Source organism: Triturus cristatus, chromosome 7 (assembly GCF_964204655.1).
Source record: "Triturus cristatus chromosome 7, aTriCri1.1, whole genome shotgun sequence".
In the NCBI taxonomy this organism is placed as follows: Eukaryota; Metazoa; Chordata; class Amphibia; order Caudata; family Salamandridae; genus Triturus; species Triturus cristatus.
Genome location: NC_140590.1, coordinates 1777531644 through 1777820001, shown reverse-complemented (window position 1 = coordinate 1777820001; position 288358 = coordinate 1777531644). Strand labels below are relative to the sequence as shown.

At 46.5% G+C, this 288358-nt stretch overlaps 2 protein-coding genes and 1 pseudogene across 5 annotated transcripts; all 3 read right to left on the bottom strand.

The window, feature by feature from the left end:
• Window positions 1–27945: 27945 nt before the first annotated feature.
• On the bottom strand, window positions 27946–148690 carry LOC146813086 (uncharacterized). 4 transcript variants are annotated; one of them, XR_014966954.1, is made up of 10 exons: window positions 148421–148690; window positions 145792–145918; window positions 140513–140629; window positions 140226–140342; window positions 138788–138901; window positions 132926–133021; window positions 88325–88435; window positions 78082–78180; window positions 28193–30580; window positions 27946–28147 (listed from the first exon to the last, which is right to left on the bottom strand). XR_014966954.1 is itself a non-coding variant. In XM_085620070.1 (9 exons), the coding sequence occupies exons 1-9, from the start codon at window positions 148460–148462 to the stop codon at window positions 29745–29747; spliced, it is 1659 nt and encodes a 552-aa protein (XP_085476196.1). In that variant the 5' UTR covers window positions 148463–148681; the 3' UTR covers window positions 27946–29744. The 4 variants fall into 4 exon arrangements, 2 of the variants coding, with proteins under 2 accessions (XP_085476196.1, XP_085476197.1); XR_014966955.1 differs by having other exon boundaries at window positions 132926–133018; window positions 148421–148673; XM_085620070.1 differs by having other exon boundaries at window positions 27946–30580; window positions 148421–148681.
• A 13251-nt stretch (window positions 148691–161941) lies between these two features.
• Window positions 161942–284144, bottom strand: LOC146813084 (uncharacterized). The gene is made up of 9 exons (XM_085620069.1): window positions 283959–284144; window positions 278141–278267; window positions 246459–246572; window positions 246252–246353; window positions 231962–232075; window positions 196281–196373; window positions 193540–193599; window positions 182915–182998; window positions 161942–167262 (listed from the first exon to the last, which is right to left on the bottom strand). Exons 1-9 carry the CDS (start codon window positions 283980–283982, stop codon window positions 165803–165805), a joined length of 2178 nt encoding a protein of 725 aa, XP_085476195.1. The 5' UTR covers window positions 283983–284144; the 3' UTR covers window positions 161942–165802.
• Window positions 255294–255412, bottom strand: LOC146813085 (5S ribosomal RNA; annotated as a pseudogene).
• Window positions 284145–288358: the final 4214 nt, after the last annotated feature.

The window sequence follows — 288358 nt, the reverse complement described above, 5'->3', positions numbered from 1 at the left end:
GAGTTTTGTCGCTCCTGTGTTACCTGCCAAGCCAGTGGCAAATCAGGTGGCACAACAAAGGCCCCCCTGATACCACTACCTGTGGTGGGGGTTCCCTTTGAAAGAGTGGGAATAGACATAGTGGGTCCCATGGATCCTCCCACTGCATCTGGGCACAGATTTATACTGGTGGTAGTGGATCATGCCACCAGGTATCCAGAGGCAATTCCCCTTAGGACCACTACAGCACCTGTTGTGGCCAGGGCCCTGCTGGGAGTATTCTCCAGAGTGGGGTTTCCTAAGGAGGTAGTATCTGACAGAGGTACCAACTTTATGTCAGGATACTTGACAGCTATGTGGAAGGAATGTGGTGTCAACTACAAGTTCACCACCCCTTATCACCCACAATGCAATGGGCTTGTTGAGAGATTCAACAAGACCCTAAAGGGTATGATCAAAGGATTACCTGAAAAGCTCAGGCGAAGATGGGATATCCTTCTACCCTGCCTTCTGTTTGCTTACAGAGAGGTCCCACAAAAAGGAGTTGGCTACAGCCCCTTTGAATTGTTGTTTGGGCACCCTGTGAGAGGCCCACTGTGTTTGGTGAAGGAAGGCTGGGAGTTACCTCTCAAAAAGCCTAAGCTAGACATAGTGGACTATGTACTTGGTCTCCGCTCCAGGATGGCTGAGTATATGGAGAAGGCATCTAAAAACCTTGAGGCAAGCCAGGCCTTACAGAAAGCTTGGCATGACCAAAAGGCTGTCTTGGTTGAGTATCAGCCAGGACAGAAGGTATGGGTGTTGGAGCCAGTGGCCCCAGCAGCACTCCAAGACAAATGGTCTGGACCCCATACAATCCTGGAAAAGAAGGGAGAGGTCACCTACTTGGTGGACCTAGGAACTCCCAGGAGTCCCCACAGGGTACTCCATGTTAACAGGCTTAAAGCATATGTTGACAGGGCAGACATGGGCTTGCTCATGGCTACAGATGAGGGACAGGAGGAAGAGAGTGACCCTCTCCCAGACCTGTTGTCTCAGAACCCTGAAGATGGCTCAGTTGAAGGAGTGACCCTTGGAGGCAACCTCACTGCCCATCAGCAGACTGAATGTAGACAGGTTCTACAATCATTTTCACATATGTTTTCCTTGATACCTAGTCAAACTGACTGGTGTACCCATGTTGTGGACACTGGTGACAGTCTGCCTGTAAAGAACAAACTTTACAGACAACCTGACCACGTCAGGGACTGTATAAAGGCTGAGGTACATAAAATGCTGGAATTAGGTGTCATTGAACCCTCAGAGAGCCCCTGGGCTAGCCCAGTGGTTCTGGTCCCCAAACCTCACACCAAAGATGGCAAGAGAGAGATGAGGTTCTGTGTGGACTACAGAGGACTCAATGCTGTCACCAGGACAGATGCACACCCTATTCCAAGGGCAGATGAGCTCATAGACAAACTAGCTTCTGCAAAGTTTTTGAGCACATTTGACTTGACAGCTGGCTATTGGCAAATCAGATTAGCTGAGGAGTCTAAGGCCAAAACAGCATTCTCAACCCCAGGCGGGCATTATCAGTTTGTGGTGATGCCCTTTGGTCTGAAGAATGCACCTGCCACCTTCCAAAGGCTGGTGAACCAAGTCCTTACTGGGTTGGATGACTTTTGCGCAGCATATCTTGATGACATTGCTGTCTTTAGTTCCACCTGGGAGGATCACCTGATCCACCTGAAGAAGGCTCTTGAGGCTCTGCAAAGGGCAGGCCTCACTATCAAGGCTACTAAGTGCCAGATAGGGCAGAGTAAGGTTGTATATTTGGGCCACCTTGTAGGTGGAGGCCAAGTTCAACCACTGGAGAGTAAGATACAATCCATCAAGGACTGGTCCCCTCCAACCACCCAGACTCAAGTTCGAGCTTTCTTGGGCTTGACTGGGTATTACAGGAAGTTTGTTAAGAACTATGGGTCCATTGTGACTCCTCTTAATGATCTGACATCCAAGAAGATGCCCAAAAAGGTTCAGTGGACAGTAAGCTGTCAAAAGGCATTTGATGACCTGAAGGAGGCCATGTGCTCTGCACCTATCCTGAAAAGTCCTGACTACTCCAAAGAGTTTATTGTCCAAACAGATGCTTCTGAGTTGGGTGTGGGAGCTGTGCTGTCACAACTTAATGTAGATGGTCAAGACCAACCCATTGCTTTTATTAGCAGAAGGTTGACCCCCAGAGAGAAGAATTGGTCAGCTATTGAGAGGGAGGCCTTTGCTGTGGTGTGGGCCCTGAAGAAGCTGAGGCCATACTTGTTTGGCACTCACTTCAAGATTCAGACCGACCATAAGCCCCTCTTGTGGCTAAATCAGATGAAGGGTGAAAACCCCAAACTGCTTAGGTGGTCCATTTCCCTACAGGGGATGGACTTTACAGTGGAGCACCGGCCAGGTACTGACCATGGGAATGCAGATGGTCTCTCCAGGTACTTCCACTTAGGACATGAAGACGAGACTGGTCAAGGCTAGTTTAATGTCCCAGCGTTTGGGGGGGGGTTGTGTAGGAGAGTAGGGTCTGCTATCCTATGGTCACCCCAAATTTTTGCTTTTTGCTTCACTGGTTTTTGACATATTGAGGCTGTGGGCCTGCCAATCAGACCCCCAGCCTGCTGTTCTCTCTACTAAACTAAAACTATGCACCCTAGGTGCATAACCAATTGGAAGTGGATCACCCTGTCAGCCCCTGTACCAGTGTACACTAGGTACCCAGGGCATTGGTGTACCCAAGGCCTGCCAAGGGCTGCAGCATGTATTATGCCACCCCAGGCTTGGCCTAACGATTTGACACAACTGGCTGATCACTCAGCTGGGGTAAGTTGGTGTAATCACCTCTTACTTAGGTGTAGTATACCTATACCTAACCTTAAATGGGACACCTGGTAACCTATAAGTCACTCCTATAGCAGGCCTTAACAATCCTGAAGGCAGAGTGCTTGGTTCCATGTGAGATGGTGCTCTGGCATGAGCTGAGCCTGTCTACAGTGGTCGGAACAACTTCCTTCTACTGTTTCCAGATATCGTCATACCATATACTCTTAAGTGCATTATGAACCTCGCGGTTAAATGCTATCTTTGGTTTGGCTTTATCAAAACATGTCGAGTAAGGTGTCATACGAATTGGAATACTAACCCCTCGCCAATTCTGGCGACGGGGTTAGCATTCCACCCTTCTAGAGGGACACGACATGTACAGTACCTGAAACCCGGGTAAAATCAGACATAGCCTCAGCTCCACAAAATGGATGCTGCCACCACAGACACAAGTCTGCCCTCCTGCTGCTGGGAGTCCTTCCAGCTTGGGAGGTGTGGACAAAGGGTTTCCTGCCAGGGGAGGTGCGTGCACCACCCCAGACAGGATTTTGTGTATTGGTCAGGTAGGGCTTGAAAGAAACCAGACATGCCTGTGGCTCACAAGGAGCCTCGGTGCATATGCCAGTTCAAACCGGTCCTGGGGCACACCAGTCCCGGGCCTGGGGCGAGCTGGACAAAGGATTGGGGGTGTAACCACCCCCCTTCCTGGTCCCACCCTTAGGGAGGGACCTAGCAGGTAGTCCGGCCCCTAGAATCCGCTTAAAGGTAGGAGCTGTGTCCTAAGACTTCAGACATCCTGGAATCAACTTGAAACTAAGAAGAAGACGGGAACTTCGACATTCTGCTGCACAGAAGACTGAAGAAAATCTCCCCTGTGGTCAGGGAGTGACCACCTTGCTAACGCAAGCACCATCCAGCGAATCACCGTCTGCTTTGCCGCCGCCTCCCGCCGGAGCCCGAGCCCAGAGACTGACAAGACCTGGACCTCCAGACCTCTCACCGCCCGATCCACAGTCCCTGAAAAGAGGAGACCCGTGGAGGCACCGAGACACGTGGAGCCAGCCATCTTGGAACGACTACGACAAGCTGACCAGTGCAACAACCGAGGCTCCCTCCAAGTTGTGCTTTGGGTCCTGAGAAGCCCAACCCTCGAGCAGCATCTGCACCAAAGGTGAGCCCTCCAGCATCTCCACGATCTGCGTGGGGCCCTTCTGCATTTTGCCACTCGACGCGCCTAACCGGTTGCTGGCCCGCTGGCTAGTGGCCATCTTGGCGACGAAATCTACGACAAACACCGCTGGTCTGGTTGCTCCAGACTGGCCCTTGCTCCCCTCCAAAGGAGCAATCCCTCTGACCTTGCTGGTCAGAACCAACAGCTGATTTCCGAATCCTCCTGCAATTGCTTTTGCCAAGGCTTGTTTGCTTCGATCAAGTCGCCGACACCGCCGACAGCGAGAGCCTGCGTGGGACAGCTCGTGAGCCGACTCCTGGACGTCGTCGACCTTCAGGGACCACGTGGCTGCGGAGACAAGCTACCCCTCATCACCTGTTTGCACCCGACATCGCCTGGTACCCACCTGGTGCCACGCTGGTCACTGGCTAGTGACTGTGAACACTGTCCCCTCTGCTTACAGGTCTTCAACATCTCCGATCCACTCTTGGACCCACTGCATCTCTTCCCGACCGACCGCCTGCAGCATCTTTGTCCCAGGCTCAACGGAACAGATAGAAGAAACCCGACGCACTTTGAGGCCTATGCACCCGCTTCCTGTGGGTGAGGTAAAGCTGGCACTCCGGTGCCCATGTGTAGTAATACATCTCTAGTGCCTGTGTTCCAAATCTTAAGTTCCTAGGTCATCCGGAAGATTCCTTTTGCAGTAACTTTGTACTTTTTACGCACCCATTGAAACCTATGGGAGCCCGCGTGTGACTATTTGCTCTGCACACGCCACCCGTGGACCTCCTGGTCACTAACTGACGTTAGCTCCTTGTAGGCCCAGCGATTCTAGAGGCCCTAGGCCTTTTCCCTTTTCTGTTCGTGGTACTTATACCACTATTTTAGTATATGGTTCGAGTGGCCACCAGGGCCTATCCATATAAAGTGCAACTTCTGTGTATTCTGTGATAATCTTGTTTGACGATTTGTGCTCCTGTGCTCATAAAGAGACTAGGGGTTACTTTGAGAAATAAATACATATATATTTTGAATATATATCTGTGTGGTGTCCTTTCATTGGTATAAAAGGGGGTTACTATTGGTAAAACAGCTGGCTTAACACGCTTCACGAGTTTAGCCTCAAAGACTGCTTAGCCTACGCTACCACTAGGGCAGCTAGTCCGAAAAGGTTGACTTACAACCACACCATAAGGGTTGCTTGGCATGGTACAAGGTGATCACTTTAACTAGTGAGCATCATATACCAGGCCAACTTCTCACAGTCAGGAAAACCACTCTAGTTACATGGTGGTGTAATCTGTTTTATTTTGTGAATTTGGGTGGTTAGTTCCCTGGAGCTTAGAAGTTTGAAGTACAAAGCCGATAATGCCTTCTGTTTAACTCAAGGCGCAGCCTTGCGGTGATGCATCCCAATTGACAACCATCATTCAGGGTTTCCCTGATTGCTCTAATTGTGGGGGGCAGGGGAGGGGGCAGTGAGGTCACAAATTGGTGGTGATGGGGTTCACGACACTGGCAATTTTGCTATTGGCTAGTGAAATTAAAACACAAAAAATGAAGGGTAAGACCCAACATAAAAAGAAAACAAGAAAGAGGAAAAAAATGCACTAACAAGTAGAATATTAGTATATTGTGGGATACACCAAATGCATAATGGTGCAAGGTATACGCCTAGGAGAACAAGCATTGGCATAGCCAATAGGTCTCGCTTTTGGGACCTTATAAGTATTAAGTTATGCAGCACAATATCCTTGGTGCACCAACATTACTGTTGCATGGCTAAACACTTATAAAGTCCCAAAGGCGAGACCCTTGGCTATGCCAAAGCTTGTTTATTACAGTTTACTTACTAGTGTTGGGAGACAGCTTTTTATTATCAGTTTGTGCTGTTTTAGAAATGGGTCATCTCAGAATTATCTACTTCTATTTTCTGAACAATAGGGACGCTGACTTAGCTTCATCTTAGAGTTCTTTACACAAGAACTGTTAAATTCTTTGACAAAGGTTCTTGATTTGTCTTTAAGTTTCTCGCATTTTCTTCTATTGTTTTTCTTTTCTTGTCTTTGAATTACAGAATGACTTTGTAAAGAATTGTCTGTTGCTTCTGTCAACTGACAGTCATAAGACACGCAGTTGTTTAGCTTGTCGTTGGTTCCCTGGCACATTTTCTGTGCTCCCTCAATAATTCTCTATTTGGCTTTGTTTTGTTGTGTGCGTCCCCTAGTCCTTAGCAGATAGATCCTAGAATTATTTGGAAGGAAGGGTTGATATGTCATTTTTATTATTCACTATAGCACAGGACAGATGGTATCGTTGTTAAACATATGAACCAAATTATCTGCTGATTTCTTCTTCAGCCTTATAATAGCACATAACATCCAATCAAATATGTCTGACATTTTTTAGCCTAATACACATCCGAAAAAGTATATCCCTTATCTTTATATTACTAGTCTCGGGACTTTCGTAAGCATCATCCACTATAATTGAGTAAGCTATATCAATTTATATTCCTTCTGGTCCATATTAATAACTGTTTCTGGAAGTATATTAGTGGCTGATTCTACCAAGGTGGAATCTAATAAAAGAAATTACATTATCTTGGGCACAGGGAATCTTTTTTTTTTATATTAAGCTCAAAGGATACATGTGGACTTAGCTCTGTTTTTGCAGTTACTTAATGGCATCCCTCGAGTATGTACGTGGTTTCAGAATACCTTGCACTTTTAGGGAAAAAGGGATTAAAATGGGCATTTAATTACTGCTACATTGGCATTCCGTACCCTTCTTTTAATCGCTTTTGATCCTTGGTTATGAGCCACATTTTTAATACAATTTTTCTTGAATGCAAGTTTTAATGTTAATTTTGTATGATAACCTAGAGCTAAAAAATAATAGGCGCCTCCCACCGGCTCAAGAAAAGGATAGTGAGACAACACCTCTTGTTAGAGCATTGAGTAAACTGAGAACCAGCAGTTTTTACTAAGAGGCATCCCTTGCAAACTGCACAGTAATCAGCAGTTCGTGATCAATCAGCTATAAAGTCTGATAAAAAGAGGTGTGATGCTTCCAGTAGGGCCTCTGTTGGGGCGATAGTGCGTTGATGAAAAAAAGTGGAAAAAATGTATAGGAAGAAAAACGAGGGCGATTAAAAGTACTTTGAGAAGCCTAACCGCCCTCAAATTATTAGCAGTAAAAGATATGGGAAAGTGAATACGTTCATTCTCCAGTAGGTGGAGCACCAGGATCAATAGCACAGTAATGCTGCATCTTCGCATTTAAAACAAGCGGCCGTGCGGCCGCGATCAAACATCAAACCGGCCGTGCGGCCGCGAAAGTGAAAGTAATCGCGGTCAAGCGCGGCGCGTGCGCCCGCGCACATGCACTGTAGCTCTAGGCTGGCCTGGTAGCACTTTTTGGAGCCCTCTCAATAAAGCAGTAAAAAATGTCAAACAATATGAATAATCAATGTTCCTTAAAAATTGTGTTCGTTAACATCTGTGGTCTAAACAACACCTTGAAAAGGCAGAGAGTAGCTCAGGGTCTGCGATTTTTAGGAGCTGAACTTATCACCCTGCAAGAAACACATGTGGAGGGATCCCAGAAGCACCTACTAAACTCATTGGGATATAGGGTCATCGGGGGAACTTCCCAGGGGGCAAAGACGATAGGGGTTGGAGTGTTGGCTCAAAATAGACATCGATTGACCTCCAACAGGGTAAAATCTGATCCTCTGGGTAGGTGGGTTATCGCAGAATGCCATCTCCCCCCTAACTCGGTTTTTACACTATGCTCCATATATGGGAGCAATACTGATGACCCTGGGGTCATTAACTGGATTTCGGGAAAACTCGCCCACTGGCCTCTACCACTGGTAATCTCCGAAGATCTAAACATCAATCTACCCAGTAACTGGAAGGCAACCGATCACTGGCCTTATACAGGCAGGAAGCCTAAAGTCTATCTGGCCCTACTCAAACTAATGCAAACACATGGGCTTAGTGACGTCTGGGCCAATTTAAAGTCCACTCACTGGGGTTACACATACTTCTCAGCTCCACACCTCTCACTTGCTAAACTAGATTATTTTTTTGTGTCTTCATCAATACTCCAAAACTGTTCCATTGAGGTAGCCCCACGATTTATGGCGGATCATAATCCTCTCATTTTAAATATCAGTGGGTTAGGGCTTAGGAGGGAAACTTCGAATTGGAGTTTTGAAAATGCTTATTGTACGATGAGGGCTACCGCTCACATATGCAGGGGTGGATCAAAGAGTTTTTGGAAATCAATATAGGATCAGCAGCTGTGAGAACCGTATGGGACGCAATACAGGCGGGCATTCGAGGTGAGACCTTGCGGTATTCCATAAAAAAGAACAAAAAAGACAAAGTACAGCTAGCAAAGGCACACGACAAGATGAAAAAAGCAGAGGAAAAACTAATTCTAGCAGTCAATTTGGGAGCTGAAATTGAAAACGCTGAGTTAGAAGTGATAGCTAGAAAGGCAGAAATAGGGTCCATATATACTGAAAAACCTGATAAGAAATGGGCTTCCGCTAGGGAAAAAATATATGAATGTGAGGATAACATCGGCCATCAACTTGCTCTTAGAATTATACAACAGGTGTCTGCTTGCGAAATTCAGTCAATTCAGCTTAGCTCTGGTGAGATCACAAAAGATGCAACTAAGATCCATAATGCATTATGTGACTTTTACCAGAATCTCTATTCAGAAGACAACACAGGGTCATTAAAACTGAGAGAGGATGCAAGTCTGGTATATCTAGACCAGATCACCTTGGCGGTACTTAGTCCCGATGACCATGACCAACTTGAGGAATCTCCCGGATGGGAAGAGATTGCCAAAGCCCTAGGAAGTCTTCCGGATGGGAAAGCGACAGGCGCAGACTACATACCGGTGGAGTTATTTACCCCTCAGATAAAAAACATCCTTACTACACTGGTAGATTCTATCTTTAGTGGTGCACCCCCCCAGATTCTTGGTCTAATGCCAAGATAGTAATATTTCCAAAAAAAGACAAATCTCCTCTAGAAATGGGATCGTATCGACCAATAACCCTAATTAACTGTGACTATAAGATATATGCCAAAATATTCGCATCAAGACTATCATTGAGAATAGAGTCTCTGGTTTCGCCGTGGCAACACGGGTTTATCCCTAAGAAAAGTACGACGGAACATATCCGCAGAGCTATCACCCAACTGAACGCAGCTGAAGTAATGGGAGACCCGATCTCATTAATTCTACTTGACGCTGAGAAAGCCTTCGATCGGTTCTCCTGGTCATTTCTTTGGACCGTCATGAGGGAAATGTGTTTTGGACCGAAAGCATTACAAGCCATACAAGCTCTCTATAGTAACCCCACAGCTAACGTATTAGTTAATGGGACCCTGACAGAGCAGATTAAAATCTCTTGGGGGACCCACCAAGGTTGTCCGTGCTCACCTCTGCTCTTCGCTCTCTATATAGACCCCTTTATAAAGGTTATAGAAAACAGTCAATTTATTCGCGGGGTGAGCGGATTTGGGCTAGATACTAAAATCATGGCTTACGCCGACGACCTGGCCGTGGTCAGCCCTGATCCTGTGAGTGCCATTAATGCTCTAGAAATAGAGGCCAAAAAATTTGGGAAACTATCAGGATATGCCCTTAACCAAGGCAAAACCCAGATCATTAATAATAACCAAATTGACTGGACAGATGTACGGGTGGTACAGTCTGCGAAATATCTGGGGGTCACTCTAACTGCTGATATCGACCTAATAGTAGAGAGAAATCTGACCCCACTAGCTTCTAAAACCAAACAGGCACTTAAACGGCTAAACAACTTGCATCTTACCATTGTAGGGAGATGCAATGTCATTAAAATGACTTATTTTCCTAAACTGCTCGATTTCTTCAGAGCCATCCCCTTGGAAATGAGCAAAGCAATGCTACAGAAATTCGATCATATTTTCTCTGTTTATCTGAGCATATTCTCGGCCAAGGCTAGCTTTTAAACTGCTTTCTCTTCCCCGAGAAAGGGGTGGCTGGGCGCTACCTAATCTGAGATTTTATTACTGGGCTGTGGCTATGCAATATAGCGCAGAGCTGCTACAAGAACATATACATGCCCCACATATAGATCAACCATCACCCTATCAATTGTTTCTGGGGGAAGAGACCCGTGGGTGCCTCTGGAAGCAGCTCTCCTTTGGCTACTACAAACGGGTAAGATTGAAGACCTTAATCAATGCCTACAAAATCTTCTCCAATATACGGAAAACATTTGGGTTGGGTAATTTAAATTAATATACCCCTCTTAACAACAACCCCAATTTACCACCGATATTCGGTGCTTCCTATATACCTGAATGGCATCGAGCAGGCATACTGAAAATGGGAGACTTGATAACTACTGATGGTATTAAATCCTTTTGTGCTCTAATAATTAAATTTCATTTGGGGGAACATCAGTCTTTTAAATACATGGCTATAAGAGACTTTCTGTCCAGTAAGACCGGGTGGAAATCTGGCTTTTCTAGAGTAGATCTTATTGATAAATTACAAAACTCCACTCTGCCCAGGATCGGATACATATATACTAAATCAATTAGTTTGATGCCTGACGATATGCTTGTCACAGCCAATAAATGGCAAAGGAAGCTAAATATCTCTTTTAACACATTTAACCAAGCTGTACAATCTGCCAGGAGTGATCTGTTATCAGCTAAACTACAGGCACAATTTTTTAAAACCACCTTTTTCCTATATATCACACCGGGCAGAGTTGCGAAATGGGGAACGGGGGCAGGAACGCTCTGTCCTAGGTGCGCAGAGTTTAGCGCGGACTCGATTCATATGTTCGCTACTTGTCCCCAACTTACTCCTCTATTGGGTCAGATACAAGACTTTTTTTAGCAAAGTCCTATCACAGGAAATCCAACTAACCCCCTCGACTGTTTTATTAGGCACGCAAGACAAGTTCAGCAGAAAGAACGGAGGCGCTATTATTTTTGTAGCTATGACCATTCTACGTCTTTGCATAACTTCATCATGGAAGGACCCCAACCCTCTATTATTTTCCCATTGGCTAGCTCGACTGATCTCTACTTGTAATATGGAAAAGACTATATTCTCCAAAATGGGCAACAGGGGAGCCTTGCTATTTGGCAACCCTTATTTGCTTGGCTTAGATAGATGGACTCAACAGGGGTTTTAGCCATATAAGGGATAGATCTTGCTCTTTTTTTTTTTCTTTTTCATTTAGGGCAAGATATGTCTATCCCTTGAAATTAGAAATACAGGTGATATCCAAATCTAAAAAAGTCTTGGCTGAGGGAAATTTAGGGTACCCACAATAATGTCTGATCTCGTCTGAGTTTAGATGAGACATCTTCGTATTCATACTGCTGACGCCATAAATAAGTTTTAATGTTATAAGCTATATTGCACTGTTATGTCTACCTTTATCCGCCACTCTTCCTTTTCCTTCTTTTTTTCTCTTTTTCTGTCTTTTCCCCTTTATCCACTGTTTTATCGATTCTCAAAACATTAGACATTTAATACCTGTAATAGGTTACTCATCCTCCAAGGCCTTCGTTGATGTTTTAAGTATCGAGGGTTGAGGGAGGGCAGGAGGGAGGTACGTGTTCGAAATGGTTTCTCATCTCTGTATTTGTCTTTTCTACTTTCAAAATAAAAAAAAATAAAAAAAATAAAAAGGAACCCAAACCCGTGGCAGATAAGGTAGACAACCAAGGGAAGGAATGTCCACATTGTAGCTCCATTAGAAGGTTGTGGTCTATATTCTCGTTCTGTTACAAGCTAAAAGTGTATAATGTTGCTCCACTTGCAATGACTTGCAGGAGAACAGCAACAACTTTTGTGAGAATGGTGCATGCTCTTGCGAGAGTTGGCACCTTTCTTGGGTGCGGGTTTTATATAATCCGCGCTCAAGGGCTTAACCTTTGTTCTGTCTCCAGGATCCTTCCAGCGCGAGAGAACAAGAGTGTTCTGAAGAGCATGCTTACCTCCAGGGTATCCAGAAGGACATCCAGCTAGCACCAGTGAGTATCCTCCTAACCCCTTTGGATACAGGCCTGTGCGCTAGTATTAGAAACATTGGAATCTAAAGTCAAGTAAAAGAAAGGAAACATTGGAAATCTACGTGCGTGTTTATTTAAACTAAGTGTCTCAAAGACCCTCTGTGAAGCAAACAAAATGGTGTTAAAGGAGGAAATATTTGTTGCCATTTACTGAGTCCACATGACTGTAACCATCGAACTATAACTGTGCTCCAGCACTGACTACAAGTTTAGAAACAAATTTTAAAAGAATAGTTCTTGAAAATTCAATGTTGAATCTGGAGAGAAGGTAAAGCTGTTTATTGGTGAATGTAGTAGTTGTTTAATGATTAATGCACAGATTCTAACAGAAAACTAGTCATAATTCTTTATTATTGGTGAAAGAGGGCAGAAACGTATATTTGTACTGACACCTGCTTCGGTGGCGTTGAGAAATTTAGCTGATCCTAGAGAAGATGCAGCGTCTTTTTCTATATCTCTCATCCCTATCCCATTCTCCCCTACAATTAGTACACATTGCCTTCTGACTAATCAGCGTTCTATTGATTTTCTATACCCTACTGCAGCTTTAAGAAAGGAGCATACCCATAGAACACAATCGGGGCTCCCTAAATTCTGCAAATACTATACAGCTTCATTTCTACAGTGGATCAGGACTCCAGGGATAGTCTACTAGAATCCAGATTAGTCAACTTTGACCGCACATGACAATTGGCAGTGCACTGGGATGCATTCAAGGCAACCATAAGAGACAGAAAATTGCAATTTCTGTTAGAAATGCAAAAGGCAAGAGATTGGTGGACAGCAAACTGGTAGCAGAGATTAAAGCCCTTTTGACACTGAGAAAGTAAGCTGCTACTCGATCTAGCCGTAGGCAATGGGCAATTTTGAGGTGCGATTATCAATCCTCAGGTTAAAGAAGGCAGAAACTATTCTACTTGGATTAAAGCCGGCTATCTCTGAGAACGGAGAGGAGATAGGCTTTATGTTAGCAAGGCATATCTGTTGACAGAGGGCAATAACACTCATCAAGTGCCTCACGACTCCAAAAATGTGGACCAGGAGTAATAAAAGAAGGAGCTCTTCAGAGACATTTTACAAACACTCTTCATTGACAGCCAGGAATCACAAGGGGCAGTAAATGCATCTGTTCTGTCATGTAGGATTCCTCTCTACCACAGCAATGTGTGAATGCCGTAAAAACGCCAATCACCAGGGCAGAACTGTATCTGGTGCTAAAGGGCATGCGCCTTTAAAATACACAGACCTGGATGGTTTTCTGGTGGGGTTATATAAAATGTTCTTCCAATAAACAAGCACAGAAATGACCAATAATTTTAATACCTTTATGGGGGGGAAAGGGGGGAGCCAGTCAATGCAAGAACTAGACGTAACTCTATAAGGAAGGATCCTGAAGAATGGGCATCAATCAGTACCATTGCTCTCCTGAATACAGATGTAAAGATGTTAATGAAGACTCTGGTCAAATTGTTGAACAACCAGATGCCCTCTTGATAGAATCTGAATAAGTTTGGTTAATCAAACATAGTCAAAAAAAGGATAACATCATAAAAGTAGCCCACTTAGTGGAGAAGACGACGAGCAAGACAATTCCAAATCCACTAGAAGGCCTAGATGCCGAAAAGAAGGTTGGTGCTTTCTAGCTGGTCTCCTCCACAAAATAGATCTGGGTCCAAGATGATGGGCTGGATAACTATAAGGTACCAAGGGTACGGGTCAGAGTTAAGGGGTGTAGGTCAGTATTTACCGCTTAGAGGGATGACACAGGGATGCCCATGATACCCCGTTGTTAGAATTAGCAACAGAACCTTTAGCTAAGGCTATTCAGACATACCCAAACACAATGAGGATCCACTTCAGAAACGAAACGCACAAAGTCTCAGCATCAACGACCCACTATTGCCCGAACAGAATCTGAGTCGTCAATGACTTGTTACATCAATTTAAAAGGATCTTAGGATAGGATTTATAGTAAATAAGTACAAGTCTGAGCTCTTCTATTGATCTGTACCACAAGACAGAGTTCATGATGGAGGGGTGGTATGTAGAAAACAGACCAGCACAGCCCTGTCAAATAATTAAAGACTTGACCATGCAATGTTCCCCTTTCATATCACGGCTGGGTCATATACATGTTCAAATGTGAAATATTCTCCCCAGATTACTGTACTTGTTCCAAACCCTTCCAGTAGCTAAACCAAAAACTGACCTGAAAGCTCTTCTACATAAATTGTTTTTTGTTTTTGTCTGGGAGGTGGTTGCAGCAATAATTAGTAAGACGACTTTACCCGATGACAGAGAGATGGGAGGTCTTGTGTGTCTGAATATCTTGAAGTACTGCCAAGGAGAGCATCTCCAGGTGACAGAAGAGTGGACAGTTAGAGAAACAGAAAAGGGATGGATTCTGATGGATCAGGCAGTGGCAGCAGGACACTCGCCTGGTACAGAGGAGGCTTAGACCACAAAAAGACTACCTAGAGGCACCATTCAAAACAGTTTTGTAGGTTTGGGAAAGCCTAGCCACTACTGGGTTACAGAAATTGTGTGCTTCCCCCAATATGCCAAATCATCCCAATCTGCAATTCTAACCATGAAATTTTGCATTTTCCCCACAGCCTTACTGTGCAGTCAATGAACCATAATAGAGAGGACTTGGAAACTTCTTTACACTCTAGTAGCATGTGAGAAGCTAAAGGTCTTCTACCAGAGGTTATTCCCATGAAATTCTTTCTTCATATCATTGGAAATTATGCAGTTTTAGGTTTACATTTTTGTTTTTAAACATTTTTATTTGATTTTTTTTGTTTACAGCCCTGTCTACAAATAACAACCGGGAATTAAAATGTGCATTGTATTAGAGACTACCGCAAATCAATGTACAGCCATAAATAATAATGAAAAACAAACTGATTCCATTAATATCCAAAAATTCACACTACCTGAACGTCAGTACTACAGATGATTCCTCCTCTATATTTAGCTCACTTTGCACTATCCTTTTCCCCATCCAAAGTTCGTGTCATTTACCTCAGCTGTGAAATATCGGGTTGTGTAATGCAAAGAACTCTGAAGTACTTGGGGTGAGTTAACGCTTGAATGTCAGTCAACAGGTAAGTTAAGAATGGGTGCACAGTCTGTATCAAATTACACCCTTCTTTGCTTCAGTGTTGAGCTTTTCTGTATCCAATAGTTCCCAAAGCCTAAGATGGCAATCTCTTATCTCTGAGGTTTCCTCCAGCTAGCTGTGATCACTTGCCTGGCTACGCAAACTTTTACTTTCCAGGTGTTGACCAGTTCCTTCTTCAACATCGGGGTAAGATATGCATTGCTAAGTGTCGGAGAAAGATGGCAGAGAAGTGTGGGGAAAGCCCAAACCTGAACCTGGGTGTCCAGATGCCCAGCGTGAACCTTGTCACCAGGAAGGAGTGGAGACAACAGCTACAATGTATTTTGTATTATCCATGCTATCTTCCAGATCTGCAAGACAGATATGGTTTGGTCAACCATTGTTTCTCAGTCTCACATTAGCCCTATTCCACCATAAATCGAATCCTGGGCCACCCTTCCTCAGGGGACAGTTTAGCTGTTCTCTGTTTCTTCCCTACCCGTATAAAACTGGTATTAGTCTTCTAAAGGTGCACAAGCACATAAGTTGGAGCCAATAGGCAGAGGGTCTGACACAGCGAAAGAATCTTAAGGAGTCTTGTCATTTTGACAGCTGCAATGCAGCCTAGCCATGAATGCCCACTAACATGCCAGGTTTGCAATTCTTATCAGGTTTTAATCTGCAGCTGGAGGAAGCCACCAATGCCAGGGTTGGTAATGATTAGTATTCCCAGGTAGCTCAAGTGGACCATAGCCCATTGGAATGGAAACTGTGGTTTAAACTGCATGATCTATTCTTTTGGCATCAAGATGCTCATCAAATGGGATTTCTGTAAGTTAACTTTGAACCCTGAGATGCCACCATACTTGGTTAGCTCTTGAATCACACATGGAATCATGGTCAATGGGTCTGAAATAGATTGAATATGCTACTTACCAGTATGCATCTGTTCTTGGCATGTAGGGCTGCTGACATTCATATCTGTGCATAGATCGCCGCCTAGTGTTGGGTCCGGATGTTTGCACGTTGTTGTCCTGGAAGAGTCTTCGAAGTATCCTTGGATAGGTGACTCCTCCCCTGGACTACAGTGCGCATGGGCATCCTCTCCATCCTCAGATTGTTTTTCGCCATTGTGGCAGTGATGGAGTAGATACAGAAAGTGATGACCATGCTTACAGTAATTCTGAGAGCTGCAGCTGCTACAGGCGCCGGGGAGGAGGGAGGGCGATATGAATGTCAGCAGCCCTACATGCCAAGAACAGATGCATACTGGTAAGTAGCATATTCAGTTCGAGGCATGTGGGCTGCTGAATTCATATCTGTGCATAGAATACATAGCAGTGCCCTCTATTAGCGGCGGCTACCAGTGCCAGCTGCAGCGGTCTGAAAAAGTGTTTTGAGAACAGCCTGTCCTATAGCTGCCTGCTGTTTTGACTGCACATCTACACAATAGTGTTTTGTAAATGTGTGTGTAGTGGACCATGTGGCTGCTCTGCATATATCATGCAGGGGAATATTTCCTAGAAAAGCCATGGAAGCCCCTAACTTACGTGTTGAGTGGGCTCGTGGTGGAATAGTTAATGTGCGTTTGCCTTTTGATAACAGATTTAAATACACTTAACTATCCATCTGGCTATCCCTGCTTTGGAGATGGTGTTACCTTTGTGGTGCGGGGCAAAGGCAACGAACAGTTGTTTTGTCTTCCTGAAGGGTTTAGTCCTGTCGATGTAGTACATGAGGGCCCTCCGTACATCCAGTGTATGGAGTGCCCTTTCTGCGACAGTTTGTGGGTTTTGGAAGAAGACGGGCAGTTCAATAGTCTGATTCATGTGGAACTGCGATATTACTTTGGGCATGAATTTGGGGTTGGTACGTAGTACGACCCTGTTGGCGTGAACCTGTATAAATGGCTCTTGAACGGTTAGTGCCTGGAGTTCACTAACTCTTCTTAAGGAAGTGATCGCTACCAGGAAAGCTACTTTCCAGGTGAGGAATTGAATCTCGCATGAGTGTAGAGGTTCAAAGGGTGGACCCATTAGGCGTGTGAGGACCAGGTTGAGGTTCCACATCGGAGCCGATGGGTGACTAGGTGGAATGACTCGTTTGAGTCCTTCCAAGAATGCTTTGATGGCAGGCACTCTGAATAGTGAGAGGTGCTGCCTGGTTTGCAGATAGGCTGATATTGCGGTCAAATGGACACGTATAGAGGTGTACGCCAGATTGCATCGGTATAGGTGTAATAAGTAGCAAATGATGTTTTGGATGGATGCGTCCAGCGGGTTAATGTCATTATTACTGCAATAAATGACGAACCTTTTCCATTTGGCTGCATAGCAAGCTCTTGTAGTGGGTCTCCTGGCCTCCTTGATGATGTCCATACAGTCAGGTGGCAGGTTGAGATAGCCAAACTCTAGGACTTCAGGAGCCAGATTGCCAGGTTCAGCTGTTGAGGATCTGGGTGCTGAATCTCTCCATGGTTCTGCGTCAAATGAGCGGGTTTGATCCGCAGCCTTTGATGCGGCACCACGGAAAGTTCGAGGAAGGTGGTGTACCATGGCTGGCGTGCCCACGTAGGAGCAACTAGGACGAGTGTCAGGGAGTGTTGTCTGAGTTTGCGAGCCACCAGCGGTATCAACGGCGCTGGGGGAAAAGCGTACGCAAATCTGCCGGACCAGTTCATCCATATCGCATTGCCCTGCGACTGCGGATGTGGGAACCTGGCGGCGAAGCTTTGGCATTTTGCGTTTTCGCTTGTGGCGAACAGGTCTATCTCTGGATGACCCCACTGCTGGAAGTACGGCTGGAGTACTGATGGGTGTAACTCCCACTCGTGCATCTGGTGGCTGTGTCTGCTGAGCAGATCCGCCATCTGGTTGTCCTTGCCGGGGAGGTGTTCCGCCATGAGGAACATGTTCCTCTGAATGGCCCACTTCCACATGCTCTGAGCCAGATGAGACAACTGTGGAGAGTGTGTTCCTCCCTGCTTCTGTATGTAGTACATTGCGGTCATGTTGTCCGTCCGGATCAACACGACCTTGTTGCACAGATGTACTTTGAATGCCCTCATGGCCAGGAAGATTGCCATCAGTTCCAGAAGGTTGATGTGCATCTTCTTCTGTTGTGTCGTCCATAGTCCTTGCACTGTGTAGTGGAGTACATGAGCTCCCCATCCCTGGAGAGACGCGTCCGCTGTCAGTACTATTTGTGGAACAGGCTCTTGGAACGGTCGGCCCTTGCAAAGGTTTTGTGGATTCCACCAATGCAGAGAGTTGTATGCCCGACCGCTCACCAACACTAGGTCTTTCAACTGTCCTTGAGCCTGATTCCACTGACGTGCTAGGCACTCCTGAAGCGGGCGCATATGTAATCTCGCGTGTGGGACTATGAAGATGCAGGAGGCCATCATGCCTATCAACTGCATGAACACTCGCGCTGGAAGTGAGTGTTTGGGTTTGAACTTGGAGATCAGCAGTTGCATGCTGTTGATCCTCACTAAATTTGGCTGAGCTGTGGCCGCCAGAGTGTCTATAGTCGCACCTAGGTACTGTTGTACATGTGCGGGCTGGAGATGGGACTTTGGGTAATTTAGTGAGAATCCCAGACTGTGAAGAAGGTGAATGGTGCGGGACATGTGGCTGGCACATTGCTGGGCTGACTTCGCTTGAACGAGCCAGTCGTCCAGGTAGGGGTAGACGTGTATGTGCTGCCTCTGTAGATGTGCTGCCACTGTAGCTAGGCACTTCGTGAAAACCCTGGGCGCTGTTGTCACGCCGAAGGGAAGGACTTTGAATTGGTAGTGCTGCCCCTGAACAGTGAACCTGAGGTATTTTTTGTGTGAGGGGTGAATGGGTATGTGGAAATACGCATCCTTGAGGTCCAGCGTGGCTAGGAAGTCTCCCTGCTTGAGAAGCGGAAGGACTTGCTGGAGAGTGAGCATGTGAAAGTGCTCTGAAAGAATGTACCGGTTCAGGGGTCTCAGGTCTAATATAGGTCTGAGTGACCCGTCCTTTTTTGGTATTAAGAAGTAGAGGGAGTACACCCCCGTACCCTGCTCGTGGACGGGTACGACCTCTATAGCGCCTTTTAGAAGCATACTTTGCACCTCCTGCTGTAAGAGCGTTAAGTGCTCTGAGGACATAGGACGGTTTCTTGGTGGTATTGTGGGTGGAGTGGAGGTTAACTCCAGACAGTAACCGTATTTGACAATATCTTTGACCCACCTGTCCGTGGTGATGGAGTTCCACGTGGACAGGAACCTTTGTAGCCTTCCCCCGACAGGTGTTATGTGGTCGGGAGGAAGGGAGAGGGCGTCACTGCTTGTTCTTGGGGGAGGACCTGGTGTTGCCGTAGCCGCGTCCTCTGCCCTTTGTACTGGAGCCACGATATCCACCTCGGGTGTTTTTATCGTAGGTGGTCTGTGTATTGCCTTTGTTATACGTTTGTTGTGACCCCTGTCCTCTACCTGCTCCCTTGTTTCCGGGGCGACGAAAGGAGCCGCTCCGAAAGGACTGAGTTTGGAGAGCGCCCATGGACTTTGCAGTGTCCGTGTCCTTTTTTATCTTCTCAAGGGTGGTGTCAACCTCTGGCCCGAATAAATAGTCGGGGTTGACAGGCTGGTTGAGTATATTATTTTGTACCTCAGGCTTGAATCCAGAGATTCGTAACCAGGCATGTCGTCGCAGCATGACGCTTGTGTTTATGGCCCTGGCAGCCGTGTCTGCAGCATCTAGTGCACACTTGATGGAAGCATTTGTGAGTAGCTGTCCCTCTCTGATAAGAATTTCTGCACCTTCTTTGTAGGGGTCAGGGAGATGTTGGAGTAGTTGCTCCAATGTGTCATAGTGCGCTCTATCGTAGCGAGCGAGGAGCGCTTGAGTGTTGGCTATGCGCCATATGTTGGCAGCTTGGGCGGCAACTCGCTTGCCAGAGGTCTCTAACACCTTGGACTCTTTGTCCGGGGGAGGAGCGTCACCTGTCGTTTGCGAGTGTGCCCTCTTGCGAGCATTCGCTACGACAATGGAGTCTAGTGGTAATTGTCCTCTGATGTAAGTAGGATCCCCAGGTGCTGATCTGTATTTCTTATCAATCCTGGGGTTTATCACTCGTGCCCTGGTGGGTTCCTTGAAAATGTCCTTGGCTGGTTTGAGGACTCCTTTCAACATGGGCAGAGTCTTTACATGCCTTTCTGAGGATGCAAAAGTGTCCATAAGAAAGTCATCTTCGATGGTGTCAGAGTGAAGCTGCACCCCATGGTTATTCGCAGCACGTTCAATAAGAGCGTTGAACGCTGCAGTATCCTCTGTGGGAGATGTTTTTGCCCCATAGAGTTGTGGGTCCTGTGCATCGAGAGGTGCACCTGGGTCTACAGGGTCGCCCCAAGTGTGATCAGGGTCCTGCTGGTCATCAGGGTCTATGTCTCCATGGTAGGGGACTTGGTCATCCATGTAGTCCTCCAACGCATCCGTGTCGGAGTGTGTGGGAGAGAATAATTGTGGATCCTGGTAGGATGAGTGGAAAGGTTCATAAAGGCCAGGTTCTGATTCTACAGGCAGCTTCCTTTTTAGTGGGATCCTGAAAGGGTCCAACGGTGGTTCCGAAGTTATCCTCCGCTCGTGGAGAATCATCCTGCCAGTGTTGGCGTCGATGACATGTGACGGAGACGTCTCAGCAGGTGTAATCGTAGTCTGGGTGACCCGTGTCCTGAGTTGGAATATTTTCGGGATTGTGGACGGAGGCAAGCCAAAGGTAATGTTGGCTGGCACCGAAGAGGCTGCCGGAGCATCGATCGGTCCGGAACCCGACGGGTCCTGGAGGGCAGTCTTGGTTTTGCTGCTTTGTGCCGCAACGGGTCGCACTTGGAGCGCCTTTGAGGCTTTTGCACCGACCAGGTTCGTAGAGGCGGCCGTGGACTTTTTCGGCGCCGGTGGTTCATCGAGTCGAGGTGCGGAAATGACCGTCGACGTCTTCGATGCGTGAGGCTTTGGTGTTGTCGAGGGAGCGATGCGAGACGCAGCAGGCGGTGCGGCCCTCGGTGTCAGTGGCGTCGGCGCCGGGAGCCGAGCAGGTTTGTTGGTGCCGAAGGCCTTTTTCCGTATGTCGACTCCGACGTCGCCCGCTTCAAGTTCGGCACCGAAGTCTCTCTTGGTGCGGTCGGTGCCGACGCGGTTCGCTGGCGTCGAAGGCGTGGAAGGCCTCGATCCGACCAGCGCCACTTTCGGTTTCGGTTTCGTTTGAACCGGTGCAGCTTTCGGTTTCGGTTTTGTCGAAGGGAAACCAGCCGGTTTAGGCAGTAATGGCTGCCGCTGAATGTCCGAGGCCGGGCCCGAGGGCGGGGCCGAAGAACTGCGGGATGGGTCTCGGGTAAGGCCCGAAGGCGATCCCTCGACCAGAGCCATAGACTGTGGCACTGGGCTTTCTTCGTTCTGAACAGGCAGGCCTTGTTCATCATTGGAGCTACTCTCTTCGGCCCCTAAGGCCTCCTCGTCGTCTCCTACCTCGGTGTCGTCTTCACCTCTGTGGAAGAGTGATTCGTCGACTTCGTCCGATCCGGAGTCGTGTTCGGAAACGGGACTGGAGGGTAGGACTTCCAATTCTTCGACATCTTCGGCCTCGTTGAAGATGTCTGCTGGGGCCGGTGCCGCGTGCTGCGCTTTGAGTCTCGCCGCTCGTCGATTCCGTAGAGTCTTTTTGGAACGGAACCGGGCACAGGCCATGCATGTCGATTCGTCGTGGTCCGGCGAAAGGCATTTGTTGCACACCGGATGGACGTCGATGTGGGGGTACTTCGCATTGCATACCGGACACCTCTTGAATGGCGTCCTCGATTCCATCGTCAAAGTAGTCGATGGACAGGTAAATGCGAAAAAGTCGGTCCTGAAAGTTAGTAAACTAACAAGGTGGTATCGAAAACCGATCGATAAACAGTACCGACGCGAACTAAAGGCCTTTTGGCCTCGACAAAATTTTTTCCTAACTTGAGCTAAGATAGCACATCCGAACCCAATGGCGGAAAAAAACAATCTGAGGATGGAGAGGATGCCCATGCGCACTGTAGTCCAGGGGAGGAGTCACCTATCCAAGGATACTTCGAAGACTCTTCCAGGACAACAACGTGCAAACATCCGGACCCAACACTAGGCGGCGATCTATGCACAGATATGAATTCAGCAGCCCACATGCCTCGAACATTATGACATCATCACTATACCCTGTCATTTTATACTCATCTTCACCAATCTTAATACTCTGAATATTTTGGTTGCTGGGGAAATAATTTGCCAGGGGTTCCACTATCACAATGTAAAGGAGTTGGAAGGAGGACACCCCTGGCCGGTGCCTCATTGTCTCCAGACATTTGGTGAAGAAAGGTCATTGACAATGACAAACTCTGTTTTTGTGGCCTGCTATAATCCACCCCCAAAGTACCGGCCTAAAATCAAACACCTCTATGGTCCGATGGAGGAATCTCCAACTCACTCGGCCAAACAACTTATTGGCATCTAATGCAAGCAGAAAGGAAGTATTTGTTCTGTGTAGGTTGTGAATGATACGCCATACCTTTTTTGGGCTGCCCTGCTATTTCCCTGCTATATAAAGGCACACTCCTCTGTAACAACAGTGTTCTCTAAGTTAGTGTAAGGGACTTTCCACACCAGAGAATTCTTGTAATAACTAGTGCTAGCCCTCTCTTACCTGGCATTCCCTTGGAAAGCTATTGGACTTTATTCTATGTTATCAAAGGTCTCTAGATAACTGGAACCAAATCTACGTCTCTTGACCCTAAATATGGAACCTTTTCTTAGGGTCCTGTGTCAGTCAGTGGTTACCGGGTAGACTTTGCAGAAGGTGCAGCCACGTGCCAATGGTGTCTCAACATAGCATGCACTGCTGCATTTAAATGGGTAACCATGTTACTCCTTTCATACATGTGGACGTGGACTCTGAAGGTAGAACATGAGTGCATTCAAACTTTATAACAGTACATGTTAAAAGGGTATGAAAGTGAATTACACGATGTGAGCTATTATTAAATACATAACCAATGTCCAATCAGAGCTAATTCTTTCAGAAAGAATTGGTCATAAAAAGGTACTACAAAAAGAGAATAGCCTAGCATCTCCTGGTTACCAGTTTCAAACAATTAGGGTCAAGGTGCCAAATACAATTGATAAATTAATAGTTTGTGTAAGATAAGCTACTTTTCACCATAGTTTCTGACTGGCATTGGGTGCAAGGATGGACACCAAGATTCTGAGCCTGAGTAACAAAGAATGCACAAAAAACCTTCCTAAATAGTTACCCAAAATTCCACCAAGTCACTAAAGTCCATGAGGCAATGTTATAAGACCCAATGTAAACAGAAAGGTCTCTGTGTCCTCCTTATGCTAGAAACTAGAAAATACTGTCTCTTGCAAAGTCTTGTATGATGGTGACAGAGGTCAGGTCAATCTTCTTCTAGACAACCCTCCTTGCAGACAAAGTACAAGTTACTGGCTCATGTGGGGAGGGATTTATGCTCCTTCATACAGAGAAGCTACCAATCTGAGTGGAGTGCATCTTTCCAGCTTTCTTCATTCTTCCCCCATAGGGAGAACATACTTGTAGCAAAGGCTAAATTAAAAGTGTATTGGGCAAAACAAGCCACGCATGCCGTTTCCCCACAAGCAGAACAATGCTTGCCTGAACCACACATCTGCCTTAACTCACCACTAATTAGCGTGGTTAAGGCAGATAACAGTCTAGATGTCCGGATGGGTGGGCAGAGGAACAGAAAGCGTCGGGACAGGAAGCTCCGGACACGCACAGGTAAGTGGGTCTGGGGACAGGTTTTGGGGGTCGTTTTTAGCAGTGGGGGTCGGCTTTAGGGCTCAGGTGGGGTCGGGGTAGTTTTAAGGGCTGAGACTGCGTTTTAGGGCTCAGGGTGGGGCAGGTTTCAGGGCAGGGGGCGGGTTTAGGGCACAGGGCAGGGGCTGGGGTCGGGCAGTTTTTGGCAGGGAGCAGGTTTTTAAGCCTCAGGGTAGAGGGGAGGGAAAGGGGCAGATTTAAGGGCAGAGCGGGGGAGGGAAAGGGTCAGTTTTAGAGCTCAGGGCAGGTGCTGTGGTCGGGGTAGTTTTTACAGTGGGCAGGGTTTCAGGCCTTGGAGGGGGGAAGGGGCCCCTTTAAGGGCAGGGCGAAGGTCAGTTTTAGGGCTCAGGGCAGGGGAGGCTGGGGTAAGGGTAGTTTTAGGTAGGGGGTAGGGTTTTATACCCACCAGAGTAAAACGCCAAACATATTGAACACTCTATGACTTTTATATCACTGCAGCTACATTAACTAAATAAATTAAGTAGATGGCCTAACCAAAAGAACTCCTGAACACAATGTCGATTTGTTGACACAAGACATATGTAGGTAACCCACCAGATTTTGCACACATTTTTTAACCCAATTTTACAAAAACTAAATGACATCATAACCACAATATTAGAGCCCTGCATGATCTTATTATGTATTATTGTGGAAAATCTAATCTTTTACTTCTTAGCGACTGCACATTTATGAATAGCTATGAAATGGAAAAGAAAACCATACCTACCTTTTTGACTGGTGGACGGAAGTAAATGAATCATTTGAAATTGAATGACAAACGTTATTTGAAAGGTGGAATAAGCTGATATTTGTCCACTTTACAAAACCATACCTTTCCTTCATGCACTTGGAAACGATGAACATAGTGCTTAGAACTTTTGTCTTCTCCTTGTGTGCTTATGCTACTATGGTTTAGATGTGTTGAAGGACTAGAATATTATCTTTTGCTACCAATATACTCTCCAAATGTTGAAATAAAATAAAAACAGAGTGGGAAAGATGGTATATGGAGAAATGACTGAGTTATGAAAAACAACCATTGTCCGTGTGTTGGAAATTGCACTTCCTCCTCCCCTTTTTGCTGAATTTGTTTTCATTGGCCTTAGGACTCTGCACTTCCCCACTACTAACCAGTGCTAAAGTGCTTGTGCTCTCTCCTTAAAACATGGCGGAATTCGATTATACCCAAATGGCATTTTTAATTTACTTATAATTCCCTAGTAAAGTGCACTACAACTGCCCAGGGCCAGTAACTTAAATGTACCTAGTGGGCCTGCAGCACTTACTGTGCCACCCACTAAAGTAGCTCTTTAAACATGCCTCAGGGCTGCCGTTGCAGAGCCCGCATGTGCAGTTTAAACTGACATGTCAACAAGGCAAAAAAAAACTTTTGCAAGTCTCAAGCTTTCCTTTTTTAACACATACATATGTCACCCCTAGGGTAGACCCTGCACAGCCCCAAGGCCAGGGTGCTGTGTATCTAAAAAATTGGGCATGTACGTTTAAGTTCTACATGTCCCGGTAGTGAAAATCTCTTAAATTTGTTTTTCACTACTGCAAGGCCTATCTCTCCCTTAGGATAACATTGTAGTTGCCTTATTAACCTTTTTTATAAGTGTAATTTCCAAATGGTAAGCAATAACTGATCTATGTTTGGTGTCTCTAGAATCCTAATTTAAAATCCTATCTTATGGTGAAATTCTAAAAATGTCATTTTTAGAAAGTTGGCATTTTCTTGTCTTAGCCATTTGTTGCCTGCAGCCTGTTTTTGATCACATGTGAACAAATAATGGCAGCTAGGGACTCTGTTACAGCACCACCTGTGGTAATCACAAGGTACACAAATCGTATTGGCCACCTTTATAAGCCAGCTACCCAATGACCCAACATTAGAGACATTTACAAGATAGTAGACTTGCTACATTCACCATTTACACATAAAAAACATATATACATGTATGCCACATTGTAAACATTAACAACATTGAGAGAAACCCCATGTGACTACCTACAATAAAAACAAACATTCTATGAGCTGAAAACACAATAGCAGGGTTCACATAGGGTGTCTCTTAATGTTGTTAATGTTTACAACATGGCATACATGCATATATATGTGAATTTTGACTCCCTTAGCCAACACAATCAAAACCTAAGATCCAGTGGCACCTTGTGGATTATGTGTCTTTTTATATGTTTGTGCTTTTATTGTAAATGTATGCACTGTTTTGTTTATGTGTTAATGGTGAATGTAGCAAATCTACTATCTTGTAAAGCTATATCTGGCAGCATGTCATTTATGTCTTATAGCTGTATTCTTTGCATATTGCAGCCCTGAGGAAGCCCTTGACAGGGCAAAACGTGTTGGCTGCGAGTATATGTACACTAAAGTACAAGAATAAAAGGATACAAAAGACAGAGGATTTGCCTGTTTTTCTTTGCTTACTTACCAACCCTCTCTTCGTACAATCATTTTATGTTGCCTCTCTAATATAAATGAATGTCTCTGATCACATGACTGGGTGTAGTTGGCAGTTGGGCTTTGTGTATTCCTCCTAGACAGCCACACACAATGGGGACTTAGGTGCGACTGGTACAGCAATAATTGGCAGGATGGGAGGAAGGAGCTGGCCAAGCCTCACTTAAACTTCAATAGGCTGTGTCCTGTCTTCACACAAAGGCCTTAACAGTCCTGGAGTGTCCCTTCAGCCAGATTGGAGCCAGGGCAGGGGAGATAGTGTATTCCATGCAATTCAAAGACACTGTCTAGAAGCTTCTCCCACCTTACAGAACCAGGGCACCATTGTTTGAAAGAAAGACCTCAGACACCAACTCTTTAGCACACTTCTGGACCTGACAAAACTCTGCTAGGAAGAAGGATTGCTGGGCTGCTGAAAGGACTGTCACTCTGCTGGACTGTCACTCTGAAGGAGCTGCTGCCCTGTTGTGCTGCCTATTGCACTCTTGCCTGGAGAGGAACAACTGGACATGCAACCCATCTTGAAACCAGGACTACAGAGTGCCTCAAAGGGCTGATCTGCTGGCCTCCTGACCTGAGCCCGGGGACATAAAAGGCTTCCCAACAGCTACTGGACCAGTCTTCAACAAATTCCTGACCCCAAATAGTGCCCCTCAGGTCCTGGACCCTTGGTGTGGCTCAGCGGGCTCTTAAATCAAGCTTTTGGGCTCTTCACGACCGTGAATGGGCCTGTTCCCACTAGAACTGCGCCGCTCACACTGGAAATTAGCGCCAGCCACCATTAGCCTGTCTATTCGCACAGCATGCATCAATCGCCGCGAGGCTCTAGCCCACCCATCCGCCACTCTGCTCCTTGCACCACCGCCAGCAATGCTCTCCTTGCTCCCTGTATCCCTCTTCAAAGCGAACTGGACGCTTGGCACAAACCTTGAAAAGGTAAACCTTCAGCAGGGCTACTCTAGGACTGTTTCCAACCCGCACTCCATCATGGTCAGCCTGAACTTTTGACTTTGGCCTGGTCCAGTGCAACCAGATAGATGCGGTTGGCGCTTTATGCTTTTCGGCCCTATATTGCAGGTTATTCTTTAAATATTAATTCCTCTGTTTCTACTGATTGGATTTTTGCCATTTAGGTCGTGGTTTATGTACTAAATTAAGCTCTATTCGGAATTGTTTTGTGTGGTGGTGTCACTGTTTTACTGGTTGAAGTGTTGCATAAATACTTTACATATTACCTCCAAGTTAAGCCTGATTGCCTTTGTGCCAAGCTGCCTAGAGTTAAGCACAGGTTAATATAACAATTTTTTGTGGTTTGATGCTTGGCCAGGGCTCACACCCCAGTCAACCAGCAGCATACTTTTTCACATCATGTCTACAAAATGAGACAGAAACGTACAAAATATTGCATTTATTTTGCCTCATTAACCAATAAGGAAGAATGTTCAGGCAAACTGAAACCTCCACCATAGTCCTTTGCTAACTTAAACTGCAGCATCACTGAGGCACAAAGAAGAAAGAAATACTGAAACCATTCAAGAAACTAATTGAAAACAAATATATGCCAATGGAGAAGACAGAGCTTCACATGAATACCTCTAAGTGACAATATCAGATAACTATTGTCTAGATACTCTGAAAACTGGAAGATACAGACATATGTAGGCAGCTATGACCATAAGGTGATGCATTTTGGTCATTTGGAGTTATGTGTATGAGTGCATCAGAAGCCCGTCACCCAAATCCAGGACTAATGTTAAACAGGTACAGACTCGCTTTTGCTGGCATGACACACCAGGCTCCTATTCAATGTGGTCAAGCACACATTGCTTTCCTCAGGCATAACATGAATGTGCTGGATCAAAGTAACCATGTCCAGATTCCTTTCTGCAGGCATGTTTGTGTAACATTTCAGATTAGCATTCCACTGAGTTCAAATACATTACACTCCATTATATGGTAACTGAATGAAGCATTGCTTCTCAAGACCATACTGTAAAACTATCTACATCGCCAAATATCAGCAAACGTCTCCCCAAACTACTCAACATGTAGAACTGTATAGTAACGGATAACTTGGTGCTAACGATTCTAGCATCAGTGTGTTTTTGTCTTCCTCTGCTATAGAACCTTTATTTTTGATATTTAACAAAAGAGCTTTATTTTAGCTGCTAGTACTAGAACATCCCGGAGATCATATATTTCCAACTTTACCTGTAGTCCACTAAGCCCCTAAACCTTGCTGTCACCATGCTCACGGTTTCAAATCAATCACTCCAGCTTTTAGTTGTGTTCCATTAGTCCACTAAGCCCCTGGACCTGACAGTTACCATTTATACAGTTTCCAGTCTTTTACTCCAGTATTTCAGTGTGCTCTTCTATGCACATTCAAATACCCCACAATCAAAAATTGGAGCACAAATTCATGTTTCAAGTGCTGTGTGGCTGTATGTTCTGGCTTCCTATGTTTTAGATATATATGTACTGACGTGTGTGGTAGGCAGTCTACTCTTTTGGGCTGCTTCACTGGGGTAACTTTTCAAGCACCTCTGTGAAGTCTGCTTGTGTCTCCACTCCAGGTACTATTACAACATTGATTTACCTGAGCTGCTGATGTTTTGCACATTATCTACCTTCTTTTCCTTTTACCCCTGCTGCCTTGGAGCAACTCTTACTCAGAAACATGCCTTCGGTGGCACAGAGCCTCGAATCTTGTTATTAGGTGGACACCTGTTGAAGTAAAATTTAAGCTAGTGTGTATAACGGTCTAGAGGCCAGTTATTGTGTACAAATGACTTCCCTCAAGGTGCACTGCAAACTTGAGAGTTTGTGGATCCACAACTACAGGGCAAATTTGTCTTTTTTGCATTTGATCCCGCACATAACATTTCTAAGCGTGGTTTGTCATACCGTACATGCGCATGTGTCTAGACCGATGCTTTTTTGGCCACAAACTTAACACCACATTATGGATTTTATCCGCTTTCTAGTGCTACAGTGACACTACCGTCAATGTAGAGGATTAAAAAAGTGCTATTTTGACCTAGGCTATCTTCAACTCCTTGTATCGTTTAGGTAGATTTTAGGTTGATAACATTGGTAATAACATTCTGCATGTAGTCCAGCCATGTTAGGTTATTCATCCCAGACATAAGAGCAAAAATATTGGTCTCTATTTCAACCAGCTTTCCGCCTTTACTGGACTAGAGTCATCAGATGTGCTCTTTGGTGTCTAAGAAGGCTTTCCTTCAGACTAAAGTTCTGCTCACACTCTGTGCACTGATATGGTTTCTCTCCAGTGTGCATTCTATCGTGTCGTATTAAACTCCCTTTCTGAGTGAAGCTTTTCCTACACTTGGTACACTGGTAGGGCCGTTCTCCTGTATGTGTTCTCTGGTGCCCGGTGAGATGATGTTTCTGGCTGAAGCTTTTTGTGCACTGCGGACACTGGAATGGTCTCTCTCCTGTGTGCACTCTGCGGTGCCTCATGAGATGATCCTTCATCTTGAAATTTTTCTCACATTCGGAGCACTGATACAGTCTCTTTCCTGCATATGCTCTCTGGTATCTCAAGGTACGTGGCTTCACGATTAAACCTTTCTGAAAGTCATTGGTTAGAGTGGTACATTTACCCATCTGTGACCGGGGCTGTGGAACAAGACCCATTGCCTGCCTGACGTTCACCTCACAGTCAGTAAAAGTGTATGGCCGCCAGTTCTGCCGTTTACGCTGTTGACTTAGCAGCATCTTTGCAATCCTTTGATTGTCATTACCTTCATAATGTTCACTAGAGGCCTCAAACTCATTGAAGTGTTTTGAAAGATCAAGACTGCTGTCACGGAGGCTAGTCCTCCTGCCACCCATTTGTTTTCTTGGCCATGACCATAGTTGGCTGCTAGTGTTCGTTTGATGCTGATAGCTCTGCGGAATCATGTCTTTAACTTTTCTTGATAATGTTTTGCACGCTGTAAGGTTTTCATCAAATGTGGGAGAATCTCCTGCTTTCCTTTCTGTTTTCATGCCCGTATCACCTGTTGGAACAAATGGGAGAGGAGTTGTTACTTTTTTACCAGTACACGTACATGTAAAATGTTTGGTGAGAACTCAATCACCACACTGTACATTATAAAAGATACCATCATATGACAATCTACACAAAACACAGCAGTGTTTACAATGATAGAAGACCGAAAAAGTGAGTATGCAAGTTTTCATTGGAAAACCTCACTGTCATAAATAAAATGGAGCCAGGCAAAATATTTAAACACCAGCATGACCTATAAAGAGAACTGACAACCAGAGATGTTCAGCTTAAAAACAGATATAGCTAAGTCACCCTTGTTTGAAAAGGATACAGGTGCTGAAAACGCTTCAACTCATACTTAAGGTTAGAGGTGGGATGGGAGTGCAAAAAGCACACTAACTTACAAAGTGGGTGGAAGAGTGGTGTGAAGACACCAGTAAATATTTGCATAAGTCACTACATGTGTATTTCTATTTAAAAAAAATAGAATTTTCATGGGTTTTAGTGAAATAAAATTCACAGTATAACATAATACCATTACAACAAAGTGTTGCACACCCCCATTCCACTACATGTGTATATCAGAGTTCAAAAAGAGTTGCAGGTTAAAAGCTTCATAGGTTTGTGGCAACCTATTGCAAAATTGTTGTCGCTGTATGAAGAGGGATCCATCATATAGTGAGGTCACAAAAAATGAGGTGGTGTATTTGCTTTCTTTTGATTGGCCAAACAAGAAAAGCAAAAAGAAACAGACGCTCATGGAATGCCATAGTAAATATAAAGGGTTAAAAAACCAGACCATGTGACACAACTATACCCAGGTGAATAATCAAATAGTGGAATACAAAGGATTGAACTTTTATGTTAAATTGATGCTGGTGATAGGGGGCACTAGAGAGCTGTTGACCAGATGGCCACGGTTTGAAGAAGCTCCTGCGGCAGTCACTAAAGAAATAGCTAAATGCCTGTATAACCGCTGGCATAATATGCCGTAACGGCTCCATGGTGGTGGGAGCACAAGCTGGCAGACCCATACTCAATGCTGCCTGCCGGGGACCACATTGCCGGGGGAGGCCTGCCCAGGTCGCAACCTGGAGGTTTTGGAGCTGCAGCAGAGGGCAGAGCCTCGCTCAGGCGATTGCTCGGAGGAGACGTCACGTTGGGTGTGCCTCAGGCTGCTGGGGCCCAAAGGCCGGTGAAGCTGGCGGTCCTTGAGTGAAAAAGGACTGCAAGGGTGCTAATGAGAGGCCTCTGCTCGCTTTCTAGCTGCTCAAAACTGGATGAGCCTGAGACTTTGAGCCGCTACGCTGAGGAGGAAGCGGCCGAGTGCTGCGTAAGACTGCTTGAAACGACATGGTCGGAGAAGAATATTAAAACCAATGTCTGGTTGGAACAACACCTCCCCGTGGAACGACACCTGGTGGCCCTCCAAACTCAGTACCACTGTCAGGTCTCACCAGGGAGGATCACGCATGTCTACGTGAGCACTGCCGATCGGAAGATCCGGGGCTACGACTCCCATTATTCTGCACAATCAGGAAGTGACGCGCATGCATGACTACATTTTCCCTTCCTGTTTTCCCTGATCCGGGTCATCAGATGAGTTCGATTATCCTTTGGATGCAGGCGGATTTGGTATGAACGAGGACCTGGTCTGGTCAGGGCACACATTGCACCACTCTGTCTTTGCTCAAACCAGTGGTTCGTATTCTGTGGTGTAACCGCACGGTCGCGGTTTGCACTAGAACTGGTCAGACGCCGCTCATTCTCCTCCGTTGGTGAGTTTCTCCCGAAACTCGTGCGGAGGGGAAAGTGAGTGCAGGCAAAGTCCTGTATGAGTGATTTCTCATCTTCCCTGTTGTGGAGCTACCACATTTGGAGATCGCGCAGGGAAGAGGCGGCGAAAGTTGTTGTCTCTCATCTTTAGACATTTGTGAACGCTCCTTGTGTCCTAGAGAAATACGGACCAAGTGCCCAATTCATTAAAGCCAGCTTACGACTGGCTGGGATTAAGGTTTCAGGGAGTTCTGCAATTTCCTCTAAACACTTGTAACTGTTGTAAATTCTACTCTACTACAGTCATTTCACTGCTTTGATCGAACTATGGATTTTGCCCTCATATCCTTTGTCGGATCCACATGTTGAAGAAATGCTCACCATTGTTTGGATGTTTATTGCCTACATAATGGAGATGCTATATGTTTATTTTCGTCTTGTTTATCTGTTTGTGCATATAGCAGGGGAATTGTGTCTGAACCCTGGAAGGACATGTCACACCTCCCCTATGATTCTTGGCAGCCCAGATAACGGGGTATGTAGGAAGTTGGGAACTGAATCTAATATTACCTTTGGGGGTGATAGATCCTGTAAACAATTGGTCTTTCTCCCCGTCTCATAGTTGTGCATACCAACACAACATTTATGGCAAAACCGCAAGACCATCTGGCCTACAGGACTTGCCTTTCTTTTCTTTTACAGGTATTGCAATATTAATACATAGAGTGATTAAGGTATAGAGAGAGAAGGAGAAGAAAGAGTTAGAAATTAATTGTGTTCTTTCTTTTACAGATTTCCCTCCGTGTCGACCCCTACCTTTCCTTCCCCCGCTTAATCACTTCAACATTCTGTGCTGGCATAGCTTTCAGGCTTGAAGCTATTGAGAGGTTGACCCATACTAGCATCACTCCAACCTCGAGGATATGGCGAACAGGACACCCACACCGACAGATCACACCCACAACTTTGGAATCATCCTGGACAGCAAACTTACCATGAAGTGCCACATCAACGCAGTCTCCTCGGCCTGCTTCCGCACCCTCTGCATCTTCCAAAAAATCTTCAGTTGGCTCCCCATGAACAGCAGGAAAACCGTCACTCAAGTCCTATTCACCAGCCAGCTGGACCACGGCAATAAGCTCTACGCAGGAATCACCACCCAACTCCTGAAGAGACTCCAAACGATACAGACTCATCCTCGACCTCTCCAACAGACCCACATCACCCCCCACCTCAGGAACCTCCACTGGCTCCCCAGCCAGAAAATATGTCAATTCAAGATCCTGACACATGCCTACAAGGCCCTCCAAGAACCAGCATACATCAACCACCGCCGGAACCTCCACCAATCCTCCAGACACCTGTCCTCGCACACACTCCCTGCATTCGCCAAAGCCAAAGTGGAGGACGATCCTTCTCTTACTTTTCTGCCAAGTCCTGGAGCGCTCCCCCTTCACCTCCAAACATCTTCCTAACTCCCGGAATTCCGAAAGGGGCTCGAGACCTGGCTTTTCAACTGATCCCAGTGAGAACCCAGCGCCTGATTACCGCGTGGGTAATTAGCCACGCTCTACAACTACGGATTGATTGACTGGTGTAGCAGATTGTATGCCCTGCAATAATACCAATTGACCACCGGACTGCAGAGTGGTTATAAGGGCAAGCGTTGCAACACTACTATGGCTTTGAAGTATATGGACCCTGGTGAACTGTCCCAACAAATCATCGCTGCAGGAACGATGGCAGCACACCGGTAATGAAGTAGTTAAGGGGACTGGTGTGCTGCTGACCCCTGGCACTGGGGAATTCAGACTAAAGGCAGGCCTGACTGCAGTTCAAGGCTAAGAAAGCTGCAAACCCACAGGAAGAAGGGGTGACTTGAGAGGCCCAGCCGTAAGAGATGCTGCTGACGATAAAGCTCAAGACCTGGATATGAGAATGCTAATGCTAGAGATGCCTAATAGCCTGGATACAATGGACAGCAAAATAGACAATCTTACATGCTGCTTGGATTGCCTGAAAGAGCAGTTAGATAAGCACACAACAAGAACAAGCCCAGCGGCTCAGTTTGCATCAGACGTGGAGGACAAGTCTGTGAAAATGGCTAAAGCACAAAATGAAATTGCTAAAGACATCGAGAGACTCAAATTATATAGCAAGGACCTAGATGCACGATCGCGCAGAAATAATGTACGTCTTCTGGGGATACCAGAAACAATGGAAACAGAGAAGGGAGGAAAACAAAGAAGACATGCTGGCCTCACTTTTAGGCGAGTCAATCTGTCGAGCAAGTTCATGATAGAAAGGGTCCAGCGATTGCTAGCACCAAGGTCTCCGTCAGGAGCCCCTCCTCACCGTCATCGCAAAACTGTTGTGCTACTGTGATAGGGACACCATACTCCAGCTGGAGAGAGAAAAAGGGCATTTGATGCACTTTGGATTCAGAGTATCAATACAGGAGGCGAGATGGATGATTCTACCAGTAAATAAAGGACTGCATGAGGTTAAGGTAAAATATTTCATGTTGTACCCTACCCAGCTAAGCTTCAACTAGACCAGGAAAGTCCACATCTTCACAGAACCCTAGGCAGTGACAGAATTCCTAAACAAAACTGTGCCGAAGAAAAATGCCGTTCCTTGGACACACCTGAACCCAGGATGCTTAGCGACACGTAATGAGGAGACGGGACACTGCGCGGCCTGGCTCTGTAGATTGAGAACAGTCGGGATCCTGACCTGATTGTGGCTCCCTCCAGGCCGGGGATGGGGCATTGAGTTATGAATATGTTAGAGGCCGACATGGGTCTGGAAAGGTTGTAAACTCTCTGGAACAGGCTCCTCAGGGCGACTCGATCTCCTGTGGGAACTGAGTGCAAGTCCTTGGGAGTTGCCTGAGAGGCGTGTGCGACCAGGGAGCACCCACCTTGATAAATTGTGCACTGCTTCCAGAGGAGACGTTCCCATACCATATTTACACTTTGGTACCTGGCAACCACTAGACCAGATACCTAATTGGCCGCACCCCACCTGCTGCAGCCTATTATGATGACGAGTTTGTGTTTGATTCGTGAGTTATACATTTTTTCTTCAGGTTTGTTCAATAAAATAAGGGTTTCACTGGAAGGTTGGGGTTCATAGTTGGAAGGGGTGGTGGGGTTGTTGAAGGCTAAAGTAACGTGCGGAGGGTCGAAATTTTGGGGCCTATTGGTAGTGAATTAGCCCTTATTCTCCCAACAGAAAGATCTACAAACCACAGTGGAAATGGACATGGATACTATAAAACTTATGACATGGAAAATCCGGGGGCTGAATAATCCTAAAGAGTCTGGACAAATATTGGCTTATTCCACGAGAAATGCAGTGGACATCCTATGCTTACAGGAAACACACCTTGATCATGAGAAGGACCTACCTACCTGTAGTGCAAAACTGGAGCTCCTATAGGTTCTTTGTCTCGTTTTCGACATACGCTAGAGGGGCTGCAATCACCATTTGTAGGATGCTGGATTACACACATGCACTAGTGATCTCCGATCCAGAAGGTGGCCAAATGATCATACAGGGACGCCTACGAACAACTAACACATTACCAATAAACTCATAAGGTCCAAACACCGATGGACCTGGATTTTTAACATTCATCACGGCTGTGGTGCAGTGGATGGAACCTGCTGCCCTGCTATGGGACAGGGATCATAATGTAACACTGCATCCCACATTGGATAGTACTGAATATAAAGGTAGGGTTAATCCCAGGGTCCGTGCAGCTCTGCATACTATACAGCAGCAAGTATACAAAACAGTGACGGATAGAATGCTTGAATTAATCTCAGCCACTGGTAATCACTCAGGGCCACATCCCAATTCACTGTTATTTTGCACATCATGCTACCTCAGTTTAGACCAAGCTATAAGCAAATCAGTCTTGACCCTGCTCCAAAAGGAACAGTCCAGCCCAAACTGCCAAACCAGGTCTTCCCTGAAAAATATCATAAGCAACCCAGGACCGTATCACACTAGTTATGGGCACATCAGCCGGGTACCGCTTGGTTCAGTGTCGTAGTGTGCACGGGACCCACGTCTGGGCATACCCGTCCCACTTAGGGCAACACAATAAGCAAACAAAACAGCAGATGGTATGCTTGAATTAATCTCAGCCACTGGTAATCATTCTGAGCCACACCAGAATTCATTGTCCTTATGCACACCATACCACCACAGCTTGGACCCAGCGATATGTAAATCAGTCTTGACCCTGCTCCAATAGGAACAGTGCAGCCAAACTGACAAGCCAAGTCCTCCTTGAAATGGAGCACAAGCAACCCAGGACCGGTATCGCCCTAGTTATGGGCTCATCGGCCGGGTACAGCTTGGCTCCAGTGACACAGTGTACACGGGACTCACATCTGGGCATACCCGTCCCACTTAGGGTGCAACAATAAGTATACAAAACAGTGACGGATGGAATGCTCAGTCACTGGTAATTACTCGGGCTGCATCCCAATCCATTTTTATTTTGTACACCATGCCACCTCAGTTAGGACCAATCCATATGCAAATCAGTCTTGACACTGCTCCAAAAGAAACAGTTCAGCCCAAACTGCCAAGCCAGGTCCTCCCTGAAATGGAACACAAGAAACCCAGGACCGGTTTTGGCCTAGTTATGGGCTCATCAGCCTGGTACAGCTTGGTTCTAGTGACACAGTGTGCAACGGACCCACGGCTGGGCATACTCATCCAACTGAGGGGGACACAATAAGTATACAAAACAGTGAAGGATGGAATGCTTGAATTAATCTCAGCCACTGATAATCACTCAGGCCACATCTTAATCCATCATTATTTTGCACACAATGACACCTCAGTTTGGACCCAGGTATATGCAAATCAGTCTTGACCATGCTCCAACAGAAACAGTCCAGCCCGAACTGCCAAGCCAGATCCTTGGAAAAGAACACAAGCAACCCAGAACCGTTTCGCCCTAGTTATGGGCAAATCAGCCGCATACAGCTGGGCTCCAGTGACGTAGTGTGCACAGGACCTCGTCTGAGCATACCCGTCCCACTTAGGGCAACACAATAACTATAAAAAACAGTGATGGATGAAATGCTTGAATTAATCTCAGCTCGGTTAATGTTGCCACGCTCAAAAAATAGAGAGAGGACACTGGATTCTGATTCATACGCATCTTTGCCACCACCTGCTACAGAGGAGGAAATCAGGTCATCGACCAGCTCGAAGGATGCTCTCTGCCCACTGATCTGGAGGCTGGCTGGCTTTAGTATGTTCTTTCTAGACGCCATGGGCCTCTGAACAGATAATCAACAATCAATGTAGCTTCTGAGCTTCCCGGTGTAAAACTAGTACCAGTCAGCAGTTCCTAGTAACTGTTAGCGGTTCCTAGCAATAGTCTGTGGTTCTTAGTAACAATTGTGTTTCTTTGTATCAGTCATTGGCTCCTGGTAATGGTGGTTCTAAGTAACAGTCGGCAGTTCCTAGTAACAGTCTATGGCTCCTAGCAATTGTGGTTCTTAGCATCAGTCTGTGGCTTCTGGTAATGGTGGTTCTTAGTAACTGTCTGCGGTTCCTAGAAATAGTCTGTGGCTCCTAGTAATGGTGGTTCTTAGTAACTGTCTGCGGTTCCTAGAAATAGTCTGTGGCTCCTAGTAATGGTGGTTCTTAGTAACAGTCGGCGCTTCCTAGTAACAGTCTGTGGCTCCTGGTAATGGGGGGTTCCTAGTAACAGTCTGTGGCTCCTAGTAATGGTGGTTCTTAGTAACAATCTGTGGCTCCTAGTAATGGTGGTTCTTAGTAACAGTCTCTGGCTCCTAGTAATGGTGGTTCTTAGTAATAGTCTGTGGCTCTGGTGGTTCTTAGTAACAGTCGGCGGTTCCTAGAAACAGTCTGTGGCTCCTGGTAATGGGCGTTCCTAGTAACAGTCTGTGGCTCCTAGTAATGGTGGTTCTTAGTAACAGTCTGTGGCTCCTAGTAATGGTGGTTCTTAGTAACAGTCGGTGGTTCCTTGTAACAGTCTGTGGCTCCTGGTAATGGGGGTTCCTAGTAACAGTCTATGGCTCCTAGTAATGGTGTTTCTTAGTAACAGTCGGCGGTTCCTAGTAACAGTCTGTGGCTCCTAGTAATGGTGGTTATTAGTAAGTCGGCGGTTCCTAGTAACAGTCTGTGGCTTTTGGTAATGGTGGTTCTTAGTAACAGTCGTCAAATCCTAGTAACAGTCTGGGGCTCCTAGTAATGGGGGTTCCAAGTAACAGTCTGTGGCTCCTAGTAATGGTTCCAAGTAACAGTCTGTGGCTCCTGGTAACGGTAGGTCTTAGTAACAGTGGTCGATTCCTAGTAACAGTCTGTGGCTTCTGGTAATGGTGGGTCTTAGTAACAGTGGTCGATGCCTAGTAACAGTCTGTGGCTTCTGGTAATGGTGGGTCTTAGTAACAGTGGTCGATTCCTAGTAACAGTCTGTGGCTTCTGGTAATGGTGGGTCTTAGTAATAGTCGTCGATTCCTAGTAACAGTCTGTGGCTTCTGGTAACGGTGGTTCTTAGTACCAGTCGGCGATTCCTAGTAACAGTCTGTGGCTTCTGGTAATGGTGGGTCTTAGTAACAGTGGTCGATTCCTAGTAACAGTCTGTGGCTTCTGGTAATGGTGGGTCTTAGTAACAGTGGTCGATTCCTAGTAACAGTCGGTGGCTTCTGGTAATGGTGGATCTTAGTAACAGTGGTCGATTCATAGTAACAGTCTGTGGCTTCTGGTAATGGTGGGTCTTAGTAACAGTCGTCGATTCCTAGTAACAGTCTGTGGCTTCTGGTAACGGTAGGTCTTAGTAACAGTGGTCGATTCCTAGTAACAGTCTGTGGCTCCTGGTAATGGTGGTTCTTAGTAACAGTCTGTGGCTTCTGGTAACGGTAGGTCTTAGTAACAGTGGTCGATTCCTAGTAACAGTCTGTGGCTCCTGGTAACGGTGGTTCTTAGTAACAGTCGGCGGTTCCTAGTAACAGTCGGTGGGTCTTAGTAACAGTGGGTCTTAGTAACAGTGGTCGATTCCTAGTAACAGTCTGTGGCTCCTGGTAATGGTGGTTCTTAGTAACAGTCGGCGGTTCCTAGTAACAGTCGGTGGGTCTTAGTAACGGTGGGTATTAGTAACAGTCGGCGATTCCTAGTAACAGTCTGTGGCTCCTGGTAATGGTGGGTCTTAGTAACAGTGGTCGATTCCTAGTAACAGTCGGTGGGTCTTAGTAACAGTGGTCGATTCCTAGTAACAGTCTGTGGCTCCTGGTAATGGTGGTTCTTAGTAACAGTCGGCGGTTCCTAGTAACAGTCGGTGGGTCTTAGTAACGGTGGGTTTTAGTAACAGTCGGCGATTCCTAGTAACAGTCTGTGGCTTCTGGTAATGATGGGTCTTAGTAACAGTGGTCGATTCCTAGTAACAGTCTGTGGCTTCTGGTAATGGTGGTTCTTAGTAACAGTCGGCGGTTCCTAGTAACAGTCTGTGGCTCCTGGTAATGGTGGTTCTTAGTAACAGTCGGCGGTTCCTAGTAACAGTCAGTGGGTCTTAGTAACGGTGGGTCTTAGTAACAGTCGGCGATTCCTAGTAACAGTCTGTGGCTCCTGGTAATGGTGGTTCTTAGTAACAGTCGGCGGTTCCTAGTAACAGTCGGTGGGTCTTAGTAACGGTGGGTCTTAGTAACAGTGGTCGATTCCTAGTAACAGTCTGTGGCTTCTGGTAATGGTGGGTCTTAGTAACAGTGGTCGATTCCTAGTAACAGTCTGTGGCTTCTGGTAATGGTGGTTCTAGGTAACAGTCGGCGGTTCCTAGTAACAGTCTGTGGCTCCTGGTAATGGTGGTTCTTAGTAACAGTCGGCGGTTCCTAGTAACAGTAGGTGGTTCTTAGTAACGGTGGGTCTTAGTAACAGTGGTCAATTCCTAGTAACAGTCTGTGGCTCCTGGTAATGGTGGTTCTTAGTAACAGTCGGCGGTTCCTAGTAACAGTCGGTGGGTCTTAGTAACGGTGGGTATTAGTAACAGCCGGCGATTCCTAGTAACAGTCGGTGGCTTCTGGTAATGGTGGGTCTTGGTAACAGTGGTCGATTCCTAGTAACCGTCTGTGGCTCCTGGTAATGGTGGTTCTTAGTAACAGTGGTCGATTCCTAGTAACAGTCTGTGGCTCCTGGTAATGGTGGTTCTTAGTAACAGTGGTCGATTCCTAGTAACAGTCTGTGGCTCCTGGTAATGGTGGTTCTTAGTAACAGTCGGCGGTTCCTAGTAACAGTCGGTGGGTCTTAGTAACGGTGGGCATTAGTAACAGCCGGCGATTCCTAGTAACAGTCGGTGGCTTCTGGTAATGGTGGGTCTTAGTAACAGTGTCGATTCCTAGTAACAGTCTGTGGCTCCTGGTAATGGTGGTTCTTAGTAACAGTGGTCGATTCCTAGTAACAGTCTGTGGCTCCTGGTAATGGTGGTTCTTAGTAACAGTCGGCGGTTCCTAGTAACAGTCGGTGGGTCTTAGTAACGGTGGGTATTAGTAACAGTCGGCGATTCCTAGTAACAGTCTGTGGCTCCTGGTAATGGTGGTTCTTAGTAACAGTCGGCGGTTCCTAGTAACAGTCGGTGGGTCTTAGTAACGGTGGGTATTAGTAACAGTCGGCGATTCCTAGTAACAGTCTGTGGCTTCTGGTAATGGTGGGTCTTAGTAACAGTCTGTGGCTCCAGTTGGCGGTTCCTAGTAACTGTCAATGGCTCTCAGTGGAACCAGACGATGAATACCATCCGGTGCCAAGTCAGCTTGATTTGAACAAATAGTTAACTGTTAGGAAATCTGCAGTACTACTGACAAAGTGTATTATTAGCTAGCACTGCTGTAGTGCGCACTAACACACACTTGCTCCGAGTGCCATACTGCACTGTCACAGCACTGAACTTCACGAATATATTATAAGTAACCGTGGGATGTCTTCTGATAAAATTCCAGGATGTACTAAGCGTTTGATTAATTAAGAAAATCTAAACAAAGATAATTTGAAGAACTTTTTTTTTCATTCTAGAGATAGGATATACCAAAGGACCGATCTTTTAAGGAGATACAAAGGGGGCATTTTGGGTGTGCCTCGCCTGGGGCCCCGGAAAGGCTCGAGTCTTAAGATCTGTTTTAGAAGAGGGTTTGGAGAAAGTCACTGATCAGAGCGCAGAGCGTCAGCCCAGTGTTATGATTTGCTCTGACGATGAACTACAACTAACACTTTGTGCCGCCTCTAAAACCATGTAGTTTTAATATCTTTTTAGAACAATGTTGGCTTACTGCCACTGGAGGGCAGCAGAGGCAAGCACTTGAATTCTCGACGATCACGTTATAGGAGAGAGAAATGTATTCGCAATAAAAGATGAAGGCTGAACTCAAGTGGAAATTCACGGTTTTCACAAAACTCTGAACATTTTAGGACCAATGTGAACAAGCACTGGCAAAGCCAATAGGTCTCGCCAATAGGCAAACTTTTACCCTCGTCAGAATGGTGAACGGGCAGGCGATAAATTGGTGGAGAGCAGGACGGTATTTAAAAAAAAATAGAAAAAACAAAGAACTATGAAGCGGCCAGCGCTGGCTGCGTTTTTATTTATTTATTTATTTGTTTATTTATTGCGATGTTATATAGCGCGAATGTTACCTGAAGGTGTCAGAGCGCTTACAAAAGAACCAGTTGCGTTACAGAAGGACTTTGGATTACATGAGTTACATAAGGGATATAAACAGAAAAAAAAATCAAATATACAAGTGGAGTGAAAGGAGGGACAAATTGCAAATGTACAAACTGTAAAGTCACTCAAGGAAGAGATACAAACAGATAAACTCTAAAATCACATAGGAATGTAGTAAGTACAAAGGTCTACTACATATACTAGCGGTTAGAGATATATATATACAAATTGCAAATTCACTCAGGATTACATTTTAACAGCGAATACGCTTGGACAATTATATATTACATATTACAGAGCAGGAAATTCTTGCCATCGTTCTGCCAGGTGTTCAGGTGGTGCACAAGGGTGCGTCATGGCACTTTTTAGGTATCAAAACACACAAGATGATGGACAGAATGTTGCACATTAGCAAAACATTCACCCCCAGTCATAGATCTAAGTTTAATCCATCGTTATTTTTTAGGTATCGCCTGCACATCGCTTGCGCTGTGCTTGAGAAATCTATTGTTTTTAATACAAACTTAAAAGGGACTTACATCACGCCTCCTCTCTTTCCTGGCTTCTCACTGGTTCCTGTGCGAGCTATTTACCTTTCCTCCATTTCTATTGAATTTAGCATATTTTTCTGCATTTACCAATTCTTGTTCCTTGTCTGCTTCTCTTACCAGTTTCCCGCAGCCGAAAAACTGTCAACATCCGCTTTGGTGGAACTATGTTTTCATAAAGTTTTGCCTTTGATCCTTGCATCATATTTATAAAACAATTTATCACCCAGAGAGATTAAGTGATTCGACTAGAATCACAGGATGTTGTGCGGTGCCGCCGAGAATCGAACCGGGATTCCCAGCTCTTGAGTCAGCAACTCTGGCTGTTCCTCCACATACTCTCAGCTTCCATGTTATCTGTCAGGGAGGCCTTTCCTTCTCCCAGACAATGATTGACAAAAACAGCTCTTTATTTATTACAGAGGTGAAACCACTGCATTACCAATGTTTGCTTTCTTTTTATAAAGAGACGGGAGAATAAATAGACAAGGCAGGTATGGAGAGGAGAAGAAACAGTGACGGGAGGCTGGAGGTTCGGTGAGACAGAGATTGGGCGGTGGGGGCTAGAACAAAGAGGTACGGGTAGATGGACTGGAACAGCAGTGGATGGCAAGAGAAAATCAGGGACTTTCTCTGTTATCTGCGCTTCGGGTATTACACAAAACCACTTTGTTGTTAACTGTGAACTAATGAAAGCTGATAAATACATGTAAGAAATGTAAGAAAGTGTGGGGCATAAGTTCTTGGTTATTGGTGCAGGGCACACAGTGCAACTGTTGAACGCCTCCACCACCTGTGCATAGCTGCCAAGATTTCAGACTGCGATATGTGATAATTTTAGTGTAATTATGAGTGACATTTCAACGACTATAAGTGACTCTTTCTCGCAAGCAAAATCAAGCAATGAAGACAAGGGAAACATAAATATCAGAAATTACTCATTTGAGCAACAAGAAACTCTAAGAAGTTAAATGCTGCAAAGCACCAGAAATGCAAGGGCTCCAACCTAGAGCCCCTGTCAAGTCAGAGGCACTGTGAACTGCGGCTACAAGGTGGGGTCGGGGAAAAATAAAGGCAGCCGCCGACGTCGTTGGCGAGAAAGTGACCGTGTGTCACACACTCAGTGGCTCCTCCGGCTGCATGCATTCACTCAGCTGCTGCTGTAGTCTGTCTGTCTCGAATGAGGACGTATGCGGGAACGTGAGAGGAGCTCTCAGGCATGGTGGTTGCCCTGTGTGGCTGTTTGGAGAGAGGCCCTGCCATGTGAAGATAAGCACCACCTGCTCCAAAGCTCTGGCGTGGCGTGGCGACAGCAACACTTACAGGGGGCCCTGGTTGGGGGAACAGGTAGGAATTTGAAGAGGGGACATGTGCTGCCAGAGCCTCGGACACCTGTTGGTGGACGGGCCGGTGTTCTAAGGGCACAAACAGACGGGGCGCTCAAAAGCACATATCAGTGACAGAAAAACAATTAGTCCTGCCAGCTTTCCCCTGCCTTAGTACGCCCACTGGACCCGGGTTAGAAGCATCAGTGGCCAGGCCGCTCTCTCTGTCCCATGTGGGACCGGGGCCCTGTCTGTAGGATGAGAGGCCCCGACACAGACCTCCGCGGCTTCACCCTTCATCATTATATTCAGCTGACTCGAGCACACTCCGTCACACAGTCTAGGTCACAGCGCAGCAGGCTGTAAAACTCAAATACACTCTCACTGACTTAGCTCAGTATCAAAATAAAATGCGGGCAAGAGTTGGTGGGTGAGTTTCAATGTTAGCTTTTTTACTGTAATGATTTTAAATAATCGAACGGTTAACAATAAAATCAAATCAAAAATCAAATCAAAGTCAGCCGTGGCTGGCGCTGGGTCCGTGAGCGATCCTCATCCACGCCGTCCCGGTGCGCGTGGCGAGGAGGGCCAGTGCTGCCGGTCAGCTGCCCATGTCACGTGGTTTTAGGCCACTCCCTATTTACAGTGCTAAGTTAGCTCAATCATGTTAGCTGCTGGAAAACCATCTTGTTGCTTTTGCTGCCTTTGCACCCGACACTGTTGTTACATGTTATTAATTTGAGAAATGCAGTCTCGCTCTTGTCTCAAGTGAATGTTATTTATACATCCTTAACAGTTGCTAGTGACCTTGGTCTGTACATCGAGTAAAGAACTGTTCTAGGACACTAGACGGTGCCGGCTGATTATGTTCAGGGTGATCGTACCACTGTTTAGTCACAACATGCACGCAGCTGCAAATACCAGAAAGTCGTGGGCTTTAATATCACAGCGCAGCATATTGTTAGGGCATTCGATAGAAGAGCTGTTGCAGAGAACACTGAGCTGATCCTGTGATGTGATACACCTGAGCTGATCTATACGGTATGGGGTCCCCTATGCAAGCCTATGAGACCTTCTAATAGTCTAATAATATTTTATTAGTTGCTAGAGAAAGGAGGGTGGTTGTTTTCCACTGTCATTATTAATATGATCGCTCCTTTCATTTTCTATGGTATTGTAACAATGCTAATGGTAATGATCTTAACCATTTGTCTGCTAATGTTAGCCAAAGTACTGTATAACAGGACTCGAGGTTTATAAATAAATTCTTTAAACTTTACTGTGTCTTAGTTATTCTGTTGTGGACTGATATATATATGTGCAAACGGGTATTTCGGGTTCCCACCATTCCTGAGAATAACTAAGTCGCATGTTCTGGGTTGTCTATACATTGGGGCCGCCGAGCTAAATCTCGGATAACGAATGTGACACTAAGCTAGTCGGATAAGGGGTTCTTAGTTCTGAGGGGAGTTTCTGGTACACCACAATTCTCTAAGGTTCTGGTTTCCTGCGCATAGTTCTGTGCATACGCAGAATCCCTACAACATGGCGCACCTAACGTTTGGTCTTGATATCTGAGATGCCTTAGTAGTGCTTTTTATTAGTCCACAACGCCCTCACTCTGGTTTCCGGATAACGGGAGTGACGGTTTAACCTACCTAGGTTTTAGGCTATAGGTTCTTTCAAGCTTGATGATAAAAAAGGTTACACTAATCTAAGCCCAAGTGCTACTAAAGATCTCGTTGCATCTTCTTTTTAGTCCTAATGGCGGTAGAAATTCCCGCTCATAGTAGGCTGTCTCTACGTGCTCATTTGAGGACGTACGGGGTGCCTGATGACGGGATGGCAGTGGTGTTTGTCGTAAGTGCAAGTGCCACTTACCCTTATGAGTTGTTTTACTCTTGGGTTACCTTTGAGGCTGTGGAAGATGTCGATAAAACGTTCCACAAATACACTGCCACGCCGGTGCCTCTACATTATACCCCATATATGGCTTTAGAAATTCCTATTTCAACCTGGCAGCACACTATTTGGTTTAATGGCGCCCTCCCCCACACGGTCACCCCGGCGAGACTGGGTCCTTTGTCTATTGAAGGAGCTACTTGGCCGGTGCTGGCCGGACATACACCTCATCCACGTTACCTGACGGTAGGAGTGGATAGCTTACGTGTACTACACACGACCCTGATTACGGTCCATAGGGCGTTAGTGCAGTATGTGTCGCGCACTGTACAGGTGGGGGCACTTGCAGTTGCGGGACACGGGGCTGATCACCATCATGCGGTTGTGATCAGTCCTGTAATGGTAAACGCGGTTGTTGGCAAGCGCCCCCAGAATAAGGATGAGTATCCTTATTGGCTTGCAGAGAAATTCGATCAACTAGAAGCCGTGTTTCCTAACACTAGTCCTGTGGATAAACACAGGATACTCACTATTACTTTGCCGAAAGAACTGGTCCCAGACATTGTCGATTGTGACAATTGGGGCAAGGTCTTTGCCGCGACCTATTCGAAGTGCTTCGGCACTACGTCTATGTCGGTACTACCTTCCGTTATCAAGAAAGTCCAGGAGGACCATGGGGCGGAAGCAGCTATTGAATTGGGAATGCGGCTTATCGACAGCTTCGATATAGTATGTTCCATGATTATGGGAAATCTCAAAGGAGATGCCATGCAGTTTCAAGTAGGAAACATGATGGCACTTATTGCGGATGACGATAAGCCGAGGGAGTTTGCAAAAGTTATTGCGAAAGCCTATAGGATGGTTGGACGTAGTGCCCTAGGCGTGAAACCAGTCATCAAAATTCCTGATGTAGTACAGCACACTAAAGTGAGTTCGTCTACAAAAGACGATAAACCCAACTTTCCAAAACAAAATTGGAGAGCTAAAAAACAAGATAAACAGCAACAGAAACAGGAGACTCGTCCAGCGTCCCCAGTTCAGGCATATGTTGAACGCACTTATGATTTGCGTGATCGTTCTCGTATTAAGTCACCTGATAGGTTTCAGGTTCCTGATCAGCGCTCTCCTCGTTCTTCACAGGAAACAGCGGCTTCACACTTTGGTGGAGGAGACCGTGGGAGAGGCCGGGGTGCTCAAGGACGAGACCAGCCCCGACAGGCGGACGAAAAAGGCAAGCAGGAGGAATCTGCACGTCCACGTCCTCCGTTTCAGAAAAAGAAAGTTGCTGCTATTTCAGCGAAGTATGCCTCAGATGGTGCGGACACAGCTTCTGAACATGAAATGGGCGCTGACGCTGCTAGACAGCGCGGCGGAAGTTACAGTAGTGCGGGGAGCACTGCGTCCATTTCTGGAGGCGACAGCAACTAAAATCTATGTAACAGTAGAAACTGCTGATACTCGCGTAGCCCCCCCTGAGAGATTATTTGACGTAGTCCTCAATATTGAGGGTGACATACAACGAAAAATTAACGCGGTATTTTGGGATAATCTAACGACCACCTATGATATACTATTGGCGGAGAAAGATTGGCCCCCGGCTTTCGTTCTAAACGCTCCAAGGGGGGAAGAAGTCATTCTTCCTTCTTTTGGACACGTAGTGCCCAAGGAGGAGTCTAAGAAGTTGGCCGAGGAGTGGGCGCGGGTGCTTGCACCTGCGTTGTATCGTAATCAGGTGGGGTGGGATAAAAGTTCTACCCTCCACGAATTTCCATTGCGGTCCGACCCCCAGCCTCAACCCCAATACCCTATGCGTCGTGAGGCTAGGTCTCACGTCGCGGCTATCCTTGAACAATTGGAATATCAGGGAGTAATTGAAACGTGTGTGTCATCCATGAATAATCCTTTATTCACTGTAACGAAGCCTGACGGATCGTACCGCCTAGTTTTGGATTACCGGCACTTAAACTCGCACTGCCGGAATTGTGCGGTGCAAAATACCCATAGTTCAGCTCTCGTCGATAGTCTTGTAAGAAAAAGGTTCAAAACCACACTCGACTTATCCAATGGTTTTTATTGCCATAACATATCCCCTCATAGTTATGAGTGGACCGCTTTTACTTCGGGTGGTAAACAAAAAGTGTTCAAAAGGCTACCAATGGGCTATAAAAATAGTCCTGGGGTATTTGCTGCCCGTGTGGTCTCTCTCTTAGAGATGGTAGACCCGGAGGCGTACTCGTACGTTGATGACATCTACTTAACAGACGACGAGTTGCTTCCACACCTTGCTCGCGTGGACAACATAATGACTATGTTTGCGGACTTTGGTTACAAGTTTAACTTTAAGAAGTCCCACATTGCCGAGTACTCAGTTTTATTCTTGGGGTACGAACTCAACAATGAGGGCCGAGGCTTGGCTCCGCAGTTCCTTGAGAAATGCGCACGCCTTCGTATCCCTACGACACTGAAACCACTACAATCATTGCTGGGCTTTCTGAATTTCGGTCGTACCTACATTCCTGAATATGCCCAGCGTATCAAGACATTATATGCCTTGGTGCAACCTACTTTTACCAAATCTTGCTGGCTGCCAGAACATTCGGCTGCATTACACTCTTTGCAGTCTGACCTTCTTACTGCGAAATATTTACAAACTCGTGATAACCACACAAACCTGGTCATAAGAATTGTGCCGGGTGTGGAGGGGTTCACGTACTTAACATACAATGAAGGCGACACTGTCCCCATTGCTTACAAATCTCACTTATATACTTCGGCTGAAATGCGTTTCTCCACTGTCGAAAAAGTTTTGACGGCAGTTCAGATGGCAATCCTGAAAGAACGAGCGCTATCACAGGGGAAGCGCATTATGGTGGTGACACCATTTCCTGCCCTAGAGGCAGTCACTAAAGCAAGTGTGCCGAATTCTAAAGCTTTGCATCCAAGGTGGATACAATGGGCGACCTCCTTAGCCTCGCCTGATGTCGAATACATTTTTGACGCAGGACTTCAGACTCAGGAGAGTTTGGAGTATGAATTAGTTCATCCGGCTCCACTTACATTGCGCCCGTTGGAGGAGTTCCATTGTGTCATATACACTGATGGGTCTGCGCAGCCCGCAACTGGATCAAGGCACGCTTATTCAGCGGCTTGCGCAATTGTTGTTGGTACTTTCGTGAATGGTGAATTCATACAGGATGCGGTGCATACGCAGACTTTGGGTGATTGTACCGCACAATTGGCGGAGCTTAGAGCTCTGGTGCTTGCACTGGAGATTGCTGATTACAGAGTCACAACTCTTATAGTGAGTGATTCTTACTATTGTGTTCAATCTTACAACGACAATCTGATGTTTTGGATTGCGAATGGATTTCGTGATTCAAAAGGTAGCACCGTGAAGCATAAGACGCTTTGGGCTAGGGTGGCTGAACTAAAATGCAGTCGACCCCTTGTGAATGTTATTCACACTCTTGGTCACCAACGAGTTGGCGTCCATGCTGTCGGTAACAGTTTGGCTGACGAGGCAGCTAAAACAGCAGTGGCAACATACTTAGTAGCAGCAGTTACAAGATCCAAAAGTAAGATCGATGATGACATCTTGGCAGCTATTGCTGCATCAGAGACTGGGACGAACTTCCCTAGGGGTTTCCCTTCTCGATACCATTATCACTTAAGTCCTGATAACGTCCCGTTAGTGAGGATTAATGATGTTGGGGATAGGGTTATTCCCAATTCGGACTGCAGGCCTGCATTGGTACAAGCTGCGCACGAGGGTGTTGCGTCTGCGCACGCCGGAGTGTCCGCAACTGTGTCACTGTTGCAACAGCGTTATTGGTGGTACGGTTTGTACAAACATACACGGACTTATGTCCTCAATTGTGGAATTTGCCAACAAATAAAGCCATCTACGGTGGCGCGTCCACCACAAACACAGCTGCATATATCTAATCAACCACTAGCATGTGTTTATTTAGATCACTGCGGTCCTTTTTCCTCGGACACTGCGTACAAGTATATCTTGGTTGCAGTAGATTCGTGCACACGTTTTCTTTGGGTGTGGCCACACAGGAGTGCTGATGCCAGGACTGTCATCAAAGCATTGCGTGTCTTTATAGGGAGTTTTGCATGTGGCACCTTTCACTCAGATCAGGGCCCTGCGTTCGCCTCTAAGGCTTACAAAGAAGCTATGAGAAGTTTGGGGGTCCAAGTCAAATTTTCGTCTCCATATCGGCCTGAGGGCAATAGTGTTGTGGAACGAATGAACCGTGACCTAAAGCAATCATTGACAGCCAGGGTGTTAGGTACTGGCAAAAACTGGCTAGCCCATTTGTATGACGTCCAACGTGCACTTAATAATCTCCCTAGAAGGTCTCTGGGTGGGAGGACCCCGTACATGATGCTCTTCGGGGTTCGAATGTTTGTCCCTGACCTTGAGGGTCTCGACATGGCGGCGGCAGCCGCGCCTTTTGACTTAGATGACCACTGTACTGTCTTACAGAACCTTCAAGAAGCAAGAGACACTCTAGCAAAAGAGCATATATCCTCTGCGACCGAAGCTGGACTTCAGATTCCGGTAGTCGGCTGGCTACCCAGAGTTGGTGATCTGGTCCGTGAGAAAGTGGAGAAGAAAAAGGAGTTTGGCCCCTCTTATCGTGCACCAGTGCCGGTGCTTGGAGTTGAGGGTACCCGCACAATTGTTTTGCCTCCACTTCCTGGTCACAGAGACAACAGGTACATTTCAGTTGACAATGTCAAGCTACACAGGGTGGCCGATACTCCATAGTCTGACACCTTCAGTTTCTTGCCCTTCGATGATGCGCAGTTCTGTTGTGGTTCCACCATCTGACATCGTGCCTGAGGTTGCCATTGAAATGCAAGTACTTTCTGATTCTGCTGTTTCACCTGCGGATGGTGCTTTGCCTGATGATGCTGAGTATTCTTATCCTGCTGATGTCCCTTTGCCCCTTTTGCATTCAACTGACATTGTCCAGTCTAATTCTTCCTTTGGAACTGAATCATTGACTTCCACTGCCCCTTCCAAATTTTCAAAAAAATTTTCCTGGTTCAAGAGACAATTTTTGGTTCCCCCCTGGATTTACATTTGGCTGGTGCTCATTTGCATTTTTTTGTTCATGTCCATTGGGTTTGTGGTGGTGTTTTTTAGGCTGATAAATGGACACTACCTGAATGAACGTTCTACAATTAGATTAATTAATGGAACTTTGGCCCCACATTCATCGTCGCACATCATGAAGAGGGACCAGACCTTTGTAAATATCACCGCCTGGCCGGTCCGTGATGGAATAGCATGGGATGCAGTTAAATTTCAAATTCATGGGCCCACGGAAGTGATTAATGTGCCATCTGTATATCGTGTTTCTATGGGTGATGTGGTGAAGCAGGACATTCGATCTGATGATTGGGATGTTAAAACTATAGACACACTGTTTTCTGATTTAAAATACTATGCCGCATTTGATGCTGAGGATTTGTATTTGAATAATGAAAACTATGCAGAGCAGTTTTGTTATCAACATTATGGCACACATTTTCTTCATAGGGCGAACACATTTCGTAGTTTAGTCAACTTTACGCAGTGGGAACATTGCCCTGCCCCGAAGATTGGTAGTTCAAAAACATTGGTCGGAAAGTTTTCATATTTTTTGGATTTCAGTGTATCCAATAATGCTTCTTTTTATTTTAAGCTTAGAGACGAACCTGTTTCAAAGGTGCGTTTGACCCACACTAAATTGTTGTTTTCTAAGTCCTTCATGGACGATTAGGCAATTGGAGGGTATGACGTTTGGAAGCATACTATTGATCTCAAATCGGTTTGGGGAACTAAATCTTGGCAAGTACAAGGTACAGAAGCTTTACATCGTGCCTGCCTCATCCCAAACCACATGTTATTTTTAAATTCTACAATTTTTCAGACAACCTGTTTAGGATTGGCTATCTCAAAACAATTAAATTCCCCCTCGATCCCGGATCTGAGAGCTTATCCTGGTTGGGAAAATCACACAGATCTGTCCCTTACTATGTTGCAGTCTTTTATTTCCAATTCCACCTTCAATATTAGTGCATTAGACCCTAAAGGTTGGTTGGTATGGCAGTAAAGTTCGGATGCCTGCCAACGTAGATTTTTGGGGTTAATTCCCGGGTACATACAGGATAGAGTAGACCCACGTTTTCTGTCCTCACACACTGTCACTACCTACTCAGTAGGTAAATTGTGCCAGACATGGTTGCAACATTCCACATTAGATGCTGTTAAAATTCACTTGTCACGTTTGCATGACAAAATTGATTTGAATGATTTTGTTAAAGGTCCCGCATTGGGAAGATCCAAAAGATGGGTGTATGCTGTTTACAACGAGGTATGGAAGTTGTCACAGATTGAGGCTGCTTCCAGACTCCGTGCTATTGACCAAGCCAATATGGAAAAAGTGTTGGCAGTAATAGATAATAGTATTAATACCTTATCTTCGCGAATATATACATTGGATAACATTGTTTCATCTGTTGTAGATATTGTCCAGGACGATGTGTCTGTATTGTATCATGGACAAAATCAATTACGTTCGATTATGCAATTTGCTTGGACTTTGCAGACGTTAAAGGCGGGGAAAGTACCGTGGGATTACATGAATATTTCTTCTTTATTCCGCCCATTTAATCTGACAGCAAAGCAGCAATTCATGTCCATGAAAGATGCTACGTATTCACTACTGCATATAGAAAAGTTAGAACCTTTGCCTTTTTCTGTTGCTGAGTCGGATTATGCAGTGTGGCTCATCCATGGGATGGTCACTATACCGATTTCTATGTATAGGTTTAGTTCGTGCATGAAACATTATGCCTTAGGCAGATATGAAAAACTTGGTTCTGCATTCTTGCATGAAGTCTGGTCTCTCCCATTTACATATCGATGTGAGAGAGACGGCAAAGAAGTTTATTTGAAGGGTGAGGAGTGTACGTCTGCTCCTGATCATTCTGTAGTATGTAGACATATCCAATTACATGGATCATGTAATATGGATGCCCCTAATTTAGCTTGCGTCTTGAAGGGCATTCCTGTGCCTGTTATAACGCCATCATTTACGCTGCTTGCTAATGGTAGTTATTTGCTTTTAAATAGTGAGGCTTGCTGTGGGATGTTAGCTGGAATTCCCTATATTGTTTCAGTTTCACGGAGAGTAATTTGCTGTAATAACGTGCTTTTCCCACCCCCGCAAGGCCGACTGGATATATCCATCTGGCCGACGATTCCAACCTTGAAAGCAGAGTTCAATGGGATGAGCAGAATAAGGGCTCTTTTGTCTCAAAAGGAGGTTGCGTTGACTTCGTCACGTGAAACATTTCTACTTCAGGTGGCGAACACTCGCACGGAAGTTCAAGCGCTTTTGAATACTGACCTCCCCCTACATTTTGGCACACTAATACACTGTCACGGGTATCAGCGAGCTCCTCCTCGGGATGGCACTGATGCTAAATAAGGCCCCCCTCCCATCCGTCCCCAGCCCGGAGTATGTATGAGACACGCGGACTAGGGGGACGGGTGAGCGAGGGAAAACGGGACAGGAACAGCCGGGAAAGCGAGACCTAAAAGAGAAGATGCACAGAGTGAGAAGAGGAACGTGGAACCCCGCACCCTTCCCGACGGCTCTTGAATAGTGGAATAACCCCGGTACCTTCGTGCCGTAGACGGAAGTCTCGAGGGTCCCTTCAACCAGAAGATACTGGGAACCGAGTGGCGCTACCACTTCCACGCTCGGAACTCCGTGAGCGGAGGAGCGCCAGCCAGGAAGGTTCTCTCCTCCTCACTATTCCCAAGGAGGGAGGAAGTGGGGCGAAAGCTCGGTTTCACTCGTTGGTTGAGAGGGGTGGACAAACAGTAAACAAAAGTAACCAGAAGGAGTTGCGGGTATTCCCCGATAGAGATGTTCGCGCTGCTACTCACATACTCACGATTCTGCCGTGAGTAGAGGAGCGCACTCTGAGAAGATGACAAGCCCGGAAATCCGTGGGCGTAGAGGTAGAACGGGGAGTCCGTCTGGTTGTTGGCCGTTAAGATAACGGCGGAGTGTGGATTCGGAAGAGAGGCGTCTACAAGGGTTGAAGATAGAACCGGAGACGCTCACCTCTCCACGAAGGCGTCGAGATGTCGTCGGCACTGGAGGGCAACGGCTGCATGGACCGCGGGGAGCTCAGGAACTCTGAAGAGGAGTGCGGGCTGGGAACCGCGTAGGTCGGCAGACGGGGAGCCGTAGATGAATGTAGGAATCATAGGCAACGCCCCCGGGATGTTTGTGGTCTTTTATAGGCCGACAGGAGATTACGTGATCGGGTGGCCGCGTTGCCTCTGGGACCTGTAGTTCTTCCGGGCCCGCTGTGGCGGGGTCGGTGCGCTCGGATCGTGACAGCACATCCCCCTTTACCCCGTCACCGCCGCCCCCGGGCCCCCGGGCTTGGTTGGACAGCGACGGTGAAAGGCAGCCACCAGGCGGTCGGCGTGCACCGCTGAGGCGGGCTCCCAAGAGTCTTCTTCAGGACCGTACCCCTTCCAGGACAAGAGGTACCATATCTTCCCCCTCAACAGTTTGGAGTCCAAAACTCGGCGAACCACGTACTCTCGATCATGGTTGATCCACACCGGAGCAGGAGCCCTCCGCGCCGGACAGCGCGAGGGTTTGAGGAGAGAGACGTGGAACACCGGGTGAATGTGCATGTGCGGTGGGAGGCGTAGTTGCACCGCTACGGGGTTGATGTGTTTAACCACCGGGTAGGGTCCTATGTATTTCGGATTGAAAACACTGGGTTTTCGAAATCGGAGGTTCTTAGTGGACAGCCACACTCTGTCCCCCTTGTGGTACACCGGCGGGGGTCTGCGGTGTTTATCCGCCTGCGCTTTGTATCGGGCCTTGGCTAACAGGAGATGGGACCGGGCCTTTTTCAGGGCCGAGCGTATGGAATGAAGCCTGCTCTGGAGATCAGGAAGGCAGCTGTTGTCTCGCGGGAGAAAGAAGGGGAGAAAGCGTGGATGGAACCCCGTGGCGAGAAAGAACGGAGACTGCTGGGTTGAGGAGTGTTGTGCGTTGTTGTATGCCACCTCAGCCACCCAAAGTAAGTCCACCCAGGTGTCTGCGGCTTGGTCAACGTAGCATCGCAGGTACTGCTTGAGCGTCTGATTCAATCTCTCCGTTTGTCCGTCTGTCTGTGGGTGGAAGCTCGTAGAGAGGGAGGAGTGAATACCCAGCGCTTCACACCACACCTTCCAAAACCGTGCAGTAAACTGCGACCCTCTGTCTGAAACAATCCCCGTCGGTAATCCGTGAAGTCTCACCACGTGTTGTAAGAGGAGTTTCGCTAACGCTCCTGCTGTGGGCACTTGCTTGCAGGCTATAAAATGTCCCATCTTCGTCAGATAGTCGACGACGACAATGATGGCTGTGCACCCTTGATCTTTCGGCAGCCCCACCACAAAGTCTATGGATATGCGTTCCCAGGGGTTCAGAGGAGTGGGTAGTGGCATCAGAAGACCTTGGGGCTTTTGGTGGTCGCTCTTCATCTGGGCGCAAACAGCACATTCCTTCACCCACTGCAACACGTCCGGTCGAACGGAGGGCCACCAGAATTGACGCATCACCTTCTCCAGCGTCTTGGTGCCTCCCGTATGACCAGCACATGGCAGGTCGTGGCACCAGGAAAAGACGAGTTTGCGGAGTTTGAGCGTAGGGATCAGTATCCGAGATCCGTTTACCGGGAGACCACGGTGCAGTCGCCATTCTCTATGTCCTTTTAACCATGTGGACCATGCACATGTCCGTATCCCTCGCTTCACTCCTTGCAGGAAGGATTCGGTGTGCGTGTTGCCGATGACCTGTTCCGGAGATAAGATGGGCTGATCTGGTGTTGTTAACGGAAGGTGCGAAAGGGTTTGTCTTGAGAGGGCATCGGCCTTTTTGTTTTGCGTCCCTGGTCGGTAGGTGACCACGAAGTGGAAGTCCGCAAAAAAGAGTACCCATCGCTTCTGCCTGGGAGAGAGGTGTCGGGCTGACCGCAGGAACTGGAGGTTGCGGTGGTCCGTGAACACCGTTACCTGATGTTGGGCCCCCAGTAGCCAATGGCGCCATTCCAAGAATGCGTCTTTGATGGCAAGTAGTTCCTTCTCGGAGACGGTATAATTACGTTCCGCTGGATTCAACTTCCTGGACATAAAGGCCACTGGGTGTAGTTGGCCCGTGTCGGGCTGGCGTTGGGAGAGAATGGCTCCCACTGCTTCATCTGATGCGTCGGCTTCCACTATGAACGGAAGGTCGGGTTGTGCGTGGCGCAAGATGGGAGCGGTGGTGAAGGCGTCTTTGAGTTGGTCGAACGCTGTCTGGGCTTCTGGTGACCAAAGGAAGGGGATGCCTTTCCGTGTTAGTTTTGTGAGTGGTGTCACCATTTGAGAGAAGTGGTGTATAAAACGCCGATAAAAGTTTGAAAACCCAAGAAAGCTTTGGACCTCTTTCACTGTTTTCGGCGGAGGCCATCTGGTTACCGCCTGGACTTTGCGGTCTGTCATGACTTGTCCATCGGGGGTAAGCAGGACACCAAGGAACTCCACCGTGGTGACATGGAATTCGCATTTCGTAAGTTTACAAAACAGGTGGTGTTTTTCTAAGGCCTGCAATACCGATGTTACATGGCCCACGTGTTCTTCTTCCGAGGATGAAAAGATGAGGATGTCGTCTATGTACACCACTACATAGAGGTCTAGAAACTCCCTCAAGACTTCGTTCAAAAAGAATTGGAAGGCGGCTGGGGCGTTGCAGAGCCCGAAGGGCATCACCAGATATTCGAACAGGCCGAATCTTGTTTTGAAAGCCGTCTTCCACTCATCCCCCTCTCGCATTCGCACCAGGTGGTATGCCCCCCTTAGGTCTAGCTTGGTGTAGATTCGCGCTCCTCGCACCTGTTCCAGCAATACCGGGATCAGAGGTAGCGGGTATTGATTTTTGATGGTCATGGCATTGAGGGCACGATAGTCTATGCAACAGCGTAGTTCCCCATTGGCCTTCGGTATAAAGAAGAGGGGGGATGCTGCGGGCGATCTGGAAGGGCGAATGAACCCCAACCGAAGGTAGGTATCAAGATAGTCCCGGAGATGACTGGTTTCTGGGCCCGTGAGAGCGTACACCCTGCTACACGGAACAGTGGCTCCCGGGGTGAGGTCGATCCTACAGTCGTATTCGCGATGTGGAGGGAGAACCTCGGCTTTCTGCTTATCAAACACTCCTTTGTAGTGGTGGTAACATGGAGGGAGCTCCACGTCCTTCTCTGCAGCTGTAGCTACATGGTGTGTCTGTGGTTCGTTGAGATCTGGAGTGGCCTCACGACGTCGACACCGTGTGCGGCAAAAGAGGGAGCAGAAGGTTACAGAGTTGGAAGCCCAATGTATCTGGGGCTCGTGACGACGTAACCAAGGCAATCCAAGGATAAGATGGCATCGGGGTGCTTGGATGATGTTAAACGCGAGTCTCTCGCTATGGTCTTCTCCTATGGACACCTTTAAGGAGGGCGTGGTATACCTTATGGGGCCGGATTCCAGCTCCTTGCCGTCCACTGCATAGACGAGTTCAGGGGTGTCTTTCGCCACCAGCGGTATCCCCAACCGGTGGGCTTCGTGGTCATCCATGAAACAGCCCGTTGCTCCAGAGTCAATCATGGCCCGTACATGGTGGGTTTTGGGACCTATAGCGAGGAGCACGGTTAGATAGAAATGGTCTGGCTCTATGGAGGTGTTTGCGTCCAGAGAAGGGATGTAATGACAGCTCGAAGGGGCCCCTTCTTGCTCCTTCAAGCGTTCAGGTTTCCCACCGGTCCAGTGTTGGTTACGGTGGCTGTGTGTCCCACCTGAGGCCGGCGGTTCTTTGGGCGGACGGGGCATTCCCTCAGGAAATGGCCTTTCTTGCCACAATACAAACAGAGACCCTGTGTGCGCCGGTGGTCTCTTTCACTGAGGGTCAGGGACGCTCTCACCGCTCCGATGTCCATGGGTACGGGTCTCGGGGAGGTTGGTTCCAGCAAGCGAGGGGGTTCTAAGGACAGGGGTGTTTTATCCTTGCGCTTGTTTTCCCCTTTTCGTACTCTGAGCCGGTATTCCAATCGAGAGGCCAGTTCGATCATGGCCGAGCATGTGCTGGGCTGGGGATCTATCTGTGCGATAACATCCTTCAGGTCCTCGGTGAGACCTCGATAGAAGATAGCAGTCTGCTTCTGTTCGGGCCAATCCGTTTCCGCCACTAATCGTCGGAAGCTATTGACGTACCCCAGAAAATCCGAACTCTGTTGGCGTAGCTCAAGGAGGTCTCGATCCGCAGAGAAGGTATCCGCCCGACGGTCGAAGGTCTTCTCGAACTCCTGACGAAATGTGTCCCAGTCATACAGGAGTGCGTCGTCCCGGCGAACGATGGGGACAGCCCATTGCGCCGCTTCTCCTGTCAAGTAGGAAATCAGAAACGCCACTCTGGCCTGGTTCGTGAGGAACAATTTGGGCTTGCAGTGGAAGTGCAAGAGCACCTGGGTCAGGAAGACTTGGACCTTCTGGATATCTCCCTGGAATCTCTCCGGAGGGGCCAACGGAACGTGTGAAGGCATTTCCACCACTACTGGCGGGGTCGAGGACGGGAGGACCGGCCCAGCGTCAAACGGGTTTCGTTGGAGGCGGTCCAGGCGTGTATGCAAGGCTGCGGTTTCCGCTCGTGACGTTGCTAACTCCAGCTGGATTTGCGCTAAAGCAGCCAACACGTCGTCCAATGTGGACATTGTAAGTGATCAGTGCTATCAAGAGGAGAGGTAATTTCGTGGGCCTATGATTCTGTCACGGGTATCAGCGAGCTCCTCCTCGGGATGGCACTGATGCTAAATAAGGCCCCCCTCCCATCCGTCCCCAGCCCGGAGTATGTATGAGACACGCGGACTAGGGGGACGGGTGAGCGAGGGAAAACGGGACAGGAACAGCCGGGAAAGCGAGACCTAAAAGAGAAGATGCACAGAGTGAGAAGAGGAACGTGGAACCCCGCACCCTTCCCGACGGCTCTTGAATAGTGGAATAACCCCGGTACCTTCGTGCCGTAGGCGGAAGTCTCGAGGGTCCCTTCAACCAGAAGATACTGGGAACCGAGTGGCGCTACCACTTCCACGCTCGGAACTCCGTGAGCGGAGGAGCGCCAGCCAGGAAGGTTCTCTCCTCCTCACTATTCCCAAGGAGGGAGGAAGTGGGGCGAAAGCTCGGTTTCACTCGTTGGTTGAGAGGGGTGGACAAACAGTAAACAAAAGTAACCAGAAGGAGTTGCGGGTATTCCCCGATAGAGATGTTCGCGCTGCTACTCACATACTCACGATTCTGCCGTGAGTAGAGGAGCGCACTCTGAGAAGATGACAAGCCCGGAAATCCGTGGGCGTAGAGGTAGAACGGGGAGTCCGTCTGGTTGTTGGCCGTTAAGATAACGGCGGAGTGTGGATTCGGAAGAGAGGCGTCTACAAGGGTTGAAGATAGAACCGGAGACGCTCACCTCTCCACGAAGGCGTCGAGATGTCGTCGGCACTGGAGGGCAACGGCTGCATGGACCGCGGGGAGCTCAGGAACTCTGAAGAGGAGTGCGGGCTGGGAACCGCGTAGGTCGGCAGACGGGGAGCCGTAGATGAATGTAGGAATCATAGGCAACGCCCCCGGGATGTTTGTGGTCTTTTATAGGCCGACAGGAGATTACGTGATCGGGTGGCCGCGTTGCCTCTGGGACCTGTAGTTCTTCCGGGCCCGCTGTGGCGGGGTCGGTGCGCTCGGATCGTGACAGCCACACTATCTTCAATGCTTCTTCTACGACTGGTCTGGTCCATTTTTTTAAATTGTAGGCTCTGGCCTTGTGACGTCTTTCCAGTCTGTCTTTGGTATACTACCAGCTATTTTTCATTCTATTTTTTCTGGGGTTTTCGGAGGGTTTCCTCTGATACTCGCATTAATTGCTGGCATACTCCTGTTGGTCTGCACACTACGCTATGGCTGCACGACTTGCGCTACTCGACCACGGATTCAGCATGTTCCATCTGCGTAGCCGGATGTGGGAATCTTATGGGACTTTACCACTGGCTACCTTGAGTGTCGCTTATGGATTATCCTTCCGGTTCCCGTTTTTCACTTGTGTACAGCCTGTCTTTCACTGTCTCGAATGTCCGTTCCAATGGGCTCTGGATATGTGTCTGTCAAACTTGGTGTCACCTGACCTGGATTTTGATCGACTAATGTATCCCTTAGTGGTTCATGAGTTTGACTGTTCTGGAGTCGGGTTTATGGCCTTGGGTGCGGCGCATGGAGTCCTTGGATTATGGGATATCGAGAAAGCAGCAGTTGACTTCCTGGCACGAAGTTACATCGAGATGCCTGCTTCTTGTCCACGTGGAGTGCTTGATGCTCATTTCCCTGTGGAACACGTGTGTTCTTTTTCTTTGCTGAATTGGATGACAGACAATTTTGCGGATGACTCCAATGATTTTCTACTGGAAGCTGCAGCTGCATATGCTGCTTATACTTTCCTTAATTGACTGCCTGATGGCGAGTTGAATGGAGTGAATTTTTTTCTATCTTCTCACAAACGATCGTTGGCCTCTATGGACGATGGATTGTGTTTTTACATTTTTTTTCTCTCTTCTTCGAAATTTTTTCTTCCTCTCATTTTCTGAACTCACATTTCAAGCTCTTTAGTCTGCATCGTTGATCTTGAACTCTGCGTTCTGTTGGTATATTCGCCCCTGGTTATACCGTGGTTCGATCAAAGGGGGATGTCACGTGGTTTTAGGCCACTCCCTATTTACAGTGCTAAGTTAGCTCAATCATGTTAGCTGCTGGAAAACCATCTTGTTGCTTTTGCTGCCTTTGCACCCGACACTGTTGTTACATGTTATTAATTTGAGAAATGCAGTCTCGCTCTTGTCTCAAGTGAATGTTATTTATACATCCTTAACAGTTGCTAGTGCCCTTGGTCTGTACATCGAGTAAAGAACTGTTCTAGGACACTAGACGGTGCCGGCTGATTATGTTCAGGGTGATCGTACCACTGTTTAGTCACAACATGCACGCAGCTGCAAATACCAGAAAGTTGTGGGCTTTAATATCACAGCGCAGCATATTGTTAGGGCATTCGATAGAAGAGCTGTTGCAGAGAACACTGAGCTGATCCTGTGATGTGATACACCTGAGCTGATCTATACGGTATGGGGTCCCCTATGCAAGCCTATGAGACCTTCTAATAGTCTAATAATATTTTATTAGTTGCTAGCGAAAGGAGGGTGGTTGTTTTCCACTGTCATTAGTAATATGATCGCTCCTTTCATTTTCTATGGTATTGTAACAATGCTAATGGTAATGATCTTAACCATTTGTCTGCTTATGTTAGCCAAAGTACTGTATAACAGGACTCGAGGTTTATGAATAAATTCTTTAAACTTTACTGTGTCTTAGTTATTCTGTTGTGGACTGATATATATATGTGCAAACGGGTATTTCGGGTTCCCACCATTCCTGAGAATAACTAAGTCGCATGTTCTGGGTTGTCTATACATTGGGACCGCCGAGCTAAATCTCGGATAACGAATGTGACACTAAGCTAGTCGGATAAGGGGTTCTTAGTTCTGAGGGGAGTTTCTGGTACACCACAATTCTCTAAGGTTCTGGTTTCCTGCGCATAGTTCTGTGCATACGCAGAATCCCTACAACACCCACACTGACACAAGTGACATCAATGCCGCGCGCCTGCACCGCCGCTGCAGGACTGACCCTGTGACGTACGCCCACCAATCAATATGTCTCTAGTCTCACAATTACACTGTCTTTTTTTCTAAACTATTTTGGAGTTCCTGATGGCATATGTGTATAATAAAAAAGGAAAAGAACTGTAAAATTGTACTTTCAGATAAAAGGGAGACACAGAGAGGAACCATTAAAACAAGCTTTGTCAAAGCCATTAGGTTTCGCTGTTATTTTTTTATATTATTTTTTAATTGCAGTCCATGCTACTATCTAACAAGATTATTTAAATTTGTAAAATGTAATTAAAAACAAAGGCGAAATCTATTGGCGTTGCCAATGTTTTGTGTTTTACATACTGCACGGTAGATGCTGAGCAACCTGACAAAATTAAAAAAGCTTGAATATGCAACATAAAAAATCCTATGTTTGAAAAACTTTCTCTTAAAAAAAGCCTTTGACATTGGGTATTCTTGCGTTTGATGGCAGGAAACCAGAGTGAACACAGCATTAGGTAAGGATACTGAAAAAACCCCACTGAAATATTCTGTGCATATGGTCTGTATCTGTAATCAACATTCACGTTCCTGCTGCTCTCTAATGAGGAAAAAAGCAAGCTTTCACCAGGGAAAATATTTCTCCGTGAAATAGCGTGGTAAACGCGCGCACCACTCGTCTGTTCTGTGTAAAAGGCTCCCAGGACAGAAGTTAAAATAGAAATTGTAACAGAGCAGAGCGTTTCAAGAGGCTGCAGGGGCTGGGTGCAGTGCTCGCTGTCTCGGTGATTAAAGCTCAAGTAGTAGCTACAGGCAGGGCTTTAAGTGGGGAAAGAAAACACTGGGGGGCTGTAAAAGGGGTGGGGCAAACCTCAAAGGGGTGGGGCCTATCTAAGTAGGGGCGTGGTCTAAATACAGATAGCTAGTGTTGCAGTACCCCTGTTCTGACAAGCTGTCAGCTCTAGGACTCCTCAGAGTCATCAGATTTGGAATTCCCCGCTCAGGCTCGCTCTCTCCCCTCCTTATTCCAGTAGGGCTATGTATGGATAATGTGCTTGCAATGTCCAACACTCCGTCCATCATCCCCTTTGGTTTTGCTTTGTTCGCCCTAAGTTGGCAGGGTATGCCCAGACGTGGGTCCCTTGCTCACTTTGCCACTGGATTCAAGTTAGCCTGGCTGATGACGGCTGATTAGCCAGAAATCGGTCCCAGGATGCTTGTTTCCAGTCCAGGGAAGACATGGCTTGGCAGTTCCGGCTGGACTGTTCCCATGAGGCACAGGGTCAGACTGATTTGCATATGGCCATGTCTGAACTGGGGTGGCGGAGTGAGCTAAAGAATGTTGATGGATTAAACCCAGATCAGTTGACTGGGGGTGAGTGCTTGCAATGTTCAACACTCCGTCCATCATCCCCTTTGGTTTTGCTATGTATGGATAACGCCATACACCCTCCCCAGTACCCCAAGAGGGGTGTTGTCATCCTGGGAAATGCCCAGGCAGACACCTCCCGTATAGGGTGACTTCACATGAGGCTGAGTGTACTAGAAGCACTGCTCCCAGAAGGCAATGCGCTTCACAGGGGTGAGTTTTAACAAAGCCACCACCCCTGTCAAAACATGCCACAGAGTCCTCCTACAAAGCGGATCACCTGGCATGACGTCATGGCTGTAGGGACCAGTGTCCCGCACAGGAACAAGCCGGCACGGCAGGGGACAGGGAAGAACAGTGCGGGCCTCCATCTGGGTGGGAGTGAGGAGCAGAGACCACTGTCCCTAGCGAGGCTGTTCAGGCCCACTTCGGGCTGCGTAGGACAGCCGAATGATACGGAAAGACACCAAAAGGGCCAACATGGCATCTAAAAGACTGGCTCACAACTGGCCCTCAGTCACCGACCCATCCCTCCCTGCCTGAGTGCCTGTCTTATCAATCCGACCTTGGCTGACAGTCATTCCAGACTCAATAAGCAGCTGGAAGCCAATCAGTTCTAATCGTAGTCAGTTTCCCATTAGTCCACCTGCAGCGTGCACAGTACACTGAGGGACGGGGTCTATTTCAGCCTTTATATTAGCTGTCACCACCCCTGCTTACACATTGATGCAGACAGTATATCCCCCCTCCCATACCCCTGGTGACTGGACCAGCCAGATAGATTCCAGGTCCTCCAGAACAAGCAAGAAGCACCCCAAGAAGCCGGCCCCTCCTTACTGGACAGACTGTAGACATAAGGAGAGGATCGGGTGGGTGACAGGAAGAAACAGATATTTATTCATTCACTTATTAAATAGGAAAGCGCATTAGATGGTAAAAGTTGTAAACCCTTTTATTCTGCTTTATAATGTAAGTGCAGGACGCAATCAGCACCTATGGGGTTATGGCCGAGAATAATGTTCAGTGAATTTCATGCTCTGATTGGTTGAAAGCCATGAATTGTGAGTGCAGCAGCTGAAGGTGTTGTAGCTCAGAATCAATGGGAAAACTTCTCCCCCTCCCCGTCGTGTGTCAGAACGGCTGAAACAGCTTTCTTGGCACAAACACAGCTACACCCGAGTACTTCAAAGGTCTTTAAAAAGACCATTTACTTGTTAACAAGGCTGTGTTGTTTTTCACCCCTTCTTAGAGCCCCTACAGCTCTACTCTGCATATTGCTGGAAGAGTCAGCCACCCCCCCCCCCTGATATTTTTAGTTGCCCCCCCGCCCCGAAATTTGGCTAAAGTTGCGCCTCTGCATGGGGGTTCATGTGCCGTTAAAGAATACATTCCACTTGTCATCTTCACATGACATCCGAGCATGCACACATCAATGTGCATGCTCTCACTGCAAAAAAGAAAAACGACTACCTCTGCGAGGCCCGAAAATAGAGCACGATAGAGACCCGTTTCGAGGCCCCCGGAAAATAACTGCCGGTGCTCAGACCCGGACAGACCTGGCCCACTTAAAGTCCTGGCTTCAGCTCCCAAATATATCTGCATTTGGCAATCGGGCTGCACGACAAAGACAAGCATTTGCAATGCAAAAGTTAAAAAGTAGCCTTACAAGAGAGTGTGTCCTGCCCGTTTACACGGAGATGAAAAACATTTAACAAAATAGTGCTTGAAGGCTCTAAACAAAGACTACGGAGCACCAACACACGTAACAGGGGATGTCGCCTTAAGAGGTTACAAAAGAAGACAAGGCAGTACTAAGGAGGGATTACCAAGCCTCTTAACGAATCAGAAGCTAGCTTTCACCAAGGACAATGACACAAGCCAATGAAAAATATGGGCGGGGAATGGGCGGAGCTTCACCAACATACTCCGAATACAGCATGCGCTGCCTAGGCTCAACCTAAAAAGTTCCTTGCACCAGACATGCTGCAGCAGGTGCATGTTCCCTGGGAAAAAGGTGTCACTCAAAGGTGTACATCTGACGTGCTTCTCTGGATAGCAAGCACCAACATCACTAGGAAGGAAGCGGCGCTATGGGCAGTGTAGGTAGATGGGATGCCGACTTTGGAACTGAGAAACCAGATTTGAGTCTCGGCTTCACCTCAACACCCTGTGATTCTGGGCAAATTAATTCATCTCCCATGCCATAAAATTAATGTGAATTTGGGATGTAACTGGTACTTATGTAACGCGTCACATCCAATCGGGTCGATTTTGTGCTATTTAAAAATGCATATAAATATAGGAAATAGTACCTCAATTACAGCAAGAGGGGCGGAGGGAGACTAATTAAATTAATCTGTATTTGGGGCATGCTCTACACAGAGCCAATATAGTGATGTCATCCCACGGACTGCCAAATTAGAAGGCAGTACACGAGAGTAATAATGCTGCTAACAAATGGTAAGTGGCGGGCGGGCTAAAAGACCCTTTTTGTAGAGTTTTTTGTTTCTAGATACAAAAGATCATGGCCATAGGGACAACCTAAGAAGTGTTACTCACCACTTTGCTTTGAGAACCATAAATTTGCATTTTGGGGGTGATGGTAAAGCGAAAGTAAATTCACTGGTTTAGATTCTACACGTCCTAAACTCCCAGAGTGCAAGGAAAGGGCTGCCAAAGTAACCCTACTCATTCAGACTACTGCTTTTGTGCCAGTCCTACGACTACAGGACAACACTGCTGCCCTATCACCATTAAAAAGCTCTGGGCATGACACAGTGTTTCCTGCCCATGTGCAGGGTGTGCATTACAAGAAGCCCAGGGCAAACTAGGCCGCCTGAAACTGAGGCGCCCAAGAACCCCATCAGCGACACCATGGGTCCAACCAATCAGAATATCCTGCACCGTATTTACCTTTGAGGCCTACCTCCACTGCGAGCACAGTGCTGCCTCCTGGCTGCTTCAAAACAATAGTAATTCATTTTAAGTGGGTCACACAACAGACAGCAGATAAAAAGCACAAAACATGATGGGAGGGCTGCCTCAATAATGTATAGTAATTGCTAATGACACTGCTCCTACGTCTGTTTTCAGCTTGTCAATGACATTATATGCAAGAACCAGCCATGTGCAGACCAGTCTCAATCCAGCACGGAAGGACGAGCCAGACCAAATAGCCAAACCATGTGCCCTTAAAAGAGGAACAGAAGCAGACATAGACTGCTTCCAGATGTGCCTCCTCAGCAGTCGCGGCCGGCATGACTCGCATGGGGTCGCATGGGGAAGGGGGGAACGCGCTTAGGGGGGTCATTTAATTAAAATATATATATATATATATATATTCATCCAAAAAGTTGTCCATTAATGAAGACGCAACCAAAATCAGGCGCACCCCGCAAATGCCAGCAGGGTCCTTTATTACATTTCACAACCAGCAAGCATTTCTGGACAATCAGATAAGCCCTACGCGTTTCGGAGCTCCTGCTCCTTGGTCACGGGCTGTCCAAGTGTAACGGCAGTTCGCAAGCAAAATACAAGCCACATGATTAATTGCTTAAAAGCCCTCAGATGGGAAATCACGTTAGCCTCCTGGGACTTGTAGTGCTTGCATACCAGATTTTCCGTAGCATAGGTTCTGCCATAACACAGTCATTCAAATATTTAAAAGCCTTCCAATAGGCCTCCAAACGTGCTGCCGGTTTAAATAAAAATGTTCAAACCTGTTTTTCTGTGATGATTGATTGTGGTGAATCCGCAATCCACAGTCCACACTTCATTTTGGTGGCGGTGCTGTCTCCCCGGCTTGGACTGCCGGTATAAATTCATCCAAAAAGTTGTCCATTAATGAAGACGCAACCAAAATCAGGCGCACCCCGCAAATGCCAGCAGGGTCCTTTATTACATTTCACAACCAGCAAGCATTTCTGGACAATCAGATAAGCCCTACGCGTTTCGGAGCTCCTGCTCCTTGGTCACGGGCTGTCCAAGTGTAACGGCAGTTCGCAAGCAAAATACAAGCCACATGATTAATTGCTTAAAAGCCCTCAGATGGGAAATCACGTTAGCCTCCTGGGACTTGTAGTGCTTGCATACCAGATTTTCCGTAGCATAGGTTCTGCCATAACACAGTCATTCAAATATTTAAAAGCCTTCCAATAGGCCTCCAAACGTGCTGCCGGTTTAAATAAAAATGTTCAAACCTGTTTTTCTGTGATGATTGATTATGGTGAATCCGCAATCCACAGTCCACACTTCATTTTGGTGGCGGTGCTGTCTCCCCGGCTTGGACTGCCGGTATAAATTCATCCAAAAAGTTGTCCATTAATGAAGACGCAACCAAAATCAGGCGCACCCCGCAAATGCCAGCAGGGTCCTTTATTACATTTCACAACCAGCAAGCATTTCTGGACAATCAGATAAGCCCTACGCGTTCCGGAGCTCCTGCTCCTTGGTCACGGGCTGTCCAAGTGTAACGGCAGTTCGCAAGCAAAATACAACTGTGACTGTGTTATGGCAGAACCTATGCTACGGAAAATCTGGTATGCAAGCCCTACAAGTCCCAGGAGGCTAACGTGATTTCCCATCTGAGGGCTTTTAAGCAATTAATCATGTGGCTTGTATTTTGCTTGCGAACTGCCGTTACACTTGGACAGCCCGTGACCAAGGAGCAGGAGCTCCGAAACGCGTAGGGCTTATCTGATTGTCCAGAAATGCTTGCTGGTTGTGAAATGTAATAAAGGACCCTGCTGGCATTTGCGGGGTGCGCCTGATTTTGGTTGCGTCTTCATTAATGGACAACTTTTTGGATGAATTTATACCGGTAGTCCAAGCCGGGGAGACAGCACCGCCACCAAAATGAAGTGTGGACTGTGGATTGCGGATTCACCACAATCAATCATCACAGAAAAACAGGTTTGAACATTTTTATTTAAACCGGCAGCACGTTTGGAGGCCTATTGGAAGGCTTTTAAATATTTGAATGACTGTGTTATGGCAGAACCTATGCTACGGAAAATCTGGTATGCAAGCACTACAAGTCCCAGGAGGCTAACGTGATTTCCCATCTGAGGGCTTTTAAGCAATTAATCATGTGGCTTGTATTTTGCTTGCGAACTGCCGTTACACTTGGACAGCCCGTGACCAAGGAGCAGGAGCTCCGAAACGCGTAGGGCTTATCTGATTGTCCAGAAATGCTTGCTGGTTGTGAAATGTAATAAAGGACCCTGCTGGCATTTGCGGGGTGCGCCTGATTTTGGTTGCGTCTTCATTAATGGACAACTTTTTGGATGAATATATATATATATATATACAATTGAACTTACCATTCCGCCGGCCGGTCCCGTGTCTTCCCTGCTCTCCTGCTCTCCAGGAACTGGAAGTAGAAGCAGGCAGCCAGGTTCCCTCCCTCCCATACACCAATCACAACGATGCAAGCAGCGTTGTGATTGGTCCGGAAGCAGACTAGCCAGCGGCTTGTGGGGAGGCCATTTTCTCTATGTAGGCTGCATTGCAGCCTGCATGGAGAAGGGCAGAGTGCGCATGACTGGTTTCGGCGGCCTCAAACAGTCTCTGCGCACTTAGGAGTGGGCAGGCACACCACTCCTCCCCTGCCCTGCTCTTAGAGCAGCCCCTCCCACCGGCCTACAACCAAATATAAAATAGTAATAGCGGAAAGTTCCGACCTCTCGTACTGCAGAAGCAGTGGGGCGACACTCCTCCGCCCTAGTGGAGGCGTCGCCCTGCTCCTAGGAGAGGTACAGCATTTTGGGCAGTTGTATACAGTGCTTAACATGTATAAAAGTAAATAGTGCCATGACCTTTATAGGCGACCACTGCAGCTTGCAACATCCACTGCTCAAGGCGGCGCCGTCAATGACAATGCCCAAACACCTACTAACCATTGCACTCCAACAAGTGTGACAATTCAGACTATTGCAGGGCCCCACAACTATCAAAGTGGCCTGTGCAGCAGGTATTGGTCATTATTAATCTATGTTAAATTAACAAACAACTGTTGTTGTACTCATCTCGAAATTAGACAAACATTGCCACCAAGTGGCAGACTGACATAAGTGCCGGTGTTGACAATTAAGTGCCTGTGCAGAGCACCGGAAACCACCAACTTAAATTAAGCACTGGTTTTATAAAGGGCGAACACCACCAGAAGATATTGGAGTACTTTACAAGAGCACCAGTTAGATTACAAAAGATCATATTCATTTTTAGTAATGGGGGGATTAAGTGATTATCCCAGAATCACAGGTTTGTTAAGCGGACATCCGTACTTGAACCTGGTTCCCTAGTTCCAAAGTTGGTAGATCTAGCCGTAACGCCATAGCCTCTTGAATCGTGTGTTAGGGAACAGCCCTACTAAGTAGTAGACTGCAAGCTCAAATAGTGATGGACTGAATGTCTGAATTATTCTCAACCCCTGGACTGCATTCTATCCATTGTAATTTTTAATCTCATGTTTGCTAATACAGACAAGCATGAGACAAACTGTCAGGCCAGGGCCCCCTTCAACAGGAACTCAAGAGACCAAAGGCTTGGTTCAGCTTTGTTGGGCCTGTTCAGGGAGGGGCAGTTTGGGTCCTACGGGGGGGACAGCTGTGGGCCAGAACCAGGAAAAACATTTAGCTTGAATGCTTCATTAGGCAATAATTAAAGGGTAATTTATTACACATAGATAATTTTTTTAATATGCTTCTTTTATGTAATCTTAAACTGTCTGAGGGAGGACGGTCAGATACACACAGCTAGAAAAAAGCAGGGAGGAGGAAGAGCAGCAGAGGTATGAGGCTGAAGGTACAAGGCATACAACATGGACGTCCTGGGCTATGACCCCGACAGATGATGTGCGTTTAGGTGCACTCCATTCAAACTTGCACCGAAGGAGGCTTTCTTCTTGCCCCAGTTACTTCGGCATATATGTTGGCCACATCTGTCATCCAGGCCTGGTCTGGTGGCCTAGTGGCCAGAGCTGCATACTCTGGAACATGGGAAACTCTTAACCTCCCTCTGCCTTAAAAAAAAGAAGAAAAAAAATATGTAACATATTCTAGTCGTTACAGAGTGCTCCAATGCCCTTGGGTGAGATTTGCGCACCCAAAAAAAAAGTCTGGCATTTCTCCAGAGGGCTGGAGGCTGGTTTTGAAGACACAGGCCACAGCTGGCACCTCCCTCCCTTTGTCCAGCTCCTCGAGGTTCACTGATTTGGTAGAGTGAGTATCGATGGGTAGAAAGAGAGAAAGAGGAAGGAGGGATCGGGTTCCCAGCTCGGCCCTGCATCAGCAGCAGAACTGCGATGCAAAGAGAGAATCTTCTGAGTGTATTGGGCATGTCTGCTCGCGGCATCCGAACACAGCCCACACGTGTTTCACTCACCAGACTTTTTCAGGGCTCAATGAAATGAATAGAGAACCAATAAGTTGTCGATGTTTCAGTTCTCCAGCTGTAAAGGTCAGTTCTGAGGCCACGGAGCAAAGGTGAACCGCTTACGTCATTTCAGTACGCAGGGCTCGGCACAGGACAGTACTAACAGCTTAATTACACCTGTTGAATACAGCGCTGTGAAGCACAGATGGACTGGAACTATGGCAGACACCATACAAAGGATACGACTAAAGAGGCACCCTGTCACCACCAGGTGTGACGAACTGGTGATTAAATGAATGGTGTGCAGCCAGCCGACTCATCATTATAAATACAGCCCCCTGTTCTTGTCATCTGGAGGGGCCTCTTCAGCCCGCACCTGTTCACAAGCCTCTACTGTTAAATGCATGCAGGGTGTGGTAAGTAAGGCTTTAAGTGGGATGACAAAAATAGGGGTGGGGGTCTCTAACAGGGGCGTGGCCAACCTGGTAATGGGGCATGGCCAGTATAATTAGGGGCATGGCCTAAATCATGATAAATAGAAACGTGTGCATAAGAAATTCATAAAGTCACATTCAGCAAAGGATAAGAAAATAGCAAAAAGGAATATTTATCATAAACAATAAAAACAACAGAGCATATATAAATCTAGGAATATAAATTATGCATTAAGATACCTTTAGGGTTAAATTGCAGTCGTGCTGGGGTGCCTGTTGACCATTACTGTATTTCGAGGAGCGTGGTTTTTTCATAACCCTACTCGAATAGGTTGTGCAGTACCTATTATGCTCCAATTTTATGGAGATCTCTATTCTTTTTGTCTGTATTTGCCTTTTTTCCGCTTAAAGTTGCAGATCCCTAAAACTGTAGCAGCGCTTTTCCTAAAAGTAATGAAAGTCGAATTAAGATGCACAGGGCTCTTCAACATAGCTCTCTCAGATTGAAGACAGAATCCAGTCCTGTCCCTGCCAAGTGCCGCCTGTGTCTCATCTTCTTCCATGCGGTGTCTGTCTAGTGATGGTTCTAGTTCAGTTGTAAACATCAGCACCATCCAGCAGGAAATGTGAGAATAACAGGATATCACGAGGGGCAGTTGCAGGAGCCTCCAAAGTCACTCGAGCCACGTTGCCCGAATCGGGGAGAGTAAGGTGGCTGGCTGCTCCAGTAGCGCCCTGGGCGAAAATAAATGTGCCGCCTTCACTACTGCTGGCGTTGAAAAACAAATGAGGCAGCAATCCCTTTTCAGAGATCAGTCCTTCCCTGGCTACAACAAGGCAGTGACGTGCCACTGCACACATATCTCCACACTTCCCCCAGCTCACCTCAATGACCCACAACTTACCTCCCTCAGACTGGTTTCAAGGTGTTTGTTGGGGAGGAGAAGGAGCGTTGATGTGTGGTGGCAGGGACTGAGAGGTAGATGGAAGGGCAAGGTAGGGGGCTAGTAGGGAGCTATAAAGCAATGACTGTCGCACATTAAAAATGATTAAAAGGACTTCAAATGGAATCAATGGAGCCAAGATAGGGGGCGTTGCTGTATGCAGACAGTTCTTTCACCCTTCTAAGGACAGGCACCTGGACCTGAGCCCAGCTTGCCCATACCAAAAGCCGGCCCAGCTGCCCATGGTGCCAAGTGATAAAGGAACCCCAAGTGACATAACCACATTAATAGACGTGTGGAACAATAAAGTGATTTCAGTTAAAACATGGTTTTTGTTTTTTTTACAGAGTTTTATATAGCGCAAACTTGACCAGAAGGTATCAGGTATCAGAGCGCTTTACATAGCACCAGTTGCGTTACATGAGGACACATTCATTTTTGTTAGGCTCGGGAGATTAAGTGATTTGCCCAGAATCACAGGATGTTCAGGGTCATCGCCAAAACTCAAACCCAGCTCCCCAGATTCGAGGTCGACCGCCCTAGCTGTTAGGCCAACTCCTCTCCCCAGGGTTCTTGGGATTTGTAAGGATGCCCAATTGTTCTGTTTTCAATGTAAAGGAGGATCAACCAGATTGTTCTCTGGTGCTTCACTATTTGGACTATCCTTCTGGTGTTGTCGACGACATTTCAACCCTACTTGTAGTGTGAGAGTCTCATCAGGAAAGAGGTTACCTGGAGACTAAGAATAGCGCCGCATTGGAGGTGGCCTTACTGATATTTAGATGTGTTCAGGTAGTGTTTACAGGGCTACAAGAGCTAGGATGATATGCTTACCTGCGGGTGAGCTGTGCTCTTTCTAGTGTGCACAGGTCAGAGTTCCTAGTATTGTGTAATCATCCTTGTATGAGGGGCCAGGAGGGGAACAAGGGCACTATTGTTGAATTGTGTCCATAGCTACAAAAATCACAGAAGTGGGAGGGGTGGCTTCTCCAGGGGACTCACCGTGAGTAGGAGTCCGAATGCCTAAAACTACCCAAGTTATAATATAAGAGAGTCTTGAGTGGTTTTGGAAGGGCCAAGGTCAAGGTCTTCCTCCTGTTGGATAATCGGTGTCTGTATAGAGGGCCAGAATGTTACTGATCTAACCCCATGGGTTTTCTTAAGATATTCAAGAATCCATGCATCATACTTTGCTGACTCACCTTCAGTCGCAGTGAGATAAGAGTTTACGGCCTGTACGCGGACGTCGGACGCCGCATTGCACTTTCGGCGATGCAGAATGAATTTGCTTTCAGCGCGGACTCTCGTCGGACGGTGACTATGTTGTCCGGATTTCAGTCATGTATAAGGAACACCCATTGCAGTGTTCGACCCCTGACCTCAATCATGTCGTGTGAGCGTGCGTGCGTGGTGGCGTCACGCGGCTGGACCTGCAACCCGGTGGGTTTTAGATCTTAAGGTGCATGTACTAGATCTGCTATGTGTGGTTCTTATAGTTTGATCAGAGAAACCAATATTCCGTATTTCTTTGGTGATGCTGGTATATGGATAATAAAAAAATAAAAAATAAAAATTAACCAAGGTTATTTGGTATCCAACTTGTATACACATTTGTTTTTTAAAAGGAAGAAGGGGGTGCAGTCAATACTTCCAGAGTGATACTCAATTTGTAGTTGTCACTGTAAGTGACCATCATTTTCGTATATTCAACAATGTTAATGATACAATAACACACATATATAGAGGACCCTATATAAGGCCCTTGAAGTCATACTCAATTAATAATGGTAAGTAGAAGTGGCCGTCATTTTTACAGACTAGCCAAAAAGAAATATGAAAATTAATAAAAACGCTGATATAGATAGGTACATATAAAAGACCTTTACAATACAAATAAGTCTACATTCATGTATTCAAGTGCGTTACATTAAAGAGATGTTAGGAGAATTACAGAGATAGGAGTCTTTAGTTGGCAGAGGTCTGGTCGATGTATCAACCAACATAACATATAGCATTTTAAAACTGTGTATGTGAATATCTCTCGGTATGTAAGAGGAGTAATGATGCTGCCACTATGGAGAAACTCATCTCACAGGGGCTTGGGAGGGGACTGCTTCTGTATGGTAATAGAAGGTGTGCTTAACTACTGAGAGTAACAAACTTACGCCATTCCTCTGGTGTGTTCAATCCTTGTCTAATGGAGTTGCATCTATCTATCCATTTACACTCCAGGTTCTGTAAGATACATAGGACATTCCCACCCCTCGGCTGGGCAATGGCCTTCTCAATGATCTGCCACCTCAGGTCATCTGATGTGTGTTTTTTCTCTGTGTAATGTTGTACCAGCGGGGCAGTTTCAATCTGACCACGAATCCGGCTTCTATGTTGGCCGATTCTTGCCTTGATTGGTTGAGATGTCTGTCCAATGTATATCAAATTGCAGGGACACCAGATACAAAAATTACGTTTGTGGAGGCACAATTGGTATGTTGTTGAAGAGTGACTTTTAAATCTTCATGTATGAAGTCCTTCGTGTCGGTCGTGTATGGAGAGGCAATACAGTTGCCGCATTTGAACTGACCTCTAATAGGTGATAGGCTCCACATTTCTTGTAGTGTGTTGCTCTGTTTAGCAATGCAAAGTGTTGGAGTGGACCAAATGGTCCCTGATGTTTTTCACTTTTCTGTACGTCAAGAGCAGAAGTTCTTTCAATATTCTCATGGTGTTCAAGATTGGCCAACGTCGTTTGATGGTTTTCACAATTTTGGTGGTGGGTGGACAGAAGGTTGTGACACAGATAATCATATCACATTGTTTTTTAGGTTTTGCCTGACCCAGCGCATGCGCTGGTCTGGCGAGACATTTTGTGAGGGCTCCAAAAAGTGCTACCAGGCCAGCCTAGAGCTACAGTGCATGTGCGCGGGCGTGGGCGTTGCGTTTTACCGCGATTACTTTCACTTTCGCGGGCGCTTTGATGTTTGATTGTGATTGCGATCACTTTCGCGGCCGCACGGCTGCTTTGATATTCTCCGTGAGGCTTCAATAGATTGCAGCAGTTAAAACAAGCTTTTGGGACCTTATAAGTGTTTAGTTATGCAACTGTTGCATGGCTAAACACTTATAAGGTCCCAAAGGCGAGACCTATTGGCTATGCCAATGCTTGTTGGGCTTTGTTTTAAGTATTTCCTCTCTGGGGCTATACCAAGCTCTTTTCGTAGCAGTCTTTACTAGTCGCTTGGGATAGTCCCTTTCTCTCAGCTTGAGACTAAGGATTGATGCTTCTCTGAAGAAATCTTCTTTATGGGTACAGTTCCTCCTTAGTCTCAGCAATTGGCCACAGGGAAGGCCATCTCTCAAGGCTCATGGATGAAAGCTACCGTATTGTAATAGTATGTTCTGTTCTGTCGGTTTCCTTTACAGATTAACAATAAGATGTTCATCCTCAGGCTTGATTTGTAGGTCTAGGAATGGAATGCTTTCTGTATTTTTCTCATATGTGAATTTAAAAAATGGTTGGCAGGTGTTCATATACTGGACAAATTGCTGTAGTGCATCCTCTGAGCCTTTCCAAATCATAAAAATATCATCTATGTAGCGCTTCCAACATTTGATGTTGTTTTGGAAGGGTTTGGTTACTGTATTGATGAATTCAAGTTCAAAGTGTCCAACACAGAGATTCACCAAGTTGGAAGCAAAACTTGCTCCCATGGAAGCTCCAGAGCACTGATGATAATATGTGGAATCAAAAAAAAGGTAGTTGGTGGTGAGGGTAGTTTCTAGAAGTTCTGTAATTAATGTTGTAGGTACCCAATAGGGAGAAAGACGTGAGTGTAGAATCTTTCGTATTACTTCAATGCCTGAAGTCTGAGGGACATTCACTCAATGTCTAGAGTCACTACAATTTCTTCAGAGGAATCGTACTCTAAACCTTCAATAAGGTTGATCATGTCAGAGCTGTCTCTAACATATGTCTCCCATAGTGGGACATAGCCCTTGATAAAGGTATTTATATATTCTACAATGGGTTCTAATATAGAGTCACACCCAGATAAGATGGGTCTACAAGGCAGATCTTTAACGCCCTTATGAATGTTGGGGAGTGTGTACAGGACAGGAGTCTTCTGGGGACTTTTAGGTCTCGCGCCTGGCGTTGCAGTGCGCAACACTGCTCGCGCAGCGAGAGACCTTTATGTTGTTCAGGTAGTCGTATTCCAATTGTGTAAGGAAACCTTCTTCAAAACCCCTGGTAGTCATCTATTGTATTTTGCATTTGATTTATCAGAAAGGATTCGTCATGAGTTTCTTATAGTGACTGGGATTGTTCAAGTGTCAAACCACTTCTGCTTCATATTTGTCTCTGTTCTGTATTACAATACCCACACCCTTATCCGCAGGCTTAATGATGATAGATTCTTCTTTCTTGATGGACAGTAGTGACTGTCTCTCTGGCCATGTGATGTTGTAAGGTGTTAAACTTCTTGAGGTTTTTAGGATATTAATGTCTTCTAATACTGCTTTTTCAACGCTAGAATTTCTGGAGACATCATGGCATTTGGTGGTATAAACGTGGATTTTTGTTTTAAATTGGAGACTGAAACAATAAGTGATGATTCCCTATCTAAAAAAAAGTGTTTTAGTCTTAGGGTCCTGAAACATTTGTGAAGTTCTGATTGAATCCTGAAAAAAATCAGTTTTCTCTGTTAAGTCCTTACTTAGAAGGGATACTCTTTTTCTGTTCAGCTCATGTCTCGAGAGGTTTAAAATAGGAATGCAATGTGTATAACTTATGTTGTTCAATGCTGAGTTTTCTTTGTGTTCTATTGTCCTTTCGGACCCAACGTGCAATACTGGTTGTGAGTCTGTCAGTCTCCCGCAAACTGGTTCCATGTCTTTCGTCGGTTTCGTTTGGTGCCCCTCCCTTTCTGAGCCTGGGCTAAAAAACGATTCGGTGTGCAATTGCCCAAGTTGAAGCTCGTGATTTCACCTGCGTCGTCTAAGGAGTCAGAGTCCGCTGATGATTAAGAGAATGTGACCAGTTTGTTATTTGTATATCTACCCCAGGTGAGGTGTTTCCTAGTGGGCTGTATTTGTGAATAGTAGTCTTCGTGTAAGTATGGGTACGCATTCTCTTTGGTAAAGTTGATAATGTCCTTTGGGACCTTATCCGCTTTTTTCACCGATTGTTTTGTTAAGCTTTTCAAGTGCGTTTTAGGATTCTTCAAGGTACCACACCCTAGTAACTCTTTTTCTAGCTCTTCTATTCCTTGCAATTCTTTCTTATTATGTTCAAGTGCGGTTTCTCTTCCTGGCACCATCCAGTGCCTGGAGGAATTTGTGGAGATATGACTGAAGCCACCCTTGAATTTTGTATCCCCTTGAAAAATTCCAGGTACATTATTTACTTGAAGTTCCCTGTGGTATGATATTTGCCTGAAATATTCTGTTAGCTTACGGGCAGGTAATTCTGTGCGTACGTGCTTTTTCTTTGCTCTTTCTAGCTTTTCCAGAATCACTTGTCTGGGAGTAGTGGAAATAGGAGAGCTACTTGATGAAAAGAGCGATGGTCCGCTAATAACTTTAACAATGTACTCATCTGTGTATAAGAGGGCCTCTCTGTCTGACATTATCTAGTAATGAGAGTGTAATAATATCGGGATAAGCGGGAATGTGTGATATTTAAGAGAAAAAATGAATTAATATTGTATTTTTGAAGAATTGCCTGGTGACAAAAAAACAGTAAAACAAACAACAACAACAGAACACAAACTACCTACAGGTGGTAAGAGCAATGTACTACCGTGCTTGCAGTAAATCACTGCACAGTAAATTTTTCAAAACACAAGAGCAACACATAAGTCCATGCGAACTGGGGAATTCAATGAGAATACTTATCATAAGTTACACTTAATACCCAGTTTGCATGGACATATGGGCTGTGCATGTTTTTTTAAAAGGAAACGGGTCAGGATTGAGGCACATTGGCAGAGCGGATGGCGAGGGTCTCGGTCTTACAGTAGCAGAGAGACACAGCTGGTGCTAGCTGGGCCATAAATTAAAACCCTGGGATTTTTATTTAACAACTTAATTCACCCTGGAGTGCGGCCTTGGTATATCTAACTTGTACGAGCATGCCTGTAATGGAAGACCTGTGAGTGCCCGTGACTGGAACAGGATGTCATTACTGGCAGAGTTTCATTCTAGGCTAATTAATAGTTTTGAAACCTGAAAATAATACCTCTTCTTGGCAAGCAAAGGTTTAGCAGGAGAGATAACACAGGCACTGGAATGAGGAAACTCAGACTCCCCCTGTTCTCCATAGACTCCAGAGTACCCACCCTATGGCTCTTACATACCTGAGATGTTTACATTGCATAATTCAGGCAGCTCCTTCAAACTTGCATTTTCTGCTGGTTTAAGGTGTGGAGAAAAAGGAGAATCGACGTCTGGGCCAACTGTTAAAAGGAAAACATTGGAGACACGATTAGACCTCACAAGAGTGAGACACCATCAGAAAGGTTGTGAGGCAGATATGAAAGGCGGTGCTGCAGTCAGAGCATGAAGGCAGCAGCACCAGTCCTCCTGGCTGTGGTACAAAGCTGTGTGCAAGCTTGAGTGATACAAAGAAGAGGTGGGGCAGGGTCCGCAGTGGCATGTTTATTTCCCACACACGCAATCCTGCACTGCCCTGCATGTGTTGCACTTGTCCGATATGACTCCTCTCACGCTTTCTTACTTTAGGAAACGTGAACTGTGGGTAGCTTTGTAATAGATACGTTGTGTGTGTTGGTGAGGGTTGGTGAACACCACTTTACAAATGGCACTCCTGGTGGGAGTGAGTACAGGGTCCAAGATAGAAGGAGGGGTGGACGCAGTATGCTTCAAGAGGGAGCTCAGTATACAAAGATGCAAGCCTCCCTTGCGCACACATACACATGGAACAGCAGATACAACAAAAGAGCAAGCTTCCCTTTCTCAAACTACCCACGGCTATAGGAGCAGGTACCACATGGGACACCAGCAGCGTAAGATACACCCTGCACAGGGGCACATACAGTGCACTCTGCCCCCACACACCGGGCAGTTTTAATGGGTGTGTGGGCTGACATGAACATATTTCCACTGAGCAGTCCTTGTGGCCAGGGATGAGGCATACATGTCGTAGCCAGTCAGTGGGGAGTTGCCCGAATTAACTTACCAAAACAGAGAAGATACTCTGCCAGGCAGACAGGTGAACCCTGTGGGTTCTAATAACTTATGAAAAGAGTAATCCCAGGACCACAGTGTACCTGGCAGTTCTGGTAGCCTGGCTTTTGAGCTAAACCAGTCATAAAAAGAGCGATTAAATCTTAATAATTTAATATTTCCTTAACTTTGCCCGGAAAGAGAACCTGTATTTTGTTTTCTTCAGGACAGGGCATACCGCGAAGAGCAGGTGATTGTTGCATATATAGGGAGCTTGATGCCTCTGTGGCGCCCAAATAATTCTCCTCCCAAGAATTAAAAAACAAAATGTAGTAATAAACAAGGCATTTTTATATTACAATTTTCAAATATTTCGGTCATATAACTTGGATCTTTTAGGCAGTTTTGAAGAGGAACTGCTTAAATATTTCAGTACTGCAGACTTTGCACCTTAGGAATGGTTTCTTATGCATTCTTCACGAAAAAGCAACATTTCAAAATGCCTGTTTCATGGCGAGAATTCACAGCACGGCATAAAGGAGTGTGTATGTGCCATGTATGACATTATGGTATGGCTTGAATATATATGATTTTGGAGACCTTGGGGATAATTTGTTCTGTAAGGTCAGAGACTATGACATCGATGATGACTGTGAGAAGTTGGCCTGGTATATGATGTTCACTAGTTAAAGTGACCACCTTGTACCCATGCCAAGCAACCCTTATGGTGTGGTTGTAAGTCAACCTTTTCGGACTAGCTGCCCTAGTGGGAGCGTAGGCTAAGCAGTCTTTGAGGCTAAACTCGTGAAGCGTGTTAAGCAGGCTGTTTTACCAATAGTAACCCCCTTTTATACCAATGAAAGGACACCACACAGATATATATTCAAAATATATATGTATTTATTTCTCAAAGTAACCCCTAGTCTCTTTATGAGCACAGGAGCACAAATCGTCAAACAAGATTATCACAGAATACACAGTTGCACTTTATATGGATAGGCCCTGGTGGCCACTCGAACCATATACTAAAATAGTGGTATAAGTACCACGAACAGAAAAGGGAAAAGGCCTAGGGCCTCTAGAATCGCTGGGCCTACACGGAGCTAACTTCAGTTAGGGACCAGGAGGTCCACGGGTCGCGTGTGTAGAGCAAATAGTCACACGTGGGCTCCCATAGGTTTCAATGGGTGCGTAAAAAGTACAAAGTTACTGCAAAAGGAATCTTCCGGATGACCTAGGAACTTAAGATTTGGAACACAAGCACTAGAGATGTAATACTACACTTGGGCACCGGAGTGCCAGCTTTACCTCACCCACAGGAAGCGGGTGCATAGGCCTCGAAGTGCGTCGGGTTTCTTCTATCTGTTCCGTGGGGCCTGAAGACAAAAGTGCTGCAGGCGGTCGGTCGGGAAGAGATGCAGTGGATCCAAGGGTGGATCGGAGATGTTGAAGACCTGAAAGCAGAGGGGACAGTGTTCACAGTCACTAGCCAGTGACCAGCGTGGCACCAGGTGGGTACCAGGCGATGTCGGGTGCAAACAGGAAGAAAGGTGTAGCTTGTCTCTGCAGCCACGTGGTCCCTGAAGGTCGACGACGTCCAGGAGTCGAGTCACGAGCTGTCCCACGCAGGCTCTCGCTGTCGGCGGTGTCGGCGACTTGATCGAAGCAAACAAGCCTTGGCAAAAGCAATTGTTGTAGGAAAGGAAATAAGCTGATGGTTCTAACCAGCAAGGTCAGAGGGACTGCTCCTTTGGAGGGGAGCAAGGGCCAGTCTGGAGCAACCAGACCAGCGGTGTATTTCTTGTAGTTCGTCGCCAAGATGGCCACTAGCCAGCGGGCCAGCAACCGGTTAGGCGCGTCGAGTGGCAAAATGCAGAAGGGCCCCACGCAGATCGTGGAGGTGCTGGAGGGCTCACCTTTGGTGCAAATGCTGCTCGGAGGTTGGGCTTCTCAGATCCCAAAGCACAACTTGGAGGGAGCCTCGGTTGTTGCACTTGTCAGCTTGTCGTAGTCGTTTCAAGATGGCTGGCTCCACGTGTCTCGGTGCCTCCACGGGTCTCCTCTTTTCAGGGACTGTGGATCGGGCGGTGAGAGGTCTGGAGGTCCAGGTCTTGTCAGTCTCTGGGCTCGGGCTCCGGCGGGAGGCGGCGGCAAAGCAGACGTTGATTCGCTGGATGGTGCTTGCGTTAGCAAGGTGGTCACTCCCTGACCACAGGGGAGATTGGCTTCAGTCCTCTGTGCGGCAGAGCGTCGAAGTTCCCGTCTTCTTCTTAGTTTCAAGTTGATTCCAGGATGTCTGAAGTCTTAGGACACAGCTCCTACCTTTAAGCGGATTCTAGGGGCCGGACTACCTGCTAGGTCCCTCCCTAAGGGTGGGACCAGGAAGGGGGGTGGTTACACCCCCAATCCTTTGTCCAGCTCGCCCCAGGCCCGGGACTGGTGTGCCCCAGGACCGGTTTGAACTGGCATATGCACCGAGGCTCCTTGTGAGCCTCAGGCATGTCTGATTCTATTCAGCCCTACCTGACCAATACACAAAATCCTGTCTGGGGTGGTGCACGCACCTCCCCTGGCAGGAAACCCTTTGTCCACACCTCCCAAGCTGGAAGAACTCCCAGCAGCAGGAGGGCAGACTTGTGTCTGTGGTGGCAGCATCCATTTTGTGGAGCTGAGGCTATGTCTGATTTTACCCGGGTTTCAGGTACTGTACATGTCGTGTCCCTCTAGAAGGGTGGAATGCTAACCCCGTCGCCAGAATTGGCGAGGGGTTAGTATTCCAATTCGTATGACACCTTACTCGACATGTTTTGATAAAGCCAAACCAAAGATAGCATTTAACCGCGAGGTTCATAATGCACTTAAGAGTATATGGTATGACGATATCTGGAAACAGTAGAAGGAAGTTGTTCCGACCACTGCAGACAGGCTCAGCTCATGCCAGAGCACCATCTCACATGGAACCAAGCACTCTGCCTTCAGGATTGTTAAGGCCTGCCATAGGAGTGACTTATAGGTTACCAGGTGTCCCATTTAAGGTTAGGTATAGGTATACTACACCTAAGTAAGAGGTGGTTACACTAACTTACCCCAGCTGAGTGATCAGCCAGTTGTGTCAGATTTGCTAGGCCAAGCCTGGGGTGGCATAATACATGCTTCAGCCCCGGGCAGGCCTTGGGTACACCAATGCCCTGGGTATCTAGTGTACACTGGTACAGGGGCTGACAGGGTGATCCACTTCCAATTGGTTATGCACCTAAGGTGCATAGTTTTAATTTAGTAGAGAGAACAGCAGGCTGGGGGTCTGATTGGCAGGCCCACAGCCTCAATATGTCAAAAACCAGTGAAGCAAAAAGCAAAAATTTGGGGTGACCATAGGATAGCAGACCCTACTCTCCTACAATGACCCTAACAAACATTTCTAATTTTAAAAGAATGCATGTAGTTAACCTCATTTGTGCCCGAAAAAGACGGAACATACCACACAACTTGCTTAGTTACATTTTTCTTTTTTTTTTAAACCAAACTTTCTATAATTTTACTGTTTTCTCTAATGCTGAATTTCAATCTGCCTAAATATGTATGTGGAACCTTGACAAGCTGTAGCATTTCTATGTTGAAGAGCTCTTGCAAACTGTAGTCCTTATTCGCAATCTCTGAATACACACAGGGAAAGGGCTCAAGGAGATGTGTCTTTTCTACACTCTTGGTACTATGAAGTGTCGCAAAAGGAGACCACAAAATGTGGTAACGTCCAGGTTCCCAAACCCTTAAAATGTAACACTGACGTAAGGCACAAACTCTGAAAAACGGAAATACACACTGCTAATAAAACATGCATTGACATCACCAATAGGTCTAAATGTTTTGTAAATAAAAATGCTTCTTGATTGATTGGCTATTTTGTGGGAGCAGTAGTGTAGATAGGTAAATGGATGAATGTGAGAAAGGATAAACAGTTGGCTGTGCGAGTCCATGGACTGAATGATGAGAGGGTGAAAGACTAAATTCATGATTGGATGAATGGATGAACAAATGGGGGTGTGACTGCACAAACGTATGAATGGGCAATTTGAAGACTGAGTGGAAGGATGGATGAGGGAATGGATGGGCTATCCATCCACCCATGCTTAAGCATTCACACTCAATCTGCTTACCCACTCACTCGCTCACACATAACCACCCCTCCATACACGTATACATTTTGCCATCCAAGCATGTTCCGACTGATATTCCCATACTATCCAATGATCAATTTACACACCCACAGGCATGCATTTATCTAGCCATACAGGTTTCCAGGCACCGTACACCACAGGCCAGCTGCACCAGGAGGATGAAGTCCCCAGAATACCCAACGTACCGATATCCATTGCACTAAGATTGCAGACATGTTAAAGGAGCACCGATGAGCAGGATATTTAAGCTTTAAAAATCCGCCACTCGGGGAGGAGCCAAGATGGCGACCGGAGCAGACGCTTGAGCGCCCGGCTCCGTCGGCCCTTGGCCTCGGACTATCATCCTGATTCCTATCCTCGCCGATTTTCGAGGTGCACCGTGTGCGACGACGCGCTGACCGCGCCGCCGCTTTCCCGGAGTCTTAGCCCGCCCGGATGCCGGAGTTCTTGGTGCCTTTGTTCTCCGCACTGGACCCCTGCTCTATTGTGGCCTCGGCCGGCCCCCTGGAAGCTCCGCAGTCACCGGACCCGCTGGTGCAAACCTGAGCCCCGCGGTCCCGATCCCGCCTCACACCACGGACTGTCCCCAGAAGAGCCGGGGGAGAGACGCCCGGACACCTCCTGCACCCTGCACCTGACGGGCTGGAGCTAGAGGGTAGGCCCCGGTGTGGCGGGTCTCCTGCCCCGCTCTGTGGACCGCGCTGTGGAAGGCTGCAGACCCCCTTCTTCTATTGCCTAGTCGGCTGCAAAGAGAGCCCGAGGGAAGGGAAGCGACTGTTGGCTTTCACCTGTTGCGGCGCAGACCTGAGGAGAATTGCCTCCTTGTCACGACCCCCCTCTGGCCACGGTACCGTTCAGCGGTAAAACATGGCGTTGATTGCCTGCTCGCTGCTGGGGGGTGATGCTCCGGTCTCGCCCGCTGCCCGCTTCGCCCTCCCTCTACCAGACTCCAGCTCCCCAGTGCCGTCCCGGATTGCTGCCGATGTGGGGGCGCAGCTTCCGCTGACATGCGGCTCCGTTCTGGCTGCCCTGCGGGACTTTCGTCTGCAATTGTGTGTTGGCTTGCAAACGCTGAGTGAGCGGTTCGACTCCATACTGTCGGCTGCGGGTCGTGAGCGCCCCGTTTGTGATCAACAAGACGTGGGTCTGCCAGTGCTTTGGTCCTCTTGCGGGGACGCAACGACTGTGTATAACTGTGCTACACTGGTGTCTGCATCTGGCTTTCCCGGCACCCAGGATCAATCGCTCTCCTGCTCAATTGCGGATACTTTGTTTCCCCGTTCATTGCTGCCTGCTTTGTTGTTGCCTGCCTCACCGCGTCCGCAGGAGTATCCAGCTGAGCTACACCTGACGTCCTCGAGGAACCGTTCACGGTGGCCTACGCCTTCTTTTATGTGGAACTCCTGTACTTTACAGGCCAGGTCTGGATTTTATATGGTGTGCAAGGGGACCTCAATAGATGATCGGCGGCCATTTTGTGACTCTACTTCTCCATCTTCTTCCAAGCGGCCATATTGTCTTTGTCTGCACGGGATGCGGGGCCTTCATGAGGGGGCTGGTCTAATCTTAAGCCCGCGATCGGGCCAGGGCTAGATTGATTTATATCACCATGGTTTCACGGACGGGCTGGACTGGGACTGGAACTGTTTGCATATGTTGTGCGCACTCGTCGCGATCTGTCTGCCTTCATTTAAATTGTTGTGACACGTTATCTTCACACGACCGCCTTTGGGTGTAGTGGGGTTTCAGTGTGTGGAGGCGTGGCTGGCCGGTGGTTTCGGGCGCTCTGAGGTTACGTGGGCTCCTCCCCGCTTTCTTTCTTTTTTGTTTTCTTATTTTCTTTACTCTATTCCTACTTTCTCTCTTGTCTATATTTCGGGTTCACTGGGCGACAGGCACTATGCTGGGGGGGGGCAGGCCGTAGCCTCCGCATTGGTGTAGGGTGGGGGGGTAATTTACTGTTTCTTTTAGTTCTATGGGCCTCTTTCTTCTATGTCTCTGCGCTATACTTGTTTCGATTCGGGGTCCGGGTGTGGGGTGGATTGAGTGGGGGCGGCTTTGAAGGGGTGCGTATTTACTCATGTGATTATCCTGTTATCTAACTGCATCGCCCCACTGTCTGAGATTTTCTATGGTCGTTTTAATGATGCTGCTGCTCTCCCGTGGAGTGAAGCCATCTTGCGGACTCGAATCTCCTTGGTTCTATCCTCTACTGACTTTTTCCTCGATAAAATTACTTTGAAAACCTTAAAATTAACCTTCACTTCTCCTTCCCCTGGTGTCAAGGATCTCTCCAGTGTATAACTCCTGAATCGTTGCTAATCTTGACCATTGATGCACAGGGGATGTAATGTTTGTCTCAGTGCTTAACCGTATTGTGGCCGGCCTGATGGTTGTAGGCCCGTATTTGTTCTTTTAATATGCACAAATAAAGGTTTTTAAAAAAAAAAAAAAACCCGCCACTCAGTGTAGTGAGACCCGTTAGCACTGGAGATGGGGCGCAAGGCAGCCAGAGGCTGGTGAGGTGAAATGTAAAAGGTGGTGGTGGATAGGTTTGTGACATGGGAGGGTGAGGTGGTGGTGGTCGATGGCTTCGTAGCATGAGAGGGTGAGGTGGTGGTGGTGGTCGATGGCTTCGTAGCATGAGAGAGTGAGGTGGTGGTGGTTGATGGCTTCATAGCATGAGAGGGTGAGGTGGTGGTGGTCGATGGCTTTGTAGCATGAGAGGGTGAGGTGGTGGTGGTGGTTGATGGCTTTGTAGCATGAGAGAGTGAGGTGGTGGTAGTTGATGGCTCCGTAGCATGAGAGGGTGAGGTGGCGGTGATTGATGGCTTCGTAGCATGAGGGTGAGGTGGTGGTGGTTGATGGCTTCGTAGCATGAGAGGGTGAGGTGGTGGTGGTTGATGGCTTCGTAGCATTAGGGGGTGAGGTGGTGGTTGTTGATGTCTTTGAAGCATGAGAGGGTGAGGTGGTGGTGATTGATGGCTTTGTAGCATGAGAGGGTGAGGTGGTGGTGGTGGTTGATGGCTTCGTAGCATGAGAGGGTGAGGTGGTGGTGGATAGCTTCTTAGCATTAAAGAGGGATAAGGAGTGTAGCCAGAGATCACTTCTCCTAAAGATAGAATTTTGATGGGCAGTGTTGGGATATGATGAAGGTTGTATGACTTTGGGTAGACCTTATTTTTCCACAAAGAGCCAGTGGCTTTGAGGTAATTACCTAGAATGTGTTTCTGCTTTAAATAAGTAAGCTGCAGCCAGGTGTGGCAACAGTGATGCACTTGGCCAGGGCCCGAGTAAATGGCAGGATAGCGCCCTGGAGTAGATAACAACTGTAGTCAAATTCTCTACAAAGCAGGTAGCCAATAACTATTTGGGTAAAGAGGAACATACACTGGGCTTCTGGCATTTTGTTCCATCCCCTTTTTCTAACAACGTATGCTATGTACACGTTTCATTATGCCTGATACTGCTATAGTAACAGTAACCACTGTTGATGGACAACAATCACCACATACTTTGTACATGTATGCTGATAATTCCGACACCAACTAAGAATTTACATTGAGAAAAGAGAGGAATGTGACAGGACGACCTACCTGGCAGATAGTTAGCATGTAAAGATGGGCAATTTGGCTGTGAATTTGGGAAGCTGCAAGGAAAGGGACAGATGCAGAAGGGATGTTGCGAGGGCCATGACAGAATAATTTTCCTTATGAACCGGTTTAACGGAAGGATGTACAGGTGCATCTAGAGTCAGATGACTGGGAAGCAGCCAGTGATATGTGGACAGGGGGTGCAAGAATATTTGATTGATTTTGGAGGATAAGTTTTAGGAAACAACTTAAGAGTTGATGCAGCATCCAAGCCAGTTGGAATAAAGGCAGAAACCTGGTGGGGCTGCAACAAAACCCTTTGGGAAACTCAAGGGAAGATCAGTGTCAGAGTATGGCGTGGAGTACAATGAGACAGAGGAATAGTGCATCCGTCGGATGAGAGACAGACTTGCATGGGACCAAAGAAGCGTGTCAGCCAAGGTGAACAGAGAGACGACTGTGGTCTGCACTCTTAAATGTGGTCAAGTGGTGAAGCAGAAGGATGAAGAGCTGTGATGTGTGGCGGTAAAGTAGGAGGCATAAATAAAGACAGGATTGGTGGAGTGCTTCTTGAGGATTCTAGACTGGGATGTCAATCAGATACTCTGATCAGCTCACACACTTACTCAAAGTGCTAAATGAGATTAAATCATAGCTCAGACTCTACCAATGATCTATATTTGAAATTGGATCAATTGTGTGCGAAAACTATGGAAACATATCACATACATAAATATAATACACTGGGGATTGTGAGTTATGTCAACAGAAATAAACTGATTCTTATCATGACTAAACACTTGGAGTAAAAAGTGCCATGATGTCTAATACTTACGCGACCATGTGACAATTGGTGCAGCCGCATCAAGTTGTATAACAATTCTCCGTTGGTAGATTTTAATACTCACGCCTTCTGTCGCCCTGCACACCTTTGAATGTCACTCCAAGGGTATTTCTAGATGATCCCTCTAATTTTTGAGGTCACTTTTCTTCATTGACCCCTCAGGGGTTATATACACTGTGATGGACTATGGTGTATTTAACCCGATCCAAAGGACAATTGTAATGGGGGTTTAAGGACTTGGCATAGATGGCTCAAACACAGGTCTGAAGCTCATGGAGATCTCTTCTGAGATGAGTGAAATTAATTACATCTTCGTACCGAGCAACATTACAGATGAGTCTTTTAGGTCTTCTAGCTCGAACTATATTGCTGATCAAATCCTAGTCATTATCTATTGTATATTTGTAATATTTCTTTCTGGAGCAATACGGTTCTCTTTACAAAATTGCTACAGGGAATGTGTTCCTACATGTTCCTTTAATCCCCACACTTCTAGTAAGCATCACACCCTTGACCACCTTTACTTGGGCACACTTTGCACTATGGACCCACGTAACTCCACTTGTGAACTTTTGCTTGTCCCACTCCTGCACTGTTCAACCAACCTGCGTTCTGGAAAACTGACAACAGCAACAACATCATTATTTATACAAATAATCCAATCATCTAGAATTTATGTATGGGCGTCAATCTCAAGCGAGTGAGGACAATTCAGTGTCTTCGGGTGCCTGAAAATGTTACTCTCAGTTTATTTGTCATACAGATGTTTTTTTTATTGCCGCAATAAGAAACCTGCACATACCTGTCGATTTGCTGATACTCCCTTTCCTCTCAGAATGCTGTTGGTCTACAGAGATGGTTTCTCCCTCTTCTTTAATGACGAACGACACGACTGATGTAATGAGTGCCTGTTCTGTCACAAAAAGAAAATCAAAGTGTGATAGGACTCAGTGGTAAAATAACAATCATCATACCTTCTATTTGGAGAAGGGGGACATTGAACAAAGATTTGAAAGCTCAATATATGTCCACCAAAGGCCCAAGCTGCTCATCAGTGAAAGCTTAATCCTAATCTCTAACCAATCTTTTTTTTAGTTTCAGCTAAAAGTCATCCAATAATTACCATAACAATCACAAATACTTACAAATTGAAAAAAAACATAAAACATGAGGGCATATCATAGATTAATCATTTTAGAATGACTACCGAAGACATTATTGGATTGCATCAGGACTGGCCCTATAATTCTGTCTTGGGGGCCACCAGGCTGATATAATGTAGGATGAAACAGGCAAGAAAACAACAACCTTATCAGTTCCGCTGCAAAAGGCCATTGCCTCTTAGCATAATGTTATACTGCCCAAACAATGAGCAGAGTAGCCATTTCCTCAAAACATAGTTTTTGTACAAAAAGGGAAGAAATTGCTAATATGTCAGGCCCGGCAAGGGCACAGTTGCAGGACCCTACAAACCTTATAGACAATCTCCTAATGAAGGCAAGCACAGGTAAGGCTCCAAGCCTGCATTTTATGTACAAACTTCTTCGTATCTCTAGGTGTATGATGTCAAATAGGGTTCACAGATCTTTTTGTTCTTTCCCATTAGGTAGACAGATATGCTACCTTCTATAGCATTTTATAGGTGTTATATGTTTTCAATTTCTAGTAATTTGCTTTTACTACCACAATTTTTGGTCTTGTTCATTGGGCTGAGGTTGTCCCAGAGGCTAAGGCATCCTACTGCTTTTGAATTTTTGTAATATGGTTCAGACACTCAACTTTCGCGGAGCCCTGTGGGGTAAAAATTATCAAGCAAAGATTTTAGATATAGTTTTCACTGAAGAATTCAACCACAATCTGATCTTGAATAGCACTGTTTTTAGATGAATTATTTCCTCTATACCAGTTTGAGTCATAAACCTTCCATGGGGCTACGTGTTCCCCGATACAGCAGGATTTTTCGTAGCAGTGTTCAATCTTTTGAAGCTTGCTTACTTTGCTAAAGCCCCATATGTCTGCACTACATAAAGTGAATTGCTACAGCTTTTATTCTATAAACGTCCAAAATTGATTTGATTCTAGTTCTACCATTTTGTTCCTACAGAGTAGCACAGCTCCCACATTTTGGTTAATAGAGTAGATTGGTTTCCCTATTTTTAGGGCCCAATTCAGTTTAGGGTTGCACTGTATGCCTAGATAATCAATGTTATTGATTTGCTCCAGTGGAGTTCCACTGGCACGGATGGTACTCTTCAATAGTTTTGTTGGTGTATAATCATAAAATTGTCTTACTTGCATTGATGGCAAGCTTTTTTTAATGGTGCTGTAAATTTCATAAACCTTTAGCAGGTGAGGCATGGGAAGCTTTGTCTGTGTTGAAAGTGCTGCAGCTTTGTCTGTGTTGAAAGTGCTGCACTGTTGAGAAGAAGTTGGATAGGTGTTCACTCACTGCCCAATTTCGGTGTGCCCTCATTCAGGAAATGTAGGTAGCTGCCCACATGTATTTATATGCACAGCGACAAATAGTGGGGGTAGTACGCAACCCTTTTAAACACCCTCTTAGATTGGGAAATTGGTGGTGCCTTCTACTTTTTTCCATACCTGACTATTGGAGGATGTGGAAGATATTTCAGAGTAACACTGCAGTACTACTCCTTTTTTGAAGCCTGCCTGCCTGCCTGAATGCAGATCCTTTCCCTTTCTACCCAGTCATGTATGCAATCAAGTTAAAGGTGCCATATATTTTCCCAGCTCCACCCAACAGCAAGATTCGGTGATAATTACCTGGGTCTAATTAGGAGCCCACAGATACAAACTTCTTCGTATCTCTAGGTGTATGATGTCAAATAGGGTTCACAGATCTTTTTGTTCTTTCCCATTAGGTAGACAGATATGCTACCTTCTATAGCATTTTATAGGTGTTATATGTTTTCAATTTCTAGTAATTTGCTTTTACTACCACAATTTTTGGTCTTGTTCATTGGGCTGAGGTTGTCCCAGAGGCTAAGGCATCCTACTGCTTTTGAATTTTTGTAATATGGTTCAGACACTCAACTTTCGCGGAGCCCTGTGGGGTAAAAATTATCAAGCAAAGATTTTAGATATAGTTTTCACTGAAGAATTCAACCACAATCTGATCTTGAATAGCACTGTTTTTAGATGAATTATTTCCTCTATACCAGTTTGAGTCATAAACCTTCCATGGGGCTACGTGTTCCCCGATACAGCAGGATTTTTCGTAGCAGTGTTCAATCTTTTGAAGCTTGCTTACTTTGCTAAAGCCCCATATGTCTGCACTACATAAAGTGAATTGCTACAGCTTTTATTCTATAAACGTCCAAAATTGATTTGATTCTAGTTCTACCATTTTGTTCCTACAGAGTAGCACAGCTCCCACATTTTGGTTAATAGAGTAGATTGGTTTCCCTATTTTTAGGGCCCAATTCAGTTTAGGGTTGCACTGTATGCCTAGATAATCAATGTTATTGATTTGCTCCAGTGGAGTTCCACTGGCACGGATGGTACTCTTCAATAGTTTTGTTGGTGTATAATCATAAAATTGTCTTACTTGCATTGATGGCAAGCTTTTTTTAATGGTGCTGTAAATTTCATAAACCTTTAGCAGGTGAGGCATGGGAAGCTTTGTCTGTGTTGAAAGTGCTGCAGCTTTGTCTGTGTTGAAAGTGCTGCACTGTTGAGAAGAAGTTGGATAGGTGTTCACTCACTGCCCAATTTCGGTGTGCCCTCATTCAGGAAATGTAGGTAGCTGCCCACATGTATTTATATGCACAGCGACAAATAGTGGGGGTAGTACGCAACCCTTTTAAACACCCTCTTAGATTGGGAAATTGGTGGTGCCTTCTACTTTTTTCCATACCTGACTATTGGAGGATGTGGAAGATATTTCAGAGTAACACTGCAGTACTACTCCTTTTTTGAAGCCTGCCTGCCTGCCTGAATGCAGATCCTTTCCCTTTCTACCCAGTCATGTATGCAATCAAGTTAAAGGTGCCATATATTTTCCCAGCTCCACCCAACAGCAAGATTCGGTGATAATTACCTGGGTCTAATTAGGAGCCCACAGAGAGAAAAAGGTACCCCCTAATTGCTTGTAGGTCCAAGAAGAGGGGGAAACAAAAAAACTAGCAAGAGGAACCTCTAAACTGACCTATATTGCTGTTAGTATGGCCAATAATGGCTCAAAAGTACCACAACCCCAATATCAATGTCATACAGCACTGTTAATCACAAAAATATATCTTTTTATTGAATTTTTCTTTGTACAAAACTATTTTATACTTTTTTAATTTGTTTTATCATTGTGCAATACGTAAAAAGACAAGTTCAACATTATTTACACATACATTTAGCAATACATAAATTACAACACGCAGTTACCCAGATTACTATGCAGTCACAAATATTTTAATATGCAGTAGTCACATTTCATTTCGAAACTGGAATCGGAAGTTAACATTTGAATAATTTCATCTGTTCCTTATATGCAAACTGGGTAGCCACCAAGACAATTCTCAAATCAAGATGTAATTACTAAAAATACAAAAAAAACACTCACCATCAACAATTCTCTCTCACCATTCGAACCTACTCATTCGCACGAACGCTCATACATAAAAGAGATCCAAAGATACTCTAAGGAGATTGTTTAAATCGGCAACGTGGGCCAGTATTGCACAATGATAAAACAAATTTAAAAAGTATAAAATAGTTTTGTACAAAGAAAAATTCAATAAAAAGATATTGTTTTGTGATTAACAGTGCTGTATGACATTGATATTGGGGGTGTGGTACTTTTGAGCCATTATTGGCCATACTAAAAGCAATATAGATCAGTTTAGAGGTTCCTCTTTCTAAATAGGAGCCCTTCTTGAAGATTGGGACAATTCTTGTTGTTCTCCAAGAGCATGGGACTTCACAAAGTTTGCGGACTGCGTTGAAGACTGCATTTGAAACCAGAGCCCACAGGATAATCCAGGCACAATAGAGGATTAAGAGAAAGATGCTGTATTTGGTTCTGACCAAGCATTGCATGGGCAACCTGATGTTTAGTAAATTTCAGGGTCCTGTTGGCAAATAGTGGCGCTTCAGTGTTGAGCTCTCAGAGTCTAGCTGTTTGCATTTCTTCTCAGGTTTCCGACTACACTAACTTGTCACTTTTGTATAGTAAAGTGGAGTGGTCCAACCATTCTGTGTCTCCATATCCCAGGTCTAGACTCACTGGGGACCCATTGAGTCTGTATTGCTTAACCTCTTCAATGCCCATGACGAGCTGGTCTCGTCATGGGCCGCGGTTGCGCTGTGCCCATGACGAGACCAGCTCGTCATAAACCCCGCCCGCTAATGAAACGGCCGGCACAGGGTGGGGAAAGGGGCGGGCACTGAAGGGGTTAAAGTGCTTTTCACACAGACTTTTGTCAGACCTTTCAGTGTTGCTTCCCCTGCTAGCCTTGTTCATTGATATCTTAAGACCTGTGTTAACTCCTATTTTTTCCTGGTACATTCTTCAAACTAATTTTAGTTTACCATATTGTTTTTGCTTGATATCGGTTTCTTGGTCTTTGTAAAATTTGAGGAGATTAATTCAAGTAAACTCTCAAAGGTTTCAATGAGTGTCCGCTTCGGGGCTTCTCAAATTTCTGCTATGTCTTTGAACTAGTTCTTTTGAGATTTTCTTTTCAGAGAATAAGAATAACCATCTATTTCTGAATGGCCTCTGGTTTGATTTCAGAACTAGATTTTTTTTTTTTTTAAAAACATTGTGTGTTTTACCTGTTTCTTGACACCCACTTCCTTGTAAACTCCCGCCCCGGTCCGCCGCGTCCATTCTGGGCGATTGATGCGGAGGGTGAGGAGGAGCCAGCACTTCCGGCTCGAGCGGCCAGGTTAGCGCTCTAGTGGCCCCTACTGCCTATAAATGTGTGTGGGACAGCGACCGCGCAGCGGACGCGTGCAGCGGGCGCGCCGGAAGCGCGCCGAAGTCGAGCCAAAGTCAAGCCCGTCTGCGCCCGTCCGCGGCCGGACGGGGCGCGGGGCCACACACCCTGGCCTACCTAATCCCCTCCACATACGGTATGATAAACAAACCTTGTTGAATCTCCGCCCTACTACAACATTACCATGCCTACATTCTATGCAGGCCTTATCACCACATAACTGTTCCATGTGCCCTTTTACTCTTGAAATGGGCTCCATAACAGTCCCCCCAAAAAAATTGATAAAAGCCGCTCTGCTTAACTGTAGATCTCTCAGTAAGCACTGCATTCAGGTCTACAACCTACTTGAGGATGAGGCACTGGATATACTGCTGTTAACTGAGACCTGGCTTGGCGAACATTCTGACCCAGACATCATAGAGGCGTTGCCTCCAGGATACTCTCTCGCCAGGCTTGACAGGCAGGAAGGTAGGGGTGGTGGAATAGCTATTGCTGTTAGAGCCCCATTGGAGTGCTCCCTACTCCCCCTAACTATTGACCACTGCGAAGCTGCTTCGTTTAGTATCTCACTGGGACCTCAACACTCTCTATCAGGTATTCTTATATATAGACCCCCAGGTAGACTATTTGATTTTACAGCTAGTCTAGTAGAGGCGACAGCACATCTCGCCTTGAGGAAATCCAAACTCCTGGTACTTGGCGACATGAACATTCATTTTGATGATGTCCAAGACAAGGATGCCTCCTGTATAAAAGATGAATTACTTTCCCTGCAGCTTACTCTTAAGAACCAAGAGCCTACTCACAGACAAGGTCATCTGATCGACCCCATATTCGGTAATTGGAATGGAGTAGAAACGCTTCCTCCAATACCCGTGCCTTGGTCGGACCATTTTGTCATTCCCTTACGAATTTGGCTGTCCGAGCCTGAAACCAGGAGTGATAGTACGCAGATTTACCAATGTCGAAAGTGGAAAAACTTCAACTTAGATACCTTTATCGACAATCTTGCTGCGGCTGGACCTCCTGGAGGGTCAGATTGTGAGGCTGCCTATTCATGCCTGAAGAACTGTGTCCTAACTGCCCTAGATAATACTGCTCCTATCCGCAGATCAGTAATTACCAGGAAAACTAGAAAACCCTCCCCGTGGTTTACTTCGGAACTTCAGGTGGCAAAATCCGCTTGTAAAAAACTGGAACGAGAATGGCGCATTAACTTCTGCCCTAAAGCCAAATCTCAATATAAAATAGCGCAAGCAGGATATTATAAACTTATTCGCTCCTCTAAAGCACTGCATTACAAGACCCGTATTGGAGAGGCTGAGAACTCCTCTAAGGAGCTCTTTAAAGTTTTTAAAGAAATTTCGGTAGTATCTAGAGAGAGCAATACCCAGAATGACTCTGTTGAATCATGTAATGATATTGCTAGATACTTTGCTAGCAAAATTACTAACATCTATGCTAATTTCTCAAAGGATCTGCCCTCGGGCTCTGCTTTCACTGAGAATTTGGAGATCACTCATGATAAGGCATGCCTTGACTGCTTTATTGTTCCTTGTACTAATACCTTAATTAACATCTGTAAAAGCATTAAATCAGGGTCCCCTCGAGATCCTGCTCCTCCCAAGATCTTAGCAGCTAGCCTTAAAGTCTTAGAACAACACTTCAGACATATTCTCCAACTCTCCTTTTCTACGGCCATCCTCCCTGTGGAGTGGAAGCAAGCCATTGTACTTCCAATAAAGAAGAAACCCAACTTAAGTCAGGATATCCTTGAAAACTTACGGCCTATCTCGCTGCTACCGTATCTGGCGAAGGTGGCCGAAAAAATAGCTAACAGCCAACTCATGGCCCATCTAGAGTCGAATAAGGCCTTTCACAGCTCTCAATCTGGGTTCAGGGCTGGGTTTTCCACAGAAACCGCCCTTCTGAGAGCGACCGAAACTCTACGTGCAGGTGCGGATGAGGGCCAGACTATGGCTTTGATTATGCTTGACCTTAGTGCCGCGTTCGACACTGTGGCACATTCCATCCTGCTGCAGTGTCTGAACAAAGCCGGGGTCACCCAGGAAGCGCTGGGCTGGCTTAAAGCCTTTCTCACCAACCGCTGCTTCCAGGTTCAGAGAGGCATACATCGCTCTAATAGCATAACCTTAGAACAGGGGGTACCTCAGGGCTCCGCCCTGAGCCCCACCCTGTTCAATCTCTACATGGCCCCCTTGGCGGAAGTGGTTGAATCGTACGGCATTGAATTAGTCTCATATGCCGACGATACCCAACTCCTCCTTTCCCTGTCTCAAGCACCCTCCATTGATGCTAACAATTTTAAAACCTGCATGCAGGCTCTGGCAGGCTGGATGACCCAGCACTGCCTGAAGCTTAATGGCTCAAAAACGGAGGTTCTGGTAATTGGAGGAAGGGATGCGAGCTGGACCAAGGAGTGGTGGCCGTCATGCTTGGGACCGCTACCTACTCCCTGTAAAGCAGCTAAGAATCTGGGGATCTGGGTTGATCCCAGACTCTCGTATGACAACCATGTACATAAAGTGGTTGGGAAATGTTTCGGGGTAATGAAGACCTTGAACCGCACCCTAGATCTTCTCCCTCTGGAAGCCAGGCGTATTATGACCCATGCTCTAGTGACCTCGAGGATAGACTATGGCAATGTGCTCCTGCTCGGAACCTCACAAAAAAACTTCAGGAGACTTCAAGTACTCCAAAATACAGCAGCACGCCTAGTCCTTAGACTTCCGAAAAGGTCAGCCTCTATGCCAGCCCTAGCCACTCTACACTGGCTCCCCATAAAAAAGAGAGTCCTATTTAAAGCTCTTTTAATCTGCTATAGGATTATCTCACACAAAGCTCCCTTTTATATGACAGATCTGGCTATTCCATACGAGCCTAATAGAATTCTCCGCTCTGGGGGAACTGGATTGCTTAAAATTCCCCGCGTCAAGAAAGCCAGAATGGGCGGATGTTCCTTTCGTGTTGTGGCTGCCAAAGAATGGAACTCTCTCCCCATGAATATCAGGCAAGCGGATTCAGAGCCCTTATTTAGGAAACTTTTAAAAACTTATCTGTTTTCTTCTTAAACTGCTTTCTCTTGGCTCTGACTTTTCTCCACAGCGCGGGGACACGCCGAGATGGCGTCACCATGCGCTTTACAAGCTCCTTTATTATTATTATTATTATTATTATTAGATCTGCCAGTGCAAATGGGTGCTCGGATTGAGGTGGAGCCTGCCTTAACCCGTGTAATTATACGCAACAAGTGGGTCATGGTTGCTTTCTATTCTGTGTTTCAATCTCATGGCAATTATTGGGTGCCGGATTTTAATATTGAGTACCACATAATTGGCTAAGAGGATGGCTCCGCTGATACCGGCCCTGATACACGCTGACCAAAATGGTTTCGTCCCAACCAGGTGCACCTCCCTGAATATTCGCAGGCTATTTAGAATTCAAAAGTATGCAACAACAAATTGGCCTCGCTCTGGCTGCTTGATACTAGATCTAGAGAAGGCCTTTGATTCGTTGGAATGGCCCTATCTAGCGGCGGTCCTGCGCAAATACGGATTGGGGGACGGATATTTACAATTGGTGCAGCTGTTGTATCAACGTCCTACAGTTCGGGTCCGAACGGGTAAGCTACTCTCTGATACACTTAGGGTTAGACGCGGAACTAGACAGGGGTGCCCGCTGTCCCCGTTGCTTTTTTCTCTTGCCATGGAACCTTTAGCGGCTCTCCTTCGCGAGGGTGGAGCAGATTGGGGCATCCCCTTAAGTGATGGAATTCACACGGTGTCCCTATACGCGGATGACTTGTTGTTGTATATAAGAGACCTGCATGCCATACCGCCGGCGATATCGGAGTTGTTCCGCAATTTTGAGGGGGCGTCAGGCCTCAGAGTGAACTGGGCTAAATCGGGTGCCTACTCTTTCAAAGAGGACATGGCTATGACAAATATAAATTTTAATGGGATTGCGTTGACTTGGTATCCCACCACGTTCCGATACCTAGGTATTGAATATGCTACTTACCAGTATGCATCTGTTCTTGGCATGTAGGGCTGCTGACATTCATATCTGTGCATAGATCGCCGCCTAGTGTTGGGTCCGGATGTTTGCACGTTGTTGTCCTGGAAGAGTCTTCGAAGTATCCTTGGATAGGTGACTCCTCCCCTGGACTACAGTGCGCATGGGCATCCTCTCCATCCTCAGATTGTTTTTCGCCATTGTGGCAGTGATGGAGTAGATACAGAAAGTGATGACCATGCTTGCAGTAATTCTGAGAGCTGCAGCTGCGACAGGCGCCGGGGAGGAGGGAGGGCGATATGAATGTCAGCAGCCCTACATGCCAAGAACAGATGCATACTGGTAAGTAGCATATTCAGTTCGAGGCATGTGGGCTGCTGAATTCATATCTGTGCATAGAATACATAGCAGTACCTCCCATTAGCGGCGGCTACCAGTGCCAGCTGCAGCGGTCTGAAAAAGAGTTTTGAGAACAGCCTGTCCTACAGCTGCCTGCTGTTTTGACTGCACATCTACGCAATAGTGTTTTGTAAATGTGTGTGTAGTGGACCATGTGGCTGCTCTGCATATATCATGCAGGGGAATATTTCCTAGGAAGGCCATGGAAGCCCCCAACTTACGTGTTGAGTGGGCTCGTGGTGGAATAGTTAATGTGCGTTTTGCCTTTTGATAACAGATTTGAATACACTTAACTATCCATCTGGCTATCCCTGCTTTGGAGATGGCGTTACCTTTGTGGAGTGGGGCAAAGGCAACGAACAGTTGTTTTGTCTTCCTGAAGGGCTTAGTCCTGTCGATGTAGTACATGAGGGCCCTGCGTACATCTAGTGTATGTAGTGCCCTTTCTGCAACAGTTTGTGGGTTTTGGAAGAAAAACGGGCAGTTCAATTGTCTGATTCATGTGGAACTGCGATATTACTTTGGGCATGAATTTGGGGTTGGTACGTAGTACGACCCTGTTGGCGTGAACCTGTATAAATGGCTCTTGAACGGTTAGTGCCTGGAGTTCACTAACTCTCCTTAGGGAAGTGATAGCCACAAGGAAGGCCACTTTCCAGGTAAGGAATTGAATCTCGCATGAGTGTAGAGGTTCAAAGGGTGGACCCATCAGGCGTGTGAGGACCAAGTTGAGGTTCCACATTGGAGCCGGTGGGTGGCTTGGTGGAATGACTCGTTTGAGTCCTTCCAAGAATGCTTTGATGGCAGGCACTCTGAATAGAGAGAGGTGCTGCCTGGTTTGCAGATAGGCTGATATGGCGGTTAAATGGACACGTATAGAGGTGTACGCCAGATTGCATCGATATAGGTGTAAGAGGTAACAGATGATGTTTTGAATGGATGCGTCCAGCGGGTTGACGTCATTATTACCGCAATAAATGACGAACCTTTTCCATTTGGCTGCATAGCAGGCTCTGGTAGTGGGTCTCCTGGCCTCCTTGATGATGTCCATACAGTCAGGTGGCAGGTTGAGATAGCCAAACTCTAGGACTTCAGGAGCCAGATCGCCAGGTTCAGCTGTTGCGGATCTGGGTGCTGAACCTCTCCATGGTTCTGCGTCAAATGCGCGGGTTTGATCCGCAGCCTTTGATGCGGCACTACGGAAAGTTCGAGGAAGGTGGTGTACCACGGCTGGCGCGCCCACGTGGGAGCAACTAGGACGAGTGTCAGGGAGTGTTGTCGGAGTTTGCGAGCCACCAGCGGTATCAAGGGCGCTGGGGGAAAAGCGTACGCAAATCTGCCGGACCAGTTCATCCATATCGCATTGCCCTGCGACTGCGGATGTGGGAATCTGGCGGCGAAGCTTTGGCATTTTGCGTTTTCGCTTGTCGCGAACAGGTCTATCTCCGGATGACCCCACTGCTGGAAGTACGGTTGGAGTACTGATGGGTGTAACTCCCACTCGTGCATCTGGTGGCTGTGTCTGCTGAGCAGATCCGCCATCTGGTTGTCTTTGCCAGGGAGGTGTTCCGCCATGAGGAACATGTTCCTTTGAATGGCCCACTTCCACATGCTCTGAGCCAGATGAGACAACTGTGGAGAGTGTGTTCCCCCCTGTTTCTGTATGTAGTACATTGCGGTCATGTTGTCCGTCCGGATCAACACGACTTTGTTGCATAGATGTACTTTGAATGCCTTCATGGCTAGGAAGATTGCCATCAGCTCCAGAAGGTTGATGTGCATCTTCTTTTGTTGTGTTGTCCATAGTCCCTGCACTGTGTAGTGGAGTACATGAGCTCCCCATCCCTGGAGAGACGCGTCCGCTGTCAGTACTATCTGTGGGACAGGCTCTTGGAATGGTCGGCCCTTGCAAAGGTTTTGTGGATTCCACCAATGCAGAGAGTTGTATGCCCGACCGCTCACCAACACTAGGTCTTTCAATTGTCCTTGAGCCTGAGTCCACTGATGTGCTAGGCACTCCTGAAGTGGGCGCATATGTAATCTCGCGTGCGGGACTATGAAGATGCAGGAGGCCATCATGCCTATCAACTGCATAAACACTCGCGCTGGAAGTGAGTGATTGGGTTTGAATCTGGAGATCAGCAGTTGTATGCTGTTGATCCTCACTAAATTTGGCTGAGCTGTGGCCGCCAGAGTGTCTATAGTCGCACCTAGGTACTGTTGTACGTGTGCGGGCTGTAGATGGGACTTTGGGTAATTTAGTGAGAATCCCAGACTGTGAAGAAGGTGAATGGTGCGGGACATGTGGCTGGCACATTGCTGGGCTGACTTTGCTTGAACGAGCCAGTCGTCTAGGTAGGGGTAGACGTGTATATGCTGCCTCCGTAGATGTGCTGCCACCGTAGCTAGGCACTTTGTGAAAACCCTGGGCGCTGTTGTCACGCCGAAGGGAAGGACTTTGAATTGATAGTGCCGCCCCTGAACAGTGAACCTGAGGTATTTTTTGTGGGAGGGGTGGATGGGTATGTGGAAATACGCATCCTTCAGGTCCAGCGTGGCTAGGAAGTCTCCCTGCTTGAGAAGTGGAAGGACTTGCTGTAGAGTGAGCATGTGAAAGTGCTCCGAAAGAATGTACTGGTTCAGGGGTCTCAGGTCTAATATAGGTCTGAGTGACCCGTCCTTTTTTGGAATTAAGAAGTAGAGGGAGTACACCCCCGTACCCTGCTCGTGGATGGGTACGACCTCTATGGCGCCTTTTAGAAGCATACTTTGCACCTCTTGCTGTAAGAGCGTTAAGTGCTCTGAGGACATAGGACGGTTTCTTGGTGGTATTGTGGGTGGAGTGGAGGTTAACTCTAGACAGTAACCGTATTGTACAATATCTTTGACCCACCTGTCCGTGGTGATGGAGTCCCACGTGGACAGGAACCTCTGTATCCTTCCCCCGACAGGTGTTATGTGGTCGGGAGGAAGGGAGAGGGCGTCACTGCTTGTTCTTGGGGGAGGACCTGGTGTTGCCGTAGCCGCGTCCTCTGCCCTTTGTACTGGAGCCACGATATCCACCTCGGGTGTTTTTATCGTAGGTGGTCTGTGTATTGCCTTTGTTATACGTTTGTTGTGACCCCTGTCCTCTACCTGCTCCCTTGTTTCCGGGGCGTCGAAAGGAGCCGCTCCGAAAGGACTGAGTTTGGAGTGCGCCCATGGACTTTGCAGTGTCCGTGTCCTTTTTAATTTTCTCAAGGGTGGTGTCAACCTCTGGCCCGAATAAATAGTCGGGGTTGACAGGCTGGTTGAGTATATTGTTTTGTACCTCAGGCTTGAATCCTGAGATCCGTAACCAGGCATGTCGTCGCAGCATGACACTTGTGTTTATGGCCCTGGCAGCCGTGTCTGCAGCATCTAGTGCACATTTGATGGAAGCGTTTGTGAGTAGCTGTCCCTCTCTGATAAGAATTTCTGCACCTTCTTTGAACTGGTCAGGGAGATGTTGGAGTAGTTGCTCCAGTGTGTCATAGTGCGCTCTATCGTAGCGAGCGAGGAGCGCTTGAGTGTTGGCTATGCGCCATATGTTGGCAGCTTGGGCGGCAACTCTCTTGCCAGAGGTCTCTAGCACCTTGGACTCTTTGTCCGGGGGAGGAGCGTCACCTGTCGTTTGCGAGTGTGCCCTCTTGCGAGCATTCGCTACGACGATGGAGTCTAGTGGTAACTGGCCTCTGATGTAAGTAGGATCCCCAGGTGCTGATCTGTACTTCTTATCAATCCTGGGGTTTATCACTCGTGCCCTGGTGGGTTCCTTGAAAATGTCCTTGGCTGGTTTGAGGACTCCCTTCAACATTGGCAGAGTCTTTACATGCCTTTCTGAGGATGCAAAAGTGTCCATTAGAAAGTCATCTTCGATGGTATCAGAGTGAAGCTGTACCCCATGGTTATTTGCAGCACGTTCAATAAGGGCGTTGAACGCCGCAGTATCCTCCGTGGGAGATGTTTTTGTCCCGTAGAGTTGTGGGTCCTGTGCATCAAGAGGTGCACTGGGGTCTACAGGGTCGCCCCAAGTTTGATCAGGGTCTTGCTGGTCATCAGGGTCTGTGTCCCCATGGTAGGGTGTTTGTTCATCCATGTAGTCCTCCAATGCGTCCGTGTCGGAGCGTGTGGGGGAGAACCGTTGTGGATCTTGGTAGGAGGAATGGAAAGGTTCATAAAGGAGAGGTGCTGATTCGACAGGCATCTTCCTTTTTAGTGGGATCCTGAAAGGTTCCAATGGCGGTTCCGAAGTTATTCTGCGGTCGTGGAGAATCATCCTGCCAGTGTCGGCGTCGATGACCCGTGACGGAGACGTCTCAGCCGGTGTTCCCTGAGTCTGGGTGACCCGTGTCCGAAGTTGGAACATCTTCGGGATTGTTGATGGAGGCAAGCCGAAGGTAATGGTGGCTGGCACCGCCGAGGCTGTTGGAGCTCCGATCGGGCCTGAATTCGACGGGTCCTGGAGGCCAGACGTGGATTTGCTGCTTTGCGTCGCCCCAGGTCGCACTTGGGGCGCCTTTGAGGCTTTTGCACCGGGCAGGTTCGTCGAGCCGGCCGTTGATTTTTTCGGTGCCGGTGGTTCCTCGAGTCGAGGTGCGGAGATCACCGTCGACGTCTTCGATACGAGAGGCCTCGGTGTCGTCGAGGGAGCGCTGCGAGACGAAGCGGGCGCCATGGCCCTCGGTGTCGTTGGCGTCGGTAGCCGAGTAGGTTTCTCGGTGCCGATGGCCTTCTTCCGTTTGTCGACTTCGACGTCGCCCGCTTCAAGTTCGGCACCGAAGTCCCTCTTGGTGCGGTCGGTGCCGACGCGTTGCGCTGGCGTCGAAGGCGTGGGAGGCCTCGATCCGACCAGCGCCACTTTCAGTTTCGGTTTCGTAGGAACCGGTGCAGCTTTCGGTTTCGGTTTTGTGGTCGGGAAACCAGCTGGTTTATGCAGTAATGGCTGCCGCCGAACGTCCGAGGCCGGGCCCGAGGGCGGGGCCGAAGAACTGCGGGATGGGTCTCGGGTAAGGCCCGAAGGCGATCCCTCGACCGGAGCCATAGGCTGTGGCACTGGTGTTTCTTCGGTTTGAACAGGTAGGCCTTGTTCATCATTGGAGCTACTCTCTTCGGCCCCTAAGGCCTCCTCGTCGTCTCCTACCTCGGTGTCGTCTTCACCTCTGTGGAAGAGTGACTCGTTGTCCACGTCCGATCCGGGTTCGTGTTCGGAAACGGGACTGGAGGGTATGACTTCCAATTCTTCGACGTCGGCCTCGTTGAAGATGTCTGTTGGGGCCGGTGCCGCGTGCTGCGCCTCGAGTCTCGCCGCTCGTCGGTTCCGTAGAGTCTTCTTGGAACGGAACCGGGCACAGGCCATGCATGTTGATTCGTCGTGGTCCGGCGAAAGGCATTTGTTGCACACCGGATGGACGTCGATGTGTGGGTACTTCGCATTGCATACCGGACACCTTTTGAATGGCGTCCTCGATTCCATCGTCGAAGTAGTCGACAGGTAAATGCGAAGAAAGTCGGTGCTGAAAGTTAGTAGACTAACAAAATACTATCGATACCCGATCGATAAACAGTACCGACGCGAACTAAAGGCCTTTTGGCCTCGACAAAATATTTTCCTAACTTGAGCTAAGATAGCACATCCGAACCCAATGGCGGAAAAAAACAATCTGAGGATGGAGAGGATGCCCATGCGCACTGTAGTCCAGGGGAGGAGTCACCTATCCAAGGATACTTCGAAGACTCTTCCAGGACAACAACGTGCAAACATCCGGACCCAACACTAGGCGGCGATCTATGCACAGATATGAATTCAGCAGCCCACATGCCTCTAACATATATTTATAGGTCACCAGCAGACATACTTGAGGGCAACCTGATGCGGGCCATTTCCTCAATAAGAGCACAGATGCAATTCTGGAAGACTCTACCGCTTAATGTAATGAGCCGCATCACCTTAACTAAAATGATTGTGCTACCAAGGTTATTGTACTATTTTGCAAACCTCCCGATATATGTCCCAGCAAAACTGTTTAGAGACCTGGAGGGATTAGCCCGAAGTTTAATTTGGAATACAGGGCGGCCCAGGATCGCACTGCAGAAACTATATGCGCCACCTGCAAATGGAGGATTAGCAGTTCCCCACCTGGAACTATATTATTTAGCTGTGCAGCTACAATGGGTTACAAAATGGTTAAGCGGTAAAAACCTGGCAGACACAGCGACCGACACGACGCTATGGACGCAAGCCCAAGTTTATAGACTGTTTCACCCACTGGCGAAAATCCCCCGCCCGACGCAGCTACACATTGAATTAGCCCACAGATGTTATAAGAGAAGCCTTCAGCTTACAAAGGGCACGATCCCCTATGCCCCAGTACTGCCAATTATTGGGACACCCAGAGGTAGAGGCTCTATAAGTGATACAACACTGGTGTCCTGGTCTGAAGCAGGAATAGAGACATTAGGAGACTTATATGCAGAAGGTACTCTACTACCTTTTGCGACACTGACGGCGGATAATGGCTTACCGGCAGGCCAGTTCCTACTGTATGCAACCATCACACGGACGTTGACACTCGCATGGGGAGATATAACTAATGAGCCACCGGCACATCAATTGTTGCAATACTTACACGAAATGGGGGAGGGGTCACACGTGGTACATTGGTTAGTACAAGCTCTGCTTACTCACGCATTACGACCACTACAGAGTCTTCGTGAGCATTGGACCGCAGACAGAGGCCATCCCTGGACTGATAAGGAATGGGAGTGTGTCCAAGCAAGTGCCACACACATACCACGCAATTCGCGCTTTAAACTCATTCAGACCTATATACTACACAGGGCGTACCTTTCACCAGATAAGATTAATAAGTATTTCAACATCAACACGTTTGAATGCCCGAGATGTCATCTTCTAGGTGCTGACATACTACATATGCTATGGTCTTTCCGCCTACTTTTACCCTACTGGCGCACAATATTAGATACCCTCACGAAATGCACCACTGTCGAAGTGCCGGCCACATGGGAGGTCTGTATTCTGGGATATTACAAGCGAACCAAAACTAACAAAGTAAGTTCTAGGTTCTGGGACCTGGGCCTAATAGCGGCGAAGCGTCTGATAACTAAGAGGTGGAAATGTACAGACCCACCGGTAGCATCACACTGGGTTAAATCATTGGAAGTCTGGGCACAGGCAGAGAGCACTACCCTACACAGGGAGGAAACAGCAGGGTTGCGGAAATATCCCATACAAATACCTGGGATGATATGCTCAAAATCCTTACACGCTCCGATATTCCACTATAGTCGACTTTTAACCAACGAATTAAGGTTAGTACCTGCTATACCACTAGGTAGTAAAAGACACGCCACAACCCTTAGATATTTAAACGCTGGAGGTCAGCCAAGACACGAAAATCGCATTCCTTGCAGAACAGCACATAGACATGACAATCACCGTGCGCTACACTAATATCCAAACAACAGAGCATACAACAGTAGCAGCAACTCGCACCCAACACCCACACGCAGGCCTAGATACGGCTACACCTCAACGATACTCTACATATCAGCCGCATGTATCTTTGCGCAATCGATATCTCTTATTTAGATTTTTGTATTTCTTTTTGTTAAAGTTTTTATTAGATGTGCTTATATGGTTATATATAAAAGAAGTAAATAGATGTCTGATATGCGACACTTTAGGTGGTAATTGCATAGTCCAGAGATGTATGAACACTGTGCTTTTATATACATTGCTATGTTCAATTATAAACAACCGCAGATATATAAGGATGCATTGGGTAGGCATGATCCAGCTCTCGATTGGAGACAACAGTATGTATGGGTTTTCGTTGCCCAAGGTACCTGATATGTGCACGAATACTCATACATTGTAAATGTAATTTACACTAGAAATAGTAAGTCAATAATGTACCGATCCATGCTAACAATGGAAAAAAAAATATGGCTATTGTTGTCCACTGTGCAAAGTGCATTGATTCTTAAAATTGATGTAATAACAAAGAGGCAAAAAAAAAAAAAACGCAATAAAGATATTTAAAAAACAAAAAATTGAGTACCACATAATCAACAAAGCTGATTCTATAAAGGTATTTTTTTCTGGGTATGCAAGTCAGGGATCCCACTGAGAGTACGATGGAAACCTCCTGTCATCATTGACCCGAATTGGCACCCCTTCCTGGAGTTTTGCCACCATTTCAAACTGAGCTCCAGTGGACTCTACACATTCTACTCATCAACAAATTCCTTTTTAAAAAAACCCTTGATCTGGCTTTGTGTTGCAGTCGCCACAAATTCGAATAATTCTAGTTTCCACTTTGTAGGAAGGTGGATATCTGACTATGGTTACCCCCAACTTTTTGCCTAGTGTCTAGCTGGTTTTTCGACTTAGTTGGCCTGAGATCCTGCCATTCAGGGTCTCAGGCTGTCTGCTCTCTCTGTAAAATGGATTCCATGTACCCTAGGTACATTCCCAATTGGTAAGGATCACCTTATGGGACCCTGTACAGTGTACCCTAGGTACCCAGGGCATAGGTGTACCCTAGGCCTCCCAGGGGCTGCAGCATGTATTATGCCACCCCTGGTCTGGCCTTCCAATCAGACACAACTGGCTGATCACTCAGCTGGGGCAAGGTCGTGTAATCACCCCTTGCTTAGGTGTAGTATTCCTATACCTACCCTATATATAGACACATGTGTACCTATCAGTCACTCCTATGGCAGGCCTTAACAATCCTGGAGGCAGAGTGCTTGGTAACATGTGAGATGGTGCTCTTGCATGAGCTGAGCCTGTCTGCAGCTTTCGGAACCATGTCCTTATAGCTGTTCTATGATATAGCCTACCATATACTCTTAAAGTGCCTTATAATCTTAAACGGTTATGGTAACTATGGTTGGGCTGTATCAAAACATGTCGTGTAAGGTGTCTAACACTTTGGAATAATACCCCCATACCATTTCTGGTGATGAGGATATTATTCCTCCCTTCTAGAGGGAGAGACATGTTAAAATCATACTTTGCTGTGTAACCTCTGACCAAAGCCTCAGCATCACAAAATGGATGCTGCTGCCACGACACAAGTCTGACCTCCTGCAGCTGGGAGTGATCCCAGCCAGGGAGGCTTGGACAATAGGTTTCCTGCTTGGGGAGGTGCTAGCACCTCTCCAGACAGCCTTTAGTGTATTGGGGCAGGGTGGGCTGAAAGGAATGAGACATGCCTGGGGCACACAAGGTGTTCCTTGCATAGTCCAGTTCAAACCGGTGCTGGGGCACTCCAGCCCCAGCTCTGGCGCGAAACTGGACAAAGGGAAGTGGGTGTAACCACCCCCTCCCAGGTCCCACCCATAAGGCGTGACCTAGCAGGTAGCCCCAGCCCCCCAGATTAGTATAAGAGTGGGAGTTGGGCCTCAAGACTTTAGATTATCCTGAACCTGCAAAACTGAACAGAAACTCTGGACCTTCGACATTCGACGAAAGAAGAAGACTGAAGAATCTCCCTTGTGGCCAAGGAGTGGCTACCCTGTGCAAACAGGCACCATCAAGTGACTACCCTTTGCTTTGCGAAACGTTCGACGAGGAACCGACTGCAGAGCCCGACCAGAGCCTTGATTTCCAGACTTCTCCGACCCTCATCCACATCTGCAGCAGAGCTGAGATCCGTGGAGGCGACGAGCGACGTGGGACCGGCTACCTGGGAAAAGTGGCTAGTGACTTACAGCGCAGCTTCTGAGGCACCCTCGAAGTTGTGCACCGGGGATTGAGAAGCCCCAACCCCAAGCACCATCTGCACCGAAGATCAGCCCCCCACACTCCACGAGTCCTGCGTGGGGCCCTTCAGCATTTTCCTGCTTGCCGCGTTGTCCGGTTGCTTGCCCGCTGGCTGGTGGCCTTTGTGACGACGCTCCCTGAAATCTTCTGCGCTGGTTTGGCTCCTCCAGACTGGCTCCCGCTTTTCTGCAAAGAAGAAGCACCCCAGACCCTCCTGGTCTGCACCAGAAGCAAGTCCTTTGTTCTTCGTGGGTTCCGCTTGCCAAGGCCTGGTGAGTCCTAGTCCAACTTCGACGCCGCCGACAGCAAGAGCCTTCGTGGGACAGCTCGCCTCCTGGTCCTGGTCGTCCTCGACGCTTCCTGGTCCTCCTGGCTGCAGCGACAAGCTTCACCTTCACCTGCAACTCTTCACGACATCGCCTGGTTCCCTCCTGGTTCCACGTGGTCACTGGCTAGTGACCTTGACTCTGTCCCTTCTGCTTGCAGGTTTCTTCTCTTCTTGATCCCAGGCTTGGGATCCACCGGACACTCTTCACTGACTGCCTGTCAGCATCTTTTCTTCAGGCATCCATAGGAGTCGACGACGAAACCCGACGCAACTTCACCCCTATGCACCCGCAGCCTGTGGGCTAGGTAACTTGGGTACTCCGGTGCTCATCAGGATAGTGACTATCCTAGTGTCTAAGTTTCAAGTCTCAACTTCCTAGCTACTCCGGAAGTGTCCTAAATCTATCTAATTCTAAACTGTACTATTGCTAGTGACTTTTACGCATTACGCGTGAGTGTTTCCACTCTGCACACGAATCCCGTGGGCCTCCCACTTCCTATCCTGTGGTAGTCTAGTGTAGCCCCAGCGATTCCCTAGGCCTAGGCCTACTTTATTTCCGTGACAGTGGTTCTTATACCACTTACTTAGTATATGGTTTGCGTGGCCCCTAGGGCCTAACTGTATTACTTACCTGTGTGACTTACTGTATGCATTAATAAGACTGTGTTGTACTTACCTCTAATCTCATAAAGAGTGCTGAGGGTTTTCTTAGAATAAATACACTTTATTTTATATATATATATCTGTTGTGGTGTCCTTTCATTTGGTATTCAAGGGATTATATATGGTATCACAGCTGGCTTCACATGCCATTCAGAGTTTAGCCTAAGACTGCTCTTGTCCATGCTACCACTAGGATAGCTGGTCTATAAGGTTGACTTTACAACCAATCACCATAAGGGTATTTGGACTGATATAAGGTGTACACTAGAACTAGTGACATCATACATCAGGCCAACTTCTCACATTGGTGAGCAGCGGTTGGGATCTGAGCTTGCTGTTGTAATACCATTATAATCTTGAGATACTAAATTGGAAGATCACACAGATATTGTCTAGGTACATATAACATAGTTTAGTATACTTAAGTCCTACTGGACTTAGTGGTTGTAGGTTGAAGGGAGTAACACACCCTGACTACAACTACTAGAGAGGTTTAGTAGAAACAACTAGTGTAGGTAGGTGCACACACCACACCCTCACTAGAATCATGCCCCTGGATGGAGATCACACTGATGCTCCCTCAGGAGAGGAGAATCCTAGACAGGTTCCCTCTAGGTATGATGCATTCACATTCCAGGAGATGAGACACTTGTGTACCTCCAGAGGAATAAAACAGGGTGCAAACCCTACCCTTAGACAGCTAGTGGAGCTTCTGGAGGCCTATGATGCTGAAAGAGCTGCCAGGGATGGTGCCATAGCTGTAGATAGGGGTCTACCCACCACAGAGGAGTCAGATGGGCCTTCAGATGGGGAGGTAGACAGCCAGGGCCAAGTAAGGAGACTTAGCCAGGCTAACCTAAGCTTACATGGGAGTTTGCATGGGGTCCCCCCATACAGACCCCCAAGTAGGTTTTCACAGAGAAACAGGAGGGACAGATCCCCTTCAGTGGAATCCATCCACTCCCATGTTTCTAGCATCTCTAATGTTTCCTCTCACAGGGGAATGAGTTCACCTGAGAGAAAGGAGCATAAAGCCAGAATGAGGGAAGCTAATCTGAGGATTCAGAGGGAAGAAATTGCCCTTGCCAAAGAGAAGCTTGCTCTGGCTAGAGAGCAAAAATTGTGTGGGTCAGAACCCACTGGTGGCAGCAACATTCCTAGAGATAGGGATAAGTCTTATGACCATAGAAACCTAAGCAAGATAGTCCCCCCATATCAGAATGGGGATGACATCCACAAATGGATGACTGCTTTGGAGAGGGCCTGCAAAGTACAGCAGGTACCCCAAAGTCAGTGGGCAGCTATCTTGTGGCTCTCCTTTTCTGATAAAGGTAGAGACAAGCTCCTCACAGTCAGTGATGAGGATGCAAACAATTACAAAGTCCTGAAGAGTGCTCTGATAGATGGGTTTGGCTTAACCACTGAGCAATATAGGTTGTTGTTCAGAGACACCCAGAAGACACAGACACAGGACTGGTCTGATTTTGTGGATTGTGCCACTAAGGCTTTGGAAGGTTGGTTGACTGGCAGCAAGGTGCAGGACTATACAGGATTGTACAACTTGATTATGAGGGAGCAGATCCTTAGTAATTGTCAGAACCAGCTTCTCCATCAACACCTGGTAGACTCAGATTTGACCTCTCCCCAAGAATTGGGAAAGAGGGCAGATAAATGGGTCAGGACCAGGATTAGGCCTAAAAATCAGGGTGGTGACCAAAAGAAAGATACCACCAAGCCTCAAGAGAAGGGTGGGGATAAAGCAAAAGAGAAATCTTCCTCAGGGCCCCAAAACTCCACACAGGGTGGTGGGTCCCAAGCTCCCTCCTCTTCCACAGTTAAAAAGCCTTACTGCCATGTGTGTAAAACACCTGGGCATTGGAAAACTGACAGCAGTTGTCCACAGGCTAAAAACAAAACTGTTCCTCCAACTACTCCTGTAACACCACCTATTACTGTCAGCAGTAATCCCCCAGGTGGTGGGAGTGCCCCCAAAAATTTGGTTGGGTTTTCTTGGGGAACACAGGGGGATCCTGGCTTAGCCAATTCCCCTGCAGCAGCTACTCTTGTCTGTGATGGTGGCATGGGGTTTGCCAACTTCACTGCCTGTCCCAACACTTTGGGTAGGTACAGACAGGAACCCTACATCAATGGTAGAAAAGCTGAGGCCTACAGAGACACTGGAGCTAGCATCACTATGGTGGCCCATAGGCTAGTTCCCTCTGAGCAGCTTTTGCCTGGTTTCTCATACCAGGTAACTAACATTGATGGCAAACAAAATAGTCATCCCATGGCAGAAGTATGTCTCAGCTGGGGAGGGGTCACTGGCCCTAAAAGGGTGGCAGTGTCTCCAACCTTGCCTGTGGACTGCTTGCTGGGGAATGACTTAGAACTCTCAGCTTGGGCTGGAGTTGAACAAGACACCCATTCCAAAATGGTAGGCCTTTCCAAAAAGGGTAGTGGGGTTGTGCCAGTCACAGCCCCTGTCCAAGTAGCTTTCCTCCCTGAAAAGGTTGGAAGGGCAGTGGTAGCCACAGCCCAGGCACAGACAGACTTCCCTGTAGGGACTGACAGAGCTGTAACAGTCACAGCTCAAACCCAAACTGAGGGCCTTCCTGAAAAGGTTGGCAAGGCTGTAATGGTCTCAGCCCACACTCAGACTGATATAGGTGTAGTGAAGCCTGAAACAATGGATCACTCCACACAGACAGAGAGTAGTGGGGAGGAAGAAAAGTCTCCCTCCCCCCAGACATTAGGAAAAGGTCAGCCTCCTCAGGGATCTGACCTCACCCCTTGTGAAGGAACTGCCCCAGAGGTAGCCAGGCCTGGCCTGGCAGAGCCTCTGATGTCAGTGGCCCCTTCCAAGGTGGGACCCAGTCTGGTGCAGGTAGCCTGCCTCTCTCTACCCTGCCTCAGTCAGCCCAGGGCTGCAGAGGCCAGGGAGGCCAGTGGACCCCAAGAGGGCCCCTGTCCACAAGAACCCCCCCTTCAAAAGAATGAGGATTGCCTGGTTAGTTGCCCTAGCCAGGTGATGGGTAAAAACATTCCTGAGGGATCCCCTTCACAGGTAGTTAGGGACCTCCCCCAGAGGGATTCTGTTGGGCACAGGCAAACCTGGGACCTTAGGGCCCCAAACCTGACCTGTCCCTCCAGTAAGCCCACAAAAGGGACCCAGCCTCCAGCTTTAGGTAGCCAGAGGCTGACCCTGAGAGCACAGTGCAACTCAGTTAGAGAAAGAAAGGCATCCATGGTGGAGGATGATTGGAGGAAGCTGAGGCCTCACTTTGAGGACACTCACTTCAGTACTCCATCTCAACACCAGCCTTTTTCTTTGCAAAGACACACCAAAGGTAGAGATTCCCTATGGTGGAGACCCTATGATATCTCTAGGATGAGGGATTGCTTAGTGGACCATGAGACAGGGGGTAACCATGCCAGTGCTGGTTCTTCCTTATATGGCCACTCAGGCAATAGAGGCTTACCTTGTAAAGGCCAGCCTTATCTCCTTTCGTTTGGGGGGGGGTTGTGTAGGAAGGTGGATATCTGACTATGGTTACCCCCAACTTTTTGCCTAGTGTCTAGCTGGTTTTTCGACTTAGTTGGCCTGAGATCCTGCCATTCAGGGTCTCAGGCTGTCTGCTCTCTCTGTAAAATGGATTCCATGTACCCTAGGTACATTCCCAATTGGTAAGGATCACCTTATTGGACCCTGTACAGTGTACCCTAGGTACCCAGGGCATAGGTGTACCCTAGGCCTCCCAGGGGCTGCAGCATGTATTATGCCACCCCTGGTCTGGCCTTCCAATCAGACACAACTGGCTGATCACTCAGCTGGGGCAAGGTCGTGTAATCACCCCTTGCTTAGGTGTAGTATTCCTATACCTACCCTATATATAGACACATGTGTACCTATCAGTCACTCCTATGGCAGGCCTTAACAATCCTGGAGGCAGAGTGCTTGGTAACATGTGAGATGGTGCTCTAGCATGAGCTGAGCCTGTCTGCAGCTTTCGGAACCATGTCCTTATAGCTGTTCTATGATATAGCCTACCATATACTCTTAAAGTGCCTTATAATCTTAAACGGTTATGGTAACTATGGTTGGGCTGTATCAAAACATGTCGTGTAAGGTGTCTAACACTTTGGAATAATACCCCCATACCATTTCTGGTGATGAGGATATTATTCCTCCCTTCTAGAGGGAGAGACATGTTAAAATCATACTTTGCTGTGTAACCTCTGACCAAAGCCTCAGCATCACAAAATGGATGCTGCTGCCACGACACAAGTCTGACCTCCTGCAGCTGGGAGTGATCCCAGCCAGGGAGGCTTGGACAATAGGTTTCCTGCTTGGGGAGGTGCTAGCACCTCTCCAGACAGCCTTTAGTGTATTGGGGCAGGGTGGGCTGAAAGGAATGAGACATGCCTGGGGCACACAAGGTGTTCCTTGCATAGTCCAGTTCAAACCGGTGCTGGGGCACTCCAGCCCCAGCTCTGGCGCGAAACTGGACAAAGGGAAGTGGGTGTAACCACCCCCTCCCAGGTCCCACCCATAAGGCGTGACCTAGCAGGTAGCCCCAGCCCCCCAGATTAGTATAAGAGTGGGAGTTGGGCCTCAAGACTTTAGATTATCCTGAACCTGCAAAACTGAACAGAAACTCTGGACCTTCGACATTCGACGAAAGAAGAAGACTGAAGAATCTCCCTTGTGGCCAAGGAGTGGCTACCCTGTGCAAACAGGCACCATCAAGTGACTACCCTTTGCTTTGCGAAACGTTCGACGAGGAACCGACTGCAGAGCCCGACCAGAGCCTTGATTTCCAGACTTCTCCGACCCTCATCCACATCTGCAGCAGAGCTGAGATCCGTGGAGGCGACGAGCGACGTGGGACCGGCTACCTGGGAAAAGTGGCTAGTGACTTACAGCGCAGCTTCTGAGGCACCCTCGAAGTTGTGCACCGGGGATTGAGAAGCCCCAACCCCAAGCACCATCTGCACCGAAGATCAGCCCCCCACACTCCACGAGTCCTGCGTGGGGCCCTTCAGCATTTTCCTGCTTGCCGCGTTGTCCGGTTGCTTGCCCGCTGGCTGGTGGCCTTTGTGACGACGCTCCCTGAAATCTTCTGCGCTGGTTTGGCTCCTCCAGACTGGCTCCCGCTTTTCTGCAAAGAAGAAGCACCCCAGACCCTCCTGGTCTGCACCAGAAGCAAGTCCTTTGTTCTTCGTGGGTTCCGCTTGCCAAGGCCTGGTGAGTCCTAGTCCAACTTCGACGCCGCCGACAGCAAGAGCCTTCGTGGGACAGCTCGCCTCCTGGTCCTGGTCGTCCTCGACGCTTCCTGGTCCTCCTGGCTGCAGCGACAAGCTTCACCTTCACCTGCAACTCTTCACGACATCGCCTGGTTCCCTCCTGGTTCCACGTGGTCACTGGCTAGTGACCTTGACTCTGTCCCTTCTGCTTGCAGGTTTCTTCTCTTCTTGATCCCAGGCTTGGGATCCACCGGACACTCTTCACTGACTGCCTGTCAGCATCTTTTCTTCAGGCATCCATAGGAGTCGACGACGAAACCCGACGCAACTTCACCCCTATGCACCCGCAGCCTGTGGGCTAGGTAACTTGGGTACTCCGGTGCTCATCAGGATAGTGACTATCCTAGTGTCTAAGTTTCAAGTCTCAACTTCCTAGCTACTCCGGAAGTGTCCTAAATCTATCTAATTCTAAACTGTACTATTGCTAGTGACTTTTACGCATTACGCGTGAGTGTTTCCACTCTGCACACGAATCCCGTGGGCCTCCCACTTCCTATCCTGTGGTAGTCTAGTGTAGCCCCAGCGATTCCCTAGGCCTAGGCCTACTTTATTTCCGTGACAGTGGTTCTTATACCACTTACTTAGTATATGGTTTGCGTGGCCCCTAGGGCCTAACTGTATTACTTACCTGTGTGACTTACTGTATGCATTAATAAGACTGTGTTGTACTTACCTCTAATCTCATAAAGAGTGCTGAGGGTTTTCTTAGAATAAATACACTTTATTTTATATATATATATCTGTTGTGGTGTCCTTTCATTTGGTATTCAAGGGATTATATATGGTATCACAGCTGGCTTCACATGCCATTCAGAGTTTAGCCTAAGACTGCTCTTGTCCATGCTACCACTAGGATAGCTGGTCTATAAGGTTGACTTTACAACCAATCACCATAAGGGTATTTGGACTGATATAAGGTGTACACTAGAACTAGTGACATCATACATCAGGCCAACTTCTCACACACTTCCTTTGCTCCAGCTCTTGAATTCATCACTTCGGTTTCCAGCACCATGAATATTGATCTCATTCCCTTGCTGTGCCCCAGTGAATAATAAAGGTTGAAAATAGCAAGTACTCTGCTACCTATTTCCAGCGCAATGTGTTGCAGAATATGTGTTTGAATGGTTTTACTTGTACTTTCACCACTAGAGCAACAGAGACCCAGAGGGTAAGACCGACTTTACATCCCTCTTTCCTCACTTAGTGGCTGGAACACAATACAGGGTGTAGACAAACATAGAAATGTCTTCTATGGGTCTTATTTTGTTGAAACACCATGTCAAAGGACCTTGTGTTGGCTGCACAGTCATTATCTTATAGTTTCTGTTACAACCCAACAAAATTACAACGTATAATACTGTTCATCTGCTCCAACCTCTTAATACAGTTGTCATTCTGTCTAAAGGTACGAGTATCAAGGTTGCCACACCATAGATAATTCCTATGCTGAGGCACTTGTAGTATTTGCCAGGGCAGCCACTATCAAGGCCCATCTTACAGTGCTCTGTCAATGCAGGTCATTTGATATGCTGGCACTGAGACGTCGTTTTTACCCCCACTTGTGGTGTGGAATATTACTTTGAGATTTAACACTGCGCTTAGAAAGACTCCAAATATTTTTGGTCCTTATTCACTTGGGGCGACCAATCAGGGCGCAATCCCCCCCCAACTACATCACAGGCCAAGCGTTGCACGACCACTTTGGGAAGCTTCATTCAGATTTAGCAAATCCGCTTCCAATGGAGGAAGTTGTTTTTCCCAGCCAGGACTCGAATGATACATATTTTAACCTGTGCGAGATCAAGGTCTCTATTGGCTGAATAGTACAGTCAAAAGCCCCAGAGACGATTGGCATTCCGGGGGAATCTATTTTTATCTGATATCACAAGCTGGGCCCGTTACATTCTACTCTTTTCAAACACCATAGTAAGCGGTGCCCCAGTCCCAGGGTCGTGGAAGGGGCAGTTATAGTGGGCACCTTGCACCAGTCCAAACAACCCCTTATTGATGATAGGTTAAAGACAACCTTTATTGAAAGCTATCCTAGTGGTAGCTATGGAGAACAGCCTTCAGGCTAAGTCTTGAAGGAATGTAAAGCAGCTTGTTTTACCAGTCTATAATCTCTTGAATGGCTAAATGAAAGGCAACCACACCAGGTATATATATAAAATATATTTATTTATTTCTAAACACACCCTACTAGTCTCTTCATGAGACTAGAGGTCTAAACACATAAGTTACACTTCAAATATTACAGTAAAATAGCAAAAATACACGTCAGGACCTAGGGGCGAGCCAAACCATACACTATAATAGTGGTATAAGAACCACAACTGAACTAGACACAAGGCCTAGAGCCTGTAGAATCGCTGGGACCCCAAGGAACCACCCAAGGTAGTGACACAGGGGACCCACGGGAGCCGTGTGCAGTGTGAGAACACAGCCGCGAGCTCCCGTTAGCTTTTATGGGGAAAGTCGCGGTTAGATTTTGAAAGATTAGGGACACTTAGAGATGAACTAGGACCAAACCCTTTTGGACTTGGGAAGTTCTAGGGTCAACACCCACGGGAGCACCGGAGTACTCGAGTTACCTCACCCAGGGAAGCCGGGTGCATAGGTGTCAAATGGTGTTGGGTCGCTCTGTCGTTTTCAATGAGAGCTGGCGAAGAAGTGCTGCTGCCGGGAAGATGCGAAGTGTCCGAAGAGATCCAAGCCTGGATCGAAGTCGAGAAGAACCTGAAAGTAGAGGGGACAGAGTCTGGATCAGCCAGTGACCAGGGGCACGATAGACGAATGCCCACCGATGTCAGGTGATTTCAGGTGAAGAAGGAGAAGCTTGACTCTTCAGCCACAAGGACCAGGAGGCGTCGAGGACGACCAGGAACTGGATTCGAGATGTCCCATGAAGGATGTCGAGTGCTGCAGTGTCGGTGCCCGGATTGGACACAACAAGCCTTGGCAACAGTAACCCACGCAGAAAGGAGGAAAATGCTTCGGTGCAGACCAGATAGGTCTGGGGGACTCCCCACGCGGTGGGGAGTCAGGGCACATCTGGAGCAACCAGGGAAGCCCAAGGAAAATCAGAGTTGCCTTCACAGAGACCCACCAGTCAACGGACCAGGGATCGCGAAGGAGCCTCGAGCGGAAATGCAAGAAGCGGGCTCACGGAACATTCGGGGAGTGTAGGCCCACAATCTTCGGTGCAGATGGTGCTCGGGGCGTGGGCTACAAGTAACCCAAAGCACGACTTCGAGAGACGTCAGGAAGTCAATGCACTTGCAAATGTACATGGTGACCAGGAGTTCCGGTTCCACGTTACTCACGAGGGCTGGGGGTCGGCCTCTGAGAAGTCTGGAAATCCGCTTCCTGGGCTGCAGATACTTCGGAGTCCGGCGGGAGCTTCGGAGATGCAGACCGGCAATTGCATCGTTGGGGCCTGCCAAGCAGGGGAGTCACTCCTTGACCCCAAGGGAGATTTCTTCAGTCCTCTAATCTTCAGTAGAGCGTCGAAGTTCCCAGGATTCAGTTGCAGAGTTTTGGCCAGAGATATCTAAAGTCCTGTTGCCAGGGGTTCCTTACTTATACCTAAGAAAGGGGTTGGATTAACTCAGGGGCCCACCTATCGGAGGGTTTGGAAAGAGGGGTGCTACACCCATTTCCTTTGTCCAGTTTCGCGCCAGAGAAGAGGCTGGTAGCCCCTGAACCGATTGAGCTGGACTATGCACAGGGACACCAAATGTGCCCCCAGTGCAGGACTTCAAAGCACTCTGAGAGTGCTCCCAACTAGCCCCAATACACATCAGCCTGTCAGGGAGGTGGTTACACCTCCCTGTGACAGGAAACCTATTGTCCAGGCCTCCCCTGCCAGAGTTTCGGTCAGCAGCAGGAGGCCAGACCTGTGTCTGTGGCTGCAGCATCCATTTTGTGATGCCAGGGCTCTTTTAAGTTGGTACCGGGTATACAGGTGCTGTCATGTCTCTTCCTCTGGAAGGATGGGATCATACTCCCACACCAGTTATCGGAGTGGGGGTATGATTCCAAGGTGTTTGACACCAAACACAACATGTTTCCGTGCAGCCAGTCCGAAGTTAGCATTCAGGCTGCACTACTGACAACCCCGGAGAAGAGATTCCGAAGGCTACAGAGGGGCTCAGCTCATGCCTGGGCACCCTCTCACATATAACCAAGCACCCTGCCTTCAGGATTGATAAGGCCTGCCATAGGGGTGACTGACATGTTTCTATGTGCAGTGATAGGTGAGATATAGTGAACCTATATCTAAGTAAGGGGTGCATGCACCACCTTACCCAGGCTGCAGTAGCAGACCTGTGGTGTCATTTTGGAGGGCTTTCCAGGGGTGGCATAATACATGCTTCAGCCCCTGGTAGGCCTCTGGGGTACCTATGCCCTGGGTACATAGTATACCATATACTAGGGACTTACAAGGGTACCCCAGAATCCAATCTGGAGTGTACCTAAAGGACATGGAATCAATTTAGAAAGGAAGCAGCTAGGCTGGGGTCCTGAATAGCAGGGCCCCAGCCAGACTAAAGTCGAAAAACAGTGTTACAGCAGCAAAAAGTGGGGGTAACCATAAGAGGCAGATCCTACTCTCCTACAGTCCCCATTTATAAAAAAGGGGACAGAGAAGAGCCTTCCAACTACAGGCCCATTAGCCTGATAGACCCCTTACAAAAGGTATTTTGTAGAGCCCTCCTGTCGAAGATTCAGACATGGGCGGAAGATAACGCAATTTTATCTCAATACCAAGCCGGCTTCAGGGAAAAGACGGGGACAATCGATCCTTCCCCAGGCCTACAAGGGTCTTTTATGGCCTCCTGATTTCTTACACAACAGACACTAAATGACAAATCCTCCCAGGGCCTGAGTTTCCCCTTGGTTCTCATTTTGTGTCCTACCTGAGGCCTTTCAGGATTCTTCTGATGTACGTGTGCGGTTCACATGTTCTGTCACATTATAATTCAGGGATGGTGTCCACAAACCTGATATGATCCTTCCAGTTTTAACTCGTCCTTATCAGGATTTGCCAGCAGAATCACAGCATCTTTTTTCTGACTTATTTTTTTGGGCTTCCCCGCTTTGATCGAAAGTTGAGCACGTTTTTTTTTTTATTGGGGTGCAGTTTCCGCCTAGGTTTGTCAATATGCAAAACATGAAACGCCCCTTCATGACTAGCTTCTAAATGCTCACAAGGTGTGTTCTCTAGTTGGCATTTGCTCTCAGTATCCTTTGGACTCGTTATGGAAGTAGCATTGGGTTCAGTATTACTAGTTGGCAGGTCGGAGGCCCTGTTGCTGTTTCCAAGCTCTCCTTGCAGTCACTATAGTTTGAATTACTACAGGTACTTCTTTCAATTACATCAAAAAGTCTGAGTAATTGCAGGTTTAACCAGTGTATTTGCCAGCGATTCGGAAAAAAATTCCTATGCCAATCCAGTTCTCCTGTCAATGGGAGGAATGTAGGTGGAGGTTTCATTAGAGGACCAGAGTTTGAGCATCCATCTTCAGGAACTGACAGCTTGCCCCCACAATTGCACCTGAACTTTCAGTGAGAGAATGTGCTGGACAGGTGCTGTGGAGCAATCTTTGTTTGAGCTGATGTGTTTTGCTATTCCTGAGCCTTGTTAAGAGAGATCTTTTTCTATAGGTGAGTTTAGCTTAGTCTGCTGCTCTATTGTCCCTCCTACTGCACTTGCTGAGCCTTGAACTAGTGTAGGTTCGACTTGACGTCCTCAGCATTTAGTACTGTATTTAGTTGCCTATCTTGAGCTACTGTCTGCAGCAAGCTGGACGGAGCGACCTCCCACCACACAACAGGGCCTCCTCCTCTCTTCTTGAATTCCACAAAAATCTGAAGTTGCTCTTAGAGTAATACGCCAGTGGTCAAGGCCCACACACCTGCCACGCCAGAAAACTCTCATGGATAATAACACGGTATACAAATACTCTTAGCATAACAAAGAAAAACAGGCTTTGGAATAGCTTTAATTTTATTTAAATGAAGCATCTTTGAGTTAGGGGGCAATGTAGGCATCAAGTAACACGAGCTTTGCATTTCCTGAGCTCCATTCACTGAGTGAAGCAAGTTGCATTGTGTGAGGATAGGATTAGAGGCAATGACATACTGCTCACCACCCTTCACTTTCATTGGCTGCCATCAGTAATTCTATCTTTCTATTATGTACCGCACGGTGTGGCACTGCAGCTTGGAAAACGTTCAGCAGTTTTCCAGCTCTCAATCTGGTCGATCTTCTGTTTTATGATAAACAGTGATGGGGAGTTTTAAAAATGTCTTATTATATATCACATGATACACTTTTTTAGCTTTTTGCTGTCTCTTCTAGGTGCCTTCAGGGTAAGGCTGGTTTAAATGCTGAAATACTAAGTGACTAAGTGAAACGTAGGTTTCTGTAATTCTTGGAAAACAGGAGACTGAGCAAGATTGAAAAAAAGAGAAAAGACAGGATAATGGCAGGGTGTCTTGATAAACCCTAGTCAACAAGGTGGTAGGGCCACCTGGGTGACTTTCAAACTGATGCTCCTTTTTGGCACAATTGGTAAAAAAAGAAGACGTTGCTTATGATAAAACCATAAAAGGATAAACCATTCTCAGCTCTGCATAACTTCACTCACAGGCTGCCACAAGTCGCAACAAACGCTGCATTCGCCCCTCACCTGGAAGGCTGCTTGCATGAACACTGCGATTCTTCCTCTGCAGCAATTTACTGCAATCTTCAGTCACGTGCTTGCCTGCTCTGCCTAATTTGCCTAGGTCAAATCATGTTCATTTTGCTAGACCATAGGAGCTTTTTCTGGCAGTTCCTCCTGATACTGCCCACCACTACTCTTAGTTGGTCTCCTGACACTGGAAGGTTCATAGCGGCGAGGAGCAGCAATCAGGAGCCCCCAGCCATGGCTCACAATGTCCCGAAACCAAAATAGGACATGAAGACCATGGAGGATTGTTAATGTGCCCATGGGTTGAGTGGCACTGCCAATAACAATAGCCATCACAGCGTCAAACCGGAACAGAAGACGAAAGCAAGAAATGCAGTAAAATACAAGCAGCACACATAAACAAGTGGCAAGCAGCAGCATGAACATTGGGTGGAGAAACGTCTGGGTATTTGGCTGTTTTTGCAATTGGAACAAGCTGTGTCAGCAGTGTGAAACTCTGAGGAAGAGGATGAACATATGACCTAGAAGCTGAATATTCCCACAGTCACTGTCTCAGCTACATTTAAGGACTGTTTCAATGTAATTTGCTAGGGTCTCCCACCACCAACCTGAAGCAGCACCAGCTGCCCAGAAACTACAGCTGAATTGGACAATTGGACAACGGGACAAGGACTAGCACAGCCACAGTGTTTGCTGAGAAAGTACTTCCAAAAACTCTACTGAAGACAAAGGCTCCGGCATATATTCAAAATGGGTACCCAAGCATGCACAAACAGACAAGTTACTTACCTTGGTAACGCCTTGTCTGGTAGAAACATCTAACTGCAGAGTCCTTACCTTTGAACTTCCAGTAGTCAGTCTGGATCCAGAAGATTTTTCTTAGCAGTACCCCTGCGCGCCAGTAGGTGGTGATGGTCGACTCCGCGTGACGACGCCGGCGTCTTGTTCGTCGTGACGTCTGCGTCGTCAATATAACTGCCACTCTGGCGCGCTGACGTCAGTACTTTTCACGTCAGAAGTGCGGAGCCATGAAGTGACTGACCATGGTGTGTTTAAAAAGAAACTAGGGCCCTGAAGGGGAACAGCCCTGACACTACAAGACAATTCGGCAGTGCTGGGAGGATAAGTGGATTGGTAAGGAATCTGCAGCTAGATCATGTCTCTACCAGATAAGGCGTTATTGAAGGAAATAACTTGTTCATCTGATAGACACATTTAGCCGCAGATTCCTTACCTTTGAACAGATACCCAAGCAATACCTTCCCCGGAGGGGGGACTGCAGAAAAGCTTTTAAGCAGGAAATTCTGTAAGACAGAGCAGCCAAACAGGCCCTCTCTGCGAATCTGAGAATCCAGGCAATAGTGTCTGGCAAACGTGTCCAAAGATGCCCACGTGGTCGCCTGGTAGATATCAGAAATAGGAACACCACGCTGGAGGGCTGTGGTGACTGCTTTCGCCCTGGTGGAATGGGCGCTAAGGCATTCGGGAGGATGCTTCTTTGCCAAGGCATAACATATTTTGATGCAGAGGATAACCCAGCTAGATATGATCCTCTTTTGGACAGCACACCTCTTCTTTGCTACCACATATTCTAGAAAGAGTTGGTCATCCACCTGTAACTCTGTTATGCAATCAAGGTAGAACGATCACAATCTTTTTGGGTCCAGGCGGTGGAGACACTCCTCTTCTTTGGAAGGATGCGGAGGGGCATAGAAAGTGGGCAGAGTAACAGACTGTCCCAGATGGAAGGAAGTTACAACCTTGGACAAAAAGGATGCCGAAGTTCTCAGAACCACTTTGTCTTGGAAGACTGTCAGTTAAGGAGGCTGTGATGACAGTGCCTGTAGTTCGCTCATCCTCCTAGCAGAGCTAATTGCCACCAAAAAAATATGTTTTGGCAGTGAGCAACAGTAGAGGATAGTTGTGCGTCGGCTCTAATGGTGCGCACATCAAGAAAGTAAGGACCAAATTAAGGCCGCATTGTGGCATAAGAAAAGGAGAAGGGGGAAACAAGTAGGTTAACACATTCAAGAATCTCTGCGCCAGAGAGAACTTAAAAAGTGAAGGCTGAACTGGCATCCGAAGAAAAGCAGAGAGGGCCGAAAGGTAGCCCTTCAAAGTGCCCAAAGCAGAGCCCTGCTGAGCCAAGGAAAGGACAATCAGGAGAATATATGCCATAGAAGCAGATAAAGGGTCGATAGACCGTTCTGTACAATATTTACCAAATTGATTCCATCAGCAGGCGTATACCAATTGTGTGGAGGGGTGCCTGGCTTCTAGAAAAACCTTGCAGACTTCGGGAGGAAGGTCAAAAGCTGTCAACTGTCACCGCTCAATCTCCACGCAAGGAGGCGGAGAGTGGACAGGTTCGGATGGAGGACCCTTTCCAGCCGCTGTGACCGAAGATGCTCCATAAGGGGTAGCCTGATCAGAGGATCGATGCTCTTATCCAGAAGCTCAGGATACCAAACTCTCTGTGCCCAATCTGGAGCCACAAGAATGATTTGTGCCCGGTCACTCCTGATCTTCTTGAGCACTCTGTGCGTAAAGACAAACAGGAGGCCTGATCTCCACTCACAACGAAAAGCGTCGCCGAGCGAGAGCCACCTTGGAAACTCCACTGCGCAAAACTGCTGACATTGCGCGTTTTCTTCAGAGGCGAACAGATCTAACCAAGACTCTCACCAGCGCTGAAAGAGACGTTGTACCACCTCCGGATGGAGACGCCACTCGTAATCCGCTAGGCAACTTCGACTGTGTTCATCCACTTTGACATTCAGAGAACCAGCCAGATGTTGAACCACCAAGGAAATGCCTTGATGTTCCAGCCAAGTAAGAAGCGCAGGGCCTCTTGACAAAGAGTCCACGACCCCACTCCACCTTGTTTATTGCAGTACCACATGGTAGTAGAGTTGTCCATGAACTCTTAACTAGCCTTCCCTTGATGGTTGGTAAAAAGGCTTTCAGTGCCAGCCGGATCGCCCGAAGCTCCAACAGGTTGATATGGAGCCTGGCTTCCGCCAGAGACCTCTGATCTCCACCTCCCCCAGATGGCCGCCCCATCCCAGAAAAGATGCATCCTTCAGTACTGTGAAGTCTGGGAGGGGAACGGCGAGGGGTATACCTCTGACCCAATTTCAGTTTGTTAGCCACCACTGCAGATCTTTCGCAGTGCCCTCCAAGATCTGATCCAGGTCAGTGAGATTTCCCTAATGCTGTGCCCAATGGAACTTTAGGTCCCACTGAGGAGCTTGCATGTGCCATTTTGCATGGTCCACCAGCAGGATGCAGTAGGCCATGAGGCCCAACAGCCTCAGAGTCATTCTCATTGAAATCCAGAATAGAGGCTGAACCATCTGTATCATAGCCTAAATATCCTGGACTCACCATTCGGGAGGATAGGCCTGAAACTGCATTGTGTCCAGAACCGCCCCAATAAAAGGGAGCATCTGAGAGGGAGTCAGGTGTGACTTCAGCACATTGATAGTGAACCCCAGCGAATACAGGAGGTTCGCTGCAGTCTGGAGGTGGGAGACGACTGCTTGGGACGAGCCCGCCTTCAACAACCAGTCGTCGAGACAGGGGAATAGGGGAAGACTGGAACCTCTTATCTCCGCAGATGGGCTGCGACCACTGCCATCACCTTTGTGAACAACAGAGGGGCACTGGTGAGGCTGAAGGGGAGCACGGCAACCTGAAAGTGCTCGTGGCCCACCGTAAACCTCAGGTAGCGACGATGGGCAGGCAGGATGGGGATATGAAAATAGGCATCCTGCAAGTCCAGCGCTACCATCCAGTTTCCTGGGTCCTGGGCAGAAAGGGCATGAGCTAGGTTGAGCATCTTGAACTTCTCTTTTTTGAGGAAGTAGTTGAGGGCTCTGAGGTCGAGGATAGGACGAAGGCCTCCGTCCTTCTTTGGGACCAAAATATAGCGGGAATAACAACCACAGCCTATTTCTGGCCCGGGAAGCCTCTCTATAGCTCCCTTGGCCAGGATATTTACCCACCACTGGAGGTCTTTCGCAGTGCCCTCCAAGATCTGAACCAGGTCGTGAGATTTCCCCAATGCTGTGCCCAATGGAACTTTAGGTCTCACTGGGGAGCTTGCATGTGCCATCTTGCATGGTGCACCAGCAGGATGCAGGAGGCCATGAGGCCCTACAGCCTCAGAGTCATTCTCATTGAAATCCAGACTAGAGGCTGAAACATCTGTATCATAGCCTGAATATCCTGGACTCACCATTCAGGAGGATAGGCCTGAAACTGCATTGTGTCCAGAACCACCCCAATAAAAGGGAGTATCTGAGAGGAAGTCAGGTGTGACTTCGGCACATTGATAGTGAACCCCAGAAAATGCAGGAGGTTCACCGCAGTCTGGAGGTGGGAGACGACTGCTTGGGACGAGCCCGCCTTCAACAACCAGTCGTCGAGATAGGGGAATAGGGGAAGACTGGAACCTCTTATCTCCGCAGATGGGTTGCGGACACTGCCATCACCTTTGTGAACAACAGAGTGGCACTGGTGAGGCTGAAGGGGAGCACGGCAACCTGAAAGTGCTCGTGGCCCACTGTAAACCTCAGGTAGCGACGATGGGCAGGCAGGATGGGGATATGAAAATAGGCATCCTGCAAGTCCAGCGCTACCATCCAGTTTCCTGGGTCCAGGGCAGAAAGGGCATGAGCTAGGTTGAGCATCTTGAACTTCTCTTTTTGGAGGAAGTAGTTGAGGGCTCTGAGTTTCGAGGATAGGACGAAGGCCTCTGTCCTTCTTTGGGACCCAAAAATTGTGGGAATAACAACCACAGCCTATTTCTGGCCCAGTAAGCCTCTCTATAGCTCCCTTGGCCAGGAGAGTTTTGACTTCCTGACGGAGTAGAGCAAGGTGATCCTCCATCAGCTGATCGTACACTGGAGGTACAGAGGGAGGGGTATTCTCGAAGGGGAGGGAGTAGCCCCTTCAGACTATTTGCAACACCCAACTGTTTTAGAGGATGTTTCGCAAGTGGTGAAGATGATGGAGTATTCTGCCATCGACTGGTCATGAATGATCCTGGGGGATCGGACTAGGAAGGTTTTGCAGTGGAGGAGGAGATTGTGGCTTGGCTCGACTTCTGGCCTCCCGACCCATGGGGTCGGGGTGAACCACATCCACAAGCCTGCAGAAGCTGCAGAACTTGCAGGGCCCTCTGGCTGGAATATGGTTGCACGGTTGGTAGCCCCTTCCGTAGCCACGAAAAGAGCGAAAGGCAGATACAGGCTGGGACGTTGTGGTGAGGCCCAAGGACTTGGCCGTAGCCCACGAGTTCTTGAAACGCTCAATGGCAGCATCTGCTTTGTCTCTGAAGAGACGGGAGCCATCAAAGGGCATGTCCATAAGGTTAGCTTGGACATCCCCTGAAAAAACAGATATCCTCAGCCTGGCGTGGCGATGTACGATCATGGTAGTGGCAATCGTTCTGCCCATCAAGTCTGTCTTGTCCAAGCCACATCTGATGGCGGACTTTGCTGCATCTCTCCCGGCCAAAATGGCTTGAGAGAGTAGGATATGGCACTCCTCGGAGACCCTGGGCAGCACCTGCGCAACAGTGTCCCATATTGAATGGGAATAACATCCCAAAAGGCATGCGGTATTCACTGACCACAATTATAGCCTTACTGGATAAAACGTTTTTCCATTCAAAGCTTTCCAGTCTCTTGGATTCCTTGTCCGGAGGTGCGGAAGGGAACGCGCCACGGCCCCTGTGCTGGGCTTGGACCAGATGCCCAGAAGGACGTGCATTAAGGTCTCATTGAAAGACAGCAAGGGTTCCGAGCTGGAGACACCAGGGAGCTGCAGGTCCAAGCCCTCCACAGCCCTACGCACCACCATAGCAAATGATGCCCCCTCCTCGGTAGCCAGGTTCGGTGGAGACAGCATGCCAGAATCTGGGGAGGAGTCCAGGCCAGTGGCATCACCCAGTTCCTCATACCAGTCCATGTGTTGTGGTAGCAGGACTTGTAAGGGATCATGCTCCCCCTCCCAATCCTCCTCATCCATTCTTAACCCTTCAGAATAGGGCATATTGAAGGGCATGGAGCCGTACGGAGGACACCCAACCAGCTGCTTGTCATCAGGGATGAGAATTGGGGAGGCGCTGCCGGTGGGCCCCGGGCCACCGAAGGCCTCGGCAATAGACACAGCTCCCAGGAAGGTCACTGTGGAGGTGCGACCGGCGCCGGTCCAGACCCGTGAATGGGTCCAGTTGGAGGCGTGGCAACGGAGCCATAGCTGAAGGTGCAGAACCAATGGGGACTCCTCAGTCATCTGACGGGGCCTGAAGGCACGCTGGCAGGGTCAAGCCGTCCAAAAATTGCACACATGGCGTCATAAAACTCCTTAAGCTGGGTGGGGGTCGCTCCCGGGAAGGCAGGGAAGCACGGAGCCGACCCAGGCACCCGCTCCACGGAGCGGGACCTCGAAACGCAGAGGGTCCTCCGCCTCATCGAGAGACGGGCGGGGCGAAGTCGAAGCATGCTTCAACTTCTTGTGTTACCTCTTACCTGACTTCGGCGAAGAGGGCTTCGATTCACAGGAGCGATGCTCAGACCTTCCTCTCAACTGAGACCTGAAACGGGATCAAGATTGAGGAGGCGACCTCTGTGGTGTGTTACGCCGGGCCACGATCAGCTTTAGGGACCGCTCCCTCAAAGCCTTCGATGCCATGGCCTGGCAATCGGAGCACGACTTTGTGTTGTGGTCTCACTCCAGACACCGGAGAAACACTAAGTGGGGGTCCGTGACTGACATGGCACGGTGACAGGTGCCACACGGATTGAACCCAAGGTCATCCTACTAGACATCCTACGCAACAAAGGAAGTCGAGAAAAAGTCAAAACAAGCATTTGCAATTCAATAGGTCTCGCATTTACATGAGTTTGAGTCATTGGCATTGTAAATGAAAATGCATTTTATTTATGTTTTGGTTTTTAAAATATAAATAAAAGGCATTGTCATTTATAATGTCAATAGCTTAAACTCGCGTAAATGCGAGACCTATTGCATTGCAAATGCTTGTTTGTATTGGCCTTATGAGAAGATGCATTGATGCATGTACTTCTTTTTATGTAAATATAGGTTATTAAATGTTCTCCCGTGCAGCATACCAAAACCATAGCACTTTGGTTTCAAGTTACAATCTGTCTGTACAAAGTTTCTGATCAAGGAGGCATACAGTGGAACAGGACAAACGACATTAAAGTATTTTAAAACATATATTATATCGTGGGGAGGGGGAATAGTAACTACTCTGGCTTATACGTCACATTGATAGACTACATTTAACTACGCTTCGGTTGCTAAGTATTTCTACTGCAGACCTGCACTGTTTTTACATTTACCCATTCCAGCAAAAACAATATGCCATGCTACGAAACTTAGTATTTGTATAACACATGTGTGCCATTGGTAAGGCTTCATGGAGCTATGGCTTTCTGAAGGATACATGTTTGCTCATAAGTAGTTTATTTCTTCCTGCACGCTCTCCTTTGGTAGGATTGAATGGGTTACTTTGTGTCCCAGTGTCCACGTGTGCTAATATTTCCAACTTCTTCCGTGGGCCATTCGTGTCATCCTGTGTGTTGACAATTGACCAATTTAACAATACACACGAGCCTCTACATCTTACTGTGGCACTCTCACCTGCAGGCCAATCTCACTCTTTCTAAAGGCATACAGCATCTATGGAGAGTTGATGTGGCGTTACCGCCAGAGCCCACTTTGGAAGTGGGGAACTAGGTTTGTGTCCCAGCGCCGGCTTAACATCCTGTGATTCTGGGCAAACCACTTAATGTCTTCCTGCCTAAGAATGACCGAGTGTAATGTAACTGGTGCTCATGTAAAGTGCTTTGATGCCATTGGGCCGAGTTCGCACTATATAAAACTGCAAAAAAAAAAAATACACACAGAATTTTAATGTGGTATCCTAAAGGCGTCATGTTGTGGAACGGGTGTCAATTGAAGTGGTGCCCCCTTAGTGACATGACAAAAGCACCTGCAGCTCCACGGTGGGGGGGCAGCGCAAGCTCCAGGGGCTCCCTCCATGTACTTTGTAGGGGATAAGGTGGGCCCAAGTTTCTTTACCACTGTGCCCCCTGTGTCCTGGTTAGCAAGGATTTACCTGAGTTTGCGTGGTCAGTGTAGGGGTGGAGGTCTATGTTCATACTGTTATTATAGTAAGTTGTGGTTGGGTGTAAGTGGACTGTGAGGTGTTCTGCACATTTTAGAAATAGTGGTGATCCATGTGTGTGGTTAAGTTGTGGTGGCAGTGCTTGATATTGTCCTCGGGTGGTATGTGTGAGTGTGACTGTTTTGTGAGATAGCCATAGCGGAGTCTAGAGTACTGTGGCAGAATCCGTTTAGCGGGGTGTGTTAGGGAATCATTTAAATTGGGGCGCATAATGGTCTGTGAGGATAAAGACTACGAGAGAAGGGTGTGGAGTGTGAGGTTGGTACTGATGGTCTGCGTAATGCAGCTGTCAATTTTGGAGGGTTTTTGTGTTGTTGTTGATGGCGTGATATAACTTCGTTCAACGGGTGTGGTGCGTTTTGTTTCTATTCTTGATGTAGAAAGTTGTAGCAATATTGCAGCAGATGTGTAGCGGAATAGGTGGCATTCTACATGTGATGGTGGAGTGTGAATGGTGAACGTTTGATAAGAGATATTGGCGATGTATGATCGCGATTAGCATGGAGGGTGGTTTTGGTAGGTGATGCAGGACTTGAAGACTACAAACCATTAGTGGGAAGCATGACGTTTATGGGAAGCCCGGTGGACCAGGTGGTGGTGACGTAGTTCAGAATTTCATGAACGCTTGAAAATATATGAATGGTTTAGGCCCCACAGTGGTTTTAGTATAGTTTTGAAAATCAATACAACCAGCAGTCTTGCAAGAGTGACAGATACATTGGACAAACTATATTTAAGTCGCTAGCTTTTAGGATCAATTAGGTCAATCACTTGGGTTGAAACAGCCTGAGGAAGGGACCAACACTATTTGGCGGATATGAGGTCAGATTGGGTCCCATTGGAAGCAGATGTGGACAGTGCTTATGAAAGGAGCAGTTTTATGGCGCCTCGAGGGCGCCCTTGCTATCAGCAGGCTCCAATAGGAAATACCAGCAGACAGAAATGCATGTTTAATGAGACCTAAATTATTCTTCAGACCAATAAATGTTGGCGGCGGATGTTGGTTGCACCAATTTTTAATGTGCCTGTGTTATGCAAGGGTTATTGCAGGATCCGTAGTCTGACCCTAACAAGCTAATGCCATAAGGATAAGGGGGCGGGCCCAAGAGGCTGGATGTGAAGCAATCTGCATCCCGACCTCCCCCGGGCCGTGGCAGACTCCGCGGAGCCAGCAATAATGGCATTTCCTAGTCCTGTGCATCGTGACAGTGGTATCAGCTAATCAGAGACGTCTTAACCAGCACTGAAGGCATTATGCAACATTGTGCAGCGTGACAGTGGTATACCCAATTCAGAGATATCTCATTCCGCAAAATGAATTTTATATGCCCTCCTGGGTGTGCAATGGCAAAACAGACCGAGTAAACTATTAGAGCGCGCCAACGAATGATTGAACTTGTCCCCGTAGAACACCCAGGGGAAATCGTTCAATTTTAAACAATTTGCAAAGTATGAGCTGTCTACTGAAATACTTTCATGCAAGGTCTCTGAGTTACTTTCTGATATGCATGCAGTGCACAGCGAATTACAAATAATATGCAGAAAGAAGCACGTCTTCAGTGCACAGGGAAATGGTCAAATTCAGGAGAGGAGATGTAACACGCACAACTTTCGTTTTCTTGGTATCTATCAGGAGATCCAGAGGCACGCCTGAGACCTCGGGCACTATTGGATCTGTGCCTTTGACACACTTTGCCCGGCCGTTTCAAATTCCAGTTGACCAGTTGCAAATGGTTTCTGCTGGGCCCACTTGTGTCATGATGTTTTACAGATTGGACAACAAATGAGCAGCGCGAAAACGGGAGAGGGCAAAATAAAATACTAAATGAAAGCAACGGCGCTACTGAGCATCAGTTACCCGGGCCAACTTGATGCAGGTGTCTTCGACAGGATTTGCTTCCTACGTAATTAAGTAATAAATCACACAAAACGGGAAATTGGAAACCCACACCTCCCGTTTCCAAAGCTCTATTTTGACCATTCGGGGGTCTTTAATATGTACATCTTTTAGATTCCCATATAGCAATAAACCTACAACATCGGACTGTTCACAGTGTGGGAATCTGCAATCCCGGAGTTAGCTTATATTTTCAAAACCACATTCTGCAAATTCACATTTCTCTCACTTTTTCTTCACATACGTGGTAGTAGACAGAATCATAAGATGTTGAGCTGAGACTCGAACCTGATCCCCCAGTACCAAAATCGGCATCTCTGACCGTACGGCGAATGAAAACAAAAAAAATGATCACAGACCTAATTGAAGGAGACCGTTTCACACCGACAGCACACGATCCAGTCCGGATGGGCTGGCCGAGAAGGAGACCAAGAAGCCTCGTTTCCAATCCGAGGCCAGCGTTTAACATAAATAATGACGCCAGCCAATGGGAAGGATGGACGGGGCTTCAAGTCCCCTTCCGAAGTCTCCTCGACGACAATAGATCTCGCAGAGCGAGCACCGCATGCGCTGCAACGATAGGCGAGACCTAAAAAGTCAGTCAAAAAATGACAGGGGGTAGCTCTCTTTGACGGATATGTGCTGGCTGGCGCGGAGAGAAAAGAACTGACATCAGCGCACCAGAGTGGCGGTTATAATGACGATGAACACAGCACCAACGACGTCACGCGGAGTCGACCGACACCACATACCGACACACATGGGTACTGCTAAGAAAAATATTCTGGATCCAGCCTGACGCCTGGAACTTTCAAAGGTAAGGAATCTGCGGCTAGAGTTCTCTATCAGATAACAGAGACAAGAAAACAGCAATAGATCTGTTTGGAACAGGCGCAGAGAAACAACTGGCAGACAAACATGTATACAAACAAGGAGAGAAACACAGGTATTGCAACCATAAGGGATGCAAATATAACAAGACAGTAATAATGCTTACGTAGACAAATTCAGGGGAGCATCATAAGGAAGGCAAATATACTCTGCAGGGCATGGAGTAAGCTGGCAATGTATGTTGATTGGGGAACTTGCTGAACCTAAAGGAAACCGTGTATGCTTGTGCTGTATGGGTTTGTCTTTAGTTATCGAGGAAGTTGCATTAGGATACATTGTGTGCTGACTTGTCTGTGTGTGCTGTTTACATATATTGCCAGGTCTAAACTGGGGTGGCATGGTGGGCAAAATAATGATGGATTTAACCAAGATCTCTTGACTGGGGGTGAATGTTTTGATTTGTTCTGCATTCCGTCCATCAATTGTGTGTCTTTTGATTTCTCACCCCAAGTGCGCCAAGTATGCCCAGACTTGGGTCCTGGGCTCACTGTGCCACTGGAATCAAGCTATCCTGGCTGAAGAGGGGTAAACCCCCTAAACCGGTCCTAGGATGCTTGTTTCGGTTCCAGGGAGGACCTGGCTTGGCAGTTCGGGCTGGACTGTTCCCAAGAGGACCAGGGTCAAGACTGATTTGCATATGGCCAGGTCTAAAGTGGGGTGGCATGGTGAGCAAAAGAATGATGAATTTAACCCAGATCTCTTGACTGGGGGTGAATGTGTTGATTTGTTCTGCATTCCGTTCATCAATTGTGTGTCTTTTACATATATGGTTTGAGCATGTTCCTGTGATTGGTTTTAAGTTCTACGATACAAAAGACTCACCATATCCTTATGGTACTAAGGAGCCTTGATTAGAACCGAGTATTATTAAACACTGTATTATGAAAAACATAAAAATGCTACTCGTTGATGTCAGGACACATGAAAAATTGAGGTACTTTTATCTTTGTAATTTTTGTTATTGTCATGCGCAACTCACTTAAGCTAAAAAAAAGTCCCCCGTGCCATCGAAGTCCAACCCCAACAATGTGATCACACATTCCAGGGACCATTACATTTTAACTCCATTACTTCAAGCAAAACATCAGCAGTCTAAAACAGCACCTCAGGCCTATTTGCAATTGACCTTAGAATAGGAGTGGTCACTCACTGGCTAGGTCCAATGGTGCAACACCTTAGAAGCAGCGAAATCCCACCTGAGCTTGGATCAGTCCCACCATCACCTCGTTCCAAGCCAGGAGAACCTTCCTCCATCCGCAAAGAATCCTCAGGATCGAGAAATGGAAACCCTACTGGACAGGCAAAGCAAAGAATTCAGTCAGTTACCAATAAATCTGGAAAACAGCAGCAAACCATACAATGGAAGTTAACTGGACCATTTAAACCTCTCTCACTGAGAGAGGGCGTCAATGTTTAACTGGCAGCTTTTATATGGATATGGTAAACCATGGACATATTGTAATTTACAAATACATAACTACAGTGGAAACATTGCATGGCATCCACCTCAGCTAACATGTCTGACATATCAAGTATTGGTAGCAAGACTAGTGACACACATGACTCTACCCGTGTAATGGCAGGACCACCCATCAACATATCCTCATTGTCTTTTTTAGTGGAACTAGAACGGTTCAGGGAGAGAGGAAGACTGAACTACAACAAAACAGAACATAGACACGAAAAAAGAAGAGGGAGGCACAGCGAATGCCCAGAACGGGGTAACCACCCGGTCCGTATCCCACAATCAGAAGAACTGACAATGATGCTGAGCTCTGTTCTAGATACAAATGTTGTCCAGACCTCAACAGATAATGTATCAATTACTAATTTGTCAAACTATACTCTGTCTAAACAACAGAATGATGTGTTATGCAAAGGTTTCAACTTCTGTCCAACATCTACGCCAGACTTTGATACATGTTGATTTGTTTACATTTACTAGGCAATAACACTTCAATAGGAGAAGAAGGTCTTAGGGAACATTTAGATACCTGCGCGGAAAAACTCCCCAACTCTGACTCACAATAACATAAATAAATCAGCGGGTCTACTGAATCGAATAGGACTACAGTGTAATACACAAGCTGCAAAGCAATGGTATTGAAAATAGAAAGAGGATATAGCTCAGGAAAGAACCCTTTTACTGAGGAAAATCCTTTAAAAAGGACGGATTCCCATCACTCACCAAAGGTGACATGCTTCATCATTTGGGTCTCCTCCTGGCCACACACTAGTGTAACCAAGGGCTACAACCTTCTTGCATTGAGAAGGGAGCTCATGGATTTTTGGGGGGTATTCAGGAGAGATAGCTCCTTATGATAGCAAAGATGTGAAGAGGTGGTTCTCAAGTAAGAGTGGAATTAAAAATGGATCGCAAGAGAAAAATGTGTTTATTGAGTATCTCTTGTTACCCACATTAAAAACAGTGCAAACAGTTTTAAATAATAACTGTGTTCATAGGTCTACATGTTTCAGCCACTTGGATTATTAACCCTTGGCTTTCTTCAGGACTACAAAAAACTATGTATTGCTTGTATTGCTCTTGCGATGTGTGAAAAATCATAAAGAATCTATTATAAGGTTGGAATCAATACAACCATATAACCTGGCTTTCAGGTGTTCAAATGCTATGTCAAACAAGGGACGCAGGTGATACCCGTATCTGACGAGGAGTGGACCCCACCTCACCCGTCAACGGCTCAGGAAAAAGAGGCCCCGCTCTGTCTGTCGTTGCCTCGCGGCCAAACTGAGCCGTATGTTGAACGACCAGCGAAGAAACGGTTCATCCACGCCTATATCAATAGACACCATGTAGATATCTGCTTCCTCCACAAGCTCCACTTAACTCAGGCAACTGCTTCCCGCCTTCAGGGGTGGTGCGCTGAGACTCACGCGTCCTTATACTCCAACTACACTAGAGGAACTGCCATACTTATCTGAAAAGGGCAGCCCTGGCACATGCAACAGGTGATATGGGACAACAGGTGATATGTGACAAGGAAGGGCAATATGTAATTACTACCTGCACACTATATATATGCACCCAGTCATTTTAGACTCAATATATGGTCCAAACATGGACAGTCCAGAGTTCTTTGCAGAAGTGTGATGCTTATTAGCCAACATGGGACCCAGAGTTGTTATGTGGGGAGGACGATCTCAATGTCATCCTAGATCACACAGCAGACCACTCCCATGGCGTCTAGCAACCCCATCCCAATGCAGCGGTGCTGCTCCACAGGCCCATGTGCGACAATTTTTTATCGGATGTTTGGAGACTGAAACACACTGAGAGCATAGAGGGCACCTGCGTTACGTCTGCCCATGGCACATGGTCTAGAATAGACTATTGGCTACTCACCCGGGACAGCCACACTTGGATCTCTGACATGCTGCATTTATCCTGCACTCTTTCAGATCACACCCCCGTTCAACTGTAGATACCTCCTCCACTGGCCAAAGCCTGAGCTTTCACCTGGCGCCTAGTCCTCAAAGCCCTATGTGACCCAGTATTCAGGAAGTCTGAACAGCAATCATTGACCACTATGCCCACAAGGGCACGGCAGCCTCCACATCGACACAGTGGGAAGCCTTCTAAGTCATAATCTGCCGAGTCTGCATAGCACAGCAGTTGGGCATATTAAACATGATGCGCGTGCTGCTGACTAAGCTCGACAGGGACATCCATTCTTTTGAACTGGAATTTTACACAATACAAATTTCACAGACTAGGAGCCGTAAGGGAGAAAATCTTGGCATACGACAAGGATGCATAGAGGGAAACCTGTTACCCCCACCGGGAAGTGACGTTATTGCAAAGGTGATCTTTCCGGAAAGATGGCAGCTAATATGCTCCGGAAGCTATGGGCCTAAGCCTGTTTGGTGGAGCTTAATGATGATCAGGAGGGTAGGCACACAACTCTCAATGACCTGCTACAAACCATGGCATTCTTTCAGTCCCAGCTGTATAGCGCCATCATCTTACCTGACGCGGAAGCCCTGACTGGCTACCTAGATACAATGCAGTTGCTCTGGTAAGACCTGGCTCATCGCCTGTACCTAGACACACCCTTCACAGTGGAAGAGAGCCTCCGCAGCAACACTGCACCGGGATTAGAAGTGATCACCAATTCCTTCTACAAGGAATATGCCATAATTCTAGCCCCACACCTCCTGGCTCTGAACGAAGATGGAAAGACTGGAAGCGGTCATCATCACAACACTGAACCCTGACACACCAGCTAACCGATGCGATTCGTACTGACTGCCTTCCATAATAAACGTCAACAACAAAATATTTGCTACACTCCTTGCTAATCGGCTTCACCCTTTATTGCTGGATATTGTCTGACCGGATCAGTCATGATTCATACCTGGCCGCTCCACAGCCTATAACCTCCGCACAATGTTTGTCCTCATGCATGCTATAGACCCCCAACTGGCAGCAGTTGCTGCACTATTGGACGCAACTAAGGCATTTGATTCTTTATGAGTGTCTGCATTTGTTCCATCTGCTTCCGCGACACGGGCTTAGCCCCCAATTCATGCACCTGATTGGTCTCCTATATGCTTCCCCGACGGCGCATCTCCGCCTCAATGGGCTGATTTCTGCTCCTTTCTCTGTCACTTGTAGAACCAGGCAAGGATGCACTTTGTCCCCCATTTTATTTCCTATAGCGATGGAGCCACTAGGTACTAGGCTACCACAGCATCATGCCCATAGGGGCCTTAATTTCATGGCTAGGAGGATCTTGTTGTCCATGTACGCTGACGATATCACGCTATATACACGAGAAACCCAAACAAACCTGGCCCCCATTATACATGAGGGAATCAGATTCGGTGAGTACTCTGGTATCAATATAAACTGGGCTAAATCTAATCTATTCCCTCTCACCTCCACTACACAACAGTTTGAGTCTGAGTACCCCCTGCAGATGGTCACTGACCCGGTCCGCTACCTAGGTTTTGGCTCAGCTGGGACATAGACGAGCTATGGAGGGCAAACTATGAAAGGGCTATTGTGTTGCTGGAGGAGCAGATCCCAACTTGGACCCGACTGCCTCTCTCCATGGCAGGAAAGATTGCTATTACGAAAATGATCGTTCTGCCCAAATTTCTTTTAACTTTTCATCAATCTCCGAGGGGTGCCATCGACCTGCCGCGCTAGATGTCCTCCTTTACCACTAGGTCTGTGCTACATGTTGCACGCTGCACGATACACTCCCCGCGCCACCTCTCACACTACACACGCTGGAAAACCTGTTAACAAACACATCCCCCCTGCAAGTTGGTCACCCGATTATATGCCGAGATGCAGGGATAGGCACTGGGATGAGCCCTCACAGCTCATTCAGCATGGGAACTCAAAACCAGCCCCCCCGCCTGCATCTCCGAAACACAATGGACAAGCCGCAGTGAAGCCGCAGTGAGCTGTGGCCTCACTGCGGCCCTCTCACTGCGGCCCTCTCACCTAACTACAGACTCTGGCTCATCCATTTTAAGTTCCTACACAGGCTATACTGCACTCCGGTGCAATGGCATTCTATGGGACTGGCTGAGGAGGCGCACTGTCTGAGATGTGCCGTACTACAGGCCACATTCCTCCATCTCGCCTGGGAATGCCCATCCGTGGCTGGCTACTGGACTGCCGTTTACAGAGACCTGGCCTACTCGCCACTGTAGACCCACCTGGTTAGCCTCTTGGGATACTTCAAAGATGTCCCCTCTGGGGTTAGGCGTCTCACTACACTTCTTTTGCTTTTAGCCAAAATACACATAGTTATACATTGGGGCAGGGGATCCGTGCCCAAGGCTGCGACCTGGTTACAGGATGCAGTTTACTGCCAAGAGCAGCTCTCCAACTACTGGGAGTTCATGCCGCCGAGATCCCAACCAAAGGACATTTGGGAACCACTGAAGACCTACTTGAGACAAAGAGAGCCCACTACCACGTCCGACACGGACGGGGACCTGCCGGCTGCAGAAACGGACTCTTTGCTTGTGGAGACAACCTGTGCACTTGAACGTTTAGCCCCTATGCCTGTACCAACAAGCTCTATGGAACCTGAGATGCACGTAGAAGGTGCTTGATTGATTTGGACATTTTCTTTGATGTAGTGGTTCTTGCTTGCTCCTATTTGCTGCAAGAAAACGTATAAACTGTTGTGTCTTATCTAAACCCTGACTCTCTACCCCACCCCACCCTACCCTTTCCTGAGGCTCTCGTCTTGTTGTTGTTGCTTTTTCATAATGCCAATGAAAACAATAAAAAAATAAATTAAAGCACTGTGAACTAGTAAGCCAAAGCATCACACCCCCCAGTCAAATTAGATATGTAGGCAGTTTTCAGTTTGCTCCTCCACCCTATTGTAAAGAGTGGACATCTTAAGGTAAGTTCGTCCATTCACTGGGCCCCATAATTTTGAATGGTCTGTCTTCCAGGTGTTTGCAAAAAGTTGAATGTAGTGCGGAAAGTGGTTTGTAATATAAATGATTTTTTTTCATATGTGATGGATGACGCCATTTAAGAAATCTAAACACTGTTCATCAGCAGCTGAAGCTTTCATATATCTGTGTATTTTTACAATATTCCTGATCAGGATGGAAATCTTTAGTACATGAATAATGCAATATTCTAAAAATAACATAAAAACTATAACCTGACCACAACATTTCAATGGAAGGGCCGTACGCTGCTCCGATGGGGGCCTTATTCATTTCACTTACTGTCCTAATATGTCATTAAATTTCTCAGGGCCTTTACAAGCTGAAACTGACATACTTTGTAAAGGTTTTATGCTGACTATGGGGCTCCCTACTCAGACAAAGTACTTCAAGAGCACTCTGTACTCTCTTTGGGACTTTGACTGCACAAGGGTTTAAATGTGGCATGGCAAAAGAGGGGATAACAGAGAAATATATACAAATGAACGATTCCCGTTGAAAAGGGGGCTTATGGTGTTCTTCAACATACAAATAGGACAGCACTGCACAGGAGACAGAACTCCCTCGTGTAAATAATAACAACAAAAAACATGCCATTTGTTTCTGACCTGTACCGAGGTCATCACTGTTGTCCTGTTCTTCGTAGTCCCAAGAAGGCTCAAAACATTGGTTCTCCTCAATTTTTATCTTGAATAACTGATTGGTGTTGGTAACCGTGTCGCCTGTTAAGAAGAACCTCATTTGAAACAATGTCATTTTTCAATTACTCAAGTTCAGTTCTGTACCCTCACGAAATTAATAAAACCATCCTTTGGAAAGGTCTATGTAGAATTACTTATACCAGCGAAAAGCAGGACTTTGAAGAAGCATGCATATCTTATAACGAATGGTGCAATTCATGAATGAATTTAGAAGACAGCCTTAGTTCCAAGGAGCATTTGGGAGCTTTCCTGTGTGCACCTTTACTGTAGGTAAAGCATCTCAAGCAGGAGACGCTCTGCACAGGGCAGGCAGTACAGTGTGTGGGGCCTTTTGTGAATATAACACAGATATATACCACACCGCTAACAGACTTCATTAATGTTTATTATTCAAAGCCAACTTATCTTACTGCACCAAAAAGAAGGAAAGGCGAGCTAGCCCTGTTACGACTGAACCCTCTGATCTACAGGTCATCCACAGAACTCTTCACCAGCGGTTCAACCCACTGTCATACTGTATCTTGCCAGCTTTAAGTAAGTGTTTAGTCTCAATTCTGTTCTATTATTTCGTCTTGCTGGACCCCTCTAAATCACCTTTCTGCAAAACATATGTAAGACAAGTAACTTAACTTCCCTGCGGTGTTGTCTAACTTCACTCCAACATCTGTTTAGTCAGCTTCACCGCTTCATGTTCGCAGTGTGCCATTTAGGTTTATGCACTTACTCACAACTAATGTACATTTTACGCATGCAACCCCAGAATACTTCCTCAAACCAGGGCTTGATTTTCCCTTGCAAAAAACACATTAAGTGCAAAAAATAAGACTATTTGAGTCAGTACACATAAGATGTTCTCCTATAGGTGTTAGCAGTCACACTTCCCCAGCTCTCCTTCACATAATTGCTTAGAAATGCAAAGAGATGATGCAGTCTGGAGACTGATAACATCAAAAGTAGAAAGCACAGAGATGGGGGCCGAGAGAAGGATAAGCACAAGAGCAATCTCAACTCTAACTTGTAAAATTGTGGTTTTGAAAGGTGCTTTAAAGAGGCCATCGAATGTGGAGGGAAAACAGATCTCTATACAGAGTCCTGCATCTCTCAAAATCCCTAACAACACGCGTTCTAGAATGTGGATTTGTTTGAAGACGTCTGTTTGGGTTTTGAGACGTATTGTAGTATAGTTTTGTGGGCGAACCCTTCAAAATGATCTACTTTGATGCCTCATTGTAGTAGCATTGGTTGAACAGAAATACGGATCCAGGTGAAGAGGGAGGAGAGAGTGATGCGAGGACTGATTATGAGATACTCATATTTGAAAATCTAGCAAGAATACTGAACTTACCTTTGGAGAAGTTGTTGCTGATTTCCATTTCCTCTGACTTACTCCTGTCTTCGCAATACACATTTTCCTCTTGTTTAATCATAAACAAAATATCAGGGCACGCAGATGGATAACCAGCTAGCAAGAGAAAGGCATGTTGTTACATGCTTGTACTAGGACTGGAGCATTTAAGAGGCTGTCAGCTGAAGAACAAATACTAAAAACCAAACATAAACTGGACTAGCACATGCCATTCTGCAGCAAGACATCCGTCCTGTCACAGCAGTATTTCAATCAGCACTACTTACACGAAAGTGGATCATTACTGTCAGACCTTCTCCCCTTATTCTGTCCTCCATCCCAGGAGTAAGCATCTTCTCTTTCACTAACCCGGAGTAAAATGTCAGGATTAACAATTTTATAGCCTTTAGTAATAAAAATAGAAAAACAATTGACATTGATGAGAAACAAAATGTTATAAGGCCAAAAAACTTTCAACACATTTGTGATTTGCTTGTGTGAGTTAAAAACACACCATACCATTTGTTGTCTGGGATAGATTAAATAGGAGTAGGTGGTGGTCTCCTTGTGAATACCACTGAACCCACAATTGAACCTATGCTAGTGTCAGACCTCACATGAATCTCAATAACATGCAGTTTTAGACATATCGCACAACATCAAAATCATATAGAAAAATGAATGACTTTCTTACTATCCAGAGGACTATTGGATCTTGATCTTGGTAAATCCAATACCTTTCCCTGGTTTGAGTTTATTTTATTTAGCACAGTTACTTAAAACCATTGCTACAAAATATTTCAATACACATCATCAATTTTTAAAATAATAAAACCAGTTTGCTAAAAATCAGTTAAGAATCAATACAAACTAATTGATCTTTGCAATACATTGGTAAAATAAACAGTTATTTAGCAGCGTCCGATTTTTGCTTTTCAGCTATATTGATGTTCTGTCAAGGCATTTTCTTCTCCACTTGTTTCTAACATTTTACAAAGCGGCAGTTAAGCTGCATGTCCTCAGGTGCAAAGCACGCCAGCACTGCCTGCCTCCGTGTGCGAATACCTCTCTGATTAAAAAGTGGTTTTAAAAGCTGTTTCCTTTCTTGTGTTAGTTCTTTGCACATACATAGAAGGTGCGGCATATCTTCTTGCGCTATACCACATAGCGGCAGATGGAATCAGATTGGTTTTTCAGCCAATGTGGAAAGTGCTTTGTACATGGCAGCAGGCCTATTGTGTGTTTTAAAATTTTAATTTTAGTAATTTTGGCAAACCCCAAAGCTAGATACTTTTGTGCAGCAAAGGAGGCATAGGAGGTGAAGATCATCCAGCCGTGCGACCTACTCAATAGTGCTGCCTTGTCTTCAATCCAGGATTCATTCTTTACTATTCTCTTTGTTGCTTTTATGAGAAGGCAATGACTTATAGAAGTTACCCAAAGTTCGGTGAGACTTAAAGTGCACAGACTTGTTGCTAAGTATGGTGATGCTTCTTTCTGTTATAATTCTGACCACAAATGCCAATTTACCTTTTCCTGGTTCCATCATGTCCAGACATGGTTCGAAAAGCTAGGCCTATCCTCCTTCTGGATGGATCCTCATGCACTAACACTACACTCAAAAAAGTATTAGAAAATGGGAGCACGTTTTGAAAACCCTTCACCAAAACCCTAGATCGGGCAAGTTGAGCACACAATTCCTTACTGCTAAACCAAAGCCAAATTCTGAAGAGTATTTGGATGTTATTCAACCTCACTTGGCAAAAACACTGTATACGAAGTTTTGTTTTTACGTTCAGGTAGAAACCAAAAAGCAATACTGCTAATGAGAGTCCATTTGCACGTTATGCACTTTATGTACTACTGAAAATATTGCACATGTTTAATTCTTGTGTACAGAATATGCCAGGTTTAGAAGGAAAGGGATCTGCCCGATGTGCTGTAATATGGGGTTTAGGACATACTCAGATACTATGAGAGTTGATACAACCCAGCACATAGTATTTAGCTTAAGGAGATACTTGTTAGCAGTAGGTAGTGTACGAAAAAAGTGTGGATTGAAATTTTAACTGTCATGCTCACTTTCAAATCATGGTTTAATTGTTTAGCTTTTTACCTGATAGTATTTTATGGTATGAAGGATCGATTGTGAATGCACTTTATTAATATCCTTAGATTTTGCACAGTGGGTTGTATGCGCTGTATAAATTCTTTTTATGGTTTTCAACCGTAATAAAAGCCTCTTGACTTGAATGACTTTCTTACATGGGACCCATCATCCATACAACTGTTTAAAAGTGCCATTTCAGATTTTCTAGAACATAATTTGTCCTTATGCTACTCCCCACAAATTCTTTGCAAATGTCCTCATAGCCAAATACAGAGGAGTTATGATTGGTATTATGAGGAAAAATAATAATAAGGACAAATCCAGACTAGATTGGTAGGAAATCACAATACTGGAACAAAAACTGTCCCCCAGGAAAGGCAAGGAACACCTTCATGAACAGAACTCTTTAAAAGACGAAAACAATAAACTTTTAGGCTTAAAAGCTCACCTAATTTCCACTAACAAGGCCTACAAATTCTGTGCATGAAAAAGTTGGTAAAATCCTTGACACATATTTGAAAAAAAATTAATTCAAAACGAAAATCTCCCTAGAGAGGACATGGGTAAGGTGTATACCTACATAAAAAAGAAATACTATGGGTAATTGAAAAAATGTATAAAGTTTAAATTTGTTTTAGAATTTCTAAAAGCACTACCGTTACCTACTATATCACCAGACGACACACGGTCTCTTAACAGACCAATGGAAAGGTTTAATTATTTAAAGACCTCCAGTCGCTAAAAATGGGAAAAGCACCAGCTCGTCGCGACCTACAGGTATCTTTTTACTGCACTTGGAAAGATGTACTTATTCATCTAATTAAAACAATCTTTTATCACTACGTGAATTCGGGACCGGTCACTGGCTCAGCAGCTGAAGTTAACATAGTGGTCATTCCAAAGGAAGGGAAAGATGCTCTAGGTTAGAAGATTTCCACCCAATCTGTATCATCATTAAACATTGCAAAATGTATGCAAAAGACCTAGCTGATAGGCTTCAGTCAGTCCTAGACTCCCAAGTTCATCCTACCCCACAGGGCTTCAGGAAAAGAAGGCTTCCATATGACAATGTCAGGCAGTTTAGCCACATTACCAGAAAGGAAAATTATACAATTGCTCCAGCACTGGATGCGAGAAAAGCCTTGGATAAGGTTAACTGGGTGTTTGTGTGTGCAGTGCCGGATCGCTTAGGCTTTGGCAAAGACTTTCCTGCATGGTCCTTGCATTATATAAATATATAATGTTCTATGCACAAAACTCTGCTATCATACCAAAGGCAAATCAAACAACAAAGGAAGACATTTTCTAGCTAGGATAATAAAGTGTTAGAGAATGGCACATTACTTTTTTATGCTCAAAACTCGGTGTGTCCAGATTGCCTCGCAGGGGTTTCGATACCTGGGTGTCTATATTACGCTGGACCCGGAGGCCCGCTACGAGCGGAATTTGCTTCCCCCCCTCCAGCGCTTGAAGGAGGACGTCGCGCGCTGGCGGCGCTTGCTGCTTTCGCCGCTCGGCCGGGCGGCATTGTTTAAGATGATGTCGTTGCCGCGCTTCCTGTACGCTCTCCAGAACACTATGGACTTGGTCCCGGCGCGCTACTTCCGTGAGGTGGAGAGTCTGCAGCGCCGCCTGTTCTGGGACGGGAGGCCGCGTATAGCCCTGGCGAAGTTGACGCTCCCGTGGTACGACGGGGGGATTGCCCTCCCGGATATTAAGCGGTATTACTGGGCCTCCCAGCTTGCTGCAATTAATCACGGCCTCTATGGGCCCGCCTTAAACCCGGCATTTGAAATGGACAAGATGCTCCTGCCCGGTGGCAACTACGATCGAGCGCTCTACTCTGGCGCGCCCGATTCCCGCTTGACGGGACCCACGCGTGTCATGGTGCGAGTATGGCACGCGGCTAATGCAGCTATGGGATGGAAGGACCGTTTGACCCGGGCGTCGCCGTTGTATGCGTCCGAGAGGTTGGGCTCCCTGTGGACCTCGAAGGGTTTCGAGAAGTGGGACACGATAGGCATCAGCAAAGTGGGGGATCTCTGGACGAGGGGGGGATTCAAAACATTCGAAATGCTGCAGACAGAGTTTCAGCTGCAGGGCAGTGAATACTTTCGGTACTTGCAGGTCCGTCACGCACTGGGCTCCGTCTTCCCAGACGTCGCCTCCATCCCGGAGTCTTCCCCCCTGGAGGATAGAGTGCTAGACGGCCACGTTCCGGACAGCACGATCTCCCTCATTTACAAGAAATTGATTAATGACCGCTCGGGCTTGCTGACTGGTCTCCGCGAGGCTTGGGTTGCCGATGGGCTAGAGTTGGACGACGAGGACTGGATTTCCGCGGTGGCCTCTCCGAAGGAGGTGGCCATACCGGCTCGCCTTCGCTTCGTCCAGCTTAAGATACTCCACCGGGTTTATATGACGGGGCCAAGGCTTATGCGTATGGGCTATGCCGAGGATGGGTTGTGTAAGCGTGGGTGTGGTGCTTTGGCGACTTTTTTGCATATTCTGTGGGAATGCCCGAAGGTGGAGCGATTCTGGCGTGGTGTGCATGAGGTCCTGCGAGTGGTTACGCATGTCGCGCTGTTGCCTGAAGCGAGGAGATGCTTGCTGAATGTGTGGGAACCAACTGACTATTCGGTTCCGCAGACGCGATGGGTGACTCTGGGATATATGATAGCTAAGCGTGACATTGCTCAATTGTGGGGGTCCCAGAGGCCCCCGGCGGTGTCGGCCTGGAAAGAACACATGGATTGGTGCATGTTCCGAGAAAAGGTGGTGTATGTGGCGCGGGGTAAGCCTGGGGCATGGGTGAAAGTATGGGGCCCCTGGAACGCCTACCGCGGGGGTATTTGCGAGCCACCACTGCTGCCTCCCGCCTCACCAGCTCCGTCCCCCTAGTTGACCCCCTCCCTCAGCCCCGGGCACAGGGTTCTCCCAGTCCTGGATCTGTTCCCCTTCCCCTCTCTGGATTTCTGTGGATGGTTGGGGTCCCCCATTTGAGGAGCACGTGTTGTTACTTTCGACTGCGGGTTGCCTTGCGGGTGTGGTTTTTTGTGTTGTTGTGTTTGTATAAAACAAAACCGTATTGTGGGCTCAGAGTCACGTGGCCCATGTTGTTGAGACCTCCTGATTTAGCGTCTCTGCAAAGCCAAGTGCCTTATTGTATGTATGTCATATGCTCCTGTCATTTTAGCGGCCGGCCGGAAGGTTGTAGGCCCATACCTGTATATATTTGAGATTGCAATAAACGGTTTCAAAAAAAAAAAAAAAAAAAAAAAAAAAAAAAACTCGGTGTGGCATGGCAAGAGTCCCCACAAGCAGATTTCAAGACAATTTTCCTTCAACAAACCCAACAGGATCAATGCAACAATTGCATTTTAAAGGAGTTTTCCTCTACATGTTGCCACTCTGGCAAGTCCTTTCGATGAGACTGTGTCAGACAATGCAACGTACCCAGCGAGATCAGGGCCTGGTGAATTTCCTGCATCACCTTCTGGTAAAACTCTTTCTGCCACTCGTGTAAAAGCTTCCATTCTGCTTCGGAGAAATAGGCAGCAACATCGTGGAACGTGACTGCGGCCTGGAAAAGCACATCTTATATTAACGCACTCATTTTTTGTTTTATAAAGTTTAAATACATTGTAAAAGACAGCACACGAGGTGGGGAGAGCACAGCAAAAGGAGGGTTGAAGAAAGCATGACAACAAGCCTATCAAAACAATCTAACACTAAATTTCAGCTGATATCATTTGTTCTATAGCAACAAGGTTCGTTTCTTTCTCCTCGCAGCATGCAGTGCACCGTTCCATGATTCCTTTTTCTTTGAAATGTGCTTCTCTATTCCCTACTTTGTAATAAGATAGTGCGCCTACTAATCAGTTAGTAAAGCTGAAATATGAGGCATGGACTGTTGAGTTCAGAATTCCTTCACGCCCCAAAAATAAACTACCTTATATTTGTTCCAAATAAGAAGAAAAGGATTTGCTTGTGGCAATGGCTTCAGTATGGTTCTGTGAGTAGGGGCATGTGGACTGTACTAGCAGCTTTATATGAAGCAGTCAGCTGCTAAATCCATTTTAGATTGTCCCTGACTGAATGCTGTGCAATTCGGAGGTTAGAAGTAGCTTTCCAGACTAGCATTGAGTATTGCTTGCATTCCCGAGGCTTTTGTGAAGCAAGAGACTGAAGTGTGAGAAAATTGAGACAGGGCCCCTAATGAAAGCGCAGAAGTGACCATTTAGTACAGTTGGTGGGTCTGGGGAGGTGGAGACAGCGGCTTCTTCCATTGCATAGAATGAAAATTTAAGGTCAGCGCCTGGCTTTTGCCCCCCCCCCCCCGGTATTGCTCTCAAAAGGATGGTGGGAGGGTTTTACTCCTCTTAGTGCTAGCGTTATGGAAGCTCTACTTGGTGACTCCCCTCAGCAGTCCCCTGCTGATGAATTATCACCTGAAGAGAGAAACGTTGGGCCTTTTTAGAGTGTTCTCCATCAAAACTTGGACGATGTCCCCTCTGCTGTTTTTAGAGTGCCGCTGAAAATCATGTACAGCAGAAGGGACATCGGGCACGTTTATGATGGAGTACCTTCCCAGACAAATTTTAAATAGTGCCCTGTGTCTGCTGTAGAGTTGACAGAACACACAAAGCAAACTAACAGCCTCGACGCAGATCCATAACAATCCCTATATGAAAAAGTAATATAAGGCTGAATCACACAAAAATGCTCCATGATTTCTCACTGACCAGTGTGGGTGACCCTCCATAGAGTGTCAGGGAACCTTTCGAGATCCAGGGCTGGTGTGCTTGAAAGACAGTCTACCGGAGGTGAGGGAACATTACCTGAAGTAATCTGCAGGTATGTGCTAGAGGAGTGGTGTGGGTCTGTCTTGGAAAAGAGTCCACGTGGCCGGCTGAGAGAGGGGTGCAGAGGTCATTCCTCCAGACGGAAGTGTGCTAAGAGGAGAAACCAAGCAACAGTGGCCTAGCAACGGTGCTGCCCCAAAGAAGTGGAATGAACTTTAAACAAGTCAACTTGAACAGTACCTACGTTGTGGACACTGCCCGTAGCTAAGAAGGTGCCCTGCTGCCGCAGTGCATTCTCTCAGTGACCATCAAGAGCTTTTAGCGTCTTTGGTCCCCTTGCTGGTTTGAGCGTGAATGGAGTAGTAGCAGGTCTATGGTCGCCAGTGGGCCACTGCAGGTCTCGCCCCTGACGCTGAATTCGTTCAGCCTCCATCTCAGACAGTGGAATGAGGTGTGATGCACTGAGAAGAACACAACCACAACCCTAGAACTACTGCGCACCTGTGACAGCGGATCAGCATCCTGTGTTGACACCGGACAGCATCCTTCTGCTTTCACTGATTCCCAGTGTCATGTAACGGGACCTCGGAGTACAAGCTCCTGGGACCACCTCTAGCCCCTCTTCAGACTCCAGGGAATTTGGCGACAGACCTGTGGAGGCGCAGCTTTGCATTTTCATTTTGGTGAAGAGATAGGGTGTCATTTCCCCTAGATTTTGAGGGGAAAGACACCTCGCTATGTGACTTCACCCTGGGGTCTGGTGGTCTCGGACCTACAGTGCACCCAATCCAACGACCCATGCACAGAACATTTGAATAACAGTAGACAACCAGCACGATATGACAGGCGAAGTGAACACAGACCCTGCCTACTGTTGCCACACACTCAAGAAGATTTTCAAGTGGCTTCCCTTCAAAGCCAGCAGAACCGTCCCACAGGCCCTCATCACCAGCAAGTTGGACCATGGCAGCGCCCTCTCATAGGGATCAAAGAGCAAATGACCGCTCTGCGCTGCCAGGTGCACACTCAGACTCCAGCGTACGCCCTCATCACCCTGCACCGCAAAGACCTCCACTGGCGATCCGTCCACGGACGGGCAATCTTCAGCTCCACAAGCACACACACCAAGGTCTGCCCTGCACAACACCAGCCTCACCTACCTCAAGAATCAACATCCACAGACCTACCCGCCATAAGCAAGGCTTATGATGATAACAATGATGACAACTCTGACCGAAGATTTAAAATATAAGCACCTTATACAATCAAACAGTACTCACTTTCTCTGTCTCTTTTGTGGACATTTCCTTCCTGGTTTTCATTGTCGACTGACAGGTGAGGTCCCTGGCCAGAGAGTTGATATTTTCCAGCAGAGACAAAAATAGATCCCCCGGGGCAGGAGTCGGTAGTGCAGACAGGTGCCCGACTGGGCCGACCAAGAAAGCCCCGTGCCCGGAGGACGCGAGTTTAAGGGCCCCGTCTGCAGGGGGAGACTCTTCCAAGTTCCAAGTCAACAAGCTCTTGAAAGCTACTACTTCCAGGTATGTGACGTGCGCATGCGCAGACCAAGAGAGGGCTCCAGCGCGCATGCGCCGATGAATGTTCTGAAGCGCTCCCGCTGGTGGGCGGGGTCTTTCGCTCACGTGCAGACAGAAGCGTCACCCAAACAAACACCGGACCGCGCCCGCGGCCCGGGCTGTCAGACCTGCACGCGCAGCCCGAGGGAAATAACAACATTCAACAGGCTGCTCTGAATCACGTCCCGCAATGACAGCGCGGCTTTTCTTTGCATTAGGGCTGTGTTGTAATTTCATTTTTTACAGGTCCATCCCATCCTCTGGGAAAAAAACTGTTAATTTGTTCATGGTTTCGGATTCCAAACGGAATTGAAAATTATTTCGTGTAACATCCTACTGGACTAGTATAAACTGCGCTAAAAAACTTATAACATGATTTCTCATAGTTTTTGCTGTTTGTATTACGTAGGGGGGAAAATATCAGGTTTCGCAATTTTTCCCATTTATTTTTTTGACAACGATATTAAAATACCGCTTGCGTCTGTAAAATACTCTCCAGGTGCCGTCCCAAAGAAACCTCAAACTTTCTCATAAAACAGTCAAAATTCACCAAAGCCGTACCGTAGTTACCACCTTCCTATTCAGTGGCAAAAAGAAGTTATCCTATTTTAGTGCCTGAAGGTCTCACGCTGGTCGTTGCAGAGTACACTCATTGCAAAAAGAATTAGGGGGCATGTTTATGAGCCCCTCGAAGCAAACGTAAAATCAGATTTACGAAGCCACACAAGGCCACCTTGCGTGGCGCTGTATGGCTTCATAAATCTCTAGTAATGTAGCACAGTGCAAATCGTGCGTTGCATTACTCTGCGTCAGGGAGGCGTTTCCATGGGTGTTGTGTGGGTGGGATTTTGACCTCTTTCCAACTGGAAACGCACCTGAGGAGAGGCATGCCAAGAAGAAATATCTTTCTTTCTCCTTGTTTTTTCCTCTTTCTATGTGTGCTGCATTCTGCGTGCAGTGGTGCAGAGTTGATTAGAGTGGCGTAGAGTGTAGGGGCATCAGGTGCATTGGCATAAAGTGCAGTAGAGTTGCGTAGAATAGAGTGGTGCAGAGTAAAGTGGCATTGAGCACAGTGGTGCAGAGTAGAGTGGCATAGTGTAGAGTGCAATAGTGCAGAATGTATTGAGGTAGAGTTCAGTGGTGCAGAGTAGAGTGGCGTATGGGGCTTTGGTTTCGAGTAAAGTGGCATAGAGTGCAGTAGTGTAGAGTGCAGTGGCATAGAGTGGCACAGGGTAGATTGGAAGGATGCAGGGTGCATTGCAGTGGTGGAGTGCAGTGGCGTAGAGTGGAGTAGATTGCAGTGTCGTAGAGTAGATTGTTTCCAGTAGTGTGAAGTGGTTTTGAGTGGAGTGGTGCAGGGCAGAGTGTACTGGCATAGAGCAGAGTGGCGTAAAGTGCAGTGGTGTAGAGTGGCATAGAGTGCAGTGGTGCAGAGTAGATTAGAGTGGCTTGAAGTACAGTGGCATAGAGTGGAGTGATACAAAGTAGAGTGGCGTACAGTGTAGTGGCATAAAGCTCACTGGCACAGAGTAGCGTAAAGCAGAGTGGTGCAGAGTAGATTGCAGTGGCGGAGAGTACGGTGGCATAGAGTGTAATTGTTTGAAAAGGGGATCTCTAGTTGGCAGAGGTAGGTACCTTTGTCCAAATAGGGACCCTTGCTTCTAGTCAGGGTAAGGGGGATACACTTCAGATAACCCCTGCTTACCCCCTGGGTAGCTTAGCACAAGCAGACAGATTTATCCCAAAGGCAGTGTGTAAAGTATTTGTACTTAACCCTTTCACCGCGGCGGGAATCCCGCCGCGGTGCTGGGGGGTGCGGGGGGGGCAGCGCGGTGGCGCTGTGCTCATGACGGAGCCGCTCCGTCATGAGCCACGGTTGGGCTGTGCTCATGACGGAATGGTTCCGTCATGACTCCGCCCAGTTGCATTGTCCCCCCGCACAGGCGGGGAAACAGCGCCGCGTAGGCGGAGCGGCCGCCAACGGGCGTGTCATGATGGAACCGTTCCGTCATGAGCACACGGCAACCGTGGCTCATGACGGAGCGGCTCCGTCATGAGCAGGGAAGGGGTTAAAACACACAGCAATATAGTGATAACACCACAAATGGACACCATACCAGTTTAGGAAAATAAAGTATCTTTATCTAAACTCAACAAGACCAAAACAACAAAAATCCATCATAAATGTAATAACTATATGACTTTTAAAAAGGTTTCAAACAACTGGGTCCATTGAAAACTATGGATGCGTGATTTCTCCCAAAGTGCCTGTAGAGATGTCAAAATTCACAGGACCAAACAGCCGCAGGGATGGGAAGCGTTGAGAAACAAAGAGATGCGTCAGTTCCTGAGACCATGGGGAGGCAATGCAACAGTTCTGCTGCACGCCGGAGAAGTGATGCAGCAAATCCAGTCTGTAGAGGGAAGTGATGTGTCGACTCCAAGACAATTCTGGTCAGTGGGTGATGCGTTGTGAAAACTTGCCGCACAGGTACGATACGTGGAAATCCGGGATGCGTTGGCAATCGATGCAATGTCGTCGGGCGGCGCTGCGTCGGTCTCTTCAGCTGCGATCCCTCAATGCGTAGGTTCTTGCAACAGCGACAGGCACTGCGTTGGTTTTGGCAGCGGCGCGTGATGCGTGGAGATTCTACTTGCACAGCGGTTCTGCATCAGAAAAACAGCTACAAGAAGAGCGATGCATCGATTTCTTCAGTTCTTTAGGTTTCTTCCAGCTCCCAACAGCAAGAACAACCTCCAGAGGCCCAGAACTGGAACAGGCACCTTCTGTCAGGTATTACCTCTCAGCAACAGAGTTCAGGGGAGCTGGGGGTGAAGTCTTTGTGTCCCTGAGACTTCAGAACAGGAGGCAAGCACACACAGGCCCTTGGAGATCTTCTTCAAGCAGGTTCAAAGCAAAGTTCCAGTCTTTATCCTCTCCTTGGCAGAAACAACCACTGCAGGCCAACCCCACACAGCACACAGCAAAGGGGCAGTACTCCTCCTCATAGCTCTGCAGCTTTTCTCCTTGGCAAAGGTTCCTCTTGAGTCTAGGAGTAATCTAAGTTCTGGGGTTTTAGGTCTAATACTTCTACCCCAAAATGTATTTGTTCTCTTTGTACAAGGGTCTCTGAGCCCAATCCAAACCAGTTCCGTCCTCACTGGTGCAATATGATCACAGGGGGCGGAGACAGCATTGTGCAAGAGACAGACCTTATTTAGGAGGAAGGAAATCTCCTCCCACTACTCTAAATGCAGCCAAGCCCCAATCAGCTCAGCTCTGAGTCATCCAGGAAGGGCCAGGCACACCTAAACACCCCCAGTGGCTACAGTAAATGCACATCCCCAGCCCCTGTCACTCCAAAACCAGACAGTCAATACACAAACAGGCAGAGGCACACAGAATGCTTAAACAAGCAAATGCCTACTTTCTAAAAGTGGGATTTTTAAACACGCAATTTAAAAACCATCTTTACTAAAATATGCGTTATTAAATTCTGAGTTCAGAGAGCCTAAACTTTATTTCTCTATCTTGTCCCAAGGGGAAGTTATACTTGTATGATGTTACAAAGCATTTCCCATTCTATTCTATGGGGCAAGTCAGCCTTTCAATAGGCAAAAACAAAATTAGCAGTATTTCACTATCAGGACATGTCACACACACCAGTAAATGTCCTACGTTTCACATACACTGCACCTTGCCCATGGGGGTTTCTTGGGCCTACATTAGGGGTGCCTTACATGTAAGGAAAGGGAAGGTTAGGGCCTGGCAATTGGTTGCACTTGCCAAGTCGACACAGCAGTTAACAAACTGCACACAGACACTGCAGTGGCAGGTCTGAGATACCTTTTCAGGGCTACTCATGTGGGTGGCACTATCAGTGCAGCAGGTCCACTGGTAGCAATTGAGTTACAGGCCTTGGCACACTTCAGTGCACTTTACCCGTAAATCAAATATGCCAATCAGGGAGAACCAATTGTAACAGCAATTTATACAGGGAGCACTTGCACTTTGACACTGATCAGCAGTGGCAAAGTGCCCAAAGCATCTTAGCCAGCAAAAACTTAATCCAGCACATCATCAAAAATACAACGGTAGAGGCAAAAAGTCAGGGAAAACCACGCCAAAGATGCCAAGTATAATAGCAATGGTGCAAAGTAGGTTGGTGTAGAGTTCAGTGGCGTCTAATGAAATGGCGTAGAGTGATGAAGGGTAGATCAAAGTGGAGTGTATTGGTTTTGAGTAGGACGGTGTAGATTGCAGTGGTGTAGAGAACAGTGGTGTTGAGTGGCACAGAGTGCAGTGGCGTAGTGCAGAGTGGTACAGATTAGAGTGGCGTGGAGTGGTGCAATGTAGAGTGCAGTGGCAAAGAGAAGAGTGGTGTAGAATGTAGTGGTGCAGAGTGGAGTAGAGGGCAGGGCGTGGAGTGCAGTGGTGTAAAGTAGATCGTGTCCCAGTAGAATGAAGCGCCGTGGGTTAAAGTGGCTTGGAGTGCACTGCTGCATATAGGAGTGGTACACAGTAGAGTGCATTGGAGTAGAGTGCAGAGTGGCGTATAGAGAAGTAGTGCAGAGTAGAGTGGAGTGGCCTAGGCTGGAGGGGTGTAGAGTGCAGTGGTAAAGAGTAGAGTTGAGGTACCTAGTGTGCATTGGCATAGAGTAGAGTGGAGCAGAGTAGAGATGTGGAGTAGAGAGGCGTTGAGTGGAGTGGCGCAGAGTAGAGTGCAGTGACGTTGAGTGGCGTAAAATGGAGTATGCAAGGTGTGGTAGCACACTGCCATTACAGATAACACATCTTCAACTGAAACAACCATTACATTTGCACAGACATACAGTTTTACTGATTAAATTATACAGTGCACAAACAATAATGTTTGGAAATGTCATCATCTAGTATATCGATTTGTTTGATCGTATTAAGATATTGGTTTTTATCACACTTCAGAGCTCCCCAAAAATGCTTCATTTGTGGTTTCATAATTCAGGTATATTCTGAAATATCTGCACAGTTAATTTACTTACTTATGCCTACTACCCCTCTTGGGGTATCGGCAGTCAACCAGTACTCTCTAGTCATCTCTGTCCTGGGCTTTTCTTTGAATCTGACTCCAGGTGCAACCTATCTTCTTGCAGTCAGCCTTGAGGCCTCAACACCAGGTGCTTCTTGGCCCTCCTCTTTTCTTTTTCCCTTGAGGATTCCAGATGGGGCCTTGAGTGGCATAGTTTGCTGCGGGTGTGTGGAGGGTGTGACCTACACAGCCCCAGCGTCTTCTCATGATTTGTTTATGAGCAGGGAGTTGGAAAGTCTTCTGCCATAGGTCGATTTTCCACAGGTAAGCGCGATGAAGGTCTGGACTTTGTTCGTGGTGGTCACTGTTGTCCTCTAAGTTTCTGCTCCAGCAGGATGTGAGAGTGATGAGAAGAGTGGATGTGGCGTCAGACCATCATCTTGCCATTGCCAGGCTAAAGCTGATGAATGTATGGATGGAACCAACAAACCTACGCCAACGATATACCACCACCTTCCTCAAAGATGTGCAGAAATGGGGTGAATACTCAATCAACTTCAGATACAAGTTTCAAGCCTTGTAAGAACTGAAATTAAATGAAATGAAAAGATCATTTATAGAGCGCGGTAGCTACACTCAGGCGTCCTAGCGCTACGGACCAAGCATGTGGATAGTGGCCTTAAGGGATTATACTGATCTGTTGAAAAGCAGGGTTTTTAGTTGCTTGCGGAACCGCAGAAGGTTGGGCTCAGAACGAAGAGAAAGGGGAATGGAGTTCCATAGGATGGCCGCGTTATAGGAGAAGGAGCGGCCTCCATACCTGGTTTTCTTAATCCTGGGTACCGTGGCGAGGAAGGAGGAGGCTGACCTGAGCTGTCTGGTGGGTTTGTAGGGGGTGATAAGTGAGTGGTTGATGGCATCCCCGGTTTTCCAGAAGGCTTGATGAGCAATACGTAGGGCCTTGAAATCGATCCTCTCCCTGACCGGGAGCCAGTGGTGGTTCCTTAGGCCGGGTTTGACTGAGAGTCTACGGGGTATCAGGAGCAGGGTTCGGGCATCGCAGTTTTGAAGAGTTTGGAGCTTGCGCAGGGTGGTTTGGGGGGCCCCTAGATGGAGAGCGTTCCCGAAATCTAGCCGAGACAGAATGAGACCCTGAACCATTATCTGTCGTGGTTGGGGTGGCAATAGGGGGAGAATCTTCGGCAGGAGCCGGAGTAGACCAAAGCAGGTGGCTGGCAGTTTAACTGCTTGGTGATTAAAATTGAGGGACTTGTCCAGCCAGATGTCAAGGCTCTTTATTTTGTCCTTAGGGGTGGGGGCAGGGCCGAGAGAGGTCGGCTATGATAGGGTGATAGGGAGCGGAGAGGGTTTGCCTAAGAGCATCAATTCGGTTTTGTCCCCATTGAGTTTGAGGCAAGATGAGGTCATCCATTTGGTCACCTCCTCGAGAACTAGAGGATGACAGAGACCCAGTAGAAAGTCAATGGGTGAAGATCAAAGAAACAGTGACAGCAAACTGCCAGGATGTACTAGGCCCCAAAAAACACCAGCATTAAGAATGGATCTCCACTGAGACTCTTTGCAAAATCCAAGGGAGGAAGGAAAAGAAAGCTGCAGTTAACACCAGCCGAACTAGTGAAAAAAGCAAAAGCTCAGGCAAATACACCAAAACCAACAAGGAAGCAACATCTGTGAGGCTATCTGTTGTTGAACGAAGAGAAGACAGAAGCTATGGACGTAGCCTTAGAGGTTAGCATCAATGTCAATGTGTAGGACATAAGCTAGTTTATAATAACGATACCTCACGATTTAATACCCCATCTACAAATGTAATCAAGGTCACTAAAAAAATAGACGTCCAATTGAAAAAACTGCTAAATCTTCCATTAACTATCTATGGAAGGATCCATTTAATTAAGATGTCTATTCTACCAACATTGACCTTACTGTTCCATTAGAGTTTAATATGAATTAAATCTCTAAAATACAAGGAAGTTTCAAGCTTTACCTGAGCCTCCAAGGGCATTAGGCCGTCCTGCAAAAAACAGAGAACAAGCATTTGCAATGCCATAAGTCTCGCATTTACGCGAGTTTGAGCTATCGGCATTGTAAATGACAATGCCTTTTATTTATGTTCTGGTTTTTAAAACATAAATAAGAGGCATTGTCATTTACAATGCTAATAGCTTAAACTCTTGCAAATGCAAGACCTATCGCATTCCAAATGCTTGTTTGCAAAAGCGCCCTATGCCACACTTTCACTTTAAGGGCGGCCATGCCCCTTTCTTTAGACTACCCGGTTCAAAAGAAAGGTGTGCGGGCGCCATTAAAGTAAAAGCATCTTATGGGGCGCTTTTACAAAAAAAAGCCTTTGTCTGTTTGTTTGATAAACTTGGCATGCTATCCAAAACAAAACTGGGGTCAACAGATCAGATGCGTATGGAAATGGAAATCCTCAAAATTAGAATACAGAAGGAGGAGGTGGAGAAATTGTAGGAGGCACTGTGTTCATCAGACAAGACAAAAATTAAACCACCTTATGCAATTTGGGAATGATGCTTGCCAGGACAAGAGCTGGGAAATGTTTTCTTTATGCATCTGTGAATTCCATTTCACTGAAAAATAATAATTTCTTTACACTGAACAGGCTATACTGGACACCACAGAGGCTAAATAAATTGCAGAAGACTTATGAAGTTATCTGTGAAAATTGTAGCACCCTTTTCGACTGATAATCTGCATGTTTGTAACCTGCCAGGAATTGAAGTCTTACTGGGATGAAGTAAATTTGATGCTCACAAATATTTTTCAACATACAGTCATGGTAATGGCAAGCCTTATTTTTGTTCGGTATTCCAAGAGATTTGAGGAACATATTCAAAGATAACACAATGAAGGACTTGGTGTTGTAGTTCATAGAACTGGCTCGCAATGAGAGTTCTAATAAATGGATTTTATCTAAGAGACCTTTCATTTCAGATGGGCTGAGAGGAGTAGCCGTACAGCCACAGCTCCAAGTATGAGAAGTCTATGTTTGAAGATACTAACAAATTTGGGCCCAAAATGAAGGGGAGGCTTCTAAATAGTCCAATGGTTTCACTCATACAGCTGTTTGTGGACTCGGCTGACATAATCACGCACAGTATGTAAGTTAAAAATATAATTATATATAGGATTGGCACCGAGAGAAAGAAAATATATTCATAACCATCTGAAGGCAATTAGGACTTTTAATGAAAATAAAGACCCTACACCTTTCTCAGTGTTGGTTTACAGTTCATATTGCTTTTTGTTTGTATTCTTGGAGTTCAAGTTTTCGGCAATAATATTTTTGCCCATTATTTACTGTCTTTTGTCGTTGTCACTGCAAAAAACCACTCTACTAATATTTGTGGCCCGATTTTCATCAAGAAAGCACATTGCACATTTTATCTGACGGCCAGGAGTAAATACATGGCACCTGTCTTAAAACTTCATGGATTTTACTGATATAGACCTCCTTTTTATTTTCTTTGCATGATGTCTGATCCACATGCGTGTTATGTGGTGGTACAATTCCTGAAAAATGTCCTGCGCAACAGAAATTTAATAGCGATCCAATTATGTGTCTTAATATACATGTGCATTTTATTTACTAACTCGCAATTTCCTTTTAAACCCATGATCTCGTTGATGGCTATTTGAACCTCAGAAAGTTACAGCTTCATACTTCATTTATTCTTTATCGATGTTAGCCTACTTATCCTTGGGAGCATTTTATTGACTTAGGGGCACATGCATCAACAATGCCATTTGCGATTCCTTATTAGCGAAAAATAAGGAATCGCTAATAAGGAATAGCAAAAGGCTATGCATGTAGGAATCGCTATTCAAATAGCGATTCCTTAACTTTCCTTAATTGCTACTAGCAAATTGCGAGTAGCAATTAAGGAATGCCATCCCAATCATTCCTATGGGCCTCCAGGCCCATAGGAATGAATTGGAGATTGCATGAGCAAATAGCGAGTACCAGTAGGTTCTCGCAAATTGCTCATGCAATTTCAAGGGTGCAAGGGTGTCAAAATGACACCCTATTGCACCCCTGAAATTGATATGTGCACATATGTTGCACACACACATGCTCTAAGGGCATGTGTGTGCGCAACATGAAACTTTGAAAAATGCACAAAAGTGCATTTTTCAAACTTTTAGCAAATTACCATGCAGTTCATCTTCATGGTAATTTGCTCCCCCTATTAGCGAATTCGCTAATTTTTTAAATTTCATGCATTACATTTAAGGAATCCCAAATTGAGATTCCTTAAGTAAGGAATCTCAATTTGGGATTCCTTAAATGCTATCGCTATTTAAGGAATCGCTATTTTAGGATTCCTTAAATAGTGATTTTTGCTTTTGGGTTGATGCATTGGGATTGGGTATTTTTAACTCAATACCGGGAGCTATTAGCGAATCGGTATTTTACCGACTGGATTTTGGCTTGATGCATGAGGCTGTTTGCGTTTTAATTTGGCATTTTTAAGACAACTGATTGACATCCTGGAGTCTTCAATAGTTGACAAGGAATTATTGCATAAAATGTTGCTGTATCTTTTATTCCTTAACAATTACATTTGTATAATCCAATGAAGATTTATTTGATTTGACGGCGGCAAAGTATTTAACAAATTATGTGAAGTTGTAAGACACTCACCTTAATAGCGTTACACCCCTCCAGGTTTAATGCAACTTCTTGATTTTTTTCTTACGCTCAAAAGCTGCAATGGAGTTGATGATAACCCTCTCTTTTTCATTGTCTTCAGATATATATTTCAATTCTTTCATCCACCGTCGTTTGAGGGACAGTTATGTCATTCATGCCTCTGACACATTAGCCACAGAATCAAAATGGCACCGAAGGAGAGAAGGAATCAGAATGCCTTCTCAGGATGCCATCAAGAATACCACTTTAACCCAATCACAGCTAGCTTTGTTAATCAACAGAAAACAAAATGCCTGCTGCGGCTACTGTAGACATAAAGTTACCGGCCAACAGATAACTAAAGTGCGAAAAGATCTTCTCCTACTGAACACAATCCTAACAATTTCACTAAACATAACTCATCACAATAACCCAAAAAGTAGCACCAAAATGTAACTATGCAGTGCGTCGGGTCTATAATGAAGCCCTGGAAAATAAAATATTACCTCCCACGCTCCGTGAGGCAGTAATTGTCTTGCTGCCCAAACCTGGCAAGGACCCAATGAGCTGCGGCTCTTATAGACCGCTATCACCTTTGAATTTGGACTATAAAATCCTGGCTAAAATGATTGCTTTGAGGCTGGCGTTGGTCTAGGATCGTATCATAGGATCGTATCATATCCCCAGTGCAATCTGGCTTCGTCCCTCATAGGTCCACGGCGCTAAACTTGCGCAATTTGTTTGCAGTGCTTCACAGAATTGCGCCAGAGGTTCTGGCGGCGGCGGTCCTACTTGATTCAGAAAAAGAATTCGACTCCTTGGAATGGCCTTTATTATGGGCCGTGATGAGGAAATCAGGCATCCCCAAAGGTTTTATTAACCTCACTGCACTGCTTTACGCAGTTCCCACTGCTAGACTCCGTTTGAATGGTACCCTGTCCACCTTGTTCACTCTCACACGTGGTACGATGCAAGGTTGCCCTTTATCTCCTTTACTTTTCATCCTGGCTCTTGACCCTCTGGTCCGCCACTTTCAGGAGAAACATCTCCATAGAGGTATCCAGTTTATTACAGGCACTCTCCTTGTCTCGCTTTATGCGGACGACATTGTGTTGTATGTCGCAGACCACAGAATAATCTGGATCCACTTATTAGAGAGATTCTTCGCTTTAGTGGATATTCGGGACTGGGAGTGAACTGGAGTAAGTCAGTGCTACTCCCTTTGACGACTGGCACCGTTGAATGGGAGTGCGAATTCCCACTGAAGTGGTGTCATGACTCAGTCAAGAATTTGGGTATCCAGATCCATAGAGAGGCGAACCAGATAGTGAGGCTGAACTATGGTTCGGCTATACACAAGCTTGAGGCGCAGGTAGAACGATGGATAGGGCTACCGCTTTCTATGTCTGGCATAATTGCGCTAATGAAGATGATAGTTCTTCCAAAGTTTCTAAATATGTTTCACAATATCCCCATTCCGCTCCCTGACAGTTTTTTTAAGACCCTTAGATCGCATCTTATCAGGCTCGCATGGGGTGGCAAACGACCTAGGATTCGATGGGAAACCATGACTATATCCTATGAAAGGGGAGGACTGGGGGCCTCGGACTTCAGAATGTATTACCTAGTGGCTGAGAGCAGTTTTGCCTATTCATGGTACCATCCAGATGTGCTTATTCCCTACAGTAAGCCTGAATCAGACCTGGTGCTCCCAACTCCGCTTCATAAAATTTAACCCCAGGGATTTCCTCGTGACCCTAGAGACATTCAGGCAATGTCCACCTCGAGCTGGGCGTGGCGCAAGCTATCGCGTGTGACTGGGATCGGATCCCTGTATTTTTCTGAAATTACCATAGCATATAATCCATGGCTCCCTATCACAGAAGAGAAATTAGTTGTACGAGTACTTAAATCCCACTCCATTATAAAGTTTGGTGACCTGTTCCAGGACGAGCATGTATTCGATAATGTTGGGAGGGATCGGGGAGCCGGACTGACCTTTATGGATCAATTTATTTTCAGCAGGGTGCGCAGATCTCTGCGTGCTAAAATATCGGAATACCCACTTGAACAGCAGTCCTTCAAACCTCTATCCCTTTTAATATCAAATTCCGACTGGACTCGATCGATTTCTATGTAATACAAGGCCACCATGTATTTGATCTCGAGCCACGATATAAGGTACGAGCAGCCTGGGAGCGCGATCTGGGACATCCTATCCTAGACGAGCAGTGGGCTTTCTGTTGCTCACAGATTACAGCAGGCATAAACTAATACATTTTAAATACCTGTGGAAAGCGTATATGACGCTGGCCAAACTGCCCGCTATTGACCCGTCTCGGCCTCACAATTGCTGAAAACGTGGTAGCCCTTATGCTGATTTTCCCCATTTAACATGGACTTGGCCCAAGATTGTGGAGTTCTGGGTGGCCAATTTCGACATATTATCCGGATGACTCTGTTGACTACTGACCCGTCCCCGGAGGTCGCCCTCCTGGGCTATGTCCATAATATGCCCAAGAAACCACGCAAATTTATTGCCCTAGCGATACTTTTGGCTAAGCGCGAGATAACTCTTAGATGGGGTAGCAAACGGCTTCCTACAACAGATGCATGGCTTGCTAGTCTCACATATTGCAACATAAACTGCGAACTGCATGCCAAGTTGCTCCCACCCAAGTCCCGACCGAAAGATATCTGGGATCCGCTTAAGTCCTATTTACAGAACTTGGAGCCTGCTGCCACTAGTCACACTCCCAACGGCATAGTTCCAACTGGGGTGGGTTGAACGGTTGGCTGTTGGACAGTATTGATTATATGTGTTCAAGTATGTTCTGGAGAGAGATGCATCCGAACCCTGAGATGATGTGTAACAGGAAGACTAAATATGTACTGGTCAGACACTGTATAATTTTTTGTCGCCTTGTAATATGTTTTTGTGAATATCATGGCACGATAGTACCCAACGTTTATACTGCTAACATGATTGTGTAGGATCAGCTGTGGAAATGGCATTGCTTTGTATATGTCGAAAATGAATACATTTCACACAAAAAACTATGCAATGCGTCGTTTAAGCTGTTATATCTCAAAATGTTTTGAGTACTTGATGTGTTTACACTTTACTAGATGAGGAGGGCATTGACTGTCCATCCTACAACAGCAACAAAGGGAAAGCCTTTAACCCCTTCGCTGCGGCGGGAATTCCGCCGCAGCGCTGGGGGGTGCGGGGGGGCAGCGCGGTGGCGCTGTGCTCATGACGGAGCCACTCCGTCATGAGCCACGGTTGAGCTGTGCTCATGACGGAGCGGTTCCGTCATGACTCCGCCCAGTTGCGTTGTCCCCCCGCACAGGCGGGGAAACAGCGCCGCGTGGGCGGAGCGGCCGCCAACGGTCGTGGCATGACGGAACCGCTCCGGCATGAGCACACGGCAACCGTGGCTCATGACGGAGCGGTTCCGTCATGAGCGGGGAAGGGGTTAAAGAAAACAATTCAGTCAATGCTCAAGAGAGATTCAGCAGGACCAGTCGAAAGGATTTGCTCTATAATGCTTTATTACATCCCTTGTAAATGAAAGACAGAAACCTACCCGCAAGCCCTCCCCTCCCACCTATAACAACAGGAATTCTAAAATGTTGCTGCATTAACTGGAAAATATAACAGCACACAACATAATTTCAGCAGACACTCTGCTTAGTTAAAATAAAGTAATATATGCATCATTTTAAAATTCAAACTTAAAATCATAGGGTAGGTGTCCTCAACCGCTACGCACAATGAAGAGGTGCTGTTGTGCAACGAGCAGGTAAAGCATTATTACTCAAGAGTGCCCCACGGGGACACCTGTGCAGTCCTCTTCCGATAACCAAGATTTTGGTAACGTATCCTCTTGACTAAGAAAGGACTAACAGAACAAAAACAGGCAGGTCTGCAGGATTAACAGTCTCATGTTAACATGATTTTAGACATTGTCAAAAAGTCTGAATACGCTGGTATTTACAGCAGTGGCAACATCTGTGCACGATGAATGGTATGAAAAGATGCACCCGCTAGGAATTTTAAAAAAATACAAGTAAAACATTTTTACAGGAAAAAAAAACAAAATCAACAAAGGATGCTAATGTGAACATTTCTATACAAAATAAGACTACCACACTGGCTTTCTCCTGTGAACTGCGCTTCTGGGAGTCAGTGTGCATGTGCAGAGGAGTAACTGGAGTGGAAGCACAGTGGAGAGCGGCAGGGTGTTAGAGTACAAGTGCACAATCAATCTCTCTTGAAACGTGCGTATGTGAAAGCAAGACCTCTGGGGGGAGAAGAATGTCCCAACAGCAAGTCAGTGGCTCAAAGCCACAATAATGTCAAACATTTTCTTCATTAGATTCACTTGAACGCTCTATGTCATCACCTATCTTCATATACACACAGGCCCACCGGCACGTGCGACTATCTGGAATTACATCCCTATAGAAGTGTTACCTGTGACATACGTAACCCCTGTGGAGCCGGCCTGTTGCTCCGTCAATAGCATTGACAAGGACAAGATTAGACCTACCAATACTTTTCGGGCACTGGCTTTTCTGCAAAGCTGAAATGTTAACCACATTTTATATTTGAAATGTACTGTACTCTGGAAACTTTCAGGACATACTTTTTGAGTCGTAGTCACATGAGAAGGACTTTTTTCACAGTCATTGTGCCAAGCGCAGAGGATTGTTTTTACATCTCGGCCGGTATGAACCTTGCCCTGAATATACTTTAATAACATCTGATAGAACAGCCTGGAGCTTTGTTCCCAAGCACAATGTGTTGAGGTGCATGGTCCTTCTTCTTTGGCTGCTAGGATAGAACCACATCCATGGATTGTCCGAGCACACACTACACCGAGGAGTGTTCTCCTTTGCATCTCTAGTGGTCGTCAACATCACTTTTGCCCATGGTTTGGTTTTCCCCATTCACAACAAAGTGATTGGAAAGGTGATTGTGGGCACAGGCTTATCTTTTATCTCCCTCATTCCAATCTTTTCTGACCAATGCATTTCTCATGAGGATATGTGGCTTCTAATGAGTGTTATTCTAGTGGTGATTATGTGGTGTGATTTTCCCAATAAGTGCCTTATATTCATTACAATCATCAATTCAACAAGAGCCTAGTGTCTTTAAAACGGATTTCTGTTTGAGATACCTGTACCAAAATAGTCGAAAAGACAGTAATTCCATTGAAAGTAATTCTGGCATTTACAGAGGTATATTGAAGTTGCCTCTTTTGAGAGGTCCTTTATGCGGTGCCAAACTGGAGACAACTGTCTGCGTGAAGCGTCTCTCACCGTAAGCGTAAAAATACACATTCACTCTTGGAGTAGTGCTCCGAGAGAAGTCCCTTCTAACTTGTCTGTCATAGCACAATTTACACCTGGTTTTACATCAGGGTATCAGGCTAAAATTCTGCATTACCGGAATCACAATTTATATATATATATATATAGTTTTCAATACTTGAGCCTTCTGGAACTAGTATGGTAACGTGAGCAGCAACACTGAGAGGACTGTACTTTTTTCTGCACACCATTTGGCATATAAAATAGCCCGGGCTATTTCGGTTTTGTGGCTGGCTCCAGAGGCATTCTTTTGGTAGGTATACAATAATATACTGATTAGTTAAGCAAAAAAAGAAAGCACAGTACATAGGCAGTTTCACTGATGTAATCGTTGCCACATAAGTGTATTTTGCTCTGTTTGGTAACCTTTTTAACAACTATCTCTGTAAGTTGCATGCAGGTGTCATCGCTAGCGTGTCCTTTGATATATTTCCCTCTTCGCTTCAAGAATACTGCGACATTTAGTTTCTGCTGTTCAGTGATGGTTTGTATTTTTGCATTTACACATACATCCTCTGTAGTGCTCAGTTAATAGGCGGAATAGCACAGGATGCACCTGTGTACCAGTATGACCACAGTTCATTATTCTGGGCTTTCATTATTAATCTGACACCCCAGTCATGCATATCTCCCTTTTACTACTCCTGGGTTAAAGGTTCAAGTCTGGCCTTAGATTCTTGAATACAAACACTCTTCAGTACTATTTTTTTCAGACTTGATGCAAGTTTTCTTCCCATCAGCAAAGTGCTATTTTGGAGTGCGGACAATTCCATATTAAAAATGACTCTGTGTAGGGCTTTATTCAGGTCTGAATTCAAACCAGACAAAAGCCTTGCTCAAATAAACATTATTGTTTTTCCTCTCTAGTGTGATTTGAGAATGAGATTTGTGACTGGAAGTACATTTTCATTACAGTATGTACAAATATTCTTCATATATAGGATATCCAACTATAGTGTTTTTGTTCAAATAGGACTGCTCTTTGGGTTCAGGCCTACAAATCTGTCTTCTTCTTGAAGACATGCATGAGGACTATTAACTTTTACCTCAAAATATGTTCTGTTCTGTTCTGGTTCTATTTTCAATGTATCCAGTTCCTCTTTTACAGATTCGTCCTTTTCAGAGATCTGTATTCAACCCTTCATCCCAACACAAAAATGATTGTTTTTGATCATTAAAGCAGTTGCTTAAGTACTTTTAATACTATACCATATGAGAATTTTGGATTGTTTTGCTATTTTTCAAGTCTGGCAAGAAAGCCATAATGACCTAGACCTAAAATCAAGGGACACTTTAGGTCACATTTTTTTTGTTATTTGTGAGAAAGTACTATTTGCTGGGCACAGCGTATAGCTGATGATTCTGGAATAATGAATGTTTTTTGACCACTTAATTTAAATCACTTTGATATCGGCATTGATTCCAATGCTGTAGACTGCTAGGAATGACGTGGTTATGGACAGCATAATTTTTGTATACTCCGGGAATATTTCAACATTTGCTTTAATACTCTGCGGTATTCTTTGCTTGTTTAGACTCAAAAATTTTTTAACATCTCCTTTTGCACGTGTATATGTGGTATTCTTCATATATTTTGAGGTTTCGTGTGTAATGTGGTTTTCTAATGGCAAATTTGGCATTTACATTTTTGCCAACTAGTAACACAGTATCAAAATATTTAGGAAAATATTTTACTGTGTGAATCTCTTCCTTCAGTTGAAATACACTGTAATGTTTTGGTCAGCAACACACAGTAAATGTATAAAGTTCCTAACAGCGTAAACTAAACCCAAAATAACTAATTTTCGTTTACGTAGAAGGTAGAATAAAAGTGGATACAAATAATCTTCCCTGAAATAATCTTTAGTTGGATTATATGATTATCTGTCCTTTCTCACAGTTCAGTGTGGTTTGACATATTTACCATTACATTTAGGCAATTTAATCAAACCTAAGTGAATTCTGCTCATTTCAAGGCATTGGGAAATTAGTAAGTGTGTGATACTATGAAATGCCTTTTTAAAACTGATCCATGGTATTCCGCGATTGCGGCCTTTCTTGCAATTTCATCATAGCTGCATACTCTTCAGTGTGTGTTCTCTGGTGCACGTTAAGATTTCCTTTCTGACTGAAGCTTTTGTCACATTCTCTACACTGATAAGGTCGCTCTCCTGTGTGTATTCGCTTGTGTGTGATCAAACTTGATGAGCTGAGGAAGCCTTTCCCACAATACGGACATGTGTGGAGGTTTTCTCCTGTGTGCATCTGCTGATGTTTCAGCAAGTATGACGCAGAACTAAAACTCTTTCCACACTGGCCGCATGTGTGGTACTTATCCCCTGTGTATTTTTGAGCCTGGCCCATCAGTCCCAATGAGAAACTGAGGCTATCACTCAGATCAATAGACGCATGGGATTGGTCCGTCACAGGCAGCAGTGGGTCCTCATCCGGTGCCTCTATTGGGACCATGGTCTCCAATAAAGCCTTTTTATGTAAGTGTGTCTTTCTGTGTTTGACAAGAGTTCCCTTAAGGCCGAAACTTTTACCACACTCAGTACACTGGAAGGGTTTCTCTGCCCTGTGTCTTATCTTGTGTTTAAGAAGGACTATCTTGTCAGTGAAAATTTCCCCACATTCAGTGCATTGATAATATACAGGTTCTGGTATTTCTGGAATTTCTGGCTCCTCGTTTGCCTGCATTTCTTCTGTATGTATTTTCTGATGTGTAGCAAGATGCTCCTTTCTACCAAAGCTTTTGTCGCAATCATCACACTCATAAGGTCTTTCTCCTGTGTGTGTTCTCTGATGCCGAAAAAGATTCCCCTTTGTACTGAACCTTTTTTCGCAGTCAGAACACTTGTGAGGTCTTTTGCCACCACGTTTTCTCCTCTGGGGCCTATGGAAGCCCATCTTACGACTAATGGTTTCACGGCATTTGGTATTCTTTCTCTGGTGTCTACTAAGATTTGTTTTATACGTAAAGCTTTTGTCACACCTATTACATGGATAAAGGCCTGGTTTGTTTACCTTTTTTACTTTTTCAAACCCGCTACCCGGCCCCAAATGTATCATTTTATGTTGAATTAGATCAATGTTATGCCTGAAACTCTTTTCACATTCATCACAGTCGAAGGGTCCAACCGTTTGCTGTGTTTTTGGTGGATAATCAGGAGTCTTTGAGCTTTTCTGACTACTTTCAGATTCTTCATAGTTATCTAAACTATCTAGTTTAGAGATTCCGTCATATGAAGTGGAATGTGTTGACTGTTTGAAACCGTTTTCAAATGCAGGAGATTGCTCTCTTCCAAGGTCCTCTTCATTTTCTGACCATCGCCGTTTTCTTCCTGAATTTGCTCTTTTCTCAGTTTTCTGCACCACCTTCAGCTTAAGTTTTCCAGTTGAAGTTTCATACAGAGTTGTTTTTTTCGTAGAATTTATTGCATCTTTGCTTTTTTCTTTTCTGGCCTTGGTTCCCTTTCCTGCCAGATAAATAAAAGTTAATGTATGAATATGAATTCAAAGTACTTTTTAACATACTAGTAGTCAACAATTGACTTCCTCCACAAATCCCAAGAGGAACCACAGATGAGCAAATTATAACTTAACATCCACAGCTTTAGTAAAAACATGCCATGGACGTAGATGTAGGCATAACAGAGGCTCTTGAAGTGATACAATAACAGCGGATCACTTTAGTTCACAAAATCAGTCCTTCTGATGAAAATAAATACTTAGGGTAAGCTTTAAGTTTTGGTGGAGCACAGTGTGTCAAGGTGTTTGAAGACGTTGCCTCCGCCGACCTGACGAAATGACGGCAACCGATGTTAGAGATAAGCATTGGCACAGCTGTTATCTCTATTCATCGACAGGAACGCTGTCTCTGGGATTCATTTCAATGTACAAGAAGTTTGGGGGATGACTGCTGTACGTTTAGAAGGCCATTCACCAAACTTTACAATTTTTTAGTTTTTCAGAAACAAACTTCTAAAGCGGGAAAAACAAACAACTAAGAACCTCCCACACCCCGGGGGTTTTCTCCGAGGGAGCTGGGGGGGGGGGGGGGGGGGATATTTTTTTTTAAATTCCTGTCCCTCACAGGCAGGTTTTGATTGGCGGTGACTGACTGGAAATTAAAGACTGCACAGTTTACCCTAAATGCAGGTGAGACGACTGGGACGGTGTAATGTCCTTCCTCTGAAAGACCCTACTGTGCTTGCTGTCAAAGGAAGTTTTCTGTCAACAGAGCAAACTGCAGTTGTTTCAATAGAAAACTTAAGGTTTGAAGTTTCTAAATGAAGTAGGCGGACCCAAGGTTTGTCAGTCAGGGTAATCTGTTGCATTTGCAATGGAGTATCATGTCTGCCAAATTTTAAATCGCCCCTTAGTTTTACATTTTTTTAAATTTCAGTATAATTTTTATGTGACCAATTCAACTCACAGATTGGAAAATCACTGTTCATTACTAAATGTTGCTTTGGATTTTACGTTCTGCACCTTTGAGATTCCTCTATTTTTCAGAAATTATTGTCTGTATGGTTTGAGATAAGTAACTACAGCTACGGATAATGTAAGTTCTACATAATCTTTGAAAGCAAATAATTATGACATTTATTACATAGCTGTCTGTCACGTAAAGAAACATAGCAAACAATAGAAAATAGGCTATCTCACATAAGCATAAAAATAAAAATTTCAAGAGGTGTTGTACATGCTATCATCCTTAACAATAGTCCCTCAGGCGTGATCGGCCATGCAACTAAGGTGAAGTGGTACCTAGCCTACTGCCAACTCTGCCCACACAAAACATGGCATGGATTTTGCAAAGTCCTGTACTTAGGACCTGGACATTACAGTCCTGCTCCCAGATCACACTGGGCATACACTTCAGCTTTGCTCAGCAGACATAAAGTGCCGACCCTCCCCTTTTACCAAGCCATGGTTTGAAGTAATTTACCCCCACAAATTCACCACTTCATGGTCTAGAGCAGAGCCTGAAGACGCATGATTGCAGACCTTGTGCATAGCATCTCCCTCCTGAAGATGCTCAGCATCTCTTTAAAAAAATGCTCAGTCGGATTCCAGTCAAGGAAATTGGGGTGCAGCTCCAAACATGCTCATAATGCTCCTGGGCCTAGGTTTAAGAAGGCCTAGCGCTATGCACCTCTTTTGTAAAGTGGTATAAGTGTGATGTAGTGACCGACCTCGGCCCTGTGCTTTTAGGAGGAGGGAATTGAAGGCAGTGTCCATCTGAGGTAATATACAGGAGATCATGATGATTTTGGTACCGTATAATTTTTAGGAGTGAGCCTGGAAAAGCTATGCATTAAAAATAGCATTACTAAGAGTATCATTAGCAATGAAACTAATATCTTAAGACCTGATTCCCAAAGAAGAGTTTCGAAGCATAATTTACTTCTGAATTTGCATGTTAAAGACAGACGGACTAGTGGAAAAAAGCTAAGGAAAACCAGGCTTTAGACAGGATTGTTTAGCAAATCAAAATTCAGCATTGAATTTAGAAATCAGTCAAAGGAAGAAAACATGACTTTCATGTAACACCAGTTCTAAGACAAGGGTATATTCATCAAATTTATAAGCACAGAATAGTCCCCCCCATGTGCAGGATTTCTGAACACTTTAAAAGGGAGAACACAAAATTCTGTCAGTAAATCAAATGTGAACTGAAAAGGCATCATCTGCTTTAAATTTTTCAGCTATCTTTTAAAAAGCAAATGAATGGCAAAAGGAAAATATTTCTTATCCAGTAAGCATCTGATCTCCGCATGTAGAGCTGTAGATTCACAACCACATAGTCCTGCCAACCAATGTTGGGTCCGGATGTTTGCAAGTTGTTTTCTTCTAAGAGGTCCTTCCAGTCACGAGGCAAGGTGACTTCTCCTTTAGGTAACAACGCACATGGGCATCAACTCCATTGTTAAGATTGTTTCGCCACAGAGGGAGATAATGGAGGAAGTGAGTGTAGAATAGAGATGTCCATGCGTATGTATATAAAGTGAGAACTACAACAGCTAGAAGAGACCGGGGAGGCGGATGGGCGCATGTGAATCTACAGCTCTACATGCCAAAAACAGATGCTTACTGGGTAAGTAACATTATCCGTTTGAGGCATGTGTGCTGCAGATACACATGCTTTGCATAGACTATAAAGCAGTATGCTCCCAAAGCGGTGGCTAACCTGTAGCTGTTGTAGTTGTTTGAAATAGTGTTTTGAGTACGGCCTGGCCTAAATTAGCTTGCTGCCTTGCTAACACATCTACACAATAGTGTTTGGTGAATGTGTGCGGTGTAGACCAAGTTGCTTCCTTACAGATGTCGGCTAGGGGAATATTCCCCAAGAAGGCCAAAGTAGCCCGTATTTTGCGAGTGGAATGTGCTCTAGGGGGTACTGTTAAAGTTCTGCCTGCTTTCGCATAGCATGTTTGTATACATTTGACAATCCATCTAGAAAAAATTGATTAGAAAAGCAACAGCGAGTTGATTTGTTTTGCGAAAGTCTTTTGTTCTTTCTATATAATAAAGTAAAGTTCTTCTAACATCAAGGGTGTGTAGAGCTCGTTCTGCCACTGAATCAGGTTGAGGAAAGAACACAAGCAACTCAACTGATTGATTGATATGAAAGGCAGACACCACTTTAGGTAGAAACTTAGGGTTAGTACGAAGAACCACTTTGTCTCTGTGAAGCTGAAAGAAGGGTTCCTCTAAGGTCAATGCTTGAAGTTCACCAACTTTCCTTAGGGAAGTATTTGCAATGAGGAAAGCAACTTTCCATGATAGAAATTGCAGTTGACACCTATGCATTGGCTCAAAGGGTAGATCCATTAACCGTGTAAGTACTATGTTGAGATTCCACACTGGTACTGGTGGAAGTCTTGGTGGTATTACCATTTTCAATCCTTCCATAAAGGCTTTAATAACTGGTACTTTGAACAGAGACAAGTGTTGTCTATTTTGTAAGTACGCAGCGATTGCAGCTATATGTAATCGGATGGATGTGTAGGATAGTCCAGATTGCTGTAAGTGTAACAAGTAACAGATGATGTTCTGCATGGAATCATCTAGTGGATTGATATTATTATTACAATATATAACAAATCTTTTCCATTTAACTGCATAACATGCTCTTGTAGTAGGTCTACTGGCCTCTTTTAGGATATTCAGACAGCCTGGTGGAAGATTTAGATAACCAAACTCTATGACTTCAGGTGCCATATCGCTAGGTTGAGTTCTTTGGGGTCTGGGTGTCTGATGTCTCCATGCTCTGTGCCAGGAGACTGGAGGTGAGATGCAGCTTTTGGTGTGGAACTACTGACAGCTCCAACAGGGTTGTGAACCAGGGTTGACAAGCCCATGTGTGAGCTATTAGGAATAGTGTGAGGGATGTTTGCCTGAGCATCAGAACTACTAGTGGAACGAGTGGGAGAGGTGGAAAAGCGTAGGCAAATATACCTGACCAGTTCATCCATAGGGCATTGTCCTTGGATAGTGGGTGTGGGAACCTGGAGGCGAAGTTTTGGCATTTTGCGTTTTTTGCTGTTACAAATAGGTCTTTGTGAGGTAATCTCCATTGTTGAAAGTACGGTCGGAAAACCTGGGGATGAAGTTCCCACTCATGGATGTGCTGTCTCTGTCTGCTTAAGAGTTCAGCAATATGAATGTTTACTCCTGGAAGATGTTCGGCTAAGAGATAAATTCTGTGGTGTATGGCCCATTTCCAAATGTTTTGTGCTAGGCGTGACAGTTGGAGAGAATGTGTCCCCCCTGTTTTTGTATGTAATACATTGCTGTCATGTTGTCTGTGCGAACTAGGACAGCTTTGACTATTAGGTAAATTTGGAAGGCTTTCAGCCCTAGAAAGACTGCTAGTAGCTCTAATTGGTTGTTCTTTTTGCTGTTGCCTCCACAAGCCTTGTATTGTGTGATATTGTATGTGAGCACACCAACCAGTCATTGATGCATCTGTCGTTAGTATTGTCTGTGGAACAGGGTCAACGAAGGGCCACCATTTGGACAGATTTTGTGGGTTCCACCACTGCTGAGAGCGATGGGTGCGGCCGTCCACCAACACTAGATCGGTTAGACTACCCTGATTGATTCCACTGACTCGCTAAACATTGTTGAAGGGGACGCTTGTGTGAAGCCTTGCATGAGGTACAATTGTTATGCAAGACGCCATCATTCCCAGCAGTTGCATGAAAACATTAGCTGGTAGTTGGCCTGAAACTGATCGAGAAGAGACTGAATGTAGCGTATTCTGGCTGTATTGGGAGATGCTTGAGCTTTTTGAGTATCTATAGTGGCTCCTTGATAGGATTGTATGTTTGAAGGTTGAAGATGAGACTTCAACACATTCACCGTAAACCCCAGTTGATGGAGCAGGTGAATTGTAGTTTAAATGTGTTGGAGACACTTCTGGTAACTGTTGGGTTTGATGAGCAAATTGTCCAGATAGGGAAAGACATGGACCTGCTGTCTTCTCGGATGGGCTGCCACTTCTGCCAGGCATTTGGTAAATACTCTGGGAGCAGTGGTGACTCCAAATGGTAGTACTTTGAATTGGTAGTGCTGTCCCGCTATCACAGACCTGAGATACTTGCGATGAGCGGGGGGGATTGGAATATGGAAATATGCGTCCTTTAAAAGTCTAGAGTAGCCATAAAGTCGCCTTTTTGTAGAAGTGGGAGTACTTGCTGAAGTGTCACCATGTGGAAATGATTTGACCGTAGGTACTGATTGAGTTCTCTGAGGTCTAGAATAGGTCTCAAAGAGCCGTCCTTCTTGGGAATTAGAAAATACAGGGAGTAAACCCCTGACCCTTGATATTATAGTGGGACTAGTTCCATGGCTTCTTTGAGCACTAGAGACTGTATTACCTGTTTGGGTAGGTGTATATGTTCTGGTGATATTTTGTGAACACGTGGAGGAATGTTTGGAGGATGTTGATAAGCTCTAGCAAATGGCTGGGTCAGAACTGGAATGGCATGGTGAGCAAAAAAACGATGGATTTAGGCCCAGATCTCTGTACTGGGGTGAATGTATGACATGGTTCTGCATTCTGTCCATCAATTGTTCTTTTTGCATTTATCACCCCGAGTGGGACAGGTATGCCCAGACGTGGGTCTCGTGCTCTCCATGCCACTGGAGTCAAGCTATCCTGGCTGATGAGGGCTAAAAGCCCGAAACCGGTCCTAGGATGCTTGTTTCCAGTCCAGGGAGGACCTGGCCTGGCAGTTTGCCTGGACTGTTCCCATTGGGTGCAGGGTCAAGACTGATTTGCATATGGCTGGGTCCAAACTGGAATGGCATGGTGAGCAAAAAAACTATGGATTTAGATCCAGATCTCGGTACTGGGGTGAATGTATGATGTTGTTCTGTATTCCGTCCATCAATTGTTCTTTTTGCAAGCTCTAGACAATAACCATTTTGGATAGTTCCTAACACCCATTTGTCTGTTGTTATTTACTGCCAAATGGGAAGGAACTGTTGAAGACGTCCCCTGACAAGTTAATGATCGGGGGGGGGGGTGAAAGGTAAGTCACTGTTTACTGGAGGAGGCGGAGTTCCGTGGAGCAGTAGCTCTGAACCTGCCTTTACCGTTGTTTCCTCTATATCCTCCTCTGCAGAAACCTCTTGTGGAGGAGGGTTGATTGGTTCCTTTATACGAGGAAGTATTGGCGTCAGAAAATGTATTTTTGGAGCCACCACGGTAAAAGGAGCAACGAAAAGAACCACGGTTAGGAGACTGTAATGCTCCCATAGATTTGGCTAGCTCCATATCTTTTTTCATCTTTTCTAAGACCTGATCTACTTCAGGTCCAAAATAGTGTTGCTTATCAAATGGAGTATTTAGAATAAACTGTTGAACTTCTGGTTTGAAACCAGAAATTCTTAACCAAGCGTGTCTCCTGAGTAACACATTGGTATTCATTTCTCTGTTTGCAGTGTCAGCCGCATCTAAGGCACATCTAATCGATGAATTAGAGACGAGCTTCCCTTCTTGCACTAAATCTTGTACTTTAGCCTTGTGTTCATCTGGGAGATACTGGAGCAGTTGCTCCATTTCATCCCAGTGAGCTCTATCATATCTGGCTAAATGGCCTTGGGTGTTAGCAATACGCCAGCGATGTGCATCATGGGCAGCTACTCCTTTACAAGAATCATCTAGCTGCTTAGATTCTTTGTCTCGAGGGGGAGCATCTTCAGAGGTTTGTGAATTAGCCCTTTTACGAGCGTTAGAAACCACTAAGGAGTCTAAAGGCAACTATCCTTTAATGTATACTGGATCAAATGGAGCCGATTTGTACTTTGTAATTCGAGCTCTGACAGGGTCTTTAAGGAATGCGTTACTTACCCTTAACTGCAGTTATCCAGTATTGGTATCTCTCATAGATTCACATGCCTGAATCATTCCCCGTCGTCGGGATGGGAGTCCCCGGTACATAAATAAAGTAATGTCTCATTAGACATATAGAGTAATAGGCCAAGGGCCACACCTTAGTAACATATCAATGTCCTTTTGTAAAAAAGGACCAAACTTTGGAGTAGAGCCAATCAGCTATCACCACCCTCTGGAACATTCCTGGAAGGAGCTCTAGTCCCTCTAGCACAGTGCTAAGTAGTTGTATCACTGAGAGACCCAAGAGAGTCCTTCCAGGGGAGGTGGGTGGGTTGCATGTGAATCTATGAAAGATACCAATACTGGATAACTGCAGTTACAGGTAAGTAACGCATTCCTTATCCAGTATTAGGGTATCTTTCATAGATTCACATGCCTGAATAAGAGTAGTAAGCAATGATAAGCACATTTCGAATGGTACAGTATATATGAATTCACCAGATAACAACATATCAACGGGAAAATAGAAAGTACCAAAAAGCAATAAAATAGCATAGTAAGAAACGCAATGGAGAAATGTGCGTATAGAAGAAAGGATGGTGGGATGAAAGGAAGGGTTCACCTCTAATGAAATAGGTGACAGAGCACCGCTTGTCCCACTGCAGCGTCTCTCATGAGTTCCTTATCCAGGCAGTAATGCTTGGTAATTGTATGCGGCGTCTTCCATGTTGCCGCTCTGCAAATGTCTGCAATGGGCACACCTGCAAAAAGTGGAATGGGCTCGAACTTTGGAATGCAGGGGCTGCCCCGCTTGCTGGTGACAAAAAGTAATAGCTGCGGAGATCCAGCGAGAGATACTTTGTTTAGTGAGTGGGAGACCTTTCCTAGGTCGACTGTAAGCCACAAAGTGTTGGTTGGATTTGCGGAATGTCTTTGTCTTGTCAATGTAGAATTTTAGGCAGCGTTTAAGATCCAGAGAATTCAGGGTCCTTTCTGCCACTGTTTGAGGATTTGGAAAAAAGGATCGTAACACTATAGGCTCGTTGAGATGGAAGACTGACGGGACCTTAGGTATAAATTTCGGATTTGTGCGTAGTATAACCCTGTCATGTTTGAATTGAAGAAAAGGGTCTCGAATTGAGAAAGCATGAAGTTCACTCACTCACCTTGCCGCGGTAAGGGCTAGAAGGAGCGCTGTTTTCCAGGAGAGATACTTAAGATCAGCTCTGTGTATCGGCTCAAAAGGGTGTTTCATAAGCTGAGCCAGAACTGTGTTGAGTTGCCATGAAGGAGGTAAAGTCTTTACAGGAGGGAATGTCCTAAACAGGCCTTTAAGAAATTGTTTAATCAACCTATTAGATCACAGAGAAGGGCCTGCAAATGATCTCCTGAAACGGGATATTGCTGCCAGATGGACTTTAATGGAGGCATGAGCGAGACCAGAGTTCGCCAGATGGAGAAGGTAAGGCAGTATTTGCTCTGGAGAGGATGAAAGAGGGTGTATTTTGTTTGACTTGCACCAGATACAGAACCTCTTCCATTTTAAGGAATATATTTTGTTAGTACTGTCTGCTCGAGCCCGAGCCAGAACTGCTCTACAGTCCGAAGGTATGTCTAGACCCTGGAACTCTCTGAACTCAGGAGCCAAGCTGATAATCTGAGAGATGCTGGATCCGGATGCTGGACTTGTTGGTTGTTCATTGTGAGAAGAGAGGGAAACAGTTTCAACTGGATCGGCGGTTCCAGGGAGAGAAGGTGAAGCTCCGTGAACCAGTGTTGGCGTGGCCAAGCTGGAGCTATCAGGATGAGCGTGCAAGGTTCCACTTACAATTACCTGAGAACCCTGGGAATCAGGGGAATTGGTGGAAAAGCGTATGCAAAGACGTTGCACCATGCGATCGAAAAGGCATTCCCTAGAGATCCCTTCTGGGGATGCCAGCTTGCTAAGTGTTGGCATTTGGTATAGGTCCAGAAGAGGGGTGCCCCATTGAGAGAATATGCGGTTGAGAGTCCGATGATTCAATTCCCATTTGTGACATGCTGTCTGTTGTCTGCTCAAAGAGTCGGCCAGAACGTTGTGAGTTCCTGGAACGTACTCTGCCCGAAGAGAAATCTTGTGATGGAGCAACCAGTTACAGATTTTTTACGACTCGTGAGATAGTGTTAGAGAGCGAGTCCCTCCCTGCTTGTTTAAATAGTGCATTGTCGTGGTGTTGTCGGTCCTCACAAGCACTAGTGAATTTCTGATCCGTGGTAGGAATGCCAGAAGAGCGAGATAAACCGCTCGTAGCTCCAGGAGATTTATGTGGAGTTTTCTTTCAGAAAGGGACCATTTCCAGCTGATCTGGAGTTCTTGGAGGAAAGCTCCCCAACCTTCCAGGGACGCATCTGTTGTGATGGTATGTGGAGAAGCAGAAAGCAAGAAAGGCAAGCCTTGAGAAAGGTTCTGAGGGCAAATCCACCACCGCAGAGCCTTGATCATCTGAGGGGTCACGCGGATGACATCGTCAAATGATCCCGTACATTGGACCCATTGAGCTGATAGCGCCTCTTGAAGAGGGCGCATGTGAAGGCGACAGTGTGGAACTAGTAGAATGCAGGAAGACATCATCCCGAGCAGGGATTTGAAAAGGCGCACTGTAAGAGACTTTTTGGATCGTATGCGAATCGCCAAGGAAAGAAGCTTGTCTCTTCGCTCTTGTGAGGGAAACGCTTTCTTATGGGTCGTGTCGAGAGTAGCACCCAGGAAAGTTATACGCTGGGAAGGTCAGAGGACGGACTTGTCCTGATTGAGAGGGAGCCCCAAGCGATCGAAAAGCCGTAGACAGGCGTCGGAAGACCTGGACGCGCCTTCTAGAGTGGGTGCTTTGACGAGCCAGTCGTCCAGATATGGAAAGACCTGATGGTGTTGTTGTCTGAGATATGAGGCAACCGGAGAAAGGCATTTTGTAAAAATGCGTGGCGCCGATTTGAGTCTGAACGGTAGGACACGGAATTGGTAATGTCTGCCCGCTACTGCGAATCTCAAAAATTTTATTCCGATGGATAGGGATGGGAAAATAGGCATCCTGAAGGTCTAAAGACACCATGTAGTCGTTCGCATTGAGAAGTTGCAGTACGTCCTGGATGGTAACCATACAAAACGACTGCTTTTTAAAGAATTTGTTGAGACTTCTCAAGTCTAAAATTGGCCTCCATTTCTTCTCCTTTTTGCGTACCACGAAAAAACGGGAGTAAAATCCCTTCCCCCTTTGACGAAGAGGAACTCTTTCTATAGCTCCCTTCTGGAGCATAAGTGAAAGTTCCAGGAGTAGAGCACGTACATTTTTGTAAGGCATAGGTCGGGAAGGGGTTTGGGGAGGAATTTGAATGAACTCTAGTGAATGTCCGAATTGAACTAGTTGCAGTACCCAACGGTCCGTTGTTATTTGTTTCCAATTTTTTAGGAAGTGGGAAATTCTTCCTCCAACCTTTGAGGGCGGAGAGGAGATTGGAAAGTCATTGTCGCCAAGCAGCGTCTTTCTGTCGACCTCCTTTGCCACGAAAAGAGGACTTAGTGTAGGTTGATTGGTGCTGTTGACGTTGCTGGTATTGTGGCCGATATTGCTGATTGGAAGAATAGGAAGATCGGTGTTGGTAATCATCTCTTGCAGATATTTGTCCTCTTCCTCTTGAGCCCCGAAAAGGTGGGTTCTTGAATTTAAGGATACCCAAAGCTCTAGCTGTGTCGGTATCCTTTTTTATACCCTGAAGAGCTTCATCAATGTGTTTTCCGGAAAGAAGCTGACCATCATAGGGCATGTCCAAAACTTTTGTTTGCACTTCCGGTTGGAATGAAGTCGCCTTCAACCAACCCTGGCACCGTAGTACAGCTGCGCCAGCCAGTTGGCGAAATTCAGTAGAGGCGATATCCATCGCACAGTCTATTATCTCGGATGCAGAACGTTCGCCCTCCAGCAAGATCTTTTTTGCTTTTTCCTTTGAGTCATTTGGCAAGGCCGCAAGATATGGAGCAATATCTGCCCACATCTGCCTGTTATAGCGTCCTAACAGTGCCGAGGAATTGGATGCACGCACTGTTAATGCGGACATTGAAGAGAAACGTTTTCCGAAATTATCAAGCCGTCTACCGTCTTTGTCCGGAGGAGCGGTCAGCAGAGCGGAAGGATTTTTCGATTTCCTCTAAGCAGCTTGTGTGATGACTGAGTCTGGTTTGGGATGTCCGGGTAGGCAAGTTGGAGCAGTATCTGGAGCTCTGTATTTTGTATCCAGACGAGGCAATACTGGGGGCACCGAGGAGGGGTTTTGCATTATTTTAACACCCTGATCCCATATATAATCTATAATAGGGATAGATCTGACTGATTTTTTAAAGGGCTCTTTAAAATCATAGAGGAAGCAATCCTGCTGGTGTGAAGGCATAGGTATTTGGAAACGCTGCACCGCTCTTTCCACTATGTTGTGAAATCCCCCAATGTCCTCGGAAGGGGAGTCACCTTGAGCGGGCACGGGAAAGCTGGACAGGGGAGTAAATAATCGTCCCACTCATCACGAGTAGATTGGGAATCTTGAAGTTCCCCTTCCTCATGTGGATCCTCCTCCTCATCGTCTGTAGAAAGCGGAGGTGGTGAAGTGACAGGCTCAGACTGCAAATTTAAAGGTGTAGGCTGCGGTCTTGGCGGTGGAGACACAGCTGGAGGCGGAGACGTTGCAGAAGTGGGAAATCTCTGCTTATAGTCCGTAATGAGGAATTGCAGATCAGACACTAAAGATGCAGGTAGACAAACCATGGGAGGTGGAGGCGGATGGCATTCTTCAGGATAAACTGCCCGATCCTCCTGTACTTGATCCTCATAGTCTGAACTGTCCTGATACTTGACGTTAAGTTGAGATGGGCTTGTCGCCGTCCTAAACATACTGCCATCATCAGAATCTTCTGCCTCCAAAAGGTGTGCTGGAGGAAATAGCTGGACCCTACTAGGGGAAGTCAGGGCCGGCGTCAACGTATGTTTTGTGATCTTCAGATGTACGCACGTACTTTTTAGATTGTAATCCGCTGTCGTCGACGCGCCCGTCGACGGTGTAGTCTTCGACGGTGAAGCGTCGACGGGCACCATGGTAGACGGAGTTCCCGTCGATGGAGCCGCCGTCGACGGTGTTGTCGTCGTTGATGGAGTTTTCGTCGACGGTGCTATCGTCGACGGAGTCTTCGTCGACGATGAAGTGGTTGTCGACGGGATAGTCTTCGCAGCGTCGACGGTAGTTTGGACGTCGACGATGACTTCTTTATCTTAAGCGTCGACGAGACAGACCTACCGGCCGTCGACGATGGAGTCGTCGTAGTCGACGTGGATAATGAAGAAGACGCGACAGAAGTCACACACAAGGCTGTAGATGGAGATTTCCTCGTCGTCGAGGCCACCGTCGACGAGGCCGTCGTCGACGGGGTAGAAGAAGGCTTTTTGAAGGTGTGAAGAACCTCCTGAGGAGAAACCTTCGCTGAAAGAGCCTTGGGAAGTATCTCTGAAGGCTTTTTATGCGCCTTCTTTTGAGGTGGCTGCGACGAAGGGCCTGGAGAAGCCTTCCTCGGTCTTTTCTGAGAGGACTGAGAAGATAAGGGAGAGCCCTCACTCTCCTCAGAAGACAGTACTTGTTCTTTGTCTTTAAGCCGCTGCAGCCAAATTAAGAGGCGTCCCTCACGATCTTTGGGGGTCTTTGAGGAAAAGGTACGACATACCTTACAGGCCTTTGAGGAGTGATCCGGATAAAGGCAGTAGAGACAATCCTTGTGCTGGTCATACACATGAAGTCTCTTTTCTCCACAGGAAGCACAAAGCCGAAAAAGGCGTTTCTTTGGAGTATCTGCCATGAAGAACTGGAGAACTTCCCCCCGAAGATGGAAAATTGAAGTAAGAAGCACTGGAAATCCAAAAATAAGGAAAGCTGATCAGAGATCAGAGGAGACTCCCTTAGCACGAAGTGCAGTAGAAATTCTGAGGGACTAGAGCTCCTTCCAGGAAGGTTACAGAGGGTGGTGATAGCTGATTGGCTCTACTCCAACGTTTGGTCCTTTTTTACAAAAGGACATGGATATGTTACTACGGTGAGGCCCTTGGCCTATTACTCTATATGTCTAATGAGGCATTACTTTATTTATGTACCGGGGACACCCATCCCGACGACGGGAAATGATTCAGGCATGTGAATCTATGAAAGAAACCCTAATACTGGATAAATATATAATCTACATGTCTCATCATGCCCTTAATCATGGGTAGAGACTGGGTAGACTTGTGTGTGCTGCCTAATGTTTCAAATAAGAAATCTTCCTCAAGTGATTCTTTGTGCAATTGTACTCCATGGTACTGAGCAGCTCTAGCCAACAGTTCTAAATACCCTACATTATCATCAGGAGGGGAAGGCTTTGTAGGGTAAAGATCTGTGTCATTATCTGCCAGCTGGCCAAAATTGTATTCCCTCCAGGGGTCTACTGGTAATTGATTATGTTCCTCATCTACATCATCTAAATTATCTTCATGATAATCATCAGGCTGTGAGGGTGGAGAGCCCTGCGGTGTAGTAGGCAATGGCTATAGTGTAGGAGGAGGTGGTGGTGGTGGTGGTGTAGGGGAACGTATTGGAAGAGGAGGAGGAGAAGGATTAGTTTCTTCTTGGAAGAAGTATATGGAATATCCTCAGACTCTGGTTTATGCTTTTGAGGCAGTTTAGTGAGCAGACATCCTGTATCTGGATAGATGTACAGTACTTTTTGTCTAGGATCTGTTTTGGGAGGTGGAAAGTCAAAAATCTGATCCTGTGTTCTCGGAGGAACGTCTTTCGATTTCGGCACAGACGATTTCGGTACCGGAATATATTGCCCTTTTGGTGCGGAAGGTTTTGGCTTCGAAGACAGTTTGGAATTGGGTGTCGAATGTTTCGGCTCCGAAGCATATTTCGGCTTTGAGCTCCCTGGTTTCGGCTCCCACCCTGTTTTAGGTCGACTGGGTCCGGAACCAGAAGGCTTGACTACTTGTTCCTGTGCCGGACCCGAAGGCGGGGGCGTTAGAAATATCGTCTTGGTGCCGACCGTGACCCGAAGGTAGGGGTGGCACCAAAGCCTTATGTTTGAAAGAATTTGGATTTTGGGGCAAGAGGTGTTCTGTACTCACGTGACCTTTGTCTTGGCCCAATGGTATGTTCTCTTCTATCTCCGAGTCAGTTTCAGGCACTGAGATGGGCTGCTCCTCCCTATCCTCTTCCGCACCTGGTGCGTCGAATTCCTCCTGCTCGGACACTTCGCCGAAGATATCCGGCGTATATTCGACATTCTGGCTCCGCTTTTCAAGACGTTGAGACCGACGATCGCGGAGAGTTTTTTTTTATCAAAATGATCTGCATGCGTCGCAGTCCTGTTCGTTGTGCTTGGGGGACAAGCCCAAGTTGCACACTTTGTGCGAGTCGCTGTGCGGGTACTTCGCATGGCACAGAGGACATAATTTGAATGGAGTTTGTTCCATCGACTGCAAGGTGGACCGACGCGGTCAGGCCAGACGGCCTTCCATAAGTTTCCCGATCGAAATTGAAGTTTTTGCTCCACCGTAACGTACGCGGAGAAGTGGGATACGTGTATGAAAACAATACCGTTGAGGGTAGAATGGATTGCGCACCGAGGGCAACCCGAAGAACGGCTTCGAACCGGAGCGCAGTAATTCACGTTCAAACCCGATGGTGGATACAAACAATCTAACAATCGAGTCATTAACCATGCGCGCTGTTACCGAATGGAGGAGTCACCTTACCTCGTGACTGGAAGGACTTCTTTGAAGAAACACAACTTGCAAACATCGGGACCCAACACTAGATGGCAGGAGTATGCAAAGCATGTGATCTACAGCACACATGCCCCAAACAACTTAAAACCCAGCTAAATGGTTCGCTGAGTTGAGGACAGAGTAATTTAGTCATGTGGGGGGCTCAACTTGATGTATATTTCCTCAAGCTGTGCTCCCTGCACTAGCTCTGGTTGGCAAACACTGCCGTCAAGTGTCTAATGAACAATGATTGACTCTGCAGGATGTGATGCATCAAAGGAACCTGGACGATGCATGTGCCCCAGATGTACAGCTGTGATGTTACCCCAGATTTAGAGAGGCAGCGTCAGGTTACAAAGCTAGAGTCAGAAGCAGGAGTTTCCAGGGTGGGTTCTTAGTATGAACACGTCTCTTCAGACATTCACTAGTTTTAGACAACAATATTCAATCAGCAGTAGACAATACTTAACATATGTTTTCTTGGGGAGGCAACTTGACCAGCCTGGGGATGCGGTGTACCAGAGTTCCAAATACATAATGTTGTGAGTCTACTCTTCAAGGTGGGAGGAGCTATGAAAGTCATTCTAGCATTCTTGCTATTCAGTGTATGGGATCATAACCATGACTTGGCTGGAACTATTCAGGAACAAGCAAAGAGTGGGCCTGAGTAGACAGATAACAGAAATGGAATATTCTGTACCCCGAGTTTCCCGGCCAAGGTCTCCATAAATGTTAGACTCAAACTGATACAACATACCTGACACCAAAATGCTTAAACCACATATTACAGAGGATACCGGACACTTGTCCATACGCAACATGGCTCTGCAGGACTTGCACCATATGTTATTGACATACCCCTCTGCGATCGACAGAGGACTCATAATTTGCTAAGCAGAACATTTTAACATCTAAAGAGAAGCCAAAAAGTCTTCCTACAATTCATACTTGGTGGACTTTGCTCACCAGTTGTTGCTCGTTCTGACTCTTTCTCCTTCTCAGAAGGGGTTTCTTCATCAAGTAGAATAATCAAGGGAGGGACAAGTGGACCTGTAAAAATAAATGTATTAGGGTTACAAGTACACAAACCGAAAAATCACAATTTAAAAGGAAAATTAACTATGTGGGAAGATAATCTTGAGAACCAATTTGACCTTGGAGTTTTGTCACATTATCCCAGTCTTTGCAAATTAAAGTGCTGGGAGGCTGATCATCAAGGTATTTTTAGGTCTCGCCCAGCGAACGCTGCGCATGCCCTGCTTCGCCTTGGCGAGACTCTATTGTTGTCGGTTTGGTGCACTAAGGGAGACAAAACATGTGCGCGCCCGGACAGGTGATGTGCATGCGCATGGCGTCTCCTCACACGCTCCCACCGCGCGCTTAATTTAGCTTTCAGTACATGTGCGCGCCCGCATTGTGGCTCCTTTTTGGCTCTCGTGCTCCCATCGCGCGTTCTCACGCTCCCATCGTGCGCTCACACGCTCCCATCGCGCGCTTGATTTAGCTTTTAGTTACTGTTTCTCTGCCCCTCTTGCGCGCTTGATTTACAGGGACTGAGTGCAAAACATAAGGATATCACTTCTTCCTTATGGTCTTAACTCGTGGTGCTTATCCTCCGCCACGCGCTCTCTTATGCCACCTATTCTCATATTGTAGCTTCGCCTCGCCTTTCACTCTGCCCCGCACTCTATGCTTCCACTTAACCTCATGTTTTTCACTGCCCATGCCTGCCCCTGTGCTCTACACTCTGTCGTAGCAGCCCCGATTCCACACGCCACATTTTCGAGGTGCCCTGTGCAGATCTGCCTCAGTGCGTTGCACACAGCGCTCACGTACTTCCTACCTGCCGAAGGAGAGGCGGCGTGATACGTGGAAACCTGTGACCGTCAGGACACGGAGATCGCAGCAGCCGGAACATTAACCCAGTCTGCTATCTTACAGCCAAGCAATCAACCCAGACAGGCCTGTCATAGTCTGAATGCAGGAAGAGAACAGTGAACGCTTCGTGCACCTCTATTCCGTTTCACGGCTCAAAAATGAAGAAGCACAAAGGACGATGGAATAAAACAGACGCTAGGCAAGAGGACATCAGAGGGTTCAACTTCTCGAAGATAATAAATAACACATAAGATACCTTCTTTCTCACGTCCTCTCGGGGTCCATGGGGGCACAGCGCCTGTACATACATACAGGTGACGTATCAAAATAACTTTTTCACCGGTATGTGCGAGGCTGCCAAGAGCGGGAGGAAGGGAGGCAGGCGTGTGGAAATAGTCACCTCCCAATTATTATCAAAGGACATATACGCTCACCGTGACACTCTCGCGGGGGGCACGCCCCCTTCCGGACGGTGTCCTATTGCAGGCCTTGTCCCTTTGAATGAACAGTCAGACCCTCCTCTCAGGCCTCTGGCAAGTTCAACAATCACAGACATGAACTGCCTGCCTATCGCAAAGTGTGGCCCGTTCCCGAAGGACAGCCTTGTCTGAAAGTGTGCGAAGGGCGTGTAAGCTGAACCATTAAACGCCAGGGTTACCTTATTTTGAAGGGCAGTATAACTAGAATATAGGTTGTGGCAAAATAGCAGGCTCACCTTCTGCATAATGACAAGGATTGTGGGGATGTTTATTTGTATTTATATAGCGCTTACTACCCTTACCTTGGCAACACTGCCACCTCTTTAAATGTCCCACTACAGTAATCAACATGAGCCGCAATTTAAACAACCTCCGATCCCTTTGACCGAGAAATTTTTTGTTAAAATCTGTAATTATGAAGGTACACACAATGATGGCTTGTGTGATGAGCGCGTCAATAAATATTACAAATTTCGGTGGGAAAAGGCCATGACTGCACAATGACGTAATTGCGTTTTTCCCCCAGTGAAACTGAACATATTTCACCAAAGTAACGGGGTCATCGCTAAAGGCACACCAGGAATGAAGGCACAGGCATTAGGCGTGGCTGTGCCTACACGTCCGGAGCAGGGCACCGCTGTGCAGCATGGTGGGCACGCTCAATGGGCGTGCTGGCGTGAATGGGTCGTGGTTGAGTGTGTGCAGCCCAGAGATGCCTTTTCACGTGTCTCCTCCGCCCTTAGTGGTGTGCTCGGCCAAGGCGGCTACCGAGCTACCGTGGTATGCGCCTTCCATGTCTCACACCGATCTATTTGTTACCGGTCCACTGGGGTGGGGAGAACGTCTACACCCTATGCTACACCCTGCACCCATCAAGGAATATTAGACCGAATACCCAACATGCATACAACAAAGTGCAGACACACCTTAACAAGCATTTGCAATGCAATATGTCTCGCAGTAACGTGTGTTTAAGCTATTGGCATTGTAAATGACAATGCCTTTTATTTATGTTTTTAAAACGAAAACAAAAATAAAAGGCATTGTTATTTGCAATGTCAATAGCTGAAACTTGCGTAACTGCGAGACCTATTGCATTGCAAATGCTTGTTTTTCTACTTTTGAGCAATGGTTCTCAGGAGTCACATCTGTCCAATCACAACAAAACTGAGTGGGCACAGATTGTTGAACAACTTACAGGCATACACATGTTCTATGCATAAGCACAGATGCACAACAACTTTTTAATTAGCTAATGTTAGTTTTAGAACAATACAATTCCGTTTGTTCAGTTTCGCAGTTTTCACCCCACAGTCTCTCAAATTGTTAACAATGAGTAAAATGTATGGAAAAGATTGGTCATGCATGTTGTGTACAATTTTCCTCTGGGTTTTAGGGTGTTGGTGATCACTGGGTTCATCTAAACCAGATTTCTCCTATTTGAACTTTACCCCGCCGGCATGGCTACTGCTCATGTTTTGTTTAGCTGTGTAAATATATCGACTGTTTCAAATCATATTAATGTTTTTACAACACTTATTATGTACCCAATAGTTTTTTACCACTGTGCTACCCTACTCTTGCCTAAAATTGCGTGAACCAGGTTAATCAAAAAAGAGAAAATGTTTTGCAACTTCTGAATAATCACAAAATTAGCCTATTCTTCATAACTCTAAGGTATTTCAAGTTTTTTGTTTTTTTTTACAAAATCTAGGAAACATGGACTGTAATAGAAGTCATTCCTGGTCACAAAAACTGTATAATTTTAGACACACTCTTTTGAGACCACAAGTAAATATGCTGGTGCTATATAAAATATCCTAATTAAACCTTAACATGTGGTTCCATTTTTAAAAGTGGTTTCTGGGGTCACTTTCATGCAGGGAAACTGCTGACCTAATACAGGGGTACTGGAGATATCATTTTTTAAAACATTTTAAGCAAAAATAGCACCAAAAAGAACAAGCGCTAATGATAGTCAATTGTTGTGGAAGGCAAAGTTCCTGAGCGAGATGTCAAGCCACCTGCGATGGAGTAAGGGTCAGACATACCACCAGGTTTGTCCTGGTCAAAGGTTTTACCTTCTGAATTAGTCTTTTAAGTCCCAACCAACCACAGGAGAACACTTCTAAGGCCTCCAGTAACTCAGGTGAGACACTGAGAGACTCACAGGGTGTAACACAGACACCAATAGCAGAGTCCAGCTGCCCCTGCTCAGCTGGGTATTTCCAGGAAAAGGCCTCTTGCAGCTTGCCTCCCTCACTCCTGGAGTCTACTAATTTGTCCTGAGAAAAACAGGGAGCAGGCGAGTCATTCAGAGCCCATTCCAGGATACAGACAGCAGTTCCAATCCTCTTTTGATCTTCCCAGGTCCAGACAGTGTTCTGAAGTGGGTGCCTGGAGATGACACATTTATGCCTGGCACTAGCTAGTGTGTGAGGATTAGTCCTTCCTAGCCAAAAGGGTAAATGTTCCCAGACTCTACTTTTCCAGTAGTTCTTGTTTACCTCACTGAAAACAGGCCCAACATGGAATGTCCCAAATCCAAGATAGTGAAAGTCTTCGTTCACACTTAACTTGGGCTCTGAGGGCTGGGGAGTATTCTCTGGTAATCCTTGTGGCCTTCCACATCTAACAATAAAATCCAGTTTGAAGTAGACACTGCACCCAAAATAAACGGAGAGACAGAAGTCTGATAAGACAAAAGCAGGGTCCTTCAGGAGCCTCACCCCGGCCTTGGTGCTCCTTGATTTATCAGCTGCTTTTGACACAGTCGATCACGGTCTCCTGATTGACCGTGTCAGCAATGCTGGGATCCGGGGTCTGGCGCTGAAGTGGATTTCCTCCTTCATCAGCAACCGATTTCAAGCAGTCCGCCTTGCCAATTTCTCATCCAAAAAAATGAAACTGACCTGTGGGGTACCTCAGGGGTCTTTCCTGTCGCCCCTTCTTTTTAATTAGTACCTATTACCTTTGATCTGGTCACTACGTTAAAGAATGGTTGAAACTTTTAACAATGCTGACGATCTGCAGCTGGTGTTTGATATCAAATCTTCCATTTCTTCAGTGTCTAATTTCCAGTCTACCTTGAGCTCTATCAGTGATTGGATGAATGACAATCGACTGAAATTGAATCCTGATAAAACTGAGCTCATTTTGACAGGTGGACCAGCTAACCCGTGGAACTCTAATTTTTGGCCTCCATCTCTGGGTAGCTCCCCACTTCCAGCAGGCTCCGTTAAAGCTTGGGACTGTGATGAGTAGCGATCTGTCCATGAAAGCCCAGATTGGCACTGTGGTCTCCGTCTGCTTTTTCCACCTGCGCAGAATCCGGAAGATCAGTAGATTCTTGACCACTGAGGCTTTGACTTTGGTCGTTCTAGACTTGGTAATCTCGCGTATTGATTACGCCAACTCATTATATGTTGGTATTCCAGCATATCAATTACACCGTTTGCAGTTGGTGCAAAACCACGCAGCCAGGTTAATCGCCCGTCAGCCCAGCCAACATCATATCAAACCTTTGATGAAGAGTCTACATTGGCTTCCAGTGGCCAAGAGCTGCGCCTTTAAGCTGGGATGTACCATCTTTAAAGCCCTTGCCGGGAATGGCCCAGCTTTTATTTTTTTAAGAATTCAGCACTATATCCCTTCCCGCGAACTGCGTTCTTCCAATCTAAACCTATTGACCACTCTACCATTCAAACGCAAAAAGCATGGAGGGCTCAGATTTGCAGTCCTGGCCCCGCAATTGTGGAACTCGTTTCCTGTGGAAGTGAGGTTGGCGACCCCCTATGCTCAGTTCAGGAAAAAGCTTAAGACCTAGCTGTTTTCCCAAGCATATCAGTAAGGTAATTGTCCCGTCAATGCAGCGTTCCCTTTGCTCTTAGCGCCATGACACCGCTTTGTGTACATGCGCTTAATAAATACTTTTAACATAACATAACAGAGAAGAAATCCAACAGGAATTCTCTTGGCATCATGTTATCTCCCTTTCAAGTGTGCCCCAAGTGTTACATGTCAAGCAGGATTTGATACTTTGGTGTCCAAAGGAGGCCCGTAGCCCCCATCCTGCAAATGCTGTTGAAGTTGAGTCATCGCTGCCTATTTAGTTGAGTCTACTGGTTTCTTCAGGGAGGCATTTCCCACCTTTTTGAAGGCTTGAGCATAGGCTTAGAACTGCCAGAGGCTTATGTTATTTAAACTTCTGTCATTTTAAGAAGGGAAAGAGTAATGCCCTGAAAGTTACTTTTCCTTAAAACTTATTAATAATCTGACTTTACCATTGAATTGAAATTAATAGCTGTTTACATTATTTTCTAGCTGCTCCCATCCCTGAGATACAATATTGGTATGTTAATCTATCTATATAGGCCAGCAAGGTATGCCGCAGTGAAAATAGCTTCCTGGGCCTTGTCACTAGAGGGACAAGGTAATATTACTTTGGTACATGTCCCCTTTTTAAATATCATGCACCCTATGTTGTGGGCTACATGGCTTCCATATGGGTCACTTACAGATATTTAGAAGGGAGCTTTTCTCCTGTGAAAATGTTTTTATGCCAGGTTGGGTTGCAGGTTTAAAACCACAGCAGTCATGCTACAATGGTACACCTGCAGCTATGTTTGCCCTGCCACTGTAATGGGCAGTATAACTGGGGCTGCAGTCCACTAGTGACATTTAACTTCCACACCCTGGGTACAACTTGTACCATATACTATTGACTTATAGGTAAGTTCAATATACCAATTAAGAATATGCCAACTCAAGCATGTTTGCTCACAGGCAGTTAACTACTGGTTAGCAGGGGTAAAGTGCACAGAGTTCTAAAGACAATAAAAATAATAGGGTTTATCAAAAATGAACAATCTGGGGCGACCATGCAAAAAATGTCGATTTCTGACAGTGACCATCATAGATATGTGAGAGAATCAATGTTTGTATCGTTGCTTAAAGGTTTCAGTCTTGATATTAGAGCTTTCATTTATCGAAAATATGGAGTCGATAATAACCAATCTGAGTTTTTTTTAAAGTTATGACAGTTTTCCAAAGATAGCTGGGAGTCAATGTAGAAGTTAAATCATATTGTCAATTGGTAAGGGCAGGTAAGAACCAATCACAATCCATGATGTTGTTAGGTTTGGTTTTGGACAGAATTAATTCAGTCTTGGTTGAGTTTTAAATGTGCAGCAATCTAATTTCTGTGCTGTCAATTTTCCTAGTTGCTTATAATTTTTTTATATATCTAACCGTGCTCAGTCTCCTTCCTGCTTCTTGCACACAGTCAATGATCCAATCCAACAGTCAGGGGAGAACGCAATTCTATAACTCGCCTTTGGTCTTTTTTCCTAACCAATAAAAAAGCCTTAATATCCTTTATCTACTTTATTTCATAAACAATCTCAATGTTTGAAGTAACGACTCAGTTTTGTGGGGTTCTAGTCCTCTTTTGAACCCAAACTGTTTGAGTAATTATCTTTATTGCCCAAGTGGTAAGGGACATAGCAGAAAAAGAAGGACAACAAAGGGATACCTCCTGGTGACCCAATTAGAAATCTCATCACCCTGTTTTTGCGTCGGTCAGTCTGCAAAACAAGCTTTCATTTTATGTGGTGGACATTAGAGGACATTCTTTAAATGTTGGCGGGCATCTGCGTATGGGGGCTGATTAAGTGATAAAGAATTCCTGAGCTGATTTACTTGACTTACCAAAGTATGAGATGTGCATAAATGCTCTAAGGCTTGTTCAAGGTTCTGAAAAATATTTCTGAAGTTGAAAACATCATTAATACAGGCAAAGAATTTCTCCGAGGGTGACCACTGGTGCTTTAAGAAACGAGGAGCTGGACTGGCATAGTCTGGGTCAATGATAATTTCCTTGAACTCTTTGGGCCAGATGTACAACCCTAAATTGCATGAGCAAACGGGTTAGAGACCCGTTTGCGCATGCAAAAACGAATACAGCCATGTACAATTCCTATTTAGCGAGTCACAATTTTTTTGCGACTCGCTATTAGTACGTTTCAAGGGCATCCCTTCCTAATAGCGACTCTCTACCCCATGTATGAATGTTTTGTGACTACAATTGCAGTCGCAAAACACTTGCAATTTTCTGCCCTCTTCAAGAGGGTGGTAATGCACTCGCAAATGAGACAGGGAATAGGAGCAGGCAGTGGTTCCAGGCCCTTAAAAATGAAACTAAAATGTTTCATTTTTTTATTTCTTAAATGCATCCAATTTTCCTTTAAGGAAAACGGGCTGCATTTTTTGTTTCAAACTGCTTTATTTAAAAGCAGCCCCAGACATGGAGGTCTGCTGAGCCCAGCAGGCCACCATCCCTGGGAGGGCCAGCCATTCTTTATGAGGTGGCAAATTGCGAATTGCCTCATGAATATTCATAAGGCACGCAATTTGTGACCCCATTGGGAATCGCAATCAGTGTCTCAGACACTGTTGTACATAGCATTTTGTGACTCGCAAATTGCAGCTCGCAATCGATCGCAATTTGCGAGTCGCAAATTGTCATGGTCGTACATCTGGCCGCTTATGATTTGTGATTGAAGGGACATGATCTTTTGTTGAGTGGACAACATCACCTGGGTGTGCTCTGGCTGTAATGATTGTTTTTTAAAGACTAGAAATTACATTTGTGGCAGTGATGGAGGCTGTGTGGAAGACCTTGAACTGAAAGAGGGTAGGAAGACAGCAGAGTAGAGAGCAAGCAGTTGCAGCAATGACGGTTATGAGGTGAATTCTGGAAACATGTTTTTTGGGCCAGAACCACGCCAATTGTTTGTGGGCAGGGTAATACACAAAAGTTGAGACACTCGAGGTGTTACATTGTGTGTACAAGAGCAAGAAGAGGAGTGGATCATGATGTTTCAGCTGTGATCTTCATTGAATGCTTGAGTTCCAGGAAAAGTCGTAAGTATGTAGGACCTTTTCAATGGTACAAAAAGAGTGCAGGAGGCATGTGGTGGGACACTGGGTCATTTTTGAAACTTCCGCTTTAGCTTGTTGATCTGAGTTTAATTGAAGTTAGTTTTGTTGCACTTTTAATGTTACTGTTTTTCTTTTTTCATCCAAAATAGTGTGTCTTTGATGAAGTGAATACATTTGTAGTCAGATTTTAGAAATGTGGGACCCAAAGGCTCAGATATCATGGCAATACAGCAGGTGTGTCAGGTTGACATTGAGATCAGGCGTCTAGACAAAAATGTTATTCCTTTGCGTCCTTCAGTCGTAATATCTGCAGAGGTAAAGTGTGCATAATTTATGAAAATTGACAAGAGTTCTCCTACAAAACAAGTATTACTGGTTTCTAGATGCGAGTGGGCTATGACTGAGCATGAACAATAATCTCATTTGCTCCCTGTTGTAACTTACATTGTGCTTATTTGAGTGTAATATCTCTTTATTAGTGGCATGCGCTGTGTTTACTTTCAGGTGATGTTCTATGCATTGTCTTTTTTCAAGGTTGCAGATGAACTTGATGTGGAAGGAGACTTTATTTTCAAGAATTCAAAATGTATTCCTCCTAAGGGGATGCGGGATGTTATCCTCAAATCAAATCAAAACTTTCTTTATTCGGCCTTCCGAAGAAAGGCCATAAAAGATACAGATAAAAAGGATGTTATCCTTAAAATTGCACACAAAACACATCCTGGAATTTCCTCAATGAAACGTCTGGTAAGGAATTTCTTTTGGTGGCCAGGCATTGACAGATTTATTGATGGCATAGTCAGAGAATGCGAGTTTTGTGTGTCTAGTGAAAGAATGTTGAGCGTTAGGACTCCACCTTTAAGAATGGTGGAATGGCCAAAGGTACCTTGGCAAAGGTTAGCTTTCGATATTTCAGGTCCTTTTAATATGCTTCCTGAAAAATGCAGGTTTGCTTTGGTGTTGGTGGATTACCATTCTAAATGGCCAGAGGTAAAGTTTGTGAATAGAATAACAACAGAAATTGTGGTAAATTTCTTAAAGGAAACGTTTGCACGTGAAGGTTGCCCTTCTTATCTTGTCACAGACAACGGAGTGCAGTTTAAGTCTTCTGAGATGAGGAATTTTGTTGGTGAGTGTGGTATAAAGCATATTTTCACGTCTCTTCATGGGCCGCATGAAAATGGACAAGTTGAAAGGTTCAACAGAGTTTTGAAGGAGTTTGTGGTTGATTCAGTAAGGTTTGGGGAAGATTGGTTAAACAGAGTTAGAGAAAAATTATGGCTTTACAGAATCACTCCTCATACCACTACAGAGGTTAGTCCGTTCAAAGTGTTGAAAGGAAGGGAGCCAGCATCAAAGATCTGTCCGTGGTGGTTTAGAGAGAAGTGCACGAAACTAGACTCAAACAATGTTTGTGTTGATGACATTTCTTTGAAAGTAATGAACAAACAAGGAAAGACTTGTGCGTGGTTTGATAAAAAGTGGAAAACTCAAACACCATCATTTATAGTGGGTGATTGGGTTAGGATCAAGAAACCTGGTATTCTTTGCAAGGGGTCTAGTAAATTTGGGAAAGCTATACAAATTAAAAGAGTCTTTAAGAATTCTGTAGCTAACCAAGATGGGAAGGTTTGGAATGTCAGAAGAGCTGCAAAGTGTCCTCCCAGCGTAAGCAGGAATTTTTCCCATCAGGTTTCTGGTGACACGCTTCGTGATAATGAGTACAATGTTGGGGTTTCTTGTGAATCTAACAATGTGGGTGAAAAGAATCCTGTTGGTCTTAAGGTCAGAACATCTAGCCGTGTAAAATATTTTCCTAAAAAATTGAATGACTATATTTAGTTGCTTGCATTGTGTTTTGTTTATTTTATCCTTTTACATTTATTTTAGTTATTTTATTTTATTTGTTTTAGGTTTCCTTTGTGTTTGTTTTGTTCAAAGGAGGGGGATGTGTTGTAACTTACATTGTGCTTATTTGAGTGTAATATCTCTTTATTAGTGGCATGCGCTGTGTTTACTTTCAGGTGATGTTCTATGTTCTAGTGTAGAACTAATGATGTAGTATTCCAGTAAAAGACTCAGTTGTTGTAGGAGTCTGGAGCTGGGAGGAAGTCTGCCGTGCTGCTTTAATTAAAGCTTTTCAAGCCAACATTCTTGCTTGTTGGATTTAATACTCCCCTAATGTAATCAGCAAATATATTTATTTTGCAATTTTGAGGCAGATAAATTACTAGCAAAAATATGAGGAAATCTTTAGAAATGTCGATCCTTTAACTAGTAGATCTAACTCACCTTTGGCAGCTTTTTTCTTGAGATCCTGATAATAGCGTGGCTTTTCCTTATGTTGAAAAACTGACAAGAGACAAGAGAACAAGATCAGCTTTGATAAATGTGCAAGCAATTGTGCATTGTATACTATGCGAGTACACCAAATCACCCACAATTCTTACAAGCAGAATGGTTGTTTCATTTATTTTTCATTATTTGTTTAATGGCTTGTGATATTTACACGAGGTATGTTTGCTTTTATTATTTGATTGCAAAACGTATAAGGTGACTATGGCCCATGGTTTTCTTTGTTCTAGCCTTCCCTTTTCTGGTCTGAGGATCTAGAGCTCAGTTCAGCAGAATAAATACATTTTAATCAGAGAAGTACTCCAGGCTTTAAAAGAAAAGACAGCTGCATCACCTGCTCTCCAGCAGAGACACACAGAAGAAATCTCATACAGATTAAGTACATCCACCATAGAAGAATTGCCTGCTGACTCATAAATAGCATTTATCATGTGATGTCAAAGGTTTGTGTGCATGCTATTATTGCAACTTTTACTGCAGGCTCTTGACACAACACGCTACTATGAATATCCACAACAAATCAAAGCTTTCAGACTATGTAGAAAGCAGCTAACATTTTTCAGATGACTACCAACTGTACAGATTGTTTCTGAGCCCCATTTTTGTCACTGCACAAAAAATAATGAGTACAAAAAAAGAAATAAAAATGTTACATAGAGTCAATGAGAAATGAGAACAAGGAGGAAGATATCTGAGCTGCACTAAGATATGAGACGCAAACGTTCCTGCCCCGGGACCTGCAATATACATGCTGTCCATAGTGTTTTTTACAAAGTGAAATACTTTTTTTTTTATAAGGTTTTTTTTTAAACTTTATTTACCACTTTAGTACATCATAACAATACAAGCATAGTTCTTCACTGTCATTGTCATTACAATTGGAAAAGGTAAAATGGAGCGTAATACAGCAAACAAAGTGAAATACTTGGTTCTAGATTCCTGTTGAACTGTAAATGTTGCACTTTCTGGGACACTCTATAGTGACTATGTGGGGCTTAGTATTTATCAAGTGCTCTGTTCCTTTGTGCATGGCAGAATGGCAATTAACAGTCTAGTAGCTTATGTCAGACCACAATCCATCTCTGCAATTGGCATGTGGTCCATTTGTGGCAAATATAACTGGGCAAAAAACTCTGATGTGTACAATTTGCACATGGGTTGTAATCCCACGTCGCCTGCAAACCTGCCCCCAGGTCTTAATTCTGTGTCAGAAGCAAACTGCAGGATTGCCTCACACACTGTGACCAGGCCTGAAATTTATGACCCTAGCCAAATCCAGAATCACAGCCTCTGAAAAATTCAAGTAAGCTGACCTCAAATCCCTCTCAATTGACTGCAAACTCTCCTGCTTGCTCACATATTTTTGGGGGGAAATTTGTGATACCCTCTAAGGGTTTGTTTGAAGTTACTTGTGCTGTCAACAACAATGTTCCTGGAACAACAATTGGGCATCAGCACAATGCATGAGTAGAGTCTGCTCATTTTATCTCTTACCTGCAACACCCATCGTGTGCAACCAATGACAAAATACAAGCTTCCCTTACTGCACTTTGCAAACAAATACAATGACATCACGTGGGAGTAGACTGGCCCAGTCTAAATAGCTGAAATCTAAATAACTGGACTGTTTAAAGCCAGAGAGGAAGTACAGATGAGGATAAACAGTGAAGAGGATAGGAGCACCTCCATTCAACCATCCTAATTCAGAATTCTTTTGTGTGCTTTGCTCCCCCTTTAAACAGAACCACCTTCCAGTGGACTCAGGGGATGTTCAGCCTACACGCTGCATAGATAATGGAAAAGCCTCACAAGGGGTGAAGATACTGGCTACACAAAGGGAAAGTAGGGATGCGGGACAAGGGTCAAAAGGCCCCCACAGCCAGATGGTCATTTTACCTGGCTACACACAGTACTCAAGAGGGTATTTTACAAAATTAGCTTACATTATACTTCTCAGAAAAAGCATTGAGAGGTGTAGCTATAGCACCACCACCTTTGCGTTGCTCGAGAGACAAAACTGGAGATGAAATAAGGATACTTAGCTGACTAATCTGGCCTGTGGATGCAAGACTTGCATTACACAACTGGGATCCATGGATCGCCTAACCACTTGCCTTCGACAAGGAAAATCATATGTCCTCTAGGGCTTTGAAATCAGCCTGGTAATCCCTGGGTTTTAACATCATTGAGTCATTGTTCCATCCCTCCATTTCCCCAGATGTTGAGTTTGTTTCATTTCTGAAGGTTAGGGTATGTGTACAGCAATAGAGATGTACTTTCACACTACTGATTGATCACATGTTTTGCCCAACGGCATATTGATTTTTCCACGGTGGATGCAGAAAAGAATAATTAATATTTTAGAGACCTTCTGGTAGGAGCAGGACCAGCCAGCTCATCACGTGTCCACCACGTTTACAAAGCGGCAAAAACATCATTTTTGCCACCCAGTTAACCTGACTCCATTTGCTATGTATTGGTTCCACCCGCATGTGAGTGACTTGCAAGTCCCATGATCTAATACTCGGAGGGTTCTCTTAATTTTTTCTCAACCTTGGTGGCATGAAATGCTAAGCATCAATGAGATGAGCAATAACAGCAACAACTATTTTAGGCACATGGTGCACTTTAGCCACGTGTTCTTTATGAAACAGGCAATGCTAGTATTACAAAGTTACCTGTGTTTTTTCTTTTATGCTCCAGCTTGCGGTAGTGTGATCCTTGCTCAGGCGTTTGACTTAACGAAAACACAGAAGTAATAACTGGATAATCTGTTATTTAGAAAACAAACACAAAAAGGATAGTTAATCATGAATAGGAACTGCATCCTGGTGGGACTACTCACACCTACATCACATAGATCGAAAGGCAGACGCCCATGTAGGAGCAATGCTGAAGCTCTACTCCTCTTCCGGAAATAGACACTTAATGTATGGTCTAGAGTATATACCATAGAAACCTGGAAATTTGTAAAAATAAGAGAAGGAAATTCTCTACGGAAACTGATAAGAGTAAATCAAGCTGGCCTGGCCGCAGCATTACGCCTCGAACTCTCCTTATCCAGCATATACGGCAAGGGCTATCTCAAATATATCAAGAAGGGCATATTATCTTTTACACGCTGACTCTGGCTGCTTAAGGCACATTTTAAAATTGGAAACTTTTAGAGAAGACTCGTCACAATACACTTTTAATAAGAATCTTAATATAGCTTTTAGTCTGTCTCACTGCACAGTAGCACTTTTACAAACTTGGACACCGGCAATTTTGAAGCTCTTTTTAAAGAATATGACCCCAACATTAAGTTTCAACCTGGACGTAGAACATTGTCTTCAATTAAAACACTATATAGAATATACAAAAACTATAGACTGTAAATCCCCAGAAAAATACACATACTTCTCATTAGATAACAGGGTCTGGCACTGTATTCTTTTACTGAGGTTGGGAATCCTCCCTTTGTAAGTATATATAGCAAAGTGGAATAATTCTGAAAACATAACGTAGATGTGTGATTTGTGTAAGGGAGGAATGCAAGATCTAACTCATGTATTATCTGTTTGCCCTAACCCAACCCTAGTAGAAGTCCGGAGGAAGTATTTAAGGCCTACGAGTATCAGATATAATGTTTCTTCTATACTAAGCCTAATTAAGCTCTACAAATCACCACCGGATGAATCCGCTTGTTATCAACTGTATACATTTTTAAAGTTGTTTTAAAGTTCATGATGATAATGTTTTAAAATTATAACTATTTAAAGCTGACATTACGACCTATAAGCTTCAGATACAACGTCACTTTTTTATAAGATCTATCTAAGCTCTGGAAAAAACATCAGATGAATGTATCTGTTATTAGTCATATAAATATCAAATGAGTTTTATCTTAAAGCTGTCTTAAAAAATTATGATGAAATGTTTTGACATTATTAATGTTTAAAGCTGATGCTATGGGTGTCATTATAAAAGTTTTAAAATTATGTTTGTGTATTTGTTTACCTCAGCTGAGGTCTATATCAAATTTAAAATAAAACTTGAACTAGGTGGAACTACTGCTTACATAAAAGATTAAATCAGTCTCTATGAAAGTGCAAAAACCCTACTTCCAAGCTCTAGAAATGCCCACATGGAACCTTAATATTATAATTTTGCTTCAGTAATTATTCTAGTTCCTACTAAGACAACTTAACCTCTAAGAGGAATTCCACTCCATCCCAAACACACCGTCTTAATATGACAGTATCCTCTGCAACATCCACATAGATACTTAGAATGCCTCTTCATAGACAATGAAATACTTTATCTCAATCCATTATCAATTAACATGGATATTCTTATTTCATTTGAAAAGTATAGCCTGTCTGATTTTACCTGAAAACTCCCCTCAAATACTGATGCTATCCTATATAGGAAGCTTTCACAGCCAGGGGCTGCTTTAAGTTTCAGGTATCTGGGACACAGACTGGAATTAAAGGTGGCATTTAAGAATCTGCATTGCCCGTCCTCACAACATCGGGCTCTAATATTGACTACAGTGAATTGGCTTGTTCTCTGATACACCCAGACCTAGTTTAGGTCCTATTTAAGAAGTGTACTTCATAGAGGAGCTAACCAGGTAATGCACATGTGTGGTCAAGATGATAAAAGTACATGTATACCCTGTTGAAATATGGACAGTAAGGGGTTTAGGCCGATTTGAGACCTAGGCTGTTGACAGACACCAGTAATCCCTAGTTCATATCTCAGCTTCAAAGGGAGCATAGCGTTAGGTAATCAAGAGATCATCCTCAAGAAAAATGTTCTTGCAGTCCAAGCAACTTCACATCTGGAACCACAAACCTCCGCACCTGGGGCGTTTCTTTTGAAGCACACTCAACCCCCTCCCCCCCCCCCCCCCATCTTAATGTCTCATTATGTGAGGTTAAAAGAACTCATAAGGATAAAAGTACTTATTGATATCTGGTCTGACAATGTCACAATGTTTTGGATGAACTATTGTGCCTAAATACTTTCTTAGGGACTAAGGGCATGCCAACAATTGACATTTTCCACTGCTGTCAACACCACTGTTAGTGAAGTACGAGAAGGGAGTAAGGCCCAGATTTATGAAGGACACTTCTGCTACAGACCAATGGAGCGAAAGTACATTTTTTAGAGGTCAAGACTCACTCCAGCAGAAGGCTTCAGCAGTGTCCAGGGCAGAATAGGCCTCTTGTAACGTGTTGTGTCCCTGTAGCTTGAATAGAAGGTTACACTTATGACCCTTGGATTCCACTTCTTTGTCCTGGGTACAAGAAATTGAACATTTGATGTTTTACACTTTCAGGGCTGTGAGGCCGCCTTTTTTAGACTTATATTAACCCCCCAATTCACCTTTTCTGGAATCCTACTCTACCGACCACCTGGGCCTGCAGGGGCCTGGGCTGCGTCCTTCACGGATCAAGTTATACCGAATCTCGTAGAAGCAACTAATTTTACCATATTGGGCGATTTAAACCTTCATTTTGAAGAGAGTCCCTGTGTATCTAGTACTGCACTTATTTCGGACTTTGCCACAGTGAATATGCTGCTTTGTAACTCGGGGCCTACTCATGAGGCCGGACATCTACTTGACCCCATCTTCTCCAAAATGCATATTGCCAGTTGCTCCCCAGCTCTGCCCGTTTTGTGGTCCGATCACTTTCTAATTGGCTTCTCAATATTAGATGATTTTTCTGATCCACTTCCAATGGTCTCTGGTCTTTCAGCTAAATGTAGGAAATGGGGGAATTTAAACACTGATGTGTTCAATAATATGCTATCCAAAACTGCCCCGATTATCAGCCTTTCATTTACCGAAGATGTGGCGGCTGTGCAAGGTTGGATCTCTAATTCTGTGGAGGTTTGTCTCCCTTTATCCATCATTAAGGCAAACAACCACCGTCCACCTGCTCCTTGGTTTACAGATAATTTAAGAACAGAAAAAAGCAAATGCAAAGTATTAGAGAGACTGTGGAGGAAGAGATATGCTCCAGAGGCTAAATTAATCTATAAAAAAGCTTTAAGGGATTACCATTCACGTTGCAAGATTGCGCGCACAGATTATGTGACAGCTGCTGTCTAGAGCACAGAATAATCCCAAGCAATTATTCAAACTTGTTAAAAATCTGGCTGGTTCCGATTGCTTACCTGCTTCCCCTGATTTAAGTACTTCACAATGTGAGGAGCTTGCTATATGTTTTTGAGCAAAATTGAAAAAATCTATAGCTCATTTCAGGAATCTACACTGAATAATACGTCACAGCTATTTGGGAATTCCTACCTTCCTTCTAATGTTGAGCTCATTCAGGCTGATTTGTCTGTTGAGCATACTGTCAAAATTGATTTCTGGGCACCCTTAGAAATTAACTCTTTTAGGCGGATTCTGGGGAGCCTGAAATCTGGCTCCCCTAGAGACCCCATTCCGGTCACTGTGCTGCAAAAGTTTGCACAATCTTCCCTGATACTGATCATGGAGTTGCTCAATGCATCTTTAAAAGAGGCCATTGTTCCATCCATTTGGAAGCATGCGATGGTTCTCCCATTATTAAACAAGCATTTGCAATGCAATAGGTCTCGCATTTGAGAGGGTTTCAGCTATTGGCCTTGTAAATGGCAATGCCTTTTATTTATTTGTTAGTTTTTTAAAACAGATAAATTAAAGGCATTGTTATTTACAATGCCAATAGCTTAAATTCTCACAAATGCGAGACCTATTAACCAACGTGTATTTGGATTTGCGCCACATGAAGTCTGCAGGCTGTGATGTTGTCAGACCATGGAACGAGTGAAAGTTAAAATAAAATAAAACTATAGTTATGCACTGCCACAATTAAGACGTTAGTAATGAGCATCTTAATTATAGCAATGCATAATCTTGTTTTCCTTAATCTACCAGTTTCTCACAAATGCTGCAATGGTGATGAGAGGAAATCCGATAATTGGCGGGGGAGGGGGATGCTCGGAGACAGGAATGATTTTGCAACACAACCGGTTGTTCCACAGCATTTAGCTTGTGTCCCTGCTGTGCTGTTGAGCTGGGCAGTGAAAATGCGTTCGTGCATGTGCTACATTTTCACCTTTTCATGTGTATTGGTGGCAAAGAAAGCGGGCACCCGTGTTAATGTGAAAGTCAAAAATGACATGTCCTGCCCCCTTGCCCTGACCACAGTGCCCTTAGTGCCTTAGTGAGCCGAGCGATATCAAAACAACAATATCTCAACCAGTGATCATTACAAAGGGGCAATTACAGTAAGTGCATAAGTCACTGAGGGAGGGAAACAGGAGACCAAGTTAAGAAAAAAGAGGTTATTATTGAGCAAGTAGTTATAACAGCACTACATTACAATTAGATTAAAGTAAAGTAACGAGCGGCAAGTTAGCTGTCTTGTGGCATTTACACTCTTTTTCTCCCCACATATTTCTGAAATCCTCCATCTGCAAGACCCTCACTCCCACAATTATAATTAGCACATATGCAACCATCGCTTTGTGAGCTTTACCGAGAGGCCAAGAATTCGATGTCCATGTAGTCTGCACACTTTTATGACCCACTGACGGTCACTGTGTGAAACTTGCACTTCCTTCACCCTCAACATCAGCGCTCTTAATCAGCGCCTTTATTGATACCCCCGCCCACAGCCTGAACTCACTCAGACAGGTGGTGGTGACTCATTTCAAAGTATGAGCAACAGAAGAGTAATATGTTACATGAAAACGCTACTGAAACATCTGGAAAAAAGGCAAATACTCTTAGGAAATGCAGGACAAAGGAGTAACACACATGATTTGTAAACAGGGACTGTTTCGCTGACCTAGAGCACCTTGTGTTTTTACAGGCAGGCATAGTTGGGAAATGGATGAGTGTATTGCTAGTAAAGTTAAGGACGTGAATATCGAACCCAAAATGTGTCCATTTCAGAGTCGGTTTTTAGGTCTCAGCAAGAAAACTCATGGCTGTCTGTTCGAGACATCTTGAAACCTTGGCCTAAAGGTATCCAGAATAACAGCGCCGCAAGGCCATATTAATGGCAATACAGCGCCCCACGCATCCTTGTGAGCATAATTCCTACCTGTATTGTTAAGGTGCAGTTGGAGGGCTGGTTTCCACTACGCCTGTACTCAGGGAGGCTTTCACCCATGCACCGCTGTCCCTAATGCCCCCTCGCTTTGCCCCAGAGCACCACGAGCTTGGATTGGGCATCCTGGTTTGTACACAGCATGCTTTTCAACTGCTCGCAGCCCCTTATTTCGGTCATTCGTAACGTAATTGTTGTAAGTTCTCGCCTGGAGACAGGTTAGAGTAAACTTCCAAGCATTGCGAGAGCAACCTAGTGTAAGAAAGGTGCGGGGCCTGGGGGTTATTTAGCTATCAATCGCAGCCAGCTCTCAGGCATTTAATACCGCTGTTATTAGCAGTAAAAGCGTATATGCAGGCCGAGTGGAGAGGAGAACAAGTGTGAACCCGTGCTAGTAACAGGCAGTGGATTCCTTTTATCTTCATAGTTAACAATGGGGCAGCTGTCTTCCTTGGCATCGCGCAACGGCCTTTCTTTTGTTTGCTTCATAGCAAGCCTTTATTTAATTAAATAAATGCCAGAAAGTTGGAATAATGAAAAGTTAATTGAATTTGGGGTAATGACTGAGAGAATGCTATAAAGTGAACTAATTGTAATTACTGCTGGCATTTCTTTCTCCACGTCTAACCAGGCGACAAGATGCGGTTTCGTTGCAGGTTGCTAAGTGCCGATGTTATTTGATCTCGCCAGGTAATAGCCGATTGTTGACTGCCGTTGAAATGTGGCAAAAACATCTAACAATACATTGACCTTCACACATACAAATGCGCAGAGGCATGCAGTTGTCAACCAGCACACAACCACACAGAAATACGCAGACACACACCCGCGAAAACTCAGTGCATAGACAATACAGTCTGTTCTGACTGCTGCTGTTTCCTGCAATGCAATCCTTACCTTAGTGTGTACGCATGGCAGCGTCGCGAGACCGCAGACGTAAATGACCACTGTCTGGCGATAGTATCACGATCAAGATTAGATAACACCGTACTGATCAGGAGGCCGCAGAGAACATGAACGTAGAAAGCACGTGACACAAAAGTAAACAGAGGCACTGATGCTGATGAATCGGCGCTGATAAAGTATGTTCACTGTTATTAAAAATAAATAATCGGAGATCTCGGGGTGGCAAGAGACAAAGCGGCCGTGCACATTAAATGTAGTGAATCATGCGCTGCCCGCCCCTCGCGCACATGCCACTTAGACAATGCAGCTGTGCCGCTGCCATGTTTACCTCAGGCAGAAATGCGCGAGACAAAAATAGAGTGCCAAAAGCGGACGAAAACAGTAGTTAGGCGCCACTGCTTCTGGACTAAAAGGAAGTCAGTATCAGATCAAGAGCCTGTAAAATCCAAGCTAACAGGAGCTATGGCAACGTTCAACAAATAGCAAGCGGCAGAAGAAACTACCTGCAATAGGCGGAGTTTCACCCAACACATACAGATTACTTGATACCTCGTAGAGGCAGCGCATGCGCTCCCTTTTGCGAGACCTAAAAAGGCCTCTGCTGACCCTACTCAGTTATTTAATTTTAGGCCCATCTCCCTTCTTCCTGTGTTTTCCAAAATTTTGGAAAAGCATGTCAATTCTCAACTGACATCTTTTGTGAATTCCCGGAATTTCCTTCATGGCTCCCAATCAGATTTCAGAGCGGGGTTTTGTACCGAAACCGCGTTGCTTGGGGTTACAGACATGATACGTCAACAAGTAGATGCGGGCGGCACTGTGGCACTTATACTTTTACATCTAAGTGCCGCTTTTGACACTGTTTCGCATACCGTGCATGCCTTGCAATCATTGGGGGTGACCAATAGAGCACTCAAATGGCTTGCTGACTTCTTGATGAATCGCACATTTCAGGTTTTTCGCCAATAGCGTGCTCTGAGATGCACAATTCATTGTACGGGGTTCCTGAATACTCTATTCTTAGCCCTCAATTATTTCACATCTATGTTAGGCCTATGGCGCTTATTGCAGAGGAAGCTGGGCTGTCTCTTTTTTCATACGCTGACGACACCCAGATTGTCTTCTCCCTCTCTGCTGATGGGGCATCTAAACCTTCTCTTCTTCAGGTCGGTTTGAGGAATATTGCGGGCTGGATGTATACCAGCCAGTTAAAACTCAATGGGAGAAAACCAAATTGTTGATTGTGGGCAATTACAAAGATTTGTGAGGTCCACAACATTATCCCGCTGAAATGGCTCCAATGCCTCAATCTAAACATCGAATCCAAAATTTGGGTGTCTTAATCGACGACCAATTGTCTATGAAGCAGCAAGCAGTGAAAGTAGCCTCTACATGCTTCACAATCCTTAGATGGCTAAAAATAAATTCATGGATGTTACCTTCTTCCGCTCAACGTACAGTGGTCCAGGCGCTTATCACCTCTAGGTTGGACTACAGTAACATTCTGTATTTGGGTGCCTCTAAGGAAGTGCTACGCAAGCTGCAGTTAGTACAGAATGCTGCAGCACGGCTGCTTTGTAAGATCCCCAAAACCGCATCTATTTCAGGATCAATTCGAGATCTCCATTGGCTCAGGATCGAATGCCGCATTAAGTTTAAGGCTTTGAGTCTTATGTTTAAGATAAAATCTGGTAAGGCACCTCCCTACTTGATGACTCTTGTTCACCCTTATGTACCTTCCCGTACACTCCGATCAGCAGTTTGTTATTCCTAGGATGAGACTAGTGCCTATGGGTGATCGCTCTTTTTCCCACCTGGGTCCTTCTTTATGGAACTCCCTTCTGGCAGGTCTCCGAAGAGAACCTTCTTATGAAATTTTCCGGAAGGGCATAAAAACTTGGTTATTTAATATGTAGATTCTTTTCTTTTTCTTTGGGCTCCTTTCTGGTGGTGCCAGAAAACCTTAGGGTAGCTGTGCGCCTTATAAAATGAAAATAACAATAACAAGAAGGAAGAGGAGATCCAGTCCTTCAGGGCTCTTCTCAGCTCTCAGATATCAGGTACAGTCCTCAGGTCTAGGAAGTGTTCTCAGGAGGATACTGGGGATGTCACATTTTTTCCTGTTGGTGGGGTGACTCATGGCCCCTCCTTTACCAATGGGGTAGATGTTCCCAGGGTTAATCCCACACACTTTTGCAGGATTTCTTGTATACCCTCCTGTCAACAATCCCACAGTGCCCCTCTCTGCCTATATCCAAGATAGTGAAATTCTTCTCCCCTTGTAGGGAACCTTTGTGCACAGATATGAGGCCCGAGAAATGAACAGCCCCCACCTCTGTGATAATTTCAAACCAGTTCCTTGGAGGCGGTCCTCTCCCCACTGTGATTGGAGCCTGGCCGGCTGGGGGAACAAAAAAGGGCCTGTGCTTTTGTAATCTGACATCAGCCTGAGACGGGGTGACCCTTTGAAGTTAGCTAACTTTCTGGGCACTGCCCAAATGGTCATCATGCCAAAGAAATAGAAACACTTCCCCAGACCCAGGCCTTTGACTTCTGCTTTTGGGAGCAGTTTTCACACCTCAATTAGTGTTGAGCATGCAGAGGGTTGCAGCTGGAGGCTCATGTAAAGTAGCTTCCAGAGAGTTTAGGCAGGGCTAAGGTAACATTCTAAAAGTCTCTTTTCCTAAATGTTTATTAAAAATCGTATGGTACCAATGAATTTGGGCTTTTAATAAATATTACAAAGAGTCCAATAATGACATTTCTAGTTGTTTCCTAGATGGAGATAGCATTATTAAATTCAATATTGCAATAGAGTGTTTTCCTATGGAACAGCGAGCCTTGCTACAGCTAAAGTTATGGACAATAAGGCCTTTTTATGGGTGACTTATTTATGTAAAAGAAAGGTTTAGATCTGTAAAAAAGGTTTATTTGAACAGGTCCAAATTGAAGTTTAAAAGCTGCTTTAGTCATACTACAATCATAGGCCTTAAACCATGTTTGTTGTGCCATTAGTACTGCAGTTCACTAGTAGCATTTAACTTAGAGGCCCTAGGTACACTATGTACCATAGACTAGGGACTAATAGATACGTTAAATATGCCAATTACTTTGAAGCAATTTCTACAATGTTTAACAAGCATTTGCAATGCAATAGGTCTCGCATTTGCGAGAGTTTGAGCTATTGGCATTGTAAATGACAATGCCTTTTATTTTTGTGTTTGTTATTAAAATATAAATAAAATGCATTGTCATTGACAATGCCAATAGCTTAAACTCGCATAAATGCGAGACGTGTTGCATTGCAAATGCGTGTTTAATATTGTTTGAAAACAATTTAAAGTTCTGATTGAGAAGTGCTGCCAATCGTTAACTTTGCCTGCGAGCACTGAAAGATGACACGCCATGCGTACGCTGAGTTCATTCACTGGGCATTTCACACGATCAAAGATGTAGTAAGAAGCACAAGCGCGCCTTCAGAGCTGGCTGCACGCATCTGAATGAAAACGTGAAGCCGCTGCGAGAGCGCCTCGGTCACGAGGACGTACAGACCTGTCTCTGAACGGTGCGGGCACATGAATGCGCTGGACGGCCTGCTAAAGCTTCATGTTACAACAGGACCGTGATCTCAACTGAATGAGGGGGGTTGAGTCTGCCATACTGACCGCGAATCGAAAGGACAAAGCACGCCAGCGCGTCCGAGTTGTAATACATAAAGGCGTAAGTAACTCTGCTGGAATTAAAGCGTTTCGTTAAGAAGGCGCGTAAGTAGTTCCACGAGTTGAAACTCAAACTGCTCGGTGCATTTATTCCATGCAGAATGTGACCTGTATATAGAGCGCAACCAGCGTCAAATTAACAGAACATTCATTGTCCGGAAAAATACCAAATATGCATTAGAAATGGCAAGGCTGACCAATAATCCCCTGGGCAACGGGTTTGTTTGCAGAGTACACATGGCGCAACCCTTTGTGTTTCCTGGTTGTTCTGTGACCTTGAATATGGAATTCACTAGCCCAGAGTGCCTGTCTGTCACTGAGAAATTCCGATACCCTCCCATTAAAATTATTGCCCCTGTGCTGGTACTCTCCAATAAAAAAGACTGCACCCCTGCTGAAAAGTGCTGGAACACTCTAATTAAAAATATTGCATCTCTGCTGAGAAGTGCTGGTACACTCTAATTAAAAATATTGCATCTCTGCTGAGAAGTGCTGGTACACTCTAATTAAAAATATTGCATCTCTGCTTAGAAGTGGTGGTACTCTTCAATTAAAAATATTGCATCTCTGCTGAGAAGTGTCTGTAGTCTCGCATTAAACGTATTGCGCCCCTGCTGAGAAGTGTCTGTAGTCTGCATGAAACGTATTGCGCCCCTGCTGAGAAGTGCCTGTAGTCTCACATTAAAAGTATGTGCCCCTGCTGAGAATTGCTGGGACTCCCACGAGGAGCGACCTGAACAAGCACTGCAGCGAGAGTTTGCAGCTCTGAAGCACGGAGGACAGTCGTAGAAGGAACCAGGGCAGATGCAATGGGAAGAGTAGGGGCGGGATAGGAGGGCTGCTAGAAGTCTCTCGTTCCTCACCACGGCCATCTCTGTCTTAAACAAGCATCTACTTTATGTCACCAGCCACTGATGTTCTTGAATCTGATGCCAGTGTTCACCATTTGAGAGGCATGATAACCCCGCCGCCTGAGGGGAGAATCACTGTGCACAAGCACGGGACGTGATGTAGCTGTCTTTGAAGTCAATTGCGTTCATGCGGGTTACTTAAATACATGCAAGTCAGAGCCAAAGTAAACAAGAGAAGCCTGGTGGAGCATGGCGCGCGCGCTTGGCGGGGGAGCGGACCCTTTGAAGTGCTCCCAAAAAGCGGAGCGTGGCGCGAGCGCTTGGCGGGGGCGGGGGAGCGGACCCTATGAAGTGCTCCCAAAAAGAGGATTGCATGGCGGCACGATGCGCGTGATTGTGCGCGTGCTAGCAATGCAATCCGCTTTTTGGGAGCACTTTTCAAACCCGCTTTCAATAGTCTCGCTTTGCGATCGCTTACGCGATAGCAAGGCGAGACCTAAAAAGGGGGAACATGGGCACTTAACTACTTGTTAGCAGGGGTACAGTACACAGAGTTCTATGGCCAGCAAAAAAACAGAGCTAAAATTCAGGGGTACACCATGCAAAAAATTGTCATTTCCTACACTGTCAATGTAGTACATGAGAGCTTGCTTCACATCTAGAGTTTCAAGATATTTTTTTGCAACCGAGTTGAAGGGATAAGACTCAGAGCTCTATGGGTTAGTTGAGGTGAAAAGGGGAAACAGGTTTGGAAAGGAAATTTGGGTTGGTTCTGAGTACCACCCTGTCCTTGTGAACCTGAACTAAGGGTTCTCGTACCTTGAGGCCCTGCAACTCACTAATTCATCTGAAAGATGTTATGGCTACGAGGAAAGCTAGTTTCCAAGAGAGGAACTGGAGAGGGCAACAATGTAAGGTTCAAAGGCCAGTGGAGAGGGGGGGGGTCCATGAGCCTGGTAAGGACCACACTGAGATTCCACATCGGAGCAAGAAGAACTCTGGGAGGTCTAGCTTTAGCTAGAGGGACGAAAAAAACGAAGGAATTGTTCCCTTTTATGCATGTAAGCTGCTATGGCTGCTAAGCAGAGAAATATTGAAATGCAGGTAAGTCCTAATTTCTGTAGCTAAAGGATAAAATGCTGGACTGTAGGCTTAAGAAGTATAAGAAAGTACTTCTTTTTACATTGTTAGCCCCCACTTTTTGCCTGGTTTTGATGTGGTTTCGACTGTGGTGCACAGGGTCCCTGCCAACCAGGTCACCTGTGCAAGTGCTCCTTCCCTAAAACATACTACCAACTGGTACTTCTGCCCCCTGTAAGTCCCTAGTAAGTGGTACCCTGGGTACCTAGGGGCTAGGAGCTGAAGAGGGTCCCCTGAGACCCCCTCACTAGGACCATGCCACTGCCCTTGCAGCTTGCATGCTCTTGTCAGGTGGAAAACGACAAAGCTAACATGGCACCCTGCCTGGGTGTTATGCCAGTCAGTACTGCATGTAGGTATAGTTAAGTCAACCCTCCTTCATTAATTACAGCCCTAAGGCAATGTGCACTAAACCACAGGTGAGGGCATATCAGCATAAGTAGATATGTCCCTACAGTACTTAAGTTCATTCTGAAGTATTGTCAGTGCCAGGGAAGCCATAAGAAGTACATGGGCTGGGAGCGCTAGGTGGCGCCTGCCCGTCATGGACGCCTTTCCGTGAGGCTCCCTGCGCCGGTCCCCGCTGATCCTTTTAACTCCCTCCTGCACTGCCCTGGCCGACGCGCTCCGGGTGGCGGTGACCTGGGGAGCTGCCCGGCTGTCCCGGGCCTGATCCGGGGGCGCCGCGGACATTGCGGGACCCGCTCGGACATCGCGGATCCTGACCGGCAGCAGATGGTGGCGGCCGTGGAGCTCTGGCCCGGCCGCGCTGAACAATTGAGCCCGCGGCGCCCACGAGGGGCACAGGCCGAATCCTGCAGAGGCCGAGGTGAGGGCGGCCGCGAGGCTTCCGCGGGTCCTGGCGGCACCGGGGGGGGTGCGGCCCTCCCCCACTGGCACATCGCTGAGACCCGGGAGTAGGGCGACAACCCCCTGTAAAAGAGGACAGCAGAAAGAAGTAAGCAGTCCTGCCTTTGCGGCCCCCCCCCCCTGAGTGGACTGAAGCTGTGGGGCGGGCGGTGAATGCAGCTGCGTGGGACCGTCTGAGACCGGGCGCGGAGGGGAGACCCCCCCCCATCGGGCTGTACATCGGCAGCCGGGGGCTCGGGCCCCCAGCTCCCCCCCCTCTCCGTCTTCCCCCTGGCTGCAGTGCTGCACTGGTCCTACGGGCCCGAGGTCGCTTGCTGGATTCCGGGCGCAGAGGCGCCCTTCTTGACTCGGGCCGCACATCGGCGGTCGGGGGGGCGTGTGTGCCGTTCCTTCCCCCCCCCCTCCCATCGCTTTGGGCCCCGGACGAAGAGACCCGCCGAGTGACGACTTGCCCCCCCCTGGGGCTGTGGGGGGACCATACCGGTGAGGCGCAGACCCGGAGAGGTGGACTGTGCGCAGGAGTCGAGGCCTGGAGGTTCTCAGCTGCGGGGCACTCGGGGGAATCTCTAAGGGCCCGGGACCTTGGCCCTCACCTTGTCGGCGGAGGGCAACGGGCGAGACTGTGGCCGGGGGTCAGATCGGCTGTCCCGCTGGGAGTCCCACTGGGGCTTGACCGCTGGGGCGGGCGGTGCCCCTCCACTTCTCACTGCGAGACCCCCCGGCCGTTCCTCCTTCTGCTTCCGCTTCAGCCCGGGCACTCGTCCTCATCCCGCGGGGGGGTCTTCATCCTATTGCCCGGCTTCGCTGAACGCCGCCCCCGCCATGGGTAAAGACAGGGCCACCAAGCCGGCGTCCGGGGCCACCCAAACCAGGATGGACAAATTCACGACCTCTGAAAAGGGGTCTGGCCCCACTGGCGAACCGGCCCCGGCCCCCGCTGCGGACCTTGCTGCCATCCTGCAGGCCATCAACTCATCCCGTGCATCCCTTGAAGGCATGGTGGGAGAGGTCAAGGTGGATGTTGCTCTCCTCCGGCAGGACCTGCGGAATGCCACCACCCGCATCTCGGAAGCCGAATCCAGATTATCCACCGCGGAGGATGACATCCGCCATCTCCAGGACCAGGTTCGGGAGCTGACCACCCACTCTAAGGAGCTACATCGCCGGGTCGAAGATGCAGAAAACCGCGCTCGGCGCAGCAACCTGCGCCTGGTGGGTTTCCCGGAAGGGGTCGAATCGGGCCGGGTGGATGACTTTATGGAACGCTGGTTCCGATCCTGGATGCCGGCGGACAGCCTCTCTGCTTCGTTCGTGGTGGAGAGGGCTCATCGCGCCCTGGCCCCCAGGCTCCCTGGGGCGCCCCCCCGGCCATTCATCCTCAAACTCTTGAATTTCAGAGACAGAGACGCCATTCTCCGCGAGGCCCGGCGCACTGACACCCTCCACTACCAAAACCACAAAATTATGATCTTCCCGGACTACACTCGCGAAGTTCAAGAACTGCGCCGCTCCTACACTGAAGTGAAGCAGAAGATGCGTTCGCTGGGCCTCCAGTACCAGCTCCAGTTTCCGGCCCGCCTCCGGGTCATTTTCCAGCACAAGACATTGTTCTTCGACACGCCACGAGCGGCCTGGTCCTGGCTGACAGAAGAGCATCCTCTGCACCGCTCTGGGCGCGGCTCGCCTGCGGGTGTGCAGGGGGGACGGGGGAGGCCCCGGACATCGAAGACCCGCCGGCGGCACCGCACGTTACCCCGGGAGCGCACGGCGGAGGAGGTGATCACCACGTGCTCTGGGGGACGGCCGCACCGGGGGTCGAGAGCATCTTCTGCCTCCTCGACTACGCCCGCCAGTCCCGCGGCTGACGGGCGACGGGCCGTGTCGCCCCGGCTTACGGGCCCTGCGACCCACCCGGCTGACTTGGTGGATACTTCAGACCTCTCACGCAGTCCTGCCATTTGACTCTCTGTGTTTCTTTGGGAGGGGGGGGTGTGGGGTGCCCGGGCGGGGGCTGGAGTGCTCCGCTGTTAATGTTGCTCTTGGCCAGGGCAGGTGAATCAGGCTTGATTTCCGTTGTACCAGGGGTCCACTAGTGCTCAAGCCCGAGCGTTCTAGCTTGGTGGTTCTTTCACTTGGTTCGGGCGACAGATGCTTCTGTTTTCGAAGTATAGGGTGGGGGATGGGGGTTTGGGGTTGGTTTGGGGTTGTTTCTTCCTCATGGGGAAGGTTTTGTTGATGGGGGTTACTCCTTCTTTGTTGTTGTGCCAAGGCATCTTGTACTATTTGACCTGCTCTTCTGCCCGATGTCCCGCTGTCCCTTCCTTGTAGGGGCGTGCCCAGCCGCGCCTCCAATGGCCCCCTCTTCTGTCCTGGACTATGGCTGACCCACCTGTTCCTAGGGCCGCCGTGCGTGTACTGTCCTGGAACGTTAATGGTCTTCTAGACCGTTTTAAGCGCATGGCGGTCCTCAAATATGCGCAACGCGCGGAGATTGATGTGCTCCTCCTCCAAGAGACTCACCTTCTGGGCAATAACTGTCCTTTTCTGTCCCGCTATGGTTATGACAGGGTGTGGCACTCCGGTTTTGCGCGGGGGTCCCGAGGGGTAGCTATCCTGCTCCGCAAATCCTTTCCCTTCGTCCTGACCCAGGTGCACTTGGACCCCCTGGGCATGGTGGTGGTGGTATGTGGTACTCTGGAAGGGCGACCCCTCACCCTGATGTCCCTCTACACGGCTCCCTCCCTCCTGTCGTCGGCCCTCTCTTACGCCGGGGACCTCCTCCCGAAGCTTCCGGCGGGTTCTCTCATCCTCGGCGGGGATTTTAATGCGGTCTACGCGCCCCATCTGGACTCGACAGGTTCGGTATCCCTGGCCCGCGTCGCTCGGGCAAAGCAGCTTTCGACCTGGGCCGAATCTCAGGGCCTCTGTGATGTTTGGAGGATCTGGCACCCGCGGGCTCGCCAGTACACCCACACGTCGGCGGCACATCACTCCCTTACCCGGATCGACCTCATCTTCGTCCCATCTACCGACTGTGCCGGAGTGCAGGATGCGCGCATTCTCCCGAGGGGCCTCTCGGACCACTCGCCGGTGCTCCTGGCTCTTGGCCCCCCCCCTCTCTGCCCGTCCAATGTGGCGTTTGAACGCTTGGTTCCTCCACGACAAGGCTTTTCGGAGGGTGATCGGTGGCGAGATAGCCGATTATTACTCTCACAACGCGGGCTCCGTCTCCTCCCCTGCTGTCCTGTGGGAGGCCGGCAAGGCGACTATTCGGGGGGCCGCTTAGGGGCATCTGCAACGGCGAGCTCAATCCCGGAAACTCGCGGATTGCGAAGCTCAAGCCTTGGAACTGGAGCGCAACCTGGGGGAGTTGGGAGACAGCACCCGGTCGCGTCGCTTGGCCTTCCTGCGGGAAGAAATTCGCCTACACTCCCTGGAGGCGGCAAAGACGTTGTGGCGCTCCTCGGTGGCCCGGGTATACGGCTGGGGGGACAAAAACGGCACTCTTCTCCACCGGCTGGCCACTTACCCTCGGGCAGGCAGGATTATTCCAGCCATCGCAGACTCTGCGGGCGGCCTCCACACAGCCTCGGTGGCGATGGCCCAGGCGTTCGCTGGCTATTACTCCCGGCTGTACCGACGCCGGCCGTCCACGCTCTCCCTGGAGGAGTTGCTGGGGACGAATGGAGCGGTGCTCAAGCGGCTGCTGCCCGAGGTTTCAGAGACCCTCGACTCACCTATCGAGCTGCAGGAGATCGAGGCCGCGATCAGCCGCCTGGCGCCCGGGAAAACCCCGGGACCTGATGGGTTCCCTCAGGAATACTACGCTCACTATCGGGAGACTCTGGCCCCGAGGCTTCTGGACCTGTTTGCGGACGCGGTGGAGAAGGGTTCGTTCCGGCCCGAGACGGACACAGCAACCATAGTTGTCCTACCTAAGACGCAGCCCCCTTCAGAGTCCTGCTCGGATTACCGACCGATATCCCTTATCAACACCGAGCTCAAAATCTATGCCACGGTCCTCGCGCAGCGGCTGCGCCCATCTCTTGCCTCCCTGGTCCACCCGGACCAATGTGGATTCATGCCGGAACGGGGGACCAGACACTGCCTGCGGCGCCTGCACCTCGCTCTAGTGCACCGCAGCCGCCTCTCCCCCTATCTGGCCCTCCTGCTGGTCGACTTTGAAAAGGCCTTCGACTCAGTGGGGTGGGAGTACCTGGGCGAGGTCCTGGAGCATATGGGCTTCGGCCCCCAGTTCCGTGCCATGGTTGCGGTCCTATACGCGAGCCCGCGGGCCCGTGTTTTAGTCAACGGAGCTCTATCCCGCCCGTTTCCCATAGGTCGAGGAACGCGCCAGGGATGTCCGCTCTCGCCCCTCCTTTTCGCTCTGGCCATGGAGCCCCTGGCGGTCTTGATTCGCTCGGATCCCGCTCTTCGCGGGTGGGACTGGCCAGGTATGACCCCCGATAAGATCGCCCTGTATGCGGACGACGTCCTCCTCTATCTCTCTGATCCAGCGACCTCGGGGCCCCGGGTCCGCCGGATCCTCCGTCGGTTTGGCCAAGCGTCGGGTCTTCACCTGAACCCTAAAAAATCCGTTCTAGTCCCGCTACACCCGTCACGGGACTGTTTCGACTGGCAATCGGACATTCCCCTCCGGAGACTCTCCTTTAAATACCTGGGGATCTGGGTCACCCTCCTTCCGGAACTCTGCTGGGTCCTCAATGTGGCTCCCATAGTCAACAAAACCAGATCAGATATGCTCCGGTGGCAGACACTCCCATTGAATCCGTTGGGGAGAGTCGCCCTTTATAAGATGATGATCCTCCCCAAGTTTCTGTACATGCTACAAAACACCCCGTGCTCCTTTCCGCGCCCGTGGTTCCGGGAACTGGATAAGATGGTGGTCAAATTCCTCTGGGGCGGCGGCAGGCCCCGGCTGGCCTTAGATCGCTGCAGGGTCCCCTCCTACGACGGCGGCCTGAGCATGACTAACCTATATCTATATTACTTGGCCACCCAGCTGCTGGTGATCCACGACTGGTTCTCAAGTGGATGGAGCGATCCGGCCTACCGCCTCGAGGTGCAATGCCTCGGATTCTCCTCTATCCAAAACATGCTCTATGGAGCATCGGTCCCCCTGTCGCTCCCTGGCGTCGTGCGGGCCCCTTTTCTCGCGTGGCGTGCAGCTCTGAGGCACACTCGATGGTCGGGGACGAAAACACAGCTCACACCGCTGTGGCACGGGACATGGCTTCGGGAGGTGGTGGGACTGGCGGGTTTTCGGCAACGGGATCTCCTAGGGATCTCCACTCTAGGCGATATATGGCGGGGGAGCCACATGTGTTCCTTCCAGGAGCTTCAGACTCGCTTCTCGCTGCAGTCTTCCCAATTCTATCGCTACCTTCAGCTACGCCATGCGGTTCGGGCCCACGTCCCTCTCGACTCCAGATTGCCTTCTCATAGCCCACCTGAAGCTCAGGTGATGTTGGGGTGCCTGGGGAAGGGTGGAATATCCCGCATTTACAAATCCCTGATTAACAATACCCCGGTAGACTGGACTGGACTGAGGCAGCGATGGGAGGTCTGGGTGGGACCCCTAGATGACGCGGATTGGAGGGACGCCCTTATGGCCCCTCGATCGCTCACCACCTCCGCTAGGCTGCGGCTCATCCAGCTCTATTACCTCCACGCCGCTTACCTGACTCCGGACCGCCTCTACCGGGCGGGCCTCCGCGTGGACGCCTCCTGCGCTCGCTGTGGGGTGGCTCCGGCGGATTTCTTCCATATGGTGTGGTCTTGCTCCCGCCTGGAGGACTACTGGGCAGCGATTGAGACCGACCTAGCGGAGGTCCTGGGATGGGAGGTCCCCCATGAGCCTAAAATGGCTCTGCTGGGCATCACGGACGGGCTGGATGGGTCCCGTAACGACAAGTATTTTATCACTACTGCCCTAATGGTAGCTAAAAGGGATATAGCGGCCGTGTGGTCACAGCCAGACCCACCTAGAAGGGCTACTTGGAGTAGAGGGGTGGATTGGTGTGCGGCCCAGGAGCGGTCGTTATACGCTGCCCGGGGCTGCCCCAAAAAATTCCGCAAGATATGGGGGAAATGGCTGGGGGCATGGTTTGAGGAGTGGGGGTGCGGGGGGCGGGGGCGGGGGATGGGGGTGGAGGGGGGGGTCTTTACATCTGCTTGTCAATGCTTCCCTGATTGATGTTATCGATGCCATGTTCAATGCACTGTTGTGTATCATCCTTGACATTGTCCTTGATGCCGAAAATAAAAATTTGTTAATAAAAAAAAAAAAAAAAAAAAGAAGTACATGGGCTGGATACTCGACAGCTCGAATTCCCCAGCACCATGGTTGCTTCACTGAAACCAGGAGTATTTGGTACCAAACAGCTCCTTGAAATAAATCCACACGGATACCCCCTGAAAACCTACCGACACTGGTGTGGGCACTGACTGGCTTTAGTCAGCCTGCCACACACACACCCATGTTTCTGAACCCCTGAGTGGATAGCCTCTTCTCTCTGGGATCAAAAACAATGCACATCCTGGGCAGAGGTGTTACACCTCCTCCACCACGATGGGCCAGTGCTCAAAGAGGAAACTTCAAAGGCTTGCCGCCTTTGTAATGCGACCCCTACCCTCTCCTGCTAAAAGCAGATGACAGCTCCCGGTTTACATCCTAGTTTTGGTCTGGAAAACCTAGACGAATAGGAGGTGTGTACACCTCTGCCAACTCCACCCCTAAGGTCGGGGAGCCGAGGTGAAGCACATCCTTCAGTCCCCGCCATCTTGAAGACGGGGGAACCCTTCAATCAGGGCTAGGTCTATGCCCCCTCCCACAGAAGGGTGGCATAATACAGGGTGTAGTAACTTCAGGTAAGGTGCCCATTGGCCTTAATCAATCAATCAATCAGGGTATTGTAAGCGCGCTACAATACCCTTATTGATTGGTTGATTAAGGCCAATGGGCACCTTACCTGAGGTTACAAGACCCTTTATTATGCCGAGATTCTTGGCGTGGTCTGAGGGGGTAGGTGGGCTTCCGAGGGCGGTGGGCCACCAGGTGTTGCCCCATGCTGAAGGAGTAGTTCCAAGGACAAGGACTTCTGTTTTCTTGGTGTTGAGTTTTAGGCAGCTGTTGGTCATCCAGACTACCACTTCTTGCATTCCTCTCTGGAAGTTCAGTTTTGTGGTGGTGAGGTCTTTGGTGAGGGAGAGGATGAGCTGGGTGTCAGCGTAGGATACGATGCTGAGGCCGTGTTGTCGGACGATGTCTGCGAGGTGGGTCATGTAGATGTTGAAGAGGGTCTGGCTCAGAGATGACCCCTGTGGTACTCCGCAGGTGATGTCAGTGGGGGCGGACAGGAAGGGCGGTAGTCTGATCCTTTGGCTTCTACCGGTGAGGAACAAACGATCCAGTCCAGGGCAGTTCCCTGTATGCCGGCGTTGAGTAGTCTGGTGATTAGTGAGCGTTGAGAGACGGTGTCGAAGGCTGCAGACAGGTCAAGGAGGATGAGGGCCTTACCTGCGACTTCCATAAGAACACCCCTAAATGTTGTATTTAGGTGGCTCCCCCAGACCTGGAAACTAGATCTGCGATGACCTAAGAAGAAAGAAGACATCCCTGCAGAGAAGACTGAAGATGATGACTGCCCTGGCCCCAGTCCAACTGGCCTGTCTCCAGCTTCAACGAACCTGCGACCTGTCTTGAAGCCAGCAACCTCTGAAAACCCTGGAAGGACTGCTGCCTTCGAAAAAGTCTTCAATCTCCCATGGACAGCAGACCTGTCCAGAAGAAAACTACTCCAAGGGCACCTGATCCAGCAGGAACCGTGACTCCTGCCCTCTTTGCACCCAACACCCACGGCCCTAGTCTGAGTGGCTCGTCTGTCCAGTGAGGTCTCCCGAGCGATCCTGACCTCGAGTCCAGCATTGGCAGACCTCTCCTGATCTCCACGACGGCACCTGCAGTGTGAATCCAGAGGCTCCCCCTGACCACGACCAGCGTTGAAAGGCACCTCTGCAGAGATGATCTTGTGACTGCAGGACCTTTTACCCATTAGAGGATAGCCAACTCTGTGGGTCCCCTCTCCCGCTATGACAGTGCATTGTGGGATGAGATGCATGAGCTAGCTAGTCAAGCATATTCAGAGGAATTCAGGAAGAGGGAAGAGGAGATAGCTTCAGAGGGCACTGAGTATCTCTAAAGCCACTGTGAATCCAGAGGCTCCCCCTAGTATATCTAATGCCACTATCTACTGTGCCCTTGACATTGCAGACAGATTCCTAGAAGGGAGGGGAGGGACAAAACCAAATGTTCTCACATGGCTCTGTATTTCAGGCTACAAGCAGGAGGACGAACAGCTTCTCCTCAGTCTGCCCTTTGATAGGGATAATCTTTTTGGGCCCAGGTTGACGAAAAAGAAGGGCTAAAGGAGAACAACGACATTGGCAGGTCCATGGGAGCCTCTCAGACCCCATCGGCTCGAGGCTCCTTTTGGAAGCAGCAGGTTAGGGAGGCTCCAAGGCCGCCTACCATGATTCCACCGCTCATGCTGAGGCAATAAAACTCATTCAGCCAGCAGCCAGTATTAGGTTGCACCAGGTGGCCTACAGGGGCAACAACAAAAAAGTCACGAACAGAGGCAGGCCTCCACTTTCAAATGCTGTCTCGCCCCGCCTCTCCCCAGATCACACAACACCTATGTAGGAAAAACTGCAGTATTTCCTCCACCCTGGGAGGAATTCACGTCAGTAGGTGTTAGCAGAGCTTGGCCATGGTTACTGCCTAGAACTTCTCAACCCCAACCTCCTCACATCTCACCCTGCACCCACAATCGCAGCAGAGAACCTCTCAAGCTTCTGCAGGAAGAGGTACAAGCACTTATTCAACAAGCATTGGCATAGCCAATAGGTCTCACCTTTGGGACCTTATAAGTGTTTAGTTATCCAGCACAATATCCTTGGTGCAACAACATCAAGTGTTGCATGGCTAAACACTTATAAGGTCCCAAAGGCGAGACCTATTGGCTATGCCAATGCTTGTTTCAAAGTGCTAGGCATGGGGACAGGTTTGTTCAATTCCCAGATATGGATCGGTGTGGTGGAACATATGGACCATGTCATACAAATCATTCTTATATTTCAGTTCTTGTACTCACATCATCCTTAAATAATTTCGTAGAGCAAATAATCTTCACATAAATCACAGTTCTTTGGTGACCAACGACTGTGGGGCGGAGGGATGAAGGCAATAAAGGGTTGGTGGAAAACGTAGCCGAACAGCGGTTTGATGCATCGACTTCGAATGAAAAATATTTGTTTTGCTTATAACGAGCAATTTGAAAATATGATTTTGGTGTGATCAGGGACTGAGTTTCCTTACTTTTCTATGAGACTTTAAATAACATTTTTTTATGCTTTTGGAAACGAGAGCATCTTCTCGGAGTAGTAGTTTATTTTCGTGGCTGTAACTCAAACATCTTTATGGCTTCTTATGTCCGATTATATGCCTTAGTGAGGATTCAACACCGTTCCTTGGTGCAAAGGATTTTCCTTTGGCTACAACTAAATATAGATTTAATTGTATAGCATCACTTTATTATCTATTTTCTAAGATTGACAGTAGAGTTATATTATCCAGACGTTACTGGTTCATGTCCTTGGATTCTTTTTGTAGATGTGTTTATACCTCGCTTTGATAATTGAAGAAAGTATTCCTGCATTGAAAACGTTTGCGAATAGTGCCTATTCACACTTCACGCTTGGAATGTCTTCTTAAGGCAGGCTATCCAGAAAAGGTAGGTCTTATTTAACGGAGGCGTAATCTCTCTGCCCAGACTTGTTTTCATGTCATCAGTTTAATGTGCTTGGTCACAGCGTGTAAAGGAACGTTTTGCCTCTTTAGAGCTTTTATATTTGAATGCATCATGTGCATGTTTTCCTCCCAGTCCTTGATAATTGCACATGCCACTACAGTTGTTTGATTGTATACAGTACACTTAGAGCTTGTGGGAACAGCCCCACCTTGTGGACAATGTCAGAAACATGTCAAAGCTACTGTGGTGAAAGTAAACAAGCGTGCGCCTCACGCTGAAAGAGCAGGAGGCAGCAGGGTGAGGGGAAAGGGGAGGGGGCCTGCGCCTGTTTCCCTTGCGGGAGCGAGCAGAGGGAACCATCTGTTTGCAAGTTAATTACAAACAGATGGTTTCAAAGCTCGCTCCAGCAAGGGAATCGCCAAACGTGCCCGCGTTGCCACTGAAAGCAATGCAATGCGTGCACGTTTTTGGGTGAAAAACCGAATCAATTACTAAAGGTCTCCTCCTATGCAGCGCATGCGCGCTGCGTAGGCGAGAAATAAAAAGGAGCCATAGAACCAGTGCCCCCCACTATCAGGGCAAGGGAGTTTACTTTCTTTACTTACTTGTCCACAATCACATCAGCTCTGACATAATAGGGCTTCAGATGGTTCACATGTATCACCCTTTTGGGATGCTTGCAACTGCCAAGGTCCACCTGATAGGTGACCTCACCTCTTCTTTCAAGGACAGAGTAGGGCCCACTCCACTTATCTTGGAGGGCCCTAGGGAGCACAGGCACTAATACCCATACCTTATACCCTGGTTTCAATTCTACCAAAGCAGCCTTGTGCTCATACTACTGGTTTTGAAGCTCTTGGCCGACCTGAAGGTCTGGCTTGATTTTTCCATGTACTCTTACAAGACTCAGAGGACCTCCAACAGGGTGCCCAAACAGAAGTTCAAAGGGTGAGAACCCCACTCCCTTCTGTGGAACTTCCCTGTAGGAAAAAAGCAGGCATGGAAGTAGGACACCCCATCTTCCTTCTGAGTTTTTCAGGGAGTCAACTAATCATGCCTTTCAATGTCTGGTTGAAACTCTCCACCAGGCCATTGGTTTGTGGGTAGTATAGTGTAGTGAACCTGTGATCACTTCACACTCCTCCCACACATGGTTTAAGTATGCAGACATGAAGTTGGTAGCTCTGTCTGATAATACCTCCTTAGGGAAACCAACCCTGGTGAAAACAACAAGGGCTTTTGCCACCACTGGGGCAGTGGTGGCCGTTAGGGGGATAGCTTTAGGGTACCTGGTATGATGATCCACTACCGCCATAATATATTTTTTCCCTGAGGCTTTTGGAGGGTCCAGGTGGCCAACAATATCGACCCCTACCCTTTTAAAGGGTACCTCAACCACTGGAAGTGGAATCAAAGGGACCTTCCGGTGGTTTCCTAAGCCACTGGATTGACAGGTGACACAGACCTGACAAAGGTCCTTCACCTTCTGAGACATCCCTGGCCAGTAGACGTGATTAAGCAATTTACTCCAAGTTTTATCCCGGCCATGGTGCCCAGCTAAGGGGATATCATGGCTAAAGTAAAGAGAAACTCTCTAAACCTCTGAGGTGCTACCACTCTCCTGGTTGTACCAGGTTTGGAGTCTCTGGCCTCAGTGTATAGGAGTCCATCCTCCCAATAGTTCCTGTGGGTGTCACTGATATCATCCTTTTCCTGTGCAGCAGTTTGCTGCCTCAGGGTCTCAAGAGTGGGACAGGTTTCTTGTCCCTGGCATCCTTGTCCCTGGCACAGAGCCATGCTCGAGGGACCCTCTGGGCTCAAGAGATGTGCCTGGTAAGGCTCAACCTCTTCAGGCTCAGTTTCCTTTGAGAATAATAAGTCCCCTTCCTGAGAAGAGGGGTTCTGACTTGGCATCTGTTTAGAAGCTGGTCCCCTAGTCTTCTTGCCTGTTTCTCTTGGAGGGTTAGCCCATTCTCCAGGATCCAGCTCCTCTTTTTCACACAGAGCTCTGCTCTGTGCTTTGGTTGTGACACAACCCCATCCTGAGAGAGATGCATCAGACAGGAAACGTCCTTTAGGACGAAGCTGGAATCACACTGTGCCTTCACAGCGCCGGCAACAGAACGAATGCATCTTTAGCACGCAATCGTTCTGCACTCAAGTTGTTACAACGACTTGCTTTAGGGGGGCGCAATGATGGAGTGGTGTTGGGATTAAAGTCTCACACCTTCCTTACTGTTGCGCAGACTTGATTTGGAATAGTAAATCTAACTATTACAATATCCAGCGCCCCCCCTAGGGCAAGTCGTTAAAACGACTTGCGAGCTGAACAAATGCGTGCTAAAGATGCATTAGTTCAAATGACGGAGTTCCTAAGGCACACGTGAAAAACGAATGTATGACGATACAACGCAAACATTTACAACGCATACCTTTACAACACAGTTTTTACATCGCAACATCCATTACAATGCATGATTTTACATCGCATGCCATCACAACCCATTTTTAGAAACTACATTTACAACGCATTCCATTACAATGCATACCATTAAAATATACCATTACAATGCATATTACTTTTAGGGCAACAGTAGGGTAAGTGTTGGATAGTGTAGGGGTAAAAAATTTCAATTCCCACTCCAGTGAGTGCAACAGTAGGTTAAGTGTTGGATGGTGTAGGGGTAGAAATTACTATTCCCACTCCAGTGAGTGCAACAGTAGGGTAAGTGTTGGATAGGGGAGGTGTAAAAATTACTATTCCCCATTACTTACCTTATATTGTGTGGTAATGGCATGCGTTGTAGTGACATGCGTTGTAATGACATGCGTTGTAGTGACATGCGATGTAAAATGGCTGCGTTGTAATGGCATGCGATGTAAAGGATGTTGCGTTGTAATGACTGCGTTGTAAAGGTAGTGCGATGTAATGACTGCGTTGTAAAGGTTAATCCCCATGAAAAACGCATGCGGAATTTCATCAAACATTCGCCTCAGACTGAACACATTGATTCAAAGTCACTCACTGCTATCACCTTCTTTATGTGCAACCTTCTTTTTGCACCTGCACTTTGAAGAAGTTAAGGTTATCGTTTGCACTGCGAGTGCAAGAAAATGTTGCTTTCCTTCTGTTGGTCTCTGGGGTGGAGGTTGTGAGGAGGCTTGAAGGTCCAGGATGAGGGCAGATACAGTACATTACATGCACACACATCTCATCAAACAGTCCAGAAGAGTATCAGGCATGATCTTTAGCCCTGTGGCGCAATGTGTGAAAAAACACCCCAGGGCCATCAGTTAATCAAGGCTGCTTCCCTGTCTGCTCCCGAAGAGCATTCGCTAAAGGCTTATGTGCTTCAGGGATCGCAGGGGTGACGTTACCATCTTTGCTAAAAGGTGTTGATGTTGTAAGAAAATCATTTAATCAGTGCATGCGGAGAACTCTTTGCATTAAAAACCTGAGCATCAGGGCATGATCCTTGGGAGGAGGGCATGCAGTGAGTGGCGTCTGTTAGTAATTGGTGAGAAGGAGCCACTATGCCTAACGAACAATCTGCCACTAGTAAAGCAGTTTCGCTCTAGGTGCTAATCTTCTGTTTTTCTCACGTGCCTTCTTGACTATCCAGTAGCTTCCACCACCTGCTCAGAGATGCCCTTTGTATTGAAAAAGACTAAAACAACAACAAATAAACTTCAAATTAACACCATCACATCTCCCAATAAATGTTTCTTTTTAAACCCTATGCAAAGGGCAAAACATGTTTCAAGATTCTACCCTCTGTTACCCATCGCCAGAGGTTTTGCACACATAATTAACATGGCACATTTAGAACACTGCTCAGAATTTGGTGTGCATCTTTCCTGGGGCTTCTGTCTCTGTCCGGGTAGAGGTCTCACTAGTGATGTGGTTCCTTTGAATAGTAGTCAGAGACTACAGGTCAAAAGTGTGTGTAGCGCGTTACAAAACTTCTAAAATATATATATTTTTAAATGAAACTATTTGCATCACCAATTGGGGTACCTAGAAATGTACCTTCCATAGTAGGGGAACATCACCAGCACTCATATATATAGTATTCAGTATCCTTGATAGACTGGGGAGAGAGGGGAGGTTACAGGGAGGGCGGGGGTATTTACCATCATACTAGAAACATCATGTATTCTTTTAGATGATCATTTTGCACACTCTTCATGACTTCTTTTCGTGGAATTAACATCCAGGTTAGCCACTGCACCTTGGCAGTGCCAATAGAAGAGTCGGAGAAGGAACAGCAGGACGTCCACAGGTGAATTATAGATAAGAGCGTTTACCAGCCGGAGGTGCAGATCAAGGCTCCACAATGCCTAATTTTTTAGCCAGATCGCTGGGACAGCTGTCTCACTATTGCTGATAATTGACTTATTCCTAAAATGATATATTAGATATAGTCCCGGAGAGGTAGCTTGAGGCCTATTCATGTGTGGTTTTGAAGACCAGTGTTAAGAGTTTGGAAAGGGCACTGTACTTGGCAGAGAGCGTGATGTTAATAGAAGGAAGTGTGTTTGTTTCAGGAGAGATTGGAAAATATTCCAGAGGCACATTTTTGAACCTTGACTAGAGGAGCGAAGGCATGATGAAGAAGGGAGTACATTAGACTACTGCAAGAGTCCATTTGTTAACAAGCAGTGAGGGAATCAATTTGAAAAGGGATGAGACGACAGATTCTGCTTATATTAACTTTTTAATGAATGATCTGAAGAGTATCCCTAAGTTTGTGGCCTTTGTGACAAAGGTAAGTGTGTTCATGGAGAGTGTTGTAGCAGCTAAAAGTGGAGGGAGTTCTGGAGGAGGAGGGAAAGTATAAGACCTCTGTTTTAAAAAGAGTTGATCACGAACCCGTGAAAAAAGCTATCCACGTACTTATGTCAGTCTGATACCAGAGAATGCAGAAGATGAGAAAAGATTGGGATGTGTAAGAAATTGTGTTTTTGTGTTTGTGGGTCAAAACCCTTCTTTAGCAACAACCACAATCCTTGTCAGGATGAACCACTGAAGTCACAAAATTAACCTGTGCTTAACCCTCTGGCAGTCATCCTCAGCTTAGAGGTACCGTGTTAAGTATTTATGCAGCACACAAACAGCAATAAAGTGAAACACAACCCAAGAGATATCCCACACCAATTTAGAAAAATTGAGTATCATTTAATAAATAAAATGAGACCAGAATAACAAAAATCCAATTACTAGAAACGGAGATTTGCAATTTTAAACGTTTAAGTAAAAAATAGCCCCTAGAGGCCGAAATCGCTTACTGTGGGTTTCTGGCCGCACTAGACAGGGACAAAGTCACAAGTTGAGGTTGACTGCAATGGAGTGCAGACCGGATACAAGTGACCAGGTTAGTCCCTCTGAAAAAGTTACTTTCTCAAAGTCAATGAGCAGAATTGAAAACGTCAGGATTTTACAGGAGGAACTCAAAGGATGAGAGCCAAGGGTCCGGGACCTGAGTAGGCAATTCCTGGGGATCAGGCATTTACTCTAGCAGAGACCAGCAGAGTTCAGGCTGGTCCGGTTGCAGGTCCTGTTGCAGCTGGGCAGTTGCAGGGAGGCCTCTGGAGCTTGTTGTGTCCCTGTAGCTCAGAACAGGTCAGCCAACTGACACTTGGAGTCAATCTGGCAGTCCTAGGTTCAGCAGGGCTCGACAAATCCACTCGCCCACTCGCATTTGCGAGAGAGAATTGATGAGGACGAGCTATTTTTAGGTCCTACTCGCCCTTTCTGGCGGGTAGGAAGACAAATCAACTTTTATCCTCTGTCTTTGAAAACGGAGCAGAAGTGACAAGATAACAAGATTTAAAGGCCTTTTTATTGCTCACAAAGGGAATGAGCAATAAAGATGCCTTTAAATCTTGTTATCTTGTCACTTTTGCTTCGTTTTCAGAGACGGAGGTCAAGTAGGCTGCAGTGAGGTCGAGGGGATTTTCCAAGGGACTAGACCTGCAGGACTAGTACAATTTTTCTGATTTTTCGAGCCCTGGTTCAGGGTCCTCTCTCCTTCAAGCAACACAGTAGGCCTCAAGCAGCAGGGCAGTTCTCGGAGGAAGAAAGCAAGCCTAAAGCAGCAGGACAGTACTTTGAGAAACAAGGCAGGCCTCAAGCAGCATGGTAGGCCTCTGGAGTACAAGGTAGTCCTTCTGTAGGTCCAGGTGTGTACTGTGGAGTGGGTCCAAAAGTCCAATTTGTATACCTGGTGACAGCTTTGAAGTAGAAGAATCTTCTGGTGTTTCCCCCCACAGATGGTTCTGAAATGTCCTTCCCACCTTTCTAGGCTCCAACGGGTCTGAGGTGACAAAAGGCTAGTGTGAAGTTTTTTGTGAGTGTGCTGAGGCAGCTCCTTTGAAATGTAGGAGGGACAGGGAACGGTTACACCCCTTCCACCCTGGCAGAATGGCCCATCCTGTCAACACCTCGTCCCCCTTTGTCTCATTGTCTGGGAGTAATACACAAAGGCCATCTACTGCTATACTCACAGTCATGTGACCAAGGACATAGGCTGCAGGCACCAAATGGTAAGATCAAGAAAATGCCAACTGTGTAAAAGTAGCACAAAAAGATGATGGGTGGAATGCTGAACATTGTCACACATTTACCCCCAGTCACAAATCTGAGATAAAGCCATAGTTTGTTTGCTCACCATGCCACTCCAGTTTGGACCCATGCAAATCAGTCTTGACCCTGCTTCCCGTGGGAACAGTCCAACCCGAACTGCCAGGTCAGGTCTTCCCTAGACCGGAACAAGCAATGAGGAAGTGTTGGGTGTTATTGATTCCAGGACATTGTCCAGGCTTTTAAAGGAAGAGTCTATGCTCCTTGGAGGGTGGTAAAGCGTTAGCACAATCACTTATGTAGGAGAGTGGCATCGACTGCATAGTTGCCCCCAACTTTTTGCTGATGTTTTGACTGTTTTCTGACTCTAGCCAGGCTGTGGCCCTGCTATCCAGGACCCCAGTCTATCTGCTTCCTCTCTAAACTGATGTGAGTACCCTAGGTACATCCCAATTGGATACTGAGAACACCGTGTCAGCCCCTTGTAAATGGTACCCTAGATACCCAGGGCATGGGTCCCTCAGAGGCCTACCAGGGGCTGCAGCACTTATTGTGCCACCCCTGGGACAGCCATACAAACTGACACCACCAGACCACTACTGTAGTCTGGGTAAGGTGGTGCTTGCACCCCTTACAGGGATACAGGTACCCTGTATCCCACCTATTTACAACACCTATATTCTCATAGGTCACCCCTAAAGCAGGCCTTGCTAATCCTACAAGGCAGGGTGCGGAGATATGTGTGAGAGGGGACCCCTAACTGAGTAGGGCCCCTCTGCAACCTTCATTAAAACTAGTGCGAGGTTGTTTGTAGTGCAGCCATACCATATACTCTTAACCGCAGAGTAATCGCGATAGCACGATAACTTAAGAGTGGCTGCACAGAACCATATCGTGTTTGGCGTCAAACATGTAGGAATCATACCCACAATCCAACCATGGAAGTGAGGGCATGATTCCCCCCTGCTAGAGGGGCGATATGGTAAAAGCGGCAGATTTTAGACACCAATTTAAAAGTGCACACGTAGTACAAAATGGATGCTACCCGCCACCCACATGACTCTGGCTGCCTGTTGCTGGGCAGAACTCCAGCCACGGCAGCTGGACAATAGGGACAGACAGACAGACTATGTGGATTGGAACTGGGTGGGTGCACCATAGGATGTCTTTCAGACTTGCACGTAGGCTTCTCCAGTGCCTACTTCTGCATACACCGCCTCAAACCGGTTCAGGGGCATCCTGTCCCCTGCCCAGGCGGGAAAACACACAAAGGGAAGAGGGTGTAGCCACCCTTTCCCGCCTGAACTCTCATTGGTGGGCTCTGATCTGGACACTCCCCTAATCCATGGATAAAGGTGAATACAGGGTTCCCAGAGTCTCAGATTATTCTTGGACTTTACAGACTTGAACTTCGACTTGCTGCCGCACAGCTGAATGAAGAAATCTCCCTTGGGGTAAAGGAGTTACCCCCCTGCTTGGCAGGCACCTGAAACACTGCAAGTGACCCGGTTGGAACTTCGCTGCTCCTACGGACATCGACGACTCTTACCTACCTTGAGGTGGGTTTCCAAGCATCCCAGAGGCCAGTGAGTGTGCACAGCAAAGCTCAGCACGGTAGACCCCGTGGTTGCCGAGATCCCCAATACCCCAGGACACCGGCCACCTCTTGCACAGCACACAAACCCGACGAGTGAGGAAGTTGTGCTTTGGCCCATTATTGAGCCAACCTCTCAGCATCATCTGTGCCAAAGATCGACGCCCTAGCCCACTCCGGCTACCCGTGGGCGCATCTTTACGCACGCCAAATTGCTGCCTCCCGCGGTCCCTTGTCTCTCGACTGGTGGGCCCTGTCGGAGGTCAATCTTCACTTCCAAGAGTTCTCCTGGTTGCTCCAGGCCTGCTCTTCAGACTCCTCGCTGGAGACCTCGCTCAGACCTTGTGGGTCTGCACCAGTAGCTGTTTTGTGATTCTTGCGTGGGTTGCGGTTGCCAAGGCTTAGTGGATCCAATCCGGACACTAACACCGCAGCGACCCTCATCCTTCGTGGAACAGTCGCCCTCCAGAAGCTGGCCTTCCTTGAAGCCTCCTGGACCCCGTGGCTGACGATCCAAGCTACCCATCTTCCACTTGGAAGCACCCGACATTGAAGGGCTCTTTCTCCTGAGACCCCTGGTCACTGTGCCGTGACCCAGACTCTGTCCCCTCTGCTTTCAGGTCCTTCTCTTCAAGATCTACATCTTCAATCTTCACGACATCGACGACGCTTCTTGCTAGCAGCAGTTCTTCACGTTTTGCCATTGAAAATCAGCCCGCGACCCGACATCGAAAACGACCTATGCACCCGGCTTCCCTGGGGCAGGTAACAGTGGTACCTCGGTACTCTCGTGGGTGTGGGCCCTTTAAAAGCTTAACTCTAAACTCTTGAACTTGAACTCCTGCTAGAAGTGTTTTTAATCTTGTAAAATTCAAACGCGACATTCTCTATAGGCTTTAATAGAGATCCCGACAGCGACCCTAAATGACCTAGGCATTGTCTGTAGAATTGCTGTGGCTCTTATACCACTTTTTTGATATATGGTTTGGTCCCCCCCTGGGGCCCTATGATTCCAGTGCTATTTATTGTAACTATCAATGCTTGTTTGAATTGTATCTTTACCTCCAGCCTCATAAAGAGACTAGTGGGATTATTCTTAGAATAAATACATATATTTTATATATATACCTGTGTGGACTACTCTTTCAATTGGTTATTCAAGAGGTTATCTATGGTAAAACAATAAGCTTAACACTCCTTCAAGACTTAGCCTGAAGGCTGCTCTCCACAGCTACCACTAGGATAGCTTTCTTTAAAGGTTGTCTTTTAACCTATCACCATAAGAGTCGAATTGGACTGGTGCAAGGTGTCCCCTATAACTAGTGGACAGCATATGCCAGGCCAACTTCTCACACCTTAGAAGGGGAGAGGATTGATGTTAACCAGTATTTAAAAGAGGGTGAGAGAGAGGCATGGGTGTCAGACAGGGGCAGCCTTGAGTGATTTGTTGAGAATGGCAACTCCTCCCCTTTATGATGTTGCTTTGGAGTATGGGAGAAAGAAGTATGGTTTTGTAGAGAGCAGAGGGTGTAGCAGTGTTTTGGATCAATCAAGGTTTCTATGATGGCCGGAAAATGTATGAGGGGCAGTGTTCATCAAAATATTCAGTGATGTTGGTCTCGTTGCAGAGTGACTGGTCATTACATAGAGAACATTTACTTTCAGACACTATTAAGTTTTCAATAAACAGCAATATGCATTGAGACTTGTACTTTGACTTATACATTATAAAAAGCGTTGGCAAAGCCAATAAGGTTGACGGTCACACTCAAATTTAAAAAAATGCCTGCTGCAGTGCAAAACAATAATAAAATAAAAAAGATTCCTTTATGCATGCAATGGATTGATCAGATAAAGTATTAAATGTCTCATGACAGAGTGCACTATTCAGATGTAAAATAGTCCCTCATACATTTCAATGCAGGCAGAAGAAAAAACCTAAGAAGAATGTTATATAAACATATTTCTTGGGTTGGTGCAAAATGACTTTTATATTGCCATCAAGCCAATGGCTAAAAGTTCCTGAGTCAATGTGAAGGAAAATGCTACAGTTTGGAAAGTAACCATTATAATCAATGGGGTGACCTAACAAAAAGTCAACGGACCTGGGTTACAAATGCAGGGATGTGGAATTCCTATAGCCCAACGCCTATGACATATTGTTTGGGGTCAAGGGCAAAAAGTTTCCATGTGTATTTTGTCCTTGGGACAAGTAGGCCCAACCCCCTGCAGCACAAACCCTTTGGCTGCCAGTTTGCAGTACCACATTATGGATCAGGGAAGGGCACTGTATGCAGTTAAAATAATATTGTTGCCCACATGTTAATGCTGTTCAAACTTCTTTTTATGGTTCATTAATTGAAAACCTTTATTATTAGGGTGAGCGCTCTAAGTGAATGCTGTAAACTCTGACTGCGCTACTGACAGTGGTTCCAGTATAAAAATGTGTACACACGTTTTCAAAGTTCGGCAATATGAGGCTATGTATAATGCTCCCAGAATGCTCTCTGATTTGATGCAAATATTTGATTATTCTTTGCTTTCAAAATAAAATGTTCATAAAAAAATGAAAGCAGGAAAAACATTTTTTTTGCTAAACTACTGTAAAATGTCAGGTACCATTTCTTTGCAGCATCTTTTAGTAACTTGTTGATGCATGCTAGTATTTCCCCAAAATGTTTATAATGGAAAAACAGTGTAACTAGTTTCAATAAGATTATGGGAAACAAAAATAAACAAGTATTGGCAACGCCAGTTGGTCTGAAAATGGTGGTCAGCTTTTTAGTTTTGTCAATGTGTGACTTGTTTTGGCAGGGTTTTTGTAAAACCTTATTGGTGTGGGAGCTAACGGGACCTCACTATTATAAAAAACATTGGCAAAAGCAAAAATAGTTTTTGGTCTCAAAGCACACACTGCCACAGTAGTTACTGGCACAGAACAAAACGACTTTGTGTGCCAATACGCTCCTTGTGAAAGAGCATGATGCTGTCACTCACAGTGAAGCCAGCCGATATATAGAGACAGAATTTTAATAAACACAAAAGGTCACTGTCAACGCCAGACCAAATTAGAGGCCCAATTATTAAAATAAGTCTCAAAAGTGCACACATGGTATATGTCCTTCCATTAAGTGCATCTATACGGCTTTTGTGAATTCACAAGAATTTACAGAAGTAGGACAAGAAATAGTACTCCTAGAAAATATTTGAACTGCATTTTAGCATGAGCAAATATGCATGTGTAGATTGGCTCTTGTGAAAATCCGAGTGTTTGCAAGTTTGCTTTCCCTCCAACCATTTTCCCCAACTCTGGAAGAAGGTTTACGTCTGCCATTGTCAGGAGTAAATTTCCAACATTTCTCAGTATGGGAAAAGATTAGAGAAGAGTTGTTGAAAATCCTTAAAACATGCAAGTAGGTTTGCACAGACTCTAAAGGGCATTCTAACACTGAACTAGTGCTTACAACTACCTTCATCCCCAGTATGTAGATCTGCAGAAATGTGGCAACATAAGGGGACTGCAAATATTCAAACACTACAATGGTATGAGCCCTGGCATACTCAGAGAGGCTATATCAGAGCTCTTATATACTGAGATTGCTGACATAATTTTGACCATTATTTCGGGTGGCCAACTACCGGGCTTAATTTTACCCGCTACACTCTGAGTGTTGTCCCATTCTAGTCCCACGTCCTGAGGAAGATCCACGTGGCTGAGGTTGAAATTTCCCTCTTAGGCCATTAAGTCGGATCGAAACGTCGACGCCACCCCCCTCTTGACCTGGACCAATTTGCCCCCCATACCCTGCCCCATGCAGCTCAAGGAGATATATCCCTTGTACTTTTGTGAATCATGAAAACCAAAGTGTATCTATATTGTGTTTGGCCAGGCTACTAAGACTGTTTTTTTGTTATCAGTCCCATGCAGAGTTTTGTAATTTATATGTCCCTTGATCACCCTTTTTCTTGAATTTCCTGTGCTCTATCAAAACACCACTTTTTGCACGTTCCCTTGGAGCAACCCTTTCTTCCTTTTCCTTTTGAAACCTCTTGGTTTCTGAACTTTTTTTTTAACCAAATAAATACATATTGTTGTGAATGAAATTTTCTATTGCACATCATACATTCTTAATTGGTAATGGTTTTGCGTAACCATGAGCTGAATACTATAAGCTCAGAATTGTTAAATGACGATTGTTGAGAAATAATTCTCTTTGAAATATTGATCTAGGACCTTTGTTCTTTTGTAACAGTTTGGAAAGTGGCGTGAGGCCATGCTAAACTGTAATCCTAGTTTATATGAATTGCTTGTAAAACCTGTTATGCAATATGTTTCAAAACTGTTTCGTAAAAAGGAACCTTCTGGTTCCATCTTTTCATAATTCTCTTGGCGGAGAGACACAACCCACAAACACTCACTAGGAGGAATGGGGTGGGAGGGAGGGACTAACTCATTGCACCCGTTCCGCAACCGCCACAAAGTTTCATCTGAGGGTTCAGCTCATAGTTATGCTTCTGTTCGGCTTCCACCTTGGTTTATGGGCTACATGACGGCTGTTGGCTCAGTATATTACAAGTGAAGGGTGGATGCACAATAGCCACCACAGTTGCGCCAATCCATGAATATAAGATGCGCCTGCCTGCAGCAGCCCCCTAGCCTGGACCAGAAAGTAGCGGCTCATTCCAGTTCACCCATTGTCTACAGGTGTGAGTTCAGGAAATACATTTAATTTTTAATCAGGAAATATTCTATTAGCTGTTTCTCACCTGCATCAAGATCATCCTCAACTTTGCTTCTTTCCGACACCACTGGATCTCTCCAGTGCAATTTTGTCTTCCTTTGCAATCTGAAGGAAGCGTCAAAATCTGTGTGATCGTTACCTGTGAAGAAAACACATCTACAATTGTTGATTTCCTTCACACATTTTGCAGCTCTGGGCTGTCACCATCCACAATGTTAACAGAATGACATGCAGAATGAAACACAAGTGGAGAGTGAAACTAGCTGTGTGTGCATTGTTTTGGAGACCAAAATCTCCAAAGGCAAAAAGGAACACCAGGGCACCGCCAGACCATGTACTACAAGATGTTCAGGAAATGACAAGGTAATGCTAATGGGATTATAACAAAGAGAGAGCACTGGAGGCCCAACAACTCTCCAGCACCCTGCATGGAAGGAATATAACTCCCTTGATCACTCCTCTACAGATAGGCCTTTGCAGCTTCAGTACTGTACTCCATTCCAGCAGATATGTCTTTTAGCCATATCACTCTAGTGAGCCCAGGTGAGCAGCCAAGTCATACAACTCTGCTGCAGTTCAGCCAAGAAAGCCACCACAGACACAGCAGTGGAGCCATTCTGCTCTCCCTCATCTCTGTAAAGCAGTGAAAGTCCAGGAGACAGCAGTGAAGCCAAACTACTCTTCACCATGCAGGAGAGAGCAAAGAAGAATTATAGCTCTCCTCCAGCCCAGCCACGAGTAGAGGACCTACACGAAGCATGAAGGGAGCAGCTGAGCCATACAATGCTTCACCAGCAGAGGAAATATCAGCAGTCAACAATGTTATTACATCTCATTAGAGAGCTTTGAAGTCTTACTGCTTCTGCAGTTCTGGAGACCGCACTAGAGCAATATTTCTCTTTCTCCACTGAGCCACAAAAAAGCTCCTCCCGCTCAGGAGAGAGCAGGAAAGCCAAACTACTTTTCCCCTAAACAGGAGAGTGCAACAAAGCCATCCCACTCTGTTCCAGCCCAGGGAGCCTTACAACTCTCCTTCAGCCCAGGAGAGAGCAGTGGCGCATCCTACTTCCCCGACACCTGCGATAGAATAGTAGAAGCCCAGTTGAACAAGTTACCTACCTTCGGTAACGATATATCTGTAAGAAACATTAGTTAGTTATAGATTCCTTACCTTAGAATTAACCCCAGGCGTCAGACTGGATCCGGAAAGTTTTTTCGTCAGCAGTACCTCTGTGCGTCGGAGGGTGGCGTCGGTCGGCTCTTCGTCGTTAGCGTCGTGGTCGCCGGAATGATGTCGCGGCAGCTACTTAGACGCCGCCCTCGCGCGCTGACGTCAGTTCTGTACACGACTTTCCGCACCAGAAACGCAGAGCCATGCAAGACACTGACCACTGGTGCACAAAGCTGGGGCCCTGAAAGGATATCCTTAACCCTAGAAATCAGTTCGCAGAACGGGGAGGATGGGTGAGGCGGTAAGAAATCTATAAATAACTAATGTTTCTTACAGATATATCGTTACCAAAGGTAAGTAATTTGTTCATCTGAAAGAAACACGTTAGTTATAGATTCCTTACCTTAGAATAGATACCCCAGCAATACCAACCCCGGTGGTGAGTCTGCGAACCAATATCACACCAGAAAATCCTGGAGAACGGAACGGCCAAAGATGCCGTCTCTCCGGACTTGGCTGTCCAGGCAGTAGTGTTTGGTAAACGTGTGCAGCGATGCCCACATGGCCGACTAACAGATGTCATTTAGAGGAACTCCTCTTCCCAAGGCAGTATTGGCTGCCGTCGCCCTGGTGGAATGGGCGCATAGCCTGACCGGAGGCTCCTTTTTAGCCAGAGAATAGCACACCTTAATACACAAAATGACCCATCGAGAAATGGTGCATTTGAGTACGACCCAACCTTTCTTGGAGCCCACGTAGCCAACAAAGAGTTGGTCATCCACCCGGAACTGTTTTGTGCGATCCAGATAGAAAGAGAGCGCGCGTTTTGGGTCCAGACGGTGGAGCCTCTCTTCCTCTTTCGAAGGATGCAGAAGCGGAAAGAAGGTGGTCAAAGTAATGTTCTGCCCGATGTGGAAGGCAGTGACCACCTTAGAAAGGAAGGCTGGACGAGTCCTGAGAACCACCTTGTTTCGGATGGACAGACAGGAAAGGAGGTTTGGAAGAAAGGGCTCACTCACCCTTCTAGCAGCTAGCAGAAGTGATGGCTACCATGAAAGCAGTCTTAAGAGTCAAGAGTCTTAAAGGGCAGCTGTGAAGCGGCTCAAAGGGAGAGCACATTAGATAGGTAAGAACAAGGTTCAAGTCCCACTGAGGCATAACAAAGGGGATTGGAGGAAAGAGATGCGTTAAGCCTTTCAAGAAACGGTTAACTACCGGGGACTTGAAAAGAGAAGGCTGATCTGGCAGCAGGAAGGCAGAGATGGCCGAAAGATAGTGCCCCAGCAGAGCTCTGATGGGCCAAAGAGAGAAGAAATAAGAGAACCTCAGAAAGAGGGGCAGAATTGGGGATCCACAGCCTTTGCTGTGCACCATGCCACAAACGTATTCCAATGGCAGGCGTATACCGTCTTAGTGGAGGAACGCCTGGCTGCCCAGATTACATCACAAACTTCGGGTGGCAGATCAAAAGACACCAACTGCCGCCGCTCAATCTCCACACAACTGGACAGGTTCGGGTGCAGGACCGTCCCCTACTGCTGTGACAGAAGGTCCTCCCGAAAAGGCAGTCGGATCGGAGGATCGATGGACATGTTGAGCAGCTCGGGATACCAGACTCTTCGTGTCCAATCCGGAGCAACAAGAATGACTTGGGCCCGATCGCGCCTGATCTTCTTCAGCACTCTGGGCAGAAATGGTATAGTCGGAAAGGCGTATAACAGACTACAGCTCCACTCGCGTCGAAAAACATTGCATAGCAAGGGCCGCCTTGGAAATTCCAACATGCAGAATTGCTGACATTGTGCGTTCTCTTTGGTGGTGAATAAATCTAACCAAGGCTCTCCCCACTGTCAAAAGAGACCTTGCACCACCTCCGAGTGAAGATGCCATTCGTGAGCCATCATGCACCTGCGGCTGAGTTCGTCCGCCCTGGCGTTCAGAGAACCTGCCAGGTGTTGAACCACCAAGGATATGCCCTGAAGTTCCAGCCCTGTCCAGAGGCGAAGGGCTTCATGACATAGAGTCCACGACCCCACCATGCCCTATTTGTTGCAGTACCACATGGTGGTGGTGTTGTCCGTGAACACCTGCACAACTCTTCCCCTGACAGAGGGAAGGAATGCTTTCAGTGCAAGACGAATCGCCCTGAGCTCCAGAAGGTTGATGTGAAGCCCAGACTCCGCCGGTCTTCACAGAGGCCCGGACTCCGCCGAAGACCAGAGGCCTCTGATCTCCGCTTCTCATATGTGGCCGCCCTATCCCAGAAGGGATGCGTCCGTCACCACAGTGTGTTCTCGTTGGGGAAGGGCGAGAAATCTGCCATTGACCCAATCCTGGTTCGTGAGCCACCACTGCAGCTGTCGAGCAGTGTCCTCCGAGATCTGGACGCAATCGGACAGATTCCCTTGATGTTGCGCCCACTAGAACTTCAGGTCCCACTGCAGAGCCCACATATGCCACCTGGCATGATCAACCAGCAGGATGCAGGAGGCCATAAGGCTCAGCAGCCTCAGAGTCATTCTGACCGAAACCCGGGATAGAGGATGAAAGATCGGGATCATAGCCCGAATAGCCCGGACTCGCTGTTCGGGAGGATAAACCCGAACCCACGTCATGTCCAGAACTGCTCCGATAAAGAGGAGCTTCTGAGAGGGAATCAGGCACGACTTTGGCACATTGATGGACAACCCCAGCGAATGCAGGAGGTCGGCCGTAGTCTGGAGGTGGGATAAGACTGAATTGGGGCGAGCCCGCCTTCAACAGCCAGTCGTCGAGAGAGGAGACGACTGACCGAAAAGCAGACTGCGCAGGGCGGGTGGAGAGGCCCAAGGTCTTGGCCGTAGGCCGGGAGTCCTCGAAATTCTTTAGGGCGTTGTCTGCTTTGTTGCCAAAAAGGCGACGGCCATCAAAAGGCATATCCCTCAAGGTGTTCTAGACATCCCCTGAAAAGCCAGTTGACCTCATCCAGGCGTAGCGACGAAGTTCTACTGACGTTGAAATGGTCCTGCCCAGACAGTTGGGGGTGTCCAGCCCACAACGGATGGTAAACTTTGCTGCATTCCTACCGGGGGCGACAGACTGGGAGAGCACTGCCCGGGCCTCCTCTGGACACTGAGGCAGCACCTGCGCAACCGTATCCCACACTGAGTGGGAATAACGACCCAAGAGACATGCGGTGTTCACCGACCGCAGTCCTAAGAGGCGGAAGAGAAAATGTTCTTTCCAAGATAGTCAAGCTTCTTGGATTCTCTTTCCGGTGTAGCGGTAGGGAATGCGCTTTTGGAAGTGGAGGCTTGGACTACCAAGCTCTCCGGGGTATGGTGTTTGGAGAGGAAAGTGGGGTAGCTTGGAGCCGTCGGGCAATCATCCTGTCCACGGGAGCCCCCCTAAAAGGGCCTGGACCACGTGCCCAAAAGGACCTCGGTGAGGGCCTCGTTAAACGGCAGCAAGGGCTCCAAAGAGCTCGCAGACGGTTGAAGCACCTCTTTCAGGAGGTTAGTCCTGACCACCACCGTAGGAAGCTTTAGGTTGACAGCCTCGGCCGTCCTACGCAACACCTCTGCGTATGACGCTCCCTCCTCCGTAGCCACGGTAGGAGGAGACAACATGCCAAGGTCAGGAGAGGTGTCCAAACCACTGGCATCCCCCAGTTCTTCTCTCCAGTCCTGATCACTTTCCAACTGGACAGTCACAGGGTCACCTTACCCCTCCCAGTCCTCCTCCTCCTCCTTTTGGTGCCATTTTTGTTGAAAAGGGACCCAGGAGTGAACAGGGGCACAAAAACCCCTCTCGACGCCGGATCCGGCGTCGGCCGACGTCGGTCAGGCTCTGGGTCTAGTCGGAATGGAGGCCGGGGTCGACGCCGGCTGGGGGGCCGACCGGCGTCGAATGCAGTAGTGGTGCCGGAGGAAGCGGCGCCGGTGTAAGCGAATGAGGCCAACCGGCGCCAATCCGGATCCAGGCCTGGATCAAAGGGGGGCCTGCAGCTTCGGGCTGGAGCCGCCGGCAGAGAAGGCCTAGGCCCCCCAACCAAGTCCGTGGGGCCCGAAGGCGCGCCGGCGAGTTCGGGTCGCCCAAAGATGGCATGCATCACCTCGTAGAATGTACAAAGCTGGGCAGGAGTCGCTCCGGGTCCCGGAAAGGGAGGGAAACGCGCAGTCGGCTCTTTGGGCGCCGCAGGAGGGGCACCACCCGCGTTCCTCGTCGGGTCGGCCGACCGACGAGAAGTCGAAGAGCGATGATGTTTCTTCAATTTCTTCTTATGCTTGGACTTACCCGATCCCGAGTGCAAAGACCTGGAACCCGAATGATGGTGGCTCTGCGACAGGTCCCTCAACCTCCCTCGCGACCGGGACCTCGAACGGCGCAGAGCGACTGCCGATGCTGAAGCAGCTTTCGGGACCGCTCCCACAAAGCCTTCAGCGCCAACGACCGGCAATCGGAGCATGACTTAGGGTGTGGTCACGCTCCAGGCAAAAGAGACACACATGGTGCGGATCCGTCACCGACATCATCCGATGCATCCCTCGTGCACCAGGAGTCGAAGACTCGAAAAAGAAGTCTACAAAAGTCAAAACAAATCAGTCAAAAAGTGACTGGAGGTACCGCTCTTCCCGGATCTGCGCTGGCAGGCGCGGAAAAAGAAAGGACTGAAGTCAGCGTGCGAGGGCGACATCGAAGTAGCTGCCGTGACGTCATTCCGGTGACCACGACGGATGCGGAGCCGACTGATGTCACCTTCCGACGCGAGGTACTGCTGATGAAAAAACGTTACAGATCCAGTCTGAAGCCTGGGGATAATTCTAAGTTAAGGAATCTATAACTAACGTGTGTTAGAAATGGGATTTTTGCTCGGCTAGGGCAACTGCCAAAGTCGATGATGCCGGCGTCTGTAGGCTAAGGCTGCGGTGCGGGATGAGGGTGGTGCGTTGTGTAACTTTACGAGCGGTGCCCTCGAACCACGGTGCAAGCAGCGGAGTAGATTTCGGCGTGGAGCGGCATAGTCGAGTATACCAAGGCTTCGTCGTGAAGCGAGGCGGTGGGGAATGCGGTGCCCACAAGTTGCGGTGCGAGCAGCGGCTCGGTGGTGGCTTCAGCTGGCGTCATTGGTGAGACCAGGGTCACAGTGCGGCGTTGTGGCGGTGCCCTCTGCAGGTGCCTTCAGGACACGGAGTCGGCAGAGGCGTCGTAGACGTCATCGGGTTGCTTTTCTTCTGTTGCAGCACAAAACACACAGTCCCCAGCACTGAGGGCAGAGGAGCTTGAAGTCTTTGCTGTTCCTGAGACTTCTTGAACAGGGGGCAAGCGCTACCTCAAGCCCTTGGAGAAACTCACAAAGTAGATTGCAAAAAGTTCAGTCCAGTCCTTTCACTGCCCAAGACAGAACCAGCCACTGCAGGCCAACACAGCAAAGCACACAGCAAAGTGGTAGTTCCTCTCACAGCTTCTACGGCTCTTCTTCTTGGCAGTTTTCTTGGTTCAAAAGAGTTCTAAAGTTCAGGGGTCTGGGCCCCAATATTTATATCCCAAAATCCTTTGATCTCTTAGGCAGAGAGTGTCTGTGCCCAGCCAGAACCAGACAGCATGGTCAGAGGCAGACCAGGCCCTTTGAGGTGCGAGGGAATCTCCTCCTCCTTCCCCAACTGCTGCCCAGGCCTATTTAGTCCTTTCCTAACCCAACTAGACTATCTGGAGCCACTCCTGCTCCCCAGCCTTCTGTCATCCAAAACCCAGACAGGCAATCTACATTCCAGCAGAGGCACACGGGATCACTGAGCAAGGCAATCCCTACTTTCTAAAAGCGGTATATTCAAACACAGAATGTAAAAATCATCATCACGAAAAGATCCATCTTTAGATTTTGAGTTCAGGTATACTAAACTTTATTTTCCTACCTTATTCCCCGGGCCAGTTATGTTTATAAGATGTTATGAACAAACTTCCCATTCTGTCCTATGGGGAACAGGTAACCTTGCAATGGCGAAAAACGAAATTGGCCGTAATCCGCTATCCGGATATGCCACACACACCAGGGCATGTCCTACCTTTCACTTACACTGCACCCAGCCCACAGGGGTACCTTGGGCCTACCTTAATGGTGGCTGACATATAAGAAAAGGGAAGGTGTGGGACTGGCAAGTGGGTGCACTGGCCAAATCGACATGGCAGTTACAAACTGCGCACAGACTCCGCAATGGCGGGTCTAAGTTACCTTTTCAGGGCTACTCATTTGGGTGGCATAATGAGTGCTACAGGTCCACTAGTAGCATTTGATACCCCGGCCCTGGCACACTCAGTGCACTTTACTAGGGACTAACAAGTAAATCAAATATCCAATCATGGGAACACCAATCCATATCACATTTTACCACAGGAGCACTTGCACTTTACCCCTGAAAAGTGCGCAGATACACTATGCCAGCAAAAACAGAGTCAAAACCGGGAGATCGGAAAGCAAAAACTCAGGGGAAACAAGCCAAAAGATGCCAAGTCCAACAATGTGTTTCTTTCAGATACTCTTTATCACATGCAGTCCAATCCATAACACGTATTGCACATTCCCCCACCTAAAAGAGCAGAGGAAGCCTCTCTCCTCTCTCTCACCCAAGGCAGGAGTGGGAACCATCCTAATGCCCTTCACCAGGAGACAGCAATGAAAACCAACCCGCCCGCTTCCTTTCCCACAGCCAGCCTTGTACCGATGCATAATTCAAGCCCTATGCAAGTAAAACACATACAGTCAGCATGCATTAATTTGTGGCTTCAAATCAATCTGATCTGACTTGAATGAAGGCACACAGCCAAACATTTACAAGAGGCTCTGTGCAACGGCAATAAATATAAAAACAAGTATTCAGAAAAATAAAAAAAGAATTTAATGCCACTTAAACAGGGCCGTCATGTTCTTGCATTAACACTTTTACATTTAGAAAACAGATGTAGTGTTTTACTGGTAATAAATTTAAATAGCAAGCCCTTCAGCGCTCTGTGGACTTTTTTTGTGTATTCTTTTAGTATAATTGTCTGTCACAGACACAATAATAAATCACAACGTAACCAAGCACTCAGATTGCAGGCAGCTATCATGTTACATCACTTAACACCAACTTAAAAAATGTAGAAAGAAAATAAATCCCTATCGAACTGGGCAAGGGAAGAGGAGACAAAATAAATAACTGATCTTCTAAAGTGTAAATACAAAATGCACACTTTGAACCATCTATGTCACTGAAGAGAAAGGAACTACATTTAGGTGGACTCAATAATGTGCACAGGTTTTGTGGAGTCAATCAAAGTGAAAGAAGTTAATAGGCAAACTGTGTCGACCAGTCGTTCCTTGCTGTATGCTGTGGTGGGCAGAAGCAAAATATGAACGTTGAACTGACCAATGGATGTTTCTGCTGACCAAATGCCCCTCTCTGTATGTATAATATGTATTTATTTTTTATAAAAACAATAGTCTGGCAAGGCCTCTCAGCAGCGTTCAACACCGTATCCCACCACACTCATCAAGAGACTCTACTACTTTGGGATCCAGGGAGATGCCCTCAAATAGATCGTATCCTTCCTCATACAAGAAACACAGAGAATCCACCAACCACCATTCACTTCAGAACCCAAGAGCACATCTGCGGCGTCCCGCAAGGCTCAACCCTTAGCCCCACAGTAGGAAGATGGCTCTTTATGAGATATATAAAAAAATCTGATATACCGTGTAAAGAGTCCAGGGGTTCCCTCATGAGTGGGCAGGGGGCTTGCTATGGCAAGCCCAAGGTGCTCTGTTAGGGGATAGTGTGGTCGAGCAGCCTTAGGCTTAACACAGAGGAGTGCAAGACATCTGGAAATACGCACAATGGTCAATAAATGAGACACATGACTCGAAAAGGAGATCCAAACCAATTTATAAAAATAGCAAGTATCTTTTTATATGTTTAGGCATCAGAAGAAAATTGTTCAGGTAAGCACATTTTTAAATAGGGCTATTTTTCAGTTCAAAAAAGCGACAGTGCAATTTTCAAGTTCTGTGATATTAACCTATTGGAAGAAAATGATATGCAGTTTATCAGTTCTTGGCAGCAACTTATGGATGCCCAATGTTATCCAAGGGAGAATGGTCACGGTAAAAAGAGGCTGCCTGAGGGGACTGTGTGACCAGCCGGGTAAAACAGGTGGCTTCAGTTCTTGTGATGTTGGGGGACGTGGAGACACCTTTGGTCCTCTTCTCCTCGTGATGGGGTGTCCGGGTGTAGAGGGTCTTTGGGGTGTCAGGTTTCTCGGTCCAGCAACACACGCCGTTGAGGAAGCCTGCCAACAGAGGCTGCAGGTGATGTCGTTGAGGTCACGAGGAGTCACTCCACAATGGACTTGGTACCTTGACAGCTTGAGGCCACACTGGCACCTTTGGGCTACTTCGCTACAAGCTGGGGGGCCCGGGTGCAGTGGTGCTTGGCGGCATTGTGTTTTGGTGGGTACGGAGTCTTCTTGGTCTTTCTTTTACTGCCTGCAGGATGCAGGGGACAGTTCCGCCGTACCTCTGGAGGTCTTAGTTCCTGGGAAAAGTCTAGCAGGTGTCCAGGGCTTTGGGGACTCAGCAGTTGCAGGGCAAGTTGACCACTTGTGCAACAAGCAAAGTCAGCAGGCAGGTCGGTAGGGTTGGTGCCAAATCAGTTTCTGTGTCTTCTGTTCTTGCTGTGCAACTATTCTCGTCTGTCTACTTTCTTCAGGTCATCAGGATTGCTCTTCTGGTGCCAGGGGCTCCCCTAAATACTCAATTTAGAGGTGTTAAGGCAGTGTAGTAGCCAATGGGCTTGCGGTCACTACTCTCCCTTTCTGTTGGAAGTGGGCGCAACCCTGTTCCAGAATTCCTAAGTATGCCATCACAATCATGAAAAATCACGTCCACCTAAGTTTAGCCCACCTTAGGGGTGGTATTGGCCCTAGGGAGGCACGTTTACCTGAATAGTTAATTTTACCGCCTGTTTAGGTGCCAAAGGGGTTCTGGACAACGGGTTCCCCTTCCTCTCCTGACAGGGGAAGCCATATTTGCATTTCAAAGGTGCCAGCTTTTTGAAGCTTGCCGGCCTAGGAAGGCTAAGCAGCAGGTCATCCTGTGGGAGGGGTGTTACACCTTCTTCCAGGACAGGCTATTGTTTTGCATCTCCTGATGACAGAGGCTCTCACCCTAGGAGATCAGAACAGTGTTTCAGTAGCAGGCTGGCAGAAACAAGTCAGGGAGCAGACAAGAGGCTGGTATGGTTTCAGGGGACACCTCTAAGGGGCCCTCTGGGTGCATGTATTGGTAAATCCATCACTGGAATCAGTGTGGGTTTATCAAAACGCGATGTTTGATACCAAACATCCCTATTTTCAGCGAAGCCATCATACAGCTGGGGAACTCGCTTTCACCAGTGTCCAGCACATGTGTTTTAGAATGGCTACCCTGGTCACTTGCACTGGCAGTAATACAACTGACCAGCACAGGCAGGTATGCCCTCACATTTAATATTCAGCACCCAGCCTTAGGGCTGTCAGGCCTGCAGTAGGGATGACTTACAAATACCACAGGCAGTGTTAGGGTACATGCCATGCAGGGATGCGTGACATGTTGTTTTGCCTACACCAAGACATGCAGTCTGCAATGGCAACCTTGCATGGGCTTGGTGAGGGGTCTCTTAGGGTATCACAATACATGCCGCTGCCCTTAGGGACCCTCCTTAGTACCTCAGGCAGAGGGTACTAAAGGTTTTGCCAATTGGAGAAACAATTGAACAGTTTTAGAGAAAGAGCAATGGTAGTGGGGACCCGGTTAGCATGAAACCAGTACACTTCAGTCAAAGTTGCATCAAAAACCAGGCAAGAAGTGGGCGGGGGGTGTGGGGGGTACTGAAACAAGAACCCAGCTCCCTACACCCAACCTGTTCAACACTTACATGACACCCCTGGCCAACACCCTCAGAACACACAGTCGCAACATCATATCCTACACAGACGACACCCAGCTCATCCTCCCGCTCTCTGAAGACCCCTCCACTACCAGGACCAACTTCCACAACTGCGTGACCAGTGTCGCTGATTGGATGAAGACCAACTGCCTAAAATTCAACACGGACAAGGCAGAAGAGCTTCTTTTTAGGAATAACACATCTCTGTGAAACGACACATGGTGGCCCTACGAATTCGGGCCCACACCAACAGACCACACCCACAACCTTGGCATCAACCTAGACAGCAAACTCACCATGAAACGCCAGATAATTGCAGTATCCCCCACCTACTTCTACACCCTCCGCATGCTCTGAAAAATCTTCAGATGGCTCAAGCCGCTGGACTACCACAATGCGCTCTACACTGGGATCACCACCCAACTCCTGTAGAGACTCCAGAAGATTCAGAATTCCGCTGCCAGACTCATTCTCGACCTCCCCAACCAGTCCCACATCATTGCCTACCTAAGGAACCATACACTGGCTCCCCATCCAGAAAAGATGTCAATTCAAGATGATGACACAAGACTACACAGTCCTCCACGACCAAGCACCAGCATACATCAACCATCGCCTGAACCTCTACCAACCCGCCAGACACCTGCACCCAGTTCCCTCACCTTTGCACACATTCCCTGCATCTGCTACAGCTACAGTGGAGGACGATCCTTCTCCTAGCTCGTCACCAAGTCTTGGAACGACCTTCCCCTTTACCTCAGAACATCACCCTCCCTCCTGGAATTCAAAAAGGGACTCAAGATCTGGCTTTTCAACTGTGCCACGCAAGAAGCTTGTGACTGGTTACCCTTTCGGGGGATTCGCTGCATTTTACAAATCCGAGTTGATTGATTGATTGCTTGATGTATATAAGCACATGAGCTACCACGCATACACATATATGTGTCAAGACAGAGCAGCCATGTCTGATGATATGTACACAGACATGCATGACCATTCATCACCAAGAATGAGCACATTGAAAACATGACGCAAGCACCATTTTTTAAATGTACTTTTTCAAGAAGGTGGTGACTTTACTTGGAGCAGTAATTTTAGAAAATGAATAAAGTGTGCAGAAAAGAGTGACTACCAGCACTCCAATAAATACACAAATAAAAAAGCACAACAGCAAGTGGTGGGGGAGCAGAAAGGGAGTGTGTGGGTGAAACAAGTCAATGTAGTCAAGTAGCGAGAGCAGCGGGTGATGGGGCAGTGGAGGAGCAAGGGCAGGGTTCAATTTCTCTTTTTTTTTAAAGTGAGAGAGGCAGTAGAATGGCTAATGGCGGAGACAGTGAGCAACACTGAGAGCATAGGGGGATTTGAGATAGGAAACAGCACGCAAAGAACAGAGCAAGACATTCCATGTGTCCCCCGTAGAGTGCTAATAAAGAAGTAAGAAGTGGAAAGACACATGTCATTCAATCAGAATACAGTAAAGAGGAAGTGCTATAGAGTTAGGCCAGACAATAAATGCTTAAGACCCCCCTCCCCAAGCTATCAAATAAGAAGCACAGGAATAATACAGACAAGAAAGCCATCCAATCAAACAGAAAACCTAATAACAATATTTTTTTGTTTCCACCACTTCTGCTAGAAAGTTGATGAAAAATTCACTAAGCTTACAGTGAAAACCTGTTATGATGTTAAACCGGAGTCTCCTCCCGTCTTCACCCGCCAATTCCCCATTGCAACATCCTGCTTCAGGAGCCATTCATGAACAAACACAGCCTCTGGTACAACTTTGATTCTAATTATGAATGAGACTGTCTCCATTACATCTCCTATCCCTCCTTTGTTCTAGGGAATTTAAATTCTTCAGCCTCTCCTCGTGGTTAAAATGTATTTTTAAAAAGACCGAAGAGCTGACACAAAGCTCACTATATGTATATATTTTAATTAATAAGAGACAAACAGTCGATCGACAACAGATAAAGCGGTCTACAAGGGAGACCTCAAAAACATGCAGGTTCATAAAATATAAGGGTGCCTTGCCAACTGTGAAAGACAACTCTTCAGAACAATTTGCAGTCTATCTCCTTATAAATGTGGCCCATTTGTATTTTACCATTACACATCTCTTTGTGTGTTGCAATAGGTGCTAATCTGCCTTCCAACAAAGGAGCACAAATGGTCGCCAAGAACGCTCACAGCTAATACACATATGAGGGCTTCAGTATGGCATCGAAGTACCTCAACCACCATCTGCTTCTAACCAAACACAACAAATGGAATAGCTACTTACGTGACCAATCGAAAAGCTCATTAAAGGGTAAGAAACCAGTACAGAAATGCTACAGTAGAATGCATGTCCTTCTCTAAGAGTCTCACTGTTACCTGAACACAACTAGCACTATATAAGCAACTCTATCGCAGAACTTGGGAGCAGATAGAGGAAATTAATGGGTTGAACTAAACTGGACACACACCAAATGTTTGATCTGCCCCATACCCTCTCTCTTCAAGAGAATACAAGGTTAACAAATACTCGTTTAAAGAGAAGCATCTTACAATACCCACCAAAACTTAGATATGTTCCAACTGACCACCCCAGGCAACAGACTTCTCGGAAAGGAGTTTGCTGCTCCTCTAGTGCAACAGGATACTAGCAACACAGTTTGAAATGCAAGAGAAAACAACTCCTTAGGGCATCCTAGCTGTCAGAGGTCCCAGCATTTCATTGTATTTATGACTAAAGTCTTGTGTAAGCAGATAGTGATATTTGAGAGAGTCATGTAGTTCCATAACATCAATTTATACTGAAAAGTAGAAAAACAGGAAAGGACAATGGCATATTAGTTCAGTCCTGGTGTTTTGTTATCATATGAATACCAGTATGTAAACTACTCAATTTCTTTAACAGCTGCCAACTTGCCTTGGGAGACTTTCATGCCCAACCACATAGCAGGGCCTCGAACACATGAGGAAGCACAAAACACTAAGCAACACAGCAGAGATCAGACCATAACAGAGGGCGAGCCAGAGAGAGGAAATGACGGGGTGAAGGAGAAATTGCCAGAGAGAAGTGGACAGAGAGAGAAAGATTTTAAGGCACATTTTACACAGAGACAATGACATAGATCTAGCAGTCCAGAATGCAATGCTAGAGAGAGGGTTATGAGTAGAGATGTGCACACTAAATCTCAAAAAAGCCTTCAAGTTACCAGTGTTTGGGCTGTGCAGGATTCCTGTTTCCTCTGGCCTGTGGCGATTTTCCTTGTGTACGATCCTCATCAATATGTCAGGGCTGCCAGCTGGATAAAAAGCTACAAAAATGAAGGAGTGTGTTAGAAGAGTGTTTCTGGGGAGTCACAGAGGCAAGAGGTAGGGTGCCTTCCTAGTCGCAGAGATATTTTCAAACTCCTACTTACATGAAGTGGGATCATTAATGTCCACTCTTCTCTTTGGATCATGGGGGTCCAGCACCTGCGCCCGGTCCCGTTTCTCAATTCGCAGCAAAGTTTCGGGGTTGGCAATGTTGTAGCCTTAAGAGGAAAAGGTGGTATTACAATTGGAGCCTTGTAGCTCCCGATCTGGCAGACCTTCAATGTAAAGCAATCGGGCAGCTAAACAGAGAATTCAAACGCAGAAAAGATATATGCCCCATCCAGCCTGCCCTATACATGTCTACCCTTGACAGCTAGCTACGGTATCTCCAGCGTTTTCATTGTTCACACATAAGTATTCTTCCTTTGTGCCAAAAGACCTTCATAAATGTGTGTATACTTTTTGTTTCCACCACTTCTGCTAGAAATTGATGAAAAATTCACTAACCTTACAGTGAAAACATGTTATGATGTTAAAGCGGAGTTTCCTCCCTTCTTCACCCGCCAATTCCCCATTGCAACATCTTGCTTCAGGAGCCATTCATGAACAAACACAGCCTCTGGGACAGCTTTGATTCTCATCATGAATGCGAGTGTCTTCATTACTACCCCTCCTTTGTTCTAGAGAATTTTAATTCTTCAGCCTCTCCTCGTGGTTTAAAATGTGAAGTGCATTACTTTGATAACTCTGTTTTGAACACCCTCAATTCTATATTGATTCTTTGAGAGATGTGATCTTAAGATCTGGTCACAATACTCATCAGTGATGTGTACCGAAGTAACAGGGACTTGTTTTCTCCTTGTTTGTACATCCCCATAGAGCCAGAACTTTTTTCTGCCATAACACTATCGCATTGTTTACCAGTGCAAGATATTTTTCGTGTTGTGTGGACCTTAAAATGTCGCCACAGATCCTGTACTCGCTACGATTCTTGTGACACTAATCTACCAGAAACAGATACAGTGTAAAGGCACAAGTCTTAAGAGATTATAAGCTACAGAAGAAAAGCCTTAGGTACCAATGCTTTTGACTTTCCACGCATGTTCCCTCTCATCCAATCCCCTACACAAATCTTCTGAGTGAGAGGAACCACAGCTGGTTTAGCGGCTCAATAGCAAACATAAAGCTACTAAGCAGTATCAAACTGGAGGGAATCCTACTTAGAAACAAGCTTAATGGACTAGAAAAAAATACCCAAATTGACCACACAACCATGTCCTAAAAATAAATCAGATCAGTGTCTCAAACAAATGCCTCGATTACATCTGTCATGCATTTCACAAGCATGCAACCACCACTCACAAATAAAATTATTTCCTGAAAAAAATGAAAATTAACAAGGACATCCAACCAAATCATATAGTCCAGGAGAACTGTATCCTAAATAGTGCAATCTCCAAGAACAGAACACCACAAACATCAAGTTCTCCTTCACACAACCTCCCTGAAATGACCGTCACCGTTACTGTTAAACCCCGTGAGAAATATCTTTATTAAACCTTATATGGGTATGCATGTTTGGAAGAGTACATTACTGAGATGTAATTTATCAAGGGCTTCCAGCACAAGATCTTCCCAATGGTGTTTGGCCGGACACAAATTTCACAACCTGTCATACCTGGGATTGGATACTGGTTGCCAATAAACCATGAATGAGAGTTCACACCTCTGCACACAAGGACAGTCCTGGGCCCTTGTCAGATCAAATTAACCACCATCAGCCAGCTAGAGATCTTCCACTTACTATTTCCCAGCATTCTAGTATCAAGGCTATAGAAGAAGAACATCACAAATCCCAAGTCCAGCTGTGAGCAGCCGATCAGTGGACATTCAACTAAAAGAGGATTATTTGAAACAGCAAAGTGTGTAGTGTTATATCCTTTCCCTCTTGGTTCACTCCTGCCCTCCCCTCTCCTTTCCCCTTCCTTGGTTCTATCTTAGAATTCTCCGGTGGAGGCCGTTTAGAATGTTGGAGTTCTCTCAGATACGGCTTGAGAGGACTGGCAAGCTGAAGATGTTTGTTCTCTACTTGACAATAAAGTACATTGAACCTACCTACTGCGTCCCTACTTACTTTTTTTTGGCGAAGAGCTGTGGGATGCTGTGACAGAGGCAGCACTTCACCTTCACCCTGTTGATTTTCGTCTTGCCAGTCGCTCTGGTGCCGGTTCAAGCCTCGGCACTGCTGCATGGTTCAAGCTAACTGCTGATGTGCTTATCTCGCCTTCCATTCGTGTGCTACAAGTGGATCTTCCAGCTGTTCTGTCCCCTGCTTCCTGGGTTGACGGAGGACGATCTTGGACTTTGAACCTGTCTTATCCGGCCGGTGTTGCCACGGACTCTTCTTGCTCCTGTTCGTCATGTTCCAGCTTTGGATACGTTTTTGAGGTACTGTTTGGCTTGAATTTGTGTGTCCCTGCAGCCCGTGTACTGCCACGCTTCAAGGGAGGGAAGCTTGCGTTGGGAGTCTTCACAGGAGTTCCTTTGAGGCATTGTGTCCTGCCAGTAGTCCTGCCATTATTGTTCTCCAGCTGGGTGGCCTTCTGTGTAACAGTGCGGCAACATCCTGGAAGGTGGTGGCAGACTTCATGTACTAGGACCTTTCTCCTCTAGAGTCTCTTGGCCTTTCGTGCGATTTCCCAGTGGGCTGTTGTCATTGCGGCGCAGTGTGTGTTTGAGGATACTGAGTTGTTCCTCGTTTCTGGAGACGCTCTGCTGTCGGCTGTCTTGGCGCTCGGGCGGCAGTCACGCTGATTCCTCACATCAAGTGGCGTCTCTCACTCGCTTTTGGGGACATCCTGGTGTTATTCTCCCAGAGTTTCTTTCAGCCATTGCCGGACGTCGAATTCTCCTCAGAGAGTGGGAGGTTTCCCCAGCGAGCTACAATGGAATTTCCTGGCGGCGCTCCTCCCGCGATCTCCAGACCGCCTTCCTCTTCATTAACACCAGCATAGAAATAGGACTATTCTTATTCATGCTCAGTTGAACTCTCTCTGAAGTATTTGATCAATGCATGCAACGTATGTTACTAGTTTAACTGCATGCTAGTTGCAGCTCATGCTGGGATTTTCTAAAATAGCAGGGATGTGGAATTCCTATAGCCCGACGCCCAGGAAATATTGTTTGGGGTCAAGGGCAACAAGTTTTCATGTGTATTTTGTCCTTGGGACAAGTAGGGCCAACCCCCTGCAGCACAAACCCTTTGGCTGCCAATTTGCAGTACCACATTATGGATCAGGGAGGGGCACTGTCTGCAGATAAGGTAATATTTTTGTCCATATGTTAATGCTTTTCAAACTTGTATTTTTGGTTCATTAATTGAAAGCCTTTATTATTAGGGTCAGCGCTCTAAGTAAAAGTTGTAAGCTCTGACTGCACTACTGACGGTGGTTCCAGTATAAAAATGTGTACATACGTGTTTAAAGTTTAGTTATAGAGGCTTTATAATGCTCCTAGAATGCTCTCCGATTTGATGCAAATATTTGCAGAAGCTTGAAATCAAGATAGATGATTCTTTTGTTTCCAAATAAAATGTTCATAAAAAAGATGAAAGCAGAATAAAAACAGATTGCTAAACTACTGTAAAATGTCAGGAACCATTTCTTTGCAGCATCATTTAGTAACATGTGTTGATGCATGCTAGTATTTCCCAAAAGATATTCATAATGCAAAATCGATGTAACCAGTTTCAATCATATTTTGGGAAACAAAAATAAACAAGCATTGGCAAAGCCAGTAGGTCTGGAATTGGTGGTCAGCTTTTTAGATTTGTCAATGTGTGAATAGTTTTGGCATGGTTTTTGTAAAACGTTACTGGTGTGGGAGCTGCTGGGACCTCACTATAATAACAAACATTGGCAAAAGCAAAAATAGTTTTTGGTCTCAAAAAGCACACACTGGCGCAGTGAGCAAAACTACTTTGTGTGCCGATATGCTCCTTGTGAAAGATCAGAACGCTGTCACTCAAAGTGAAGCCAGACGATACAGAGAGACAGAGAGAGCGAGACACAGAATTTTAATAAACGCAAAAGGTTATGGTCAACGCCTGACCAAATTAGGGGCCCAATTATTAAAGAGAGTCTCAAAAGTACACCCATGGTGCAGCTATATGGCTTTCGTGAATTCCCAAGAATTTACAGAAGTAGGACAAGAAATAGTATCCCTGGAAAATATTTGTGAACTGCATTTTATAATGAGCAAATGTGCATATGTAGATTTGCTCATGCGAAAATCTGAGTGTTTGCAAGATCACTTTCCCACCAACCACTTTTTACTCCACTCTGGAAGAAGGTTTACATCTGCCATTGTCAGGAGTACATTTTCAAAAAATTTCAGTATGGGAAAAGATTAGAGAAGAGTTGTTAAAAACCCTTAAAACATGCAAGTTAGTAGGTTTGCGCAGACTCAAAAGGGCATTCTAATCCTGGAAATATTGCTTACCACTACCTTCAGCCCCAGTATGTACGTGGCAACATAAGGGGATTGCAAGTATTCAAACACTACTGTGGTATGAGCCATGGCCTAATCAGAGAGGCTATATCAGAGCTCTTATATAATCAGATAGCAGCCATTGTGTGGCTGCACAACATGGCACCAAAAGGGCATGTGGATTTTGTTACAGGACAAGTAGATTTAGGAAGCAACCTGCCCCATGGACAAGTAGATATTTTATTAAATTCCACACCCCTGAATAGAAATACAAACGGGAGGAACTTATCCTGTTCAGTGCTATGTGACATATTGTACGCTCTTTTCACGGGGTATTTTGGTCATTAACCTCATTTTATTCCACAGGTCTTCATTGTTTTTCCCCTGTCTCCAGCCCTCCTGGCTATTTTAGCATTTTCCTGCCTACAAAAATTTCTCAAAACCAAAGGGGATGATGGGCGGAGTGTTGAACATTGCAAGCACTCACCCCCAGTCAACGGATCTGGGTTTAATCCATCATCATTCTTTAGCTCACTCTGCCACCCCAGTTCAGACATGGCCATATGCAAATCAGTCTGACCCTGTGCATCATGGGAACAGTCCAGCACCGAACTGCCAAGCAATGTCTTCCCTGGACCAGAAACAAGCATCCTGTGACCGGTTTCTAGCTAATCAGCCGCCATCAGCCAGGCTAGCTTGAATCCAGTGGCAAAGTGAGCAAGGGACCCATGTCTGGGCATACCCTGCCAACTTAGGGTGAACAAAGCAAAACCAAAGTGGATGATGGATGGAGTGTTGAACATTGCAAGCACTCACCCCCAGTCAACTGATCTGGGTTTAATCCATCATCATTCTTTAGCTCACGCCGCCACCCCAGTTCAGACAAATCAGTCTGACCCTGTGCCTCACGGGAATTAGGAAAGTTAAAACATTACATGCATAGGATTGTACTTAAAGATGGAGCACATCCAGTAGTACATAAGACTCGCTCTGTACCTCTACTCATGAGGGAATCTTTAAGGCTAGAACTTGAGAAACTGGTCAACCAGGGGGTAACACGGGAAATTGAAAGTTCTGAATGGTTGGCGCCCATTGTTCTCACAACCAAGAACAATGGTAAGAACATTCGTTTGTGCGTGGACTTGAGGGATCTCAACGCAAGCATCATGGTGGACAGACATCCCCTATCAAGGATACACAAGATGCTTAGTACCATTCAAGAGGCAAAGTATTTCAGCGTTCTAGATTTGTCCTCGGCGTACCATCAGGTCAATCTTCATCCTGAGTCCCAGCTGTTAGCGACATTCACTACACCCTTTGGAAATTTAAAGTTTCAAAGAATGCCATTTAGTCTAGCTTCAGCTGCCTCAGCCTTTCAAAGAATAATGCAACACATACTTAGGGAATGTGTCAAGACATTGTGCTTTCAGGATGATATACTAATATATGGTTCAAGTGAAGGTGAACACAATGGTAATGTCAGTAATGTGTTGAACAAACTAAGAGATGCAGAATTTACAACAAAGGAATGTAAATGTACACTGGGAGTGACATCTGTAGACTATCTTGGTCACACAATTTCAGATCAAAATTGATTTGGTTGAAGCTGTGAGGAAAGACTTGCAAATATCTATTACATGTGGTATGGCTGTATTTTTTATTCTGCAAGGTTTTCTTTTTTACAATTTGTATTAAAAAAGATGTATGCAGGTTGTACAAATACAAATTAAATATTAGAACAAAATAATTAAGTACACATAAAGGTATACTTTTGTAAGGATTACCAGTATGCACAGGATGAAAAGATCCCTAGTACACAATAATAAAATCTTCATTATAAGTTATCTTTGTTTTTTTAGTAGTTATTAGGAATATAAAATACAAACTAAAGGATGCAGAGAATGAGGGCAAAAAGGAGATTTGATGCCACTATATGTAGTGATCTACTTTTTAGGAACCATATCATTAGTTAAAAGACTTAAGTTATTATATACTTCTGACTTCCCCTTTGGGAAATAGATATTTTTCTTGTTAAAAAAAGGGGACATCAAACTCCCAATCTAGTCCTCTATTTTTGCTTTTATCATAAGTTTTTATTTTTTTACATTTCTTTTTGCCACAATCATGCTTCTATAAACCCATGCACACTGCACTGTTGACAAATAGCCAAGAGACCATATATCATTAAAAGAAACAGCTGCCTATAATCTGGGAATATTGGGTACAAGGATCATTCCATTTATTTCAAAACCATCTGTCCAAATAGAGGAAACTATCACCAAACCGCAAAAAACACTATAAGGAAAGCTCTCCTTTCAAGAAGCCCAATGATTATCAGACAAGAAAATCCAAACATCCACAGTAGAGTCAAATATAGTCTGTAGTATATTGCCATGTATACCTTAGACCAAAGTCAACTTTATACTGTACCCTTGCCCACACATCGTATTCCAGCCACTGGTACCAGAGCCTATGCCCATTTCATCCATCCATTCTGTTTTATATTTATTAGTTGAGTTGCGGGAAACTGCACATTTTCTTAATAACAAGTGCATTCTTCAAATAAATGAAAGTGTAAAAATTGCTGGTGTATTAGGTAAGTCTGCCTGCATGAAAGCAGGTTATTGATTCACCACTGAGCTTAGTTTCAAGAAGCCTATTTATATTTTAGGTACTCAATTGTTCATAATTTTTGCAGTGCAGATAAAGCACCCTAAAGTGACATTAATTCACGCGTGGCACAATATAAATTAAACAAAGAGCAAGCATTGGAAAACCAACAAATTTGGATTTAAAATGGTAACATATGGAAATGTAGGGTTAGCACATAAAAGCCAGACGAGCTAAGAAATAAAAGATGGTCGGGACTGAAGGTTCCCTTGACTTCATTACTGTCCTGAACTGAAACTAGATGGCAAGGGAGCCTTCATGAAAGTACTTCTATCGTTCGATGTTAGGAAAAGAAACGAAGGACTATGATAAAGATAGATCGCCTTTTATGAGAAACAAGCATTGGCAGAACAGAAGCCTCATCTGTAGCTCTTTGCATGTTGCTGTGGAGTTCATGTAGGGTGCAAGGGGGGGTGGGGGGGGAATGGAACCTATGGGTAGGGAGGAAGACGCCTTAATGGAAAAGGAGAGGGAGGGAGGTTGTAGGGAGAAAGGATCAGACAGGGTGGTAAAGAATCAGTCGGAACAGCCGGAGGCGAGGAGCAAGACACACAGGAAAAAAAGGGTGTGGCAAGGAGCGACACACTGGAGGGAAAGGCAGGAGAAATGCCCCGTTTACTTACCAGTAATTTTCATTACTCCGAGTATAGTATTCCTCGCCACATGATAAACGAAGTGAGCTTCAGCTCCACACCAGAACCCTCCAAAGCTAAAGTTAGCCTCCCTTGCCTCCCATCACATCCCATCCCAACATGGCCGACCCATATCACCCTTGACCTCTATATGAGGAGGACCAGCCCAACCCACAGCCTGAGAACTACCAAGCATACACATGAAGCCGATAGCAACACAGGGAGGGAGGGATGGGAACTCATGTGGCGAGAAAGACTATACTTGGAGTAATGAAGATTACCGGTAAGTAACCGGGGCATTACCTCCTCGTAAGTCTTCCTCGCCATATGATAAATGAAGTGAGCACATACCCAAGCCAAGCGGCTTCATGGAAACTCACAAGAAACCAACGGACCAGAAGGGGATGCCAAAGAAGCAGGGCAAACCCAAAAAACAGAGGAAGGAATCACCCAAGAGAGAAGCAACCACGATCAGGAAGAACCAGCCCAGGACAGAGAGACACCGGAAGGACCAAAAACCCAGATCCCCGAGACCCGGAAGGCAGCCAGAAAGCAAACCCGAACCAACAACAGAAGGCGGACAGGGAAGGCATGGAATGAAATCGCACAGAGCCAAAAGCCAAAACAAACAGGCCCCAGAACGGAAACAGCAAGCCGGCCCAAACACACAAAGACTGTCCCACGGACAGCCAACAGCGAGACGGAAGCAAAAGCCCAGACCTCGGAACTGAAGAAACAGAGGGTACCCCCACTACAGTGACACAACAAGACGCCACAGTAGGAAAGAGACGCAGTCCGCCTGAAAAACAGCAATACCACAAGGCGGAACACCAACAGCGAGAGAGCCGAACCACCCCAAATCCAATGACCGGAGGGGAAGGAGGAAACAAAACCCACCAGGACCAGCAGCAACGGAGGACCACACAGATCGGCAGGAGCCGCAAGAACGGATAGAGGCGCAAAAAGGAACCCAGCACCCCAACAAAAAGGAAGGTCACCAAAACCCCACCAGCGAGGAGAGAAACAGGCGGGACACAGACCCCAGTCGCACAAAGGACCCCCCGGAAGGGAGAGCAACACCAATGAGAGAACCCAGTCAGGCACAGGGCAAAACAGACTCCGAAGAGACCCGGCCACAAAGGGAAGCCAAGCCTACAGCACTTGGTATTCCCAGGCCGTCACCCATCCAGGTACTAACCAGGACTGACCCCGCTTAACACCTGAGATCAGAGGAGACCAGGCGTTTTCAGGATGGAATGGCTGCAGGCCGGAAAGCCCACAAGGCCGCCCACGGAGGCCGAAGAGTGGAAGGGACCAGGCCCCAGGCCAAGCCACCAGAAGAAATGCGAACGCCCACCAGGGGCCACTACGAACAAGAAAGCGGCAGGAAGGGGAACGCAGCATGAAAGAGCAAGATAGCCCCGCGCAGGGGCCAAGCAGGCCATACATACAACCAGCACCCAGGCCCGTCCCAGCCAAACAACGGAGAGCCGACCGGAACAGGAGCGTATATGGAGGCAGAAAGGCGAGAAGGACAGAAGAGCTGGGCGAAACGAGCCTGAGCAAGGTCAACACCGCCAGTAAGCAAACCCTAGCCAGAAGGCCCCAGTACCCCAAAACCAGGAACAAAGGAAAAGAGGACACAAAATCCACACAGGAATCGCAGGACCCCGCCCGGGGAATGAGAACCGGGAAATACCAGAACCCCCGGACAACGAAAAGCCCTGCACGAATAAACACCACCATGGGATAACTAGAAAGCAGCGGCAGGCCACAAACCCATGGCCAGTGCCAAGCAACAGCTCCGAGGTCCAACACCCGCAGCAGCAGAAACCAAGGGAGAAGCACCCAGGCGAGCACCATCAACAGGCCAAATGCCCCGACCAGACCAAAAAAGCCCAGAACCCACGTAAGCAAAGGGACCAGAGGAAAGCGCAAAGCCGGGAGCCCAGACGAAAAGGAGACAGAGCAAACACAACGGACTCAAACCGAAACGGGAACAAAGGCGACCCAGCCAAGGACAGCACAACCGCGCCAAAGGGGCAAACCCCGCAACCCCTCGGAGAATGAGGCAGGCGAAAAACCGCCCAGAACAGCAACAAAATGCCCCCACAGGGCAGGGGCAAACCCCATACAAGCCAAGGAACGGCCAACAGGAGTCAGATGAGAAACCACCAGGTGTACCAACCGAAGCACGCCCCAAAGGAGAGCAAAGGCCGCCAGAACATAAAAGCCACTGGCCGCAGCGGTAGAAATGGCGGGATGGGAGCCACCGGGGCATGAGAAGGGACACCAATGAGAACGGGCGAAGCCGAGAAGGAACCGGAACCAAGGAAGGCCCAGAGATACTGAGACCAACAGGACGGGGAGGACTCCCAACGGACAGACTGGGTAAGCACCGCCCGACAACAAGGCCCAAAGACACCCAAAACACTCCCCGAGGAAGGCTCCTACCAGGCAGACAGCCCCGACACGAACCGCCGCGGGGCCACACGAAAACCAGCCAGCCTACAGCACCCGGAAGCCACAGGCAGATTCCCAACCAGGCATGACCCGGCTGAAATTCTGAGATCAGGGGAGTACAGGGTGGTTAGGCTGTAGCGAAGGGGGACAGGCCCAAGGAGGAAGGCAACCAAACAAACTGGAAAACCAGATACAGGATGGGGAAACCACCAAGACTCCACCGGCAGACTGGAACCAGATGACCAGGACCCGCCAGAGAAGAACCAGAGAAAGACAAAAAACGACCCCGCAAGTAAAGGCCAAAACGCACACCTCAGCAGAGGCGGGCTCTGAACCCCTGGCCCGACCAAGCCGTCACCACCCAAGGGCAGCAGACCAAACAAAGAACCATAGCACTTCGGACACAGGCAGGGGAGCTCAACAACTGACCACCGTAGCAGAACGGCAGTAGGCAGGACCCACGGAACCGCGACAGAGGCTACCCAAGATGGGAGGAGAGGCAACAGAAGGCCCCCAACAGAGCCGGACATGAAAAGGCAAGCCCTACCGGGGCAGAAGCAGAAGCAAAAAGCCTCCATGGCGACCACAGAAGTAGCGCAGAAAAAGAAGAAGGACCGGTGCCAACAGCAGCCCGCCCCCAGCAGAAACGCAGCAGCCCATAGTCCCCGGAATCCCCAGGGACCAACCAGGCCAGACCCCGCACAACAATAGAAAGCATGCGGGAACAGGAGTCTACAGGGCGGAAGGACCACAGGCCCAAAGCCCGGAGGGGAGGAAGAAGCCAGGGACACACTGCCAACAAAATGAAGCCGTGGCCCCGCGATACCCCCAAATCGCCAGGAAAACACCAGGACATGAACACACAACCCATAGAAAATGAGCGAAGAATGTGCATTCAACAGTACCAGCATGAAGCCAAATTATATAGCACTGCCAATAAGCGGACAAAACAACCCAATGGGACCAGCGTAGCCTGGAAGGCCCTAACGCCGAGTCTTGCAGTGCACGTGACAGCGCACGAACGGCTCCTAGATGCTGTATCCAAAAAAACTCTAATCCGCATTACAAAAACAGACAGTTACGACCGGCAGGGAAGAACACCAAGATGCCCTGCAACAAAAGTAGCATGTAGAGGACCGTTTCCCAAATCTGTTCCTGCCTTCCACACCCTGCGCTAAGAAAGCAGGCCCGCGATCACAGTCCCCTTATAGCCGTACCTGCAGCAGAAGAGCCAAGCAGTCGCGAGAGCACCTAACAGTACTTGCATACATACCCCGCCAGCTGCAAACCAGGTTTTAAGCATCGTGCGGGAGAATAGCGAGGCGTGCATGGGTGGGAGCAAGACACATCACAAAAACCAAACACAATGAAAGCCCCGCATTAAAGGTGACAGTACCACCAAGCATTAAGGAAGGAAAAGAAATCCCCCCAGAAAGATCCACACGAAGGACCTGTGCCATCTAAGGGCACACAATAACCTATAAGACGCACGCCACCGGGCCAAAGAACAGGACAGAACGTGACAGGACCGAGTCCGTAAGAGGCTACAGCAGAAGCGAGAGGCTCCTGGCTACAAGCGCACCTACTTCGGCCCGGAAGAGGGCCCTGTGCGACCTGAGGGGAAAAAAGGAGCGCCGACACCCGCCCACGCTGAGGTCAGGAAGAGCACGGACGGAAAGATACATAGGAGGCGAGGACGGCAGCAACCGAGAGAAACCAGCCGCGGGGGAAGTCGGACGAGCCCAACCCCGGAGGCCAGTCTCCAGACATGCATCCGCAAGTGGCACCCCGCCTCGTAGGAGGCCGGCGATGCCAGAGAACCGGGCATGCCGCCCGTACCGCCCCGAGCAGCGAGCGGGAGAGGCCGGAAAAGCACGCCAGAGCTGGGATCGTATCGTGGAACCCAGCCGTAGATGACCCGACCATCAGCCGCCAGGACATGCCGACAAGGGGTAAGGACACAGCACGGCCCTAAAATCAAGTGAAACATCAGGATTGGTACACATGACCTTTTTGGATACGAGTCTGCAACCCTATCCACTTAGGCCACAAAGACTCATACGTGACCCATTGCAAGGGGGTAATAAAGAGCGCTGCGGAAGGCTCGCACCCGAACACAGGGTAGCCCTGACCAGCCGAGGGACAGTACGTCACCCTCAAGTACAGAGACCTGCACACATAGCCGAGACCGGGGTCCGGAAGGGCCACTAGACAGAGCCCCAGACCTCCATGGCTGCCCCCCTGTTAACCCTCGGCTCGCTATGGCAGAGCCTGAAGGGCCCCAGACAGGACAACGGGGGAAGGAAGGGGGAGGGTCCCAAAAGCCCACGGGTCCGCTAGAGCAGGGCCACCAACCAGGGACCCATGCTCCCGCTACAGCAGGAACCACTTACCTGAAACACGCTCTGGAGAATCTGGAGCGCAGAACCAAAAAAACAGGCTGTGGGTTGGGCCGGCCCTCCTCTTCTAGAGGTCAAGGGTGATATGGGTCGGCCATGTTGGGATGGGATGGGAGGCATGGGAGGCTAACTTTTGCTTTGGAAGGTTCTGGTGTGAAGCTGAAGCTCACTTCGTTTATCATGTGGCGAGGAAGACTTACGAGGAGGTAATGCAGAGGACAAGCTGTGGTGGGGCAAGGATGAGCATGACGCACGGCAAAGAGGGAAGGGAAGCAGGAACGAGCAGTGGTCCTCGGGGTATGGGTAGGAGGGAGCAAGTAGGTCAGACACAAGAGAAACGAGCACTGAAGAGCCAACAATGAGGTCAATGTGCGATAAAATAGTCCATCGGGCAGTCCAATGTAAGCATTCGATTTGAGAGTTGAAAGATACAACCAAACCGCCAATACCATTTGGGGGAAAGAGAAGTACTCCACTGGGCAGAGCCAAAACAAGCAAATGGTTGAAAAAGACTGGTAAAAACAGCCAATGGTTTAAAGAGGAGGACCTGAATCCCATTTTAAGTTTATTACAGAAAACATGTCTGCTTGACAGATGTTTTGGCAAAGCCCAGACCTAAAACGAGTCACTGATATTGTGAAAAACAGCACTACTACTACTGTAGTTCATCTTCACCAACACTCCCAAAAAGCAAAAACAATTCATCTACAGGCCAATGCACATTCCTACAGGATTCCTGCATGCCTAACCATTATTACGTCTGCGTTTTAACACATGCTGTTAGCCGGCAAAGAAGATGAGCAATAAATGCCCCGTGGTGATATCTGGATTGACCTTCAGGTCACAGGTATAACTCCTGGCAAAGCCAACTCGGCCTTTCCACCTTTCGAGGTGACACTTCTTCATTTCAGCGCTTCAAAACAGCAAAAACGGCTTCAGCAAGGGCTATATAAAACAAGCATTGGCAAAGTAAATAGGTCACATTAATAAAGCACATGCCAAAATGTTGGCTAAAAAAAACATTTTGCAATACTGGAGGTAAAGCAAACATATCTTAAGGTATTTCAAAACTGTAGACTGAAATAAATAGTTTCAATCTTTATAAATGGTATGGTTTATTTTTCAAACATTTTCACTCAGCAAACTGAACAGAATTTAGAAAGATAAGGAGTGCCAGAATTTAGAGGAAAATGCTTGTTGGGTCTCAACTTACTTTCTGCAGGACTCAGAAATGAAACATATTCCATCCAATTGGTTGTCTGCAGTAGCCCTAGGAGAAAATGTGTGGGCCATCGTGAGAAAAAACATCTCTTTTCTAGCTATGCTAAGTACACCTTCTGCCTCAAATGCCAGCTGTAGAGTGCAGCAGCTCCACCGTCTCTCAGCGCCATAAAAGCCTCTGTGTGCTTTCATGAAATATACGGAAAGCAAGAGATAAAACAAAAGCAACCCTTAAAGTCTGCTCTTCAGTTATAGTCTGGCAAAGATATGCCTGTTGCTGTGCTTTTACAGGCAAACTGGGAAGGGTGGGAAGCAACACAATAACAGCACCGGGAGGGTGTTTGGGGTGGGGGCTGCACACAAGGGAGAGAGCACGACAACACATCCACAGTAATGGAGTGCTGAATGAAAAAGTAAAAAATAATTACTCGAATGTAAGCAGTGGAAGGATACCCATCAACGAATCAAAGAGATGGAAAGGAAGCCATCGAATAATAAGCAAGCAAATCAGAGTGACATTAAAGCCAAGAATGGTAAGCAATGGGTGGGCTCCAAGCCCACTGTAATGTTAAGGTATGTTCCACAAGAGGTCTTTAACAAACTGAAAGCTAAAAGCTGCCTGGTAGGTGAGACCTAAAAAAGGAACTGTTACTGGCATTAATGGAAATCATCAGATGCCATAATTTACTATATTAGTCATCATAGGACCAAAGGGACAGATGTACAAAGCATTTTTCCTGTCGCCAACGGCCTGATTCAGAGAATCAGGCAGTACTGCTGCATTGAGAAAAATGACAGCTTCATTAAAAAGCAATCACTGACATGATGGTCTGCTGATCCCAGCAGGCCACCATTCCTGTGATGGCTGCGATTCCTAGTGGGTCACAAACTGCTACCTACCTCATTAATATTCATGAGTTATGGCGATTTGCGACCCATTAGGAATCGCTAAATGAAACTAAAAGAGTCTCATGCATTGCGACCTACCACAAAAATATTAATGAGGTAGGTCAATTTGCAACCTATTAGGAACTCTATCTGGGAATAAAAGTACTTCATACATTAGGAACTTATTTCCTGATTGCAATTCTGAGCTATTCACAAATAGGAAATTGGTATTCCAAATTTTAGTACATATGCCCCAAAATTCCTTGTGCTGTCATGAATGCCGTCCCTTTCTGCCCTCTTCTTTTCTGTTTGATGGTGTACTCATGCTGTTTGCTGCGAGAGAAACAGTTGAAAGAATTTTAGACACTGACGCCTCTTAAGGCTATGGGAGGAGTTATGGGTGGCAGGCACCGTCCTGTATAATGGAACAGAGTTCCTTTTATTTGTACACCTTTGGAGGGGTCCACTGGTGCTCTTACTAGAACGGAACTGTATTCGCGTATTCATTTATTGTTTGATTGTGATCTTTGGTCATGGTCTCCTTATGGTACTCGTGAGATGTGGAGATCAATATTCAATATGTGATATGTGTATATTCTTGGCTGTTTTAGTAATATTCCGCTGCACTGAATGATCTGTATTGACTGACCTTGTTGCCTTCTAAAACAATAAAAAACATGTAAAAAAAAAGAATGTCACTATATTATTAAGTGCAGTTCATATGGAGACTGTGTGCTATGTAAATGGTGCCCTCATCCAGGGCACATCACACATGGCTCAAGACTGAGGTTTGATGACTTAGTACAGACTCTGTCCCTACCTTTAAGTCTTAGGGCTATGCCCAGTGATCTTCAGAGATCCTGCAATGGTTTCAGCCATGTCCGTTTTCTGCATTGAAACCCTCGTTCAGCCCCAAAATGTGCCCAAAACCAAGGAGAAAACTAAAAAGTTTCCGCTGTCTGAAAAGAGGGTGACTAGTTGTCTCCTGCCACAAGTTCCAGTGTCCACTTGATGATCCTCCTTTTTCTAACGTAGAATGCTGCACTGGCTGGGTGGGCGTCTTAACTCGAAGGTGGAAGGTCACTGATTGGTCTGATCTTCTAGAAGGAACGGCCTTGAGGCGCCAATACTGCGTGCTCATTTTGGACTACTGGAGTAACTGTTGTACCCGCTCAGACAATTTTATGTGAAAGAACACTCCCTTGTTGTTCTCCTCCAGCTGAGACAGACGTCTGGGGCCTGAAGGAGTTCCTTCTTGAAGGGGGGGAGCTGGACTAACCCTCGAAGTGAGGAGCAGCGTGGACCAGCTGACAGTTTACCTGTATATAGTGTCAAAGCTTCCCCACAAAATACAGACAAGGGATCTTGTGTCAGCACGCTTTAAGAAGGAACCTTGTCTAAGCTGGTACCGCATCCACTGCCGCTGCCAACTGTACGCCAATATTACATCCTAACATAGAACACTCAATAAATACATGAATATCAAGGTAGAACCCACCGCTTCTCCCTTATTAGAATAAAAAATTAAATTAATTTGTCAGTACAAAAAGGAACAAACAAAAAAAACTTATTAAAGCCTATAGATATTGAATAAAATATTATCAACAGAAAGAAAACTGTAGGGTATAAATTTACAATATAAAATACTCTAACACACCCCTCAGGTATTTGATGTCAAAATATGGCCAGTCGAACTAGGAGATGCCATCACCTTGAGCCCTTGGCAACCAGGTGACAACCTGGATCCCAGTGTTGAGAATTTTGCACTCTGCACTGGACCTAGTTGCCTCAAGAATTAAAAGAAAACACAGTTAAGAAAATATCCCAGCCCTGGTACAATGAAAATCTTAGATTATCAAGGCAGGACTGTCGTAGACAATAACAAAAATGGAGGAAAAATTACGAGATGCAGGAGAAAAATATCTATAAAACTAAATTAGCCAAACACAAAAAAAGCATCATAGAAGCTAAGACTGCATACTGCTCGGGGCATATAAAAGCCGCCTGTGACGCAAACAAGACCCTTTTTTCAATAATAAAAAAATTGGAACACCAGCTAACCCAAATCATGCAGGAGTAAATCAAGAGTTTTGTGATTGACTGTCAGGTTTTTTTTAAGAAGAAGTCGCCAATATTATTTAATAAATTGATTGCAAATAGAGCAGCAAACAATCAGGAGGAACATGTCCCAATTGGACCGCCCCAAAAAATCAGCTTCTCCTCCTTTAAGGTACCCTCAGAAGACCAACTCATAAAGTTAATCCCACTTATCAAATCAGGTGCGCCACAAGACCCCTGCCCCCCAATATAATGCCCATGATCCCTGCTCAAGTAGCACAATATTTAGGGCAGATATTTGATAATATGTTTGCAGAAGGGTTGTTTCCCTCTCTCTGGAAACTAGCCTCGATTCTAACTAAAAAAAGATAATTTGAACACCCAGGACCCAAATAACTATCGTCCAATATCAAGACTTCCTTTTGCCGCCAAGCTGGTAGAAAAAGTAATGAACCAACAACTCTCTGAATACTTAGATGAAAACACTGTGCTGGACGACACACAACATGGTTTTAGAAAAAAACGACAGCACAGAGTCTGCCCTGGTGGTAGCAACAGAGGATATACGAGAATTACTCGATAGGGGGGGACAGTAGCGCCTATTCTGCTGGATCTTTCAGCAGCTTTTGATACGTTTAGCCATGAGATCTTGGCTGACCATATGCACAGTCTGGGGATAGAGGGAACAGCCTTTGACCTCTTGCAATCTTTCCTGACAAAAAGACAAAATAACGTGACAATGGGCAAGTTTGTCTCCAGGTCTTTCTCCCTGCCCTGCGGAGTTCCCCAGGGCTCTGCACTAAGTCCAACTCTGTTTAACCTTTACGTTACGCCACTTGCGCCAATTATTAAAAATGTTGGTTTCTCCCTGGTGTCATAAACTGATGACACCCAAATTGTGGTATTATTGGCAAATCCTGAAAGTAATCTGGGTGCGGATTTCAGCTTATGTATGAGTAAGGTGAGAAACTGGATGGATCACAATTGCTTTAAACTGAATGCCCAAAAAACTGAGGTCATCATCTTCGGCAATAATCCTTCTTTTTGGACACCGGACTGGTGGCCACCAGAGAAGGACTCACTACCTGAACCCTCAAATAAAATAAGAAACTTAGGTTTCTTGGTAGACAACGAATTTAAATTTAAGGACCAAGTAAACAAAATAACTTCGGTTTCTTTTTGCTCTCTAAGACTAATAAAAAAGATTGAAAATTCTTTTACCCCTGAACGTCTGAAAACAGTAACAATTGCATTGGTTCTCGCAAGGATTGATTACTGCAACAGTCTGTATCTTACTGGTCTTCTTAAGAGGCTTCAGGCACTGAAAAACACTCCGGCTCGTTTTCTTTTTAAAATTCCGAAATATGAGGCGGCCAGAGGAGCCATTTTAAAATTACACTGGCTGCCAGTCAAGCAAAGCTGTTGCTTCAAGGCTCTCTGTCTGGCCTATAAATCACTGCTCGGACTCGGACTAGACCATTTTAAGAAAACAATTTAAATGGTATATCCCAGCAAGGACACTTCTATCAGGCTCTGCTAGGAACCTGACTGTCCCCCCATTCAGGAAAACTACCTGGGGTGGAAAGAGCTTATTTAGGGTCACTGCCATGCTCTGGAACAGTCTCCCACTAACACTAAAAGCTGCCCCCTCTCTACTTTCCTTCAGAAAAGCCTTAAAGACCTGGCTTCTCACACAGGAGTAGAAGATATTGACACACCAGCTTGATCCAACAATGATATTGCTGCAGCCTTAGTCAGACTTCAACAGGCATGAGTTTGCTCTTTATAAGTCATATTTACATTACAAAGAGAAAACAATTAAAAACAATTATAAGACCTCAATTTCCTTCTTATGAACAAGTGAATGTTTAAGATAATCACTGAAATACCTAGGAGATCTCCGTACTCTTACACTCCTCCTCCCAATTGTCACATACCCCTTATCATAAGGATCAACAACTTTCCTATCCTTTCTTTCCTGTGCCAGAGGAGAAACTTTCTCTATCCGAGTTTTATTCCAAATTCGCCTATCAATTGTCTTTATTGCACATTTGAAAATTGTTGTTACCCTCGTGGCTTTAGCGTACTTCAACCATTCCTGCCATCCCACAGGTACCTTCAATTTAACACAATCACCCAAATCCCGACATTGGGCAGTTTCTTTCATTAAAATCCATTTTTCTTTTCTCTTGTTTTTTTCTTCATTCTTCACTCACTCTTTTATATCCCTTTCCTTCAACCCCTTATTCCATTTCATCCAACTTGGACACATTTTAGTACAGAGAGACCTTCCCTTAAATGACTAAAAGGAAGGTTCATTAATGCCCGACTATCAAGGCAGAACCTCATGCAGTATTAACAGTGTTCCAGTCCAAGAGCAACAGCGGCGTTTCCAGGATGGCTACAGCTTCTATGTGCAAACCCTGTCATGCTGCAAAAAGGAATCTTTGGAACCATCTAGCTTCAACTAACAGTTATAAAGTAATCGCCTTTACAAACTTAGTAACTAACTACCCCTAAGTTAAGGTGTTCTACTTAGGGTCAGTGAGTCCTTGAACATGGAAAACAGAACAAACTGTGTTTGAGGTCCTTGATCGTCCAAAAAGCACAGTGGTGAAAGACGCTGTAGAAAATCTCAAGGTGGCACATGACAAGAGTGCGCCTGCAGCTGCAAGCATCGTTATGAGCAAAAGAAGAATACTCAGACAAGCTGAAAGGAGATGGAGACAAAATCCCTCAACAAAACACCTAGTATTAATTAGAACAACCAGGCTCTCGTACAAGAAACACATCTTTAGAGAAAAAGCCTCCTTCTTCCGCAACCAATTGGACTGTGCAAAAAAAAACAACCCAGTAAGCTTTTTAACATCATCAAACCACGTCTTCACCCCCTCATGTTATAATCGCCACTAATGAACGCTGTGAAGAAATTGCTTGCTTTTTCTCTGACAAAATCGTCAAAATTGAGCAATCCTTCTTACAAGTCTCCACTCTTCCCTCTGTCCTCACCACCAGCAGCAACCCACCTCCGCTCACGACAGCTCCACCTCCATATCCCACTTTTGACCAAACAACCCCTAAAGGTACTAACGTGCCACTCCAAACTGAAAAATAGCGCCAACTGGGCTGACTTCAAACCCTTGACTGAAACTGAAGTCTTCAATATAATCACAAATTTAAAGCCATCGGCCCACATCATGGACCCCTCCCATCCACGATGATCAAAAATCTTAACCACATCATTGCACTATTCTTGACTTTAATCATCAACCCTTCTATCTCCATGGGCTGTGTACTGAACTCTCTCCAACTAGGACAAATCACACCCATTCCCAAAAATCCGAGGGCTGAGGGGCCGTGGCTTGCTGCCAACGGGAATGGCCGCTCAGTAGCGAGGCTCTGAAGCGCTACTCCCGCAATATCCTGTTCCTTCGTGCCCTGTTGGCCCGGCCCGTGCTCTGAGGTGTCCCCTGCGGTCCGGGAGCCTCCGCCGACCCTGCTGAAAAATTGGTGGCGGATTGGAGGTGGTGCCGGTAAGGAGCTCCGCTCCTCGCGTCCTTGCCGGCGGCCGTGCTGTGGAGGGCATGCCCCGGCCGGGGAGTGGAACTACGCGTGGCCGCGGCTGCGGCCTGTCTCCCCTGGGGGCGGAGACTTGAGACTTGACGCCTCCAACCGCACTGCGACTGTGGCCCTGATTCTCCCGCCGACTTAGCGGACAAAACTGCGGCCGCTCATGTGGCGCCGTGACGGAGCTCCATGCCCCGTGATAAGGCCGGTGAAATAACTCTGGAGGGCGCGCCCCAGCCGGGGAGTGAAGCAGCGTGGGGCCACGGCTGCGGCCTATCTCCTCTGGAGGTGAGGACTTGGGACTTGGCACCTGCGCCGGCGCCGCGATTTGGCCCGGTGCGGACGGGTGGACTTCCCCGCCGCTCGGGGCATCTGAACATTGCTGACTGTTGTGGGGGCCCTGCTAGAGGGGGGGAGACCCGACCGCTGCCTCGGCGCTGCCTGCCTGGCTTGCTGGGGGGGTTCTCCCCTGACGTTGCGGGTCCCGCCGACGGTCGGATGACTGCGATTCTGGTGCTGCTGGCGCTCTGGCCCCGGGCGGTGTGAGCGTGCCCCCTACTCCGACTCCTTTACCCCGGCGGTCTGGTGGTGGACCGATCCGCGCTGCTGGGAGAAACCCCACCGGGGCGAAGACATCCGGGGGTGTGTCCAACTCCTCTACTGCGCTATTCAGGCACGGCGTGTGGTGGCCGGCAGGGAGGCCCACGGTTTCCTGTTCCTGCTGGGTGGCAGGCTTCGGATGCCGGCTGTGAGTGGGCTCCGGGTGGCCTGCGGGACGGCGGGCTACCCTATGGAATTGTGACTCTCCTGGACGCTTCAGCATGGTGACAGGTTGCTTGGAGACGGCGCCTGGTTTCCCCGGACCGGCAGACAGCTGTGTCGACAGAACATTGTGGAGGTGAACTTGGCGTGCAGAGGGCAGGAGCCTGCCCTATCCTTGACCCACTGCTTGGTGTGTGGGCCTTGGTGGAGTGTCCCCCCGACTGGGGTGTAGCCAGCGAAAGCCGACAGGCCGGGTGGCGTAGTCCACTGCGGGCGGCGGGTAGTAGCGGCTGCGACCAGAGGCCAGGGAGCGCCACCTAAGGGGTGATTATGGCAACCGGGCGGAGCAGTAGAACGGTGGCACAGACTAAATTGGAGAAATTCGCCTGGCAACACCAACAAGGCGGTGAGCGGGTCGTGGCGCCGGCCTCGGACGGTAAGGCAGAGCCGACAAATAAAGACCTTCTTGTTGCGATCACGGCTGTCAAGGCGTCCCTCGAAGCACGGATAGACACCGTGGCCACTGATGTGGGTCTGATTCGTGAGGACGTGAGGAAGATTGCCGAACGTGTGGGAGCAGTGGAGAGTGTAACCAAAGAACTGACTAGCGACACTAGCCTTCTCAAGCGAGAGGTCACAGACCTGCATGCCTCCCACGAACTACTGGCTCGGCAGTTGGATGATTACGAAGGCAGAATGCGCCGGAATAGTGTCCGCATTATTGGTGTTCCGGAAAATGCGGAGGGGCAGGCAGCGGACCTCTTTGTCGAGGACCTGGTTCTCAAACATCTACAGCCCCGAGGACTTTCAAATTGTTTCTCGATCAAAAGAGCCCACCGAGTGCCGGGTGGTCGCCCTCGGCCGGGGGCGCCCCCTTGACCACTTCTTGCCCGAGTGTTTAATTTCCGCGACCGAGACACCATTCTTCAATCTGCAAGGGCGGCCCCACCCCTTACTGTTGAGAACAGCAAAATCACGTTCTTTCCTGATTTTACACAAAGAGTCCAGAAACAAAGACGCAGCTTCCTGGAGGTAAAAAGAGCTCTCCGTGACCAGGAAGTTAAGTACGCGATGATGTTCCCCGCCAAGTTGCAGGTGGAGGCCGATGGAAAATCATGGTTCTTTACATATCTGGAGGATGCTTGGGACTGGTTGGAGGGCTGGCGTACTGTGGATAAGAGGGAAAAAAAGGGACCATCGGCGGCGGATAAGGCCGAAGGTTGGCGCCAGCAGAGACGATCTCCTTCACACTCAAGACTCTGATGCCCAGGGTCAAACCGGGGAACACTAACTCTGGACATTGGTAAGATGGTATATTGTTTGTATTACTCCATCGGATCTTCCTGGAACATATCTGGTGGCGGACTCGTGGGTCTCACGACGTCGGGGTGAAAATGATGGGTGTGTCCTGGGACGTGGGGGGCACTCACCCCTTGGGTACGCTGTCACCATGGGCCTCTACGGAAGGCGATGGGGGGTTGATTGCCTGGCTTCCACCGTTGTAGTGTTGTTTTTCCTCAAGTTCCACTTATTCATGGGAACTGTTTACCGTGTAGACACTATTGCTGCATGTGCCGCGGCGTTGGGGCTCTGTTTGACATGATCTAATAATCCAGGCTGAGTTAAGAGTTTCCTACACTAGTGGGACTGGCCGTGGGGGGGAAGGAACCTACGAGACGTCAGTTAATATGTTGGGAGTGGGACAGCTCACGTTTCCTCGCTTTGTTCCTGGGGGGGGGCGACAGGCGCTCTGCATGTTGGGGGAGGCGGGCGGTTCTAGTCCCGTGGTGCAGGGAGGCAGGGTGGGGGGTATGTTTTCAGGGTTTTGGGTTTGCTTGATTTGGTTTAATTGGGGTAATGTTCCCTATTGTTTTACTGCAGCAGTGCAAAATGTCATTCTCTATCAATACGTTGTAAGGTGTACTTACCTCCCGGCTACTGGTTTCATCTTCTTCATTCTCATGAAGGGCGGTAAGACGACGAGTACAGTATTTAGAACAGTGGCTGAAGGGCCTCCCCGCAATAGTCACTTCGATCACTCCATCATACTACTGTTGGGATCCTATGGCGATGAGTCAGGGACTTAGCCTCATGACCTGGAACATTAATGGGCTGGGGGACAAAATTAAACGGGGCATAGTGCTGCAATATATCCACCGTCACCGACTAGACTTAGTGCTGTTCCAAGAAACCCACCTCATAGGTAACTCATGTAGGGCCCTGGACAGAAAGGGGTATCGTATGGTAGCGCACTCAGGCTTTACCTCGGGATCCAGAGGGGTGGGGATCCTCCTCCGTAAGGGTTGCCCCTAGGTGATTCACACTACACAAACCGAACCACAGGGTAGGTATGTTGCCTGCTCAGGCAGCTGGGAGGGAAGGGTCCTCAACGTGCTCTCCGTATACGCCCCACCGGACCTCCAGCGCCAGACCCTAGCAGATGTGGGGATGCTCTTGATGACCTTGCCCGAGGGTGCCCTGGTGATGGGTGGCGACTTTAACTTAACGATGGAAGGTATCATGGACCGCTCTCCACCTCGACGGGACGCTCCGCACGGCTCGCAGCTGCGCAATTTTACTGACGCTCTGGGGCTGGTAGACGTTTGGAGATGGTCACACCCCCGAGACACACTTTACACTTTCCAATCTGGTGTCCATGGCAGTCACTCACGGCTTGACTACCTGTTCAACCAGGCGCAACAGATTCAGCACTTCACGGAGTCCGCGTGCTTAGCACGGGGAATATCAGACCACTCCCCGGTAACAGCTATCTTCGGAGCCCGCCGGGCATGGCAACCTGGCCCCATTATGATCCAGCCCTGGTTGCTAAAAATCCCACACATTAGGGATTCCCTGCGACAAGACACTGATTACTATTTTGAAGAAAATAGTGGGTCTGTGGCGTCGGCGATAACGCTTTGGGGGGCATATGGGGCAGTGATATGGGGAAGAGCGTTGTCCATGATAGTGGGACACAGGGCTGAGCGTAGGCGACGAGTAAGCGAGTTGGAGGCAGAGATACTTCACCTCGAGCGCGATGTTTCGCAGACCTCTGCCCACGAGACCCAACACAAACTCAATGTCAAGAGACAAGATTATAGACAACTGCTCTTTGAGGACGCCAACAGGCGTGTCCTTGCTACCCGGCACAGAATATATGAGCAGGGTGAGCGCACCGGTAAACTTTTGGCATGGCTGGAACGTAAGGAATCAGCAGCGCGGTGGGTGGGTGCGATCAAAGGGCCGGATGGTGTGCTGACCACTGACCCCCAAAACATTGCTGAAACATTTGCAAAATACTATGAGCAAATCTATCCTAAGCCACAACATTCACAAACACCGTGGGCGGCAGACCTCCTTGCCACTATTGGTATGCAATGTGTTTCCCAGCAGGATAAAGAGGCCTTGGAGGTAGATATCTCGGCTGAGGAGATCCAAAAAGCCATTCAAGATATCGGATCCGGCAAGGTCATGGGCCCCAATGGAATCCCGATAGAACTCCTGAAACCTATGGCTATGAAGCTTGCGCCCCACTTGCTGAATTTGTATAATGAGTGTTATGAGACTGGCATCCTCCCAGCAGACATCCGTACTGCTACCATAGTGGTCATCCGCAAACCCGGTAAACCAGCGGATGAGTGCGCATCGTACCGACCCATTTCCCTGATCACTGTGGAGGCCAAAGTTTTAGCTAAGCTACTGGCCAATCGTCTGCTTCCATATCTCACTGCACTGATCCACCCTGATCAGTCGGGATTCATGCCAGGCCATAACACTGTATGCAACCTACGTCGTGTCCACGGGGCACTGGGTCGTGTGGCAACACTCCAAGAGGAAGCACTCGTGCTCGCACTTGATGCCAAAATGGCATTCGATACGGTGGCCTGGGAGTATCTCTTTGAAGTCCTGACTCGTGTAAGGTTGGGGCCCCGGCTGATCGGATGGATCAAGCTTTTATATAACTTGCCCACGGCCCAAGTATCAGTTAACAACCATTGTTCGGGCTCCTTCCCCCTAGGCCGGGGCACGAGACAGGGCTGTCCGTTGTCACCGCTTCTCTTCGCCTTGGCCCTTGAGCCACTAGCGGTCTGGATCAGGGGTGACCCTGAGATCAGAGGCTTTAAATGGACAGAAGATCATGAAGACCGTATTTCCTTATATGCGGACGATATTTTGTTGTATCTAGCATCCCCGGCGCGCTCGCTTCGTTGTGTACTCCATATTTTCCATATCTTTGGAGCGCACTCCGGATACCAGATTAACTGGTCCAAATCCCAGATGTACCCCCTCAGGGGTGACCCACCACACAGTCCCAGGGGTTACACCATACCGGTGGCACCACAGGGTTTCCAATACCTCGGCATTTTTATAACATTAAACCCAACCCTATTTTATGATCGTAACCTATCGGGCCCATTGCAGAGGTTCAAGGCGGACGTGGTCCATTGGAAAACTTTGCCCCTCACACTTTTGGGTCGTGCATCCTTATTCAAGATGCTGGCCCTCCCACGCTTTCTCTACGCCCTGCAGAATACGCCCATCCCGATCCCCGAATCCTACATTTTGCAAATCGAGGCAGCAATTAGAGACTTGTTATGGGATAGTGGACCCCTCGTATCGCAATGTAGAAACTTACCATGGGATGGTATGATGGAAGTATAGGATTGCCGGATATACGCCTTTACTACCAGGCATCGCAATTGATCGCAATCAACCGGTGGGTGTTTGGATCCCACGATGATCCCAATTTCCGTACTGATCAATGGCTAATGGGAAAGGGAGGATATAATAGAGCGCTATACTCAAACCACAAAAACCTAGGCTTGACTGGCCCTACGGCCCGAACGGTAGAAATTTGGCACAAGCTCCAGCGGTGCATGGGTTGGTATGGGCGGCTGACTAAGGCCACCCCACTCTGGGAGCCTGATGGCCTGGGACGGATGAGTGCCTGCGCGGGGTTCAACAAGTAGAACCTTATCGGTATCTCCACGGTAGGGGATGTATGGATCAAAGGCAAAAAGGCGTCATTTGCGGAACTCCAGCACAAATACCAGCTCGCACCGTCAGAATATTTCCGGTATCTTCAAATTAGCCATGCTATTGACGGCGCCCTTCCCGCTGGTGCCCCTCTCCCAGTAGGCTGCTGCTGGACCCAATGGATCACAAGGCTATCTCCTTGACGTATAAGAAGCTAATTAACAATCGGACCGACCCAATGCGGAAGTTAAGGGCTAGCTGGGAGACGGACTTGGGGGAAATGACTGACGAGGACTGGACTGAAGCGTTAGCCTCCCCTCGAGAGGTGGCAATGCCGATGCGACTTCGTCTCGTTCAGCTTAAAATTCTGCATCGTGTTTATTTCGATGCAAAACTGTTGTACAAATTGGGGAGACGACTGCACACGCTCTGCCTACGACACTGTCACCAGATAGGTACATTCATACATATTCTATGGACATGCCCCCACATTCAACAATACTGGATAGACGTCACCCGACAGTTGGCGAGGTCCATTGGAAACCCCATATCCCCCTCTCCCCAACTCTGCCTCCTTAATGTTTGGGAGGCTACGGACCTTACCCAGGCGGTACAAATATGGTCTGCCATGGGTTGGACCATTCCTAAGAGGAATATTGCTCAGAAATGGGGGGTAGACACCATACCACAGCTACGTGTTTGGGCCACTGATATGGATCATGCCATGGTGGCGGAGAAAACTGTATACAAAAGCCGAGGCTGCCCACGGAAATGGGATCACAAGTGGGGACGGTGGAACAAATACCGGGGAGACATCTGTATTTCTCCTACGGTGGAGCTTAGGAGGGAGAGACTGGCTACACTGGAGGAAGTTGGGGCAAGCGCGGTGACTTGAAACCCTCAGGCCACCAGACATGCGATGTGCACGGGGGGGCTTCCCGATCCTAACATATACATGTAACCCCCTTTGTACTGCTTCACTAATTGATCTGATCTAATTCTTGCTGCCCTGAATATATTGTCTGTTATCTGCAGTCTCCGAATGTATACTTGCCAGTGGAGGTTCTCATTGAGTGTCATTACTGCTGCTATGTTGTCGTTTTTATTTTCAATAAAAATCGTTATAAAAAAAAAAATACGAGGGCTGACCCAAATGATTTCAAAAACCTCATACCTATCTCCAACCACCCGTTACTAGCCATAACGCTGAAAAAATGTGTCTTAGAACAACTTAATCATCATATACATAAATTCACCCTCCTTGACACCTTCCAATCCGGTTTCAGGAAAGGTTGTAGTACTGAAACTGCCATTCTCAATATATCTGATGACATTCACAGATCCTTAGATAAGGGAGACGCTTGCCTTCTTATACTATTTGACCTACTGCGGCTTTCGATACCGTTAATCACCCTGCCCAATTTGAATCACTGAAGTTTTGCTTTGGTATGAATGGCTCCGTCTTAAAATGGTTCACACCCTTTCTACAACACAGTTCGCATCAAATCAAAATCAACACATGTCTATCTAATCCCACACAGGTCAATCCTGGCATGCCTCAGGGCTCAATTCTATCCCCCTCCCTTTTCAGTCTCTTCATGGAACACCTTATGGTCATCCTGAAGCAAGCAGGGATCTAATATCACCTTTATGCTGATGACACTCAACTTCACTACAAAACCAAATCACCCAGTGACATTCAACATCTCAACACCACACTGAATAAGTTACAATCTTGGTTTTACTCTAATCACTTAAAGCTAAATCCCAACAAAACAGAAATAAGTCTATTCTCCCCCAAATGCAACCACCTACCAATTCACGATTGGATCAGCGACCTGAACGCTTTATATTGTCTCTCATTCTATCCAACTCCGCTAAGTCCTTTGGCTTCTTCTTGGACAACAACATGTCAATGAAAGAGCACGTCAAAAACTCAGCCAAAGGAGCACTTTACGCACTAAAACACCTCAAGAAAATTAAACAATTCATCCCCTTCAATGATTTTAAGATTGTGGTGCAATCTCTGGTCCTCTCCAAACTGGACTATGGAAATACCATACTCACTGGAATGCCAAAATCTCACCTTGTCCCCCGTAGATCAGTGCTAAACATGGCAGCCCGGCTCATTACTGATGTCAAAAGGTTTGAACACATCTCTCCTGCTCTCAAGAGCCTCAACTGGCTTCCTATCGAAGGAAGATGTACTTACAAGACTCCCTGTATCATTCACAACGCCTTTCACTCATATTCAGCCAAGTACTTAGAAAACAAGCTTACGAAATCAGGGATTTCTAGATCTTTGAGAAGCTCAAATACACTTTTGCTCCTACATCCCAGTCTAAAAAAATCATCTACCAAGTGCAACCTCTCCTTCCCTTGCTTTAAAAGTGACCTGTAACTTCTCCTCCTCAACAAATACTTTAATTCTTAGACTACTGACCTTGGTTATTATCTTGTGCACAGGACTAGACCTCGGTCGTAGACGGCTGTTTGTTTGTTTGCTTATGCTGTCTATTGATCCTTTCGAATTGTTCTCTTGTTTTGTTTTTTGTTGTTGTGCTTTGTTGTGTATTATTATCTATTGAGTCATACTTTATATGTTATTGCGTTTCTGATTTACTGGATTAGCTCCAGATCATGTAAAGCGCTCTGACACCTTCGTGTCTAGCTAGTGCTATATAAAACATATAAATAAATAATAAATAAATAAATGTGGTGAACTTGTTATGTGGTGTAACCTTGCCTATGTAATGATGTGGATGCATTGACAAGGATAACGTGGCTAGTACCATCAACGATACACAGTCCCACGATATGCACGGGATCAACACAAAGATGCAGTTTCCCATGGATGTATGTCGTTACAACGCACACTTTTACAACGCATGCACTTACAACGCATTTTTTACAACGCAACATCCACTACAACGCATTCCATTACATAGCATGACACTACAACGCATTTTTAAAAACTACCTTTACAACGCATTCCATTACATCGCATACTACCTTTACAACGCATACCATTACAACGCATAATATTAAATTGCATTTAAGGTAAAGTGTTGGATAGTATAGGGGTAAAAATTACTATTCTAACTCCAGGGGGTGCAACAGTAGGGAAAGTGGTGGATAGTATAGGGGTAAAAATTACTATTCTAACTCCAGGGGGTGCAACAGTAGGGTAAGTGTTGGATAGTATAGGGGTAAAAATTACTATTCTAACTCCAGGGGGTGCAACAGTAGGGTAAGTGTTGGATAGTATAGGGGTAAAAATTACTATTCTAACTCCAGGGGGTGCAACAGTAGGGTAAGTGTTGGATAGTGTAGTGTAATATTATGCGTTGTAATGGTATGCGTTGTAAAGGTAGTATGCGATGTAATGGAATGCGTTGTAAAGGTAGTTTTTAAAAATGCGTTGTAGTGTCATGCTATGTAATGGAATGCGTTGTAGTGGATGTTGCGTTGTAAAAAATGCGTTGTAAGTGTAGTGCGTTGTAAAAGTTGCGTTGTAAAGGTTGTTCCCCGTTTCCCATGGCATGTGGCAAACAGGCCACCAAGTACATATGCAAGAACTCATGAAAGATCTTGCAAGAATGAGTAAGTATTGTTCAGTACTCCCACGAGATTTGACAACCTAAATAGGGAGAGGCATCAATGAAAAAGGGAGCCAACGGGTCAATCAGTGCTCGTCAGTGAGGTTTAGGTAGGTAAGGTGACGCTCAAAAGGCCTGGCAACCATTGTTCTTGGAACACGGCTGCCTTCCAGGAGGAGAACATTCTAGAGCATCGTTGGCAGTGTTTTCAGGAGACACGAGGAGTCTACTGCACTTGCTCCTAGGTTGCGGGAACTAAAACTTTGTGGAACTAACAATCTTAATCTGACTGCAAAACTGGACCTGAAGAGCATAGGACTAATCAAGCTGTGAGTGCGTGTTCAACAAGAAATGCACCGGAATAGGAGTATTTTGTCTTTTTAGCACCGGTTGAGAATAAACACTCCAGTGCACAATGCTAGAGATGGAATTAGGTGGCAAATTGAGGATGTTCTGGGAAGTGGAATATGTTCAGCTGAAGAACTCGGGATGGCAGCATTCAGCCAGCTCTTGCCTCGCCAGCAGGGCCTGCTCAGTTTCCTGAAGCCCACCTTGCGGAATCAAACACTGTTGATCTCCATATAGACTGCCTAGTTGAAAGAATTATTTTAGAGCAACAGGTTACATTATATCTACGCCTTTTGGTAGCTCTGGTAACTAACTGGCATAGCCACCTGGTAGTCATTAATGCAACTATGCCTTCAGACCAGTGGGAAATCCTAGGCCTGAAAATTATGCATCCGAATTCCAAAAGAGAAGCCACGGTCAGAAAGTGCCCACCAGTATGACCATACCCATCCCTACAGACGCAGTAGTAGCAGCGCCACCACTACCTAGAGCTCCTTCGATGCATCCTTTCTGTCTTTACAGCTCAAAACCGCCCCATTATTTGAAATGCCTTGAAATCTATCAGATGAAATACACAAAATGTGCAATATTGATGTCCAAACAGCAGGAAGCACACCGACAGAAGAGCCATCAGAATCACAGTAGGTCACGAGCTCAAGGAAACCACCAAATCCAGCCAATGAAACCTCCAGGGCTCCTTGTTCAAGCAGATGAACCTGCACATGCTGTGTCTAAAATACAGCTACATGAATAGCAATGGCTGCAATCCTGGCTCAGCGAGTTAAGCGCTTGACACTGAAACATTCTTGTACCGCATAAGTTTGAATCCAAGCAACGGTGACATACCTATCAATAATTGAGAGATCTATAAATTGAGTACCAATCAATTCCTGCTATATGCCTCTTGTAAGCAGCCAAACTGCTAGCTATGCACCATTTCCAACCTTCACACCCCAACAGGTTTTGATTCCTGCCTAAAGAAATTCAGTTTTATATTTGAAAGAAGTGAAACATGCACAACAAACCTATGGCGTTCATGGCCTCCTCTTTACTCCACGACTGACATCATTTAATCCATAGAAGGCTTTTTAAGTGGGATATATACAGCAAGTAAGAAAAGCACAATGCAAAACGGAGGAGGGGAACGTGCCCGCTTCCCTGGACAACGGTTGTATAACAAAATATCAAATATAGAAATATCATACTACATAAATATCCTGTTTTAAATAGCATTTGCACAACTAACATACCATGGACTATTTATTATCTATTATTAATTGCAATGGGGCATTATTTTTGGAAACCATATTAACGATGCAATATTTACATCAGGAAAATTCTGCCCGCTCTATTTTGGTATCACATCATATCAAAGGCTTGCCTGCCCACATGAAAAAGGTTTGCGATCACATAAATCTTCACAATTGTTTACACGAAATGTAGGCACTCTTCAACTCTGAGGCACATGACTCTTTTACATGCTCACACTGCCTTGGAATACCTTGGGCCCTGGTTTTCTGCATACAGGTGCAAGGGGAAAGGTGCTTCTGTAGCACCTTTCTGGAGCACTTGATTCACACCACAATGTATCCATGTGCTTAGAGGAGGTTCACTTTGAAGTAGTCGCTATATACATATAAACAAAACCTCTAAAATAATACAGGAGTGTTCAAAGTGTAAAAAATTAAAAAAGAGGTAGGCAGTTCGACTATACCCAGTGAGATCATAGCCCGGTGAATTTCCCTCATGGCGTTTTTGTACAGCTCTTTCTGCCAATTGCGTAAAAGCGTCCACTCCTCTTCAGAAAAATAGGCAGCAACATCACGGAACGTAACCGGTGCCTGGAATAGAAATGTAAAGTCATATTACGGGTCACTTCATTTGCTTAAAAATAGCTGATGAATATAAAATCATTGCAATAATCAGGGAAGCTTCCGGGAAATATATTCCGTGCTGTGCCAGTGACGTGCGACACTGACACAAGGGTTTATCATTTTAGGCGATTGAACTTCTTCTCCAGCTTCAGTGGCAGCCTGTCTGCTCAGCACAGTTTGTGAGGCCTCTGCTGTTCGAGTCACAAGGTTTTGAGGATTTTGTCTTCAGTGGTAGCAATCTGGCCACCCTCCGGGACCCTCCTCCTCCCTGAACACAGCATTGTGAGACATCACCCTGGTCCTATTGGAGGGGGGGGGGGGGGGGTTGATATGGAGCATTACCTTTGTCCCACTCAAGTCCAGGTTAAGTTACCTTCTTGTTAGAAAGGCGATTTTACCATTTCACATAGGCATGAGAAATGAGTTGGGTCTAAGAAACTGAGCCTTGTTATGCTTAAAATAATCTGCAGTGGCCGGTTCGTCCATCAGTCTACAAAGACACACCAGCCCACCTTACAACCGAAACCAGGTGACGTCAAAGAACAAGACTCCATCCGGAGTGTTCCCCATCCCTGCTTGCGGAAGGTAACTAATCCGACGTTTCTTCATATATAAAGGCATACCTGCATGCAACATGATTAATTCAGGTTCTCAGAATACGAGGCATTTGCTGCTACAGATAAGGCCTAGGTGTAGCTGTTGATGCTAAGTAAGGAAGCAAAAAACATACTACGGTTTCCAGTTGCATTAAAATTAACCAAGTTAGTGGGCCTTAAAAATTAGGCACAACTGCCAGCAACGCAACTTTCACACTTAAAAGCACATTTCTCACATGCAATCACTTCTCACCTTCTCTGGTGTTGCCAGCTGTGTTTTTAGCACTATGTAAGTAGTGCATACGTGAAGAAGTGTAATTACTAGTTAAATTAAACAATTACATTCTTAAGAACAGTACACAATTATCAAAACCAACATTCAGCATTTGTTTAAATAGGATTTCTATCTAAACGACGTGCCTAAAAAGAGCCAAAATATCCCACTGTAAACTGTGGGGGAGAATGAGGAATCAGCAATTCCCCCTGAAATCCCTCATTGTTTAGGGAAGCCTCAGGGTTCAATCCTGAATCCCCGTTAATTCCACATGCCCAAAGTTATAAGCACCCCAGTTTAGCTAACTCTGACAGTAAGCACAGAGCGTTAAAATACCTCTGTGATGTAAGTGCTCTCAGTGGAGATGGTTAGCAAACTAGGTCACAGCTTCAAATTCTGAAGGTTCAACTCTGCACTTTTATTCTTACAAAATAAAAAAAATAGTTATGCACTGGACAACAGAGACGTCTGTTACTTACAGCACTACAAAATGGCAAAACTCAGGGTTCAAGCGATGTATGAACAAAGTTACTACTATAGCTTTGGGCTTCAGAGTTGGATGCAGCATGGAGACGGCCATATTCAAAATCACGGATGATGCCCTTGCAATACTGGACAAAGGAGAATCCGGTCTGCTTATACTCCTTAATCTCTCCTTGACCTGTGACACTGTTAACCACAACATTCTACTAAACACCTTTAAATTCTCAAATGGATCTGAGGTAGACAGTCCTGAAACGGTTCTCCTCCTACCTCAACAATCGCCTCTCAGAAAATTAAAGGACTTCATATCTAATCCAACCCATGTCAACCCAGGAGTTCTTTGAGGCTTCATCCTAGCCCCGATTCTCTTTAACTTATACATGGAACTTCTAACTTCAATTTTCCACCAAGCCAAATTACAGTGCCATCTTTAAGCAAATGACATCCAACACTACCTTGAAATATCCTTTACCATCGACAGCACGCGATCTCTTGGAATCTCCCTTGACAAACACCTAAACATGATCACCAACATCAACTCCACCTTCAAAGGTGCACTATACCAACTCAGGCTTATTAGGAAAATCAAATCAAGTCATTCATTCCGCTACCGAGTTCTGAAATGTGGGACAAGCCCTCGTAATCTCCAGACTATATTAGAGTAATGTAGTGCTTGCTGACGCACCCGAATAGCACCAGTAAGGGCTATGCTCAGCGCAACTTGAAGACTATTAACCGGAACAAGGCGCTATGAGCACATCACTTCCTTAACGATCGCTCTAAAGTGGCTACCTATCAAAGCACAACGCATTTTAAAGATAGCTTGTGTCACACACAAAGCTGTACGCCACTGAACCTCAAAATATTAGCCACAGAAACTAACCTTATTTGGTGGAAGCTGCACACTGAGAAGCTAAAACGTGCGTGCGCTCAGGATATGGAACTCCTTACCACCAGTGAGCCACACGAACCCCTCCTCTCTGACTTTCAAGAAGAGAATGAAATAACTTGTTTTTGAAACATACTTATTGCTGGGTGGATTGGATCATGCGATAAACGGCTATATCTATATCTAGTTCGATGCTACTTGTAAACTACCACTGTTAACTGCTTGGACGCTTCACACGCTAATGTAAAATTACCTCTGAATCTCTGCCTATATTGTTACCTGCTGTTTATATTGTAAAGCTTGGCCTAATCAGCCATACTAACTGTAGCCAAAGGTAGACTTATTAGATGCATCCTCTGGAACTGTTGCATCAATTTTACATTTCGGGCTAAACTGTTACCTATTTGCATTTATTATAATATATTGTACCCAACTTGATTAACCTGTTACTTACACCGTAACTTTTCTGCATACATTGCAACCAGCATAGTAAAACTGCAAGTTACCATTAAATATTTTTTTACTCTGCAGGCTACGGAAAAACATAAAAATGTTTCTAGACCTGCAGGTCTATTGACTTAAATAATCTACTTGACGTAATTATAATGTTCTTGACCCATAAGCTAGTTTCAAATCATGTGATCCTGGGCACATTTTTTTTTATTCACTGAGCTGCCATTTTCTATTTTACCACATATGTGAGCACCTTCAAATACACGAGTTCAGCATGCCTGCTGTAGAAAAACACTGTTGTGGAATTAAAACACTAAAATGTTGCTCTGTATATAATACAAATCTAGCCACATATAGGATACACACGATGATGACCTGCCTCTTTGTTCATTAACCGCATTGTCATCAGGACGGGGGCAGGAATGTTTCTCAAATCATGTTTTAAAACTATTACTATTAATAAATACCGGAAGCATTAAGTGGTACCACACTTATTTGCAATCAGCAGATTTTCCATTGAAATGGCCACAACATTTCTCACTGACGTGGTTATACTGATAAAACTATAGTGTATAATGTTTGGAAATTGAGTTTCTGCAAATATTTGTCATTTGCACATCACCAAATAGTGTTCTGATTGTTTTGCTCCTATTTAAATCTTTGTTTGCATCACACTTCTGAATTACAAATAAAAATGTTTTTTCGTAATTCCTGATATATTTTGAAATACTTGTACTATTTATTTACAAGCTGTTTAAATCTTCTGCGTTAGAACAAAAAAACTGGCATCTCACAGCCTTTTGTTTCACAATGATGGTCAGTAGGCTCACTTGACGAAAACCTCTAACTCTAACAAGAGAAAGAAAAGCAAACACCATATTCCAGGTTGAGATAAGAAAGAATTTGTAAAAAGACAAACTAACATTTGATCTCTTTCCTTGAACAGACAGCAAATGTGTCAAGATACAAACAAGATTTAAAGGCATCTTTACTGATCGTTCACTTTCTGAATGAACAGAACACCTGTTTCTTCCAGCTTAAGTTCACTCACTAGAAGGGACGGGTAGGTGCTAAATTAGATTGACCTGTTAAATCTGATCTGCCATAGTGAGTGGGTGAGTAGATTTTTCGAGGCCTGATCTGCAATCTGTATGTTACCTTATTACTTTATTATGTACTGCGCTCCGGCACTCTTGGGTCATATTCGTGCTTTATAATATTCTCAATAAATAAATATAGGCAAAACTAGACCAAACCCATAGACAGCTTGATCATCTCATTCTACACAGCATTTCCACTTGTCAAAATCATTTGGGAACTCAAGTCCTGATGAGATTAATATAGGATTTAAAATTCTACATAGAAGGCAGTGATCGAAATCCATTACTTGAGTGAAATCTAAAGATACCGCCAGAAAGAAGGGATAGTGAAATATCAAGAGCGCACTTCAGCACCAAGACAAATACCAATCGGGCCTTCCTAATATATCCTTTAACTTAATCAGAGTTAAGAGTTATTTCTATTCCTTGGCACTTCTACAATCTCCTTAAAAACACATGTGTAGCAATTTGCATTAACAGGCTGTTTTGCTGAATGAACACCAACTGAGGCAGAGGTAAATGTTACCTCTGACCTGTCTGGAGCAAACCTGGCTAGGTAGTATGTTCAGCAGCAGTCCATAACAGTGGCATCCCTGAAGCCCCCGGGGGAGGGTGGTCACCCAGTTTGCGCTAAAGGGAAAAGATGAACAAATCTTTTTGCTTTAAGATATTTTTTTTTAAAGAAATGTATTTACATCCAAGCTGCACCTGCTGTAAAACCTTTTACAGGTCAGAGTTTTGACCCAAACTGTTAGGCCTTCTAATTGAAACCACATATTTGGGTAAGTGTACCACTTGTTGTTCATGACACCTTTAAATACTTATCATCCCTCTAGGCACTTCCAAGGATTTCATGGAGTTAATAGTTCCTAATACCTGCACTGCAGTTTGTTTACATGATAAAGTGGAGAAGTAATAACAGCTCTTCAGCAACTACCTGTCACTTACCAGTAATTCATCCTGTGCTTTGCGTTCTACTTATAATTGTGTTTTTTCATTTGGAAGTACACTTAATAACTTTTACAGTACAAAGGAAAAACATCAAGACAGTGGTTAAGAACGACATGGAATAAATAGAGACCACTGAAGTATTCATATTTTCGAAGCTGGGGAAGAGTGAAAATGAGCAACATGCAAATACTAAGGTATTAATACTAACTGATTTCTTATTGGTAAAAATTGTTTTATGATTTTAATTATTTTACTGAACTAAATTCGTATTCGATAATGCAATTGTTGTGTATATATCTTCATATGATTGTATGGTCTAAAGAACCGAAATAAAGATTAAACTAACTACTAAGGTATTAATGCAATTGGTGATATAATTTACCATTGACTTGGCTAAATGTAATTTGTTTACAGCGCTGCAAAAAAACATCCGTGGTGAGTGAAAAGTAAGGTGATAACATTTATTATTTTAAAAAACTCCAGAAACATAACTTTACCCCATACCCTCAAAAATGCAGTCTACAAGGCGCTGTTCTCTCTGCAGATCTCATCACATGCACCTACACTAATATCATACAGAGCAGCTTTCAGTACAGCCTGGCACCGTCATGTCCTTTTCAAATCCCATAAAACTATTAGTTTGCAATACGACGAGCGTGACAAATTATGGCGATTATCAAAATGCCTTGACGAAATCACAAAAATAATAATGCATTATAATTATGAAGAGCTACCAAATCTGAGTGTACCAGGGCTACAACACTTTATTTGAGACAGCACGAGCGACAAAATATTGTTAAAATATCAGTTCGCTAATTTCAAAATACAATTATTGATTACAATTAATTAGAGCACATAATGTAAATAAAGCCCACCCTGGACATGGAATGCACGGATCAGGGCATGGCTCACCTTATCCAAATAGCAGCGGGACATTGCTGCATGAATTAATGAGATGCACAGGTGGAAGCAGCTGGAGCTAGGGTGTGGGTGCGGGTTCGGGACCCCCCAACAGATCGCTGCCCCAACTCCCTACTCTTTCCCCTCCTGGTGCACAAATCCCAACAATACTGCAGTTAGGCGGCCCCCACCTGGCCCGGAGACGGTGCGCATGCGCAGTAGGTGGGCACACTGCTATCCGGCGCAGGCGCAGTGAGAGCGCTCCAGACGGAGCACGCTCTGCAGCTCGGCGGGAGGGAAGGGTGATCGTGGGGGCACGCGCGACATGAATGACGACACGTTGTGCGCATGAGCAGACTCGCCCACTCGTACCCCAAACATTCCCTGCATGAAGTGTAGTTCACGTTAATCCACAAAAATAAGTAGGGCTTAGACATGGGCGAGTCGACGCCGAGTGAAGTGTCTGGGTTGCCGCTTAAGAGCTTGTGCACGGACCAAGCCGTGAAAATGTTTGGCATGTAGTTCATGCAAACATATAAAAAAGTCTCTTCAAAACTAAAAAAGTGCATTTCACCACTACCCGTACGACAATCCCATTAGTGGACTCAGAAGCAAGTGTGTATCATAGACGATTAGGGTTACTACCTTTAGGATTGCCAACCAGGCTGTTTTTTTACTGGCTCAACAGGTATGCTCAGGGCCTTAAGTGGGATGAAAATACTGGGGAGGGGGGTGAGGGGTTCTCTCAAAGGGGCGTGGGCAATGTAATTAAGGGTGTGGCTATAAAACAGTAAGCTAAAAATCTGTGCTTCGTATAGAGTGCTTGCTGCTCCACTGGTATTTTGCTGCTACCCTTATTGCATCTTAAAGCAAGTAACATAACTCGTACAAGGAGGCAGGACTATTCGCTTTGTCAATTGTTGTTAGCTGCATAAGCTAAATAAGCAACAACTATGGCTTTGTTGAACAAGTTACTCTATCTAGCTGCATATTCTTTACCTTTGAATTTCCCAGGCATCAGGCTGGATCCGGAAACTTTTGCTCGAGCAATACCCCTTGACGCGCCATTGTGTGGCTCCATTCGGTTACGCATGATGTCGTTAGCGTCGTTTATGACAGCGCAGTCACCTATACAGGTGCCAACCAGGCGCGTGGATGTCAGTACTTTTCATTTTTTTCCATGCCAGAAGCGCAGAGCAACGAAGTAACTGACGTAAACGTGTGCAAACTAGGGCCCTGAAAAAGGGAGTAACCCTAGCCCTAACAAAAATCAGTCTGCAAAGCGGGGAGGAGTGGGTGGGCCTGTAAGGAATCTGCAGCTAGATAGAGTCTCTACCAGATAATGTGTTACCGAAAGTAAGTAACTTGTTCATCTCATAAAGTCTTCTAGCTGTAGATTCCTTAACTTTGAATTAGATACCCAAGCCATACTCTCCCGGCATTGGGTTGTGAACCAATTCCTCACACTGGAAGTCCTGCAGGACCAAACAAGCAAAATGCCCACCCCTGCGGACCTGCCTGTCCAGGCAGTAGTGCTTGGCAAACGTGTGCAAAGATGCCCACGTTGCTGCCTGACAGGTGTCCAGGACTGGGACACCCCAAGCCAAGGCCGTAGTCACAGCCTTTCCCTGGTGGAATGGGCCCTTAATCGCTCAGGGGACTGCTTTTTAGCCAGGGCTTAGCGGATCTTAATGCAGAGAACAACCCAGCAAGAAATGGCCCTTTTCTGCACCTGTCATCCCTTCTTAGCTCCCATGTAACCCACAAAGAGTTGGTCGTCCACCCGGAACTCCTTTGTGCGGTCAAGGTAGAATGGTAATGCTCTTTTTGGGTCCAGACGGTGGAGACGCTTTTCTTTCTTAGAGGGATGCGAGGAGCAAAGAAGGTGGAGATTGTGATAGACTGACCAAGATGGAATGGGGTCACCGCCTTCGGCAAGAATGAAGCACAGGTGCGAAGCTCCACTTTATCTGGAAAATACATCCTGTAGGGAGGCGCACAAGCTATCACCGGCAACTCACTCACCCTCCAGGCAGATGTTATCACCACTAGAAAGGCTGTCTTCATGGTTAGCAGTCAGAGGGGACAGTTGTGCAAAGGCTCGAAGGGAGCACACATAAGTAAAGTGAGGGCCAAATTAAGGTCGCACTGTGGCACAACAAAGTGCATGGACGGAAACAAGTGAGACAGCCCTCCAAAAACCTATTTACAATTGGAGACCTAAAGAGAGAGGGTTGGTCTGGCAGCTGCAAAAAAAGCAGATAGAGCAGAAAGATAACCCTTAAAAGTACCCAAAGCAGAGCCCTGCTGGGCAAGGAATAGGATGAATAGAACAACAGTGGAAAGAGAAGCAGGAAGAGGGTCAAAAGACCTTTCTGTACAGTATGATACAAACTTTGCCAACGATTAATAACGTTTGAAAAGTCGAATCCACGAAGTGAAGGAGTTACTAACAATGGAACGCAACTTGTACCTGTTGAAATTGAACAACATCAAACTACAATTGACACACAGATCTCAATTCAGCCAAATACAGACATCTATGTTAATATGTCTCTAATGGAGGCATCTACCAATTCCACAAAACCTTCTGAGCTACCAAAGATAGAATGAACTGCGTCTGGCTACTTCACCGATTTTGACGGATCCAAGTGAACCCAAGCCACCACCACCGCCTGTTCCCCACAAAAGAAGAATTTGTGATTTCTACCTTTGGCCGAAAAAGACTTACTTTGTTTTTCCCGGGCTACAGCTCATGATTGCACTTGGTCTACTGTTCCTAGTCCTTTTGATAGGTATATGAATGTCTCACTGACAGAATACCGACGGACAGAATATCGAGCTACAGGAATATCGAGTCTACAATATCGATGGACAGAATATCAACAGCCTATCTCTACAATGGTAAGTACAAAAATATCGTAACCAAAATATCGTTGTTTAAAATATCATTGTTTAAAATATAGTTTTTTTAAATGTGTTAAAATAATATAAACATAATGAAATAATACATATAATTGAGAAAAACACAGTTAGAATTATTTAAAAATGTTAAAAACTGATAAATGATAAATGTAATATAAAAAAATTAAACATACATATATTTTTAAAAATATATATATTAACTTAATATTCATAAGTAATTATTTAATTTAATTATATAAAATGTTAGAAATATAAGAAAAGTTATAAATACATATATATATATATACATTAACCTGTAATATAAATATAAAAATAATATATATATAATAAATTAAAATATAAAAATTAATATTTCTAATTAAATAAATACACTACATTAACTATAAAAGTAGGGAAATGTTGGATAGCGTAGGGGATAAAATTACTATTTCCACCACAAAAAGTTCAACAGTAGGGAAAGTGTTGAATAGTGGAAAGGAATAATTTACTATTCCCACTACAGCAAATGCAACAGTAGGGAAAGTATTGGATAGCGGAGGGGAATAATTTACTATTCCCACTCCAGTGAGTGCAACAGTAGGGAAAGTGCTGGATAGTGGGTGGGTAAAAATTACTATTCCCACTCCAACGCGTGTAACAGTAGGGACAATGTTGGATAGCGGGGGGTTAAATTTACTATTCCTAATCGAGTGAGTGCAACAGTGGGAAAGTATTGGATAGCGGGTGGGTAACAATTACTATTCCCACTCCACCGAGTGTAACAGTAGAGAAAGTTTTAGATACCGGGTGGGTAAAAATTACTATACCAACTCCAGCGAGTGCAACAGTAGGGAAGGTGTTGGATAGCGGGTAGATAAAAAATACTTTTCCCACTCTAGTGAGTGCAACAGTTTGGAAAGTGTTGGATAGCGGGTATGTAAAAATTACTATTCCCACTCCAGTGAGTGCGACAGTAGGGAAAGTGTCGGATAGCGGGTATGTAAAAATTACTATTCCCACTGCAGTGAGTACAACAGTAGGGAAAGTGTTGGATAGTGGGTGGGTAAAAATTACTCTTCCCACTCCAGTGAGTGCAACAGTAGGGAAAGTGTTGGATAGGGGGTGGGTAAAACTTACTATTCCCACTCCAGTGAGTGCAACAGTTTGGAAAGTGTTGGATAGCGGGTATGTAAAAATTACTATTCCCACTCCAGTAAGTGCAACAGTAGGGAAAGTGTTGGATAGCGGGTATGTAAAAATTACTGTTCCCACTCCAGCGAATGCAACAATAGGGAAAGTGTTGGATAGCAGGTGGGAATAATTTACTATTCCCACTCCTGCAAAATAATTAACATTAATTAACAAATAATACATTTTTCAAAAATAATTTACCTCCCACCATATTCCCCTATAAACGTCACCACAAATATTGTAAAATATCACACAATTAGCATAATTATTTAACAATTAATTAACTAATAACAATTAACAAGCACATTAAAAACAAT

Bases quoted from the DNA above. Each gene is read 5' to 3' on its own strand.
- LOC146813086 (XM_085620070.1), bottom strand. From the start codon at position 148,462: ATGAAAACCAGGAAGGAAATGTCCACAAAAGAGACAGAGAAA. The intron at 145,919-148,420 runs GTGAGTACTGTT...GTGCTTTTCCAG, and splicing joins CCACAAAAGAGACAGAGAAA to GCCGCAGTCACGTTCCACGA. The intron at 138,902-140,225 runs GTAAGTTCAGTA...TCTTCTTAACAG, and splicing joins CAGCAACAACTTCTCCAAAG to GCGACACGGTTACCAACACC.
- LOC146813084 (XM_085620069.1), bottom strand. From the start codon at position 283,982: ATGTCCCGCTGCTATTTGGATAAG. The intron at 196,374-231,961 runs GTGAGAAACAGC...TCTAAATAACAG, and splicing joins TGAGGATGATCTTGATGCAG to ATTATCCAGTTATTACTTCT. The intron at 193,600-196,280 runs GTAACTTTGTAA...GTCTCTTGTCAG, and splicing joins GCATAAAAGAAAAAACACAG to TTTTTCAACATAAGGAAAAG.